At 55.0% G+C, this 274,021-nt stretch overlaps 9 protein-coding genes, 3 long non-coding RNA genes and 2 pseudogenes across 34 annotated transcripts; 7 read left to right on the top strand and 7 right to left on the bottom strand.

Annotated features, from left to right (window-relative positions):
- Positions 1-7,188: 7,188 nt before the first annotated feature.
- Positions 7,189-52,332, bottom strand: Ift54 (intraflagellar transport 54). 6 transcript variants are annotated; one of them, XM_004868408.4, is made up of 15 exons: positions 52,083-52,332; positions 49,094-49,162; positions 47,753-47,914; positions 46,350-46,493; positions 45,803-46,258; positions 43,015-43,098; positions 41,869-41,944; positions 30,607-30,627; positions 29,188-29,284; positions 28,333-28,416; positions 27,113-27,236; positions 26,864-26,900; positions 24,104-24,180; positions 10,144-10,367; positions 7,189-8,903 (listed from the first exon to the last, which is right to left on the bottom strand). In XM_004868408.4, exons 1-15 carry the CDS (start codon positions 52,203-52,205, stop codon positions 8,738-8,740), a joined length of 1,944 nt encoding a protein of 647 aa, XP_004868465.2. In that variant the 5' UTR covers positions 52,206-52,332; the 3' UTR covers positions 7,189-8,737. The 6 variants fall into 6 exon arrangements, 5 of the variants coding, with proteins under 5 accessions (XP_004868465.2, XP_004868466.2, XP_087065679.1 ...); XM_004868409.4 differs by having other exon boundaries at positions 43,027-43,098; XM_087209553.1 differs by lacking the exon at positions 52,083-52,332 and adding an exon at positions 51,499-52,025.
- Positions 48,235-48,728, top strand: LOC101724422 (eukaryotic translation initiation factor 1 pseudogene; annotated as a pseudogene).
- Positions 52,333-77,036: 24,704 nt separating the features above from the next.
- On the top strand, positions 77,037-117,520 carry Per2 (period circadian regulator 2). Of its 2 annotated transcripts, none has more exons than XM_013066976.3 (23): positions 77,037-77,306; positions 86,285-86,521; positions 87,043-87,099; positions 87,910-88,061; positions 91,258-91,379; positions 92,074-92,275; positions 96,465-96,516; positions 97,133-97,275; positions 98,743-98,821; positions 100,990-101,096; positions 101,504-101,657; positions 101,860-101,968; positions 102,657-102,782; positions 103,177-103,261; positions 104,113-104,275; positions 104,360-104,466; positions 105,258-105,422; positions 106,204-106,443; positions 109,097-109,866; positions 110,673-110,859; positions 111,541-111,733; positions 112,621-112,771; positions 115,377-117,520. In XM_013066976.3, exons 2-23 carry the CDS (start codon positions 86,349-86,351, stop codon positions 115,521-115,523), a joined length of 3,684 nt encoding a protein of 1,227 aa, XP_012922430.2. In that variant the 5' UTR covers positions 77,037-77,306; positions 86,285-86,348; the 3' UTR covers positions 115,524-117,520. The 2 variants fall into 2 exon arrangements, with proteins under 2 accessions (XP_012922430.2, XP_004868464.2); XM_004868407.4 differs by having other exon boundaries at positions 77,166-77,306; positions 87,907-88,061.
- LOC106008020 (uncharacterized) lies at positions 100,704-103,028 on the bottom strand. Its single transcript, XR_001182571.3, has 3 exons — positions 102,897-103,028; positions 101,016-101,113; positions 100,704-100,821 (listed from the first exon to the last, which is right to left on the bottom strand). It is a non-coding gene; the product is annotated as an uncharacterized LOC106008020 (long non-coding RNA).
- Positions 117,521-121,215: 3,695 nt separating the features above from the next.
- Hes6 (hes family bHLH transcription factor 6) lies at positions 121,216-122,688 on the top strand. Of its 2 annotated transcripts, none has more exons than XM_004868404.4 (4): positions 121,216-121,398; positions 121,479-121,565; positions 121,637-121,718; positions 121,801-122,688. In XM_004868404.4, exons 1-4 carry the CDS (start codon positions 121,318-121,320, stop codon positions 122,193-122,195), a joined length of 645 nt encoding a protein of 214 aa, XP_004868461.1. In that variant the 5' UTR covers positions 121,216-121,317; the 3' UTR covers positions 122,196-122,688. The 2 variants fall into 2 exon arrangements, with proteins under 2 accessions (XP_004868461.1, XP_021102988.1); XM_021247329.2 differs by having other exon boundaries at positions 121,217-121,332.
- Positions 122,689-131,962: 9,274 nt separating this feature from the next.
- Positions 131,963-155,264, top strand: Ilkap (ILK associated serine/threonine phosphatase). Of its 5 annotated transcripts, XM_021247309.2 has the most exons (13): positions 132,042-132,114; positions 139,580-139,645; positions 139,748-139,794; positions 140,113-140,169; positions 142,228-142,347; positions 143,570-143,696; positions 145,207-145,313; positions 145,859-145,952; positions 146,407-146,494; positions 147,705-147,826; positions 152,760-152,879; positions 154,437-154,518; positions 155,017-155,264. In XM_021247309.2, the coding sequence occupies exons 3-13, from the start codon at positions 139,785-139,787 to the stop codon at positions 155,155-155,157; spliced, it is 1,068 nt and encodes a 355-aa protein (XP_021102968.1). In that variant the 5' UTR covers positions 132,042-132,114; positions 139,580-139,645; positions 139,748-139,784; the 3' UTR covers positions 155,158-155,264. The 5 variants fall into 5 exon arrangements, with proteins under 5 accessions (XP_004868460.1, XP_012922417.1, XP_087065674.1 ...); XM_004868403.3 differs by lacking the exon at positions 139,748-139,794 and having other exon boundaries at positions 131,963-132,114; XM_013066963.3 differs by lacking the exon at positions 139,748-139,794 and having other exon boundaries at positions 131,979-132,114; positions 139,580-139,668.
- Positions 155,265-155,392: 128 nt separating this feature from the next.
- On the bottom strand, positions 155,393-162,958 carry Erfe (erythroferrone). Its single transcript, XM_087209314.1, is given in 9 exon segments — positions 155,393-157,712; positions 158,508-158,568; positions 159,039-159,138; positions 159,216-159,324; positions 159,395-159,751; positions 160,040-160,336; positions 161,084-161,203; positions 161,947-162,103; positions 162,807-162,958. Coding segments are annotated over 9 exon segments (1,452 nt in total). The 3' UTR covers positions 155,393-157,613.
- Positions 162,959-165,960: 3,002 nt separating this feature from the next.
- Positions 165,961-174,559, bottom strand: Klhl30 (kelch like family member 30). Of its 6 annotated transcripts, none has more exons than XM_004868402.3 (8): positions 174,489-174,559; positions 172,315-173,111; positions 170,764-170,899; positions 169,357-169,443; positions 168,767-168,922; positions 167,706-167,894; positions 167,072-167,217; positions 165,961-166,557 (listed from the first exon to the last, which is right to left on the bottom strand). In XM_004868402.3, exons 2-8 carry the CDS (start codon positions 173,086-173,088, stop codon positions 166,306-166,308), a joined length of 1,740 nt encoding a protein of 579 aa, XP_004868459.1. In that variant the 5' UTR covers positions 173,089-173,111; positions 174,489-174,559; the 3' UTR covers positions 165,961-166,305. The 6 variants fall into 6 exon arrangements, 5 of the variants coding, with proteins under 5 accessions (XP_004868459.1, XP_087065673.1, XP_021103056.1 ...); XM_087209547.1 differs by having other exon boundaries at positions 172,480-173,111; XM_021247397.2 differs by lacking the exon at positions 174,489-174,559 and having other exon boundaries at positions 172,315-174,477.
- A 2,791-nt stretch (positions 174,560-177,350) lies between these two features.
- On the bottom strand, positions 177,351-197,641 carry Espnl (espin like). The gene is given in 9 exon segments (XM_087209551.1): positions 177,351-179,667; positions 180,554-180,751; positions 181,309-181,403; positions 181,975-182,086; positions 185,252-185,383; positions 193,380-193,562; positions 194,193-194,379; positions 195,929-196,119; positions 196,848-197,641. Coding segments are annotated over 9 exon segments (3,045 nt in total). The 5' UTR covers positions 197,211-197,641; the 3' UTR covers positions 177,351-178,083.
- LOC147828589 (uncharacterized) lies at positions 185,866-188,879 on the top strand. Its single transcript, XR_015450618.1, has 3 exons — positions 185,866-186,449; positions 186,552-187,009; positions 188,357-188,879. It is a non-coding gene; the product is annotated as an uncharacterized LOC147828589 (long non-coding RNA).
- Positions 197,642-197,782: 141 nt separating the features above from the next.
- On the bottom strand, positions 197,783-215,735 carry Scly (selenocysteine lyase). 3 transcript variants are annotated; one of them, XM_004868399.3, is made up of 12 exons: positions 215,581-215,735; positions 213,441-213,553; positions 210,409-210,509; positions 207,408-207,588; positions 206,042-206,169; positions 205,761-205,925; positions 205,154-205,260; positions 202,209-202,380; positions 200,678-200,761; positions 200,453-200,555; positions 199,579-199,654; positions 197,783-198,705 (listed from the first exon to the last, which is right to left on the bottom strand). In XM_004868399.3, exons 1-12 carry the CDS (start codon positions 215,670-215,672, stop codon positions 198,552-198,554), a joined length of 1,476 nt encoding a protein of 491 aa, XP_004868456.1. In that variant the 5' UTR covers positions 215,673-215,735; the 3' UTR covers positions 197,783-198,551. The 3 variants fall into 3 exon arrangements, with proteins under 3 accessions (XP_004868456.1, XP_004868458.1, XP_021102986.1); XM_004868401.3 differs by having other exon boundaries at positions 202,344-202,380; XM_021247327.2 differs by lacking the exon at positions 215,581-215,735 and adding an exon at positions 215,241-215,464.
- Positions 215,736-215,935: 200 nt separating this feature from the next.
- LOC106008019 (uncharacterized) lies at positions 215,936-223,370 on the top strand. The gene is made up of 2 exons (XR_015450617.1): positions 215,936-216,355; positions 219,707-223,370. It is a non-coding gene; the product is annotated as an uncharacterized LOC106008019 (long non-coding RNA).
- On the bottom strand, positions 223,283-263,251 carry Ube2f (ubiquitin conjugating enzyme E2 F (putative)). Of its 5 annotated transcripts, XM_087209543.1 has the most exons (11): positions 263,110-263,227; positions 261,927-262,219; positions 258,746-258,879; positions 250,666-250,695; positions 247,047-247,112; positions 236,467-236,534; positions 232,456-232,526; positions 228,608-228,665; positions 227,355-227,387; positions 225,342-225,404; positions 223,649-223,863 (listed from the first exon to the last, which is right to left on the bottom strand). In XM_087209543.1, the coding sequence occupies exons 3-11, from the start codon at positions 258,861-258,863 to the stop codon at positions 223,813-223,815; spliced, it is 558 nt and encodes a 185-aa protein (XP_087065669.1). In that variant the 5' UTR covers positions 258,864-258,879; positions 261,927-262,219; positions 263,110-263,227; the 3' UTR covers positions 223,649-223,812. The 5 variants fall into 5 exon arrangements, with proteins under 5 accessions (XP_004868454.1, XP_087065669.1, XP_087065668.1 ...); XM_004868397.4 differs by lacking the exon at positions 261,927-262,219 and having other exon boundaries at positions 223,283-223,863; positions 263,110-263,251; XM_087209542.1 differs by lacking the exons at positions 261,927-262,219; positions 263,110-263,227 and adding an exon at positions 262,726-262,900.
- A 3,111-nt stretch (positions 263,252-266,362) lies between these two features.
- On the top strand, positions 266,363-267,201 carry LOC110346426 (AP-3 complex subunit sigma-1 pseudogene; annotated as a pseudogene).
- The last annotated feature ends 6,820 nt before the right edge of the window (positions 267,202-274,021 follow it).

Here is a 274,021-nt window from a genome sequence, read left to right as displayed (position 1 = left end):
GGGAGGAGCCCGTGAAAGGCTAAAGTGCTCGATTTTATGTACATTTTACCATGATTTTTTAAAAGACCCTGATGGGGTTGGTCGGGGCATCCGTGTCCAGAGGTCCCTGGGGCTGCAGCCCTCGAGCCCCAGCTTCAGCTGCGCTGCCCTCCGATCTCCCTGTGCCCCCACCCCACTCAACGCATACCGGCTCTCAGGGCCCGCAGTCCTGCACATGGACGGCCACCTGCTTGCTGTCCTGCACTCTGCCAATACTGTTCCCCCAATCCGGGTCAGTGTCATGGGCCCAGGAACCCTCAGACAGCAGGTGCCGAGTCAGGATCACATGAGACCTCCAGCCCTGCAGCCCTCGCTCCACCCCAAGACCCACCCACAAAAGGACACCCAGCAACGCTGGACACAGAATTAATGCAGGCCATGCCACCCTGGCCTGAAACACACAGGGCCAGTGCCACCTCCACAAAGGGGGGGGCTGTCTCTGTCTCCCCAAGGCCCAGAGGTGTCCCCCCATTTTCCCACTCCCAGCATTTCCTCTCATAAGACCACTAATGCCTCCCGTTGCCATCGGCAGCTCAGGCTTCCACCACAGCTGTCCACTCCTTGTCCCCAAAAGAAATGGTCCAGTGTCCCGGGCTGGTCCCACCCTGGACTCCAGCCTAGCTTTCAGGGCCCAGGGGGCCACCTGTCAAGCAAGAGACATCACAGCCACAGGTCAGCCAGGAGTGCTGTGTCATTTTTATAACAAAGTGTCCACTAGACAATGTCTGCTTCAGGAGGCCTGGGAAGGGTTCCACCTGCCCACCCTGTCCCGCTGCAGGGAGCCAGGGAAGCCTGGGAACACTGGGCACCTGGAGGGGCTCAGCCTGCAACCCCCGCCAACCCCCAAATGTGCTGGCCCTGCAGCAGCTCCAGCCCCTTGACCATCTGGGGATTGGGCAGCAGGTGTCACCCAGGCAGGGGCCTGGTGTGGGCATCGCCATAGGGCATAGGTCCCAGCTGGGGGCCGCATCTGGCATCTCCCCCTCAGCCCTCTTCTCTTTGGAAGACTCCCCAGAGGAGAAGGCAGGGCCACTGCAATGTCCCCGGGGAGCCTCTCACCAGCCCCTCGCGGCAGCTGCTGTCCCCCAGGGGCGCTGGGGCCCCAGTGAAGGTGGGGTCCACATCCTGCCATAGGTGCCCAAGCCCCGACAGGATGGCTGCTCCTCCATCGCTGCCTGCAGAACTGGTAACAAATGTCACTAGAGTCAGGATGCGTCCCCCGTGTTGTGCCCAGTGTCACGGGCCCACGCTTGGCCCAAGCCCTGCCCCTCCCCTACAGGACTGTGTGTCCTTCAGCCTTGGTCCCCACACCTGGTGCAGGGGAGACAGGAGGAAGGTGGCGGTGTCCTCTGCCCTGGAAGCCTGGACACGCCCTTCCTGGCCACTGCCGAATGCCACTTGGCCAGGCCGTGGGGCCCTAGGGGATGGCTGGGCAGCAGCCAGAGATGGCACCGGACAGGGCAGCCCAGGCCTCACTCTCCGGGCTGCCCCAGAGGCCTCCCAAGCTAGGGGCGGCCACCGTCCTCCCTGCATGATGGAGCACGCTGGGCGCTGGGAGGCCACGGTGCTCCCAGAGACCGTGCGCCCCTGCCAGGCCGCTCCCCTCGCCACTCCATGCCATGTGAGTCATCCCTCTGCAGCCGGCCTCACCCCTCCACAGTGTGGGGCTCTGAGCTGCTCCCCTCGCCCTCATCACCCAGGCCAGTGTGCTTTGTGTTTGGTTTTTGGTTTTGTTTTTTGGGTTTGTTTTTTCTTGGGTTTTTTGTTTTTTTCAGTTTTTTGAAACAGTCTCACTATGTAGTTCACATTGGCCTCAAACTTGCAGCAGCGATCCTCCTGCCTCAGCCTCCTTGGTGTTAGGATCACAGGTGTGCACCACCACGCCCAGCTCCAAAGAAGTTTCTGCCCCAACATTTGGTCTCTGTCCCCAGGCTCACAAACCCCTCAGTGACCCCTGAAGCCTGCCCTGTGCTCCTTTGCTGGGCATCGGGGGCCTTGGCAGGGGAACCACCCAGCGTCCTCCTCCAGCTCCCACACCCCTTCGGGGACCTCCTGCTGCTGTGTCTACATACACACACACTGGGCACATGCACACACGTGTCCACACACGCAAGGCTCCCTCCCCTCCCCACACCCTTCCTGGCGCCTCTTCTCCACCTCACCAGGCTGCCAGCCCCACCCTACTAGGGCCTCCCTGCCTCCCCTTGAGCAGGCTGCTATCTCTCCTGGCAGATGCGGCTCCTCCCTGTGGCCTCGGCCTCCAGGGACATCTTCCTCCCACAGGCGCGCATTCCACAGTGACCATCACATCACGTCACTTGTCAGCCAGAAGCGACCCTGCCACGCCAGGCACCTTGAGCCGAGCAGGAGGGGACACTGGCCCACACCCCTCCGCCAGAGCAGTGGGGAGATCCGTGGCTCTCAGTGAAGACCAGGCTGGGCCTCTGCCCGGGCAAACCTCAGTGTACTCACTGAGGAGATGGGCTCTGCAGGCGTGCTGCCCTGTGGAGCTCGAGACCAGGGGCCTAGACTTCAGGGTGCCCGTTAGGGTTCAGATCATAAGTGTCCCCCAGAGGCCGCGCACCAAGGCGTGGCCACCAACCCACAGCGCTAGATCCCACCTGCCACTGCATGGAGGAATGCCACTGCCACCATCCTCCCCAGAGAGAGGGTGTGGAAGGGGACACCAGCCATGTGCAGAACTGCACAGACGAGGTGGTGCTTAAGACTCTCCTGCCTGCTGACGCCATAGCCAACAACATCGCAGAGCAGCAGGCGGCACAAGTCTCTGGTGCTGGTGTGAGCTGCGAAGCACATTCAGTTGTGTACACTGCAGACACTTGATGAATGCCTATGGGTGGTGGATGTACTTACTATACTCTGCTATTATTTTAGAGCATACTCCTTTGGCTTGTAAAACTAAATCTTTACTGTAAGACAGTGCCTTAGTCACCTTCCTCATTGCTGGGACACAATACCCAACACCCACAGCCTAAGGGAGTAGAGGTTTGTTTTGGGCGACATTTTCAGAAGTTTCAGTGCTTGCATGGCTGTGAGCTGCAGGCTCGAGCACGATGGAAGGGCCTGGCTGAGGAGAGCTGCTCGTGGCAGGGCGGACAAGAAGCAGAGAGAGAAGGGAGTGGCTGGGGGAGAAATGAGCCCTTCCAGGCCACGGAACCAGACCCCACCCATCAGCAAGTCAGTCACCTCCCAGAGCCGCGCCCATGACCATGTGAGGCTTTGGGGCAGCAGCCTCCTACATCTTCTGTTTACTGTGTCACTCATTCGACAGTGACTGGCCAGTGCCTTTGCCCCGGCCCTCACAGCTGCAGCCCCTGCCCTGCCCTGCCCTGAGCACAGTTGGGCCCCCACTGCTGACCAAGGGGGAGCAGCCTAAGAAGAAAGCTCCCCAAGACCCACCCGCTCCAGAGCCCTCTGCCCACAGGGTGGAGCGTGGGGACACTCGGGTCATGCCTGCCGCATGGGGTGCGGGCACAACAGGACAGAGGCGGGCCGGGTGCGTGTCACACGGCCACACAATGGCCTGACGCCTGAGGTCACACAGCTCCCATGGCTGCTACTCAGTGAGGTTCGGCATTCACCAGAGACCCAGAACCCAGCCCGTGTGAGGAGCGGGAGGGAGAGATTTCGGGAACTGACTACACAGCTGTGGGGCCGGCGGGCTCAAACCAAGGCTGGAGGACTGGAAACTCAGACAAGAGTCAATACTGTCCTGAGTCTAAAACCGGTAGGCAAGCTAGAAGCTCAGCCAGGGCCTCTACATCCTCCTGAGGCAGAACCCCTTCAGCTCAAGGAAACCCTGGCTTCCACGCTTAAGGCCTTCACCTGATTAAAGAGGCCCACTGGGATTTTGAGAGTAATCCTGAAGTCACTGGACTGTAGATACTAATTCCCTTTGCAAAATGTGTTCACAGAAATATCTAGACTAGTGTTAGACCAAACAATGGTCACCATGGCCTAGCCAAGGTGACACAGAAACTGTAACATCATGCACCTCAGACATCTATAGGACTAGAATGGCCAGGATGGGACAGCATGCAGGTGCAGCCCGAACCAGGATCTTCAGCCCTCGGGCCTAGACTTGCCTTCCTCTGTGAGCAGCCTCCATGGGACACTTCTCTGTGTGGCCTCCACTGGGGGCCATCGAGTTCCAACTCAGTTCCCAGCACTCAGGGTTGAGGCAAGCTCAAGTCCAGCCCAGGCAACTTACTGACTCAGCGAGACCCTGTCTCAAAATAAAAGATAAAAGAAGGCCATGGATGTAGCTCAGTGTAAAGGTCCTGGGTTCAACCACCAATCGGCTCAACAAATGCAGGAGGAACCACACTCCACACTCCCACACCCAGTCAGTCCCAGGTATTCTGGTTTCCCCGCAGGGCACTGGAGGGAAGGAAGAATTCCCTGAAGGAGCAGAGGAAAGAAAAGGGATGGGGCCAAAGAAGGCCGCTCAGCAGTCTTAAGCCTGAAATGCATGCCCGCAGCCAGCTGTCGGGGCCACTAAGGCTGCCGTGTCCACCCAGGTGCCTCGGGGGCTCTCAGTGTCCCTGCAGAGGTCACTGGGGTCAGAGCCAACAGCACTGGCCCTGGCAAGGACTCCCCAAAAGGTGATTCTGAAACCACAGTGTCAGAACCCCACCCTGAGCCCCGATGACTACACATCATTGTTAGGAGCTGGGAACAAAGCCATCCTTCACGGCTCTATTTGGGGGCCTATTTGGAGAAGCACTTAAGAAGGGCCCAGGCCAATACACACATAATGGCTTTAATGACATCCTGTGAATTTATTTTTCCAGAGAACAGTATTTCTGGGGAAAACGTCCATAAAAGCAACTACAGCAGAGTGTGTGTGCACATTTCCTCTAGGAAATCTGTTTAGTTTAAGTCCCAGCTTTGAGCATGACTTCTTCCAAAGACGGGGACCCACAGAAGCCTGCTGACAGCCCAGAGCTGGCAGGCGGTGGTGTGGACGAAGCCCCTCACTCCGCCGTGGGCCTCATGAGAACTCAATTTTCGTGGTTTTAAAGGAAGTCACAACTTCAAACCCTCTTCCAGTGATTCTTGTTGTCAATTGAAATATTTGTTTGACAGCTGGCTACCTTCTCCAAATTGCTGGTTTTTTCTTAAAGAAACTTGCATTTTGTAATGCCCTGGGCCAGTATTATACTAACAAACCTGACTCAGTTCTCATTTTTTATATGATCAACACCACAAGCATGATGACTGTGGCTCAGGTTCTTTCTGATTTCTTCCACTTCCAGATCTTCAGTTCCCAGGACAGGCCAGGAGCCAGGGACGTGATCCAAACTAACCAGAGCTGTGACCCAGAACATGGGGGAGGGAATTTTCAAAAGGAAAGTGAATCGCCCACTGTTACACCAAACGGAGAAATTATGTTTACTTTTCTCCTTCTTCGCTTCCCATCCTGATTCCCAAACATACAAAATTGTGTATTCACCATCTTCCTGTTGCTGAGACAAAATAACTTAAAGGAAGAGAGGCTTATTTTGGCTCAGTTTCAGAGGATTCAGTTCATGGTCAGCCAGCTCCAAGGTGGGAACATTACGGTGAAAGGGTGTGGTGGAGGAAAGCTGTTCACATGGGCGGGGGATTTAGCTCAGTGGCTTTGCCGCCTGCGTGGCAAGCACAAGGTCCCGAGTTCGATCCCTGGCACCAAAAAAAAAAAAAGGAAAGCTGCTCACCTCATGGCAGCCAGAAAGCAGAGAGGGCAAACGCAGAGAGAGAAGTGGCCAGGGACAAATGCATACTCCAAAACCACACCCGCCGTGACTCACCCCGTCCAACCGGGCCCCACCTCCCAGTGTTCTGCCAGCCTCGGACTCAGCTCCTATGACCCAGTCACCTGAAAGCCCCACCTCTGAACCAGAGACTCTGGGGACATTCTAGATCTAAACTATAACACAGTCACAGAGGACATTTTCCTATCTGTTCCTTGCTTTCCTTCTATCATGAACTCAACACTACTTTTACCTACACATTTCTCCTGCTCTCTCAGACACAAGCAAATACCTCTGATTGCACAGGAAAAAATTAAAAAGCAGGACACGGTAAGAAAATCAATGTCCAAGAGCTATGCTTTCTGCAGTGTAGTGGATTAGATGCCTGACCAGTGCTCAGGATGGAAACAGCTGAACTGACAGATAAAACGTCAAAAGCACCTCAGTAAGACACCTTGCTGGGGTGGTGGTGGAAGGGGAGAGTGGAGCAAAGCTGCTCTCCTCCTGGTTGCCAGGAAGCAGAGACAGCAGAAGGGCTCCGGAACAAAATGTGCCCTGCAGCGCCCACCTCCTCCAACTATGCTGGCTCCACAGGCTCCCAACACCGCCCTGTGGTGCCAACACAGGGGCCTCTGGGGATACTGAAGGCCCAGACTGTGACACTGCTACCATCTGACAGGAGCTGTGACAAGAGGCAGTGATGGCCCTTTCCCCGTGCCTGTGCCATGACGCCGTGCACTTCACAGACAGAAGACCTCAGCCAGCTCAGGGCAGCGTGGACAAGCAGCCCAGGGGCCCTTCAGGGGCACCTGTCAGCACACTGAGCGGACCCATACCCGCAATCCAAAACCGCACTCTTGTCACTGAGGACATGTCTCCTCAGAGTTCAGTCACTCTTTTTTTAAGTCAAAAGATTGGGGAAAAAAAAATCACTATATCAAAGTAAAAAGCTTGAATTTTAGTCTTGAACTTTTTTTTTCCAATGACTTACACATTTCCTTGGATAAATTAGTGTCAGCTAAATTAAAAAATTCAAGACTCTGGCACTCACTAAACTACAGTAAACTAGTGAAGAGTTCCATTAGCTATTTTCTCAAAATATGAAGATTAGGATTTAATTTGTTATCATCAAATACATTACTAATCACATGTAAAGACCTTCCAAAACTTCAAAAATGATCTCAAAATTTCTGGTAAATGCTTACCTGACTTCAATTAATACAGAAAAACAGCAAGTGGCAAAGGATGAATGAAAAGATACATTTTCTTACACATCATTGAAAATCCAAATGCTTACGCTTTTTTCTGTGTGAACTAAATCCATACACTTATAGAAAAAATAGGTGATTATTTTAATGATTTATGTATAAAAGAAAAATAAACTTTGATACAATTTAATAGCTACTTCATACAAAATTTTACTCACATACAATATATGCAATTTTCCAAAACAAAAAATGTATTCATATATACAAATTCATAAAACGCATGTATCTCAACTTGAGGCAAAACAGGGTCCGCTTCAGGGTTATGGCTAAGTCTTTCATTTCAGTAGAAGAGAATTATAAATACGGGGGGGACTAGTTAGCTAACAGTCCTTCCCTGGCCTGAGCTGTGTTAGTATAGTCTGATCGGACAGAAATGTACAGTGCATATAGAAAGGAAAGAGAAAACACCAATGTCTCCAATCGGTAGGTCTCAGCCATCTCTGCTTTTATCAGCTTAGAAGACCCTATGCTTCTGCGCTGAAGGGTTTGTTTTGGGAATACACTAAGAAAAACCAAACAGCCATTTGTGCTAATCCTTGAAGAAACTGAACTCTCCCAGCAATCCTCACGCTAACGTGTGCACCTTAGTTTACAGAGTAATAAATACGGTAGCCAGAAAGACAAAGAGCGGAACCAGGCCTTGAGAACCTACATGTGTCTCCAAACACAGTGAAATCCTTTACACAATAACTTAAGACCTTAGTAAGTATTTAAAATATATGTAAGTGAAAGCTGAGTATAAACTGTGTTTTGTAAAAAAGGCTTTGCTTTAAAAAACATTTTCTAAAAACATGAGTCACTGCACAAGTGCAAGGACCCGAGTTTGATCCCCAGTACCAAAAAATAAAAATAAAATTTGAAAAATTAATAAAAACATGGGTCACATGAGAAAAGCGTAACTGGGCGCCTCCCTTTACATCTCCCCACGTGGTTTCCCCTCAGCTGCCCCCGAGCAGACGTGCGTGCCGATCGACAGGAAGGACGCCACTGTCTCAACAGCGAGACCCTGCTCTCCAAGACACTCGAGGTGCTCTGCCTGTGTGGAACTGGGGAGCCCAGGCACAGTGCTGAAAGCCAAGAAGGGGCCTGTGACAGCTTCTCATCAACTGGAAGGCAGACCGAAACCTCCGCTGTCAGTTTGTGAACTGCAAGACCTAGAAACAGGCAGAAGACACTGGGGCCAGCAGGGGAAGCCCCCGCACCCCGACAGCTGGCATGTACCTCGCAGGGTACAGGCTGGTAGGGATTTTCTCCACATGGAAATTAAAAGTCTAGTTTAATTGCTTTCAGGCCTCATTCTAGTTGTGAAACGCCCACCGACAGTGCAGCCATCCTCCACGTGTTGTTGCCCTGCAGTCCTGTCACAAGTCCCAAACCGAAGAAAGGGAGCACCGTTTCCGTGGCAATAACCCGGTCCCGGGAGGGAACTTGGACCAGGACACACAGGCTGCAGCAGGCCACAGCCCGAGCAGGGAAAGGGAGGGAAGGCGCCGGATGACTAGCAAGGACTCCAGCAGCAGGAGGTACGAAAACACGGTCTTTAATACACTTAACAAGCCCAGCTGGGCGACCACACTGTAAACAGGCCGCGTCCTAGTAAACCAGGACTGAAATCGAAATGCTCTCCTGTCTTGCTCTCCATGTTCACACCCGTGGTGACCAGCTGGCTGAGCTTCACCTTCGCGATGTCAAATTGATACTGTACACCATTTTCTGGATTTTCTCTTCGTTCCTCAGGATATTGGCCTTCACGGCACAGATCTTGTCTTGCTGGTCTTTGACCTGCTGCTCCAGCTCGGCCAGCTCTGCCTTCAGAGGCTCCACAGCACAATCTGTGATGCTGATGGGAAACGAGGGGGCGTGTCAGTCTCGCGGCCCAACACACACCCACTTCTTCATAAGACACCAGAGACAGCAAGAGGAGACCACTGACTTCATTCAAAGAGAAAGGACACAGTGCAAATCTCCTACAGTAATGACATGAAGGGGAAAGACACTGACCCTGCACAAGTTTATTTTAAATTCCTACGACCCAAAGAGAAGTCAAACATGAGATTCATTTAAAAAGAAGCTACTGCTTCTCCAGTGATGGGTGTAAGTCCTTACAATGTGCACTCAAGAGAGCTGCAGAGACAGCAAGGAGTAGAGTGGTAAAGGCCCCAGGGACACTAAGGACAACGGCCTGGACCCCGACCACCCCTCGGGAGAGGCTTCCCTGCCTTGGGTATCTCAGGCTCACTGGCTCTGCGCAGTGACCGGAGCCCCTACAGCTGTCAGGCTGAATTCTGGACAAAGTCTATGATTTACCCAGGAAAGACAAAATCAAACTCAGCCTTTCCCTTTTGGTTTTTTAAACCTACAAATTAAAATTAAAACTAAAATACAAAAAATATAGGAGAAATAGTTCTCAACTGTCCCAATATAAAACATAATCAGGTTTTAAAAGGAAGAAACCCCTGGTATGATTTTTCCTAATATTTAAAACCAGTTATCATGCTATAATAGGCATTGATAAATTCTTGGTAATTTTCTAGCTTTCTTCACATCCATTTTAAATTTTAAGGGACATGTAAACACTTAAGAGTGGTTACATGCTTACAGATTGATTGATTATAAGTATAGCATGTCAAACATTTCCCTAGAACAAACTGGACCTTTTAGCGACTATTATGCTTCTTTAAAAGTTGCAATTTTAGATGGACTTATCAGCATTTCCTTTACAGTAAAAAGCCTTTCAAAGTGTGAACAGTTACAAAGCTTCAGGGCTGTGTGTAGGAACACAAGCCTGCCTCTTGTAACTTGGACAGTGACAGGAGAAACATCCCGCCTCCTCTTGGGAGGAGGAAGGAAGGAGAGGGCCCAGAGGGAGTGGCCAGGGGAGCTTTCTCCTGAGCTATGCAGACTGCAGCCCCAGTCTACCCTCACCCGTCCCACCTCTGCCCCCTGCAGCCCACCTCTGCCCCCTGCAGCCCCACCTCTGCCCCCACTGCAGCGCCACCTCTGCCCCCTGCAGCCCACCTCTGCCCCCTGCAGCCCCACCTCTGCCCCCTGCAGCCCCACCTCTGCCCCCTGCAGCCCACCTCTGCTCCCGCTGCAGCGCCTCCACGTGCTGCCTGTTCTCACGGTGCCACAGCTGCAGCTCGTGCCGCATGGCGTCCACGTCTTCCTGCAGGTAGTCCATGATCTTCCCCAGGGGCAGCGCGCTCTTGCACAGGGTCTGGATGGACCCACGAAGCTTCTCGATCTCCTTGCAAACTATGTCCTTCTCCTTCTTCCACGCTGACTCAAAGACAAGCGACTTCTCCTGCAGCCAGGGCACCAGGACGAAAAAGAGCATCCTCAGTCCTGTGGCAGGACATGCGTGCTGGGCGGGGTGGCTCAGCCCAGGGACACCAGTGCTCCTCAGACACAGGGCAGCGGAGCCAAGCCTCCCAGTCAGGGGACAGGGTCTGCCTGGAAATCCCAGTGACCGGAACTTACTGTTGCCATGATCACAAGAGCTCACAGCATGGACTTTCCAGGGACTGGCAGAGGGGTGCCTGACCCTGCAGCTATCTCAGAATAAAATGTGTACTTTAAAAAAGAGGTAATAGCTATGGAAGTGCCCTTAATTTTTTTGGAGGTGCTGCAGATCGAACCCCAGGGGACTCTACCACTGAGCTACATTCCCCAGACACCCCCAACACACACACCTATTTCTTTAGTTTGAGACAAGGTCTCACGAAGCTCCCTAGTCTGGCCTCGAACATGTGATTCTCCTGCCTCAGCCTCTCTGGTAGCTGGGATTATAGGTATGTGCCAGCACTCCTGGCCATACAAATTCCTTTAAATTAAAATCCTAAATGACTAAAACAAATTTAATACATAATGAACTGCTTCCCCCAGGGAAATGTAATACCTTAAATATAACCAGATTAGTACAATGACAAACCGACAATGCTGACACCCACTCGTGATGATGGCTAAAGGCAGGCAGCCCTTGCTTTGGCACCGTGGCCCCTCCAACACAAGGCTGTTCAGGGTGGGCTTTGTGGGACAGGAACTCACAGCAGTGCCTGCAATCAGGGGCCACAATCCAGAAAAGATGCAAGGGAGCCGACACACGGCCCCTGCGTTTCTGGTGACCTTGTCAAATCCTTCAAGTTTCTGTATCATAGAACCAAGTAGAACCTGGAACGCTAACCTTAAAGTCTAAAGTTTTATTTTAAGATGTTAAGAATTTAAAACAATACACCCTTGGATTGGAGTTGATTGCTGGAGAGACCCTCATTATCATCCTAAAGGCACAGGAACACACTGCTGGAAACAGAACTCTGGCGGTTTCCGAGGGTTCACGTACACTAACTTGGCAGGGTGGAGGTGGCCGGAGAGGTGGCAACTGCACAGCCCAAGCCCTCTGGAGCCGACTGATTCGCAGGCCCAGCACAGACCCATCAGCAGCCTCCCAGCCACATGGCCCGGTCTGCACAAATGTTAATATGGAAAATGAAATCTGAGGCTTCCACACCACACGGGATTCAGCCTTATGAAATATTAATTTTTGGAAACAAAGAACAAAAATGCTGAAAATCTGTCCTCACATAAAACACAACCAGAATCATGTAGAACACGGGTTCTGGGGGGCTTGGCCCAGCCAGGCCACCTCCCGGCGTGACAGCCTGGGAGCCAGACTCGGCCGCCTGTGCCTCAAAGTGAAAATGACAGTATTTATGATGCCGAGCATAGAGAGCACCTGCTGGCCTGGCCCCACTACCTGGACAGCAGCGGCAGCACAAGGCTGTCCCCTCGGCGCAGCCCTCCCCACCTTCCCCTGCCGCAGGCTGCTGATACGCACACAGCTTGTGGCCAGCCGCCTGACAAACACCGGCACTCCTGCACATGCCACACATGCTGCTCACAGACAGCTTCACACACACCGTCATGCACCACACGCTGCACACGCACACACTTTAGAAACACCTTCCAAGACTTTTCAGTGAACCATTAGTTACTTCTGCGACTTAACATTATTTGCCTTTTGGAACACACACACACTTGATCCCAGAAATCTGAGCCTTTGCGTTTACAGTGATTTTAAAATTTATAATTATTTATGATAAGTTAGACAAACATTATCAACCTTACAGATCTGCTTCTGTAAATTTTAACTCCAGTGCTTCTGAGAAGAGCGGAACACACCTGCTCTGTCCAGGCAGGAGCCGGCCACACAGCAGGGGCCGTCCACCCCTGCAGCCTGGGGCTCTGCCACTGCCCCACCCCCAGGTCACCACACTCAGGAGCACGCATGGCTCTGCCCTGCATTCAGCAAACCACACACAAAAGCCTGATTAACTGTGGGGCAGACAGGTGGTAATAAATCAAAGAATATCAGCTTTACATAACACTCTCCCAGGACCTCAGGAACTGATTTATATACAAGCTGTGAAAAGTTCAATTTCTTCATAAACAGAAGATACCTGCTTTCAAGTTACAAAAGGCAGCTCAAGCAAACAATACTTATTCTGAGGGTCTTCTTTATCCAGAATTCTCCATTTTCACAGAGGTCAAGTCGGAGCTCTTCAACACACAAACACACAACAGTCCCCGGTCAAACTCTTCAACCTTTAAATGCACCACCGAGCAGGCTTCCACTGTGTGGAACAAACTCACTGTGTAACACACAGGAAGTAGACACCTGCCGCCATCATCCCAGGCAGAAAGCCCCTCTCTGGGCCACCTCCGGCAGGGTTCCAGGTCCATGGGGTGGTGCCACTGCTCTGCTTGCTGGCTTGTTCCAAGGCCAGTGAGGTCACACCACACGGATTCCCCGTGTCCGCCTCTTTTGGCCAACACTCTGCTCACGCTCTGTGCACGTGGATTCTGTCTGCACTGATACATCAAAAATGAATGAAATACCGCCACTTATTATTCATCCGGTCTCCTGCTGGTGGATGTCTGGGTTATTTTTCACCTGGGGCTACTACAAGATACAACTGTGAATAATCATGTACACACCAATATTCATAGGCACCCGATTCTCTAGACTGTGCAACCATCGGTGGCTTGCTGAATAAAGGCATGCATGTTTCCAACTTTGTGACATAATGCCAAACCATGTTCTAAAATGGTGTTAGAAATTTACATCTTTTCTTTTTTTTGGTACCAGAGATCTAACTCGGTCCTTATGCTTACGAGGCAGACGCTGGCACCACTGAGCTAAATCCCTGGCCCCCTTTTTTTTCTTTTTACAGTACTGAAGATTGATTGAACACACGGCTTTTCCATGCTAGGCAAGCACTCTACCACTGAGCCACGTCCCCAGCCGTTTTTTAAATTCCCATTTTGAGATAAACAAGAACTCGATATAAGCTGCCTAGGCCAGCCTTGAACTTGTGATCCTCCTGCATCAGCCTCCTGAGTAGCTGGGATACAAGGGTGCACCCCTGCATACAGTTACATCAAATATTTTTTTTCAAATATTTTTTATGAACCTGCATTTCACTTCTATGCATATAAAGGAACTGTCATGTCTATAGCTACGTCATTTCTGCAATCTGACAACTACAGGTAGTAACTACCAAACTACTTCATGGGCAGCAGGAAGAAAACCACTACCCCAAGTCAGAAGCATGCTGGTAACGGGGCTCGTTACAGCAGCCACATGGCAATAAGCTTTTAGCGTGGACATCTGAGAAGTGAGACAGAAGGCCAGTAATTGTAGTGCGGGGCTGAGCCCATCGCAGTAGCATCCTAGCTCAGTGACTTGCTGTCTACGTGTCCTCAATAAGGCAAGGCCATGCCTCAGTTTCCTAACCAAGGGACACCCATCTCATGGATTACTGTAAGGAATAAGGGGATGTATGCAACCCCAAAACACACCAAATACTCTATAAATGTCAACTATTACTATAACTTTATGTTGTCTACAACTACAAGAATTAATGGTGAATGGCAGAGCAAAACACCACATGCGCGCTGCCTGTACCAGCCACACAGTGCCCGGGAGGTGCCAGAGCCTCTCCTGCCATCGGGAGCCTGTGGCGGCAGGGGTTTTACAAGGCTGTGCACCTGCAAGACTGGGCCACAGGCTAATCCTACTGGCTGCAGCAGGGTCCCGGGAACCAAGGGGAACCCACAGCTCTTCCTGAAAGCGAAAGTGCTTACCAGAAATGAAAATGAGTCTAGCCAGGGATGCAGCTCAGTGCCGCTGCCTGCTGCACAAGTGGAAGGTCCTGAGTTTGATCCCCAGTACCAAAAATGAAATGAGACTGAATCGCACTCGGGCAAGAGATGTGCTTAAGTATGCAAAGCAAAAACAACACAGTGCAAAATGAACAAAACCAAGCGATCTGGGAGAAGGAACTTGGGCCGTGGAAATAGCGGCGTGTTTGTGCCAAATTCCGAAGCAGGCTTCCTGTACAGCCATCAGACGCAGAACCTGTGGGAAGCTGAGCTCCCCAAGGATCTAAACTAATGAAAAGTAAGTAAATAAAAGCAGGGAGAAAAGAATTCCATGGGTGTGGGGACAAGCAAGCTCAGAATGGCACCAGGCGGGTGACTGGGCTGAAGCAGAGCACGGAGCACAGGCAGAGGTGAGCCGTGGCCACCTGCCTTCTGCTGGGCTGGAAAGGGTCACGCTATCCTGAAACATCGCACCTGGGCAGGAGGGTGGGTGGGAGGACAGGTGGGAGCTAAAAGCACTTACAAACAGTGGGAGCGGAGGGGTGCCCTGACCTCCCGTCTTCCCCAGGCAGGAGATTAAACCCCCAGGGCCTGCCCCAACCAGAGGGAAAGACTTCTTGTCATCAGACACGGGAGGGCAGGCCAGGAGAAGCCGTGCAGACAAGTCCATCACAACACCACCTGCCTTGCTGCTGTCCACTTTCCCACAACTGCCTCTCCCCGTGTGACTCAGTCCACAGGGGCCAGCTCTGTGGCTCTCAGGGTCCTCCCTGCCTGTGGGGTGCCCACATCCCCACATCCGAGGTACTGTCCTATCTCCCTGTGTCACCCAGAGTGCAGCACTGGCGTGACACTGGCCACCCAGGACGCAGAGCTCAACTTCTAAGCCCCAGCAAGGTGCCTGGCTGTGCTGTAAGCTGGGCTGGTGGCACTGCTGCCCGGGCCGGGCCTCACAGGGCCTGCCCACGTGCACATCCATCCTCTTCACCAACCGCAGGTTGTCTGCAGTTCCCAACACAGCCGCTGGACGCTTCGTGGGACTACCTTGAATCTGTAAGTTAGCCTGAAGGACACAGTGTCCCTGTAATACTGAGCTCCCAGGGCAGGAACACAGCGGCTCTCTGGGCTTTTCCCAAACCCTTTCTATTTCTTGGCAACATTCTGAGGCTTCTCAGTACAGTTACTTGGAAGCTCTTCATAGAGCTGGGGGATCTTTATTCACGTTGTTTCCAACCAGTTACTAACAACACTTGGGTGGGTTTGTCCTGTCACAAGCCTCTTACCCATTCTTCGACACCGCACTTCCAGTTGACTTTCCTGGACACTTGTCACCCTTGCACAATGAGGACCCTGTGTCCCCCCCCTTCCCACAATGAAACCCACTTCCTTTGGCAGCAGCCAGCAGCCTCTGAACAGGACCCTGTTGCCTGGATCTCGAGTGGCCTCACCAGCCGCTCACTGGGGTCCAGGACACTGACTGCTGGACACAGGTACCTCATCCCTCATGGTAGGGAAGTGCTTGGTCGCTGAAAGTCTCCAGCTACAACAGACACTGAGTTTCATCCAAGCCACTTTGTTAGGGGAAAACGCACACACTGGTGACTTTGTTTGGGTCAAGACTAATTTCCAGGCTAAACGTCAGACAAGTAACTTACATTTACAGGGGCCCATGTGACAGATCTGAACTTTAAACCAAAGTGGCTGACCTTCCTGGACGTGGCAGTGTGAATAAAGCAGAAAAAGAAACTACAAAGGAGAGAGACAGAAACATAGTCATCAGGAACAGAGCTTTAAACCTAGGATGCATTCTATTTCACTATCAATTACACAATAAAATAGAAGTTTTAGGGCCAGGGATTTAGCTCAGTGGTTTCGCTGCCTGCTGCGCAAGCGCAAAGACCTGAGTTCAATCTCCGGTACCAAAAAAAAATAGAAGTTTTAGAAAACAATGACAAGTCATGCTGAGCTCTAACTTGTTTAAACATCTTCACCTTTGCTTTATAGCTGTAGATTTTCATGATCTGTGACCCTTTTAACACGTTCCCGCCAGCTTGAGCCATCTGAGGTACATTTGTGACTGTCCCTCGGGCAGCTTGTTCCACCGATGATACAAATGGGACAGTCTTACATGTACTACTGGTGGTTCAAGCCACCCGGAAGCAGGACATACCCAATTACAGCCCTGTTGTGAACATGTTAAAATATAAACTATAGCAAGTTGATTCTGGCCAGAATGGAAAAACTGGAACAAGCCTAGAAAACAGCTGGGAAACAGAAAAACAAGCACAAAAGGCGATGGTTTCTAGCTGTGGACAAAGGCAATACCAGCTGAGGCCTGGGAGGAGGCCGGGCACTGCCACCGTGCTCCTGTCTGTGCACCAGGATCCTGACGGCAGCAGAGCTGGCACCACCGAGCCGATGAGGACGGGATGCCCCTCAGAGCAGCTGGCAGGGCCAGGGGGTGCTGAAGCACAGCATGTGACACCTAAGATGGAGAAGAGGAGCCAGAACCACAAGGGCCACGTGGGAAAGCCAGAGGGAAGACCGAGGCCACCTCCACTCGCAACTGTGCAGCACATGGATGCGGAGAGCCACAGGGAGTCACAGAGGAGCGAAGGAGCGAGAGGAGCCAGGAGGTGGGAAGAGCTCACAGAATGTGGGCTGGGGCTGGGGCAGGGACACAGCAGCCAGGCTAGAGGAGCTCTCAGGGGCCACATCGCGCAATCTGAGCATCTGAATCCAAGCGGGGGGGGGCTGCTGCCCACGGAGCACCACCGGAAGCCACAGCCCAATGCCATGAGTCAGTGGCTGAAGTGAGGAAAGCTAGGGCACTCACGGTCCAAACCACTGCCCCACAAACACAGGCAACCATAATAACAGCAGTGCTGGGCAGCGGGGAAGCCTGGCAGACCTAGTCAGAGACGGGGGAACCAGCAGCTGGGACTGCCCACTGCCGCCCCACCGCACCCCGAGCCCTGGCTGACTCCCGCTCAGGTGCAAAGTAACTCTCAGCACAAGGACACGCCAGGCAAGAGCCACATGGGGAGCACTGCACAAGAGAACAGCCTGTCCTCTTCAGGCTACCACGAGCACAGAGCTAAGGGCTGCGACAAACTGCTTTAGGATGAGAGAGACAGGGACCAAGTGTCCCAGTGACTCTGGACAAGATGAGTCTACAGCAGGGGGACAGAGCGAGAACGACCCTGTGTGGGGACACAGCCCAGCCCCAACTACAACAAGACCTCATAAAATGCCACATCCTCGACCTCAGAAGTACCTCAGTTCCCAAAGTGCCTTTCAGGACTCTTAAGTGCTCTATCTGCTTCTCAATTTGTTTTTCTTTAGAGATACCTTTAAAATGAGGAGGGAGTACTCACCTCACTTGCTTTGTTTAGTCATAACCACCACAGGCTTATTTCTCTCTCCCTTTTGATGCAAACGAACTCTGCTCCTACAGTAAAAGCTTTATTAGGCTTCCTGGAAAGCTACTCAGGACCAATAACAGGACTGTACAGAAATTGCTCCTATTAAAAACTACCGACCTAATAAACTTTTAGGCCACACTTACAAATTACTAATAACTTAATGTCTAAAATAATCGCATTTCCACTTTTAAAAACATTGTTTCTTTTTCCTTCAAGAGATTTAACGAAACTTCCCAAAATTTTAGGCTTATGCAGAGTAAGACTTGACAAAATCCAAGCCTTGCACTGAGTGTGTGCTGGCCATGGCCTCCGGGGATGAGAAGTACTATCAGGAGGTTTTTACTCTAAGGGGTCACAACTTGGGCGAGGGCATGGGCCAGAGGAATCATGCGGACATTTTAATCAGAAAACGTATCATATATGCGCCATGGCCACAAACAGGAATCACTGAGAAGTCCTGCTTCCCTTTCTCTAGCAGCCGCTGAGTTACCTGAGCCCGGCCGGCCTGGCTCCCAGGACGCAGAAGCAGACAGGCGAGGACTGCAAGACAGGGATGGGGAAGGTGAGTGCGCCTCACCTGACGCCATTTGGAAAGGACAGAAATAACAGGACAGGAGCACCATCCGTGGGATAACTCGCTGTGTTCACAGGGAAGCCCCACGAGCGTGGGCTTCGGGGTCCCACCAATCCCAACCCTACGGTGCCACAGAGCACGGTCCAGGGCCAGGGTTGGAACTGGGCCTGGGCCCAGAGCAGGGCAGCCTGGCCCAAGGCCTAGCAGGTCAAGGACTTGGTGAGCTCGGCAGCCTGGTCCTCGAGCCAGATGAAACCAGGGAGGGGGGTTCCTGAAGGCCGCAGTCCAAACACATGGCAAGGTCACAGTCAAGGTCACAGTCATGGTGGCATGGAGGCCAAAAGTGCTGGGGCACAGGCCCCCTCCTCAGTGGCAGCATCTCCAAGCCGCTCCTCTTAGCCCGTAATTTCTAACTTCTTAACAATTTCACACTTCTCACTGGACCTTCTAAAGTCTCCCCACCTCCAAACTACTGGGCCAGAATCCTCAGCCCTTCCTGGGTGGCCCAGCTTCCCCAATCTGGGGTCAAACCCCTGCACCTCTGCCACCTGCCCTGCAGATGCAGAGCCCTCTGCTTGCCCTGCAGGGCAACCTGATCTCAGAGTCTGCCTAAATCCATGTCAGCGCTGACCCTGACCACCTGAGTCTCATTGCAAGGCCACAGTGAGTGGACTTAAACCCCAGGATCTACACCACTCGGCAACTCCCTGACAGCCGAAGCCCAGTGAGCTAGAGATTTCCACACAAAGACACAACAGAGCCCCATATAGGCTGTGAGGGTCCACCAGGCCACGGCAGATAAACCTCCGGTACAAACTTCAAACAGACATTCTGGGTGAGGTCCACATCGGAATTCATCACATCTTCATCCACAACAGAAGATCGTGACTCAGTTCAACCTGAAGACATTGGTGAGTTACAGTTTATGTTTTTGGGGTTTTTTTGGTACTGGGGATCAAACTCGGGACCTTGCGCTTGCGAGACAGGCGGCAGAACCACTGAGCTACATCCCCAGCAGTTTCTTATGTTTTTATATTCAAACTTTCTTACATTACATATACATGCATCTACACTTTTTTCCGGGTAACCTGGTATTTTGTCCCATCATGAACTCCACAGAAAGAAGGCTATCTTCCCATAATTATCTTCATAAAGTTTACAAAGTGCTGTGTTTTAATGGCTTCCCGGCCTTTCATGTGGTCAACATATCCATGTTATATGTCTATAAACACTGTAAGTGATATTCTTGGTGTCTCCATTTTTTTAAGATAAGTTAGTAGTGACAATTTAATTTTAGGCCCAAAACTTTAAATCCCTAGCCTGCATAGTGGAAGATACTGATGAAGAAGAAGTATGACTTGGGAATACAAAACTATCACTTTATTTCCTTAACAAACCTCCCTGCTAAAAAAAAAACAAAAAAAAAACCCTCCCTCCTTAACCTTTTATGATTAAAATCAATTTCAATGGTTCTCCAATTTAGCTACTGCAATCTTCCCAAAGAAGTACCATGAGTCCCCTTTTATTTCTTTTAATTGAAATTTTAATGGAAATAATATTCCTAGCAAAAAAACAGATCTAACAGACTAAACCAAGTGAAAATACTTCTGTCAGATAGACTCTCGGAAGAGATTCTGAACAGCATTTTCCTGAATGTGAAATCGTCTGCGATGAAATTTCACCATCTAGTGACCAAAGTAAGAATTTCCAGCTCTATGCAGATCATCAAAGTAAACGGAGCTGTTTTCATATAAGCAGTTAGCCAAACACTATCTGTTGCACGCTACTTATTTCTATTAAAGTACAGCACACTTGTTATGTCACTTTACTCACCAAGAAGCACTGAAGACACAGGTTTATATCCCAGCACATGCTTCCCTGCCAATGCCTCTTGCTGCACAGAGCCCCTGCTGAGCCCCCCTCCCACAGAGGAGGTGGGACGCGCTGTGCAGATGCCCAGACAGTGCAGAGAGTGAAGTCACAGAGAACTTACATGAGTCTAGAGAGAAAGCAATCCACAGAAGCAAGCCCTGTACTCCACAGTCTGCTTCAGAATAGAGAACTTGAAGGAAGAGAAAAGGCACCTGGCATTTGCATTAAATTAGAACAGATATAAAACAAAGAAAGAGAAACCGAAGGATGATAAGGTAAGTGGAGACTAGAAAAATCAGGACTAGAGATTTGAATGGCCCTAGAAGCCGCCGGCCCTGACTAATGCACCTCCACCTCTAAAGATTTAGAAAGCAAGAATTTTTACAGCATAATAAACATCGTAGTAAAGCTGCTTTTTCTGCTTGTGTTTCAAAAACTTCTTCATAAACCTGAATTAAGAGGAAAAAATGCTGGCAGAAGCTAATATTTTACCATTAACAAAGTTTATATTTCCTCCTGATAGAGGAAAATGCTTGCCGCATCTGACGCACGTTTATTCTATAACATGGTGTCCAAGTCCCTCCGCCCGCAGTAAGGAACAGCCCTGCTCCCAACGTAATGTCAGAGCCAGCTAGAGAAGCGCCTGGATCGCAAATATGTATTTCCTTAGCACTGCAAAGCAGCTCCCTCCAAACCAGTTAGTGTCAAGACAAAGGGCAAGGCAATTTATGTGTCCAGCAGAGAAATCACCTACTATTTGAAAGCGTAAATGGGACAGAAGAGAGGCGAAGAATACTATCATTAACCCGTGTGTGCTGCCTACACATGTGGAAGAGCCTGTGAAATCCACAAGCACACCCTGAATCCCAGACTGAAAATATGGCTAGAAAGGAGGCCTGCTTCACAAAGGGCTTTGAGATGTTTACTGAAACAAAAGCCAGGGGCAGGTGGTGTCGCAGGCCTGTACCCCAGGGGGAGGCTGAAACAGGAGGATCACCAAGAGTTCCAGCAAACAAAACAAATGAAACAATAGATCACAAAGCAGGCCACAAAGAAAGTCTCATGAATTTAATATTCAAGGAATTTAAAATGCAAAGATAAAGCATTTTAAGAAAGAGATGTAGTCTTACATATACTAGCATTTAGAAAGACAAAGACTAAAAATAAATGAGCTGTTTTACTCAAGCGGCTAGAAAAAGTAAACACTGAAAGAAAGGAAAAGGAACAGAGTAGAAATCAATGAACTGAAACAAAAGTGAGCACCCACAAAACCGACAGTGACTCTTCACTAGAGAAAGTCTGTTCTCCGGAGTCCACACATTCATACGCACACTCTCACGCACATACTATGGCAGGGACGGCTGGTCAGCCCCATTTCTGTCCTCCCCTCCCCTCCCGCAGAGCTTCCGGCCGCCATGTGCAGCCCCCCCGCAGGGTGCTAGTCCCAGAAACCTGGGGCCCCAGCCAGCCAGGCAGCCCACCCCACCATGCACTGCCTTATAAATGGTGTCACCTTGGAGCACATGGAGTACCAAGAAATCTTGGAAAGTCCTAGTCTGTGGTAATGGGACTCATGACTGCTAGCTAAGTCAACAGATGCTTGATAGACTTCACTTCAGTCTCCTTTCTGAGTTCTGAACAAAATAATGGAAGTGGAAGTGGAGAGCACAATCTCCAAAAACTGTCCTGAAAGAGGAGGGCACAGCTTTTCCTCCCTGCACTTTCCTCCTCCTTGCTAGTTGGAATGCAGTCCTAAAGGCTGGAACTGGGGCAACCACCCTGCCCTATGAGGTGCCCCAAGGAATGCAGGTTACACATGTGGAGGAGCTTTTTTTTTTTTGGTACTGGGGATCAAACTCAGGTCCTTGCACTTGTGCAGCAGGCACCAAAACCACTGAGCTAAATCCCCAGCCCTCATTTGATTAAATTTTGTATAAAAATAAGAGTTTTTAAAGAAAGACAGACAAGTAACAGACATGGAAGAGACCTACAACATATGACACAGGGACTAGATTCCATGATACACACGAGGCATACAACTGTAGTAGACACGTAACATATACGAATATATTAAAAATATACACGTGACCAGTATAACAAAAATGACAAAAGAAAAACCGGCAAAGACACGAACCAGCCCTGCCCAAGGGGTGGCCACAATGGCCAATCCCAAAAGCCCAGGGCTCCACGGGCACTCGGAGAACCCTGGCCCTGGAACTCCCTGGACATGACCTTTGGCACCGCACACGCCTGCCTCACTGCGGGGCCTGGCCGCTGCCCGACTCCATCAGTCTCGTGGTACCAGGTGGCATCACACCTCTAAAACCAGCTGGAAATCGGGAGCGCCGCTGGAGGGTGGGTTGCTGGACCCCATGGTGGATGCTGGAGGGGCGAGTAATAAACACAAATCAGGGCCAGGGATTTAGCTCAGTGGTTCCGCCGCCTGCCTCGCAAGCACAAGGACCGGAGTTTGATCACCAGTACCCTAAAAATAAATAAATAAATAAACACAAATCATTCAGCAGAGGGAGCAGGCAGTAAACATGAGCTGTTATTATCAAGAAAACAAAAAATACCATCTCCCAACCATCAGAGGGAAAATGAAGAATGATGCTGGGGCCCTTGGGATCACATGAAGACTAAGTGACCCTCGCCATGTGCAGCCCGAAGAGCGCAACTGGCACAGCCACAGGTCACACCAAGAGCCATGCGTGTACACGTGACACACACGTACAAGGAGGGCACACGCCCAGGTCGCTGCAGCGACACGCAGGATGGGACAGGGCAGGGGATGAGGGGAACCTCAACGGCGCTGTACATTCACAATTCTCTTACTCAGTGAAGAAGAGAATCTCACTGAAGAGTCTTGAGACCAACAGGTTAAACTTCAATCTGACGCTTATCAGCACCCTAAAGAAGCCCTGGGGATGTGCTGAGCTTTCTCGCTGCACTACCTACACTTCATCGAAGCAATAAATGTTCACCGAGTGAAGACATCTTTGATCTCACCCACGGGAATCTGCTCTTCAAGGGAAACTCGGAAAAAGTCCCAGTGCGTTCTGTGTAACAAACGCGAGCAGCGAAACCCAGCCCAGCGGGCGCTTCCAGGTGCCCACACCGTCAGCCAGCAGCATGAGCTCCGGAAGTCCCCGGGGCCCACAGGAGCACCACTCATTCGCATAGGACTGTGACGTGTCAAAATGCCATGGCGACGGACAACAGGCCAAAGAGAGGCTTTTCTCCTCCAGAAGAAGCCAGGGTACAGCTGTCAGCAGACACTGCCAGCCCACAGCACGAGCTCCCCTCTTGGGCCACCTCGGGCCACGCCTGCACGACAGGCCAGGACAAGGAGGCAGTTATCTAAAACATCACCCTGATCCTGTTGGGGAAATATCTGTGCACACAGCCCCATTTATAAGATTCTTTGAAACGGCTAAAAAAGCTAACTATCCAAGAAACTTCTTTCTTAACAACAACAACAAAAGACTTATTCTTACTCTTTACAGCGACTGGAAGAGAAACCTGGCTATGGCAGCTGAGGGACACCCCCGGGCCAGCAGGTGCTCCCCCCAGGCTCGTAGCCCCAAGAAACAGCAGTGGCTGGCAGGAGGCCACAGGTCCCAAGGAGCCAGACCACAAACTGCAGGGAAGACCTAGTAGCCAGGAACACCTAGAACACAACCCTCAATGCCAGGCTCAAGAGTCCCCAGCCTATTATTCGGCCGTCAGCCACGGCCAGGCAGCCCTCCCCACTCTGCAAGCAGGGCTGCAGACGGAGAAGCTGGGCCAGGAGGCACAGCCACAGAGAGCAGAGAGAGGAGGCCTTTGGTTCCCTGTGCTGGGCTCCAGGCAGACTCGTCCATCAGCTCCCCACAAAGAGTCCGGCATTTCCTAACCTCCCACCTGGGGGTGTTTAAATGTGAAAGCAACCACATCTGAAAGACACTTCTAATTGTAAAAGTAAGTGCAGGAGACTAAGATGCCAATGTGTATGCAGTCCTTCCATACCTTCTCTCCAGGTCTGGAGGCCTGCTGCAATTTCTCATAATCTTTCTTCGTCTCCAAAATTTTTTTCACAAGTCCACCTGTTGAAAATAAGTGGTTTTATGTTAAAGCTTTTTCTCTGCCCCAGAAGTTACTCCAAATGGGTGGAAGGATGGGAGAAATACTAACCTCTTGTCTTTTCTCTTTCTAGACTGAAACAGTTTTATAATCTGTTTGATAAAGACAGTGTATAGTAGAATGATACAACAGCTGGTGGCAGAAATTAACTATAAAATTTCAAAGTTTCAGAGAAATCAGCTGTGTGAAAGGTGGAAAACTTTAGAAACAAAAGAAACTCTCTATTTCCAAAAACTAAGAAGAAATGTAGATGAAATCCAAAAATATAACTACCTATTACAAACAGATACAACAATTCTGAATTGTTTCTAAGTGCTAATACTGCTTTCAAATTGGAGCAAGAATACCGAATTTCTTTTGCAATTACTCATGGGATAAATATATGAAAAATCATTTTCTTAAAAATGATGTCTTATTGTTTTGTGGGGTAGCAGTGTAGCTCAGTGATAGAGTGCTTGCCTAGCATGTGTGAGGCCGTGGAGATAGATTCTCTCTCTCTCTCTCTCTCTCTCTCTCTCTCTCCATATATATATAATCTCCAAACACAAATCAGTATGGAGCTGGTTGAATAATTATGGCAATCCACATGGTAAAAAAACATGAAGCTAGGAAGAGCGATAAAAATTATTTCTCTATATTGCAATGGAATAAATGCCAGCATAGACTGCCAAGAAAAGAACGAAAAGCAAGACAGAGACAAGGGCAGGAACTGATACTGATACACACACACACACACACACACACACACACACTTACTTATTTATTTTAAATTCTAGTCCTTGCTGTATTTTTCACTGTTACCCATAGGGGCCAGGCAAATACAGGGTGGAAGAGACAGAGGGCAAAGCCCCGAACCTCCACACCTTGTTTTATGTGCCTGACCTTAAAGCCATGTGAATATTTTACATGAATTTTTTAAAAGTATGAACATTAATGAAAGAAATTGAAAGGAAATCATCTTAAGAATATCACACTGGGGCCAGGGATTTAGCTCAGTGGTTCCACCGGCTGCCTCACAAGCACAAGTCCTGAGTTCGATCCCCGGTACCAAAAACAAAGAGTATCACACTGGCATGCGTCTGCTGGTAGAGAATTACTTTGCAACTGTACACCCCAGTGACTGCTTGTGTCCCGCTGGGACCTACGCTAACCTCGCCCCAAGTGTCCCTGTGGGAAAGAGCACTCCGACCGCTGACGCTGCTGGGCTCCAGGACCAAGGCCCGAGGGCGGGGCCGTGTGGAAGACCAGGACGAGGGCAGAGGCCCTGAAGCCTGAATCTGGCTGAAATCCTGACATGAGCTTGGGATACACTCCTCACAGCCATGCACAGCCTGCTGTCAGCCAAAGCCTCTACAAACCAGGACCAGCCCAAAGCATCAAGGAGCCCACCAGGCTCCTCTGGGAAAGGGGCAGACTTCACAGGGGCAGGAAAGGCCCAGAGGAGCCCGAGGCATCCCGCTGTGTGCAAGGACATCTCCTGGGATGTGCCCAGAGGCCACCCGAGAGACCGTGGCCAGGCTCCCTGGTCAAATGCCGAGCATTTCCAGGATCAATCATGAACACTGAGGTAGACTGAAAGGAAACACACCAGGCTTGTTAAAAATCCGTGACTTCATGAGACACCAAAAACAGAAACAACCAAAAAGGGCATCATGAGTCACCTGTCCTGGGCACCAGGAGACAAAGCCACCATTATGAAAATGAGTCAGTGTGGTGAGAACAGAGGATCCAGCCTCGGCCTCGGCTGTGCAGCTCTGCCCCTGGTACCCAAGGCCTGCATGGGAGGAGAGCGCCCCCTGTCCACTTCATGGGAAGCAGGTCTGGGCTGAGTCACTGGCAAAGCCAGCCAGACCCGGAGGCCCAGGCCCACCCACACCCGGCCGGGCAGCCTGACGGCGAGCAGGGCCCCTGAACAGTGGGCAGAGGGAGAAAGAAAGCAGTGAGCACCACGGCAGCCTAACAAGCACACCGACAGCAAGAGCCTCGGGGACACGGGCCACTCGGGGACACGGGCCAGCTGTCTCAGACGTATGCTTCCAGGCGGCCGGGACGCGGTGGCAGGTCAGTCAGTACAGCACAAGGACCCGACACACAGCCAGGGCACCATCCAGAGACGGGCACCGCTGGGAAAGCGGCTCTTTGATGATGCTGAGACATTGTTCTTCCTTCACAAGCAACCCCGGGAGTGTGGTTATGTTGTTTTCCAAGGGGCCCTGACCTGCAGAGATACACGTAGGCTTTCCCAGGCGAAAGGGCTGCAGAGGCCCAGGGAAACACGGCAGTCAATGCTGCCACCCGCCCACGATGGGCTTGGGCTCCTCCACTGTTGGCTCTACTCAGAAGCGTCTGAAACGGGAGCAGACATGCTTGGCAAGGCAGCGACTACTACTCCACAGCGCAGGCCTGGGAAGGGCCTCAGGAGCAGGTCCGGGCTCTCAGGTGAAAGCCCCACGGTGCCTCCCGGCCTGCAGAGAGCAGCAGGGCCGCCCTCCTGGACCACACCGGCCCACATTCCGCCAGCCAGGCTGTCTCACCTCACCTGGACCAGAGCCCAGCACCACGGCCCTGGTACCAGACGCTTCCAAAGCGCCCCACAGGAGGCACTGCACACACACCACACACACGTGTGTCAGCAGCAGGACTTACCGTGCTTCCTGTCGTCCTCTAGCTCTGCTGCTGGCACCTGAGTAGGAACGGGAGGGACAAAGACGACTCAGCCACGCTGAATTCTCACGCTAAAACCATCTTCTCTACATCACCAAAAAGGAACGACATCAAAGCAAACAGAAAGCTAACTAAGATTAGAAAATCTGTCTATGTAACCCTGAAAGCTACAGTGCTAATACAACGTGTTTAAACAGAATTACTAGAGACACCGCCATCTGGTGAACTAACCATTTCGAGTTCTGACATTTGGGTGAGCGGAGGGGCAGCTTCCACCACAAAATGCTCATCCTCCTCGCTGTCAGAATTCCGTGACTCCATAATCACGTTGGGGACGGTCTTACCACTCCCCGCCCTGAACGAGAAGAAACGAGAAACAAGAAGACATTAACAATGCCACGTCCACATCGGTTCTCGTCAACCTGTGCATGCAGAACTGCAGCAGTCGCCCAAGAGGAACTGAGCCACACCATCGCCACCACGCAGAGGGGGAGCAGCCAGCAAGGTGATGAGGGGAGCCAGGGACCAGGAGGCTTCAGGTGGTGGCCCTTTTTCTCCTGCCTGCCCCCGCCCCGTCCGCCCCACAGGCCTGATCCGAATGACAGACCTCAGAGCGGCAGGCGCTGGCCCTGCAGGCCAGGATGCACCCAGACCCCCATCCGCCGTGGCGCTGTCCAGCGCCGCACTGACACACTTCCTGTCCACCCAGGTCTGGTCACCAATCAGCTGAGCCAGCACCCAACAACCTGGCCACCAGCTCCCGCCTCGTCCTCCCGGGGGAGGTGAGCACCTCCACCCAAGCCAAGGGCCGTCTGGTGCCTCTGGGGCCACCAGGCTCCACCGCCCTTTCTGCGGAAGCACAGGCCCACCGCTCACGACCAGTAGCCCTCCTGCCTTCGCGCTTCCCTGCGTACCTAACACAGTCACACTGCACGCACCCTCCTCAGCTCACGGCCACATCACAGTGGCACACGTGCCTCGTGCATGTGCATGCACGTGTGTGCCCCATGCACACACACGCACACCAGCTCCTCTGCTTCTCTCTGCGGCCAAACTCCTGCGTCAGCTCGTCCGAGCCCGCCATCTCCGCACATCTTGCTCCTGCTGCACACCCGCTGTGCCCAGCCTGACCCAGCCCATGTCTTCCCACCGCTGTGACTTCTGGGCCAGCTCCTCTTTTTAACGTTCTGTGCACCCGAGCCTTAACCCTTTTTCTCCTATATTTTCCTCATTCTTTTTATGGTTAGAAAGACTTCTATTGAGGGATCAGAGAAACAAAGCCTGGGCCTTAACTGTATATCTGTGTACGCGTCTTCACCTGGATGCATCTGAAGTGCACACTGCACTTCTCTCTGCCCAGCACACATGGGGCGCCCCACCCCAACTCGGCGTGGGCCCAGGCCGTTGCCCTCGGCCCCCCACGTCCACATGCTCGAGCCAGTCTGCCTCACCGGTCCATCGTTAACGCCTCCGTGCTCTCCTGTCGCTTGACCCGGGGAGGCGCTGGCCTTGCACTGCCTGGCCGAGGAAGTCTTCTAAACCCAGAAGGAAGAACAGCAATGAAGAATATGAACACGTTTCAGAGCGGACCAGAGAAGGCCAGGCCAGCACCATGCTACTTCCCACATGCCCTCGGCCGGTCGGAACGCCCGCCCCTGAAGAGCTCCGGACATCCCACCAATGCAACCTAGCCGCGGCGATGACCTCCCTGAACCTGTGCAGCGCTCTGCATATAGTTAAGTGACCCGGGTATGGAAAATTACGTAGGTAGCTTTATTTCCTGTTTTCACTTGATCTTAGCCAAAAGGCCGAGAAGCGATTATTTCCTATTTTCTTTCTTTTCTTTTCTTTGTTTTGCTTTTATTGTTTGTTTGGTTTTTTTTTTTTTTGGTACCAGGGATCGAACTCAGGACCTTGCGCTTGCGAGGCAGGCAGTGGAACCACTGAGCTAAATCCCCAGCCCTACTGTTTTTTGGTAGTACTGGAGATTGAATCCAGGGCCTTCACACTGAGTTAAATCCCCAACCCTTTTAAAACCTTTTATTTATTTTGAAACAGGGTCTTGATAAGTCATTAAGCTGCCCAGACTGAGCTCAAACTTTCGACCCTCCTGCCTCAGCCTCCCACAGGGTGCTGAGATTACAGGTGAGTGCCACCACATCCAGCCAGTTTCCACTTTCTTTGTACAAATAATTCCCCATCGTTTTTCATGAGCACTAAATAAACAGGGAAACGTACAACGAGAAGCCATAGCCACATCCTCGGTGTAACCACTCTGCCCAGGCCACAGGCCACCACACACAGACCTGGCACTGGACGGAAGCTCACTGGGGACTTCAGGGTTCTCTGACACCTCAGGCTTCTCCGGGAGAGGAGGCCCAGACCCAGGTCCAGCTTCTCCTTCTACAAAGGTGACAACACAATCAGCAATTCACAAAAAACTAGTAATATGTAATTCAATATTAATTCAAACAGATTTAGTGATTTAAATATAAATGTTAATTCAAATATTTGATTCAAATGTAAATATTTGAAAAGGCAGCACTCACATGACTGCAAATATAAATGAGTTATTTTTTATCCATTATTTCAATGAAGAAAAAACATGTCTGCTATTTAAATTTGGTGAAGATTTGGGGACACAGGTACGCTCAAACTCTGGAAATACAAACCAGTTCAATTACTCAAGAAATAAAAGTGCAGGGCTGGGGATTTAGATCAGTGGTTCTGCCGCCTGCCTCACAGGGGCAAGGACCTGAGTTTGATCCCCGGTACAAAAAGAAAAGAAATAAAAGTGCAAAAGGTAGGTCCATCAACTCAGCAATTTAACTTAAAGGAAATATACTAAGGAAAGAAATGGACGGGGTAAATGTCCATCTACCAAGATGTTCACCATTACCACTGACAGCAGCAACAATCAGAAACTAAGGCTATTACGGAATTGTCTCATGCTAGACACTTCTGTGTAAAGCAGTGTCATCATTCTACTATAATTAATAATATCGCCCAGTAACACACCTAATAATTACATAGAAACTTTTGGGGTCCTACCAAGATATTCCTTTATGTTACAAGCAATGGAATTACCAGTGCTTTTTATTTTTTCTTCATATTTTTTGTATTTTAAAAATGTTCAACATTGGCTATTGCCATATTGTTTTAATAATCTGAACATACCTTTCTCCATCTTAATAAAAAGCTTATGGGGCTGGGGATTTAGCTCAGTGGTTTCGCCGCCTGCTGCGCAAGCACAAGGACCCAAGTTCAATCCCCAGTACCAAAAAAAAAAAAGCTTGTGGGCCGGGGATTTAGCTCAGTAGTTTCACCGCCTGCCTCACAAGTGCAAGGTCCTGAGTTTGATCCCCAGTACAAAAAAAAAAAAAAAAGCTTGACCCAGCAAGTTACAAGCCCAAACTAGGACAAATTTACAATAATATTTAAAATACAAGAAATTTATACTTCAGAAAGTCACAAAAACAAATCAGAATTTGAATACTGGAAATATACTTGGGGCCAAAAATCCTGGAATGCAGTGTTTTCAGGATTAAAACATAAACATGTATAATACATGCACAAGATTAAAACTTAAGACATAAGTTAAATCTTAAATTGAGTTATGCTTCCTTGGCTCACATGCACGGGTGCAGGTGTACAGCAAGGTGTGGGGCACATGCTCACGTCTGCACACGCACACAACTGCACTGACACATCAAGACCACACTTACCTGCATCGCTGGGCAAGTCACCTAAAAAAACAAATCACATCAGAAAATTACTTTGTCAACCTGAAGATACTAAATGATCGGAACAGAATCAGAGGCAATGCACAATGCGTGACTTTGGATGAGGAAGAAAAGGGTCTTCCCCAGAGCCTCTTTTCTGGCATCCCACTGCCATTTTTCAACTACACATCATAAACTACTCCTTTCAACTCTACATCACAAAACAGCATATAAAACTAGCAGGAGGGACAGGAAGAAAATATACCGCAGAGACAATTAAGCAAATAGTGCAAATAATGAGACAAGCTGGTGAAGCCAGGAAGACACAGAAAGACCACATCAGCGGGCAGGGGATGGCTGGACACCGCTAAGCCCAGCAGGGCGAACTTCCAGGCCCCTGGCAAGGCAGAGAGGAACCCACCAGCTCCACACACCCCACAGAGCCCCAGCCCACCCACCCCTGCACTTCCGCCAGGGTTCTTTCTCTCTAAGCCCCACAGCTGGGGATAGCGTGGCCCATGCAGTCACAAGCAGGTGAGGGGCAGCACGAGGGGAAGGGTGGGCAATCTTGGCATCGCTCTTACAATGCAGGATGCACCTGCAGAACGGCCAGGTGACCTGGGCTCCATGAGAGCCAGGGACGCTGCGGGGGAGAGAAGGCACGCACATATGCACCCCGTCCAGACAGGGGCGGGGACCAGAAGTCCGCAGGCACACGGGCTTGCCTGGGGGAGGACTTTCGGTGAGCACCACAGCTGGGAGCACCTGCAGAGGGTGCTGGGGAGGGCAGAGCATGGGGCAGCCTCCAGAGGTCACAGCCCTCAGGTGACACAGCTCAGAGGTGGCAGCAGGGAGGGCCTGGAGGGCAGGCTCTGGACAGGATGGTGTGGAAACCAGCAACAGCTGGCAGGTGGCTTCAGAGGCCCAGGATGGCACATCGGGCAGCAGGGGCTGGGGCTCCTCTCAACTCAGGGCAGGACTGCTGAGGACCAGAGCAGGTGACCAGCAGAGGCAGGAACCAGAAAGGGATGCAAACCCAGAGCTCTTCCTTCAGAGCCCATGGGGGAGCTGGGGACACAGCCTGGGTTCACGGGGAGTGCAGGAAGGTAATGAAGTCCTGAGGCCAGGACCTGAAGGTAAGCAAGTGCAGAGATCTGTCTGCCCTCACAGCCCAGCCCCTAACCCAGCAGACCTCCTCCTTCCTGGCACACCCTGGCCCTGCTACCATGGGCCAATTTTCCAGGTTTCTCCCTTGCACTGCAGGCCTGGCCTCCCCTAGACCTAGGAGTCCACAGCCTGCCATCTTCTCTCCTCTCCTCTCCTCTCCTCTCCTCTCCTCTCCTCTCCTCTCCTCTCCTCTCCTCTCCTGACCACTTTCTCAGCCTCCCAAAGTAACACAACTTACAAAATCTTAAAGGACGACGTCTCTCCTCCTAAGGACACCACTGCTCTTGGGATGAAGGCCGACGGCCCTGACGTGGCCACACAAGGTCTGGCGGGACCTGGCCTGTCCTCTCCACGCTCCCTGCCCACCCTCACTGTCTGCACTGTGCCAATCAGCTGTCACCTGAACACCTGCCCAGTGCTTCTTCCTGCTCAGCTGGTCCCCTCCAGCCACCCAGGCCCCACAGCTGCCTCCCACTCCATCCAGGCTTGCTGAATGTTTCTCCATCTCATTTCCGCAGCCTTGTCCCACTTGTGTGCTGATGCCAGTGGGCAGGAAGCCAGCCTAACTGCTCGCCAACACACTCCCTGCTGGGCCGGACACATAGGAGGCCTGCAACACCCTCAGCCCTCCCCTGGGTGAGGCGCAGGCACTCTGCAGGCCTGGATGGCGCTCCAGGCCCGAAGACAGAGGCAAAGGCACACGTATCACACTCTCTGCCAGCTGAGAAACACGATGCTGAAGCAGAATTACACCTCGAGAACCTGCAGAACATCACAGAGAGGAAACTGAGGCAGACAAGTCCCCTTGGGCCCTGCCGGGTGGAGTGACTGAGCAGTGGCCCTGAAGCCAGTTTTGCAGCCTCCCTCCCTCCTGAGCACTGTGGGCCGCTCTGGCCTTTCTGCTGGGTCTGCCCAGTGCTCCCACACCACAGACCGGCTGCGTCAGCATCTGACACTGGCTGAGTTGGCATCAGCTTCTTCGGCCCCTGATGCGAAGCAGTTTTAAAATGGCCCTGAGGAGCACGCATGCGCACGCGGGGCTGGACACAGCATAACGCCTCATCTTCCCATGCCATGCCTTCACTGAGCACCAACAGCGGGAGCTTTGCAGAGCACATCTGGAGGGTTCCTGCCCCGCCTGTGGCTCTGGGCCTGGGGGCCAGGCTGTGATCAGATCCCACGTGAGTCCACTGAGCCACGGTGGAAACACACGCCCCACCTGCCACACGCAGAGCCACACAGACGTGGCCAGGGTCCAACCCCTCCCCACAGCCAGGCCAGAAGCCCACAGTAAGCGTATGCTACGGGAAACCAGGAGGAAAAGAAAAATACTTCTGTCACAGAGCTAGACATACTGAAAAGCCCCCAAACCGTTGTCTACCGATTGCTGACCAATGTTCCAAAGTTTAGAAAAACAGAAAAATATCAAATACCTGAGAAATACAGTATCTTCCTATTACAAAGCAAAAAGGGTAAGGGAGATACTCAAGTGACAGGCTCTGAATCAGGGCAGAACCAAGAGCTAGAAAACCAACCACCAGCAAAGGACCTAGGACTCTCCAGGAGGAAAAACTAAACTGGAAAATTGTTCCCATTCCTGAAGCCCAACCTCATAATTTCTTAGAACTATTCAAAGAAATAGTTTACATTGGAATCAACCTGTCAATAACTACCAAGACACTGCTTTATTTATGTACTAGAACTACATAAAACCGATGACATACAGTTTGGTGAGGAAATATTTTCATCTGTAAGAATGATGCTGACTTGAACAGCAGCAAACTGCCAATCACTTATGATACTTTATGGAGAACCACCAGAGAATAAACACAAACTATGGAGCTCTAAAGATAAACATAAGCTGGGAAATTATAGATTATCAATTTTAAAATAAAGCCCCCTAACAATTTTAAATTACGTTTGATTTTAAAGTGTCAAATGTGTTCCATATTCTACAAAACCCAGCATCACAATAAGCAGATACATATGCACAGCTTTGTCCACAAAGCTTTGGGGTTTTGTGGGGTTTTCTTGTTTTGTTTTATTTTGGCAGTGCTTTGATTCATCCTGGGGCCTGGTGCACAGTAGCAAGCATTCTTCACTGAGATGCACCTTCCGACCCAGATATTTTGCACAATTTTATCCTTTTGTGGTTCTAGAGGCAATTTTAAGTAAGCTTTACTAAAGCCCAAGTTCACACGAATAGAAAGAACATGAAAACAGACTATATTCCCCAGGAATACCACAATCCGAGCCAGGCGCGGTGCACACCTGCAGCCCTAGCTACTCAGAAGGCTGAGCCAAGCGGATGGCAAGTCGGAGGCAGCCTGGGCGCAGCAGTGAGACCTTGCCTCAAAACAGCAGAGCGGAAAGGCTGGGGATGTAGCCCGGTACTGGGGGTTGGATCCCCAGCACCACAAAGCGAAGAAGACTACTGCACACTCGATCCCTAGTCAGAGGGCATATGGAGCAGTCCATGGACAGACAACCTCAAAAGACTAGACAATACTTTTGTAAAAAAAAAAAATTAAAATTACACTGAACGGGCAGAATGAGCAACACCTTCACACAGTGTTACCTGGGACAACTCAGGACCAGGCGAGCGCTCACATGAGGACTCACCCACAGGCCGCCCGGCTGCTCCTCCCACCCCTGCCCGGGGGCCCTGGCCAGTCCAAGGGCCACATGCTCCAAGCAAGAAGGTGAGGAGCACAGTGTGGCCGGAGGGAGGGCAAAGCCAGCCCATCGCCACTGCTGAGCCCCTCGTATGCGGAGAGCCCACATCACTGCAGCCTCCTGGCGTACTAGTGGTCTAGGCAAACCTCCATGCCGAGCGGCTAAGGGTGACCAAATAGCCAGTGTTTTTATAACATGGAAAATCTCTGTGGAACAATTAGAACATAGTCTGGATTTTAGATACTGCTGGAAAATAATTTTGTTCAGTAAGACAAGAATTTTGTGACTGTGTCTGTTACACTGTATTTTTTGAGCTGTATGCTGAAATAGAAATAAACTGTCAGGATGTTTTTAACATACTTTGAGATCATTCGTAGAAATACACAGCTAGGTGAAGCCAATATAGTGAAATACAAGACCTAATCCACGTAGGTGAGAGGTAGGTGGATGCTAACTGCAATACTCTACTTTTCTCTTTTTTTCATAATAAAAAAGCTTGATCAGCAAAACAAAAAAGGAAACAAGGAATTAAGCAAAAAGAAAGATGTGGCTTAATGATCCAGAAAAACCTGAACCATCAACAACTGCCCTGAGCAGGGCGCGGGTACAGCTCACAGCCCACACTCCGCGTGGTCTCCGTGTGGACGCAGCTCGAGGTCTGATGAGAAATGAATCGCTCTCGCGAATCTTCAAGCCACATGCAAGCAGGACAGGAGCCAAGCCCAGAGGCTCCCTCCCAGAGAACACGCCGCGGCCTGGGGGCGGCGCAGGAGCAGGCTCGCCCGCCAGGTGGCGCCGGGTCTCCTTCACCTACAGCAAACTGGCTGAGAACAGTGCTGGTTGGGGCGTGGTAAAGACCAAGCCTGTGTTTCTGCCTCGCCTGCAGGTTACTTCTACGAAGTGCTTAGTAGATGGCCCAAGAACAGTTCCCGTTTACTTTAATCCGCGTCCCACCCTGAGCCAGTTTTGACTTGCGGCAGTCAGGTGAATTGAAACAGGGTATACAAGTGGCTGCCTGCGCTTGGCTGCCGCAGCCAGACGGCTCAGGCATGGGAGGCAGGCGAGGTGGGCGTCCTCCGAGGGGCACGGACGGACGTGGGGTCCTGCGCCAGCAACAGGCTCCCTCTCTGGCTTCACCACCGCCACTCCCTCTCCTGGCTGCGTGCCTGCAGGAGCCCAGACAAGAGCCCCAGAAAAAATAAAATAAACTCCCAGAAAATGGGGCTGAATGATAACGCGCATGCCCACGTCGGGGAGTGGACATCCTTCCACGCGAGCTACCGGCTCGGCCGGCGGCACCTCCCACGGCGTCCACGCGTGGCCCCAGGCCGGAGTGGGGGGAGGCAGCGCAGTGAACGAGCTGTATTGATCATTCGAGATGCTTCCCGGATGTTAAAAACTCAGCCAGCTGAATGGCAAGTCCCCAGAAAAATGCTAGCTTTTCCTACAGTCAAAGTTTATACTATTTTTTTTCCTTGACTGCAACAAGAATTCTAGTATTCCTCAAAGTCAGAGGAGATGGGAGTGCGTGATATTTCACTGAAGATCACTCCGAGCTGCGCCAGGCCGCGCTGCCAGCCTGGATACAGTGGATGGGACGGGACGACGCCCCGGCGCGCTCTGTAAAAGCCTTTATTGTGGGGACCGTCAGTGGACTGAAGCAAAGCAGGATGAAGAAGACATAAAAGCAATTTGTCACATCCACATTTTTTAATAAAATACCAACAGCAAGATTAAAGAGGCATCTTGACTTGGACGGTATCCACTATGCACACACCTTGTCCCTCACACACGTGCAAACTAGGCATGGGGCAGATGCTGCACACTGTACACATGTACGTTGTATCCCGCGTAGACACATATTATAAACATTGCCTAAGTTATACCTCAGGGCACATGAAGGTGAACTTAAAGCTGAGTTAATAAAATTATCACATAACTTCACAAATTATATCAAATAAAACGTCTGATCCTTAGTATAGTGTGCAAAACTGAAGAACATTAAAGCGGTTAAATGACAAAAAAAATTTATAACTACACTGAGATATAAATATTTCATATCAACGAAGTAAGGAATTTCAACTAAAGAATATATTTTTCTTACCTATTTCTGAAGTTGTAGTTTCCTGACCTGGTTCTTTATTTAATCCAGACACTACAGAGTCTAAAATTTTAGCTGAAATATTATCCTCCTTCCTTCCTGACATAAAATAGTTAACAACAGATTAAAATAGTGTAAAGACTTTTGTGTTCAGTTGCTTCAGTGGGGGTTCAAAGGGCGTCTCTACCCAGGTCCCCACACACTGCCTGTCCCTCACTGGTCCCCCTCACAAGTCCAGACAAGACTCCGCCCCTCCTAGCACACCCTCCCACTGGACCCCCAGTCCCCAGAGCATCCTCTCCTCCGCTCCCAGGGCTTCTGTTTCCTTCGCCAGACTCAGCCCCTCCCGTCTCCTGACCTGGGAACCTGGTGAGCTCCGGGCCTCTGTGCACCCCACGCCTGCACACGCCCTGGGGCTCAGCACACCATCCTCCATGCACACCCTCCTTTTCACACCCACCCTCTTCATACACACACGCACCCTGGACTGGCAGCCTCAAGGAGGCTGGGACTGCAAACACCCTGGGCTGCGAACATCAGGCTGTTTCACCTCGGGCTTCCACAGCTCTCCCTGAACACAAGTCCATCTGTCCCACCATCCATGTGCACCCCACCTGAGTGTTTCACACACCTCAGGCTCCATGCGTTCCAGAGTTCTGCACTATCCCCTAAGCCTGCCACTCCAACAGGTGACACCACCCAGGTGCCCAGAGCCCTCAGATGGGTCTTTCTGGCTCTTTTCCTTTCTAATAAGTGTCACCCAATCCATCAGCACAGTTGTCACCTCCACCACTAGAGACCCCTGAAACCTGGCGCCTGGTCCAAGCTACCGGCGTGTCTCATTCAAGCACCACAAGCTCCTCACTCCCTCTGCCTCCACACCCGCCCTGCAGTTTCAGAAGCAGGTCTTTTTAAAAGCCAAGTCAAATAAAGAAGTAAATAAATAAATGCCAAGTCAAATGGTCTCCTTCCTGCTTCCCCTCACACACCCACCTTCTGCTCGCACTTCCTAAGAACACACAGCCTGCCAGTGCAGCCCCTTCCTCAGTTCTGTGTTCCCGCCACACACAGAGCCCAGCCTGCCCCAGCTCATGTCTCTGCTCAGGGTCTGGGACACCCGCAGGTCCTCATCTCCCGAGCTTTCTGTCCAAATGCCCTGCCTCCTGCCCCATCCCTGCTTCTCTTTGTCTTTTTCTTTCAAAAGACTCATGGAGGCGGGGGATTTAGCTCCGTGGTTCCGCCGCCTGCTTTGCAAGTGCAAGGTCCTGAGTTCAGTCCCCAGCACCAAAAAAAAAAAAAGACTCATCAATGACTAACATGAATGTGTGGCTCTCCTTTTCCTTTATGATCTCGAATCTCTGGCAGGACAAGAAAAGTAGCTCTAACAGGCAGTTTCAGTCTGCAGACCTAGTGGAAACACCCGCAGCTGGCCGGGTAAGCCCTCCAGCTCTGCCCAGCAAGGCGGACAGTCCTCCCGCCCCTGTCCACTGTCACTAGAAAGCGGTGCTCTGGAGCGAGGCCCGTGTCCTGCAGGGCGACACCTACAGGGCCGCAGAGCACCAGGTTTGCTGATCACTCGACTCACGAACATTCACCCCACCGCAACATGGCACAGGCTCCCCGGGCGGCCTCACAGAAGGTTCCTTCTTGGCTTTAGCTTTACTGTCGCAAGAGCTATGCTCTTTTTTCAGAGGAAAAGGCTATTTTCACTGGTTCTACAATCTATTCTTCCTAACATGAAATTGCACAATGAAAACAGGTATTAATCCTAATTTGTGATGCTGCAGAGTTCTCAAACTCTGAGATTAAAATGTACTATCAGTTTCGGGGCCAGGGATTTAGCTCAGTGGTTTCGCCGCCTGCTGCGCAAGTGCAAGGACCTGAGTTCCATCCCTGGTACGAAAAAAAAAGCTCTCAGTTCCGCAAAAATTATCATATTCTTACCCAGGCTGTTTTTTTGGGTCCTATAGTGATTTGAGAGTGACTTTAAGGGTCCATACATGTCCAACAAATGTGGTGGTTCCACACTCTGCACCACACACACAGTCCGGCATCTGTGCAGCTCTGGGTACTGGACACGCCCACATGCCAACCCACTCAATCCCAAAGGAGTCACCACCTGGCGAGCAGGCAGGAAGACAGAGCCTACCAAGCTATTGGCAGCTCAATGCTTGCTGTCTCAAAGTCTGCAGGTCTCTGTTAATAAAATGTCTTAAAGATCAGACCAGGGCTGGGAGTGTAGCTCAGTGGGAGAGCACTTGCTTATTAGCATTGGGGGTTCTAAGCCCACCACTGCAAACAAATAAAAACTCACACACAGGGGCTGGGGATTTAGCTCAGTGGTTTTGCCGCCTGCTGAGCAAGTGCAAGGACCCAAGTTTGATGTCCAGTACCAAAAAATAAAAACCTTACACACAAAGAACCTGACAGCACAAGCTCACCGACAGTCACAGATGCAAATATCCTGAGTAATCAGAAACAGAGATGACACAACTATCTGCTCTGAAAACCCCAAGAATCAGCAGAACCATGAACTACTGGATTAGGACTGAGCAGCAAGGCTGTAGTTAAGATAAAATTACAGGGCCGAGGATTTAGCTCAGTGGTTCCCCTGCTTGCCTTGCAAGCACAAGGACCGGAGTTCGATCCCTGGTACCAAAAAAAAAAAAAAAAAAATACAATTACAAAAATCAATAGGACCAACAAGGCTCATTAAAAACAATGAGGGATGTTTATAGTGGCACAGTTTATGATAGCTAAAACTTGAAAACAGCCCAATTGCCCATCAACTGAAGACTGGATAAAGATGTGGGTTTTTTTTTTTTTAATGGAGTACTGGGCCGGGGATTTAGCTCAATGGTTCCACCCTGCCTCGCAAGCACAAGGACCTGAGTTTGATCCCTGGTATAAAATAAATAAATAAATAAAATGGATTACTACTCAGCCATACAGAACAAAAAACTAGAGACATTTATAGCTAAAGAGATGCACATTGAGGCGATACTCTTAAGTGAAATAAATAGGACACACATGTGTAAATACTGAATAGTTTCTCTGGTGTGAAAAACTAAAAGTGTAAATAAAGACTGAAATGTATAATTTATAACTAAAATAGGAAGAAAAGGTCTAAAGGAGTAGGGGAAGTGGGAAGGGAAGGGGAAAAGAAAGAAGGGAAAAGAAAAAACATGAGAAAAGGAAAAAATGGAAACAAAGTCTTTGTAAATAGGGAAGGATGGAGGGGGTGGAGGGCAGACAAATGGGGAAAAAATAACCAAGATACATCATGTACAGGTCCAAGATCCCAATGATGAATGTAATTGTATTGTATATCTAAAATGTACCAATAAAGTTAATCAAAAAAAATGAGGGAAAAACATAGCATTCCCAAAAAACTGGAAACCAGGTAAGCTATGGAGTCATCTCCCAGGCCAGCAGGCATCCCAGCACTTGCACGTGCTCCAGGGAAGACAGGGAGGCACCTGCAACTTGGAATCGAGATGTCCCATCGTGCTAAACTACCTAGGTTTAACACACACCCATTAAATCCTGAGAAAAGAGTTTGCTCACTTTGTGGGAGGTGCAATTTTTTGAGCGATGAAGTGACTATTAAAATTCATCTGGAAGAATAAGCAAATGAAAACCAGCTTAAAACTTGGGTGGAAAGGCTGGGGATTTAGCTCAGTGGTTTTGCCGCCTGCTGAACAAGCGCAAAGACCCAAGTTCAACCTCGGTACCAAAAAAAAAAAACTTGTGTGGAAAGAACTCTGATAGGAAACTCTAGTAAAACAGAAGACAGTAGAGATGAAACCACCACAGACCCCGGCCACAGAAGGTCCCACTGAGCAGGAAGGGAGGGATACAATGAATCAGGAAGTGATTTGGAAACAGCTGGTGAGGTACACTGAAAAAAATGAACAAACTTAGAGCCTCACCTTACACTGTGAATTAAAATAAGATTCATTTAAAAGATTAAATATAAAAATGCATGGTAACGCACAAACCTTTATGTCTCAAATCTCTGGATAAAGTACTAAAAGCTTCAAGTACTTAAAAATTAAATACTCAGGCCAATCAGAAACCAAACCAAACATAATCAGTGGAAACAAACACTCATTTAAAATAACTGACAGAGACTCACAGGTGAGGGGGCTCACACCTGTGATCCCAGCACTTGGAAGGCTAAGACAGGAGGATCACTGTGAGGTGGAGGCCAAGCTGAGCTACACAGTTCAAGAGCAGCTTGAACTACATAGCGAGTCCCTGTCTCAAAATAAATAAAATAACTGGCAGATATCCTTAACGCACAGGGTTCACAAGGCATATGCAGATGAAGCAGCAGAACACCCGGCCCCAGAGGCCACAAGGAGGCAGGTGATGAAAGGACAGGCAAGGGGGAGACATCAATAAAGCTACTGACACTGGAAAAAGCACCATTTCACTATTAATTTAATTTCCTGTTTTTCATCTATGAAACCAGCTTGTCATCAAAGCCCAGGAGAAGGGCAAGCTAGAGGGCACAGCAAGAGCAGCCCGGGGCAAAAACTGCACAACACCCACGCCCAGGGCCAGCGACAAGCCCTCTGGGAAGCGTAGAGAGGGGACATGGCTTCGGCAGGAAGCTGCACTCACCCTGCTATTGTTGGGGAAGGCGGAACTTCCCACTCGGGCCTCACTGCTGGTGAAAAACTCCAACTACTGAGCTCTCGCCATGCTTGTTTAACCCATACACTTTAGGAAAAGTTTCAGAAACTGCCACTGCTCCTTCATGCAGTAATGACAGGTAACTTTAGGCGCCTCCAGCACGAAGGAGCAGCAGCACCTCCCTGCCCCGCCTGGCTCTGCCCTGCTCCCAGCTCTGCTGTACCTGGACTCCAACCTCACACAAAGCCCAGGCCAGTCCTGTGAGCTCAGCTTTTCCCAGGACCTCAGGGATATTAAACACATAGCCGTCATCTGCCTCTATACTCGGGTCCAGCCTGCAGCAGGATGCAGGTTAATCCACCAGTGCAAAAGACAGGAGCCCACGGAGCCTGGATGCCTGACAAGTATTCCTGGAAAATGAAAATTCAATCACACAGCTAAGATCCCAACACACATCGTCAGCAAAGGGACGCCACTCTGCTCCTGGTGATATGACTCTGTACACACACAGCATACACTCCTGTGCATGTGTAAAAGCATTGTTTCCACAATTCTGTTCATTCCCAGGCAAGGCAGAGGAGCTGTGTTCTAGCCACAACAGCTCTTTGCTCCTAGCTGTTGTGAATAGGCAGAGAAACTGACCCGTGTTTCTAGCTACACACATGATCACTTTGCAGTACCTTCCACTGAATTTTTGGGTCTCCATTTTGAAGTTTTTGATGCCAATGATCTGGATACTCTGCTGGAAATCTCCACCTTAAAGAAAAGAAAATGAAAAAAGAATTAATGGCTGCATCACACAGCAAAACCACTAGCAGACTTATTTTTTAAACTCTGAGGAAGATCAAGTACTGAAAAGAGCAGCGGCACCCACAGGCTTTAAGAGGGACTCACAGCAACTAAGCACAGTGCAAGCAAGCACTCTGGACCTGAGAGCGTGGGCTGGGAGGAGGGCAACACCCCTGCATCCTGAATGCAGACCTTTGTACAGCTACAGGCCAGCAGCAACCTGCTGAGCACACAGGGAGGAGCCAGCCACTGGATGTTCATGGAAGACCTCACCTCTGCTGCCATTATAGCCATGCACCTGCTCAACAGCGAGACACGCTCCGGGAACTGCGCTGTGTCATGGCAATTGCCTCTGTGCGACTGTTGCCCAGTGCACTTACACAGCCTGAGGTGGCTAGAATGACTCACATGATCCAAGTATCCTTACACAGGCAACACAGCTATGCGATCGTGCAGGACTGTGGCCTACATGTGCCCCGTCACTGACGGAGCTGGGCCATCAGGACTTAACTACTCACATGTGTCTGTAAACACCTCAGAAAGAAAACTCGCCACCTGTGTTCAGCAGTGCACAGACCAGAGGAACCAGCACAGAGATGGCCTCACTGCTCCCCCAGAGAGCAGCCAGGGACCTCAGCAGCCTCCCAGCCCAACTCCGCTGCTCCCACCCACTCCTCGGTGGCTGAGGCTGACCCCCAGGCCGGCCAGGCAGCCACCAGAGACCCCTGAGGGACCCAGACCCAGACCCAGACAGGTTGGCAGAGTGTAGCCGGTCCTCAGCCTGGAGACACCATCCCTCCCGGGCCCACCTGACCACACCTCCCTCCTCTCCCCCAAATGACCAGCTGCCCTTTGTATGCAGTAAACAAAGGAAGCAGCCCATCCATCCTGCCATCTTGCCGGGGCAAACCACTTAAATCACCTCTTCCAGCAAGGTAAGGCGGGACTGCTACGTGTGAGCCCAGGGGACGAGGAGAGGACGGAGTGTTCACCAAAGCAGCTCAGCTGTGAGCAGCGGCTCTCCCAACAGTGCCCACCTCAGAGTTTACCTCTGCTTCCGCTTTGGAGTCTTTGACAGCTTCATCTGACGGCTTCTTAGGCATCTCCCCTGAGCTTGCTGACTGTAAAAAAATTCAAACTTTAGAATTACCAAATCTGTAACATTCAGAAAAGTATAACGTCTAGAAGACACTAAGATCTGGCCCATAACACTGACCCGCTCTGCTCCAGGTCTATCCTGCAGCCTCACCCTGCTTGGACTTCTGACTTCCAAGCAAACAGCAAGAGGTCACTTTCCCTGGAGGACATCAAATGCTCCTGCCTCTCGGCAAACTGTGGGGAATACAATTCCTACAATCCCTGCGATCCCTAGGATCCCTAGGGTCCCTACGTCAAGAGGCACCTTTAGGAAGCACATCCCAGTGAAAGGCTGGAGCTAGGAAGCACAGGACGGAGTGAACATGAATGCCCAGTGCCACCGGGAGGTGCTCTTCCTTCTGACGGCTGGGCCTCTCCTGCTGGGGGTGACGCTAGAATGGGGTGGTTCTTTTTCTTTTTGGTACCAGGGATCAAACTCGGAACCTTGCGCCTTCGAGGCAGGCAACAGAGCGACTGAGCTAAATCCCCAGCCCAGGGGCACTTCTCAATAAGCAATCTGCAGGCTTTAGTCAGGAAAGCACCTTCATGAACCTCGAGAATGCTGCAAACATCAATTTACACCTTCAATCAGTTCGGAAAAGACCCATCTGGTAGAAGGGGACAGAGTGCCATCAACGAGACATCAACACTGAAAGTCCTCAAGTTAGCAGCGACTGTACAAACCATCCCCCAATTACCCAGCTAGGTGTCGCCTGGCATCTGCCACCCAAGGCAACTTCGATCCTCCTGACTCCTGCATCCACCTTTGCACTCACCCTCCTCATGGAACCCTGAGGCAGCCGAGCATCACCTGACGATGCTTGTCTGGGCAGGAGAGACAGACACAGGAAGAGCCAGCGACTTGGCCAGAGTGTGGGGTGGGTGTACCAAGGTGGATGGGCCCAGAGCTCAGTCCGCACCAAGCACCTGGAGCTAGGGTCTCGGGAGGCATGTCACGGCTCACAACTCACAACTCGAAGTGCTTCTGACAGAGACCTCGAGGCACCTCCCAGGCTACGGCACTGGAAGAGCTCAAACAGACTCCAGGGAAGATCTGAGCAAGGCTGACCACTCAGTCATGGTCTCCGATCCTTCCAAACAAAACCACCATCCACACCTGGCTCTACGTCCCTGGACACCAGCCTGACCACACTGCTCTCTGGAGTCATCTCTCTGTGCAGACAACTCGTCACTGTGCCGGGACTTCGCTGAACCTAACGGGTGCTGACCTGAGGGCTCCCATAGGCTGTTCTGCTCTGCACTGCCCTCCGAGGCCCGGCACTGTGCTGCCCTGCGCTGCTCTGCTCGAGGGCCGCTTCCCAAAAGCAAGTCTCAGGCAGCTGCAGTGAGGGAGGGGCTGACACTGTGGTGTCTAAAGCTCACTAAGAAGGGCCAGGCTCTTAGAACAAAGACCACAGTGGGTTCTTCCAGGAGGTGCACGGGGGAAGTGGCACCTTACAGGAAAGGCCCCAAAGCTCACGGAACACTAAACTCAGCCCCTAACAAACCACAGCAGTCTTTTGATCCAGCCCCCCTCTCTCCTTGTGACGGGCCTCCACAGAAAGACCAGAGCACAGGCTTCGGGCAGGGGACCCTGTGGAGCCTGCTCCTCTCCCAGCACTCACACTCTGGGACGCACTGCTGCAGAGCAAGGTGGCTGTCCTCAGGGAGAGGGTGGGGGGTCCACCCGGGCCCTGCCCTCACCAGCTGGCCGTGCCAGGCAGCAGGGCACATCAGGAACTGTCCAAACCTCCGCCTCTTCCAGCCACAACTGCAGACGAGAGCTCAGGTCCCACAAGAAGGCCGTCTGGGAAACCAGTTCTGATGGCCAGGATGAGTCCCAAAGCAACTGGTACATTTCAAAAGCACAGTTCGAAACCAAAAGGATTTCCTGGCCAATCCTAAAGTTACCCAGAAACTGCACTGAACAAGAATTACAGCCAACTGAGGTCTTGTGGCACTTACCTGCAAATACCTAAAGGCCTGTGGGAGGAGTCCCAGCCCTTACAGATGGCGATGTCCCTGCTGCACATGGGGCCACACCCGCTCAGACTCAGCCTGTGGCTGGCAACTCTGCTTACAGCGCCCCGACTCCCAACCTCCAGAAACCACACACTCATCGGGCCAGATGAAGACAAGGGCATCTGGGCAAACGAGCTCAAACCCTGGAAAACGTCACTTTTCCTACAAGCCTGGCAGGGAGTCATGTTCTAAATTAGCACCTAATGCTACTTCTCCCAAATTAGATCAGAATTCCATACAAAGAGGCCTCATACACCTCTATCAAGCGGTCGGTTCCACTTAGTGCTTCACGATCTGAAAACTCCTACCATCCCCATGCAATTCCTTCACCAAATTTTTACTGTAGACCTACTATGTGCCTGAAACTCTACAGGGCTGGGAAGATTCAACAGTGGACAGACGAGTGACAAATCCAGCTTCCGCGCAGATGGATGTAACGTGGGAACTGGCTAAACGCTTACTGAGTACACCTTAATAACTGGCTGAACAAAAAACTGCTATTAATGAATTAAGAAAAGAAACCGGTGTCTCCTTGGGTTACTACTCGGAATCCAAAATTGCCATAATTTTAGATTGACATCAAAGAGAACCAGCTTCCTCCACCTTGTAAAAAGGACAGAGGTCACTTCAGAGAGACACCCAGGCTACAGCGCCGGGGCGACTCACCTTCTTCCCTGGCCGGTCCCGCTCGCCGCTCTTCTCCCTGTCGGGGGCCCTGGAGGGCGGCCTGTGCGTGTGCGCTGCGCCTCTGGCTCCCACATGCTCCCGGTCTCCGCCCCTGTCCAGGTCGCGCTCTTGGTCCAGGCCCTGCAATCTCTCCTGCTCCTTCCTGCCCTCGCTCCTCCTCCCTCCCTCCTCTTCCCGGTCCAGCTCTTTGTCCTGGTCCTTGTTGCCTCTGCCCTTGTCCCGCTCCCGGTCCTGCTTGGCCCTGTTTCTGGCTCTCTCTCTCTCCCCTTCTCTGAGCTTGTCCCTCTCAGGGTCTCTATGTCGGTCTCCGTCGCTCTCCTTCATCTTCTCCTTGTCCCTTTCTCTGTCCCTTGGTTTGCTCTCTTCCTTCGGTTCTTCCTTCTGTTTTTCACCTCTGCTTGTACTTTTTTCTTTTACTTCGGAGTTTCTTCTGTCCTAAAAATATACACGCATGAGTTATAAATGATTCCCCCATCACAAACAGACTCACTACTTCACTGTCGAAGATACACAACATGCACGTCACCTCTTTGCCTTTCCGCGTCCTGGACTCCTCTTCCCTCGTGTTCTTATTGTCCAGCTCGTGAGATTTCGAGGTCCGCACAGCCCGCCCTCGAGCATCACCCTTCTCTCCGGCTAAAACCCTCTTCACCGCCTCATCACTGGAGAGCTTGGCATCCAAACGTCCAGAAATTAAATGCAAGGTAGAAATGAGATTTGCACATGAAACAAATATGAACGTCAGTGTTCAGTGACAGCTCACTGAACAGACTCTACCACGACATTCAGATAAAATGCTAACGGAAAATGTCTTAGCACAGACAAGCACAGCAGCTCTGGATAACCATTACTAATGCTCAGTCGCCAGCAGCAGAGTCCATCCAGGCTAATGACTCCTGCCTCAGCTCTAGCTGCCCGGCGAGTGTGGGCATTTGCGTGAGTCAAGGGCAGCACCACTGAGCCCACAGCTCTGCAGACCCTTCTCTTTCTGACAGGGTCAGAGTCCCAGCTGGAAGGCCCTAAGATAGGGTCTAATCACCTCACACCCTTAGGATAGCTAAAGAGAAAAGAGAAGAGTACAAGACCGATTTACCAGATGAGCCAACGAGTCCCCTTCTGAGTTTAAGCCCCTAAAACTGAAATCTGCTCCTGAAGAGACATGTGTGCACCATGTTCAGAGTAGCATTATTCACAGTAGCTGAAATGCGGACGTGACCCAAGTGTCCAGACAGATGAATGGATAAGCAAAATGTGGTCTGTCCATACAGCGAAATAGTATTAACCCCTAAAGGAGGAGATTCCACCCATGCTACAACACGGATAAACTTTGAGGACATCATGCGAGTGAATTGAGCCAGTCGCAAAAGGACACACATTGCAGCTTATGTGAGGCATCTAGAATAGGCAAACTCAGTGACAGAAAGGAGAAGGGTGGGTCCTGGGACCTGGGAAGGGGGGAGCAGGGGAGTGAGTGTTTAAGACATACAGAAGCTGTTTTGCCAGACGGAAAGCATTCTGGCAACGGCTGCATAGCATCATGAATGTATTTAACATCACTAAACCATACACTTCAAGATGGTTAAGATGGTAAATTTGGCCAAGCATGGTGGCTCACGCCTGTAACTCCAGCTACTAGGGAGGCGGAGGCAGGAAGATCACAAGTTTGAGGCCAGCCTGGGAAACTCAAGAACCTGTCTAGCAAGAACCTTCTCAAAATAGAAGGCTCTAGGAATGTATCTCAATAGTAGAGCACCCCAGGCTCAATCTCCCCTACTTAAGGAAAAAAAGACAGCTAATTTTATGTTATGCAGGTTTTAACACAATAAAAATAAAACTGGGGTAAAAAATATATGATCTAATTCCAACCCCATCGATGCAGAAATTCCCTCTCCAGCGCCCCAACTGCCACGCCGGGTGCTGCAGGGTTACCTTGTTAAGACAGCACTTCCCGATCATCTGCAGCAGCTCATTTGTTCTTTCGGGCTCATGCCCAGCCACGATTCGAGCCGGTTTGGCCAACAAAGGCTCTCCTGAGACCATCACAACCACATCTATGGCCTTCTGTAGGAAGCTAATTTTTGCATCTTTATCCTGAAAAGTTTCCATTGAAAATACCAATGTTAAACTGCTTCAAAGAGTTTGCATTCTTCTCACTGTGATCAATAGGCACAGGATATTTCCTCTTTACATAAAAGGCCATTTTAGGTGCGTGTCAAATTTAGAAATACTGACCTTTTATACTACAACAAAAGCAATTCATTAAAACTTTTAAGCAGGCCGGGGATTTAGCTCAGTGGTTCCGGCACCTGCCTCACAAGCGCCAGGTCCCGAGTTCAATCCCCGGTACCAAAAAACAAAAAACTTTTAAGCAATTCATTACAAATTCATTAAAACAGGTGAAACAGGCCCCAGTCACTGAGCTGCCGCTGAGGACTTAGCTGCCTCCCCCTTGAGCCCCCTGCTTCCTGGCAATCCGTCCCCTCCGCCCGCCTTCTCCCGCAGCCGCCTTCCACAGGCCATTTCCACCGAGGAAAAGGAATCTTATCGTATGTCCGCTATCCAGAACCTCCACTCTTTCGACCCCTTTGCTGATGCAAGTAAGGGTGATGACCTGCTTCCTGCCGGCACTGAGGATTATATCCATATAAGAATCCAACAGAGAAACGGCAGGAAGACCCTTACCACTGTCCAAGGGATCGCTGATGACTACGATAAAAAGAAACTGGTAAAGGCGTTTAGGAAGAAATTTGCCTGCAATGGTACTGTAATCGAGCATCCAGAATATGGAGAAGTAATCCAGCCCCAGGGTGACCAACGCAAGAACATATACCAGTTTCTGGTAGAGACTGGACTGGCTAAAGACGATCAGCTGGAGGTTCCTGGGTTTTAAGTAATTGTGGCTCATTGAAGCTTAAGTGAGGATTTCCTTGCAATGAGTAGAATATCCGTTCTGTCCCTGGTCACGAGTTTAAAAACCTCACGGCTTGTATAATGTAACCATTTGGGGTCCACTTTCCCTTGGACTAGTGTAACTGCTACATGCAATAAACTGAAAAGAGCCATAAAAAAAAAAAAAACAAACAGGTGAAACCCTAATATTAAAATTCTGGTTTGGGACGGATACACACAGCATGACAGGTGGCCCAGACGAGGGGATAAATGAGAATGGTATCTGCCCACTCCTGAGTGCTTCAGCCTCACATCCCCACCGCTCCTCAGCATCTCGATGAGCACAGGCAGCAACTCAGCTCTGAACCACCCGGTGCCTACCTTGACGTTATCTGACTTCATCTCGGAGTCTGTGTAGAGCCCCTTCAGGAAACCAGTCATCCTGATCACCTTGGGAAGACAGAGGCCATCGTGAGCCTCAGGCCACCTTCACTGGCCTCACCCCAACCTCATGCTCAGGGCAGTCAGACTCCGCCCACACCCAGGACTCTACCCACCCACTTGCTCACGTCTGAGGTCTAAGCACCAGGCTCCAGGCCTGGCTTCGGGAGAAGACTCCAAAGCCCAGGCAAGTGCTCTGGAAGCCACAGGAGGGGTGGACCCAGGGGTGCAGGGCCAGCTCCTCAGGAGTACACACTCCCATCCTGGGACCAGAGGCTAACAGAGGAGCTGGAGAGGGGACATTTAGGAATCGCACACCCAACAAGAGGTCCTGTTCAAGGGACCCAAAGTGTGTGGAGGCACTGTGCAGCCACAAGGGACCACAGAGTCAGCCTCAGGACACGAAGTAGGCCAGACTGCTGCTAACTCAGGGCAGGACCACACACACACACACACACACACACACACACACACACACACACACTTCACAAGTCCCTGAGGCGAAGTACAGGGAAAGGATTCCAGAAAGATCTGAACCACTCTGCCTGGGTATCTAAAACTGGAAGTTCTTTCTCCTCACTTCTTAGGACAATGGTGTGTTCTGCGTCCCACCCCTTCTGCTCTCTCCCTACCTGACCCTCCCCTCAGGCAACCTGTACCCATGATGACCCCTAAAGCTAGCTTGCACAGGGACCGGTTTCCCACCCCCACACCCAACCAAGGTCTGGGTTCCCTCAGACCGGAGTTTTTCCAAATGTGGCGGGAACAATCAATACAACGGGTAGCAATTGTTTGTTTCCTACAAAACAAAACAGAACAGAAAATACCAGGTAGATGGCACACAAGGACAGGTGTGCCGGTGTGTGTCCAGGGCCAGCTCTAAAGCGTTTACTGTGAGGCAGGTTTTAAAAACAATGCTCCTTCTGTGGAATCAAGCTACAAACTACTTCAGAGCTGTCCTCTGTGTGTGTGTGTGTGTGTGTGTGTGTGTGTGTGTGTGTGTTAGAAGACAGGTGGAGGCAGATGCTAGAGAGGATCCTCCATTTAACATGCCTGGAACTTGCTCACTTGTCCCTGTTGAGCTCTTCTAGGACCCCAACAGTTTAAACTGTGAGCCATAACTGCAAATGACAAGAGACATTAATGTCATGGAAGGGATGCTCAGCTTAACGAAAGCAGCAGTTAGTTACCCACAGCTAAAGCACTGAGATAGAGGCTCAGACACAATATTCAGGGACAGTAAAGACTTCACAGGAGGCTTTCCACTTATCTCCAAAGGCTTTCCAGTGCATCCATCGCTCTGAAACCTTTATTAAGGAGGTGACAAGCAGTCTATTATTACATCAGAACAGAAATTAATTTCAGTATCAGATCAGAAAAGTCTGGAAGAAAAGCAGACCTGCTCCTGCCTGGAGGCACGGATCTCTTTGTACCCCCTGCCCACCTGGCCAACAAGGTCAAGTCCTGCTTGCATGTCGCTCCTCCCTCCCACAAGGTGCTCTCCGACCAACTACAACTGGTCACTGGTCAGCCACCGTGGGTGGTGCACCACCCCGAATACCAACAGGATGAGGACGCCCCCGCCCTCTCCCTCCGTGGACTCTGCATCTCGTGAGGCTCAAGGGACTAACGGAAAATAAAAGTACAGGCTTTGGCAGCCTCAGCTGTAATGGGCCAGGCTCCCACGTGGACTAATTCTTCCTTGCTCACTCTGAAGCAGGGGCACCGGCCTACTTCCCAGGCAATGGTGACACAGCACACCAAGCCCCATCCAGGACTCGCTGGGATGAGGCCACCATCGATGCAGCTCCTTGGGACGTGCACTTTTAAGCACAACAGAGTCTACAACACAGAGGCACAACCAAAAGAGCACATATTGCAAGCTACAGCAGGATACCTGAAATGACTCCAGGGAAATCTATGGAAGAATAAGTCACCTAACCTCTAAAAGAGTGAGAAACAATTCAGGTGTGATGGCATAGGCCTCTAATCCCAACTAATCTGGAGGCTGGGCAGGACGACTGCCAAATTTAAGGCCAGCCCGGGCAACATAGTAGATCAATGGTAGATCACTTGCCTAGCACGCACAAGGCCCCATGTTCAGTCTTCAGTATTGAAAAAAAAATGTTATAGAGCGAGAAAGCTCGAGAACCAACACTGGGTGAGAGCATGAGCCCCGGAAGCTTGCACGGTCAGCCTGGCTCCTAGGTCCCCAAGGGCACCGAGTTCCCGAGGGTCTTCAGGTGCACCATGGAAATGCCCCGCCCCTCGGGCGACAGCGCTGAGCTGCCAGGAGCCTGACAGGTTCTAGTCCACAGGGATGTGGCTGAGCGGTTTCTATGTACCTTCCCCAGCAGCTCGCCAAGATACCGAAGAAACAGGCTTCCCTCTGTGACTACGGAGTCCGCCCTCCTCGAGCGGGATGTCACACAGACAATTCATCTCAAGTCAGGCGGGCTGTGCGGTTCATCAACAAATGTCACTGCATTTTTATAGCTTTCCTTCCAGGTTCCCCTACAGCCGATATATTCACCTATGTGTATCGATTAAGCCCAAACCGTGGTGAGCGCTGCACCCATCAGAGGAGGGAGCCTAAAAAGAATTCCATTCTCCCAGGACGTGCGGAGCGCGACGGCTGCAGGGTGACCAGGAGGGGTGTCAGGGGGAGAGCAAGGACAAGCCCAGAACCAGCTCTGCCGGCAGAGTCCAAGGGCTCTGAAGAGGCGTCGGGTGGGTGGGAAGGAAACAGACGGCACCTGAAGGGCCGGAGCCTCCCCGGCTGGGTAGGCCGGGGCCTGGGGCACCGCAGAATTGGGCCCACGACCGCCGCGGGCTGCCGGTCCCCCGGCCCGGGGTGCCTGACTAGGCTCCGCCCCGCACTCGGCCCGGACCCCGGCCCTGACGCGAGCCCAGCGCCGGCGGCGCGCACCTCCGTGATGATGTCGTGCAGGTAGCGGAACGGCGGCTTGCTCAGCAGCTTCTCGGTCAGCGGCGGCCTCCGGATCACCTTGCCCAGCGCCTCCTGCGTCCGCCGCACCACGGCCGCGTTCATGGCGGCGCCGCTGCCCGGCGGCCTGCGCCCCTCAGCTGCCCCGCCGCGCTCCCGCCAGGCCAACGGGTCCCCGATCCCCGCCCCAGGTCCGCGCCGTGCCCGGAGCCCATCCCACAGTGCACCGCGGCCCGCACGGCGCCTGCGCGGCGGCGGCTCGGTCACCGGGGCTGCGCGGCCTTAGCAACGGACTCCCTGCTAGGTGGAAACCTACGGCTCGGCGCCTTGCAGGGGAAGCCTGGGGACCGGCTAAGATGGGGTGGCTCCCATTGTTTGTGCCCGTGGCACAGCGTCAAGGACTTCGTTAGGCCCTGGCTCGTGGGGCAGGGCCTGCACTAAGCTAACCCAGAGACGCAGAATGGAAACGCCCTTTCCTGTGGGGCTTAGCCTGGCTGCTTGGCTGGTAGCTTGTTTTCCCTGAGATTTATTTCTCTTCCTGTAAAGCAGGAATAATAACTAGCCAGGACAGTGAGGGCGAAATGGTGTCACCAAGACAAAGCCCCATCCCTGCCCCAGGTGTCTGGGATTCTGTCCCACCTGTCTTCTGTCCCTCACACGCAGTGCTGCTGAAACCCTTTCGACAGTTTGGAAGCTTCGTGGTCTGCTTTTCATTCTTCTAATAAATGCCGTTACTGTATTTTAATTTGAATTCATATTTTACCAGATTCAGCCCTCTTTTTTTTTTTTTTTTTTTTTTTTTGGTACTGGGGATCAAACTCGGGACCCTGTGCTTGCGAAGCAGGCAGTGGAACCACTGGGCTAAATCCCCACCCCTCAGCCCTCTTCATTCTTGATGTAGATCTAAATTTCCTTGTGGTATTAGACCTGCCTGTCTGAAGAACTTCCTTTAGTACTTCCTTTTGCACAGGAGGCGATGAATGCTCTCGTCCTTCGTCTGAAAGCCTTTATTGCACCGTATGTTGAAGGAATTTACCCTCCTTGAGTGGGGAAAAGGTATAGAGACAACCAATCTCAACCAATCTCTTATCAATAAACACAGAACTGTGTTCTTAACTTCTTTGCAGGTCCCCTACCACCACCTCCAATAAATATTTATTAAATAGAAGTATAGAATTCTGGCTGGACTTTTTTTTCTTTCAATATTTTGAGGATGACATCCATTGTCTTCTGGCTTCCATAGTTTCTGAATGAAGTCTTCTGTAATTCTTATCTTTGTTCTTCTGTCTGTTTCTGCCTGCCTTCAAGATTTTCTTTATATCATTGGTTTACCAGAAGTTTCCCCATGATATGTTTAGTTATGAAGTTAAATTAGGTATGAGTTATGTTTTTGTTCATCTCTTTTTTTTGAGACAGAGCCTCACTGTTTTGCCCAGGGTGGCCTTAAACTGGCAACACCCCTGCCTTAGCCTCCTGAGAGCCTGGGATAACAAGCAACTGGAGGGATTATTTTAAACTAAAATTTATATCTGATTATTATGCAATAAAATTCACACATTTTAAGGGTGCAGGTTGATGCATTTTATTAATTATATACAATTATGTTACAATCACCCGTTCAACGTATGGACTAGTTCCTGCAGCCTAACACGTATCTTCTTGCTCATTGGCATTCCATCTCCTCCCTAAGCTTTAACCCAGGCAAAGACTGATCTGTATTCTGTCATAATTTCACCTTTTCTAGAGTTGCATACAAATGGAAATATATAGTACATAGCCTTGTAGTTTATCTTTTCTTGTATAATGTCTTTGGGATTGTCTTAGTTACTTTCTCATTGCTGAGACACAATACCTGGCACTCACATCTTAAAGGGTAAGAGGTTTATTTTGGCTCTCAGTCCATAGTTGGCTGGCTATGAGGAGGGCAGCGTGGCAGAGGAGAAGTGCTCATGGCATTGAGACAAGAAGCAGAGAGAGGGACCAAGCAAGAAGGGATGGAGGCCAGGGATTTAGCTCAGTGGTTCCACTGCCTGCCTCGAAAGCACAAGGTCCAGAGTTCAATCCCTGGTACCAAAAAAAAAAAAGAAGGCGGGGAGGTAGACCCTTCAAGACCATGCCCCCAGTGACCACCTCCTTTAACCAGGCTCCACCTCCCAAATCCCATTTAGTTATAAACCTATCAGAGGACCAATGCACCGATGAGTGTCACACCCCCATGACCAAGTCACCTCCCAAAAGCCTCACCTATGAGCACATGAGGCTTTGGGGGACATCTAGCTATAAACCATGTTCCTTATATTATGAGTCCATTCCTTTCTGTAGCTGTGTAGTAGTTCACATACAATTTGTTTATCTATTTACCTTAATGGACATTTGGGTTCCTTTCATGTTTTTATTATTTATGAATAATGCTGCTATGACCATTCACATACAAATTTTTGTGTGGACATAGGTTTTCATTTCTCCTGAATTCTAATTTCTGGGTTGTAGGATAGGAATGTGTTTAGCTTTACAAGATACAACCATGATGTTTTCAAAGTGGTGCACTGTTATTCCCACCAGGAATGTATGGAATTCCCAGATTCTCCATATCCTTGCCAATATCTGATATTGTCAGTGTTTTAACTTCAGGTATTCTAGTGGGTTCATAATAGCATCTTGTTATAGTTGTAATTAACATTTCTCTAGTGATTAGTGATTTTGAGTATCATATCCTGTACTTACTGGATATTCATATGTCTTCAGTGAAGATAGCCTGTAAAATGTCATTGAAGTATTTACTGAATCAGTGAAATGTACAGGATACAGTTGAGGTACCTGAGATTGAATGGGGACCACACACCTCTAGAAAGCAACATCTCTGCTGTCCACTGCTCCTGAGGACATCACTCACCATGCCACTGCCTGCACGTAGGACCATGTAAGACATGATCACCTAGAAAGAGGCCAGCTGTCTGTGGCAGGGTCAGCCTCCAGCATCCTTCCCTACTTCACCCTGCATGTGCAGCAATGTATGAAACTTGACCCAGAGGCTGGGAGCAACGTAAGAGAAGGACAATCCACGAGGACAGGAATTTAACACTCCCTCCAGAGAATCATCCTGTAGACCATGGGGGTAAAGCATCTAAGGACCTGTGCACTCAGAGGGCTTCTAACCTGACTGACCTCCACTCCTAACCCTGCCCCTAAGTCCACCCTCTTGGCCAGAGACCTCAAACCTTTGACCCCTGCTCTGTCAAATCTTCCTGACCTTCTGGGAACCACCCTCCATCACTGCAGCCTTGGTGTCTCTCACCACCCCTTCTTTACCACACTGTATTTACCAGAGGCTGGGTTCTCCAGTGCAGACCACACCCCAAAGGCCTCAGCAGGACAGTCCACTGAGCCATGTGGCACTTCAGCCCCCTGGAAAAGTCCAGGATGGTGGTCACTGAAGCAGGCTCCTTCCAGAGCTCTCTCACTCCCATCATCCTCCTGATCACATACAATATATCCTTGCACATACATTTCTTTCTTCCTGAAAATAAGTATTAATTCTTAGGAGTCCATCAAGCCCCATAAAGAAGAATAAAATAGTTTCCCAACTGCCACATCATTTCCAAACACCCCCACCCAGTGAAACTCATGCTTCCCAGTAAAATGGAGAACTCTTAGCTCCCTGCAGTCCTTCCTCCCCCACTCCCTGCCCAACACCTGAGCCCACTCATGAGCCCCCACCCAAATTTTTTCAAAAGGGAGGGGCATGATAAGAGTGTAATTCTTCTCCACGGCTGGCCTGTAGCTCACTAAGGCTGGCCCCGGGCTGGAAATGACAGAGCTCTTAGATGGAACACGCAGTCTCCTGCCCCTTGGGGTGTTGAAGAAAGGGCTATCCTCTTCACAGGGTAGACAGGTGGAGATGCCCAGGTACGCTACTCCACATGCTGCTGCCGCTTCTGAGATCTGGGGCTCCTCACAAAGTGGAAGAAGCTGGGTCAGGATGCCTCCTGGATCTGTCCACCTTCTGGCCACCCAGGGAGCCTGAAATTCCTTTAAGAGTCCCCTTACTTCAGCCCTGGCTGGGGTTGGCCTGGGGGTGAGGAGAGCTCAGACCCTAAGTGTCCTTCTGAACACTGTTCCCAAGAGGAGAGGAGACACACCCATCTCCTGCCCCAGATAGTTCCCACCCGGCAGAACCCTCCTCGGGCACGGGGCTGAGGGAGAGCCATGGCCAGCAACTTGCTTGTCTGAGAGGCCAGCCTGGGTGCTGGGCACATAGGTGTGACATGAAGGATCCTCTGGTCCCCAGGAACCAGGCAAGGAGTCCTGACTCTGACAAAGAGCCCTGGAAGAGGGGCTTCCCCGTGGAGGGGTCAGAGGCCACCCTGGGGCCTGCGATGCCGGGGACCAGCAGGTGGGGGCCACTAGCCTACATTACCCTGAGCTTCTCAATCATGAAAGCATTGGAGAAAAGGGCAGAGAACATCCAAAAGAGTCACTCATACAAAAGATAATTGATTAAATAACTATAGAAAGTGACAGCAAAGAAAACGCTGGACACATAAAAGGCTGCAGGAGGTACTTTTGAAATGGACAGTTTCTGAATGAATAAATGAGTGAATGGGGTGACTGTAGCTGTGCCTCACCCAGGAAAGAGCGTACCACACAGCAAGGTGGCTTCCAGCCCTGCCTGCCTTGCTGGGAGCAAACATTCCCTGAGACAAAGGCTGGGAAGGCTGAGTGGGCCCGGCCCTGAGCCACATCTGCCCAGAGCCTGGGATGTGGGTCAGGCTTGGAGAAGGGCGGAGCACAGGAGCCAGGTTGAAGGAGAAGCCCCGGCCCGGGCTGGCTGGAGGCTGGATGGCTGGAGCTGCCCAGGACCGTACGAGATGCACACTTGGACTTGATTTTCAGACACACAAAGCAATTTGTAGTATAAATATATCCCCAGCAACATGTGGGGCATTCATATTTAGAAATATTTCTCATTTTTACTCGAAATGCAAACATAACTAGGCATCCCGTGTGTTTACCTGTGAAGTCCACCCAAGGAGCAATTGTCCTTGGGGCAGCAGGCAGCTGGAGCAGGCCCAGGAGCCCCAGCAGAAGCAGGTTCCTCCCCCAAGCGGCCAGCCTTCTCTGTGACTGCGGCACCTTGCAAGTCCTCACCTTGCCCAAACCCAGCTCCAATACCCTCGCCTATCACTGAGTTTCATTTCTGTGGTGAGCAAGCTCCAAGGCCTTCTGGGTAACAAGGCAGAGCGGTGTCATCACTCACCTGGTCCAGGTGACCTCGTTGTCATCCCTTTGTGGGAATCAGCCAGTCAGCTCTGTTGCCTGCGACCATGCCTTTGTCTCACCAGCTGGTTGTGTCTCCTTAAATCTCTGTGTTGGTGTCCTAACTTTGAAAGGTGACTGTGGCCTTCAAAGAGGTGACTAAGGCTTAGCGAGGTCATTAGGGAACCTTAATCCAATCTGAGTGGAGTCCTTGTAAGAAGAGGAGTTAGTACACAGACACACTGAGATGGCCACGTGAGGACCCAGTGACATAGCAACCTGCAAGCCAAGGAAAGGCCACAGACCAAGGCCTCACAACCTTGACCTCATCCCTAGACCTCCAGGACTGAGAGGAAGTGAACTTGTGATGCGAAGCCCCTATCTCTGGTAGTGGTTCGGAAGCCTAGCAGGCTAGCGGACCCCGGCCGGCTTTGTGGGGCCCATGGTCTCTGGGTGCTTACCTGCTGGAGGGGCTCATCTGTCCCAGGCAGGAGGAAGAAAGGGAAATGAGAACCATCTGCTCCCAGGACAAAGTGCTGGATAGTGCCAGGGGACTGGCCCCAGGCGGAGCTTTGGACAGGAACCATCGGAACTGGCCCCTAGGGAACGTGGGGTTTAGGAAAAGATGCACAGCCCACATATTTACTGCAGGAACACGACGAATACTTGTGGCGTGGTGCATGGTGAAGGAATCCCACACAATGATGCACAGTTGCCATACTGAGTCCCTTTTGTGCAGCACCACAGGGACGTGCCAAAACCCGCCGGGCGGGGGGCGGGGGGGGTCTGCTCTCTGTTCTTCCCATTTCCTTGATCATCTTCGGTCACAGTGGCTACTTCAGCTCACATGCTCCTGAAGAAACCATTCTGGGAGGTGGGAGGCGATGCCCTGCTCCTGCGCTCAGCAGCAGCAGCAAACAAACTCCTCACAGCCTCAGATCCATGGGCCCACGGGCAGCGCAGGCCAGGTTGGTCGCAGCAGCTCCACTGGTCTCCTTGGCCATCAGGAGCCCAGCGGTGCCCAAAGCTGGGGACTTGGGGAAGCTGAGAAGGTGCCCTACAGATCTGAGGAACTGCCCCCAACTGTAAACACTCCCATTCTCGTAGTTTGCAAGGTAAAGAGTGTGTTGATCAATAAGGCATAACAACACACATTCGAGCTAACAAAATACTTTTTTTTTTCTGGTACAGAGAATTGAACTCACGACCTTGCACTTACCAGGCAGGTGGAGTGCCACTGAGCTACATCCCTGGCCCCAATAAGATGCACATTTAAATTCAACTCATGTATACTCCTTTGTGGGGTTCCCAAGCTACTTAGTTCTGTAATATTTTTTCCAAAAAGTACTGTACATTTAAAGTGAGAGTAGACTGGCTTGTTTATATCACAATTTAAAAGGAAAAGGAAATGCTCTAAAGTTACTTTTACAGTGTGATCGTGTGCGTGTGTGTGTGTGTGTGTATCTATGAAAAATAAAGCCAATAGTTTCAGGGAGTTATGGTCTATATCTAGATATCCCCCAAAGCCTCATGGATTCATAGGTGGGGCTTTGGAAGGTGATTGAATTATGGGGACTGATCACTGACTTGCTCTTAGGAGAGGGGGCCTGGTCACTGGGGCGTGGCCTGGAAGGGTGCATCTCCCTCCCTGGCTCCTCCCACTCTCCCTGCTTCCTGTGCCCCATGCTATGAGCAACTTTCCTCCTCCACATCCCTCTGCCTTGCCCTGCCTGGGAGCCAGCCCGGCTATGGACTGAAACCTCTACAAACTGTGAGCCAAAGTAAACGTCCCCTTTAATGTTCGGGTGTTGGGTACCTTGTTTCAGTGACACGAAAGTGACTGAGACCCAGGATTTCAGAGATTATCTCTGGATGTTAGACTTACAGGATTTTTTTCAGCCACTTTATACTTCATTAAATTTAGATTTATTTCTCAACAAATAATAACTTTTAAACTTAAAAACAGTTAAAAATTAAGTTGTCAGCAGAGAGATTCTGCTTAGGGGAAAGCTCAGAGACAGGATGCTGTGTTGGTCACCAGGGTCCCAGATACCCACTGGTCCCCTAGTCTTGTGTATCTGGCTTCTCCTAGGGCCACTGTGAGACTGAGGTTACCCAGCACCATGGAGAGCACTGATCAGCCAGCCCCACTGTCATGGCTGCGGCCTTTGTCTCCAGCTGTGTGACAGTGGCCTCTCCAGTTCTCTCTGAATCACCCCAAAATTCAGGGTTGGCACTCAGGAGGCCCTGACACCCCTCCCAGTGCCAGCCCTCACTGGCTTCTGAGAGGACACCCCAAGGAAGGGCCAGGCAGAGCCCAAGTCTGCCTGCGTCCTTCACATGGGGAGCAGGCGGGCCTGGGGATCTCATGGAGCAGCCTTACATTTCCCCTTTGCCCTGAGAACGCTGGACTGTGTTCCCAGCACTTGGGAGGCTGAGGCAGGATGATTGCTGCATAGAGAGTTCAAGGCCAGCCTGGACTACATAGTGAGACTCTGTTTCAAAAAACCAAAAGAGGAGGCCGGGGATTTAGCTCAAGATTCCAGCATCTGCCTTGCAAGCGCAAGGTCCCAAGTTCAATCCCTGCTACAAAAAAATAAAAGGAAAACAAACCAAAAGAGGAAAGAGAGAGACAGAGAGACAGAGAGAACGAACTCTGGCCATTTGTGCAGCTGCAGCATTTATTCTGACATAACTCGTGGATCAGTCCTAATCTTACCCCAAAGTTTGCCAGGAAAAACCTCATTTCTATTACTATTTTCCCATTGGTCTAGTATATCAATATTCTTTAGAAACAAAAGACATCATTCTATTTATAGCATTGTTTTTAGGAGTGGTACTGTATTTCCATTTAGAAAACACAGTGATTCTCCATCACTGAAAAGTAAACGCACACTGACAGCGAGCTGCACTTGTTGTTGCCAAGCGGGAGATGGACAAACCCTGGAGATCGAACAGAACCCTTTCTTTAAGGACATCTGGTGGAGAGAGGGGCCACAGCTTACATCCTATCTATCTGCATGGGGCCTGGTTCCCAAAGAAAGGGCAAGAGTGGTCTGCTGCTAAAATCCCAAGCAAGCTTTTTGCGGAACAGTCTGGTTAGCTAGTGTCCAGTCTGGTTAACTGGGCGTATTTGTCCTTTGCAAAGATAAACCAGGGCGAGGCCTCGAGGTCAGCGGGCACAGCGTGAGTGCGGGAGGCCTGCTGGGGGCCCCGCAGCGGGAGTGGGCCCAGCCCAGCCTCAGCTGCCCAGCAGGCCGCAGGCGCTGCGGGTCCATGCTCCTTCAGAGTGAGAGGAAGCCGAGCTTCCGCCTGGGAGCCTCCGCCGCCACCCCGCAGCGCCCTGGTCGGCCCCTCCTCAGCCCGTTTTTATTTTTTATTTCGAGGCAGGGCCTTGCCAAGTCATTAAGTTGCCCAGGATAGGCTGGAACTTGCAGTCCTGCCTCGGCCTCCCCGAGCGTGCACCCCCACACCCAGCTAGGGGCAGGAAGTCCGGAAGGCAGAATGGTCCTGGCTGCCGTGGGGTGCTTTGGTGTCCCCAGCGGGACCAGGGCCCTGGCTGCCCCAGCTCACCAGCTGGACGGAGGGCCCACAGGCCCACCCCAGGCGCCACCGGCGCGGAGCAGAAAATCCGCATCGCGGGGTGAGGCCGGCAGGGGGCGCTGCGACCAGAGCCTGACGGGACTGGAAGCTCTGGCTGCGGCGCTGCAGGGGCGCTGGAACCGGACAGCGAGAAGCTGGGCGTGGCGGGCCTGGGGCACACAGACAAGCGTGCGCCCATTGCCCACGGTGCTTGCCCACTGCGTGTGCTGCAAACATGCTCTGACAAAAATAAATGAAGATCAAATGTATAGCAGATCTACGGCTTTCGCCAAAAAATGTACGTGCACTTCAGGAAGAGAAATAAAATATGATGTTTTTTCAATCGTATGTGCGACCCTAGAGGACATCCCAAATCCCAGAAAACCCATGACACTGCCGGCCCTTAGAGAAGAAATTGAAGATCCATGTGCATGTGAAAAACTAAAAGTGTAAATAAGGATCAGAATGCATAATTGATATTGTGGAGTAGGAAGAAAAGGTCTAAAGGAGCAGGGGAAGTAGGAGGGGTAGGGGAAAGGAAAGAAGGGAAAAGAAAAAATATGAGAAGAGGAAAAAATGGAAACAAAGTCTTTGTAGATAGAGAAGGGTGGAGGGGGTGAAGGGAGGGCAGGGGAAGGGGGAAAAAATAAGAACCAAGATGCATCATGTACAGGTACAAGATCCCAATGATGAATGTAACTTATTGTATACCTAACATGTACCAATAAACTTAATGAAAAAAAAAGGAAAGAAAATGCACGTGGAGCAATCTCAATGACCAAGGCCACTCAAGCGCACTTCGCTGTACTAATAAAATAAAGGTCCGGAAGGTAACAGCCACCACTCTGAGCACCTCTTGTAATTGTAGAGGCCAAAGGTAGCATGCATTAATCTCAATGTCTCCATAAATTTAGTATTACAATATTAGTACAAGTTTTTCTTTTCCTGAAGTGTGTACATATTTCTTGTTTTGGTGGGCTCTGTATTAAAAAAAAAAAAAAAAAAAAGGAAGGAAGGAAAACCAATTCTCAGGGCACACACCTATAATCCCAGCACTCTGGGAGGCTGAGGCAGAAAGATCAAGCCCGACCTGAGCAACTTAGTGAATCAGTAGAACCCTATATCAAAATAAAGGTGGTCAGTGTGAAAATCCTGGGTTTGGTCCCCAGTACTGCAAGGGGAGGGAGAGAGAGAAAAGGAGGGAGAGGAGGAGGAGGAGGAGGAAGAGAGGAGGAGGAGGAGGAGGAGGAGGAGGAGGAGGAGGAGGAGGAGGACAGAGTGGAGAAGAAAAGAGAAAAGAAAAGGAAAAAAAGAGAAAAGAAATCTTCTCTGCCAAAGCACAGAAATGGCTGAGGACAACACCCAAAATTAATTCCCAGAGTTTAATCCTCAACTCTGGAGAAGGGTTAATTCTAAACTATGCCCAGGTCAGACTCTAGATTTCAGAGCAATAGGGCCCTGGGATGGGGAGGGAACGTCTGGCCTAAGGCCCTCACACACAGAATCCTGGGTTCCCTGACCTGCCTGGCCCACCGAGGTGGCCCGTCCTATCCAAGGACAACACACAGGGCCCGCCTGGCAGGACTTCGGATTCTTCCAGGACCCACCTCGTCTGCCCCACAGCAGACCAGTCACGAGAGTCGAGTTGCAACACGACCTCTCTGGACACGCTGTCTCCTGAGGGCAAAGGGGCCGAGCTCCTTAGAGCTGACTGAGCCCCCAGCAAGCACCAGCAGGAGCTGGGAGAGGAGCCAGGAGGCCACACGGGGCTGCACCCAAGGGCGCAGGGTCCAGCAGGAAAGAATGAAAGTTGGATAAAACAGCATTAACTGGGCATGATGGTGCATGTCTGTAACCTTAGCTACTCCAGAGGCTGAGGCAGGATTGCAAGTTCAAGGTCAGTCTGAGCAACTTTGTGGCCCTAGGTTCAATCCCCAGCAGAGACAATCAATGTGGGAGAGAAATGCTATACAGGATTTCTCACCTGGCAACTCAGGGAGACAACAGCCAGCCCTCTGGATCCCATCATGGGGACAGAGCTCCCAGATGGCTGGTCTTTCTCAGTAGTAGCTTGTTTACCTTGCCAATTAACCACAGTAAGAGTTGATACACAAGTTATTTCCCGCCTCTCTGCCTCTGCTGCTTCTGCCTGTAGCTGAGTTGATTTGGAGGAGAGAACTTGAGAGGGAGGTGGGAGGTGATGGTAAACAGGCTTGTTTGGCGAGACAGAAGAACAACCATGGATGAGAGGAATGAAGAAGGAAGCCAGGGAAAGGCACAGCCTCGGAGATCTGAAGGGGACTTTGATGCCATGCAAGTCACATTTCAGCTGCAGCCTGGGAAGGGGCCAGAGGGGTGGGCGGGCTGGCCAGGACCTGCAGGCACAGGGGTCACATGGCTCCTGGGAGAAGCAGCTGTTGGGTTCCTTGGCTTTGTTTTTCCTTTTTCTTATTAAAACAAAATCAAGAAAAGGGTGTTGTGTGTATTGTGCAAGACAGCAGCATGGCTCCCACCATGCAGGTAGCTGACCTCAGGTTACTTACAAAGTTCAATCTCATCTCCAAGAGTCACCTTGCCGTTGCAGGGACAAAATACCTGACGTATACAAGTTAAAGGAGAAGAGGATCATTTGGGCTCACGGTTTCAGAGGTCTCTGGTCAGCTGGCTCCAGGGCAGGAACTTCATGACCAAAGGACACAAAGGAAGAAAGCTGCTCCCTCATGGTAGCCAGCAAGCAGAGAGAAGGACCAAGAGCCAGAGAGAGAGGAGGGGACTGGTGACCGAATGGCCCTTCAAAGCCAGACACCCTGTGTCCACTTCCTCTAACCCAGTGCGCAGCCTAACAGCATAGGCAGCCGTGAACACATCAGCGGATGAATCCGCTGGTGAGTACAGCACCCCACAATCCCGTCTCCTTCCAAAGCCCCACATCTGAGACCCTTTGGGGAGACTTTGGGGATGTCCTTTATGCAAACCATAAGGCCATCTGCTTTGACTTGGAGTCAGACCTTAAGCTGGGACCCCTCCCCAACCTCACAGCCCTGTGGAGTGGCCAAGCCAGGTTCCCCCAAACAGGTGCCACAGTTCAGCCTGGGGTCACGGTTGAGGCAGAAGAACAGAAAGCGACCTGCATGGCTGTGATTCTGGTGCTGGTGGTGAGAGGTGCAGACCTCCCCTGCAGAGCAGTGTCTCCCTGAAGGGCAGTTTCAGACCTACTCAGTGTCATAACTGACAGGTCTTGAAGTCAGACTAAGAGCATTTCAGGAACTTCAGAATTTACTCCCCAGAACGACTCAGCAACAAGAAAACAAACAACCTGATTGAAAATGGGCAAATGAGCAGACAGTTCTCCAAAGAAGATACACTAATGTCCAACAGGCCTGCGAAGAGCTGCTTGAAGTTACCAATCGTTAGAGAAACACAAATCAAAACCTCAATGAGATTCCTCTTCATGCCCCATGGGACACCCAGGATCAAAACAAATCGAAACAGGAAATAACAATTGTTGGTTAGGATGTGGAGAATCTGGAAGGTTTGTGCACTCCTGGTGGGAAGGCAAGGTGTAGCCACTACAGAAACAATACAGTGGTTCTTCCAAAATGTAAAAACTAGAGTTACCATATGATCTAGCAATTCCCCAAAAGAATCGAAAACAATCTCAAAGAGATACTTGCACTGCAGTGTTTGCAGTAGCACTCATCACAACAGCCAAAAGGTGGAATCCATCCATGGTCCAGTGGGACATTCCCCAGCCTCCAAAAGGAAGGAAGGGGCTGTGCGAACATCGGAATCGGGAACTTAGCCAGCGTGAGACACTCCTGAGCCATCCCTGTGCAGAGGTGGAAAGAGAACCAGGTGTCTGGCTGGGAGCTGCTGTAAATGGGGCAGAATCTGGGCTGTGTGCTGAGAACAGCCTGACCCACGGATGTGCACAGCCCTTTGCTGTGTACCGCAAAGTGCTAGAGCTGGTGAGTTTGGGGTATGTGTATTTTACCATAATTGATATTTTTAATTAAAAAAAAAAAAAACCAGCCAGCTGGACATGGTGGCACGTGCCTGGAATCCCCGCCCTCAGGAGCCTGAAGCAGGAGAATCGTGAGTTTGAGGCCAGCCCGGGCTACATAGGGAGCTCATACCCGGATTACACTGTGAGACCCCATCTCAGAAAACAAAACATGAGCAGGGGCAGATACCATTGTTGCCCCAGTTGACAAAAAAGAAGCCCACGAACCTCCGGGCAGCAGAGGCTTGTGGAGGGTAGGGCTGGTTCTGGGCTGGACAAGCCTGACCCCAGGGCCTGGGCCCTCAGGACCCTCTCCCACCGATGTTGCTGCTCTTGACCAGTTGAACCCTTTCTTGTTGGGCGGCCCACAAGGAAGAGTGTGTCCTGTCCTGGTCCTCACTGAGACAGAGAGCCAGGCATGGCATGTGACATGAGAAAGGAGGTACCTGGCCAGCAAGGGGGCCACTCCCTCTGTTCATTGCAAACAGGGAAGTCTCCTACGTGTCTAACCATTGTTATAAATCAAGGGAAGATGTCCAGCAGCACAGGGCCCAGCCAAGAAGGAGGAGGGCTGCCAAATGAGGCCAGGCCCACCCGGGCTGTCAGGGTCACACGTAGGAGGGGCACAGAGGTTTTAGGTAAAGCAATTGTTTTTATTTTACATGCAATGATATTTTATAAACAAATGAGAAGTTCGACTTTTCTGGGACTTAGGAGGCGCTCAGCAAATGCTGGCTCTATACTGCCTGTGGCCTTGAAGTCACCTCTGCTGTCACAGGGCTGGCCGTGCTTGGGAGCCGAGCTTCTGCCTGCACGCAGACCCCCCCAGGGCCCCCAGGATGTCCCACTCCTGGCTCCATGGGCCTCAGCTGCTGCCTGGGGACTGTAGGACCTACCCCCATCACCCTTGGCTTTGTGTCTGCAGACAGGCTTACACTTTGCCTGAGAAAAGGGGAACCACAGTCTCTGAAATTTTCCAGGAGGAAAGGAGGTGAGGTGAGAGCCCCCTGGACAGCCCCACCAGGCTTTCCGCCTCATGCTAAGTCTCCACCTTTCCTCCAACACCCAACCCCTCGCTGCAGACGCAGCCCCAGGTCCTCTATACAAATCGAACAAAGGCGCCGCCGGCTACAAAAGCGTGCTTACTGAAAATGGGTCAGTCTTTCATGCCCGCCCAGGTGGGTGTGCACAAGCTCACAGGCGCGCACTCGCACGCGCGCGCACACACACACACACACACACACACACACACACACACCCTGAGCCCTGCACCAGGAGGGGCTCTGCACAGTGTCCAAGAAAGCTGGCCTCTGGGTTTAAGGATCAGTGGGTTCTTGATGACCTGACACTGGGGGGCGGGAGAAGTGGGGAGAGAGTGGGCCTGCTTCCGGTGTGTCCCCCGGGTCTCTGTGTTCTCTGAGGTGGGGCTCTGTCTCCAGAAGACAGGAAGGTTGTTCTCATGGGACCCTCAGTTCTCTCAGGGGAGTGGTTATGTAAAAAAGAAAAGGCAGGGCCAGGGATTTAACTCAGTGGTTCCTGCGCCTGCCTCCAAAGCACAAGGTCCCGAGTTCCATCCCCGGTACCAAAAAAAAAAAAAAGGAAAAGGCAGCTAGCCATGGTGGTGCATGCCTGTGATCCCAGCACTCCAGAGGCTGAGGCAGAAAGATCCCTGTGAGTTCAACCCTAGCCTGGACTACATAGCGAGACCCCTTCTCAAAAGACCAATGGAAGTTAAGACTGGCCCCTGAAGTCTCTCTGGCTTCTCACCAAGTCCCCTCCCCGTCACTCACCATGACACCACCCAGCAGGGGCCACCCCAGGGTGTGATGTTGCTGGGACTTCAGTCACCTAAACTGGGAGCTCAATAAGCCTCTTCTCTTTATGAGCTCGCTGCCTCTGGTAATTTGTTACAGTAACAGAAAGCAGACTAACACTGATGGGATGAAGCTCATCTTTTGGAAAAAAGGGAAATGATTCTGATTTTGAGTGGGCTCCAAACTGATCTGGGGAGGAATTCAAAGCCTACAGGTGACCTGTGCTGACACAGCCTAATTCCTAGAAGTAAAACAGCCCACATGACTAGGCATAGGGGGCCATCCAGAGTTCCCGAAAGTTCTCTGACTATAGCAGAATTCCAGGGTCCAGTCTTAGCAAGACCCTGTCTCAAAATAAATAAAAATGGGCTGGGGATATAGCTCAGTGAGAAGGCCCAGGGTTTGATCCCCAGTGGTGCAGAAAAGCGTGCCCCCCCAGTACTGCATCTACTCAGTCCCACCCTAAAGCTCCTGGGCCTTAGCTTCACTGTTTATTAACACCCTCCTACTTGAGCCTGGGTTATGCCTGCTAAATTGTTTTTTGTTTTTATCACCTGACTTTTGCTATATGTAGTCCATAGACTATGTTTTCATAATGTCAGGAAAGAATTGGACAATAAATACAAGCTTAGTAAATCTCCAGCTACAGTTGTTCAAAATATCATGAAGCTTGTATTTATCTAATTGTTGAAGATAGAATCTGGGAAACAAGTAGAAGTCTAATAAAAATAATAGCTTCACAAGAAGAAGAATTCAGTGATTTTTGCTTTCTACTCCTCTGGTTCTGATTCCCCCATCTCTATTAACATAGCTGGGGTTAAAAGCAAACCATTTTAAGCTAGCACGAAACGTCCTATTCAAAGTAAATTTTTGTTTTAGCAAAAGGTGAAATATTTATGCGACCTGAAGAGAAATCAGAGTAAATTTTTATTTTATATTCAATAGTTTAACTGTCAAAAGCATACTGATTTTTCTAACTATAAAAATGCTTATTCTATGTGCATGTATCATATAGGATTTATCGCTTTTACATACAAAAGTTTATAATAATTAGTAAATGATTTTTACAGGACATGTTTTGTTTTGTTTTTGTTTTGCTTTTTGGTACCAGGGATCAAACTTGGGACCTTTCGCTTTCGAGGCAGGCGCCGGAACCACTGAGCTACATCCCCAGCCTGGACATGTGAAAGATACTAAAAAGTATAAAGAAGAAAACTGATGTCCCCTCCCCCACATTCCACTATAGAAGCGTGGGCTCTCCTTTCTGGTTTTCTTCTATGTGAACATCCACACGAACACAGTTCCCTGAAAGCACAACTGTCAGTTTATACCTCCCATCTATAAGGTAAATTGATTTAAAATAAAATAAATTGCAAAAAAGAAAGAAGGGCTAGCGGCAGAAAGGGTAGGGAGGCACCAAAACCAAAAACAAATAAACAAATAAATAGCAGGGCATGGTGGCACAAGCCTGTAATCCCAGCACTCTGAGAGGTTGAGGCAGGAGGATAGAAAGTTCAAGCCCAGCCTCAGCAACTTGGAAAGACCCTGTTTCAAAGCAAAAAATAATAAAAAGGGCTAGGGATGCAGCTCAATGAGAAGGCCTGGGTTCCATCCTCAGTACTAAAATAAATGTGCAAATCTGGGTTTCAGAACCAAATATTCGGCATGAATGCCAGGGAGTTTTAGGAGCAGTTCGCGGGCATGGTTGGCAATGATCCCCCCACTCTGAGACTTGGGGTGCTCCTGCTGGCCTTGGGTCAGAGGTTTGGGGCCCAAATGGCAAGGTCAGCACAGGCCTCAGGCTCTGCCTACTCAGACAGTACCTGCATCCAGAAGTGCTGCAGGAGGCAGGCAGCTGGCAGGGGAGACAGTGACACTGAGGGACCCGGCACTTCCAGAGCAGCCCTGAGGACTTACGTCTCACCTGCCCCACACAGGGCCTTCGTGAGGCAGACAGAGACCTGAGCAGCCTCTCTCAGCTGACAACAGATTTATGGCCACCAAGAAAAGTGGCTACAGCTGGCTGTCCTGTCCCGGACATAAACAATGTCTCAGAGTTGCTACTATAGATCCCCAAGCATCATCCTCCTGTGGGAACCGACTCAGAGCCAGCTCCTCACACAGAGGCCGAGCTCCCTGACCTTCGCACACAGCTCATAATCGAGACTCTGCTAGGTTACTTGCTAACGGCTGCCCCCTTAACATCCCCTAAGCAGAGTTTGGAAAGACAGCCTTCAGATGCTGAGCACTGGAGGTCCTTTTCTTGTCACTGGGCAGATCCAAGCTGTTTCTAAGGGAATGCTTAGGTTGGCCACTTTGGCCGGACCACAGCATGTGACCTGTGAAGATCTGCCCTCTCCTCCATGTGCCTCCGCCACAACGCCATCCTCCATGAGACCCTCACCACTGGCCACAACATCTTGAACTTCTGGCCTCCAGCACTAAGAGCTAAAGAAACCTCTTTCCTTTATACAGTCGCCTGCCTTGGGTCTTTCATTATAGTCATGAAGCATGAACTGATGCAGGCAGGCAGCTCGAAGTAACCTGCTTCCTGGAACCTGTTCCAGTCTCCCATGTCTTAGCATGGGGTCTGGAGGAAACACATCCTCAGGTTGGGATTCAGAACTTACCTTGCTGGGAGGTCCAGTCCCAGGATTGCAAGAAAGAAGAAAATACTGAGTATGACATTTCTGCACTTAACTACTGCTTCCTGATGGGCCACCTGAGGTAGACCAGATGTACCACAGTTCACACGCTTAGCCTGTGCACCTCTCTGAGCCTGGAGGGACAAAGCCAAAGACAACACCTCCTGGGCCCTGGGGACAGGAAGTCACTGGGCAGGCAACAGTCCAGCTGCTCCCAGGGTGCTCTCTGGCTCATCATGTAACCACGCTAACCCAACAAGTCCCTCAGAGTGACCAGGGTGCCCCAGTCCACACCCATGGTCTCAGGGATCCCCAGAGAGCTATGCTGCATGCTCCCAAATGCCTACTCCGAGAAGTAGGCAGGAGATTCCACTGCCATGGTCAGTCTAGACTGCTGACTCCAAAGCAGGGACCCTGCGTCAGTGCCACAGCCTCGTTCAGCACCAGCAACATCATCCCTCATCCTGTAAACCAACCATCCAGGCTTTGGAAGGGTCCCTGGGTGCTGGAGCAGCAAGGCAGCTCTGGAAGTCCTTTTTCATGAGTGTCTTTATGAAATGTGATCAAAAATATAGTGAATGGTGTGGCCGAGTAGCATCCAATGGAAAGGCAATTTGTAAAAACATGGTGCTGTGTCCTCATCCACCGTATTCACTGGCTCTGGCACCATGTGACTTCTGCCTCTTCCCCTAAGTCAAAATGACTATGAAAGGTAAACATTTTCAATAGATTCAGGACATCGAGGCAGCCAGGACATCCCAACTAAAGACACTCACAAAGGAAGACTTCCAGAGCTGCTTCAGAAAGAGGAAAGAATGATGGGATAAGTGTGTTCAAAGTTAGGAGCATTTTCAGGGAAATTAATGGCAATGTGTCTTTTACTTTAATAATCTTTTAATCTAAGCACAGTGTTGGGGGGTAGAGGAGGGGAAGGGAAGGCAAAGGGATTAGGCTATGTTCTGTACATGTACCACCTCCCCACTATGAGTGTAATCATTATGTACTGCCAACACATGCCAATAAAAATGTAAAAACAATAAACACACGTATCTTTTGCAATCACACCTTGTATTTTCTATGTTGGATACCAAACAGAAGCCAGCAGAAGAAGACAAACCTCAAACTCTAAGACACACACAGTGGCTTGAGGCAGCGAGTGCTCCTTGCAGGACAGACTTGCAGACCTAACACACGGTACCCTCAGGCTCTCTCCCGGATGCAGAGGGCATGAGGCCCCACAGCTGGATGGAGGTGGGTGGGTGGTGCTCTGCAACAGGGACCTGTACCCCAGTGCTTGTGGGCTTAGAGGGGAGTCAGGAGAAAGCAGAGAACACCAAGGCATCTGTGTCACAAGGAGCTTCGGAGTAGGGAGAATGTCCCTGGGAAGGAGAGGGATGTGGAGCTCGGACCTTGTTCACTCGTGACTTGTAGTCTTCCCTGTTGAGCAAGCTTGTTCCCAGCTCTGCGGGGCAGGGTGGCTAGGCCGCCTCTCCTCCACCACATAACACTTGATTCCTGCTGTGCTGTCAAGAACGGCTTTTGTAAGGGCTGATAAGATGTGGTACATGCCTGGTACAGCTGTGAGGGTTAAGTAAAAGAACACTCTTGCAGGCTGAGCATGACACATGACCTCGGTCAGCACACATTAGACCCCAGCTCAAGCCCAGGAAGGTAGAGTCTGAGGACCGTACCCCCTCACAGTGAAGCTCCGACCTCAGCCTCCTGCTTTCTTCTTAGTGTTACCCAAGATCAGGGACCCCGACGGTGGCAGGTCCTGTTCGTCCCCAGGGCATTCAGGACCCCATTTCTTGATTCTGCTCCAAGATGTTCATGGTTGTGGTAGAAGGTGCCAGCTGGGCTACCCCCAGTGCCACCTATAGCAATGCTGGTAGAACCAAGGTAAGGTGACAATTTGGCGGACAGCACTAGCAGAGAGGACCAGGGCAAGAAGCTTTGCTTCAGGACCAGACCAGGTGCAGGTGAGGTTCATGGAAGACCAGAAGGATGGCACCCTGACCAAGAAGAGAGACTTCTGGCTTGAAGAAGAGGATCCTCAGGAATAGGGGATCACCTAAAGCATAGCGATCAGACCAGACAAGTGGGTCACCTCAGACACGGTCATCTCAGGCATGAAGAATCATTTTGGACACAAGATGTACCTTAGTCAGCTTTGCACTACTCTGACCAGTAACTGAGATAATCAACCTACACAGAGAAAATGCTCCTGGATTTGGAGGTTTCCATTCATGGTTGGTTGACCCATTTGTTTTTGACCCCATGGCAAGGCAATATTGATCATGCGTGTGCCAAACTGTTCATCTCGTGGCCAATGTGAAAGAGAGGAAGAGATGAGGACCCGCAATCCCCTTCAAAGGCACATTCCTAGTGAGCTAAAACCTCTGGCAAGGCCTGGCCTCCTAAGGTTCCACCACCTCAGCAGCTCCACATTGGGCACCAAGCCTCTAACACGGCAATGGGGGCGATATTCCCAATCCAAACTGCACTAAGGCATCACCTTGGACACAAAGGCCACCATAGAGATCACCCCAGATGTGGGAGTGTTATGGCTTGTATCTAGATGTTCCCCAAAGCCTCATGTGCTCATAGATGGGGCTTTTTGGAGCTGGCTGGATCTAGGGCATGTGGTACTGGGATTAAGGGTGTGTGGTGCTAAATTAGTCCACTGATTGGAATTAGCATAGTTCTGGGTGGCACCACCCAAAAGGCTGGTAGCCTGAATGGGATAAAAAGAAGAGGCAGGCTGGCTGCTGCTGCTGCTTTCTGCCTGCCACACCATGAACTGTTTCTCTTCTGCAATGCTCCTTTACCATGCTGTCCTGCCTTGGAGCCAGCCAACTGTGGACTGAAACCTCTACAAACCATGAGCCACAACAAACTTCTTGTCCTTTAAGCTGTGGGTGTCAGGTATTGTGTCCCAGTGATGAGTAAAGTGGCCAAGACACAAGATCCCTCGGAGATGGAGCACCCCCTGGAACACAAGGACCTTGTTGGCAAACTGCTGTCCTTGAGCCCCCCAGACGAGTATTGGTGACCCCAAAACCCCTGGAAGGGGCTCAAAAACTTCCAGAGACCAAAAAACCTGGCACACAAATCAACCCACAGTGCCTGAGGCAGGCTTGAGCCTGCAATAGCTCAAAAGATAAGGGCCAGGGCCGGGGATTTAGCTCAGTGGTTCCAGCGCCTGCCTCGAAAGCACAAGGTCCCTAGTTTGAGCCCCGGTACCAAAAAAAGAAAAGAAAGATAAGGGCCAGACAGCTGTCATCACCCTTGACAAGGGCACAGCTTTCACCCTGGTGAAATCCTTGGTTCTTCTTTTAATGGCCTCATGACCAGGAAGTCTGAACTAATCTCTTCTCAAGTGACATGACAACAGATAGGTTTTTTTGCTTCTGTTAAAACCATGCCTTTTATTTGCAAAATTGGTAATACGAGATGCTGGTCGGATACAGGTGTAATCCTGGGACCTCTATAGCAGCAAAGAGGAGATGCCCATCATTAAGATGGTAGACTCTTTGGTACCTCTTCTTATTCATTTATATTTTTGTTTTCATATGCAGTGATGAAGTGCACAGGTCAGTGCAGACTATGGTATAATAGACAAGATATGGCAACTTAAATTATTTAAAGATCTGTGAAAAACAGATGAGGTCCATCTGAAGGAGATATTTTTAAAGTAACAATCATCACCACGAAGTAAAAGCCCATTGCACCTGTGTATTATGAAACAACAATGACAACAAAACAAAAACAAGTAAAATAACTTAGCAAATCATAATAGACGGGAGCTTTCCTTATATGACAATGGACAAACAAAACAGCTAAGATCCAGCATACATGGAGGTGAAATGCCAAACATGCTGTCCCTCCAGATGGGACAGGGTAAGGAAGTCTGTTCTCATTGCATCCACTGGACACTGCATGGAGGTCCTGGACGTGTGTGTTACAGCGACTGTGATGTTGAAGATAAGCTTTCCCAAGAGGCCGAGGGGCTGTGGACGCCAACGCTCCACCCAAGAGCTTTGCATGCAGCCCGGCCATTTGCTCTTCACAGCCTCTTCCAGCATGAGGTGAAGAAAGTTCGAGGCTGCACACCCATCGTTGATGGCTCAATCTTGTGACTTCCTGAGGGAAGATGTGCATGCATGCACGCACACACACAGACACACACACAGAGTTCCCACACATGTCCCTCAAAGGACAGCATTCCTGTATCTGTATTTAAAAATCAAGCACCACTTCTCAGTGGGCAGCTACCACGTTCATTACATGATCTTTACATTGGTTCTTAGTCCACCTTCTGTTAGGAAGAGACACCTCCCCTGGGCCAAGGATTCCTGATACTAGGGATAGGCAGGCCTTGTCTCACCCTGCCAGGGGCCTGGACACATCTGCCCATGCTCTGGGAGCTGGCTGAGGGCCTCCCTCCCGGGAGCTGCCCCGTGCCAAGCACCAGGCACAAAGGAGGCTGGAGTGAGGGTCAGATCTCTTCATCTCCAGGGTTCCTAGGACCAGAGAGATTGGCAGTGTCCCCGCCATCCCAGAGGGGGCTTTGCCAGCCACGTCCACCTCCTTTTACAGAGAAAACTCCCTTCCTTTCTGTTTCCAGCTCAGGTCCGAGCTGGCCAAACCACAAACTATGCAACCTACAAGCAGAGGAAGATCCTCATGGATCTACAGAGCCTGGTGCCTGATAGGTGCTCAGGAAACACCCAGCTTAGTGCATGAGCAAGTGAGAGAGCCAGGAAGGGCACAGACAAGGGCCTGGAGGCCTAGGTGCGAGGAGGTCCTCCAGGCAGGGCCCAGGCATGGACAGCAAGACTGGCTTGGCTGGGAGGAAGGCTGAAGGATGGGCCAGAGGCCATCTCCTTCCACCAGCAGTGTCCCAGGCAGCCAAGACCCTGCCTCACACCTCACCCCACCCCCAGCGGAAGGGCTAGGTTTCTTCTGGCTCACTTACCTCACCCAGTCCCAAGGACAACTTAGCAGGCCAACAGCCCTAGGCTGGAAGTGACAGCCAGCAAGCGTGGGATGACTAGGAAAGGGTCCCCCCTACTCCAGCCTGACTTCCACACTCCGGCCATCTCTCCATCTTGACTCAGCAAGAATGGTATTCATGGATTTGGCCTGCTCCTAGGGCTTCCACTCCACTCCACAATCTTCTCCGATGGAAGGATGGATGGAAGCTTCTGCCTGAGTCTGGCCTGTTCTTTTGGAACTTACACCCCATCTTAGACAAAACTGTCTCCAAATCTGCCCCACTCAGCATTCCTTCTGGGAATCACAAACTCGTTACAAACAAGAATCCAACAAGATGCATTTTTTCATGTGTTACAGTTTGGATTAACTCCTTCCAGGCCACAGCCAAGCTCCTGGTGCACACCTGTCATCCCAACACTCTGGGAGGCCGAGGCAGGAGGATCAGAAATTCGAGCCCAGCCTGGGCAATTTATCAACTTAGCAAGACCCTATCTCAAAATACAAAATAAAAAAGGGCTGAGGATGTAGCTCAGTGCAAAGGCCCTGGATTCAAACTCCAGTGTCACCAAAATAAGTCCCCCCAAAGCTTATGTGTGCAGCAGTGGGGCTTTGGCAAGATGATTAGATCACGCGCCCTTGACCTGACCAGTGGATTAACTCACTGATGAGTCCGCACGTGGATGTGCTGTGAGGAGGCTGGGCCTAGCTGGAAGAAGTGGGCCACTGGGGACACGCCGTGGAAGGGTACATTTTTGTTCTGGGGTCCCGCCTCTGCCTTTATCCCAACATTTCCTGCTTCCTAACTGCCATGCGGAAAGCAGCTTTCTTCTTCCAATGAAACCTCTAAACCGTGAGCCAAAATAAATCTTTTCTCCTTTAAATTGTATATGTTAGGTAGTTTGTCCCAGCAACAGAAAGGTGATTCATATAACACACACAGTGGCAAGTGCCAGGTGTCAACAAATATTTGTGGAGTGAATGAAAAGTTGCCAATAACAAGAAAGAAGAGCCTAACTATGAGATACCCAAAGCAGAGTAGATCCCAAAGAGTTCTAGATGCCTATAGCATTTGAGAATTGCTAAAAGAATTGATTGTTCTATGGTTCCACCAGATTTACTGGTGGAAATAGAAAAGGCTAAATTTGGGGAGGAAATGTGGCATTAGGTTGCAGGCTGGATATGGAGCAAGACCAAAACAGCTTGAAGGAGCATCTGTGGGATGGGGATGAGCTGTCTGTTTACTCTGGACTCCAGAACAATAGCGCCTCCATTGACGTCAGTGTAATGAAGAAACCAAAGGGCTTTAGGGTATGTGCAGGGTGCAGATGGGCCTGGATTTGCTTGGCGTTACCATTGTGTGTGAATGTGTGTGTTAGGGAGCTGGTGGGGACTCAGTGTCAGAGGGGCAGAAGGAGGGGCCACCCTGACCATGGTAGGAACCCACATCAGGATGCCCACATGGGCTTGCTATTTGCCTCTTCCGCCCCTGAGAAGCTGGGTGATATGGGGTTAGAAGCTCAGTTTGCCCTCAAGCTGCAGGCTGATGACTTTATCTTCCCTGCCATCTTGGTTCCTGGGAAAGCCCAGGAAGCTCAGGAAGTGGAGGGCGATGCTACAGGCCCAGCTTCTAGGACAATGCCTCCTGCTCCTTTAGCCCTTCCAAGCCAGGCCAGTCTTGCCTCCCCCATCAGACCCTGCATTTTCAGAGCCCACCAACTGTTTCCTGGGACCTCCAAGTGAGTCCCAGGCCTAGGGGTGGCCCCAGGGGAAGGCCTGTGCTCTCCAAGATGCTTTGGGCAGGAGGCTAGGGGCTTCACAGGCCCACAAAGGATGCTCACTGAAGGGACATGCAGCCTCAGCCAAGCAGCTCCAGGGACCAGGGCTATCTCCAGGAGCCTGCAACCCTGGTGGGTGTGTCTCCGTGCCTGGCACCTTGGGAAGGCTCTTCTTCCCCAAACACCTATGCCATTGCTCCCGACCCCTTGAGGTCGGCTCTGGTTAAACTGAAATCCACACGACCCAATTTAGTGCTCTATTAAGCTCGCGTTTAAGAAGAAGGCTGTCTTCTCTTCTTGACGATGTGCTTGGGGGCAAGGACATCATTCTTTCTTTTGTACCTCCTCACAGTAACAATGACCCTATTTCTTAAACCAAAAATTGCAACACATGGTTTCAAAAGTAAGAAAGACTACTTGAAAGCCAGCTGTCCTGGCTAATCTGGGACGTGTCAACCACGGGCATCCGGAGCTCCTGCAGATCCCGTCGCCCCGATTGTCCCCGCAGCTCTAGAGCCTGGCGATGGATGAATGAATGAGAGAGCGAGTTAATGAATGAAATGGACTGAGCGAAGGAAGCGCATTCGCCTCGGGTTTCCCGGGCCTTGGGGGCGCGCCTCAGGCCGGTCACCCAAGGTGTCAGGTGCTCCGGGGCAGGAGCCCAGCTCCCCCTCCCTGAAGTGGTACGCGCCACTCGGCGCTCCGCGAGGGGGCTGCAGCCCGGCAAGTTGAATGGAAGGCGCGAGGCCGGAAGTGGAAGGGACCACTCGGGAAGACGAGGAGGGGTGCCAGCGTGCGGCGGCTTCATTGAGGAACAGAGGCGATGAACATGGAGTTCCATGTGCGTCTTATGTAAAGAGAGCGACGGACGCCGCTACCAATGGGCACGCGGCGCTGCCAGACCCGGCCCCCCTGGTATGCAGATGAGGCGGCTCCTCGGCCAATGGTTGACTCGGGAGGCGGACTTGGGGCAGGCGGTCACGTTTTACACTATGTGACAGCGGCGACCGGCGCGGCGCAGGCAGCGGCTCAAGGGAACCAGCTGCTGTGGGTGGCGGCGGCGATCGGGCCGGACAGACGGACCGACGGGCCGACTGAGGGGCCGACAGACGCGCTGGCCAGACGCGGGGGCGGTGAGTGCGCGGAGGGTGCGCAGGGCAGTGCACAGACTACCGGGCCGGTTACGTAACCGCTGGCCAGGCGGGCGGGGGTCTGGCGCCAGCCTAGCGCTTGCTGGGCCTCTAGTCGCCCTCCGGGGCGCGATCCCGGCCTTGGCCCGCAGGAGTGTGCAGGACGCCAGGGGTGTCCTCGGCGCGCTGCAACTCAGCAAGGTCGGTCTAGTGGCTCTGTACTGCAGGTCGAGAAACTGAGGTCCAGCGCGGCTCGACAGCTTGTCCAAGATCGCAGCGCTGCTGACTGCCACCCGGACTATCTTTGTTCGAATGATTTTCTTTTCCAAGCCACCCCCTCAGGCACGGGGGAGGCCAAGGGAACTGAGGGTCAGTGCAACTGTCCCTGCGTCGTGGGGGCCCTGGGGGGCTGGCTTCCTGCTCGGAGGCCTGAGAGCCCAGTCTGGGCTGATGAAGGGCCAAGGGTGGGTTAAGGATGGAGCTTTCCCTGGGTCTCTTGGAGGGGGTGAGCCGAGAAACAAGAAAGTCATTGCCCCAAGCCAGGCAGGGGAACACATGGGGCAGGGGACCCCACGGTGCTCACCCCCTCTGCCCTCCCTGAACCACCTTGAACTTACTCCCTCTCCCAGGACAGGTTGGGGGCCCACTTGGGGGGGCAGTCACATCAACTGTTTGTGGCATTGCTTGGCTGCCAAGTACAGACGTGGACCGGAGTGTGGGCGGTGGCCTGCCCCCTCCGCAGGGCCAGGATGACAACCTGGTTGCCAGGGTTTCTGAAACCTACACAGAAGGAGCCAGTTTGGAAGCTGATTCATCAGCAGGGAACAACAGAGCCAGGAGGCTCCCTGGAAACCATCCCAGGCAACCCCTGGGCTTGACAGGCACCCAAACCCAGGCGTGCATCTTAGCAGGCCCAGGCCCTTCAGGGTCAGCGTGGCCCCTAGGACATCGTGCCCTCCCCCGATGTTGGGAACCCCAGCACGAGGCAGAACCCCCTCTGTGATGTCTTTTACCTCCTGTGCCTGACACAGCAGAACCACTGGCCTCCTTGGCCTCGAAGGGAAGACGCCACTGCTCCCCTGGGGTTCCTCTCGGCTGGTTTGGCTGAGAAGGACTATACCTGAGGCTCTGCTGGAAACTGAGTTTCTGCATAAAGGTTAATCCTCTTTCCTAAGTCGTGTACCTTGAGGCAAGAGACTTCTCTCCTTCGCAAGCGGCAGCTGTGTGCTGCGCAGCACAGTGACGGCGCTGTGTTTCCACTCGTGTGTCACTGTCAGCATGGCATGATTCACTGGTACAGAGCTAGCGCAGCCCTGGCTTTTGTGGAGGCTGTAGCCCGGGGTGGGAGGAGGGTCAGTCTGTGGTGGTGAGCTGGCTGCCACTAGGCGACAGCTCTACACTGGACCTCGGTTTCTTCATCTGAAGGAAGGGCTCACATTGGGCAGCCTCCGAGCTCCCTTCAGCTCCGGAGTTCTGGGCTCCTGTCACTCACAAATGACTTTCCCAGGCACTGACGCATGAGACAAGAGGTTTCTGACACTGACCTACCTTGGGCTCACATAGTTCGGGCCGGGATTTAGCTCAGTGGTTTCGCCGCCTGCTGTGCAAGCACAAGGACCCGAGTTCGATCCCCGGTACCAAAAAAAAAAACATAGTTCACCTGCTGAAGCTTGTTTTAGAAGGAAGTAGGAAGGGTTCCTTTCACCCTTACTGCTGCTCTCCATGCAGACCCCGAGGCTCCAGCTCGGAAGGCCACTGAGTGGCAGGCAGGACCTCTTGGTGTGGAGCTGGAGAGAGCCATAGCTGTACCTGTGGAGTGCTCCATTCTAAGGGAATCTGGAAACCCCTGAGCCCGCAGCTGACATGCCATACGCCCTGCCCTGTGGGAAGCTGCCCACCTTGAGACCCAAGGGAGGACCGGGGCGGGCTGCCTGCTGGCTGCCCCCTGAACCGGCCCTTCCCTCTGGCCACTTGGGCCTCGTTTCCGCCTGTGCCCACTGTGCACTCACACTGCAGGCTGCTCGCTGTATTCTCAAATCCAGAGCAAACCAGAAGCAGTCAGTGCGCAGCAGTGACAGGCCAAGGCCACGGGGTTACCCTCGGTGGGCAAGCCAGGTGGAACGGGTGGTGCGCCTCCTTCTTGGCTCTGAAGGGTGATGTAAAGAGTCAGGATCCGTTCACTGTAACACTGGTAACCAGGAAAAGTAAGAACGGCTCAGGGATGGGAGGATCCTGCTTCCTGCAGAGCAGTCCATCTGACATGGCCTGGGAGCAGCCACTTTGCATCATTGCTTTAAACCTGGGTCTCCCTCCCTGAGTAAGGATTGAAAAGCACGTAGGGGGCCTGGCGAGGCTGAGACAATGCCCTGTGTGACTCCTTCCCTTCCATATTAGGACAGCACTGGTCACATTTTCCTCCGTTACCCAACCGTCACCATGGAGAGCGTGGCTATTTATTTACCAGAACAAACATTTTCTCTGGATTAAGGCAGGCTGGCCCCAGGGAGTTGGCTTGGAGGAGGAAGTAAAAAACATGTTCTATTATTTGGGGTTGTAAGATCCTGCAGGCTCAGACACGGGGAACAGGCTGTCTGGTGCTGTTATGTAAGGTTGGGAATGGGCTGAGTGAGCCAGCAGGGGGAAGCCCGCCAGTGAGGGGCCCGGCAGGAGCCCAGCCACCATTTGGCTGTGACCTCCAGGGCACGCGCCTGCACTTCCTCTCCAGACAGGATCCCCATGAACTTCGAGGTCTGATTGCCATGGGGTGCATGTGTCTCCCCTCAGCAGGCTGAGGGGCGTGAGCAGCCCTCCGGAGCCCAGTGTGCTGCAGAGGCCCGGCTGCTTCATCCTCTCTGTGCCGTTCCTTAGGGAAACCATGAATGGCTGCAGAAGAGGAGGGGCCGCACCGCTCACCCCCAGGACGGAGCAGCCAGCCTCAGCAGCTCTGGCTCTTGGCCCTGCTCCCGGCCCCAGATCCTGACGTTGTTCCTGGCACTTTCCCCGCCTGTCTGGCCGAGTGACCACGCCCGTGCCGAGCCGAGCCCTGTTCCTCAGTATGACCCTTCTCCAGGGGCGGGGCCAGCGCTGGGGCCGCAAGTGGAGCCAGGGTGCTCCAGCCCCCCCGAATCAGGCTCCGGGGAACCCCGTCCCGCGTGAGTGCAGAGGCCAAGCCTGCTTTGCCCAGCACTGGGTGCACCAGCTTGGCAAACCCAGGTCGCCCAGAGAGCGTTGCTGCCAAGGGTGTGCCTCTGGGTCCTCGGGCTTTCCCATGAGCTGGCGCGGCTGGCGCTGCACATTTCTCCCGTGCTCGCCCCATCGTCTTTACAAAAGATTTCTCTTCCACCCGAGACAATCTGCTCTGGTGGATCCCATTCAGGCAGGACGCTTGGGGTGGGAACCGGGAATCCCCGGAGTTCCACGCAGTGCGGCAGGGGTGGCTGAGCTCTTTGAATACGAGCCAGGGCTGGCCTTGCAACACTGAAGTTTCTCTTCTGTGTTACTTCTGTCCCCCTCTGTTTTCCTGTAGTGATTAGCGGTGATAACAAAAGCTACTTGGTGGGCATTTGCTACCTTCCAGATGCTCCACACAATTTGTGTCATTTAATCCTCCCAGCCACTGAAACGAGACAGGAACTCTTGTTAGTTCTTCCTCAGAGATGAGGAAGCAAGGCAGGGTCACACAGCCAGAAGTGGCGCAGCCCCACTGAAACCCCGGCCCTCCGGGGCCTGTCCACTTGACCACTCTGCTGAGGCCTCCCGTCGCCATGGTAACTGAGCCACAGCACAAAAGCCAGGCTGCTCGTCTGGGGTAGGGGCGTGGGGACGGGACCGTGGCGTCCAGGGTGTTGGGGCTCAGCGGCCCTCAGCACCCCGGACGGCCTCAGGAGTGCCAGGCCCCAGAGGACCCTTGCTCCTCATCACCCTGCAGTCCCATTCAGTGTGGTCAGCCCCTGGCATACACCATGTCCCACATCTCACCTGGAGGACCTGGAGGAAGCAGCAGTCTGGCTCTGATGCCTGCCATCCTGTCCCCCTCTGCTCTGCTCTGGCCTCCTCCGTCTTCTCAAACAGGCCAGCCACTCGCCTGCCCCAGGACCTTTGCCCTTGCTCCCCCCTGCCCAGAACGTCACCCCTGCCCTCTCTGGCCGGTGGTGTTGGGGTCTTGAATGTGGTGCAAACCGGAAGTGTCAGTGCTTTCCTGAAGGGGCAGCCGCAGGGTGGCCAGGGGGAAGGACAGGGAAGTGAGGAAGGACAGCTTGGGGTACAGGAGAGGACACGCTCCTGGATGCTGTCCCTTGTCACAGACACCTCATCAGCAAGGCGTCCAAAGAGGAGGCAAGGAGAGAACAGAACCGCATCCCCGGAGGGCTGGAGGGAATCTTCAGCCAGCTCCTTCTGCCCCCATCCCCTGAAGTCCACATTCACTCCTGACCCCCAGGCTCGCCCAGTGTTGGCAGCAGCAGGGTGGTGAGGCCGCCTGGGGTGTGGCAGGATGACCCTGAGCCTCCAGGGCCTCGGCTGGAGCTGGCAGCTGAGGCCTGGGCTCAGCACCGAGGGCTCTGTGTCAGGGCCACCTGCACGCAGGGCTGTCCCCTGAAACTGCACCCCCGGCCTGCCACTGCCTGGCGCTTTCTCCAAGGCACCCAGTCCTGGCCTAGGGATTCGGGCTCCCTGTTCGGTATCCTAGTGCCCTGGAAGGTGAACTGGGTGTGGGCAAGGAAACTCACACTGTGGTCTGCCGTGTGGACCCCTCGATGCCACGCAGTCAGACTGGCAGGCAGCAGGAAGCAGTATGTGACTGCAGGCAGCATGGAGGGTGAACAGATTGCCCGGAGACGAGACTTAGTTCCTCTACCGAGAGGCCCAAAGTGGCTGCTTCTCCACAGAGAGCGCGCAGCCATCAGGGAGACGATGGGAGAAGAAAGGCCCCCAAGCCAGGAGCGCCCCGGTTGTTATTTAGAGTAGTGGTGTAAAGAAAAAAGCAGGAGAGAAGTAGTTTGGGCCTAGAGCTGTCTCCAGGCGGGGTGGTTCTTCTTGAGGGAAGGGAAGGACATGGCCAGAACCTGCGCTGGATTCTCACACGGCCTGTGCTTTTGCCCTGTAGGTCAAGCAGTCACTCCTCGTGGATCCTATGTGCTTTTGTTTGTTTTGTTTTTAGTTTTTTGAGATGGGGTCTTGCCATGTAGTCCAGGTTGGCCTTGAAGTCACTCACAATGTGGCCAGGCTGGTCTCCAACTGTTGGCGATCCTCCTGCCTCAGCCTCCTGAGTGCTGGGATTACAGGCATGCGCCGCCACACCCGGCAGCCTATGTGCTTTCTGCCCAGTTTTGTTTTTTGCGTGCTTTGGCCCCATGTTTTAACCATTCACTTCTCATAGAACCTGTGTGCTTTTGTCCTGCTGTTTAATGTTCCCTCCTGGCCAGGTCCCCGCACGTGCTCTGCACGAGTGCCGCCTCTTGTTGAGTTGTTCCTTACATCCTGTCTCCCCATCTTCCTCTGGCTGTTCTCTTTTTGATAGGCATGCAGTAGTCCTCTGCAGATGTCCTGGGCTTCCTGCTCTCCTTGTGGGTGCCATGCTCTGGGGGTTGGCGGGGAGGGACTGATGGATGCCGGGAGGATCAGCAGAGCAGGCTGAGAAGGAGCCAAGAGGGGAGGCGATGTGATGAGCGGGGAGTCTCTGCTGTGGGCGCGTGGGAGCCACAAGTGCTAAGTCCTCGAGGCCACGGTCGGGCTGGGCCGAGGGTGGGCAGAGCCAGAGGCGCCGGGAGTGGGACCTGGGTTTGCAGGGCCAAGCGCCTCGCGAAGACGAGAGCCCATGCTCACCCAGTGGCACCAGGACCCTCTTCCTGCGGTGTTGACCACAGCAGCCTGGTGAGCCAGGAGCCCGTGCTGGAGCCGAGGCCGCGCCTGGTCGGGGCGGCTGTGTGGATGGCCCTGGGTGGGCTCCTGGTGTCATCACACACACTGCACCCACACATCGCCTTTCCGGGAGTGGAGAGTCACCCCAGGAGCCCCCTCGGGCTCTGATCTCTGCTCTCCTGCTGACCGGCGACGACTTGGCAGCCGGAAAACTGCTTCCTGGCGTTTCCTGGCACTGTCCGACCTCTTTCCACATCATTCCTCGCTGGCACCTCCGCGGGAGGGGCCTTCTGGAGTCTGCTTAGCCTCCCTCTTCCCAAGGCGCAGCCCCTCCCCTTCTGCCAGAACCGTGAGAACTCCCCCAAAATGCTGAAGAGGCAGAGGACGAGACTGGGTTGCTTTGCCTCTAGCTTTCATCCCAGCGGCACTGGCCTTCTAGCGTTGCCGAGAGTCGGGATGCAGATGAACGCCTGCTGTCCTCACCCCACAAGCCAGTGCCCTTGGTCGGGCTCCCCTCAAACAGCCCATCCTCCAGGGCCGTGCGGACGCACGCCTCTGGAGACGGAAGGCACAGGAGAGGCGTCTGGCCTGGTGGCTCCTGCACAGGCAGCCGTCTGACCTCCCCGAGTGGGTGGAAGCCGTGGTGTCGCCAGGGATCGGCCCCTCCCAGAAGTGTGCCTCCCTGCCCAACGGCTCCTGTGCGTGTGTCCTCCTCCTCCTCCCAGCTTCTGTGCGTCCTCAGAGCCGACCCTGCAGGCCAGCCGAGCTGTCCACACCCTCTCCCTTCCTCATCCGTAACCGGGTCACTGCTTCTGTCCTTGACTCCTCACCCTTGCCCTTCATCCTGCGCTGTCCAGTTCCACATGGCACTTCCGTCCCAGCCTGTGGGGTGTGTCGTCCATCGATGCCTCTCTCATTGTGTTTCTGTTCTTGAGGGGAGCAGGTGCTGCCTTGCGCTCGTGTTCCCTCGGGAGCCACCCGGGAACGATTGTGTGGGGCCCTGCTGTGCGGGGTCCTGGGTCGTTGTCAGGTGGCTGTGTGGGCACCACAGTATTGTGGGTGCTCTGGCCCCTTCCTCGGTGTGGCCTGGAGAACTCTCAGGCTGCTTTGGGAAGCATGTCTGGAGAACTTGCCTTCCCAGCCTTCTCTCCCAAGCGTCCATCCTGCCCGCAGCTTCTGCGATGGTGTCTTCCCGGTGGTCACGCTCCCCATCTGCCCCACAGTGGCAGGGCTGGCAGGGTAGCTGCAGCACTGAGGGCTTTCTGGGCTCCGACCTGGCCCTGGCCCTCCTCCTGGCCCTGCTATAGCTGGCTGGCAGCGCCTTCACTTTGTGACAGACGACCAGGACTCTCTGGGATTTCCTGGGTCACTTAAAGCCCGCCCCTTCCCCGGCAGCTTTGAAATCCTTGGTCATTTGAGTGGGCACTGAGGGAGGGTGGGCAGGAATCCACAAGCCCGTTCTCCCCATTCCTCCCTGGGAAGGGCTGAGCAGTGCCGCACGGAAGGCAATGCCATGCTGCACTGCTGCAAAAGGCAGCCCAGAGGCCTCTGAGCTCAGGCAGCAGCAGGAAGCCCCTCCGTGTGCCCCTGGGCACCTAGAGGGGGACCCTCTTCAGAGTCAGGGCAGTCTGGAGTCCACGCTGTCACCTGCAGTGTTATGGCTTATGTCTAGATGTCCACCCAAAGCTTTACATGGTCACAGGTGGGGCTTTTGAAGAGGTGGCTGGATCTAGAGTGTGTGATGCTGGGATTAAGGGTGTGTGATTGTTAAATCAGTCCACTGACTGGTTTGGCACTGCCCTAATCCCAGTAGCCTAGAATATAAAAGGGGCAGGAAGAAACTGCTTTGCTTGCTTTGCTGCCTTCTGCCCACCATGAACTACTTCCCCTCTGCCATGCCACCCTGCATTGGAGCCTGCCAACTATGGACACAAACCTCTGCAAACCATGAGTCTAATAAACCTTTCCTCCCTTAACTTTGGGTGTTGAGTATTTTGTCTCAGCAACAGGAAAAGTAACTAAGACACCTGCTGTGTGTGGCCCTGGGCGAGTCCTCATCCCTTCTGCTCATCCACAGCATTGTTACCTGCACACAGTAGGTTCAGTGGTCCTAGGATGGCTGGACGCTGTGGGCCAGTTCTCCACTGGCCTCTGGTCTGTTCCCCTGAACACAGGAAGCTGTGGGGGACATCAAGCCTCCTGGGGACCCCTGTTGGTGAGGGCACTGCTGCTACCTGGCTGCCAAGCCAGAGTCAGCAAGTTTGTTCTGCCCGGGCTTCCCCTGGGGCTGGGCAGATTGGAGGGTCAGGCTGCAGGTGATGTCTCTGGGCCAGCGCGCTAACAGCTTCTCCTCAGCCCCCAGCACGTCACAGCTCTGGTTGCTTCCTGTGCCTGAGCCGTCCTGCTGGCAGTGCCTTCCTCAGGGCTTCTCAGTGCCTGGCCTGAGCGGGTGTCTGCTTCCTGCCAGCTTCCTGTGGGCAACACTACCCTGGGGCCTCCCTCCTCCGCCCAGCGACACCCGCAGACTTGTGGCTGCTGCCTGCTCATCAGACCGACCTCCCCGTCCCTGCTCACCCCGGTGGTCTCCAGGATGAGGCAGCCTTGGTGCTGTCCGTCTCCCTGCCCCCTGCAAGGCACCGCGGGTCAGCTCTGTGTGGCGCAGCTCTGACTGGTCCCCATGCACACGAGTGCACACTGGCTCCTGACCATCAGGAAACTGAAGGCTCTGTCCCCACCAGCACGTGCCTGGGTCCTGGGCCGGAGCCCGCTGCGGTGGAGCCCTCTTCCCCGCTGCCTTGTCCCCCACCCCCGGTATCTCCTGTAACTTTGGTGCTGTGGCAGCCAAGGTTGCTGGACTTGATGGTTCATGCAAAGGCAGATTGTAAAATGCAGGTTCCCAGGCCTTGCCTCCTGTCCAGTGAGACTGCATTCTGCACACAGCTCACGAGAGCTGGGTGGTGACTGTCGGCAGTGCTCACCTATCAGCAGCTCTGTGCCGGGGCCAAGAGCTGCCTTCGAGAGATGGGGACGAGGGCTTGGTGGCACTGCTTTCATCAGTAAAATGCGCCCAGCGGTCATCCTGGTGCTCTTTCCACTGCTTGATGACGTCTCTCCTCCTGCAGCTTCTCCAGCACGAGCGGATACGCGGAGTTTCCCCCCAGCCGCAGCAACCCCACCAGGGAGCCCATGGAGCCCGGGCCAGGCCTGGCCTCTCTGCAGGAGGACGTGGACATGGGCAGCGGCTCAAGTGGAAATGAAGCCCCCGAGAGCTGCTCCACGGGGCAGGACTCGCAGGGCAGTGACTGCGACGACCACGGGAAGGAGCTGGGGATGCTGGTGGAGCCACCCGACCCCCAGAGGTGGGGCAGCAGCGGCGCTGTGGCACCTTGGGTCACTTGTCACAATCGCCTCTGCACCTTTAAATCGGGGTCGCCGAGTTTCCCAAGATTTCTGAAAGTCTTATTACGCAGAGGAACTAACGCTTGCAAGGACCCTTCCTTGCTCTTCAGGGCACCACTGTGTGCTGCGTGTCGTTGGCCAGCGGACGCTGCCCGGCCACAGCTGCTCACACTGGCGGCAGTTAGAGCACACGCCTGGCCACTTTGGCCTCGTGTTTCTGAGTCCCGGCACCCAGCTCTCCTGACGGCCGGCCGCTTTACGTTTATCTTAGTATTTCCTCCAGTGCTGGGATCACACCCTAGGCCTCATGCATGAAAGGCAAGCACTTTACCGCTGCACTGCAGTCGCAGCCTGCCTCATAGTTCCCCAAAGTCCTCTTGCCACGGTGCAGGTGACCTGGGCTGTTTCGCTGGCGGGGTGTGGGCGGTAGATGGAGCCACAGTTGTCTGAGTTCTGTTTCTCCTCTTATTCCCTCTCCCAGTGCCTTTAGCCTGATGATGACTGAGCCTGAGCCCAACCTCTCTACGAGCGGCTGCAGGTGAGACCCGCTGGGCTCCCGCCCCACGCCTTGACAGGGCAAGGGCAGTAGGGAGGCCCAGTCTGGGCACCGGTGCGACCTTGTCCAAGGCCCACTCAGGCCCGCGGTCTGCACAGCCATCCGGATGCCCACTGTCCCCATGGATTCTCAGAGCCCCCGGAGCTCCTCCCTGCTCTACTGAGTCCTGGGTGTGCTCCTCAGGAGCATCCTTCCCTTTTTGGGTATTTGTAACAAACAATCCTTGTCCTATCACCTCTGGAACAAAATTCACTCAACCCTGGGCACAGGCGCATTGCCACCAAGCCCTCGGGGACACGGTTTCCATCACTGTCCCTACACCCTGACAGCGGACCGGCCTCCATCAGCATGCACCCGCTGTCCTGCTGTCCTCCCCTCTCTGTGTCCTTCTCAGAAGTCCCCTTTCCTCTCCTCTGCACTCCTGGTTCACTGTGTGGCCCGTCCCCACCGTGCAGTCCTTTTCTCACAGGGACAGGGAAGGAGGGCACAGCTCAGTGACAGGCAACCCTGCCTGGGCGAGAGCCAGCCCTGACCAGGGGAGAGTGGCCGTGCAGGGACTTCCACCGAGCACTTGGCCAGCACAGGGCTTCTTTCCGAGGAGCTGTCTCCTGGCAATGTCCCAGACAGTCCGGCTACCGTAACTGCAAGGGTGCCGCTGTGCCCCAGCGGGTGAGGCAGGGATGCCACGGAACACTTTGAGGAGCCCCTCAAAAGCCACCCCGACCAAGTTTCTCCAGAAATCACACCCAGGAAGTTCACTTCTGATTGCCTCTGTCTTGACTTTGGCAGCAGCGAGCAATCTGCTAAAGCAGACACCCACAAAGAGCTGATAAAAACTCTGAGGGAGCTGAAGGTCCACCTCCCTGCGGACAAGAAGCCCAAGGGCAAGGCCAGCACGCTGGCCACCCTGAAGTACGCCCTGCACAGCGTGAAGCAGGTGAAAGGTACGCACTCCTCACACCGCCCTTCACACCCGTGGGAGTAAGTCCCAACCCAGCACCAGAGCACAGGCCATGTCTGCTCTCTGAAGCTCGTTGCTGGACGTGGCAAAAGCCTAATGAAGCTGCAGTTGCCTGGAAACCTCAGTTCACTTGAGGTTTTCCATTTGCACTGGACTTTTAGGGGAAAAACGACAGGTAGAAAGCCAGAGGCTAAAAGAATCTATGAGGTGTGAGAAAATTTACAGTAAATTTTTAAATATTTAAAAACTTTTCACAGTAAAAGACAATTGCCTTTCATCCCCCTCAGAATCCTCCCCTCACTTCAAACACACTGATCCCATTGCTCTTGGCACTTTCTGAAGCAGCTCTGGAGCCCTCTTTTGTGAGTGTTTTTAGTTGCACTATTGTGGCTGCCTTGATGTCTAAATCCATTCAAAACATTTCCTTTCCGTGGTCATTTTGACTTTGGAAAGAGCCAGAAGTTGCACGGTGCTAGATCTGCTGAATAAGGTGCACGAGGACGCAGGGTCATGTTTTTATTTGACAGGAATTGCCACAAACAGTGGATTAAGGAGGAGTGGTCACAACGTACAGTGAGTGTTTAAAAACGTGCTACAGTAAGAAGCACGTTGTGGCGAATCCCCTCTGTGGACACTGCCGCACTTTGAGCACACTCACCTCGCTCCTCCTGGCAGTGTGGTCCTTCACTGTATTGAGAATTCTTTTTTAAACTGAGACCTTCGCTGCATCTATTGATCACCCGTGTGTTTACTCCACGTGCCTGTTCTGCTCTGGGCTGTCAGGTCCTCAATGCGCATGGCATCTTCTGGGCTCTGGCAGGACAGTCAGTGTGGGGCCCAAGTCCTGGGAGACCGTCACTCACGGCCCGTCAGGTGCAGCGGGCAGAGTAGAATGGAAGCATTGACATTAAGCTGCCCACCTTTACTGCGTGAGGTGAAGGAAGCAAGAAGCAGGGTATTGCCAGATCTCAGCCTCTTGGATTCATAAACTCTAGTGGTTCATTTCTTGTTTGCCTACAATTGTGTGAATTTCTGCCCTGTGGCTATTTCAGCCAGGAAAGGAGGAGGCAGGGAGAGCAATGTCAGCCATCAGATGTGTAGTGGTGCAGCTTCTGGAGTGCAGGTCCTGCTCCCATGTGTGAGTATCTGGACTTTGTATCAGGAGGCAGAATAGGAAAGGCCAGTGTGGAGTGAGAAGCAGGCTCATGAGAGGCTGCAGAATGCAGCGCAGGAGTCTGTGAACAGACACTGCAAGTCCCCACTGTTCAGTAAACCCGTTGGCCCCCAGACCTCAGGGGGACCCAGTCCTCCTCCTGCGCTTGGCCTCCCACCGCCAGGGCTCGGCACTGCTGTCTCCAGTGCACACGGTGAGCTCTGGGCCACAGAAGCAGCTGGCACTGCTCAGTGGGCCCTGAGCCAGGGACCCAGCAGCCTGTGCCGGGTTCAGGCCGAGCCCTGGCTTGGTCCTCCTAGAAGCGCTCAGCTCTCGGTGCCACTCAGATGGCCCGAGGAGACGTCGGCCATTGCTGGCGACAGGGTTGTGAGCTGGAGAGTGTTTGGCTTCCTCTCCTGTTCCAGCAGTGCGTCCCCGCTCCCCGGCACTGGGTGTCCTTAGGCTCGCAGGTATGTCCTTAGCCCTCACAGTGCGCTGAGGGCTGACGGGCCCTGCTCATCACAACAGGAAGAGTGGAGGGTGGCACCTCCTGCAAGGTGAGGCCTGACCCCAGGAAGGCAGGGCTCCTCATGCTAATTGGGGTAGTGGGGAGCCCTCAGCTTTTCCTGGCCAGCCAGCAGGTCGCTGGAGTCTCTGCGTCTGGGAGCCAGTATCGCTTTGTCTTGTGCTGGCTGTGCTCACCACCTGGGGTGTCCTCTTCTGCCCAAAGTCCCTGGAGGCGCGTCCCCCGCACTGTCCATTTTGTGAGATTCATTTTTGGAAATAGGCCTGGCTGCTGGTCAGAGCTGGTCAGGCCTGGGGTGCGGCATGGGAACCTGGTGTCCAGGGGGCCCGACCCTGCTGTGGGGCGCCCAGCTCTGGGGCCATGTGCCCGAGGACAGCTGGAGGGAGTCTGCCTGACCAGCTGGCAGCTCCAGTCACAAGTAACTTGGTTGGTCAGGGTGTAAATTCTTGGTGTCTGCAGCACCGTGGAAACTTAGGCTTTCTGCCAAATCCGGATGCTGCGTGAGCTTTCCCAGACTGGCACTTGTACCCACGTGGAGAGGTCGCACTCCAATGAGACCCAGCCGAGGGTCCAGAGGCCTCGCTGCCACACCACAGGAAGCTCCGCTCCCTCTACCACTCAGCGATCCCGGGAACTCGAGCCCACAGCCCTGGTTCCTCCCTTCTAAGGGCCTGGGGGCTGTGGGACGAGAGCCAGCTCCTGTGCTCCTGTCAGAGTAGGGGCCGCCTGGTCACCCCAGAGCCCTGCCCCAGAGCACAGGAGCTCAGAGCCTGTTTCCAGCACTTTCCTTCAGATGTTGGGTCTGGGCCTGCTCACTGTTGAGGCAGTGGGTTCTGCCTGGAGGTGTCTGATGGGGTCACCTAGGGTTCGGGTGAGGAGCCTGCTCCCCCCCCACCACCACATGGACACTGAATTAGTGTTACACTGTGGCTTCAGGTCCTTCTGGAGAAAGAATGCTATGCCCATGTTACCTCAGTAGAGCATTTACCAAGGCCGGAAGTTTCAGGGAAGGGACCCGGACGTCTGCTCATTAGTGTACCTGCAGCCTGTTCTGGGTGCCAACTGTGTGCTGGAAGACACCACCCACATCTGCCTCGTTCGGTTGAGAAAAATGGAGCCCCATTTCCAGGAGTCAGGGACAGCATCTTAGTCTCTCTCCTCGCTGCTGAGGCACAGCTTAGAGGAGGACGGGTTTATTCTGGCTCCCATTTCAATCCATAGGGCTGGCAGGGCGGCATGGCAGTGGGGCCTGGCAGACAGGAAACTGAGTGAGGTAGGGGCCAGGGGCCAGATGCACCCTTCCGGGCCACGCTCCCAGTGACGCTGCTTCCCGGCGGCTGCACCCTGACCGTGAGTCAGCTATGAGCCCCAGGATCCAATCACTGTCCAAGGCCCGCCCACGAGCGCACGAGGCTTTGGGGACCACACAGATTGGAGCCCTAACAGGCTGTGCCGCCACCCCCGGCCTCGCCCGCTGAGCCTCACGTGGTTCTCCTGCAGCTAACGAGGAGTACTACCAGCTGCTGATGTCCAGCGAGAGCCAGCCCTGCGGCCTGGACGTGCCCTCCTACACCGTGGCGCAGGTGGAGGCCGTCACCTCCGAGTACATGGGGAAGAATGCGGTGAGCCCGGGGGCTGGGTATCGGGGGGCGAGCTCTCCATGGCGAGCGTGGGGCGCTGCACTGCAGGGCCAGGGGTTGGAAGCGATGCGCTGCTCCTGGGAAAGGAGGCGGGGCTGTTATCGGGAAGGCGCTCAGGCTCCGCACTTCTGCCTCTCTGCGACAGGGCCTTCCTCACCCCTGATGGGCCTGTCCACTTCCTTCGGGTGAGGAAACAGACTTGGTGGGCGTCCCCTTGTCCAGGCCTCGTGGCCATGGTGGGACTGAGACTGCAAAGCCCACGTGTTCTGAGTGAAGTTGGGGATGGGAAGTCCAGGTTCCCAGGCAGGAGGACAGTCCAGCACGTGCTGGAGTTGTGGGTCCCGGCCTTCCCCATGTCCTTGCTCCAGTGTAACCAAGGGCCACCTGGCCCTGGGCCCAGAGCCAGCCCCAGGTCCCTGAATAGAGCAGGGCTGGTAGAGGCTGTGAGACAGGCCAGGTGAGGAGAGTGGAGGGCTGCCCTCCAGCCCTAGGCCCCCAGAGACCACAGGTCTTCAGATGCCATCACGGTGAACCCCGACATCTGGATCAGGGGGAGAAGTTGTGCAGGTCAGGGCTGAGGCTGGGGCACAGAGAGCCCTGGCCCCCTGTGGCCTTCTCCTCCCGGTCTGACCTGCCCTCCACTGCATGGCACCCAAGCCCCTCTCTTCCTCCCCAGGACATGTTTGCTGCGGCTGTGTCCCTGGCCACGGGGAAGATCCTCTACATCTCTAGCCAAGTGGCATCCATCTTTCACTGTAAGCGAGACGCCCTTAGTGACGCCAAGTTCGTGGAGTTCCTGGCGCCCCACGACGTCAGCGTGTTCCACAGCTTCACCACCCCCTACAAGCTTCCGGCCTGGGGCGTGTGCGGTGGCATAGGTGAGCCCGAGTCCCGTGTGAGCCTCGTGCTCTGAGGACGGGCGGGGAGGGACTTCCGGGGTGGACCGGGGGCTGGTTCCCACTCACCTCTGTCAGAGGCCAGCCCTGCTGCCACAGGTGAAAGGTAAATGGCTGTTCGTCTCCTCAGAGTAAATTTAGAGAAAACAAAAGAGCCTCTTTGTAGATTTCAGAGGTAAGATTTCAAAAAGTGTTCAGCACTTGGTGAGGAATTGGCACCCTGGACACGCGGAGTGTGGGAAACGGCTGTCTCCGAGGTACCTGCTGCCTTTTGGCCTCAGCAGTGAAAGGGGCACGCACGGGACGTTCCACAGTGACTTCCGAGGGGCTCATCGCCTGGGGGGGTGGCAGCTGCTGGAGGCCAGGCTGTGGGTGCAAACCACCCACTTTCCAGGCACTGCAGACCCCAGCCTGTCTGTGCGCTGGGTGGCGCCTTCCCATGGCCTGGCCTGGACAGTGTCCACTGTCCCGTGCATCTCGTGTCCAGGCCTCCCTTCCCCGTCGCAGCTGGGCCGGTGTCCTCCCATCCCTGGAGCCAGCTTTGGACGTGGCTGCCTCCAGCCTCCCCTGCCTGCTGCCGACAGACCCAGCTCTCTGCTGTGCCACCTACTGCGGTTTATACACAGCTTGACCCCTTCCGAAACTCATGTTGACCTGGCCCTTGTGGCTCTACTGACGTAGGGCCGTGAAGAGGGGTTGGAGCCTTTCTCATGAGCCCAGCTCACTCTCCCACACTGGATCGGTACCGAGGAGTGGGTCACCGCAAAGCGAGGCTGACCCTGCATTGTCTCTTCCTGCCTTGGTGGGACCAGCACATGGCCCTCCCGTTGTGCCCGTGGACCTCCCAGCCTCCAGAACCATGCACTGAACAAGCCTAAAACAGGAAGAGACTCAGTACCAAGAGGCGGGCATTGGTATAGCAGCTCCTAACCGTGCGGAAGCAGTGCTGGCTGGATTGGTTCCTAGGTGACCTCTGGAAAAGCCTGAGACTGGGGGGCTCTGCCATGGGCTTGGGAGAGGACAGGAAGATGGGGGAGCTGGGAGCTCCTCCCGGAGCATCGATGGAAATGTGGGTACCGAAGGAGGAGCATCTCCAGAGAACGGGGGTGCCACGGCCAGGTTGATAGCCTGACTAGCCACGGCGGGGGGGCAGGGGCCCCAGTCGCCTGATGAGGGCCAGCAGGGGATCAAGGAATAAGATACAATGAACAAGAGATAAAGAATAAAGAGTGAACGATAGTTTATTACTTGGGGGGCGGGAATTGGTCTCAGCTCTCTCCTGGCGAAAGACCACCTGACCTTAGCTCTCCCGGCTGAGATGAGCTCAGGGTCAGTCAGGGTTTACGGCCATACAGCACAGCAGGGACGTGAGGGCGGATGCAGGGGACAGCAGACCTGATGCGCAATGAGCCAGGCTGTGGAAGGGAAGGGAGGAACTGTGTGTTCCGGTGACGGACGGCTCACAGGTGATAAGGCACCCGTGCTATCTGCAGGTCATAGCTAACGAGCCCCCCCCCCATGATCTTAGATAACATTGGATCTTGGAGAATGGCTGCACAGGGTCATAGCTCCTCAGCTGCAGGGTTTCCTTGCTACAGAGACATCACAGCCTCATTGATCACTGAGCCCTCAGTTGTGACCGTTGGCATAGGGAAGTCTGTCTCTGTACACCAGCCGAAAGGTCAATTAGCAACTCACACTTAGGCCTTGCAGTGACTCCTGATCTTAGTCAATAATGTCTATAGCCTGCTCAGTGCAGTTTCAAGCTGGTCTACACTGGGATAAAGCCATTGTTGTGGTAAAGTAGCTGGAACCTTGGCAGAACCTTGTTCATGCCTGGGGCTGGTGAAAGGTGGAGCTCAAGTGAGGAACTAGGATTCTGGTAGAAGAAATGCTCAGGCACTGTGCTTAGTTGAATGCAGTGAGATAGGCGAGGATGGGAAGAGAAAAGTTACCTTTCAAAGGGAAGCAGAGCAGAAGACCTTGGCCTGACCCTGCAGGGTAGATCAGAGGGCGTGGGCCGGGGATTTAGCTCAGTGGTTTCACTGCCTGCCCTGCAAGCACAAGGACCCAAGTTTGATCCCCAGTACCAAAACAAACAAACAAAACAAAACAAAAAAGAACAGTGGGCATGGCCAGCAGCCATTCACTAGAGTGGCTAAGTGGCTGGGAGAGAGCAGGTGCCGTCCACACACAGTGGCGAGGAGGCTTCCGAAAGCCTGTGAAGGCTGCTTGGGCATCACAGGCTCAGGGCAGAAGCAGCTCACCACTTGGAGCCACCTCACGCCCTGTCCGCACCCCAGCTCTCTGGCCACAGCTCTGGAATGGGAGCCCCATGCCTGGGCAGAGTCCACCTGGTGCTACATTTGCAGGAGGCATGGCTTCCTGCACTGAGACTTCAGAAGTTGTCGCGGGATCCCTCAGGCCCAGGCAGACCCTGCCTTGGGGCAGAGCTGCTAGTTCCCACTCAGACAGTGCCTGAGGGAGGTGTCACAGTGAGGCCACCATCGGTGTTGCCTGGGAAGCCATCCTGTGCAGCCCCAGCCTCTGAGCCCCGAGTGTGGACAGAGCCAGCAAAACCTTGGAGGTAGGGCAGCCTGAACGGGGGACCCAGCCGGCATCAGCGTCCAGAAGGTGGCACACAGAGGGCAGCAGGACCCTGCAGCCTGAGGCATGGCAAATGTGCTCTCGATTTCATGCATGTCTGGGCCTGTCCCCAGCCCTCTGCTCAGAGTGGGTGTGCCCCCCAGGCCACCCGCTGCTGTATTTGGGGGTAGAGAGTGATTTGACCTCACCAGCTCACAGATGGGCTTTGGGATTTTGAGTTGCCGCTGGAGCAAGTTCAGACTTGGGAGTGTGGGATGGAGCGGGTGCATTTGGCATGTGAGGACTTGGGTTTGGGTGGACAAGATGGGCGGGGCAGCTTGACTACAGCCTGTCCCCCCACTCCCGGCCTTGAGCTGAAATGCAGTGGGAGAGTGGCCTTTAAGAGGTGGCCGAGTCATCAGGAGCCATCACTGCCTTTCTGACAGGTGTGAGAGCGCTGTTGGGCCTGGATGAGTCACCTCCGGAGCTGGTTGTCTTAAAGCGGGACCCGTCCTGTCTGTCTCCGGAGTGTGCCTCTTGCCCCGTCCCTCCATGAGTTAACGTAGTGCAAAAGCCCTCGCCAGGCCCTGGCTCTGTGCCCTTGGACTTTGCAGCCTGAGACCTGGGAGCCAAAATAGACCTGGATTCTTTATAAGTCACAGTCTTGCCAAGCATGGCGATGCATGGCCATAATCCTAGCACTGAAGGAGGCTGCGACAGGAGAATCACCAGTTCAGGTTCCTCCTGGGAAACTTAGTGCAACCCTGTCTCAAAAAAAGGACTGAGTGTGCAGAGTGAGTGGGAGGACACGGGGATGGTCAGGCTGTGGCCTGGGAAGGACGTCGCTCTGTCTGTGCATTTACCTTGTGAGGGCCGACACCACCCCTAACCTCCACCCATGCTGACTCCCAGCGATCATGGTCTGAATAAAAGGAGCCTGGCGAATTCTCAGAGGCCTGGGTCCAGGCTGGGTCCTCATAATTGTCTACTTTTTTCTTGGTTTTTTTTCGAATAGAGGATGCCTTATGTGAATGATCAGTGTCTAAGATTCCTTTTTTAAAAATGTCTTCAAACTCTCGTGGGAACGTCCGTTCCTTCAGTACCGATGAGGTCGCCCAAGCGATCGCACTCAGGTTGTTACTAGACATTTTAAATTTTAAAGTAAGTTAATATTTTTCAAAGTACTGACACAAACTCAGATGCCCGGAGTTGTTTCTTTCATAACTGAATATCCCCAGAATAGGCAGCTTGAGGAGCTCAGGCTTCCTCTGAATATTGTGCATGTGGCTGGTGTGCCGCAGAGGGGAGCATTAGTGGTGTTTGCAGCAGCCTCATGTACCATGTCCAAGATGCTGAGCTCCTGGCTATAGCATTTCCCCTGCATACTCCAGTACACGGCATGCTTTGAGGCACATTTAACATAAGCAGTAACGGTGTAAGCTTCCTAATCCGGAGGACTCCAGGTGCCTGGTAAACAAGCGTCCCCACCACTGTCCAGCCTGCTTCTCGTCCATCTGGAGAAATGGAGTGCAGTGTCTGGGCGCAGCCATCCCAATGGGTGGGTGACTCGGGCCATTTCTTCCAGATTCCTTCGCTCAGGAATGCATGGAGGAGAAGTCTTTCTTCTGCCGTGTGAGGTGAGTCCAGCTCCCGAGAGCATGGTGCTGGCTCTGCATCCTGAGTCCCCACTGCCCCATCCCTGTGCAGACCCAGCAGGCGCAGCCCTGCGGTGACTGTGGAGACTCACTTCAGGAGTAGGTCTCAGACGTGCGCAGATGCACAGTGTGGCTGACTGGGCAGGTTGCCTGCTCCTCCCAGTGTCGCCCACAGAAACGTGTGCTGCCCACGATGCCCGGGGAGGGTGCACCCCACGGCCCGAGGCACGTGCAGCCTATGATCTGCATGTGTGTTTCCCTGGCCAGAGCCCCAGTTTTCCCAGTAGGCTCTTGGTGCAAAACATGGTGACTGGTTGGGTCTCCAGGGTGGTATTGGGAATGACCCTGGGCCAGTTCCTGGGCTGGAGACCCCACAGCAGGAGCAGGTTCCCTGGTCTAAATGCAGGTCATTCAAGAGATCTCCTGCAGGCCATGTGTGGACTCTGAGCCTTCTGTGTGCTGGGTCCAAATCACAGGGCCCAGGTCCAGGTGCCTGCTGCCTCCAGTGTGCCTGGGTCTCCCAGGGAGCTGTCCTTGGACAGCTGAGCAGGCTGAGCAGCAGGCGAGGACCGGCCCTCTGTTCCCTCCTACCGCACAGTGTCGGGAAGAACCACAAGAATGAGGTCTGCTACCAGCCGTTCCGCATGACACCCTACCTGGTCAAGGTGCAGGAGCCGCTGGGGGCCGAGAGCCAGCTGTGTTGCCTGCTGCTGGCGGAGAAGGTGCACTCCGGCTACGAGGGTAAGCCCAGGCCTCAGCGCGTGGGGCGCATGCGACCGCTGCACCCGGGCCTCACCCCAGCCCGGCGCAGGTCTCCGTCCTCCCTGAGCTCAGCGCACCCCCTTTGCATCCAGGACTCCCCGTGTAGGTGAAGGTGGCACCAGCCTCTCTCGGTTGTGGCCAGGCCATGCCAGGCCCCTCTCCCTTCCCCTGGCTGGTCTCCTTTTGTCTGCAGAGTGAGAGCAGTCCTGACGGCTCTGCCATCTTTGTCCCCTTGGCCTTGTGGGCCCTCTGACAGGCAGTGACACCACGGCCCCCTCCAGAGTCCAGCGCAGGCCCTTGGCCCCTGAGATACCAAGTGTGGCGCTCTCCTTCCCCTGTGCCTGTCCTGCCTTCCTCCTGGCTTTCTCTCTCGCTTCTTTTTTTTGGTATTGGGGATCGAACTCGGGTCCTTACGCTTTCGAGGCAGGTGGCGGAACCACTGAGCTAAATCCCCGACCCCCTTCTGGGTTTCTCTTCCTGCCGACCTGCTCTGGGTTCTATGGTAAGCCCGTGGGGGCACCATGTCCTCCACCCTGTCCCCTCTTCTTCCCATACTCACTGCAGCCTGGCCTGTGGCCCGAAACAGGATCCAAGCCCTCCTCTCCAAGCCCAGAGGACCCACAGTGCTAGGCACCCGCTTGGCATCCCGTGGTGCCTCGAGCTACCCCACGGTGACAGAGCAGTGCATGGCTCTGCTGCCAGGGCAGCTCCTTGGGTCACAAGACCCAGCCTCCCTGGGAGCAAGTTGAGGAGGAGCCCTGGGGTACCCTGGGTCAATGGAGCTGGCAGTGCCCCTCAGAAGCCAACAGCAATTCCCACAAAGCACTCTTCACAGTGACAGAAAAGTGTTTTGAAGCAAGCATATGGTTTTGTTTACCATGCCTGATGCATCCTGCTCATAGAGCATTCCCTTCCAAATACTCAGTAAGGATTTAGAGGGACCACCTAGACTTCAACAAGTTAGTCCCCCAAATTATCAGTCTCCAAGAATAAGAGACTTTGGAATTCAGTAGTTGAGGGACATTTCTGGATAGATGACTTACTATATGTAAATTATGCTGTCACCTTTGATGAGTCCCCTTAGAAACTGTGAAGTTCTCCAACACAGTGGCATTTGCTGAGAACTTTGAGCCTAAATTTGCACTCTAGTTTCACAATAAAGACACTGAAAGTGGCCAGCCAACACAGCTCTGCTGAGATAAGCCCGCGTGGCCCCATGGCCCTGTGGGCGTGAGGTCCTGGTGTGCGGGACTGATGAGAGCAGCAGGTTGGTGACTGGTGGTCAGGGCCTCGGTCTGCCCTGGCCCCTGGGCGGTGGGCTCGCTGCTTGAAGTCCACACTTCAGTTTCCATTGCTGCCAGTCCTGAAACCATGTGGTGATTTCTAGTGGGTGTAATACGACTACTTCTGAGGATCTGAAATTTGTGCAAAATTCTGTTCTTTCAGCCCCTCGAATTCCTCCAGAGAAGAGAATTTTCACAACTACACACACGCCGAATTGTTTGTTCCAGGATGTGGATGAAAGGTGAGTGGCGTCCCGCATGCACACACACACACACACACACACACACACACACGCACCCCTCTTGAGATCTACATGTGGACAGCGTGCCCAAGATGCTCTGAGTCTGCGCATGTCCTCAGTGGGTAGTTACTTTGTAATGACTCAGTGAGCCCCAGTGAGCTTTCGAGTCTAGACAGTCAGCTGTCTGGATCTCACTTACACAGTAGGCAGAAACCGCAGCATGCAGTTGTGTGCTAATAATGCTTAGCCAGTGGTGGACTGTGTGTGTGATGATGGTCCTTAAAGTTTGTGTTTTTTTTGGTACCGGGGATCAAACTCAGGACCTTGTGATTGTAAGGCAGGTGCCAGAGCCACTGAGCTAAATCCCCACCTCTCTTAAAGTTATTTTTAAATTTTTACTTTTACTACTGCATATTTGCAGTACATAATGATTACATTCATCATGGGGAACTGTACATGGACTTCACGCGTCTCGATTCTTTTGTTCATGATGGAGCTGAAAATCCCTATCACAAAGTGATGCCTTGGCCACTGTGAGGTTGTAGCGCGAGGAAATTCCTGTGATTGTGATATTGCTGGGGCCAGCAAACCTATTGCGCTTCCAGGCACGTGAAAGTGTGACTCGTACAGGTACATACGCTATGTAATACTCACTGGTAATGATAAACAGATATGCCACTGGGTTATGTAACACTACTACTATCATTATTTTATAGTGTACTCTTTTTACTTATTATTTTAAAAGTTGGCTATGGCTGAGCACACCTGTAACCCCAGCACTCTGGGAGGCTGAGGCAGGAGGGTCTCAAGTTTAAGCCCGGCCTGGGTAATGTACTGAGACCCCATCTCAAAAATTAAAAAGGGCTAGAGACGTGACACGCGTTAAAGTCCTGAGTTCAACCTGTAGTACATACATGCACACATGTACCCCACACACACACACACAACTCGGTAAGACATGAATGGTGTGAGTGGAGGTTTCTGGAAAGCTGGTAGTTGTTCTGATGAGCCTGTGCTCGTGGTCCTGTTTAAACTCATCCCAAAGAAGCGATGGTACAGAAGGGGCGGGTGCAGGGACCATGTCGGGATCTCCCCAGGGGCCTGTCTTCCAGCCTGCGCACCAGGGCCCCACCCCAGCTGGATTCAGAGATGCCCAGTTCTGCCCCCAAGTGCCTTCTCCCAGCTCCTCCTCCTTGGTTGCATGAAAACACGAAACCCAGTGGCTGTGGCAGTGCACGGGAAGCATGTTCTCAGGAAGCAGCTCAGGAAGTGGCCACACAGGACCAGCACCCTGGGCTTTCTGACGGGCCAGTCGCCTCCTTGCTGCTTGGAGGGCAGTCCTCCCTGTCATCTACACGAAGCCAGGCCCTGTCACCTGCAGCCCTGCTGGCTCAGGTGTCCTGTGGACCCACCTTGGAGAGGTGCTACAGAGAGTCTCCGGGTGAGGCTGCACCCCACCCTGCAGCATCAGGACCAGAGCAGAGCCTGGGAGCTGCATGGCAGGGCATCCTTCCACACAGAGGAAAAGTGGGAGGAAACCTCTGCAGGAGACCTGGGGATGCTGACCGGTGAGGGCTCCGTAAACAGGACCAGAGGCCCTGCAGTGGGCCTGTTCCAGTGACAGGGACCAGCTCAAGGGACGGGTGCCCCAGACGCAGTGTGAGCGCTTCGGAGAAGACCTGAGCCACGAAGCAAAGGCCCGGCCCCTCCTGGGGGAGCCAGCACAGAGGACTAGACAAGGTCACCCAAGTGACAGAAGGAGACTTCCTGAGTTGGACCCATGTGTGAGAGGGCTTTCCGGGCAGAGCCTGTTAAACAGCAGGCCACATGTGGCCAGACTGGTGGACTCCATGAGAAAAGAGATAGACCTTACGAAGAGAAGTGCAAAATCAACATGTGCTTTACTCCTGCAGGAGACCAGACCCAAGTGCAGCACGTGGGACAGGAGTACAGCCCGATTTGTGGCACAGCCTCTCCGGACCCTGGAATCCCCGTGGCTTCTGAATTCAAAGAGAAGCGGGATTTCTGTTCCTCCACAAAGCCCGACCTTTGGAGACACTGGAGTCTGCCCCCTGGGTCTGGGGCTCCCGGAAGTGGCCCTCTCGGCCAGCTGTCTGGCAGTGGTCTTCCAGAGTGCCCCCACTCACACATGTCCCCTTGCCTTGCAGGGCAGTCCCCCTCCTGGGCTACCTACCTCAGGACCTGATTGAGACGCCCGTGCTCGTGCAGCTGCACCCCAGCGACAGGCCCTTGATGCTGGCCATCCACAGAAAGAGTAGGTTCAGCTCCTTCCTGCAACGACGCATGTTCGTAGGAGTTAATGGCTGGGCGTGAGCAGGGGCGATGCCCTGCTCTGCGCCGAGTCCCAGTGCCCCAGCTGTGGACAGTCGAGAGAGGAGTGGGGTCCCTTGTGGCTGGATGTCCCGAGGTCTCGGGCTGTTTTACTGTCGGCTTCAGTGATGGGAGGGGACACCTGTTCAGTGGTGGCTGGGAAGGCACTGACCAGCCAGGGGAGAGAATGACGCAGGTCCCCACCAAGCCCAGCCCTAGACACAGGGACACGGGAAACCATCGCATGTCGTTAGGAGCCAGAGCAGGGCTGGAGCTGGTGCTCACACCCCTGAGCCTACCGTGACTCCTGGCCTGCTCTGCGGCCCTGACACGGGTTCCCACCATCCCCAGTCCTGCAGTCCAGTGGGCAGCCTTTTGACTATTCTCCTATCCGGTTCCGTGCCCGGAACGGGGAGTACATCACCCTGGACACCAGCTGGTCTAGCTTCGTCAACCCCTGGAGCCGGAAGATCTCCTTCATCATCGGGAGGCACAAAGTCAGGGTGTGAGTGTGCTCCCTGGGATCTGGCCTGGCCCCACTTTCCCAGCAGAGGGCAGAGGTGGAGCCCAGAGACCTGGCCCTGTGGGGGAGCTGGAGGGGACTCCTTACCTGGCCAGGGGGAGGTGCATGGGCGGGGCAGCTGGCGTGGGTGTTAAACCCGAGAGGCCGATGGGCCCTTGCAACAGGATGCATTGAAACCACCCAGGGCCCCTTTGAACGAGGACGTGTTCGCGGCGCCCCCCTGTGTGGAGGAGAAGGCCCTGCACCCCAGCGTCCAGGAGCTCACAGAGCAGATCCACCGGCTGCTGCTGCAGGTGGGTGGGTACCTGTGCCATCCCCACCCCGCTGCTGCCCTGGGGCCCACGTGCCCTGGTTGTGGATCTGCCATTCAGATGGCTCCAGACATCTTTCCTGGATGTCCCCGAGGGCCAGTGTGGGCACAGTCTCTGCTGCCCAAGACCCCCACACCCTTGAGCTTTTCCCAGCCCTGCAACCAGGCATCTGTCTGGGAGCCAGCAGCTGGAGGGAGCAGGACCCACACCCAGACCCAGCTCCACCCTGGCCCCGAGGTCCACTCAGGACCCTGCCTGGTGGAAGTGCAGCTTAACCAGAGGGCCAGGCGCTAGCACCAGGGCATGTAGAACATTGCCACCCAGAGAAACCAGTGCGGCACAGTTGGCACCACACTGGGCTGTCTTGGCTTCTTTAGAGACCACAGAGCCTAACAGTGCTGTGCCAGGTTTCTTTTATGAAACCCAGTAGAACTGGGTGGCCGCAGGTGTGTGCTGATGAGCAGGTTGGACTAATCTCGCTCAGCATCTCCTCAGCTGGACACTGGGGAGAGGCCAGAGGTCTTCCCTGGGGCCTGACCCTCGACTTAGGCCCAGCGCCCCCCCCAGGAAGTCTTGCTGTACAACCTCGGCCAGGCCACCAACCTCTGAATCGCTGGGGGAGGACGGCGCCGCGGTGCCACGTGTCCACTCACTGTCTGCTCTCCTGCAGCCCGTGCCCCACAGCGGCTCCAGTGGCTATGGGAGCCTGGGCAGCAATGGGTCCCACGAGCACCTCATGAGCCAGACTTCGTCCAGTGACAGCAACGGCCACGAGGAGTCCCACCGCCGCAGAGCCGTATGTCCCTTTCTGTCCTTGCCACCCCGCAGCCCCCAAGCCCGGCACCTGACAGGGTCGTTCCCTCGAGCGTTATGCTGTAATCTCCTTCGAGTTGAAGCAGCTCAGACTTACGGTTACACATCTGGAGGAAAGTATCTTTAAGGCGGGCAACACAAGCAGCCATGAAGATCTAAGTGGAGGCAGAAAAGAAAGCCTCCCGTGCTGCTTCGCTTCATTCCTGCTGATCTCCAGGGCTATCACCCAAGTCCTGCCCAGCTTGGCACCTGATTGGTCACTCAGATCTCCTGACCTCTGTGTAGCCAGAACGATCCCAGCCGTGCCGGGGCCCACTGGGGACAGATAGGAGGAGGCCTCCTAGGATGAATAACGTGCTGTTTTGTTTTTCTTCAAGGACATTTGTAAAAATGGTAACAAGACCAAAACCAAAAGTCAATTTGCCCATGAACTTGGAAAACAAAAGAGAAAACCTATTACAGGTAAAAGAAAAAAATCTCCGTTTCCTCCCCAGTATGTTAGTGCAGTGGAGAGGCAGCGGCGGGTCCAGGGCTCACTCGGGGCAGCGAGGCTGCCTCCTGGGTGTGTGGCATGCCTCTCCTTGCCCAGCAGAGGAGCGAGGGTGGCAGGGACTGTTGCCCATGGTCTGTGCAGGTGTGGCGCTGTGGCTCTGCCCCCACCCCGCCTGCCAAGTGTGCCCCAAGCTCCGGCCTTGGTGCTTGGCTCGCCCTCCGGCTTCCAGGGTGAGTAGCTGTGCCCTCACACTTAGCTCTTGCACACACTGGCACACGCATGTGCACACAGCTGTCTGCAGAGTTGCCTGCAACAGAAACTGCAGCTCTGGGCTCTGGGCCTGAGGGCTTTTGGGGCCACAGGCATGTGTTGTCCACGGTGGGGACAGGCCAGAGGCCGCAGCTTGGAACCCAGGTGGCCGTTAAGGTGTGAGCCTGCTGGCTGAGCGTTCTGCTTGAAAATGCGGCATGAGCCCCCTGGGACCTTGTCGGGCACCCAGTTCAGAGTTGTCTGCAGCCTGGCCTTTCCCCTCTGAGCCCTGACCCCTGGGGACAGCCTGGGCCCAGGGCCACCTGGCAGCAGAGAGAAGCAGGCCCGCTGGGCGCAGCTCCTCGGAGCTCCCTCTGCAGGGTGCCCTGGCACTCGAGGGTATCCGCCTCACACTAGAGAGCAGCCTGTCACTGTGTATGCACTCTCGGAAGCACATTCTGCATCCCTGGTCCTGCCGTTGGATAGAAGTGAAATGCTTCATGAACAGCATGCTCTTTGGAAGGAGGAGTATTAGATGAAAGAATCGTTGCGTCTTTTTTTTCTTTTCCAGAAATGCAAAGTGGTGCCCTGGCTCAGGTGAAGGCTGTGCCTGTCACGGTAAACGACAGCTCAGGGGCCAGCTTGCCCAAGTCCAGCTTCCCCGAGGAGCTGGCCTGCAAGGACCAGCCCACCTGCTCCTACCAGCAGATCAGCTGCCTGGACAGTGTCATCAGGTTCGCAGGGCACTTCCAGCCTTCCCCTTGACCTGAGGTGCCGTCCACACCTCTGACTGATCGAGGACCCCACCGTCCACACAGGTACTTGGAGAGCTGCAATGAGGCCGCCACCCTGAAGAGGAAGTGCGAGTTCCCTGCAAACATCCCGTCCCGAAAGGCCACAGTCAGCCGCGGGCTGCACGCCGGAGGTACCTTGTCTGCTCTGAGCGGTCCAGTGAGCTCACTTCCGCCCCAGGGGATCCCACGTCCACTTAAACCCTAAGACTCCCTCCTGTACTAATCAGATTGGCTCATGGATACAGAGTAAGACCGTCGGCTATTTTAAAAATGATCAAAGTGGCTCGAGAGTCAGCGACCTTTTACAAGCTGGAGGTCAGGGTAATTCTGGTCTTGGAGCACTGGGTGTTGAGAACAGGAATCCGTTCGGCCTGCTGGTGGTCTAGGGACACCTGAGCCCCACTCCTGTAGCTGTGCAGGTCTTGTGTTGTCACTGAGGGCAGGCCCCCAGCCTGTGAGAGGCAGCGTGCCACCGCCCCCCCCCGCCCCCGGTCAGGTGAATGCCCTGTGCTCTGTTGCGGGGCGCACAGGCAGGATCAGAAACAGGGCATCCCCTTGCTGAATGACACATGAGAGGTTGGACAGTCATGCACAGAGAAACAGAGAAGTAAATTGCTTGCTGACACTGCCCTGTATGGCCACTTCCTGTTTTCGGGAGAAGTCTCTTGCCGAAGACCACCGGGTGCCATGGGTCCAGACAGAGCCCCAGCTACCTGGCTGCTGTGCCCCAGTGGGGACTCGGGGTCTAAGTCAGAGACTGTTCTTGCCTCAGAATTCACTTCCCCAGCTTTCTCCAGGCCCAAGATCCACAGGGTGGGGACTGTAGCCCAGCATGGGGCTGCACAGCCACTTGCATTTCATTCCACAGCTGAGCAGTTTGTCCTGACCGCATGTCTGTCTGTTCCTACTCTCTCCCATAAAGAGGCCGCGTCACCCTCCAAGGTGAGCAGCCACGCAGAAGTGAGCGCCCACCTGAGCTCACTGGCACTGCCCAGCAAGGCTGAAAGCGTGGTGTCCCTCACCAGCCAGTGCAGTTACAGCAGCACCATCGTCCATGTTGGGGACAAAAAGCCACAGCCGGAGTTAGGTATGCTGGCAGGCTCCTTGGGGCTACTGGGAGAGATGCAATCTTATAAATAACGATGAGACGTTTCACTGCCATCTTAAACTTTCAAATTCAGCTAAGCTTTTCAGAGGATCCCACCACAACCCAGGAGGAGGGCTCCAGGAAATCCATCCCCTAAAATGCAGGGCGGAGTATGGCCTGCCCCTCGGCAGTGACAGCACTGGGACCCAGCCCCCCTCCTGTTGTCCCTGGATGGGCCCAGGGCCTGTCCTCCCCAGCCTCGCCTCCCGGGGAAGGACGGGCACCCATATGGGTCTTGGGAAGACTTGCAGCCCCAGGCATTCTTGGCTGTCTGCTGCTCTTCAGAATAGTCAGGAAAATGCACCTTGAATGTGTGCTTCACTAAGGAGAGCAGTTGAGGAGATGCACAGTGCCTGTCGGAGGTTCTGTCCCCAAGCCTCCTCTTCAGGACAGCCAGGGGCCCACCTGCCCTGCCCTGTCCAGCCCCATAGGCCATGTGGTCACAACTGCTACTGTCCGGCCCTGACCCTGCCTGTTTGTTCTGGGTGCCACGGTCAGCCTGGCAAAGTCTCCTCCGCGTCCATTTGCTAAGAAGGCTGAGTCCTGAGCCCCAGGGGCTGGGATTTCCTGGCTGTGTTCTTGGCCTTTTACTCAGTGTCCTCAGGAAGCCAGAGGAAGGCTGGGTCCCTCCTCACGCCATGGGCATTAGAGTCACTCTGAGCCAATGACCTGTGCTGTCCATAAACAGTGGTGACAGCAAGAGGTGTCTTTCTCGTTACAGAAACAGTGGAGGACGCCGCCAGCGGGCCTGAGTCCCTGGACTTCCTGCCGGGCGGCCCCAGCCAGGAGAAGGGGCCCCTGCAGAAGCTGGGCCTCACCAAGGAGGTGCTGGCCTCGCACACCCAGAAGGAGGAGCAGAGCTTCCTGCAGAAGTTCCGGGAGGAACGGCGGCTGGGCGTCCTGCAGGCCCACTGCCAGCACTACCTTCAGGAGAGATCCAGGGGACAGTCGAGCAAGTGTGGTGAGCGGTGACCCCAAACTGAATGAGGGAGTCAAAAGCATTTTTCTTGACAGTACTGAGTCCAGCTGGTCTCAGAACCACCACATCCCCAGCTCAGAAATGTCCATGTGTCACACAGCCCTCCGTGAGGCAGGTTGATTCTGTACAGCTGTGCAGCCTGGGGACGTTTCAAGGACAGATCCTCTTGCCCCCGAGGGAATGGGCTGTGAAAGGGCACAGTCCCAGGCCAGCCCACAGACTGCCAATCAGGGCAATTGCTGGGCTGCCTCACCTTCCTTGCTGGGAAACTTCATGGGGGGGACCCCACCTGCCACCAGACAGGACCCCGGGAGAAGCAGCCTGTTCAGCCGTAAAGGAACGAGCATGGTGCTGGTGGGCAGCTTGTCAGAATCCCTGGAGGACGGAGGGAGCAAGCTCTGCCCTTGTCCTTGGCCAGGCTGGCCCCAGGCCCGCGCTGCAGACCCCAGTGGGTGGCAGACCCCACGGTGCATGAAGGTGCCCTTCAGGACAGAAGCCTGCAGTGCTCGAAGTTAAGGGGTGAACTAACATAGCCTACTTCTTCACCCGCCTTCTGATCCCAGAGCCTCACCCCAGCCACTTGCCAGTACCCCACAGGCAGGGCCCGGGCTGTGACCGCCCCTGGCTCCTGCCAGTACCTCACTACCAGCCGCACCCCGTGGACAGGACACGGCCCCTGACCCAGCCTCCCACCTGCACCCCTAGACGGGGCTGCACTGGCCAGAGATGCCATTCCCCTCTCGGCTCAGCGCAGAACCAGTGAGCCCGGGGTTACCACCAGGACCTCCTCCCCTGGCTCCTGGGCAGACACCCAGGGAACACCTATGAGCCACGAGGTTAGAGGAGCTGCACCTCCTTAAGGTTCCACCTTTTCCTTTCCTGTTGTTTTTGTTCTGGGTGCTGGGGATTGAACCTAGGGCCTTGAGCATGCTGAGCACACACTGCCACAGAGCTACAACAGGGTTAGGTCTCTTCTCATCTTTTTCCTTCTTCCCCACTCAAGGCTACTGACAGCCCCTGAGAACCTTTGTGGCAGTGGGAAAAGGACCCGCTCCCCAGTCCCGAGCACCCCGTGTGCTCAGTGCAGTGCAGTCGCAGCCGGACACCCCGTGGTGTGTGCACAGCTGCTTGGGGCATCTCGCCCAGACCTGGATGCGATAACCTAGACACCCAGTACTGTAGCAACAGCTCCCTCCAGGGACAGATTTCCAGTAGGAAACTGCCAAACAGGCTGAACCTCAACACCCCACTCATATATTAGCTATTCTGGTCTTAGTCAGTTTGTCATCCCAGGGACAAGATACACAACACCCACAACGTAAAGGGGGAGAGGTTTAGGCTTCAGTCCATGGTTGGTGGGCTCCAAGGCTGGACCAAGATGGCAGAGGGGCCTGGACAGAGGAAAAGCTGCCAGGAAGAAGGGAGAAGGGAGGAGTTGGGGACAAGAATACACCTTTCCAGGTCACGTCCCAGGGACCACCTCCATGCAGGCCCCTCCTTCTAACAGCACATTCAGCTGCGGCACTCAGAGGATGAATCCGTGAGCACAGAACCCCAGAATCCAGTCACCTTCCATACACGTGAGATTTTGGGGGGCCATTTCAGCCCTAAATCATAACAGTTGGGCTACCTGTTTGCCTTCAGCTGTAACAGAGGTGCAGAACCCCTCAGCCCTGTGGACAGGAGAATCCCACATAGCTTCTGCCCAAGGCTCCAGTTACTCTGCCTGAAGTGAGAGAGAAACAAGTTCCAGGGATCCTCCAGGGGTCCTGAGGACGCACCCAGAGTCCTTTCCATTAGGGTTCAGTCCCACATCGTCCTGGAGAAAGCCTGATCTCAGCAGCACCTGCCATCAGAGAGGGAGAATGTGGTTCTGAGGGCAAATGTGACTGTCAGTCAGCTTTCCATCACTGTGACAAAATCCCTAAGATCCAGTTTATAAGGAGGAAAGATCTATTTTGGCTCATGGTTTCTGTTCCTTATCTCTGTTGCTTTGAGCCTGGGGTGAGGCAGAACATCGTGGTGGAGTACATGTTGGAGATGCTGCTCATATCATGGCAGGCAGGGAGCAAAGTGAGAGAGGAAGGAAGGGGTGGGGTCCCATATCCCAGGCCACGGCCCCAGTGACCTCACTTCCTCCCACTAGGCCCACCCCCTAAAGGTTCTGCCCAGACTGAGGACCAAGCCTCCAACACATAGACCTTTGGGGGAAACTTGGGATCCACAATGGATTCATCCTCTGAGCTTTGGCTCCTGCTCAGGCTTTGACAGTGAAGCCAGAAAGCCCTCTTTAAGGAGCAGCAGTGATCAAACGTGTAAAGTTGAAAAATAAGGACATTAGATGAGGTCTGTGGTTCTGTTTTCCAGGTTTCAGAAACCAAAATTTTTGTCCAAGTCTTGGGGAACAGCAGAGACTCACCAGCTTCTAACTGTCTTTATTTTTATTTTGGACAAATAGAGCCCTTTTAGTACCACTTATCTTTAAAGAAAACCACAGTCATGCCAGAAAGAAGGGAGGTGATCCTGCAATTAAAAGTGGTCCTAGGTTTGCACAGTCCTGGGAGTCTCTGAGAGTTGATGTAAAGGATCCACATACATTTTTAATTTTGACTCTAGTGTTTTCTCCACATTTCAGTGGCTCCTGGACTAAGAAATGCTTCTGGAATGGATTCATCTTGGAAAAAAACTAGCAAAAATAGAAAACTGAAGTCCAAACGGGCAAAACCTCGGGACTCCTCTGAGAGCACGGGGTCTGGGGGGCCCCCGCCCCACCGACCCTCCTTCGTGGGCCTGAATGCCACTGCCTGGTCACCCTCGGACACGTCTCAGTCCAGCTGCCCCACGCTGCCCTTCCCTGCCCCTGTGGCCTCTTACTCCCTGCCCGTGTTCCCAGCACCAGGAATAGTGTCGGCGCCAGGGGCCGTGGCACCACCACCAGCCGTGCCTCATGCCAGTTTTGCGGTGCCCGCCGTGGCCATGGGCACCCAGCCCGAGTTTGCAATGCAGCCCCTGCCTTTCACTGCCCCCGTGGCCCCTGTCATGGCCTTCGTGCTCCCCAGCTACCCCTTCCCGGCCACTTCGAGCCTGCCCCAGGCCATCTTTCCAGGCCAGCCCACACCTGCCTCCGAGATGGCCCCTGCCTCCCAGCCTGAGTTCCCCAGTCGGACCTCACTCCCCCAGCAGCTGTGCTCCCGCCCGGCCAATCCTGCCACCCCACTGTCAGTCACGGTGGCCACAGGCAGGGCATCTCCGCCCCTCTTCCAGTCCCGAGGCAGCTCGCCCCTGCAGCTCAACCTGCTGCAGCTGGAGGAGGCACCTGAGGGCAGCACGGGGGCCACGGGGACAGTGACAGCTGGGCCGGACTGCACACCTGCTCGAGACCGGCAGCCCAAGGCGCCTCCAACAGTAAGGATTCCCGGGGATCCTTCCCTGAGGCGGGCGCAGATGCGGGCCTCTGGGTGTGCCTGAGGTTCCTACCAACCGAACTGTGCTGGACGTTAGTGTTTCCCAGCTGCTCAGCCCTGTCAGAGTTGACTGTCAGCTTTCACAGCTGGGGACCAGAGCGCAGGGTGATAGGCTGCCTGTGTCCACGCAGAGTCCTGACAGTAGCGCATGACTTGAGAGGGTTTATGGGTCTCCGGTGTTTAAATGAGTCTTCTAGCAAAAAACACCAAGTCAGGTTCCAGCCGCATCCTTCTTGAAGTGAAGTGCCAGAGAAAGCCTGGCTCCAAGGGAGGCAGGGAAGGGCGGAGCAGTGTGGCCACAGGGTCGGTGCCCCAGAGCCTTGGGCGCCCTGGCCTGCACTCTGCTCTGTCAGTGTTTCCCAGGGAGCTCTGTGCCATCGAGGCAGCCAAGTATAAACACACACCGGGTCTCTGGGATGTCTCCGCCCTCTGGAGTCCTGTTTCTGAGGTCGAGGGCCAGGGGTGCGCCAGCCTCACTCCTAAGGTGCCAGGCCTCGGCCACCGTGACAAGTGGCCGTGTAGACAGCCTTCCCTTGCTCCAGGCCCGCTGTCCGTGAAACCATGGACTTAGGCTCTTCGCGGGAGCCCAAGCCCGAGGCCTGCTGGGACTGTCCCCAACTCCTACTCGATTAGGTGGCATCAGCGAGACCCTCACTGGTCCCACATACCCCGACTTCCTCTGCCTCACTGTGTGTGCCCTGTTGGGACCGAGCCCCCACAAACTGCTGTCTTCTCCCTGTGCCATAGCACGACGAACCCTCAGACGCTCAGAACAGCGACGCCCTGTCCGCATCCAGCGATCTGCTCAACCTCCTGCTGAACGAGGACCTCTGCTCAGCCACCGGGTCAGCCCTGTCTGGGAGCGGGGCCTCTGCCACCTCGGATTCCCTGGGCTCCAGCTCACTGGGCTGTGACGCGTCCCGAAGTGGGGCAGGTACGGTGGTCCTGGACATGGGTTGGCACCAGAATCATAGGCCAGCGTCTGTGCATGGGGCACATCGCCCTGCCACCCCTCAGTGGTACACACATCCTAGGATGTGCAGGGCCTGCCAGCAGAATTCCACATCTTACCTGTTCACTTCCGGTTTCAGTGTCACTGCTGGCCTCGCCCCTGGCAGCCCTGCTCCTGGGCAGCAGTGTCCTCCTAAGTTAGCTGGGCTTGTGCAAACGTTTGCCCGCTGGTACACCTTACCATCACCTCACAGGTGACAGTCACTCACGCTGTGCTTAGACCTAAGCCCCGTTTTCTGGGCTCCAGGCCTGTGCCCAGCCCCAAGGGGCACTGCGGCTGCTGCTCACTTAGGACTGCGCCTCTCCATGGGCTTCAGACACAGCCCTGTCCCAGAGCTGCAGATGGCATGAGCTCGGGAAGCAAGGCAGAGCTCTGATTCTGCCACCCCAGCTCAGGGGCCCCAGGCAAGAACCCCTCCCCAGGGCCAGGGCTCCATGTTCAAGTCATGGGCTCCTTCAAGCATTGGAAAGAAAGGGAAGATCCACCTGCACAGGCCCCATTACCCAGCAAACCCCAGCTCACCAAGTAGTGACTGCACAAGCACGCATGCAGGGCTCATTCCATACGTCACTGTTCTGACCTGCCACATTCCTGTTTCCATAGGCAGCAGTGACACGAGTCATACCAGCAAATACTTCGGAAGCATTGACTCCTCAGAGAATAACCACAAAGCAAAACTGAACACAGACATGGAGGAGAGCGGGCATTTCATCAAGTACGTCCTGCAAGACCCCATCTGGCTGCTGATGGCAGAGGCCGACGACAGTGTCAGGATGACATACCAGCTGCCCTCCCGGTAACCACTCAGGCGTCTGCTGGGACCCTGGAAGGGCTGGGTGAAGGAGTCCCCAGAGCAGGAGGTCGTCCTTAGGATGAGCAGGCACCCCGGGAAGCCCTGTTGTGCACAGACTCGGCGGGTGTGAGGAGGAGAAGCGAGGCTCCCCCGTGACCCACAGAGTGGCCAAGTGAGCTGCAGCAGCCACTGCCCGGTGCCAAGCCTGACTTCTGTGCTCTGCTTGGCGATGGATGTCTGTCCCTCTGCCTGCCTGAGAGTTGAAGACCCCAGTCTCCCCTGCCCTTGCTGAGGACCCTGTGCACCCTCACAGCAGAGGCTGTGAGGCAGGGAAAGCAGAAGGCCAGGATTAACTCCGAGCAAGGCCATGGGGCTTCTGGTCAATCAGGGGAGACTCAGGTCTCCCTCTGGGCAGCTGCAGTACAGGCCAGTGTCGGCTGGGCCAGGTGTGGGTGCTCAGCGTTGTTCGCTTTAACCAGCAGGGCTGATACCCAGCAGCACATCAAAGGAAAACTGAAATCTTGACCCAAATTATCATTTTAATAGAAAGACTATAGGTAGTTGCTGAGGAGATCAAGTTACTTTAAGCAAGGCAGATACTCATGTGTGGTGGAGCCGGCCTGGATCCCCAGCACTCAGAGGCTGAGGCAAAAGGATCGATGCAAGTTCAAGGCTAGCCCGGGCTCCACAGTGAGTTCGAGGCCACCAGCACTGCAGAGTGAGACCCTGTCTCAGAAATAAATAAATGGGTAAATGAGCAAGATAATTTGTCTTAAACAAAAGGAAGTTTGCATTAAACCAAAGCTTCCACGACTGTGTTATAATGTTGAAATTTCAAGTAAGTAGAAAACAGGTCAGTGTGAAGCTCACCTACCCTAAATGTCCCCCAGGGATCTGGAGACGGTCTTGCAGGAGGACAGAGAGAAGCTCCAGCTGCTGCAGAAGTCCCAGCCCCGGTTCACGGAGGCCCAGAGGCGGGAGCTGTGTGAGGTGCACGCATGGGTGCAGACGGGCGGCCTGCCCGCGGCCATTGACGTGGCGGTGAGCTCCGGTGTCTACCGTACTGTCGTCACAGCAGCTCTGGAGATTGAAATGTCTTAATGTTTATTTTCTTTAGTTTTTCTTTGTTTGTCTTTGGTTTTTGTTTTTGTTTTTGTTTTTTTTGGTACCGGGGATCGAACTCGGGTCCTTGCGCTTGCAAGGCAGGCGGCAGAACCACTGAGCTAAATCCCCGGCCCCTTTGGTTTTTGTTTTGTTTTTTGGTTTTGGGGTTTTGGATTTTTTTGGTACCAGGGATCGAACTCAGGTTCTTGCGCTTGCAAGGCAGGTGACGGAACCACTGAGCTAAATCCCTGACCCTTAATGTTTATTTTTAAAAAGAAAAAGGCTCTGCAAGTTTGTTAAGTCCACTGCAGGGAACGTCCTTCCAGCATCTGGAAGGTCTGCATACCTGGGCTTGCGGAAATTTGAGGCTCTCCCCCTTTCTTCAGTTCAGTTTTCTGTTTAACAAAACCAAATCCCTTTCCTGTTGTTAAAACCCTTGATGCCAACCCTGCACAGCCCCTCTCCAAGAGTTCAAAGCCACGAGTGCCCCTAGCCCGTTGCTGTCCTGACCCAGGCAGCTTCACCCCTACCACGCCCGCGCCAAAGCTGCCCTTGCCTCGGTCCCCAGGTCTCCAGCCGCTGCAGGTGACAACCTTGCTCAGTCCTCCACCTGCAGGCCGCTGGGAGCCAGCGACAGCCACTCCGTGTCCTGGAGAGCTGGTGCCCCTGCCTCTGGGTCTCTGGACTGGGGACGACATCCCTGGGGTGTGTGCACTCATTCCATGACATCTATCTCCAGTCCAGCCCCTTCTGGAGCTTTTTTTTTTTTTGGAATTGGAGATGGAACCCAGGGCCTTGGCACTAAGCTACAGCTGAGCCCTTGTATTTATTTATTTATTTATTTTTGGTACCGGGGATTGAACTTGGGACCTTGCACTTTCGAGGTAGGCGGCAGAACCGCTGAGCTAAATCCCTGGCCCTTCAGCCCTTTTTTAGTTCTTTGAGACAAGGTCTTGATAAGTTGCCCAGGCTGGACTCAGACCTTCGAGCCTCCTTCCTCACCCTCCCAGAGTGTGGGTTTGCAGGTGTGTGCCCCCACACCCGGCTCCCTGTGGAACTCGATGTACCCCAAACCCAGCTCCCAGTTATCCTAGAAGAAAGCCACTGCACGCATCCCCCTTCTTCCAGTCCCTGTGGCCACGACCCACAGAGCCGAGCCACTGGGGACTCTCCTCTCTGCAGTCTTGTGTTCACAGAGCAGAGTGCTCAGCCTTGGGGTGGACAGCACCCCAGCCCCAGGATGGGGCTTCACCTGCCTGTCAGAGGGGCCTCCTGATTGAGCGCATCACCTCTCGGCCCAAACCTCTTCCAACCAGGTCCCGGCGCAGCCCGAATACAGGCCACACAGTCACACAAATCTGCCCCCACATCTGGTGTCTCGCCCCTGTGGCTCTTCTCCTCGGCCCCTGCACTCCTGTGCTCTGGGCTCCTGATTTCTGGTCAGGCACCTGCCACAGGACCCTGGCACTGCCCTTCGTCTGTCCTCACTCCAGCTTCCTTCAGGCCTTTCTCACTTGCCTCTGTATCACCTCCCCACGGCCGCACAGCACCCAACCCCAGGATCTGGGCCTTCGCACAGTACTAGTGCATCACAGAGACCCAGAAGCCAGGAGTTGGAGAGCTCCTCAGCTGGGTGGTCCTGGCTCAGCTTCTGTGAGAAGCAGAAGGCAGCACGGCTGGGGCTCCTAGGGTCCTGGCTGTTGATAGGAGGCCTCAGTTCCTTGCAGCGGCTCTTTGGGTGTCCTCGTGATGTGGAAGTGAGAACCAGCAGAGACCACGGTGCCTTTGTGCCCTGGTCTCCGAAGTCACGTGCTTTCTGAGTCCACCATACTACAGGGGCAGGGGAGGACGCAGGGATGGCGGTGAATCCTCAGCAGCTCCTCTCTGCCCTTTTCGAAAGCCCATGCATTTTAAGCCGCCATTGTACTCCACACAGCTGACACACCTCGTTCCATTTAGCAAGGCATTCTTGTCTCCAGCGGACTGTGGAGCTCCTCCGGTTTAGCTCAGTGTCCCTTTCCTGACCAGAATCCAGCTCCCAAGTTCGGGGCTTTGCCTCTATTGCCAGCAGCCACACAGCTGTGACAGCTGACATCAGCCAGCTGCATTTTGATTTTTTTTTTTCTTCTGGTACTGGGAATTCAACCCAGGGACCACTGAGCTCTCTTTTTAAAATTTCATTTTGAGACTAGGCATGGTGGTGCACACCTATAATCCCAGCACTCAGGAGGCTGAGGCAGGGGACTGCCATGAGTTGAAGGCCTCCCTAAAGGACATAGTGAGACTCTGTGTCCAAAAACAAAAAATGTTTTTAAAGTTTTGAGAAGAGCTAGGGATATAACTCAGTGAACAGGGCTAGAGTTCAATCCCCAGTACTGCAAAAGATGAAAAGTAATAAATTTCATTTTGAGATAGTTTCCTGAAGTTGCCCAGGCTGGCCTTGTACTTGCAGTCCTCTTGCTTTAGCCTTGCTCGTGTTGAACAACTGCAACCAAGACCTTAGGACCCAGGCCCTTACCAGTGTCAACTGTTCTCTTCTCAGGCATGTGTTTACTGTGAAAGCGAGGAGAAAGGCAGCGTGTGTGTGCCGTATGAGGAAGACGTCCCCTCCCTGGGACTGAGCGACGCCTTAGACACCAAAGAAAAGAAGGGACACCCCCTGGGTCAGGAGAAGGAAAAGCGGACATAGCCCAGCGTGATGGCGACGGTCTCCAAGAGCTGGTGCTTGGGAGACACAGACCTTCACGTTTGTTTCTAATGAGATGGACATGTTTACTTACGTTGCTTTTTTTTGTTTTAGAAAAAAACCATGTTTCTGAAGGGTGACTTCAGGCTATGGAGGGGAGGATTTAGACAAATACATTTTCGTATTTGCAGTATAAACGTGGAGTTTGGGGGGTGGGTTGAGATGTGGGATGCTGTTGAACTTGAGGACGTTGTTCCTCTTTGTGAGTGTCAGGGAGGCAGCTCCAGTGCCTGAGAGCCCCTGACTGGGATGGCACTTCCGTCCAGTGTGCCAGCCCCTGCCAGCCCCTGCAGGTTGTTCCAAGACACCAGGCAGGCTGTGACAAATCACTGGGAAGCCGCGTACAGTTCTGAGCTGAAGGCTCCTACTTTCTGAAGCTTTCCCAGGGTCTGTTTGGATTGGATCAACTCTCTGCCCTCTCAGGGCCATTTTTACCTAAGTTGTCATTAGTCCAGTCAGGTGTTTGCCAGCACTCATCAGCTGCTCCTGATCTCCCTCCAGAATGTTCTCTGAAAACATGTGCATCAGCCTAATTGCACAGCCTTGGCCTTGGGTACTGCAGGGGAAGCCTTTCAGTGTGACACAGCTTTTGTTTGTACTGAGGGAAGTTGAAACGTCGGCTCTGGGTGGACGCAGACTAGGGGTTTGTGTGACCAGTTCCATCAGATTAATGCCGGTGCTGGTGCCACTGTGCCGGAGCCGATGTCTGAGGCTCCAACCGAAGGACAAATGCAGCTGAGTCCCTAATGCCTTGGCAAAGCCTGGTGTGCAGAGAGCTCTTGGTGAAGACTTGACACTGTTGCTACACGGCTCTTCTCTACACGTTGGCCATGACAGTCTAAAAAGAGTGCAGGAATGGTGTAGAAATGTGCAGAGGGTCTGTGCGGGCTGCACAGCGTCTGCCCTCTGCCCTGGCACCTCCCAGCGCTATTGGCATTTAGGTCACCTGAGCCCTTGGGGAGAACGAGGCCACCCTGCCCGGCTTCACCAAACCTCACGCTGCATCCGACGTACCAGGCACTGTTTGGGAAAGCCTAATACTAGTCCCTGGTGTGAAGAATTGCCACCCTTGGCCACCTGACTTACAACTGGCCCAAGTTCCTGAAGCTTGAAAGGCAGCAGGGTATCCTGTCCTTTGACAGAAGCGGCTGAAAGGTGGGGGCTCCTGTCCACAGCTGGTTTTCACAGTAAACTGCCTCATGCCTGAATATCAATCCTGTTTCTTATAAATGCAAGAACTTTTTTTTTTTTTTTGAGACAGGGTCTCCCTGTGTAGTTCAGGCTGGCCTTGAACTCACTATGTATCCCAGGCTGGCCTCAAACATACAGTGATCCTCCTGCCTCAGCCTCCTGAGTGAAGAATGCTTTATTTTTTAATTTACAAAGCAACATCACCTGAAGATGTCCAAGATAAGGTAGGAGCACACTTTGATGGAAGTTAGGTGTTAGGGGCTGCTGCCTGCCTCAAGGCCAGATCTGGAGGGTAGATTATAGCCTGAGGTTACACTTACCTTACCTAAAGACCGCTGCCAAAACATTCTCTCTGCGGTCCTGAATGTTTGCCCTCAGTGTTGTTTTGTTATTTAATGTCTCCTCATTGATTGTTAACTGCTAAGAAGCTGACTTAGGTAATGTTGTGAGTCTGTTTACACGCTGCCAGGCACCGAGTCCTGTTTCCTTTGGCGTGTGTGCTTACCCGGTGTCCTAAAACTCTTTCTCTATTTCAACTGAGCCTTCTTTTTCATATATTCTTGACAAGATACGTAAATAAGCTCTCAGAGTTTGTGTAACGATTTGTTGAGCCTTGCTGGACAAGTGGTTTGTTTTGTGTGCAAACCAAACTTCCTTCACCCAGTGCAATATATTTGTGTGACTGCTTGTGTCTTTTTATGACTTTTTTGCCTTTTAGAAAATTGGTAAATAAAGCAGGTATATTTTTATTTTCACTTGTATATTTATTTTGTTTGTGCGTTTGTTCTGTGTTGCTGGGGATCCAACCTGGGGCTTCACACATGCTAAGCACAGGCTCTGCTATTGAGCAACACCCCAGCCCTGTGTGTGTTAACAGCACAGTCAGAAAACTGCCGGACATGAAGAGAACCAAGAGGATTTTTACAAAAGAACTCCAAAGGTTCTGCATTGGGAAAGCCTGGACCCAAAGCCTCCTCAGGGCTTCCCTAGGACAGTTTGCTTCTCCCCAGTGCCCTCTGCATCACCCTCCCTTCCCGTGCACTCTGGCCCCGCAAACACCACCACCACTTGCAAATGGCAGGTGGGCTGCTGGGCTCCGAGCTACCCTGCACTCTGCCTCCACCTCCGCACTCACCGTGTCCCCTTCTCCGCCCTCCTCTGCTGCACCTGGGCTGGCTGCCTGTGTGCTGACCACAGTGCTGAAGACACAGGATGTCATGCAGAAATGTTTTGGGTCCCTGTGGGGACAATGCACACTTCTGGCCCCATCCCCCCACTCTAGCCCTTTCTACAATGATGACCAGGCCACAGAGGTGGACACTGGGGTTGGGGCAGAGGGCAAATGATCTTGGACCCAGTGGCCAGCCTCCAGAAAGCTAGCTGTCTCCCGCCAAGTGCTGATGAGAGGACCTGGCGAAGTCCTGGCCAGCAGCTCTGCACCCCACCCTCATGGCCAGAGCTGGCTGCTCACTGACCCAAGCGACCTCCAGAGACTTTGTTGTGTTTCTCTTCACCATATAACCCCAAGGGTACCCATCTCCTTATTTCCAAACCAGAAGATCTCAGGCTCTTGGCAGACTGCCCACCAGGGCCTGGACGTCTGCAGGCTGGCCACTGCCTTTGTTCCCTGGGGATTTATGGTCTGCCGTTCCACTCAGACTGCTAACTCGTCCCCTGTGGTCACCATGGCCTTGCCCAGCCTCTGCTGCTGGCTCTGTGGGGATCAAAAGGTCCAAATGCTCAGGAAGTCTGCACTCAGGCAGACTTTGAAGACTGGATCAGTTCAAGGGACAAATGGCAGGATGTGGAGCAGCTAGGGGAGGCCCAAAGAAGGGGGGCTGGGTGGCCCCATAATGGGGCAGCCTGGCTTCTGAGACAGAAAGTCCAAGCCTCCCCAGTACCAAAAAAAAAGAAAAGAAAAAAGAAAATCCAAGCCACTTGTTGATGGGCCCTAGGGAGACCACCTGATTTCACAGCTGGGGCCTCAGGCAACTTCCAGTCCAGCCAAGGACTTGCTGACTCAAATGCCTTGCCTTGTCCTAGTGCTCCTTCTCGCAGGGGTGCGGGTCACAGGGCACATTTCTTATGGCTTAATTTCTCTCTCCCTTAACTCTAAGACAGTATACCTCCCCCGTTTTGTGCCCTATAGCCATAAACAAGTCGTCCTTGCCTTCTCTGTAGATTGATTCTAAATCTTGAAAATTTATAGTGTTTCGTTGTTGTGACTGTGACAGAATTCTTGGCTCCTATGCCCAGATGTGCTAAGATTACATTCCTTTTCTTGGGCAACTTCTTGTTTTTCCTGGACTTCCTTGTTGCCTTTTCTTCTTGTATCATTTGCCTTTATCACGTCTTCCTCTGTTCCCCTGCACTCAATTCCTTGGTTAATCAGGGGACCCACGGGTCTTTACCCAGAGGCCTCCCCCAGACCCTGATCCTGATGTCCCCTGTAACTCCATTTTATGCAGAGCGTCCTAAAATGTGTTTAGCCTTGTTCTCTTGGATAATAGGAGTATGAAATAGTTTGCACACTTGGGAGTGCAAGAAATACTGGTGAGGGCCGGGGAGTTAGCTCAGTGGTTCCGGTGCCTGCCTCGAAAGCACAAGGTCCCGAGTTCGATCCCCAGTACCAAAAAAAAAAAAAAGAAAGAAACATTGCTGAGTTTATTCTTCCCTATCTCAGTTTCTCCAAGTAGTGGAAATTTAACTGCAGCCACTCAGGAGTCTCCTTTCCTGGGCGGTGACACTAAGTGCTGAAGGAAAGACAGCTCCAGGCTCCTTTGGGACCCCCCTCCAGTGCTCACCCTGTCAGCCTTAACCCTGGGGGCGTCTCTGCAGCCCAGAAGGTGGGTGGAAGACAGCAAGCTCTTGAGGAGACGAGGCCGTGGGATAAAGTGTGGGTTCACAGTAGGCGAGCGATGACAGGCTAGGCAAGTCCGATTCTGATCACAGGGCTATCTCAGAGGCAGAGTGGGAACGGGCAAGTGTGGGCAAGGGCTGGGGATTGGGGATTTGACTTTCACCTAATTCATCCGGCCTGAGGCCTGAAGCTCGAGGTCTGCCAGACCCATCTTTGGGAGGGCGGGGTCTCTGTCCAGCCCCAGGACCATGCTCAGGGCTCCTCCTAGGTGATCCCCTCTGCCCCCACTTCCCGTCCCACCCAGCCCTTCCGGGGGTCAGGTTTTGTGCTGGGGCACTGGGAGGTAGTGGGGCATCCTAGATAAGACACTCATAGAGTACAAGTGCTCACAGCAGCCCGACAATCCCAACACAGGAGAGTAGGGTAGACCGGATAGATGGGGCAGAGCACGGTCCCCTACGGAAACCGAGGACTCAGCCACTGAAGGTTGGAGCTGTTCCCGGAAGGCCGGGTGTGTGCGAGGGCCAAGAGCCCGCCAGGTGGGGAGAGATACAGGCCTGGCTGGGGGGAAAGGTCCTCAGGGCCCCTCTCCGCCCACGCACCCCCCGCGGTGAGGCGGGGCCGGCAGATGGGCGCCCAGGCCGGGGGGGGGTCGCGAACGTCTGCAGACACAAGCGTGCCCGCCGCCCGGACAAAGCGGGCGGGACAAAGGCGCGGCCCGCACCTGTCGCTCTTGGCGCGGCTGCAGCTGCCAACTGTCACGGGCATCAAATTACGGGCCAGACAGCAGCTCCGCAACCAGGCCGGGGGGAGGGAGACTCGGAGGGGACTTGGCAGGGAGGAAAGGGGACAGGGAGGGTGGAGGCCGAGCAGGGTCAAAGGGGACGGGGAAATAGGGGTGCTCAGAGGGGAGGGCGTGGGGACAGAGAAGAGTGGGCAAATTCTGGGCGTTGGGGGGTAGCCAGCAAAGGCTGGGCCCAAGGGCGGAGAGCCCAAGAAGTGACCCCAGTGCCCCGCCCGCCCCTAGGATTCTGCGCGAGTGGGGACTGCGGGTGTCCGCACGGGGTCTGACCCTGACCCCAACCCAACGTCGCTGCCCGACTCTCCACGTCCCCGGGCTTCGCGCCCACCTGACCCGCCCCGAGTCCCTTCCGGGTCCGGAGACCACCGCGTTGACCCGGGGCTGGGCTGCCGCCCGCGTCCCCCCCGACGGCCTGGGTGAACTGGGAAAGACAAGGCGCGCTGGTCGGACGCACGGGGTGGGGGGCCCGGATGCAGGGCTGCCCGCGTGGGGAGACGCGCGAAGAGCCCCTGTCGGAGACCAGCAGCCCCGGATCCCCACGCAGCCGGAGGAAGGAAGCAGCACTCTCGGCCACAGCCCCGGGCCTTCGCCCCCCAGTGGCGCCCCTGGGGTCACCCAGGCCTGGCCCGGGGCCCGCCCCGCCAGCTGCCGGCCGGCCGGGGCTAGACAAAGCGCGCCACTCCCATTGGCCGCGGTGAGCCTCGCGGTTGGCAGCTCCGGGTCCACACAGCCAATCGGCGCATTGAGATGCAAATAAGCTGCTATAAATGGGGCGGAGCTTCCACGGTCCGGAAGACGGGAGGCGGCTAGCGTGCTGTGTGGACCTCCGCGGGGCGGCGGCACAGCGAGGGGCGGAGCGCTCACCGCTCCTGGCGCCGCGGGCCATGGCTCCGCACCAGGTGCCCGGCCGGGGCCGTGCGGGCCGCGAGGACAAGGACGGCTGGGAGGCGCGGGGGAACCGCAAGGTGTGGGCCGAGGCCGGGCGGGCGGCGGGCGGCGGGGGGCTGCGCGGGGCCGGGGCTCAGTGACCCGCCGCTTCCCGCAGGCCCGGAAGCCCCTGGTGGAGAAGAAGCGGCGCGCGCGGATCAACGAGAGCCTGCAGGAGCTGCGGCTGCTGCTGGCGGGCGCCGAGGTGCGGCGGGCGCAGGGCGCGGGGTGTGCGGGTCCCGGGTGTGCGGCGCGCTCACCGCCCGGCCCCCGCAGGTGCAGGCCAAGCTGGAGAACGCCGAGGTGCTGGAGCTGACGGTGCGGCGCGTGCAGGGCGCGCTGCGGGGTCGGGCACGCGGTGAGTGGCGGCGGGGCGGGGCAGGGTCCCCCAGCGGGCCAGGCGGGCCGCCGTCGCCTCTCACCTTGCTGTCACTCTCCAGTCCGCGGCGCAGAGCGTGAGCAGCTGCAAGCGGAAGCGAGCGAGCGCTTCGCAGCCGGCTACATCCAGTGCATGCACGAGGTGCACACGTTCGTGTCCACGTGCCAGGCCATCGACGCCACGGTCGCAGCTGAGCTCCTGAACCACCTGCTGGAGTCCATGCCGCTGCGCGAGGGCAGCAGCTTCCGGGATCTGCTGGGGGATGCCCTGGCCAGGCCAACAGGAGCCCCGAGCTCCCCGCTGCCCAGCCCTGCTGCTCCTGGGGACGACCTGTGCCCCGACCTAGAGGTGGTCCCCGAGGCTGAGCTGAGTCGAGCACCTGCTGAGGGGCGGGACTTGGTGCCTGCAGTCCTTAGCAGCTTGACGGTGGCCCAGAGTGTCTGGAGGCCCTGGTGACTAACGCTACCGGGGATCTGTGGGGGTGGCCCAGGCCGCCTCCAGGGTCTGGCCTCCTCTGGTGGGTGGCTTGAGGGCAGCAGCCCTTGATGCCCAGCCCAGGGAGGCCCCTAGCCCTGTTTCCTGAGGGAGGCACTTTAACAGACCCTACAGCTATGGGCTGGGGTGGGGCTGCCAGCACAGGAGCAATTGCTTAGAGCTACCATTCACCTGTCCCGGCCTTCCCAGATACCGTGGCTCTGGCAGAGATGACAGGAATGGTGTTCTTTCCTGAGAACTGGGCACCAGTGTCCTGGGCAGGGACACTCAGGTCCTGACAGCCCCGGGCTCCGCAGAAGCTTAAGTTTGCCAATTCAGGCAGACCAGGGGAGCCAGGTGCATCTCGAAGCAGCACTCAGCAGCTCTGTACAGGCTGGTTTGTAGCACACTTGAGTTCATGTACTTGGTTGCCATGGAATGTTTCGATTGAATTAAAGAACTTTGAGGTTGGTTACCTTCGAGGTATCACTGGTGTGGTCATTAATGTTTCCAGGTGTGCATGCTATAAACTGAGCACTCCTGCCCCCATGTGATGCTAATGAACGTCTTTTAAATTCTCGCGGTTTATCGCCAGTCCAGTGGTGATGGAGACTGGCAATTGCTGGGCAAGTCCTGGGGCCTGGCCTCCTCTCCCTGGAGTGTGTGTATGCTGGAGAATGTTTCCACTGGGCTGAGGTTCACTCCAGGGTAATGCAGCGATAGGAAAGTGGCCTGTCCCTCTAATCTCTTGCTCACCAGCTTCCAGGGAATAATGGCACTAATGCCTGCCTGCTAGCCCTCTGGCTCAGAAGTCTTTTAAAGAGCTGGTTTAGCATCCATGCATAAGACACACATCAGCCTACTTGTATGGGCTGTCACTTTTCTTGACTCAGGGAGCTTTCCCTTGGCACCAGTGACTTCAAGGACAAGGACACCCACACAGATCATGGATGAAGTGAGACTGCCATGGCCCCAAGCAGCTTGAACCTGAGGTCAACTTGGCCCAGGAGATCAGAACCCTTAGGGACAGAGAGGGGCAGCTTGCAGCAATCACTGCCATGGTTAGCCCCCCCACCCACTTCAGGACCCTGACTCAGCTTGTTCTCACTCTGGGTTGGCACTCCCTAGGCAGGGCCCAGATGTGAGGATGGAGGACTGGTGTCTGGGTCCCCTCTTGGGCCATGTGCCTTTGTTCAAGAGCATCTTTCCCAGCTTCCCTTTATGAACGCTCCCAAGCAGGTCCTGGCTACCAGCAGGGTTTACGAGTCGGGGCTTCACCCTGGCTTCCCTGCCATTCAGTTGCAGACCTCAACTACTGGGCTACAACCAGATCCAGTTAATTTTACCAAAAGGCTGAGTTGCTGGGCTCCAGGGGAGGATCCACGAGAGGAACAGAGGGACAGGAATGTTGTTTCTAGGGTTCTTTCATCACCCCCCGACACCCTGAAGCAGTGGCTACAGGGACACCGGTGGTTAACGGGTCCTTCTGTGAGGCCTCTGGCTCCTATGGGTCTCACACCCAGAGGCCACCACCATGAGCCCCTGTGCCATCTGAGGGGCATTTGCCCAGACCACTCTGAAGAAACAAGTCTGTGTAACTTCCATCCTCACCATGGCTTCCCAAGACCCTGGAAGGTGGCTGGGGAGCCCCAATCAAGGGAGCAGGAGGCTGACCTGAGGGAAAGTACTGCTGGGACTAGGACCTGCCAAGGCCAGAAGCCTTGGACCCAGAACCCAGGCCCTGTGCTGCTCTGACCTGGAAGTGGTCTCTAATTTTCAGGGACATTACTGAATCACTGATGTGTCAGAGGTGTGCCCCCCACCTGACACTAGGGAATGTCTTTGTGATTCTCCAGCCCTTCATCAGCAAAGTCAGTCAGTGTGATGGGCGTGGCTCCTACAGTGCTACTCTTGCCTGGCACAGCCTGGCACCCCCAGTTTCCCACTCTGCCAGTTATTTTACTCTTCCCATGCTCCCTGGTGGTGTCCTGCTAGGCATTCGATGGCCTGGCCTCCTCACTCCTCTTACCTGGCCCTCTTTATCAGTTTTCTGTGGCTGCCCCCGCAAAAGACCACAAGTGTGGTGGCTTAAAACACATTTATTATCTGCTGGTTTCATAGAAATCCCACACAGGAACCTCTGGGATCAAGTCAGTGTCACCAGCAGGGCTGCGTCCCTTCCTAGAGGCTGAGGGTAAGCCATCTCCTTGCCTCTTCCTGCTTCAGAGGCCGCCCACCATCCTAAGCTGACAGCCCCTTTCTCAACCTTCGAAGCCAGCAACACGTCCATCTGGTCCTCTATTGTCACATCTAATCCTCGCGCCCATCTCCTTTTTTCTCCTACTTTTAGGGACCCCTCTGATTGCATCCAACCCACCTGGATAATCTCCCTAACTTCAAGGTCTGTAGCGTAACCCTTAGTCCCATTTGCAGTCTTTCTTGCCATATAAAGCAACATATTCAGCGGTTCCGGAAATTAGGATGTGGACCTGGGGCAGGCAGCATTTCTCTGCCTACCACATCCACCGGGCAGCCTGGACCAGGCACTCTGCCTTCTATCTGCCTCTGCCCCTTTCTCTCTGCAAAGCAGAGTTCCTTGACAGCAGCGTCGTCTCCACCTCCGCACCCCTCGCTCTTCTCTCCAATCAGGGACTGAAAGCGAAGCCAGGGTCTCCAAGGCCACGTCCATCTTTCCCAATCCAGCTGTCCTTTCTCTTAATTCCAACTCAGCCCTCCTGGGTTCTCATCCCGCCATCCGGAAACTTCCTTCCGCCTCCAGAGGGCGTACTCTGCACAGGCCATCGCTGGCTCCCCGTGGATCCCCCATCTGTTCCTTCACTCCTACACGTGGGCAAGTCGGCCCCAAGGCTCTGGCCTCAGCCCCACCTGTGGCCTCCTGTACTCATCTCTCCACCTGGTCCGTCCCTCTCCAGCCTCTGGCTCCCCACATCCTCGTGCCTGCTCGGTGTCCCCACGAACTTACCAATAACGACACCACCGAGGCTCACCCCCAAAAGCACTGTGGCTTCCCCAGGCGTCGGCACTCCTCAGTCTTGAGGTCGCACTCAGTTACTTTCTCTTCTATCCCCCGACTTCCAAGCACCCCAGCCCATGACCTCTACGGCACCTGCCTTCCTCGCCACCGACGAGTCCGGGGCGGCCTCTGACCCGCGCCCATGCTCTGTGCTGCCTCAGGCCTTTGCAAGGGACCCGAGAGCCGGGATCGACCTGTTTGCCTCAACGGCCCCGTACCCCGAAATTGAGCCCTTCGGCACTGCCCAGAGTAGGCGCTGGGAAACCATGAGGGATCTAAGAATGAGGGAGCCTGAGCTCCGCAGCTGGCGAAAGGGGGGGATCCCGCAGCTACCCGCTTTCAGGGACGCTCGGAAGCGCTCGGAAACGCTCCGCTGCTCCGCGCAGCCGAGGCCTAGGCCACGCCCTGTCCCGCCCCCAGCCGGCCTGAGGCGCCCGCGGGGCCTCCTGGGACATGCAGTTCCTGCCCACTCCCAGAGCCCTCTGCGGCCAGCCTGGTGCTGCCCGTGCCCACCGCCTGCACCGACGCCTGAGGGACTTGAGCCAGGTGGCGGCCGACCAAGGGTGAACAGAAGGCGGAAGGGGTCCGGGTCACGGCCCCGCGGTTCGAAATCTGCATCCTGGCACCCGGTGCCTATGGGGGAAGACGCATTCTGATGTGGTGGTGCCGGGTCTCACGGATCACATCAGCACGCGGGTTTAAGTGTGTAGGGAAAGACGAGAGTTCCAGCCCGAGGCCCTGGCGCCTCTTAGCTCCCCGTGGAAGCCCCCCCGCCTTTGCTCCTCTATCCTCATAGGAAAACACCACCCTCCCGTGCAGGCAGTGCGCCCTGGCCTTGCGGGATCTTCCCCAGGTGTCCATGCCACCCAGGGACCGATCAGCGGAGGATACTTGGCGTCCTTCTCTCTCCTCCAGGCCCTGCCCACCGTGGCCTCAGAACCTTGACTGCGCCCGCGGACATCTAATAGCCATACCATGGATCTCACCTTCCTCACTGATGAACTCAGTCCTTAAGCTTCTATCCTAGCCACTGTACCCTAGGAAACCAGTTTTCACACCCCACTGAGATCCGCCTGGCTATTGTCCTGCCGTGTCCTCCAAGATTTCTTGAAAACAGTCTTCCTTCTAATTGTCACTTCCTCACCTCCTGCTTGCTCTTTCCAAAACTTCAGAATGACTATGTTTCCCACCATTCTACTGAGAACTTCTGGTAGAAGCCCCAGTGGATTCCTAACTCCTGAGTGGACCCCTTCAGTTCTCTCAGCCAAACATTGCAACATTCAACACTGTCAACAACCTTGTGCTTCTTATTTACTTATTTATTTATTCTGGTACTGGGGATCAAACTCAGGACCTTACACTTGCAAGGCAGACATGGTGCCACTGAGCTAAATCCCCGGCCCCTGCCTTATGCTTCTTAAAGCAATCTTCTCTAATCTTCTTGCTTGCTTTTAAACCATTTCTTCTCAGATTCTAGGAGGGCCACTTGTCCTCAGCTAGACAGTGAGTACTGGCTAGTTCAATGTTTCACTCTCCCCCATTTCTTTTATCTCTATGCTATAGTCTGATCTCTATGGCTGCTTCACTTACTGTGTCACTGATTCCAGAAACTACTCCCAGCCTGGTCCTCTCTAGAGGTCTCAGTGAATTTATCCAAATGCCCCTGGTTGTTATCTCCCAGGTATCCCAAATTTAGGTTCAGATGTGAGCTCAGCTTTCCTGCAAAACAGTCACCTCTGTTCATGTTCTGGATCCCTGAGTGCAGCTGTGTCATTCACTCAGGCTGGGAACCCGACTGCCCACAGAGATGCCTCCCGGAATACCTCTTTGAGTGCCACCCTGCAAGCAGTGTCCAAGACTGTGGATTCTATTTCCTTGATAGGTAAAGTGGCTGATGCAGGAATTAGTTTGCAGCTTATACCCTGTCTCTTTACCCCTATCCTGTTGCTATAGTCTTAATTGATGTCAGGTAAAAGGCCAAAAAACCAAGACCAGACCAGGCCACAACAAGCTTTTATTAGGGGAACAGATCTGCCGGGCTGTCTCGGAACAAAGGAGAGACAAAAGCAATATGGCCGGGGCAAGGAGTGTCTTTGAGACTGGGGTGGGGTTTGTAGGGGCTCAAGTGGGGTTGAGTGAGGTAGTGACTAGGGAACGGAGGAGCCGGTGACGTCACTAGGTGGTAGGAGGTGAGCGAGTATTAGGCTACTCTCTAGGTGGGACCAGGGGCATGCTGGGAAGAAGGGTTTGTTCTTTGGTGGGAGCAACCATCTTGGCGTGATGTCACACAGGGGAGGGGGCAAGGCACCACAGGAAGAGGGCAGCTACTATACATAATAGCTGCTGAGGTGGTGGGAGACTTATCAGATGGCATCTCCCCTGGAGAACAGTGGTGCTCATCAGGAAGATTCTACACACACAGGGTCAGCTCCTGAGCTCCAATTCTTTCCAAACCCCAACACTGCAGATACACAAGTATACTTGCCCAATTTTCCCGTGGGCCAGCTCAGAACTTAGCATTACCTCTGAGCCCCGTTGCCATGTTCTGTCCCTAGCCTCTTGCCAAGCTGTGGTGCCACCTCCCTGCTCTGCAGGAAACCAGCCTGCTAGGAATGCCTAACCAGAGGGGCAAACAGAAATTAAAGACAAGACACAGAGATAATTTTGAAAGAGGGCCCACGGAGCTCTTGCCTTCAGTGCACAAAGAGCCCTGAGCATCTGGTTCACCTTGCTTTTATTTAACTTGGGCAAGGGAGCAAGCAATTAGGTTAATGGACAATCCATCTGTTTCTCATTACTTGCAAAGTGTACCCAGGTATTTCTGCAAACTAGATTTCAGCTGTTGTTGACCTCTTCTATGGAACTTGGGATGCTGGCACATTGCCAAAGGAGGAACACCTTGCTGTTCCCTCCTGCTTGTCCACAGGGAAGGTCAACTGGGCCTCGATCCTTATGTCTAGTTTCCCACACTGCTTTTCTCTGGACTGGCTTTCCAGGCTGGCTCAGACAGCACTTTCTGTGTGAAGTGCTTTGTTTTCGTTCCTGTCCATGCCAATGCTCTGATTCCTGGGACTTCTGGAAGCTTGCTGTCCCTGTGCTCTACCAGAGCAATCAAGATTTGCAGCCTTGCTGGGATCTCAACAGGCCCCATGGCCCAGGAAGGGTCAGGGGAGGAGGCACATCATGCTGAGGCACACAGAAAACAGCTCCATTGGGAGCAGCCTGTGTCCGCTGTAACCCAGAAGAGATTCAACAGGCAGTTTCACCCCTGAGGGAGCAGGGCCTCTGAGCAGACTCAGCTCAATCATTAGTGTGTAAGACACAAGGCTTAACAATCAGCAGGAGAGAGTCAAAACAAGGTGAGGTGCACATTGGCAGGAGGGCATAGTGGATGCCAAGTACACTCTACCACCAAGCTATAGCCACAGCCCCTGCTAGCATTTCTTTATGAAATGCTCCATACCTGGCTCAAAATATTTGATACTTTGGAAAGGCAAAACTAGGAATCAGATCAGTGGTTGCCAGGGAATAGTTGAGAAGGAAGGGTATATTTCATTTTTAGGACAATGAAAATACTTAACTGTAATGGTGAGTATATGTCATTATGGATTTGCCCAATCCTACACAATGTGTAACTGCATCAAAAGTGGAATGTTAAGGGCCAGGGATTTATTTAGCTCAGTGGTTCTGCTGCCTGCCTCCAAAGTACAAGGTCCTGAGTTCAATCCCTGGTACCAAAAGAAAAAAAAAAGTGGAACTTTATTTACTTATCCATCCAATATTTTTGAGTACCTGTTTCATGCCTGGTGCTGGAAGTACAGTAATGAGCAAAAGCAGGCATAGTTTCTGACTTCCCACGTGGTAGATAAAGTTATTAATGAAACAACTGCATAATTAAGTACACAATGGCAACTGTGACACAAGTGATAAAGGAGAGGTGCTATAAGAGTGTGTAAATGGGATTTCACTAGTCAAAACTCTCGAGAAAAGTTCTCCCAAGGAATTAATGACCCAGGTGAAATCTAAGGAATGAATGGAATTTACACAGAAAGATAAAACATTCCAAACTAGGAGACCCACATGAGAAAATGTCCTGGGACAAGAGACAAAGAGAAGTACAAGGGATTGACAGATAAAAGGATGAGGAAGAAATCTCAAAGGGGATGTGATATGGTGACACAGGAGCAGTAGTAGTGGGTTTGAGGGGATACAAAAGGAATTTGGGGGATAACACAGACAGGATATGGTAATGGCAGGTGCATTCATTATCCACTGGTGCAAAACAAATCACCACAAACTTACTGTCTTCATCTCCCAGTTTCCATGCTCTGAACCTTGAGGCACAACGGAGTCCTCCACAAGGCAGCAGTCAAGGGGCTGAATCAGGAGTCTCATCTACACTTTGATGGGAAGGAGCCACTTCCAGTCTCACGTAGTTGTTGGCGGAATTCCGTTCCCTGTAGGATCTTGGCTTGAAAACCTGTTTCAGTCAGGCATAGTGGTGTACACCTGGAATCTCAGCAGTAGAGAGCTTGAGGTAGGACAGGGTCATGAATTTGAGTTGGAGCCCAGCATGGGCTACATAACAAGGTTAACACCTTCCTGAACAATGTAGTGTGACCCTGTCTCAAAAAAAAAAAAAAAAAGGGGAGGGGGAGGAAAGGAAAGGGAAGGGGAAAGGCAAATTGGGTGTCAGCTGTAAGCTGTTTCTTTTTTGCGGCTGTTTCCACACTGCAGCCAACAACATGACAACTTGTTTCTTTAAAACCAGCAAGAGGGAGAGTCTCCTATAAGGGTGACTCTATCACAAATCTATGTAAAGGAATCACATACATCCTGGTGGTTTTGTTTTGTTTTTGCTGGATTCTATTGGCCAGAGAAAGTCACAAGTCCCACCCATATCCAAAAGAAGGGTACCATATGAGTTGAATAGTGTGACATGATGACCTTTGGATCCATCTTAGAGTCTGTCTTTCATGAAGGTGTTTGGAGTGGGAACAGAGGGAAATGTCAATCCTGGAAGAGGAACATGTTGCAAGGATGTGGGGTGGACAGAATGAATTCAGTTGGGAACATGATAAAGTACTTTTGAGTGATTTAGGAAATATCACATATACAGATCTGGAGGTGGCAGGAAACATAAATTAACAAATCATGATTCAGATGAGTGATAATTCAAGCCAGGTATGGATGAGATTACCAAGGGAGAGTGTGGAAGGAGGACTCAGGATCAAGTTTTAAAGAATTCCATCAATCAATAGCTAAGCAGTTCAGCCATAAAGGAGACGGAGATGGACCGGCCAAACAGGAATAAGACTAGGAAAGTGCTGTGTCCCACAGACTCAAAGAGGTCAAGTGAAATACCACTGGAATTCATACAAAATGATGACTGAACATGTCAGTTCCATGCCCTGTGAGTAGGAAGTCACTATTCATGGTGAGCTCGGCAAGTTGTTTTGGAGAAGAGATGGGGTGAAGCTAGGTTGAGGTGGGCTGAGTGGGAGAAAGGAATGGAAATGGAGACCGAATGCTGTTACTTCAGTATTTCTGCTGTCAGAGAAGCAGTTTCTCTGCCTTAGGTGAGAAGAGAGCAGCGATGGTTTTGAATAGCGGCGGGTGCACAGCCAGGCAGATGAGGGGAGGCTGGAGGAGCACCAGGAACACGGCCGGGTTACTCACTGCAATTGGATCAAGAGGGATGTTGGAAAGCTCTTGTAAAATTTGAGTCTGTGTCCATTTACTTTGGGGAAACGTTAAGGAAGTGGGGCTTTACTCTGGCTTGGATCTCAGGAAAAGGAGCTAACTCCACGACTGGATTTCTTTTTTTCTTTTTGGTACCGGAGATCGAACTAGGGACCTTGCGCTTGCGAGGCAGGCGCCGGAACCACTGAGGTAAAGCCTGGACCCACGATTGAATTTCTTGATAGAGAAATCTAGAAAGCATGGACACGACCCAAAGGCTAAACCTGTAATTGGTAAAGAAGCAGCGTTCACTTTTACTAGCCGAGATGGCAGGCGTCTGGTCATTTCTGTGGCTTAGAAATGTTGCGGTTTTTTGGTCTGTGTTCAGTATTTATGGCGTGGTCTTGCTTTCCGTCTTAATCCACATCACAGTCTGATATCGACATTGCAAGAAATAGTTTATGTTCAACAGGACACGCAGGCCTCGTTGGGGCCGGTCCGTGACTGCTCTTCCTCCTCCGCGGCTGCGTAGGGTCATTCAGTTGAGGCTTGATGGGTGCAGACAGGCCCAGGAGGCCTCCTCTGGCTCGTGCTCCTTACAGTGTTGGTGTTTCCGTCCCGATGCACAGGGCTGCTCCATCCTCGGTTTCTCAGTCTCCAAAGTGGTCAGAGGTCGAGGCATGTCGGGCAGTGCGAGAATACCAGACGCTCCCTAAAGCTTTCCTGCACGTCTTGGGTCGTTAGAGTTGCCCTCGGCCTTACCTACTTGCGCTCTGGGCTGGCCCTGTTGGCCGACAACAAAACGAAACCTGAACTCGCGTGTCCACGCCAAGGGGCCGCAGGCCTTCTCTCGCCCAAGGCTGAAGCACTGAGAGCCCGTGGGGACCTACCAAGCCCCAGGACGGCCTGCGCGGGAGGAGCTCGTCGAAGGCTCTGCGCGTGCGTCTCGCGCGCCCCGCCCCTTCCGCGCGCGGCACTCTGGGGCGGCCGGCCACGCCGCGAGCCTATTGGTGGCGTCCCGGGCCGGCCCGGTGACTGACGGCACCGCCGCGCCCGCCTCGCCGCCGCCGCCCGGGTGTGGAGCCCGGCCTCTCCTCGGGCCGCGCGTCCGTCGCCGCCCCGCTTGTGCCATGGACCTGTTCGGGGACCTGCCGGAGCCCGAGCGCTCGCCGAACGTGGCTGCCGGTAAGCGACGCGGGGAAGGAGGGAGGCAGGGCGGCGGCCTGAGGGAGCGGCGGGGCCTGCAGTGGCGCGCGCCCGGCGTCACGGAGCTCTTTCGCCTCCGCCATCTTCGCCGCGCAGGAAGGACGCGCCGCCGCGTCGCTCGCCCCGAACCCGCGGGCCCTGGGGCTTCGAGCTCGGGAGGCGGGCGTGGCCCTAGGCCTGCGTCTCCGGGCCCCAGGTTCCCCCAGGTCGCGGCGGTCTTGGCCCTAGGCCGGTGCGGGGCTCGGGCCTTGGAGAACCCGCGTCGCAAGCCCGCACTGCAGCTCTCGGGGTGGGGTCGCGCGGTGTGCCCGCCTGCAGGCGTCGTCCAGAGCCTCATTTGCACTCCAGGGGGGCGACTCGGTGGAGCTAAGTTCGCGTTCCCAGGCCCGCGCGGCCCCACGCCTTGGAATCCTTCGGGGCTGGGTTCCGACCCTGCGCCTCTAGCCCGGAAGATTGGGCTGGCCACTCGTGGGGTCTGGGGACAGCGCTGGGGTACGTGTGCAGCAAGGAGTCGGAGCGCGCAGCCTTTGCCTTCAGAGAGCTGAGTTCTGAGCGCTAGTGGTTATAATTAAAACTGGCAAGAGTTCATGACTGGGAATTGCCGAGCGCCCCAGGAGCGAGGCTGCAAGGCCAGCGAGAGAGATTGGGGAAAAGGGCAGGGTGCGTTTGGGCTTCTGAGATGGGGAGACCTGTCGTTTGCGTAGATCTGGGGGAAGAAACGTGGTGCTCCAGCCCGCCAGAGCTACGCGCAGTGGGCACTAGAGGGGCTTCGTCCGCAGGAAAGAGGCTCTGCCCTCCTCAGGGCCTGGATTCTAGCTTTTCACATAGCGCTGCCAGACTTCATTGGGCCATTTTGGAGTTCTATTCTTTTGCCCTTGTTCCCTTAATAGCACTGTTACTGTACTTTTCTCCGCTGACCAATCTGCTCGGACAGGAGCATTTAAGTAACTGTTGAGTCTGTGCACTTACTCGTTTCTAGAGAACTCTAAGTTACAGTTGTGGGTAAAAACTAGCTTTGTGCAGGCAGCCATTTGTCTCTTGGTGGGGTACAACTTCTGCCTGAATGTATTTTGGGGCAGAGTTTGGATTCACAGGGTTGACTGTAAACTGTCATTTTAGTCTGTGTTACTTTTTACCCAGAATTAATTTGGGTCTGCTCTCGGGGGTTGGCCCCTTACATCACACTGTACCTGAACAACTTGAACCCTTGGCTGAGTGGCCTTTTTTTTTTAAAGACAGAGTCTTGCCATGTAGTTCAGGCTGGACTCAAACTCACAGCGATCCTTCTGCCTCAGCCTCCTGAGTGCACCCGGCCTGAGTGTATTTTTATTTATTTTTCTGGTACCAGGGATCGAACTCAGGACCCTTCACTTGCAAGGCAGGCGCGGTGCCACGGAGCTAAATCCCTGGCCTCTGGGTGTATGGGGGGGGGTACTGGGGATCAAACTTGGATCCTCGTGCTTGTGAGGCAGGTGGTGCAACCACTGAGCTAAATCCTCGGCCCCCCTGAGTATATTTTTAAAGCAAAGAATCCATGCTTTGAGAATTTGTAGATGACAGGAAGCTGATGGGATAAGTACTGAAATGAGGGACAGAATTGGGGTCCAAAGTTGCCTTGACAGACAGTTAAAACCAACAAGATAAGATTTGACAGGTGTAGAAAATCATTAGAATGAGAATAGAATCAGATTTCACATTTTCTGAAAATACTGTCATTATTTACAGACCATACTTTGTTTCAGTAAATCATGTTGATGGCTAAAGTGCACCCTGGCCTTTCCCCATGATATGCAGGTGCCACAGATTTCTTAGGTGATTCAAGGAACCATACAAGACCTAGTCATTTTCACAGGCTCCAAAAAGAGGGGTTTGGGAAATGTAACTGTCTGGTTTAAGCCCATCTCTTCACTTACTTAACCCTGTGCCTTCAGTGACTGTTTCCCTCTTTGAGAAAGGGTGCTACCTCCTGTCATTCCCATGGTTAAAGAGAATTGAAAGTCCAAGCCCAGAATGGGCAACGTAGTGATTTAGCCAGGGCTTGTGTTGAAATAAAAAGTTTAAAGAGCTAAGGATGTACCTCAGCGTGAAGGGGTTCAATTCCTGTTATCACACACACACACACACACACACACACAATAAAAAAACTGACTTAGAAGTTGCTTCCAAAGTAGTCACTGGCTCCCAGTTTTATTTAGCTGCACCTGTACATGTAAAACTGATGTCACCCTGGGGGTGCAGCTCAGTGTAGAGGACATGCTTGTGGCCCTGGGTTCAACCCCAGCACACAAAATAAACAGAACTTGTGGTCAGCTGAATATTTTTGGCAGATCTCTGAAAATTTTCTTTTAAAAAGTTGGAGATAGGGCTGGGGATTTAGCTCAATGGTTTCACCTCCTGCTGTGCAAGCGCAAGGACCCGAGTTTAATCCCCAGTACCAAAAAAAAGTTGGAGATACAGTACAAGCATAAAGGCTGAGATATTAGAAGAAGCAAATTAATTGCAAAACTACAGGGTTAAGCAAGAAAAACCTCAAGTCATAAAAACTTGAATGAATTTGTAAAAATTTTAAATTTCATTGGACAAAGATACCACCAAGGCAAAAGACAGACTGAGAAAATAATTACAATACTCATTATTATGGGTTAATATACCTAATACGTTGAAAGTCTCACAAAATTAATAAGAAAAAGATAACCCATTAGAAAAATGCTCAAAAGATGTATCTTGACCAGAATTCAGCTTCTCTAGTCACTGAGGGAAAGAATGTCAAATCACTGACATGCCATATTTTTCCACCCATAGATTAGCAGAATTGGTGAAAGTACTGTATAGAAAAAGGAACTTTTCATAAAGTGTGTTGAGAGTGGAAGTTATCACAGCTTTGGGGGAACAAATTTTGGTTTCTGTGGAATTTAAATTGCTCATATCCTTTGACCAGCAGTCTGGCAGATTAAGAATATATGTAATTTTTTTTTTGTACCAGCCCCAAGAATATATGTGTAAAATTGTTTTTTGTGACATTATTTCTCACCCAAGGTGTTGGAAACACTCTGAATGCATCACTCTGAATACATCAATGAAGGACTCAGGCAAATGAGTGGAATAGTATGCAGCTGTCAGTGAATGAATCAGGGTCAGGTGCATTGGCCTAGAGCTTGGCCTGTTAAATGATGTGAATGAGCTGTGTGGAGTTTGTTTCTACCTTCTAAAAATTTTTATTTTTATTTTATTTTATTTTTTTGATACTAGGGATTGAACTCAGGACCTTGTGCTTGAAGGCAGACGGTGGAACCACTGAGTTAAATCCCCGCCCCTTTTAAGTTTTATTTTTATTTTTATTTTTCTACCTTCTAAAAATGAAAATGCATATACACATACATGTAAGCGTAAAGGAAAGTGGGAAGTATATACCAGTGTTGCTGTGGTAGGGGATCATGGTAGAGCAACCCTCATCTCCTGCCCTTTTTTTTTTTTTTTTTTTTTTGTAATGCTCTTGTGATGTTTAGGAAACATCTGTGTTACTTTTGTAGTTGAAAGAAAATTCAAGAATTAAAAACAATGTAGGCAAAATCTTTTACGATCTGTTATTTTTTTATACAGAGGAATCTTAGCCTGACTATGATTGACCCATGAGTATTTTTCTCATAAATTTATTGTACACTTAGCTTTAGAATGTGGACAACAACAACAAAAAATGAGGCAAGATTATAATGGAAAAACTTTTTCAGTCATGTTTCATTCTTTGTTAGGGTTCTATTTAGAACTGGATGGGCAACACTTTTGGGTCAAGGTCGTACTTATCCAATGATAACAACCCACATTACTTTGAACTTCTGTTTATTCATAATAGAACATAAGGGTTTGACTAATCAGAAGTTCCATTACAGGGCCAGGGATGTAGCTCAGTGGCATAACGCCTGCCTGGCAAGCTCGAGGTCCTGAGTTTGATCCCCGGTACCAAAAAAAAATTCTATTATATGAATAGGATCAGTCATCTAAAGGGTTTTTTGTTTTTTAAGAAGTGCAGTCGGGTGTGGTAGTTTGTGAGTGTAATCCCAGTAGTACTCTGGAAGGCAGAGGCAGGAGGATGGCAAGTTTAAGCCCAGCCTGGGTAATTTAGCAAGTCCCTGTCTCAAAATATAAAAAATGGGCTAGGGTAGCTCAGGCCCTGGGTTCCATCCCCAGTGCTGCTACCCCATCCCACAACATCCATATGCAGATGTGGTTTGATTGTTTGATGGTACAAAAGGTACTCCAGGGATCTCACAGAGCCTCTGGATTATCCCTGAAGGATTGTTGTGAGGGTGAGACGATGCGCTTTGTGAAGTTCCTAGAGAGATGCCGTTTGTAGTGCTCTTCTACTCGAAGGCACCTTTTCAGAGCATGGACTAGGAAGCCAGCCACCTGGGTTTGAATTCCCACTCCTCCTGGTCCATTAATCTTGGGCAGGTATTTGACCTCAGTTCCTCAGTAAATAATAACAGTGCCTACCTTGCTATTTTAAGTGTTAAATGCGTTAACATAGTATAATGCCTTACAAACAGTACCCATACCATTTTTCCAAGCCTTTCTCAGTTGTGGCCAGCAAAATGTACGGTAGCCTCTTTGTGTTCAGTTGCAGTCCCTCTTGTTGTATTCAAGAGTCAGAAAGAAGGTCAGGGCATTCTCTGGGGATGGTGCTAGTTTGGGGAACTATCTTAGTGCTGTAGTGAAAGGAAGGGCCCACTAAGCTGGAAATGGCCCACAAGAACTGAAAGGGTGTTTATTGCATGGGTAAAGAAGACTACTTCGTTGGACAGTGGCAGTGGCAGACTGTTTAGATGGGCTATTAATTCACAATGCCACAAGTGGAGAGAGAGGTTCATTGCTCTTCAGGCTGATGTCTTCCCTGTAACATACACTCCCTCTCCTAAGGTCCCTGTTTGCTGGCCCCACTGTATGATGTGGGGCTGTGCCGAGTCATCCCACACAGTTTTGGAGTCTAAGGAGAGTGGGTAGTTTGGTTGTAGGCCAGCATAGTTTGGAGTCACCTGGGAAGTGACTTGCTAGAATAGTAGATTTCTACAGGGGGGTTAATGTATTGAGGACATGGTACCTTTTAGTGTCCTGTGTCTTGAGTATAGTCAGCCCTCTGTATCTGCATGGATTCAACCAACTATGAATCGAAAATTTTAAAAATTTCATCTGTACTGAATAGGTGCAGACTTTTCTTTGATTATTCTTTCCTAAACAGTATTTCTAACAACTATATAGTGTTTACATTGTACTAGGTGTTACACAAACTGTAGAGGTGATTTAAAGTATACAGGAAGATGTTCCTAGGCAAATAAGGTCCCATTTCACATAAGGGACTTGAGCATTCTTGGATTTTGTTATCTGTGGGGAGTCCTGCAACCATTCTCTATCAGATACCAGGGAAGGACTTTACTTCACACTTCATAGGGTCTTTAGGTCACTTGTGAGAAAACTGAAAGTATTTGCAGTTCCTCTTATTCGTTTAGGGTGATTTTGGTGGTAATAGTTCTTTTGGGTTTTTTTTTGATACTGGGAATCAAAGTTGGGACCTTGAGCTTGTGAGGCAGGCAAAACACTGAGCTAAATCCCCGGCCCTGTTTAGGGTGATTTTAAGGTATTAAGATATATTTTTCCATTTATAATAAACCCATAAAGCTAAAGAGTTGCTTTTTGTTAACTCAGGAACTTCTTGTATATATAGTATTTAGGTACTCCTGGCCTAAATATCCCTCAATAAATTTCTTCCCTTGGAGTTTATTTATTTGGTGGGGGGGGTACCAGGGATCGAACTCGGGTCCTTGCATTTGACCAGCAGGTGGCGAAACCACTGAGCTAAATCCCCAGCCCTGGAGTTTATAATTTTTAATTTAAATTTTTTCTTTTTAAAAGAGAATTGCTGTCTGGCTTATTTCTGCACCAAGGCAAAAAGACAATATGGATGAACCTCTTTTAACATGTTCCGAATATGTGTTAAATTCAGTCACATCCATGACTGTCCCATTGGGCAGCTTGTATCACTGATGATACAAGTGGTACAGTCATGCATGGTATGTGTACCACTGGTTGTTCAGGGCACCCAGCAACAGGACATACAAATCACAGCCCTGTCATGAACATGTTAAAGGATATAAATTTGTTAAAGTGAATTTTTTTTTGGTACTGGGGATTGAACTCAGGACCTTGTGCTTGCAAGGGAGGCAGTGAAACCACTGAGCTAAATCCCCAGCCCCTAAGTGAATTGGTTTTTAAATGTGTATATTTTTATACTTAATCTCCAAGGAACGAGAAGTGGGACATGGCCTCTGTGTTTGGTCAGTGTATTGAACTTTGTAGGAGGTAAATGTACTGTATGGTACCTTCCCCTTATTGAGGGGGATATGTTCCAAGAACCAGGTAGATGCTTGAACCTCAGATAGTTATAAACTCTATATAGACTGTTTTCCTCTATACATATGTATCTATGACAGGTTTAAATTTGTAAATTAGATACAAAAGAGATTAAGAACAACAGGAATGAAAGAACAATTATAGCAATATATTGTAATGAAATTTTATACCCTGGGGACATTATTAAGGAAAATAAAGGTTATGTGAGCCAAGCAGTGAGATACTGGGACAGTGGACCTGACAACCAAGAGGGCTACTGAGTGACTGTGCCTCCCAAGTGATTAAGTGGCGGGTAGCACATACAGCAAGGATGCACTGGATGAAGGGATGAGTCACAACCCAGTCAGGATGGCCTGGAATGGCACGTGCTTTTGGCACACTACTCTGAGTGCTGTGCAGTTGGCAACAGGAAGTGTTTACTTCTGTACTTCTCCATTTAATATTTTTGGACTGCAGTTGACCTCAGGTGACAAACTGGAATGTTAGACCATGGGTAGAGGGAACCGCCCCACTTCCATCTTCAGTGCTTTGTTTCTCCTGTATTCCTCTGTGCCTTCTCATATGTTTAATAGCTTAAATAGAATTTTGGAGAAAAGCTAGAGAGTGAAGGAGTGGCAGTTAAATTTTATGTGGAAAAAAATAATGGGACATAGAAATTTAAGACATCTACTTTTGCAGCTTGTAAATCTTCAGATTTTTAGATAAAATGTTTCCCTGGCTGTCTCTTGAGGCCACATATCCTGACTGCCTGAAACTCCTATTAACAGGAAAGATATTTGTTTTCCTCAAAATACCCAGCAGATCTTACAAATGCCTGATGAGGCTTCATTCACTGCTTTTATGTTGATTATAACATTGGAAACAAAGGTCCATACAAAATAGCTATCTGGAAAGTACTTTTTAAAAATAAGTTTTGTCCAACAGGAAGGAATTTGAGTATAATAGCAAACTTGTCTCAAAGTGGAAAGCACTCTGTATTTCCCTCTGAAAGTCCATCCTGGCAGTGACCATCTGGTATCTAAGCAGGGTTTTTGTGTTTTAGGGAAAGAAGCTCAGAAAGGACCCCTGCTCTTTGATGGCCTCCCGCCGGCCGGCAGTACTGACTCAGGTACAGTCTTCAGGCTCTCCCAGGTGTGTGTCAACGTCTCTGCTCATCCTGGGATTGTAGTTGTCTCAAACTTTTTCCCTTTCCCCCATTTTCAACACACAGATGTTTTAGGTGTTGGACTGTCTTAAGTTTTGAATCCATGGCATCAGGTAAGGCAGAAAAATCTGTTAGTCACTAGCTCTGAGAAGTACTGCCTAAAAATGTTGAGCAGTTTTCTCTGGTTCATTTGAGAACTGATTTTACTAGCTGAAATAAAATTCAACTTTACAAAGCAGAATTTATTTCCTCTGAAGTGAAAGGACTTTAAAGTAGGTTCAAGATGTTACTGCAGTATGAGTTGCCACTGGATTGACGCAAGAGTTCTGAGTTTATTTCTATAACCTGCATAGGTGTCCTGGTGGGATGGATTCTGAAACATAAGCCTTAGGATTCTCCGTGGGCTCACTCAGTGTTCTGCTGTGTTTCAGGATCTGGGGGACCCTTGCTCTTCGATGATCTGCCTCCTGCAGGCAGTGGCGAGTCAGGTAAGAGGGAAACATATTCCAGGGTGCCAATGGAAATAACATACTTCCCTCTTGGGCAGAATTTATGTATAGCTTTTAACAGGATTTTGGAAACCTGAATAAACACCATCATGGGGAAGCAAAAATGTACATACTTCCATAGTATACCACTTTTTGATGATTATCTCTTTTTGTGTGTGTGATACTGGGGATCAAACTTAGGGGCACCCTACCATGGAGTTACATCACCAGCCCTTTTATTAATTTACTTTTTAAAGTTATGAGACAGGGTCTTGCAGAGTTGTCCAGATAAGATTTAAACTTATAATCCTCCTGCCTTACCCTCGCTCAGTGCTGGGGTTATGTGTGTGCACCATCATGCCCAGCTGTTAACTTCTTGGCTCTCAGCTTACTGGAACTGACTTTAAGGATGAAGAGTTCAGTAATTTACTCTGAACCTTGGCATTAATCTCTAATTTAGCTTACTTATTTTGCAATATTGAAGATTGAACCTAGGACCTTGAGCCTACTAGACAACTGCCATACCACTGAGCTACAGCCTCAGCCCTATTATGAACCTTTTTAAAAAATTTAGTCTCTTCCTCAGGTTTGCCTTGTTTTGTTCTTAACAGACCAAATGTATGAAGCCTATTAGCATAGTCTCTACCTGCTCCTGACAGTATCTTCTTTTTGTGTCCCTGTTGTGTAGAAGGGAAGAATGGAACACATGACCGCAGATTTATCATTCTGTCTCACTGGAGTTGCCCTTGTGAGGTGGTGGGGGCAGTGAGGTGCAGGTGGTCCTCTGCTCTGTGCACTTTTCTGGTATAAAACTTGCCTTTTGTTGTCAAATAGAGGATGTGCTGCTATTCCAACTAGCTTTTTTGTATTATTAATTACCATGAAATCAATTGGATCAGCCTAGAAAGATTATATTAGATACTCCCTGTATTTTAGAAAAAGTATTGCGATCACTTACCTAAGAATGTTCAAGTTCTCAGGGCCTTAGACTCATATCCAAAATTACAGCATGGTCTTCCCTCCCATTTAGCCTGAAACTTCCCAGCATAGACAGTGCTCTGCTCTGAGTTAAAGGTTCACCACTGCAAACAAGGCTCCTCATGGGTTTCACAAGGGAAATGAAGATTCAATTTAGTTATCTCTTAGTTATTTATAGGGAAAGAGACAATAAACCAGTAAACATGTAGAAGATTTACATACTACTGCTAACATGCTTAGGATTTGGGAGGTGCATATATACACACACACACATATACACAACCTTGCAGAAGGCTAGAATTCTGCTTAGGCAGGAGCCATTTATGAAAATTGACCATGTACTGGGTCCTAAAATAAGTTCCAGTAAACTTTATTTTTCCTTAGCATGGAAATGTCTGGAAAGAGTAGTTGAGTACATGGTGCTTTTATACTTCAGTGCAGAGAACATGTAGGCCCATTTGCTAGGACGGGGCTGCCATTTGTAGGCTATTTGGAGTACTTGTCCCCTTTGGGAGTACCTGTCCCCCCTGAGATAATAGTGTTTCCCCACAACCGAGCCCATAAGCACTGCAAGTACCCTGAGGTGTGACTTCGAGTACAGAGAGGGAGGAAGGCTGCAGGAGTCCAGGCTAGACTTGGGTAAAGCCTGCCTTTTATCTCATTTTGAGCCTTTTTGAACACTTGCTGCTTTTTTGAACTTGTACAAGGTATATCCATTTATTTACAGATTTTGGAAATGGTCCTGTTTATCAGTAAGAGTCTTTGGATGTTAAACATGTATATGTTACAGGCTAGAAGTATGTATGTAAATTTTTATATTTTTAAATTTGTAATTTTTTACTGAGAAGCCTGTTGTACAGGTATTTTCAGGGTCACTGTGACTCAGGACGTAGATGTTGCTGTGTTCTCTGACTGTAGGGCCCCAGGACTGCCCATGTCCTCCTCCCAAGTCTGCCTAACTGTTGTGTCTGCTGGTCCTTGCTTGAAGTGTTATCCATGTCTGGATGGAACTTAGTCTGGTAGTGACAGTTTCTGACAGTCAACAGTTGTATTTCTCTCTGGCTTTTCCTTTACTTCCAGATTCTCTTGCTGCATCAATTTCCCAGATGGTAAAGCATGAAGGGAAAGGAGCAAAGAGGAAAGCCTCCGAGGAAGAGAAGAATGGCAGTGAAGAGCTTGTGGAAAAGAAAGTTTGTAAAGGTTTTCAGACAGTTTGAAAACAAATGTATTAGACTTCATATTTTAAAACAACCCAGAGCAAAAATAATCTCAGCTTTGTAATTACACTTTTACATCTGAACCTAAGAAATGGGTAGTTTCCTTTTTGTGGACAGTGTCCAAGGCTGCCTTTGGTCTTTCTGCTGTGCCTTTTTTCATGCATGTCTGACCCTAACTTGGGACACTGCTTTGTTCCTTGAGGGTTATGAAGCACAGGAGTTTTTTCTCCGCTTTCTATAGGGAATGGCGAGTTTATTGACTGCTTAGTCTCTCTGTGACTCCCAGTCTTTGGTTACACCATGTTGATTAGCATCAACAGAAAAGAAATAGCTGTGGATTTTTGTTTCCCATATTGACTGCTTTGTCTTTTCTATAGATTACTTTACTGAGGGCTGTAGGAGTGCATGGGGAGGGGATGGAAGGATCCGCTTCTGTTGTGAAGATGTAGGTTTCACCTCAGCCTTTCCCACAGAACGGCTCTCTTGAGAGTTTTGTTTTATTACTTACATGGCTTCAGGTGTCAGAAAACGAACTTAAGCGGGCCTGGCCTGTAACACATTCCCACCAACTTGGACCACTGGTGATATGTGCCTGACTGTCTCATCGGGTGCCTGATCTGGTCCCACTGATGGCACAAGCATTTGTATACGACCCTGTCATGAACATATTAAGTGTAACCTGGTTCTGTGCCTACATTAGACTCCTTTCTTTTCTTCCTCAGTTGAAGTAAAAGCAACTCCCTTAACCATTTGCTGACATTTCACCAGCCTTGAGCATGAAAATACATGTTTTCAGGGTCCCTAACATGACATTTGGGACAAACTCTTTTCTAAATGCAAGAGCTTTTCTGGCACCATTAAATTATCACCTGACTGGATTTTCATGGGCCCTTCCCCCCTGACTGAGCCAGGCACGTCTGCCCAGCCCCGGTGCTCTGATGCTGTCATCCTCAGGCAGAGGCCTTCTGTGCGCACTGGCTGTTCTCCCTGTCTGCCCCCGTCAGCCTGCCCAACAGAGCTCTGATGACGGTCACAGACTCACAGCTGGGGACGTGCCTTGAGAGGTTCTGCTTGTCTGTTTGCACTGCACCATTAGGAGGTCGCTGAGTAGAGTAAAGCAGCGCTGTTCCTCTCTTTTGCTCTGGGATTAGGGCTTCCGGAGGCAGGGCACAGTTTTGTATTGGCTTTTTGTTTTCTTTTCCTAGGCTCTTCGATGATCTTTGGTCTGAAAGGCTATGTGGCTGAGCGGAAGGGTGAGAGGGAGGAGATGCAGGATGCCCACGTCATCCTGAATGACATCACTGAGGAGTGCAAGCCCCCTTCGTCCCTCATGTGAGTGTCCAGCTCCAGCGAAACTAGTGAACATTAAACTGTTCTGAGTGACACCTTGGACTGAGTTCCTTCTGTATCAGTGGTTCTCAGCTGGGGCTGTTTTTTGTCCCCCCAGGAGACATTTGTCAGTGTCTGAGGAGATTCTTGTCACAGTTGGGGGAGGAGGCTGCTGGTGGCACCTGAGCATCTGACAGGCCAGGGGCAGTCCTGAAATGTCAGTGTCTGCTGACTGCCATGGGGCAGGAATGGGGCAGCCTCTGGTAGTCTTCTTAATCTGGGTCCTGGAAAGTAGTGCCGGGAGCCATTAATTAAAGTCTGACTGGCACGAGGGAAAGTGATTTAGGCAGCCAAAGCCCGGAAGGGACAAAAAGTCTCAAATGGTATTGAGGAGAAACACAGTTAGCAGTTTTCTACAGCTGTGCCAACTGAAATGAAATGCTTTGAGAAGCCTAAGGCCCAGAGAAAAAAACCAGAAGGTAGGACATGAAGTGGCTGCTAACACACTCCATTGTACATCACAGTAATGTATATTGTGTAGTCACATCTACATATGTATAGTTTCCATGATCTGGAATTACATGTATACTACGTGTTACATGGCACCAGTTGGTTGTTGTCCTACTGCATGCCAGTGCATTCTGTCCAGTAGCTGAGAGGCGGTTGTAAAGAAGAGGGGGCCATGCTGCTGCTGAGCAGTTGGTCATGGGCAGAGGTGATGCATGCACACCCACCCGCATGGCTGCCCCGACTGTGGGGGATATAGGGGCCTTGGAGAGCCCCGGGAATCACTGAGAGCCCAGGAAAGCACATCCTTTGAGGGAGCACAAGTCACACTTTACCAGCACTGCAGCCCCGGAAAACAGCAGGCTGTAGGTGACAGAGCTGAGCTGTAAACCAGGTGAGGGTGGTTTTCTTGTGGCTCATGATGTCCTGTACTGAAAGGGAATTCCAAAAAGTTTAAGAGAAGAGTGGCTCTGCAGAGTAAATGTCCTTTCTCCTAGCCATTCTGTGTTCTTTTCTCCTTGAAACCGTTTTCTTACTGCTTTTTACCCCATACACGTAGATATTCTGGCAAAACATGAAAGGGGTATAGGAATAAAACTGGTAAGATAGGCTTTAAGAATTAGATGTTAATCAAAATTTAGTTGATCTTTTAAAGCCACTTTTGGCTGTCATGGATCAGTGACTGTGGTAATGTTTAAAGCTAAGTAAGTCTGATTGAAATAGGAAAAGGTTCTGACTTTGATTTCACCCTCAGTGAAAAGTCCGAGCAACAGGTCTCTGGGTCTTTGGAAACAGCTTTGGGCTTTTAGCCTCTTAACGTGCTGTGAGAGTTACATTTCTTTCAGTTAGTAGTCCAGCTTTTTCCCATGGTGACAGGTGACTGGTGTCTTAGCAGTGTGACCCCTGTCTTACTCAGTTCCTTATCTGAGATGAGCTTTTAAAAGCTTTATGAAGAAGCGTGATCTTTGCTGTGAGAATTTCATTGATTCTCAGTTAATTCTTCCAGTACTCGGGTGTCATATTTTGCTGTTTTTGATGGACATGGAGGAATTCGAGCTTCCAAATTTGCTGCACAGAATTTGCATCAGAACTTGATCAGGAAGTTCCCTAAAGGTGAGACTGAGAACTAAATCAGCTAATGCTTGTTTGAGGCTTGCATGGACATGTGTCTTGCTTGGGGAGGAGTCACTGATGAGTTTTGTCAGCGCTGGGGGTCAACACACGGTTGTGCTACCACTGAGCTGCATCCAGCAGAGCCTTGCTGAGCTGCCAGGCTGGCCTTGTATTCACAAGCCTCCTGCCTCAGCCTCGGAGCAGCTGGAGTTACAGGCATGCGTGCCACTGTGCCCAGCTATTGGAGTGGAGTGGCAGGCAGGGTGGCCTGAGGCTGAGGGTGTGGCTGTGCTTTGTGGTCCAAGTGGCGCTTCTCAGATCTCCTGTGACTTGTCCAGGGTGCAGTGAGTGTCTTGCCTGCTCTGCTGCTGGGGAAGCTAGTAAATCCAATCCACATGGTACAGCCTTACAGGTGAAGGAATAGATTGTTCTTGGTCATGCATAGAAGTCAGCTGATTCTGATGTGCAGGAGTGCAGGACGTAAGTGACGTGGGAGGGCAGTCTTCCCTCCTTGAGAGACTGTGTTCTTTGGCCCTCTGTAATAGGAGATGTGGTCAGTGTAGAGAAAACCGTGAAGAGATGCCTTTTGGACACTTTCAAGCATACTGACGAGGAGTTCCTTAAACAGGCTTCGAGCCAGTAAGTATAATTGTGCAGCAGTCTCCTGACCACAGTTCCAGTCTTCGGGGCAAGGCTTACTGGTAACACTCCCTGTGTGAGCAGTGCCTGCCATCCGGTAAGCTCTGAAGGGAGAGTCCAGCCTGCTGTGCATCGCTGCTGACACAGTGCCTGGCGTAAGGTACTGGACTTCAAGTCCAAGCTGGATTGGCCCCTTTGGTTTGGGCCTTGTACACATTGTGGCAGCAGCCTGAGTCAGAGCCAGGAAGCAGAGAGAGAGAGCCAGCAGGTCCCCGGCCCCCTGGAGGGAATGCCTGCAGTGACCTGGGCCTCCCTCGGGTCGCACTGCCCCATAGCACACCCTGGGGACCAAGCCTTTAACTCGGGTGCCACAGCTGTACCCAGATTCACTGTGAGTGTCAGGGAAGCACCTGTGTGGGAGTAGTGGTGGTGATCGCATTTCTGGTCTCTCCAGGAAGCCTGCCTGGAAGGATGGGTCCACTGCCACCTGTGTCCTGGCTGTGGACAACACCCTGTACATCGCCAACCTCGGAGACAGTCGGGTATGTGGCTCTGGGCGACACTCACCCTGGTGACTACATGTTTGTGGGGACCTAAGTGGGATTAGGGCTTGTCGAGGCCAGTGGGGCCTTCTGGTGGGGTGGGGTAGGGTAGGGGCGCTCTGCATAGTCTGGCTCTGGGGCGAGGGGAGCCGCAGCCATGCTGCAGGCAGTGTGTTCTGGGGAGGCTGTGCTCTGTAACAGTGCTGCTTTCTTTTCCCTGTGTGTGTGCAGTGTGCGTGCGTGCATGCGTGCGTGTGTGTGTGTGGTCCTGTGGTCTTGTGGTCCTGTGGTCCTGTGGCTTGGAATTTAATCAGTATTCAAGTAGCTGAGAATACTGGTTTCTGTGAGCCCCCCCAGGTGGTATTGAGTGAGAAGTATTAACGCCTACCTCTCCAAATCATTATGATTTCAAAATAACTTGAAAGTTGTAGCTAGCAAAGTACCAGTAAGGCTCTACTCAGCCACCAAGCCCAGGCCACCAGGGCCAACAGAGAGCCCAGAGCAGCTTTCTTGGTGGTGCTGGTGGAGGGCAGTGCTGGCCCCAGGCCTCCCTGGTGGACTCCATGGTGTTCAGTGGCATTGTCATCCTGCCAGTCTGCTCCTTCAGCCACACAGTCCCTGCCCACACTTCTGACCTGCACCCCTGTAAGGGGTCTATTTATTCATCCCCGAGTCAATGGTCCCTAGGGTGCAGCAGGGAGCACGACAGACCCTCCTGCTGGGGTCTGTGTCCTGGGACCCTCTGTCCTCTGGTGGACTGACTCTTGGACATGGGTGTTTAGACCAAGTGACTCCACACCCAGCGCCTGCACACGCACACACAGGTGTGGAACCAGGGCAGTATGAATTCTGGCCCGTGTCCTCTGTGACACTGCACAGTGAACCTGCTGGTGGTAAGAACATAGAGGTTCAGGCGCCTGCCCTCATGTTTGCCTCTTGGACATGCAGCCTCGTGCCTGCCTTTCATGTCACAGCCGTGACAGCCATGGTGAGCACTGGCTGTGATCATCCAGTGTGCACCAGAATCCAGACTGAGACAGGGTTGCTCACCCAGCCTGAGGTTCTGCGACTGCTGTTTGACACTCTTTTGATGCAGGATTCTCTGAACTTCTGTCAGCAGGCGACTGACTCCATTGTTAACCTCTTGGAGCTGGTAACTTTAGATCTTGCTCATTGCATTTCATGACTGTTACAATATCCATCTTCCCAGGCAATCCTGTGTCGTTATAATGAGGAGAGCCAGAAACATGCGGCCTTAAGCCTCAGCAAAGAGCATAATCCAACCCAGTATGAAGAACGAATGAGAATACAGAAGGCTGGAGGAAATGTCAGGTAACCAAAGGACTGATGATGGGCTAGGGAAGGGAAGGGGCTGCTGGCTGTGGAAGTGGCCCTGAGACCTTCCAGGAGTAGAACCTCCTGTGTCACAGTCTTGAGCATGACAAGACCCCGTCTCCGGTCTAGCACTGTGACATCCATGGGTGACTGTGGTAGGCCTTCATTTATATCCAAGTGGAAGCAGTGTGCACACAGGAAACACGCCTCCTTACATTTACCAAAAGATGGACCCTGCCTCCAACTAATGCTCATCACTTGCAACATTTTCTCTGTACCTGGGAATCTTCTTAAACATTGCCAGTTGTTACACCAAGTGAGTTAACGGTTTTAGGTGAGTTCCCCAGAGAGGAAAACCTAAAGTACTCAACGTGGTGATTTCAGAGCTGGGTGAGGCGGGGTGAGCCTGTGGTCCCCAGTGCTTGGGATGCTGCAGCAGGGATCCGGAGATAGGGACCCCATCACAAAAACAGAATTTTGGAGTGTGCTGACACCTCTGGGCCCTCGGGAACAGTTTCCCTGCCACAGAGGACCGTGCCACCAAGTTCTGCCTTTAGTCTCTGAATCTTCGAAGACCACGTGTCTGCTCTGATTTGCCCCTGCCATCTCTCCAGGAGCTAAGTGAGAGCTTTTGTCTTATTTAAGAGAATTCTGCTTCACGGGCATTGCATGATGAATTTGACCAGAAGTATTTCCTGGCTTGTCGCACAGTGTGACCACTGAGGTTTGTCTTCTGTTGGAGAGAGAAGTAACCTGTGAGCATGAAGCTAACTGCAGTGGATTGTCCGTGCACATCCTTAGGGACATCTGTTACTGCAGCAGATTTGAATTTAGCCAGTGGTATAGGGATGCCCTTGGAGAGGAGTCCGTCCTCTTGGAGTTTGTTTAAAACCCCTGTCTTAGAAAAGTTGATTTTGATCACATTGGCTTCAGTTTCCCTGAGCAGTGATAGTGTCCTCCTAGTCCTGGTTTCAGGCCATGAGCTCTGCCATCATGACTACTCCCCTGTGGACCACTGCCTGTGAGCAGTGTTCAGGTGCCTGAGCGGTCTCGCCTGACAACCCCCATGCCAAGAAGCTGGGTAGGGGCCAGGGACCTGCTGTGGCTCTCTGTGTCTGAGCAGTAGAGAGCCCTGCTGCGACCTGCTCTCACCTGAGGCCAGGGTGCCCCCCCACACACACTTTTTGTTAAGATATTCAAACATGGTACAAAACTTTAGGATAGTAAAGCAAATTTCATTTCACTGTCTACTACCTAGATTCAGCAGTTAACATTTTACATGTCTGCTGTGTGGGGGCAGGGGGCGGGGGGTTGGGATTTGAAAGTTACTTGTGGACACAGTGGTTTAACTCCTAAGTACTTAGACACACATCTCCTGAAGGCAAGGACGTCTGGACATATCAGCGACCACCTTCACAGCTGAGGGTAATACTAGGTTACAGTAGGTTGTCTAAACCCTTTCTATATCACATTTCCCCAGTTGGCCTGACTATCCTCGTTTCAGACTGGATTCTAAGCAGTATGCACATTTACTTTGCACTTGAATGTCTTACTAGGCTCTGGACCATATTAGTGTAGGCCAGCAATTACACCTGTTTTAAATTGGCCTGTTTCTTCATTGTATAATTTTAAAATATTTTCTGTAAACCGGAAGTTGGATATAAAGTCTTTTTTAGGTTCAGGTGAACTGCTTGTACTGTGTTGTGGGGTGCCCTACAATGTCAGCTCCCCACCTCGGCAGGCCTGTCCCACCCATGAGTGCCAGAAGCCGCGCGCCTGGCTATGGTACTGCCAGCCAGAGGGCTCTGGTTCCCTGTGTCATCAGCAGACTGTGTGGACCCCGTCATCCTTTCACCTGACAGCCTTGGTGTCCTTTAATGTCCCTGAGTCCTCATTTCATCAGGGATGCAGAAGTGATGGTCCTGCCCTGCAGTCCCTCCCACTGTCAGCAGGCCCTCTGACAGAAAGGCACTGCCTCCACAGCAGGGCTGATGCAGTTTCTCCTGCAGAGTAGAGTGAACATTGAAGCTTCCCTTCATTACCTGCTTGCAGAGTGACTGATCTCAGCGGGGCCGTGTCCACTCCCAGGCCTCTGGTGTCCTCGCCTGTGGGTCTCGGTGTGCTCATGTGCTCTCTGGCATAGAGGCATGCGTTTTGCTATTCTGTTGTCTTGGGCACAGCCATGGGCGCTGTTTCAGGCTGGCTCCTGTGTCCTTTTCACACATTTGTCTTGGTCTTTTAGGAGCCAGAATCCACATGCTGGGGATGCTCATTTCAGCAGAGGGTCATTAATTCTGAGTCAGTTCAAGGACAGAGCTAGGAGACACAATATATTTAAAATGATAAGTTTGCACTGCTATTTGTTAGTATTACATGATTTTTCCCTCTTCATATTTATACCTCTTTTCTCTTATGCTGAAAATCTTGGTTCCTGATAACATTACCCTATTTGCTAAAAGAGCTTCAGAATCACCAGTATTAATGAGGCTCAGGTACTTCCTGTTGTTGCTTCCTGTCCGTGGAACGAACCTCACTAAAGAGTTACTATCAGGGTACCGTGTGCCAGGTAGTCATTATCGCCACTATGGTTTCAGTACCTTGGCTGTTACCATTAGTTTTAGTTTGTGTTCACCTGGGGGCTCTTTTTTCCTTTATAAATTGTGTGAGAAAGTTGGAATTTCTGTGCACTACTGGCAGGAATATAAAATGTTGCAGGCATGTGGAAAGCAGCATAGCAGTTCCTCAGAAATTAAACAATAGATATGGAGGCAGGAGAATCACAATTTTAGGCCAACCTGGGCAATTTAGCGACACCCTATCTCCAAGTAAAATGGGGTTGGGGCTGTCACTCAGCAGAAGAGCTGGCCTGGCATACATGAGGTCTTGGGTTCATTCCCACAACCACAGATGCACAAGAAACAGAACTGCCATACACCCCAGCACTTCATGTCTGGGTGTATACCGTAAGAACTGAAGACAGAGGCAGCTGTGTGTACACCTGCGTTCACAGCACCCGCGCCCACCACAGCCACCAGTGGGAAGCAGCCCACGTGGCGCTGCAGACACGACTACAGGTCTGACAGGACGGAGAGTGCCACCAGCACATGCCACAGCAGGGGTGACTCCTAGAGTGGAAGGGTGGTTGTTGGGCAGAGAGGGGTAGGGTCAGTGCTTAGTGTCAGGGGACAGCTTCAGCTTCGAGAGGGGAGGTGGTTGTGGAAGGTAGTGGTAGTGATGGCTGCACAACAGTGTGATGTGCTTCATGCCACCAGACGGCACTTCAGAGGGTGAACTTTGTTACGTGTATTTTACTGCATTAAAAAATCGAGAACTCCCTGCCACCTGATTTAGAGTATAAAGAGATATTTAGAGATGTCTTGCTTTTGTCGCTGTCCCTTTCACTCTTTGCTGTTTTGTTTCTGGTGTTTCTCAGAAAAATAAGCAAATCTGCACTAGTATTCTTATTTCTCCTACTTTCTTACACAGAACAAGGTTGTGCCACAGGGCATTCATTGCACCAAGAAGCATCTGAACAGGTGGGGAAAAGCTTGCAGGTAGCATCTAGACTTAGACATGTCTGTGCTGTGCCCAGAACTGGGCCAGGCACTATCTCCCGAACCATGCTGGAGTGGGTCCTTGACTGGGCATGGTGTTTCCCATTCCTCAGGTGGCTGGCAGCTGGCCCCTCTGCTGCCCAGTCTCAGCTTCCCATCTTGGGTAGGCCCGGTGGTGACTTGCTGTGTCCCAGGCTGACCATGCCAGGGATGCTGAGGTCAGGGCCACTCCAGTGGTCCTCAGCAGCCAAGTTAGCCTGCAGCCCACAAGAAGAGGCCATCTCGGTTCGGTCTCTGCTCTCTGTTTCTGAAGGGAGGCCTGGGACTGTGTTGGGCAGCGTGTCCACTGACAGGAACGTGCTACTCTGGTTGAGCGGAGAATGGAATGGAAAGAAATAAAGCAGCAAAGCCTGCAAGCATGTCGGGGCAGGAGGCCCAGCCTTGGGAGGTCTGGAACTCAGGGACAGGCAGATTGGCCTGGCAGGTTGAACCTGGGTCCAAATACCACTTCCAGTAAGCCTTGGAGTCCTAGGGGGACGCGTGGAGAGGAAGGAGGGAGAGTGAATTTTCAGCAGTTGGTTAAGCGGGGGGGCTATTGTGAAACCAGATCCTGTTGTGCCCAGAATGCACACATGCAGGAACAGGTGTGTGGGGAGTGCAGTGGCATCCCGGCGATAGCAGGTGGGAAACAGGAGGGCCCCTGGGCCCTGGGGCTATGACCAAGCGAGCCGTCGTACTGTCTTGACCCCTCAGCAGAAGGCCACAGCATGGGCTTTCTATGCCCTCTCCTGGGTCTGGTCTGCTCTGCTGAGCTGACCAGCACACGCCACATGTCCCCCGCAGGGTGTCACGGGTCAGGCAGGAGCGGGCTGCTGGCCATGTCATTACCAAGATGGTTTCTGAGATGACAGGGGCTTCTCCTGGGCCCCAGCTCTGCCAGCCGTCAAGGTCTCCTGTTTGTCCGGGTTGGGAGCATAGGACTTTGACCCTGAGGACTGTGTTCAGCACTCAGAAGGAAAGGTGGCGACCACTGCTAGCCAGCAGTTGGCAATACCTTGGTCTTCTGGGGCATCTCTCGCACAAGAGCCAGCTGATGGGATGGGTGTGTGACTGGGGGGCCCCTGTGTTGGGTTTTCCCAGTTCTCAGACTCCACGGGGTGCATGAGGCACGGGCAAAGCTGAACCACACAGAGGCCAGCTTAGGAAGTGTATGGAGTTGGAGGACTGTTAGTGGCTGGGTCTCTGTGCTGTTTGACATAGAGAAGTATCAGTGCTGGTTAGTAACGTGAGGTCCCGTCTAGATCGTCCACTCACCTCTTTTCTGCCTTTAGGCAGATGTCAGGTGGCATCTGAAAATGTTTTTCCCCTCCTTTTAGGGATGGGCGTGTCTTGGGCGTGCTGGAGGTGTCGCGCTCCATTGGGGACGGGCAGTACAAGCGCTGTGGGGTTACATCCGTGCCTGATATCCGACGCTGCCAGCTGACCCCCAATGACAGGTAAATCGCCTTCCCGAGGGCATGGTATGCACACATGTGGTTGTTTCCAGTTGGTGTCCAGCCTTGGTTGGGGGAGGAGTGTGTGGGGGCTGCAGCAGTATCAGCACTGCCCTGGGCCCTGGGGTTCAGAAATAGTGCGGTTAGTGCTTGGGGATGAGGCTTGCAGTCAGTGGGGTGTGTGGAGGCTGTGGCCATGGGGCAAGGGGTGTTCCTGTTGGAGAAAGTGACGCTGGTGTTGGAGTGACAGTATGAAAGCATAGCCAGGCAGGTGCCAGTAATGACAGCAAGGGACTTGGAGGACACGGAGAGGGTTGGAAAATGAAGCAGGGTGTTTTGGGGACAGACTGCAGGGCCCTCAGTTCTGCAGAGCCGTTTGAATTTTAGATCCTAACTGGTGGAGAATTGGGAGGCTTCAGGCGGGGCCTGGCAAGGAGGATTGAGAGAGACTCACTGTGTAGGGGCCTCTCTTCCCTGTGCCAGCACGGCATGGCCTCCCTGAGAGCAACCCTCAGCAGAGGTCGGATCACAGTGCCAGGGAGCCTGGCGGGACTGGCACGGCAGCCAGTGGGGTGGGGGCGGAGGAAAGCTCAGGAGAACGGGACTCGGGTGAGCTGCAGAGCCAGCGGGAGAGTGGGCAGCCACTGTGGCTGGACACAGCCTGGCCCCTGCTCCCAGGGCTGTAGAGGAAGAGAGCCAGCCCTTCACATTGCCTTCATGAGCCCCAGGCCAGGCCTGGCTGCTTCACACGCTCTGCCTTTGCAGCTTCCCTTCCTGTGTGGTGACTACGCTCTGTGCTTCATTTTGGGTCTGAGCTGGCACACTGCAAGGGGCAGGAGCCAGCTGGGCCTTGTCCCCACCCTGTCCCAAGTGTAGACCATGTGCTGAGAACACACTGGCTAAGGAGGAAGGAGACGGGCACGCCAGTGCAGGAAGACAGCCAGCCACCCAGAGCTGTGCCAGGGGAACAAGGGCAGCCATGCAGAAGCTGTGGTGCTCAAGGCCTCTGCCAGCGTTCTAGGGGAGAGTGGGTCTGGAAAGGGAGAGCCAGGGTGTTCTTTTCAGACCAGAAAAACTGGGGTCCCCCTGGGGTCTTGGACTTCAGGTGTAAAGCACCCAGCCCTAAGGCTGCTTCACTTGGGCCTGAACTTATGTCAGCTTCTTATCCCAAAGAGACAGCACCGGGCTGTGGCAATGGACCCAGGGTTCATCCCTGCCCCTGGCTCTGTCTAAAGCAGTGCAGCACTAGCTGTTTGTGGCTGTGTTTGTGGGTGGAGACAACGGGAGGCCCACTTTTGATGTGTAAAACTATTTTTGTTTTTTGGTTTTTTTGGTACCAGGGATCAAATTCCGGTCCTTGCACTTGGGCGGCAGGCGGCAAAATCCACTGAGCTAAATCGCCGGCCCCCATAGAACTATTTTTAAATAGCGCTGATCTCGTAAAAAATCTTAAAAATTATTAGCCACTGAGGAGACAGGTATTTACCCCTGCATCTGGGGCATTTTGTTCTTACAGAGTTTGCTGCTAAAACTCGGTTATGTTTCTTCCTGGTGTGGTAGGTTTATTTTGCTGGCCTGTGATGGGCTCTTCAAGGTCTTTACCCCAGAAGAAGCCGTGAACTTCATCTTGTCCTGCCTGGAGGTGAGGAATAGTACGAGAGGGTGGCAGAAGTCCCAGACCCGTGTCCTCCATTCAGGGCTGCCCCCGGTTCCTTTCCGATCCCCAGGGGACTCAGGTCACTTTGTCCTGCTGGCCCCCTGAGGAAGAGCAAATTGTCCCCTGGCTGCTGTGTGATAAGGAGAGTGACAAGGAGCCTTTTGGGTCAGCTTTCCCATTGCTGGGACACAATTCCTGACAGCCCCGGCTTGAAGGGGGAGAAGTTTGATTTGGCTCACATGTCAGTCTCCAGTCCGTGGTCAGCTGGCTCCAAGGCAGCAACATTGCGGCAGAAGGACAGGGTAGGCAAAGGAAGCAGAGCTTAGGAAGAGCTAGCCACCTCCTGAGGCAGTGCCCCAGTGACCTGCCTCCCGAAGCCGAGCCCTCCTGATAGCACGTGTGCCGTGGCCATCAGTGGGTCAATCCGGTGGTGAGTCATGAAGCTGATCACCTGTCTGCTCGGGCCCCTTTACTTTCTGGTAGGATGAGAAGATCCAGACGAGGGAAGGGAAGCCCGCTGTAGACGCCCGCTATGAAGCTGCGTGCAACAGGCTGGCCAACAAGGCAGTGCAGCGGGGCTCGGCAGACAACGTCACCGTGATGGTGGTGCGGATAGGGCCCTGAGGCGCACGCAGCCGGACTGGCAAGTTCACTCTGTGTGCCCAGGCTGCGTGTTCTGTGCGCTCCTGTGGGGCTCCCATGGCTGTAAATAAAGGTTTCTTTCTTTTTTCCCCTCGTCTTTGCAGTTCCCTTATTCCACTGAGCAGTCGGCCCCTTTGGAGGCTGAATGTGTGTCTGCTCCAGAATGCGCTCCGGCTCTGTGCCTGTCAGAACCCCGTGGGCATCTCAGACTGGCTCATGCTGACCTGTAGCTGTGGGCCTTGGGGCCCTTGCTCTGCTCACCCTCAAGACGAGCCCTGGGGGCAGAGGTGCCAGTTAGGGACAGGCTAGGACAGCACCAGGCTTCTGCAACACTCTGGCTCTGTTCGGTTTCCCATACAGAAAGTGTCCAGTGCTGCCAGCGGGACAGGACCCGGGTCCCTAGCGAGGCTGTCCCGTGGCGTGCGGCCCGGGGGTCCAGCTCCTTCCACTTCCTTGCTGATGGCACCATCTGGTAGAAGGCTCTGAGCACCAGCTCCGACCGCCCTCGAGTCTGGTGCCCTGGGTGTAAATCGTGTACCACTGCACCGAGCATCCCCACTGCCGTCCAGAATGGCCCTGAAATCGCTCTCACCGTGGGGTAGTGTGAGCCAGGGGCTCTGCTGGCCTGAGGGGCAGGGTCCCCCTCCGAGAGACCCTGGTACCGTGTGAGCCGCGGACTGGAGCACTCCAGGAGCTTTTCAAGCACTTGTTTACATGGGAAACGTCATCATCCTTACTGTTTTACTAAAGTAGCTCTTGGGCCCTGTGGGTGTTGGCTCGGGCTGATGTAAGACTGAAATCTTGCCTTTCCAGAACCTGTCTGGTAATGTTCGCAGGCCCCAACCCAGCCCTAGGCCTTATCATCCGGCCACTCTAGTGTCGATGCTTGGTGCAAGCTGTAGCTGCCTGGGGTCTGTCAGTGTCGGCCACACACAGCTTTAGTGCTACCCCTCCAGAGAGGTTAGAAGCCCGCTGGCCGGTCGCTTGGGCCTGGGGCTTTGGACAGTGCAGCATGACCCAAGGAAAGGTTCTCAGCATCTGCAGTCAGGAAAGCATTTATTTGGTAAATGTCTCCCTGCAGCAAACCAGGTGTCGTCCTGCCCGCTGTGGCCCGAGTCCACAGTCCCGAGTCTGTGCCGTGCGCCGTAAGTAGTCCCACCTGGCCGTGTTCCACGACAGGTGCCTCAGCGGGCTGCTGTGTCACGCTTAGGCTGAGAGAAGGAGCTAGGTGCCCCCTGTGGCTTTCTCAAGGTAAAAGCTAACTAACCTGCTGCCCACTGGGTGCAAAGTGGGTCCAGAGAAGGGAGTGCCTGTGCCGCCCCTTATCGGCAGGCACTTCCTGGTAGGGCGGGTTCCAGTCCTACTGAGAATCGGACCGGCCAGCCCTGGCAGAGCAGTTGGTCTGCAGCGTCGCTGCGTGGGCATCTGCTTCTGGAGACCGCCTGGGAGCCAGGAGCCTTCAGCCTGGATGTGGTCACCTTGTCCTGAGGCCACCTGGAAGCTTCCACGGCTGATTTCCGCCCCGTGTCCGCCAGGCGTGTGCACCCCAGCCAGGCCGGATGGATCCCCTGGAGGCCAGGCCGCTCCTGAGGTCCTTGGTCCTTGTCTCCCTCCGACTTCTCAGGGCCTGTCTCGCCTTGGGAGAACCTGGGAGGCTGTGGGCACTCGGCTCTCCACAGGGCCACTGCCCTCCCCGTCCCCAGACAGCCCACAGCACTTCCTGAGAAAGGCCGGGCCTGGCCACTTGTCCGGGCTGCCCCGTCCACACAGTGGTCAGCAGGCTGGCTGGGCTGCAGCCTCAAGGTGTGTGGGTTCTCCCCGAGGCCCAGCAGTGAGCGGAACCCGGGCATGGGAAGGGACCTTGGCCAGCGGCCCCTTGGTACAGGGCAGGGGGTGCCTCTGGTTACTGGTCCACAGGGACAGGCTCAGTCCCTGGAGGTCTCTGTCCAGCGTCCCTGCTGCCCTGAGCTGCTATGCCAAGGTCCTCAGCAACCAGCCAGCGCCCTGAGGCCCATCTGCAGGCCAGCGTCGGGGAGGGCTGTGTGGGACCCGCTGGGACAGACAGGCGACAAAGGAGCAGCTGCCAGGCTCCCCTCCCCTCCCCTCCCACCTGCTCTCCCCTGCTGGTCCCTCAGCCCAAAGTGTGCCAAGAAGCCGGAAAAGGCTGGCAGGGGCCAGGAGCTGATCTGCAGCAGGATGTGCAGGTACTGTGGGGACATGGCGTTCCCAGGGTAACGAGACCTCGCTATACAAAGTGACAGACATCAGCAAACTGCCGTGGAGCACACCGGCTTATGCTTCACTCTCAGGCCTGCCTTCAGCACTGGACTCCCAGGTGGGCTTTCTGCCACCTGTGGCCACTGATGCTCCCACACCGTCTGATGCCATTCAGACATCTTCTCCACTTGCCCGGGACAGGAGGGGCCAGCAGCAGCCACTCACACACCCAGGAGGATGGCACTGAAGTGGGAGCCACTTCGCACGGTGAGGGTGGAGCCGCTGGCGTTGTCCAGGAAGACAGAGGGGTACTGCCCCACCTGTATGGATCAAGGGCGCCTGTCAGGCAGCTGCTGCCCTGCACCCCTGTGCAGGGGAAGGGCGGCCAGCCCGGGGCACGTGCTCAGTAGGCTGAGGATTCGCCCAGCACTCAGCTCCTACCCTAATGCTCTGTTCCAGCTCCCTCCAGGCCACACCAGCAGGAGTGAGTCCCTGCTCAGGGCGAACTTCCTGTCCATGCCCTCAGCCCGGCCAGCTCCCACTGGCGGAGCCATGGTGAGAGCTGTACTCAAGCCTAGCTGCCCGGACATCCCCAGGGCTCCACCTGCCAAGCTGCATCCAGGCGCCCGCTGGATGGTGAGCCTGCTAGTTCGAGCTCTCAGCTGGTTCAGGAGCCCAGGAGCCCTGCCCGGGCTGGGGCAAGCCTGGGGCCCCAACGACAGTTGCTGTTAGCAACTTCTTTCTCCTTTAGTAAATCCCACCTTCATGCCAGCTTCCCTGCCACTGGCCAAAGCCCCACAGCGGAGGAGGCTCCTGCTCGGGGTTTAGCATAAAAAGTAACATCTTGGGCTTCCCACAGCTGCAGAGGGCCGGGCATGGTGAAGCTCCGAGCCTGGCCCCACAGCCCTGCGCAATGCCAGAGCCTCAGGAGATCAGCACATTGCAGACCCCAGAGCCATACTGCTGTTGAAGAGCCTGGGCTGCCCGGGAAAGCGTGGGCAGTGGAGGGAGACTCGGACCAGGAGCCTGGCTCTGCCTGGCCTGCGCTGAGCCTCCTGGGCCTAGCCTGGCACCCCTACCGGCCACCTGTGGCTGTGGCCCAGCTGGCCCCGTACCAGCAGGTACAGCACATCATTGACACAGACGGTGAAGAGCTCACTGCTGCTCTCCAGGGAGCTGCAGCCAAGACAGGAGGCTCAGCCCGCTCTGAGGAGCACCGCCTTCACCTTCGCCCATGGCCACCTCAGTCAGCAGCGGAGCACCTGGCCCCGCCCGCCTGCTCGGGTCCCCAGGAGGGGCAGACCCGGGACCAAAGGCCTCTCAAGGCCGGAGTCCAGCAAGGGGCAGTCCCTGCGCCAGTGGGAAACCGGTGCCCAGGGAGGCAGTGTGGCTGCAAGTGACGTGTTAAGCTGGCTAATACATTCGGGTCTTTCAACGCCAGAAGCCTCAGTTTCCCCATTCAATCGCGCCTTCTCCAGCCTCCTGCCAGTGCTTGCTGTGGGCCTGGGCCCTGCGCCGGGGGACAGAAGACAGCAGGAGGTGGCAGGGACTGGCCTCGAGACCCGGTGGGGCAGTGCAGCATTGAGCAGCCCTCCTGGGTGCTGGGAGGGCGGGAGCCAGGGGGCGGGAGGCAGAGGGTGGCCCACCGGACGCCGGGCACTCATGCGTTGCCCTGGCAGCGGGACTGGATGCAGGTGAGCAGGCGCAGGCGGTCCCGGGGGCACGGCGAACCCCGCCTGAGCGGCGCTGCGGGTGGCTCGGGGAGAGGTCACGCAGGGTGGGGGTGCGGGGCAGGAGCGCCCCTCCCACGCCCCGGGGCTCACCTACGTGCAGCGTGGCTGCGAGCACATAGAAGCTGGCCACGGGCGCCGTGTACTGGCCGCTGGTCAGGTTCAGGCCGGAGCCGCGGTGGAAGGCGCCCTCTGCGTCGGGCTGCGGGGTGCATGGAAGTCACCCCGGGTCCCCCCTGGCCCCGCCCGGCCCCGCCCACGCCACTCATCACGTAGTAGAAGCTGAGCTCGTGCAGTGCGTGCCGCCCCACCGGGGCTGCCCGGCGCAGGCGGCAGTGGAACGCGGCCTCCACGCAGGGGGCCGGGGGCGCGGCCAGCAGAGCCAGCACTTCTTCCGCGTCCTCGTCCTCGTCCTCCCGGGTGGCTGCCGGCTGGGCGGGGCCTGGTGTGCACGGCTCGCCCTCCGCGCGCTCTCGCGCTCCCGAACTGCCCCTGGCACAGGGCAGCGGTGGGTGGTTGGACCACCCCGTCCCACGCCCCGGAGGATGGCCGGGAGTCACGGGCCTGGACCCTGTGTCCTGATCCCACGGCTGCCCGGAGCCCATAGCTTTGCTCAGCACTCTCCAGTCCTAACCCGCGTGGCGGGGAAGAAGCTGAGCGAGAATAACTACTACAGCTGCACCGGAAGTAACATCTAGGCCCTTCAAAAAGCCCCTGCAAGTGTTGTTTTGTTGGGGTTTGTTTCGGTCTCGCTCAGCACCCCAGGCTGGCCTAAAACAAGCAGTGACGCCTGCTCAGCCTCCTGAGTGCTGGGATCACAGGCGTGTGCCTCCACACCCGGCTGGAAGTGGTGTTTAGAAACGAGCAAGCTACACGGGATGGGGAGGAAACGACTCTGTGGTTCATCATGTTCCCAGTTCCTGTGAATAACGCGAGCCGTGCTGAGCAGCTGCCCAGCTACCCGGAGTGCAGCCAGCCTGGGCGGGGTCCTGGTGCTGGTCCTGAGCAGGCCTCGGACCCGAGGAGCCAGGTCCACCGTCCTCAGTGAGCCTTCTCCTCCCACCCGGGCAGCCTTCCACACTTGGGCCTGCTGCGTGGCTGCGGCCTGTCCCCTCCGGGCCCTGGGCACACCCCGTGCCACCCCTACCTTGGAGCAGCAGCTGGAACTCCTTCAGCAGAGCCTCTGGCAGGATGAGGGGCCCTGGCAGGCCGAGCTGGAAGGGAACCACAGTGGTGAGGATGCCGCGCACTCTCGCCCTGAGGACAGGACGGGAGCCATCCGCACAGCGGGGCTGACCCAGGCCGTCCTTCCAGGGCCTCACCTGACCCCACAGCCAGGGAAAGACAGACCCTGGGTCAGAGGCCTGGCTGGCTGGCTGGCCCTGCTGGGGGAGACAGGGCCTCCCGGCTGCTGTCAGAGCCCTGTACCTAGAGTCAGCCAGGGTCAGCAAGCCCCGCGGACCTGGCCCAGCACCCTAAACACCCACACAGGGCCAGGCCAGACCCAACCCGGGAAGGAGCACGTCTCCTGCGTGGAGAGGCCCGGGCAGGGCCAGCTGGTCAAGGGTGGGCAGGTGGACAAGGCCATGGTGGGAGCCCACCTCGAAGTGCTGCATCAGAACCCAGTGCTGAGGGGCCCTCAGTGGACAGAGAAGCCCTGATCCGGAGCTCCTGGCCGTGGGGAGCGGTACCTCTGCGGCTCAACACAGGAGTTGGCTGTCAGGACCAGGTGTCAGGTCCCTGCCCACGGGGCCCCAGGCTGAGTGACAGGGGAACCAGCCAATGGGAGAGAGGGAGGGGGCTGGTCTTCGAGGGCCGCAGGGTGAATTGGTCCCCTAACTCAGGGCTCCGTGGGTTGGCCTGGTCCCCCAGCCTCCTGCCCTGGGGTGTGCAGTTGGAAACACAGGTGCACGAGAAGCCCCGATGAGGGTGACGGAGGGTGACGGACACCTGCTGCTCACCTTCAGCCTCGGGGCCTTGCCTCTGCTCCTCTTGGCGTTGATGCCCTTGTTGCTCTGCCTGACCAACAGCATCCAGGTGTCCTGGGGGTTGACACTTCACGTGTGCGTGGCACTGGGCTCCTGCAACAGCCCACAGGTCAGTCCTCACACCCCACAGGCCTGCTCTGCAGGAGAGGACCCTGGGGAGGGCTGCCCCTCAGCACAGCCCTGCCCCTCGAGCTCCGGCACCGTAAGCACCCAGGAAGAGGTGGCTGTGACCACCGGGGATTCCCCGATGACCCCAGGAGTCCCAGAGAGGTGATTTCAGCTGAGGGCACAGTGGGCGGGACCAGGTGAGGTGTCACCCTGTTCATCTTCCTCCGCACTCCTGTCACCGCCCAAGCGAGGACAGTGGCTTCGGGAACTCCCTCCCCATGCACTCTGCGCCTGACGGGTCCTGAAGCTGCCAAAGTTCAGGGAGGAACCTCAGTTCCTGGCAGAGGCCTTGGGGCTGCTGGGCAGCGGGCCTGGCGCTGTGGCATCAGGCAGGGATGCCAGCTAAGAAATGGCTCGAGCAGGCTCGGGTGAGGTCATGGGTGCAGACTGCGATGGCTGACGGGGGGGCTCTTGGGATCTTACAGCTGCCTGGGCCCCTTCGTCCAAAACGGCCTGGCCACCGAGTCAAAGCCTGTGGCTTCTTGGTCGGTCCCTGCTGATGACCATGCACAGACCCTGGTGCCAAGGGGGACCTCAATGTCGGAGGGCCCTCAGGGAGACAGTGTGTCCGGGCCCTTGGTCCTCTCAGTGCTGCCCCACATCCTGCAGGGCTACGGGGTGCGCTCCCCGGATGGCGGGACGGTGGTTCCACGAGGTAGAGACTTCACGCAGACTGGCGTGAGCTGGGGGCTGGCGCTGAGCTGCCCTCCCAGCTGGACCAGGGACCCCAGCTGGAGTTGGGGACCCATGGAGCCTTGCTGATCTTGCGTCCTGGGAGCTGGGCCTGCTGCAGTCTGGGTCAGGAGCCATGGGGCCTCCTGGAGCCTGGGGGCCACAGGAGGCCCAGGGCCAGAGCCCACTTGGCAGCCTGGAGGGCTGGCTGCCCTGAGGGGGCTGTGGGGAGGCATGGTGGGCAGAGTCCAGAGCCCCGGGCACCGCCTGACCTTAGCTGATGCCTTCTTGGCCTGGCACAGCCCTGAGTGGGCCTGTGGGGATGGAGGCCCTTCGTGGGCCACAGACACCTTCAGAACAGGGAGACCCAGAGCCCCGGACTCCCTGCTCCGGGGCCACCTGGGAAGTGCCACCAAGTCCTCCCCAACCTGCGTTCCAGGCCCCAGGCCCTGGGCAGGAAGGCATGGGCACAGCTTCCGGTCACTCCTTCCTCACCTGGAGTCACCGGCAAAAAAAGGCCGGAAGGAAGGAGAGGAGCGGTCGTGGGCCCACCCCCCAGGAAGCACTGCCGGATGTCGGGGGACACGCAGGCCCGTCCCTGGCGAGCCTGGGCTGGCGAGCCTGGGCTGCCCAGCGCCCTGGGATGAAGTTCTCCCCACTTCCCAGCTTCCTCCGCTGGCGCAGTGGCAGTCTGCTTTCACCAGGACCGGTTCCCACGCCGGCTCTGGCTCCCGGGGGCTCGGTCCCCAGGCCGGGGAGGCGGCAGCCTGCACAGCAGCCCTCGCGCGGGAGCGTCTGGGACGGAGAGCGCCGCCGGCCCAGGCCCCACCCGGGGACACCGGCGGCCCCGTCTTACCAGGGGCGGGCGGCCAGGCGCGCGCGGCTCTCGGCGGGCAGCGGGGCCCCCGGCGGCGGCGGATGCGCAAGGCTCCCTGCGGGATCCGGGGCGCCGAGGCCCGCGTGGACGAGCAGCAGGCGCGCGCCGGTGGGGCGGCGGGCCGGGGCCATGCGGGCGGCGGGTGGAAAGCGGCCTGGGCCGCGCGCCTTATATAGGCTCGAATCCCGCGCTCCCGGCCGCGCCCCCTCCCGGCGCCCGAGCGCGCTGCAGGGTGCGAGGGCTCCCGGGCGGGGACTGAACTCCGCGGTGTCCCGCAGGTGTGGGGAAGATGATGGGCAGGGCCTGCCGGGCTCAGCGCAGGTGCAGCCCACCCTGCAGGCCGGAGCGCTGTCGCAGCACAGTGGAGCACGGAAGCCGGGAGGATGCGGGCCTGGCACCTGCTGAGCGCGCTCCCTCCTTGGCAGGGGCTCCCTGTGTCCGCCAGTGTGCAAGAAGGGTGGAGGGGCCCAGGGGTCCTGGTCGGGGCCACCTCTCCCAGCCGCGCAGGAGGCGGCCACCAGCCCTGTGCCAGGAACCACGGCGCTCCACACTCCTGTCATTTTTACTTTTATTAGTCCTTGCTTGCGGAGCGTGACGGTCACCTCACCCCGGGCTTGACGCATGGCGTCACACAGCTGGATTCTTCCTAGGCCCCTTCCCCGCCATCTCTCCTGCCCTTCCCATTTGCAAGAGCTCTGTCTCCCTGTTTCCTACCATCTATCTTTTATTTTCCTCTTTGTTTATAATTTGGGTTTCTCATATAAAAGAAACTGCGTGATATTTAAGCTCATGTGTCTGATTTATTTCACTTAACACTGTGGTCTCAAGATGCGTCCATTTTCCCAGTGCTCCCTTGGGTGTGAACACCTCATTTTCCTTATCCCTTAGTCTTGCACTCCATACTTCAGAGAAAGCCCTGGGTTCAGTGTTATTGTTCGCTGGGATTTGGCCTCTTTCCCAGTAGGGTGTGGAGCTGGTGGTGGGCCTAGTGAGGCTCAAAGGAAAATCACCCTGAGAAGCTGCTCCCCAGGGCATAAGGCCCAGGGCCTCGGTCCTCAGTGCTCTTTCCCTGGCAAGTGGGACTGCAGAGAAGGTCTATCTTTAAAAGCTGACACGCAATTTTTTAAAAAACAAAGGGATTAGATTAATTCCTGAGGAAATTGTAGATCTCTAAGAATCCACCTGGGAAACCCTGAACACAAGCACGGACCCAGCAGCATCTGGACTTCCGCCGCGGGAAGCGGTCAGCAGACTCCACACAATTAGGGCCCTTCACGCCCAGCCCGGCACACCCAGGGAGCGTGGGGCGGCTTCCCTGTGGGCGTCCATTCTGGCCCTGTTGGGGGTCCTTTGAGGAGCCTGGCACAGAAGCATGTGTGGCAGGTGGAGTGCCTGCTCTGTGCTCCCCAGATACGGCTTCATGCAGGGCCCCTTCTCACCTCTGAAAAACTGTGTCCACACCCAGGATGCATCGACTGTGCTGGGCCCCGGTGCACTCGGGAGGTGGCCACTCGCCAGGGACACAGCCCGGGATGGAGGCCAGCTCACTGGACATGGCCACTGTGTCATGCTGCAGGGGTTCTTCTGCTCTGGTTGCCGTGGAACCCTAGTTCGGGATGAATCTGAAGCTTGTGGGGACATGGCTGTGTCCTTTCCCTGAGGGGCAGATCTGCCCAGAACAGAGTTCCTTCCCTACAGGCCTGGCTATGGCACCAGGGAGTGTGGGACTGGAGGACGCGGTTTGGCAGTGTGACCTGTAAGAGCTCGAGTGACATCATCCCCTTCGGCCAGCAGGAGGGGCAGGGTCTGGGACCCAGGCTGTTGCCCTGGGAAACAGCTATTGTCCCAAACAGTGAACAATCCCAGTGATGCCATGGGCTCTGCCTGGGCCCAAATCCGATCGGTTCTGGTGCTGTCCTGCTATCCCATGGTGGTGATGACCCAGCCTGGTGGAAGAGGGAGGTGACAGAGCAAAACATGCTGGGCCTTCAGCTGGGGGCCCTGGGTGTTTCTGGGGTCCCCTTTCCAAAAAACTTTGCTCTCAGAGGAGGCAGAGCTTAGCAAAGAATTGGGCAAATCAAGGAGCACCGGAAACAGGGTTCCCCCTGCAGGAGCAGGCCTGGGTTCAGAAGTGGGGGTGGCGCCAGGGAACCCGGGGGAGCCTGGATGGGGTCCCCACACGCCTGCACGCCCTGCTGAAACCCAAGCCTCATTCTTGGGCCCTCCTGTCACAGCTTCGGCCCGGCTGCCCGGCATCCCAGTGTGCCAAGCTGTGCCCGCTCCCCGCGTCTCCAGAGCACGTCCTTGTCATGGGAAAAAGGCTCCCTTCGCCTCGAAACAGTGGGAGCCCAAAGTCCTCTTGCTGTGCGGCCTCCGGAGCTCAGGCCCCAGCCCCGCGTCATCGGCCCAGTCTCTGGGTCATCCCCATCACCTGGGAGTGGCCCGGTCCTGGAGCTGCGGGGATGTGCACCTGCACCCTAGCCTCGGACACTGTGGTGGGGGTCCCCACACTGCCCGTCCTGGAGGGCACCCCCGCCAGTCACCCTGCTTAGCTCTGCAGTCCTGGCTGCAGCCCTGACAGTGCCCTCCAGGGACCCTGGGCACACCGTCCCCCAAGTGCAAACCACAGCGCAGCAGCACCTTTCTCTGGAAGGTGTGTGTCCCTCCCCACCACACACGTACCCGCCTAGGCCCCCAGTCCCACCCACACGGCGTGAGGCATAGAGCAGCTCCACTTGCCATCACCTTCCAGCTGCCCGTTTCCGATCAAAGTAGGACTACCTGGCTCCCTGCACGCTCCCTTTTTACTTTTGAGACAAGACCTCACTAAGTTGCCCAGACCAGCCTGGAACTCGTGATCCTCCTGCTTCAGCCTCCTGAGTGCTTGGCATTACAGGTGTGCACCAACACGGCTGGCTGTGAGGTCTTCATTTTGAGCAGCTCCCAGCTGGCCTCCTTCCACGAGCTCTGGCTCTTTCCGCTCAACCTGTGGCCAGGTGGTCCTGTGAGGCCCTGGTCTTTCCCCTGGGGACTGGCACCAGACCCTACTCTGGCTGGGCCCCAGGGCAGGCAAGGTCAGCACCAGGGCCTGAACCGCCTCTGACCAAGCCTGTGACATCAGGTGCGACACGGAGCCAGAGAGAGCCCTTTATTGCTCCACTGGCTTGGCTCAGGAGAGGGCCCAGGAGGTTGAGTCTGCCCTGGGGGACCCCAGAGAGGCCCACAGAGACGCCAAGCTGAGGGTGAGGGAAGCAGGCCTGCCTGGGAGGCCTGCTCTGCCCCCACTGTCTGTCCTGGACGGGGGTCCTCCCCACCGCTGGGCAGTCAGGTGTGGTGGCATCCCCGGGCTGTGCTACGTCCCCTGGCGGCCAGCGCCCGACTGGGTCCTGGAGGGGCTGCAGCCCCAAGTGGACAAGCAAGCAGGCATCAGAGGGGCCGTTCCTCGGGCGATGAGGCCCTGCCTGGGGACCCTCGCGGCCTAGGGCTGCGGGGCAGGGCTGAAGGGCTGCGTCCACTTGGAGAGGTCCAGGAAGACGGCGGAGGCCCCGTGGTAGAGCCAGAGGCGGGGCAGGGCGCCGTGGCGGGTCCAGGCATCCCGCACGGTGTCGTAGGCCTCCATCTCCACGTGATAGTCGCCCTCCATGCCCTGCCAGCAGCCACCCGTCACGTACAGCGCGTCACCCAGGGGCACCAGTGCTCCGTTCTCGTGCAGACTGTGCTGGGACTGCACCTGAGGACACAGGGTGGTGGGCAGGAGCCTTCGCTGGGCACCTGGGACAGCAGGGAGGGGGCTGCCTTGCCCCTGTCCCGCCAGGGCACTGGTGCACCCTGGGAGCTCGCCATTCCTCAATACATGCTGGGTGTGGTGGCACACACCTGTAACCTTGGCACTCAGGAGGCTGAGGCAGGAGGATTGCCACAAGTACGAGGCCAGCGGGAGCCACACAGTGAGTTCAAGCTCGGTAAAGTGCCAAGGCTCAGGAATAGTGTGGCAGCAGGAGAGCAGAGGCGCAGCCCTGCCCTGAGCACGGGAGGAGAACGGTGGCACGGGCTGCCCTCGGGCACTGGGGGCAAGAAGCTGCCAGCTCAGCAGTCCCCTCCCGCTTACTGCCCAAGGCGGAGGCTCACTGCCAGCCAGGGAAGCGGCTGCTGCCTGCAGGCCCCAGCTTGGCGCCCAAGGAGCTCGGCCACCTCTCCCCCGCCTGGGCTGCCCCTGCGAATCTCTGGTGGCTGGCGCTGCCCACCTTCTGCCACAGGTTGGCTCCCGGGTTGTAGACGTAGACCTTCTTGGTGTTGTCGCCGATGAGGTAGAGCGCCCCATGGAACGCGGCACAGCGCGGTGAGGACAGGTACTTGCGCAGGAAGGGCGAGGCGATCACGCTCCAGGAGTCTGCGGGCACAGGGCACTGCACCAGGGCCATAGTGGATGCCCGCTCTTGGGCCGGGCACCTCGCCTGTCTTCTGAGCTTAGGGCTCCCAGAACCTCAGCCTCGGGGGTCCTGGCCTGGAGCCCTGGGCCTCGGCCCCCTTCCTGCCCCCTGCCCGGCCCACCCGCCAGGCCTGGGAACCAGTGCCCACCCTCCCCCGGGGCCCATCTGTCTCGTGGATCCTCACATCGCTGCTGTGGAAAGAGGTCCGATCCAGGGCCAGGAGCCGCTGAGCTGGAGAAGGTCCAGCAGGACCTCGGGCCCCACCCCGGAGCCCAGCCCATGGGGCTCGGGGTCGCCCCTACCAGGCCACTTCGCAGGGACAAACCAGCAGGCGGGGGGGGGGGGGACACACGCAGTCACTTCCGTGGGGCAGGGCAGGACCCGCCTCCCTCTGCCTCCCACCTGACGGGACCCGCAGTCACCTTTCCCAGCCGGCCACCACGCCCACCTGTGACGGGGTTGTAGCACTGCAGAGCAAGGGCATTGTACTTGCAGGCGCTGGAACCCACCAGGTAGAGACGGCCCTGGCAGCTGGCCGCGGAGAAGTTGCTGACGTACTTGAGTGCTGGCCGCACGGGCGTCCAACTGTCCATGTAGGGGTCGTAGCTCTCCACCTCCACCACGTCCAGCGTGGTGCCTGGGGGGCAGCGGGGGACAGGGCTGTGGGAGCCCACAGGAGGAAAGGGTGCTGCCAGCCGAGGCTCGGGGCCCAGGACTGGAAGGGCAGTGAGCTTGCCCACTTCACAGGTGAGGAAACTGAGGCTCCTGGAGGCCAGGGCGCTCACATGAGGTCACGCAGTCAGGAAGCGGTGTGGGGCAGGCTCCTGACCCTGGTGCAGGTGGGTGGTGGATGACCTGCAGCTGTGGGCACCCTAGTTCCCGGGGGAGCCTGCTGTGAGGACAGCGGGAAGCCTGTGGACAGGAGTCTCGACCTCTGCAGACCTGGGGTCCCCCGGCACCCTGGGCTCCAGAACCGTGGTGGTCTCTGCTCTCACCAGGGCCCAGCATGGAGAGAAGGGAGGCAGCCAGGACAGGAAGGGCCTCGAATCCCTGGGGCCAGGCATGGCTCTTTAATGAGTGGAGCTGCAGGGGCTTCGCTGTCCAGCACCCGTTACTGCCAGCTCCAGGGCTGCTCGCTGGGTGTCTGGGCACGAGGCGGCCCGGGGCCAGGCTGGGGCTCGGCAGGGAGGACACAGTGGGGCTTCACCCGCAGCTGCCCGGGCCCCGGAGCCTGCGCTCATCCCTGCCAGCAGCTTGAGTTCCAGCTCCTGCTGGACACCTCTGCTTCCTGTGTCCCCATGGCGTCATGAGGCCCCAGGCTGGCGACCGAGAGCACAGGGCAGGGGCTGCCGGGGCCACCTGCTGGGAGCCGGGCGTGGGGCACACTGACCTCACCAGGCAGCCAGCTTCCTGGACAGCCATGGGCAGCCATGTCCCTGGGGTGCGGACTGGGGCTGCGGGCCCAGGAGGCTCCAACCAACCACAGGCCGGGGCGGGTGAGGAGCTCACCACCGATGGCGTAGATCTCCCCGTTGAGCGCCGTGCTGGCATGGTTGGTGCGGGCCTTCAGCATGGGCGCCACAGCCCTCCAGGCTGCCTCCTTCAGCGGGAAGCACCAGGCCTGCGTGGTTGACCAGGTGTCTGCCTTGCTGCCCCGGGAGCCACCTGCCAGGAGAGGCTTTGTCTACATGAGCGCCACCAGCCTGGGGCCTCTGGCCGCAGTGTCCAGCCCCTCCGTGCCAGGGTGTGACCCCTAATGTGCTGAGCCTCCCCAGCTGCCAGACCATGGGCCAGGTTGGGTCTTCAGGGGTGGCCAGCTGTGAGACCTCTGTTCCCGTAGACCAGGGACTCGGATCCAGGTCTCCACCCTGCGTCCTCAGGGACGGCCATGTCCTGGGAAGGGGAGAGTCAGGGTGGCCCGGCAGCCACATAGCTCCTCCTGGGGAGGCGGGACCCCAGACAGAAGTGTGGGAGCCCCGCAGTTAAGTGTCCTGGCGCTCACGTGCCTGGGGAGGCCTGGAGGGTCCCAGCCCAGTGGGGAGGGATGGTTTCTGGGTGCCAGCTGGGCCGGGTGTCCCTGAGGAGCCCCGGCTGCCCACCTGTGATGTAAATGTCATTGTTGAGCACCGTCAGCGAGAAGCCCCACTTGTGGTAGTCAGGGAAGTCGGGGAGTGCCATCCACCGCCCTGGCAGGAAGAGAGGCGGAGGGTTGGCTGGGGTGGCTGATGTGCTGCAGGCCCTGCCCAGGGGCTGGGTGCCCACGTGGCCCCCTTGCATGGGGACGGCTGGCTGCAGGGGGTGACACCCGTGGGGTGGGTTGGAGCCAGGCCTGGCTGCCCGGGTCATCATGATCCACCTCCCCACAGCGCCCTCAGAGCAACACCAGACCGGACTCAGGGTGGCACCCAGGGGGGCACAGAGCAGAGCTCCCCTGCCCCGTGTGGACCCTGCGGTCCCATGCGGTATGGGTCAGAGGGCACAACTGTGGGCGTCGCTAGCGGCTCACATCACTCATGCCCTGCCATTCTTCGGCAGTCAGCGCATGGGGGGCCAGACACCCCTGCAGCAGGCCTGGGACCCACCTGTGTGGCCTTGGGCAGAGCCCAGCCTCGGTTTCTCTGTCTAGAAAGGGAGCGTCCCTGGCTCTGAGGGAAGCATGGGGACATGAGAGGTGTGGGCTGCAAGGGGCAGAGGGACAAGTTCGCCTTCATGGAGTGACCTGGGGTAAACTGAGGCCGAGGGTGAGAAACGCTTTGGGAAAAGCCCACATGAGACAGTCAGCTCGGGAGTGGGCATCTGGGTGTTCCTGGAGGCCTGGCCCTCGAGGCGGACTGGGAGTGCCCTGGGCTGCTGGGACAGTGTGCAGGAGCGCAAAGCTTCACCGTGGGCAGGACTGCATGTCCCTGACTCACACCTGTGTCCCCCGCTGGGGAAGGCCCAGCGTCCCCACCAGGCCAGGCACAGCTGCTTCCTGACGTCAGCACCAAATCCCCCGTCACCCGGCCAGGCTGGGACAGCCACTGGGCCTCGTCTGGGGCCCGCTGGTGGCACTGCCAGCTGCCACAGCACTTTTCCGGAAGTGACACCAAGGCCCCTGAGGCCAGCAGAGGCCCCCAGGTCCCCCAGACCCATCACGCCCGCTCCCCTGCCTGTGCCCTCACAGAGCCCATTTCACAGAGGGGAAACTGAGGTCTGCTCAGGGAGACAAAGGGAAGCCTGGGCTCTCACCACCCCTCGCACGTCATCCCCCACTGGCCTCCTTCCTCACCGGGAGCACAGGGCAAGGCACTGGGACCCCTCCAGGACCAGCACTGGGGCTCCAGCAAGACAGGGGGTGAAAGGGTCCCCAGCCCGATGCACCCCTGTCCTCCCCTGCAGGCCCCAGGCTCATTCCAGCCCACGATGCCCATGGGCACCCTGAGACATGGACCTGGCAGGTGCCCTGTCCTCTGTGGACCCACTCCCGGGGCCCGCAGTGGTGGGGACGGCTCAGGGCGGGCACTCACTGGCCTGGGTGTCGTAGAAGGCGAAGTTCGCAGGGCGGGGTGCAGGCTCCTCCCCGCCCTCCTCCTCCTCCTCCAATGCCTGGCCGCCCACCACGACCAGCACCTCCTCCAGCCTCTGTGGGGGGCTGGGCAGCACCTGCAGGGTTGGCACAGTGAGGCCACTGTCCAGGGGCTCGCATAGGGGGCAGGCAGGCCTTGGCACACGTGTGCACCTATGTGGACACACGCGTGTGTGTGTCTCTGGTGGGCTGGAAATGGCGGCAGCTGCACAGAGTGGCATGGACAGCAGCCCTGTGTCCCTGAGGGCAGAAGCTGCTGCTTCCGGCCACACCAGCTGTCCCCCCACCCAAAGCTCCCCTGCACCCCCTTTGGGGTCCAGAGCCGGAGCCAGTTCCTCAGCAAGACCCCGGCCTCCTGGATATCCCTGCGCCCACTGGCCTGCAGCAGGCCACTCGGGGTGGCCCCACCATCCCACTGCCCTGGACCCGCTCTGGCCTGCCCAGCCCTTCCACCGGCAGCACCCTTGCCATGCCTGGGCTCTGCCCAAGGCCAGGTGCATAGGCCAGGTGGCACCCAGAGCTAGCATGTGCTGGCCCCGTGCTACACTGTCAAGCTGAGCCAATTTCTGTCCCTCCAGGCCCCAACCTATGCCGGCAGCTGACCCGCCTTGGGCTCCTGGCCCCAACCACGTCAGGCCTGTTGCTGCCCTGGGACCTGCCCTACCCTCCGCCCCTGCCAGCTGGAGTGGGAGTGGCCCAAGATGACTGCCACCCTCTGGGCAGGTGGCACTGCCATGCCTGTCTGCATCCCCACCTGTGCCACGTTCCTGGAGGGCATTCCCTTCTCTTCCCCTTGCCAAGCCCCTGCCCCATCTCGAAGGCCCAGCTCCGATGCCACCTACCCCTGGCACCCACTGCCCGCCAGCTCCCCGCAGGCTGCCCCTACCCCCCGAGCATGCGCCTGCCTGCCTTGCTGCCTCTGGGTCTGCCTCCCATCTCCGTGCCCTGGGCTGTGGGCACCTTAAGACAGGGGCGCCTCCAGATCGCCAGCCTGGAGTCGGGTCTGGATCCCTCGACCCCCTTGGGGCTCAGGGTGGGGGCTGGGTCCCCATCACAGCTGTGCTCAAAGGCGGGGTCCGGGAGGGGATCAGGTCACGAGAGCACCCTGTGCTTCATCCAGGGGAAGCCGCTCACAAGCCCACCTGAGCAGGCTCTCGAATTAGGAGCAGGGCCCACTCCAAAGGCACAGGGTGTGGCTGGGAGGGTCGCTGTGGTCCGGGCTGCCAGGAGGTGAGCAGCCATGGAGCTGCGCCACCAAGGCCTGAAATCCGGAGCCAAAGTCGGCCTCCCCTCCCTTACGCTGTCTTCTGCTCTGATCTGTCACAGCACGAAAGCTGCGGCCCCCAACAGCCTGGGTCTGTCCTGGAGGGTGACCAGCGATGCTCTCTCAGTGGCCGCCCCAGGCAGGGAGTGATGGAAGTCTGGGGACCCTTGGGGGCCTCACACTGTGCTTCCTCCTGCTTCTCACGGCTGGGGCCCGGCCCTCACTCACCCCGCTGTGGCCCTGGGACAGGGCCACCTGGCACGCCTGTGATGCCTGGATCAGCGGCTCTGTGGCCAGCAGCTCCTGCATGCAGGGCCTGGGCACAGCACCCAGCTGCACCAGGCTGAGCAGCCCGGGGAGGTGGGCGGCCCGGGGCTGGGGGTCATGACGCACCCAGCGCAGCAGCGCCTTAAGCCGGCTCTGCTCAGGCTGCACCTGCAGCAGCTCGCTGGCCAGGCAGGCAGCCAGCCGGTCCCGGGGCAGCTGCAGGAACTCGTCCTCCCGAGCCACGGCCTCGAAGTTCTCCCGCAGGAAGGCCCAGGCCTTGGTGGCCACCCCGAGCAGGCCCTGCTGCTCCCCGAACTCGCAGATGCCCAGGCAGTTGGTGGCGTCCAGCTGCTGCTGGAGGTAGCGGCCGCAGACCTTCTGCACGGCCGGGAAGTTCAGCTGCGAGGCAGTACGCGTGAGCGCCTCCACGTTGGCCTGCGTGATGGTCAGCCGGCCGGTGTACACGAAGTCCACCAGCTGCCCCACCACGGACGGCTCCACGTCCCGCAGCTCCACGCATGCAGAGAAGCTCTCGGCAAAGTCGCCCACAAACATGGCGTGGAAGTAGGGGCTGCTCAGCGCCAGGAGGCCACGGTGGCAGGGCAGCTCCCGGCCGCCCACCAGCAGGGTGACATCGGCCAGCTTGGGCAGAGCGCGCAGCCGCTGCAGGCCATCCAGCATGTCCTGGGCGTGCGAGGGCAGCTGGAAGTCCAGGTCGTCCACATTCCGCACCATGGTGCCCGGCACCTCCCTAGCGCCTGGAGAAGACAGTGAGGTGGCCAGCCTCATGGATCCAAGGGACTGCCATGCCCACTGCCCAGGCCAAGCTCCGTGTGGCAGGCCGAGGGCTGCACTCACTGTATGGGGGAAGCTGAGGCTCAAAGGAGAGAGGCCCGAGCCCTGGACTTCCTCAGCCTCTCTGAGATGCACAGCCCAGACCCCGGGGAGTAGCCACCCCTGCACCTGCACCCGCTGTGGCTTCTTCTGCCCAGGCGGACACTGCTGTGCAGGCCACGGGAGCCGTTTCGGGCTTCCTGCCCCACACCTGCTGTGACCTTGCAGGTGGCCGTGGGCAAGCCACGCCCTCTCTGCCGGGCTCCTCCTCTGATGGAGAGGTTGAGGGTGAAAGGGCCCGCGTCCCCAGCCTCCCATGGCTCCCTGGGTCAGCCCTGGTTCGCTGCATGCTGTCGTCTCACAGCTGGGGGCGGGGACGGGGGCGGGCAGCACTGCCCAAGAGCACCCAGCAGGAAGTGGGGGAGCCAGGCCTGGGCCACGGTCGGGCACTGCTTCCCCAGGAGCTGCTGCTTCTCGGCCTAGTGGCACAGGACTTCCACTAGCAAATCTGCTGACACACATTCACATATCTACTTCTGCTTGTTTGCCCGAAGAAAACAGTCCCCAGAAAACAATCTGCAGGTGTGTTCTTTGAGGTCACCAAAGAGCCAAAAACTACACAGCAGGGAGGCATCTGTCCACCAGGGGGCGCCACCACAGGGAACGGAAGGGCAAAACCCCAGCCAGCGTGTGCCAGTCACTCCCTGGCACGCTGTGGTCCGGTCCCCTTCCTACAGAACCAGAGAGGACGGAGGAGCCCGCCTCAGCCTCCAGGGCCAGCCTGCGTGCCCCTCGGGGTGGCGCCCTGGCTGGATGAGGGCAGACTGGCTGTGGACTCTGGGCGAGGGGGCCTGTCCCAGCCACCGCTCGCAGGCCTTGCATTCCAGGCATTGCTGCTGCGCTGCCCTTGGCCAGCTATGAGGGTGGCGGCGTCTGGTGGAGGCCCAGACGCTTCCTGGGGCCTTGGGCACCCGCGGACACCTGCTGCCCAGGGTGCCAGCCTGGGCGGGGGGCTCCTTGGGTCTCAGAGTGAAGGAGGTGAGTGAAGGAGGGGCAACAGAGGGCCCCAGCACAGCCTGTGGGGTCCGGCCACGTGGCCCTGGCTGCATTCGGGGTCCAGCCCCTTCCCCTCTCCAGCCAGGCCAGTGTGGAAGCTAGCCCTCGAGCCTCATCATGCTCAGGAGCCGACAAGGCCTGTGGAGGGCTCTGTGCCAAGCCCACTCCTAGATCCCCAGGCCTGGCCTAGTGCACCCCGCACCGCTGCTCCTGTCCCCAGCCCCAGCCCGGAGCCCCAGGCCTACCTTGGAGACGGCTGGGACCTGAGACGGAACTGCCGGCCGCGGCAGGGCAGATGGGCTGCTGGGCCGGTGGCCACGTGGGGACCGGGCTATTTTTAGCCTGTGTCTGCACAGAGGAGGGTGGGGAGGGACAGGCCAGCGGAGGGAGCGAGGTGACAGCGCCTTGCCCACTGTGCCCTCTGAGCACCCATACTGGCCACCCATACTGACCGAGTGCCAGGACAGACAGCGGGGAGCTCCCAGGGCACACGCGAGCTTCCACACCCCCGGGGCCATCAGGGAGGCTTGGGGCAGGGAACGCAGTGTTCCTGACAGTGGGCACTGAGCCGGGCACTGGGGCACAGGGGAGCCGAGCTGGGGATAGCCTCTGAGTGCCTATGTGTAGCTTCCCACGACGCGCCCCGGGTGGCCTCGGTTTGCTCCCAGGGAAAGGGATGTGAACGAATCTGGCTGCTCAGCCACATCCCCAGAGCTGGGGTCTGTGGTGGCGGCAGGGAGGCTCTGGTGGCAGTAAGGGCCCCACGGAGCAGGCATGGGGACAGAAGCACAGCCCTTCCTGCCCTATTGCAGCCTTGGCCAAGAGCTGTCGGTGTCTCCCTCCCCGAGTGCCAGGGCCAGCTAAGAAATGGGGTCATCTAAAAATACCACAGTGGCGCCAGCCTCCCAGGCAGCATCCCCAGTGGCCATGGGGCCCCACAGCCGGCCCTCAGCAGGCTCGTGGGGTGCCCAAGGTCTGAGGGTGAGCTGGGAGCTGGGGCCCACAGATCCCTGAGGCAGCCACTGCCAAGCCGCCAGCAGGGTCCAGTGCACACGGGGCCTTGGCCCTCACCACCGACTCCTTCCTTCACCCCTGCACGCCTAGGGGCCTCCCAGGCCCCCAGGGGAAGGGCCCGATGCCCTCAGAGGCCCTCGGCCTGTGTGACCCACACTCCTGGCAGAATGGGGCCATTTCCCTTGGCAGCACTGTGGTGACCCCAGGGCCTTTGCACTGGGCAGCATCCTGTCCTTCTAGTCTGTACTTGGAGACAGGGTTCCCGGCACAGACTGTGCATGGTCATCTTTCACCCGGCACAGAGCAGGGTGCCCTGTGGAGGGGCTGTAGGCTGCTGGGGACCAGCTCCACAGCCACCCTGGCTGCCTCCTCAGGGCTGCACAGTGCAACAGCTCCCAGCACCTCTTGCGTGTGAGGTTCCTGTGGGCACGGAGCGCCAGGGAGCCGTCTGTCCTTTCTCCCACAGCTGACTGGCGCACTCAGCCTGCCGCCCCAGGCCTTCCCTGTGGGCCTGCGGTCCTGGTGTGAGCCGCTTCTCTGCCCCCTCTGCTGACCCAAGTGGCCACTGCTCGGCTGCAGCTGCTCCATCACTGTGACGCCTTCAGCCTGCCACCAGCCTGTCACCGCCTCCCACTGTATCTGTCAGCTGCTGTTGCCTAACAAACTGCCCAGAGGCAGCGTCTCCCAAAGGCACGCCGCAGTGCTCAGGAGTCACCCGAGGGGTGCTGGCAGGCTGCGGGTCGGGGGACGAGTCCTCCCTGCATGGCAGCCGCTTCCCTCAGGGGTCAAAGGCAAGGGCGCTGGACGCAGCCTCCTCTGTGGCCGAGTCCGAAGTGACACCGTGGTGCCGGCTGTACTCTGGGAGGCTGTGCACTGACTGCCAAAGGGGGTTCCCTGGGGCTCCTCACAGCTTCCTTTGTTTGCTCCTTCAAAGGCAATTTAGTCATGAAAAACCTGGCTACCTTAAAGGTCACACAGGTGTGTACAGTGCTTCCACCATACTGGGCAGTGTTCACTGCCTCTGAGACCTGTTTTTCTTTCCTTCTTTTCTTTCTTTGCTTTTGGTTTTGTTTTGTTTCTCGGACAGGGTCTCACCATGTAGCCCAGACTGACCTCAAACTTGCAATGACAGGGCCGGGGATTTAGCTCAGTGGTTCCACCACCTGCCTCGCAAGTGCTGGGATTACACGTCTGGCCAGTCTGCTTTGCCAGTACATGGGGCTGGGAAAGGCCCAGACAATTTCTGCCTCTCCAGGAAGCCTGGTTTGGGTGCTTATGAAGGCGCCCTGGGTCCTCGGTGAGCAATGCTCCCCCAGACAGCAGACAGAGAGGTGCACCTCGTGGCCCAGCCTGCACCCTCGGGTGACAGTCACCTGCAGGTCCTTAGAAGCCAGCGTCCTCAGCCCCCCCCCCCCCGTGAAAGAGCAGAGCCGCTGGGGTGCCCTGAGAAGCAGGGTGTCTTCTGCAGCAGGAATGTGAGGGCTGCCCCTTCGGGCACAAGCCCAGACCTGTGCCACCCTGCACCCCCACCTGCCACCCACTGGCCCCCAGGACTCCCGCAGCCCCCCTCGACCACACTGGAAACAGGCCCAGCAGTGAGCAGGCAGGGCCACCCGGAGCTGGGCGCTGAGCTTCTGCCCAATGCCACCCACCCCTCTTCCTTGGCCCCTCGGGACACTGCCCCAGGAGATGCCAGAGTGCCCGACTCCCAGCATGCCACCACAGGCTCCCCAGACCCACGTCTGAGCCTCATCTCCTGCCCCAGCTGGGCCAGGCCTCGGGCACAACACAGCCACAGGCTGGGGTGAGCCAGGGTCCTGAGAGGAGCCTGCCTGACAGAGCCACCGCCGGCCAGGTGGCGTCTGAGCTCAGGGCCCTGAGAAGAGCCCCTCCCCCTCAGGGCTGAGTGTGCCCACCTAGGTCCCCAGTGGCGCTTGGCGCTGTGTCCCCCTCTGGCGTGCAGTGAGAAGCCCCTGTGGGACAGAGGCTGCCGCCCGGGTCTGTGGTGACAAGGTGGGCTTGGGCCTGGTGCCCGCCTGGGGCCGGGCACGGCGGCACGGGGGACCCTCGAGGATAACACAAGAGCAAGGCCGGCGGGGCGGAGCTTTATTGAGCCAGCGCAAGCCCAGGCTTGGCTGCAGGAGGGGTCTCTGTGGTGTGCGCCTGGGCGTGTGGCAGGCCCCAGCGATGGCGAGTGGCCCTGGTGGCCGGAAGCCAGGGCGCACGCCCCTTCCCTTCACAGCCCTGCCGTATGGACCACCAGCTCACCCCAAGTTCATGTCTCCTTGAGGCCTTGCCCACAGGACCCCAGGCTGAGGTTCCCCACAGGAGACCCCTGAAGGTGACCTGTCGTCGTGCCAGCTCTGCCCTCAGCGCTGTGGCCACAGGCAGGTGGTCGGCGGAGGGTCCTGAAACCTCCCCCTCGGCCAGTGCCCGGGGCGTCTCACAGCCCCCCCCCGAAGCTTCCTTGGACCTCACAGCCTGGCGGGGGCCCAGCCTCTGGCTGGCACCGGGGGCTGGGGACAGGCTGCCATCAGCAGCCTTCAGCCCTCCCGAGGACTGGCTCCGTCAATTCTCTGTGCCAGCCGGGCCCCGAGGGTGGGATCCATCACCTCCCAGCCCCCTGGCATGTGGAGAAGGGTGCCCTGGGTGACAGCTGGGTGCCCGAGTGGCCACTCTGCCATCCATGACCTCTGGGGCTGACAGCTCTGTGTCCCGGGGCCCCACAGCGGGGTCAGGGCAGGGACCATACAGGGAGCTTCTCATCAGGGAGTCTGCGTGGGCCAGGCCCAGCACTGCAGTCCCGCTGCTGTCTCTTCGGGCCGTTCACTCCCCGAGGTGGAACATCTCCGCCTCCTTCTCCTTCCAGAAGGCAAAGCTGCGGTCCATGTAGCTGCAGATGTCCTCACTGTTGAAGCTGCCCTGCTGGGAGCCAGGACCTGGCCACTGTGCCACAGGCTTGGGGACACTGCTGGGGACAGCGGGGCTCGGCAGGGGCCCGAGCGGTGTCACTCCTGACTCCCGGCAAGGCTCGGGGTCCCAGGCAGGGCCCTGGCTGCAGCCGAAGAAGCGGGCTTTGATGTCCTCCAAGCTGTCACTCCAGGCACGGTGCCCGGCAGCCACCTCGTCCATCACGGCCTTGTGGAAGGCCCGCACTGCCTCCCAGCCATGGGCGCCCAGGTGCTCAAAGACCTCAAAGCACAGCAGGTGCCGCATCTTCCGCTCCTCCGGCGGCAGTTCGCACTCCAGCAGCTGGAAGTAGCCCAGCATGAAGAGGTCTAGGGAGAGGCTGCTGTAGGGCATGGGCGCCCCATCCACATGGGGCAGGAACTGCTCAGGGGACAGGGGCCCTTGGGGCCGCCGGCTCAGCCGCAGCTGCCGGGTGGGCACATGTGCCAGGATGGCCTTCCAGCTGCCCAGCAGGTGGGCAACGGCGCTGCGCTGGTGCCACAGGTGGCCGAGCCGGGGGCTGGGGCTGGGCGGCAGGGAGGGCGGGTGCAGGCTCCCAGCAGGCTCCGGTCCCCGGGGGTGGGCACGCTGGGCCTCTGGGGTCCTGTAGGCCGCCGTCCTGAGTGCTGGTGTGCAGGCCGAGCGCTTCTAGTGGCTGAGGAAGAGCATGACAATGCGCTCCTTGCGCAGGCTGGCCAAGTCCGGCCCGGGCAGTGCGCCCGCCTCCGACGGGGCCTCCTCTGTGGCCTGTGGCCTGTGCTCGCCCCTTGCTGGCCTGCCTCGGGGCTTTGGAGGTGCCAGCTGGCAGCCTCCAGGGCACTGCATGGGCCAGGCACCGGGCTCATAGAGCCCCGGGCTTGGGGCACAGGGCGGGATGGCATCAGGCACCGACTCAAAGTTGCCACGCAACGTCTGCACGGACACCCCCCAGCCCTGGATCTCGCGCTGGGCCTCGCTGCGGGCCGGGCTGGCCAGGGCCTCCCTGCGGGCGTCCTGTGGGGCAAGGGCAGCCTCGGGCTCCTCAGCCTGCACTGGCCCATTCATGCCCTTCAGCAGCAGTGACAGGCTGCGCACCAGGCGCCCGATGTGGCTGCACCAGAAGGGGAGGGGCTGCCCGCCCGGCTCAGCGGTCCTGGCCTCCCCAGGGTCCTTGGGCTTGGCTGCCGGCATGGGGCCCCCCTCGTCCTCCAGCCCGGGTGCCTGGGGCAGGAAGTGGCTGTTCACGGTGATGCTGACCAGGGGCTCGGGCAGCAGGGCCTGCAGCTCAGCCGCCAGCCGGCTCAGCTGGCTCTCGTACTCCTGGCAGCGGTGCCGCAGCTGCAGGTCTGCAACCTGCTTCTCCAGGTACAGCAGGTCGTCCTCTGTCAGCAGCTCCCCAAAGGGGCCCAGGATGGCCTGGTGCACCTGCGCGTACTGCCAGGGGGCTGGCTCCGTGGGGCCCGCGCTCCCACCGCTGCTGCCCTGGGCACAGGAAGGGCCGGTCAGCAGGGCCGACCCACGCTGGGCATCGCCTCCCTGGGGTGGGCGGGCTCTAGGCCCCCGGGGACCCTCGTCCAGCCTCTGGACACTCTGGCTGGCCCGTCTGGTCTTAGAAAGCATAAGCCACAGCACCCAGAAGGCTGAGGCAGGAGAACCACAAGTGAGGGGCCAGCCTGGCCAAATGAGTGACTTAGTGAGATCTATACCAAAACAAAGTAAGAACAGGCTGGAGGTGCAGCTCCGAGTGAAGACCCAGCTCAGCTCGTAGTACTGCAAAAGAAAACCCCCAAACAGAAAGAAAAGCAAGCCAGGCAGCTGGCAGAGCTGGAGACTGGCAGGGCACTGTCGCCCCCGGGAAGGGGATGAGCTGCCCGCCCCGGCCCCGTCCCCCGAGCCTCCCAGTCCTCGGCCAACCCTGCCCGGGTCTGACAGCCCCGAGGGTGGGGACCAGCCCCAGCCGCCGCCCGCCCCACATCCCCACCGAGTCCTGGGCACCGTCCACCCCAAGGTCCCGACTGGGCTGCAGGCTTTCTGCCCGGCCAGGCCGGCGCACAACCCTGAGGTTGGATGCGCAGAGGCCCCAACCCGCCCTGCCCCACGCCGCAGAGGCAGCAGAGCCTTCTCCTCTGCGCTGCAGCTCAGCTGCAGGTGGCTGGGCTCGTGGCAGGGACAGCGCAGCCCAGGCCAAGGACACGCGCTGGTGGCTGGAGTCCAGGACGCCGAGCAGAGCAGGGCCGCTGCTGAGCACGGGCGTCAAAGGACAGAGCGGACGGTGCCTCTGCCCGACCCAGGGAAGCCAGGCAGCGGGAGGGGCAGGGCGGGGCGGGTTCCTGCAGGATGGGCTGGGGCCGCCCCCGCCCAGCCACACCTGGGCCTCTGCAGCGCCGTCCTCCGCGCCCAGCCGGGCCTGCAGCTGCCGCACCATCACCTGCCGCTTCCACTCGGGGATGGGCCGGCCCTGCTCGTCCCGCGTGGGCACCAGCCCGTCCAGGTCCCCCGAGGGCAGCCCGTCCAGCCGCAGCACAGCCAGGCCGTTGGGGGCGTCCCCCAGAGCCATCTCTGGCCCCTGTGCAGACGGGGACCCAGTGTGTGGTCCAGGGCATCCGGGGTCGGCCCCGGCCCCCAGCTCCCAGCCAAGACCCGCCCAGGTGCGGCCCCACTGTGATTCACTGCTCAGAGAGGCCACCAGAGTCCTGCCCTCTCCGAGCGGCCCAGCAGAGGGTGCCCTGTGCATGCCGCTGGGAATTCAACATGGACAAAGTCTGGCCGCCATTCTGTGGAGCAGGACTTGTCAGAGCCTTTACCGTGCTGCGCATGCTCTACCCCTCCAGGGACCAGCAAAGGAGGAATTTCCCAGCTTACCCAGGACCCACTCAGGGCTGGGCTGGGCACAGAGGGAGGGGAGAGAGCCTCCGGAGGAGGAGCGGCCAGCCCCACACCTTCAGAGGCAGCTGCTTCTCTGCAGAACAGGGCTTCTGAGGGGGCAGAGCACCTGAGTCCTGAGGTCCGTGCAGGCCTGGCTGCTGGGACTCTCGGGGGACAGGGAAGGGTCCCCTCGTTCTCTGCTGCCACTGCCTGAAGTTCCCATCCTCAGAAGCAGGCTACCCAGAGCCGGGGACTCACCTTGGGGGTGGCTGGAGTTCCGCTTGGGCCAGGGGGACAGGCCAGGGGCTCCCTCAGGCTGGGCTGGCCGGGCCAGGTGGGGCTGAGCGTCGAGGCTGCTGAGAAGTGGAGGGGAGTCGGGGCCTCGGGGGCAGGGCTCGGGGAGCCTGTCGGGGACAGCAGGGCGCCTGCAGGAGCTGGGCTGGGAGCAAGGCCCCGCCGGGTGCCCAGACGCTCGGGGGCCCTGCCGAGCCCACTGGGCTGCCAGCACCTCATGCCTGATCCACATTGGGCGCGAGCCCTCCTGAGGCCTGCAGCGGGCCCGGGCAGGGCAGATGCACACACGCACACGCACATAATCAGACACAGGCTTACACATGTAAACACACACAGACACGCACAGACTTGTACACACGCTCACACGCAGACGCACTTACGCACGCAGACACACGCGCGCCCACTTGTGACCACACAGCAGTGGGGCGTCCTGCACACCCAGGCACCCTCTGCCTATGGTGCTGCTGCGAGGCTCCTGCAATTCCATCTTGCTCTGCCCAGTGCTGGGCCCGGCCCTCCACTGGGACGGCCTGCAGTTGCAGGACCCTCCCCGCCAGCCCTTGGGGACGCCTCCCCTGCAGAGGCCCCGGAAGAAACCCAGCGACTGCCTCCAGCTGGCTGCGTACTCACGCGTGGGGCTCCCGTGCCCAGGGTCCCCTCCTCCGTGCTGCAGGGAGAGCTTCACGGCGGACAGTGGCGGGGGCAGGAACGGCGGAGGCTGGGGTGTCATCAGGGTGGGCAGCTGGGGACAGGGCGGCCAGCGTGAGGGCACCGGCCGGTGCCGGTGCCTTGTGCGCCTGTGGAGCTCCCGGGGAGAAAGCAGAGGGAGGGCAGCCCTGTCCCTGCCAGGCCCCCAGACACCCCGAGTGCTCGTCTGGGCCCCATCCCTCTGTGACCCCTACCCACTCCCCAGGCGGCCCCGTCTCAGGGCCGTGTGCTGAGCCCATGGGAAATCCCTACCTTGTGCATGGCCGGTGCTGCAGGCCAAGCCCGGGCCTCTCTGGGCCTTACCGGGCAGGTCACAGGTGAACGCGCCCCATCCCAGACCCTCGGCCCCCAGGCCACCGGACGAGAGCCCGGCCTCCCAGCCCCATGCGCCTCACTCCTCGGAAGCCTCCAGCTCCGCTCCGGCCCCGGGCGGACCTCTCCCAGATGCGGCTGTGGGCCTCAGGGCTGTCCAAGCCGCCGCCCCCACAAGAGGTGCACATGAATATTTGAAGGCTGAGTGTCAGGTAGCCAGGCCTGCCGGTGTGGGATCCCTTACAGCAATCTTAACCCTCCACAGGGCAGAGCCAGGGCAGGGGACCCTCAGGAGATGGCACCTGGGATCCCTGAGTCCCCACCCACAGACAGGGAAACTGAGGAGCACAGGGGGCACAGGGCTTTCCCAGGGCCCCTCAACGGAGCTGGGATCTGAGTTGTCCCGGAGGCCGTGGGACTCCCTGGTCCAGGGGCAGTGTCAGTGTCGGGAGAGGCAGGGACGGTGCCACCACAAATGCCAAGCCCGCTGTCCCTGCCCAGCCTCCCAGGGGACAGAGGCAGGGAACTTCCTGCTCGCTCTGAAGAGGGCGTTTCTGGGCCCATGATGGACATAGCAGCTGTCTGGGCCCAAATCACATCGCCTGGGAGCCCTCGAGTCTCTCCAAGTTGGATTGGCCCTGGAGACTCCCACCTCACCCACAGCGGGTGCAGGGCAGAGGCCGGCTGTGGCCCTGGCTGGGGGAGCAGGGGGCAGGAACACTGGGGATCCTGGGCACCCCTCGGCTCCCTGAGCTCCGCCACCACCACTGAGAAGCACAGGGACGTCGGCCGTGAGCCCTGTCCCTGTCCAGCCTATGAGCCCTGGCTGGAAGGTGGGGCCCATGGATGCCGGCCCTCAGGGTCCCTGAACCTCAGTGGGAGGAGTCACCATGTCCTTGCCTTGCCTGAGGCCCTGGACACTGGGGTCCACGGGACAGAAGGAGGGGTGGACGTCAGGGCTCGGGCCTCGGGTCGGGAGTGCGTTTCCCTGGCCCCGGCTGCCACCTCCTCCCTGTGTTCTGGTGAGATTTGAGCGTTGCTGAGCCTCCATGCATTATGCATCGAGGGTGGCAGGGGTGAGCAGGATTACAGACCTGTAATGCCACCTGGGCCGGGAAAATCACGACCCGCTACGGCGCCCAGCACCAACTGCCACGGCTGAGATTCCATTACTGCCGGGCGGCTGGGCCCTGCCGTCCAACAGCTCTGCCTGTCTCCCAGGCCGAGGTCCAGGCTCAGGCAGCCCACAGAGGCCGGGGCCAGGGAGGGCACCAGGTCTGGGGCAGGGAGGGTGGCTCCTCACAGCTGCCCCACTGAGGAGCACTGAGGGGCAGGTCACCCTCCCTTCATCTCGCTGAGGCCCCAGGTGTGGGCCGGGGCAAGGCGAGTGCAGGCCCCAAGTGGGCAGTGGGCACCCTAGGTTCCCCAGACGCCAACAGGATGGCCGCGGGCCGGCGGGTCAGCACTGACCCCTGCCCCAGCCCCCAGGGCCCATGGTGGGGCGTTGCATCTCCAGCACTGGGCCTGAGGCTCTCGTCACTCCAGGGGCGGCATGGGGACACTGGTGCAGGCCACCTCCGCATATTGCATTTCCATTAACATTGCATGGGGCCCAGCATCCTGTCCCTGGTGCCAGCCCACAGCTGCTGCCTGTCCTCCCACTGAGCGGGGACAAGCACAGCCGGGCGGAGGGGGGGGACACAGGCGCAGGATGGGCTGCAGTCCCCACCCGGAGTCCGAGGGCCTGTGGGCGTGCCCAGATGTGGGTGGGGGACAGCAGATGGGGAACAGGAGCACTTGGTGGGCTCTGGCACCACGGCCCCCAGGTGGGGTGGGGAGATGCTGGGACCTCCAGGAAGCCTGAGGCTTCCCCGCCCCTGCCCAGGAGGCGCTGGTCACAGGCTGGGCTGGGGGCAGGCTCGTGGCCTGGTGGGTGGGATGGGGCAGGGACCCCGACCAGCAGGAGTGGTCCCTGCGGGGCAAGTGCCTGCAGGGCGGGGGTGCTGCAGTGGCCGTTCTCCTGGTCTCCTCAGCTCAGCTGCGCAGGGCAGGGGCAGAGCCGGGTGTCAGGGCGCAGGAGGAAGAAGGGCCTCTGGGCAGTGGCCAGTCCAGCACTCAGTTGCTCGGTCACCACCACAGCCTGTAAACTACTCCCCAGGACAAGACCAGGGCGCCAGGGCCCAGGGTCCGCCCAGGCTGCAGCAGCGAGAGGCCAGCTGAGGGCTGTCTGGCAGGCCCAGGGGCCAAGCAGGGCTGTGCCTCGGTTGGTCCCGACACGAGAGGCACAGAAGCCCTCAATGGGATGCAGGGACCCCAGGGCCCCTCCTGACGGGGCGGCCACCACAGAAGATGGCGAGCAGGGGCAGCTCCACAGGGTCACCACCTGAGCTGGGTGCAGAGGGGGTGCTGGGCACAGCTGTCCCACCGAATGCTGATGCCACGGCCCCACCGCCCTGCAGGAAGCCGCTCGCCGGCCGGCTGCAGTCCACGGTCCCTTCAGCAAATGCCGTGGGGCCCCATGGTGCCGGGGACAGGCCCAGCAGGGCAGCAAGATCCCGTCCCAGCTCCAGAACAGGGGCACTGAGAGTCCACGCCCTGGCCAGGGAAGGGAACCCACGTCTCGAGGCTGTGGGAGAGTCCCGTCAGAGCACCCAGCCAGGACAAGGCCCGCTTCCATGCTGGGCACCCTCAGCTGCCATGATGTTCCAGGAGGAACTGGCCTCGGCAGCCTGTGGCAGGTAGGGTGCCCGGCCCATGGGAAAGGCCTGGCAGTCACCGCGCCTGTCCAGCCCCACCCGTGCCCTTGTTGCTGCCTGGCCCGGCTCCCCGGGCTGCCGGCGGCTCCCCCATCCCCGACCTACAGGCTGCAGGGGCCCCAAGGCCTCACCGGCCGCGCCATTGCTCGCAGGAACTGGGCGCAGTCCTGGTGCCCATGGTACTCTGCCAGGTCCGCTGCCGTGTACCCGTCTGTGTCCCGCAGGGAGGGGTCCACGCCATGGGAGAGCAGGGTCTGGCAGCACTGTGGGGAAACGGGCAACCATGACTGGAAGGCTCACCAGGCCCCGAGGGGCCATGCAGGTAGCTCCTGGCTGCTGCAGCCCACGGCCATGGGCCACAGGGGCAGTCTTCGCCTGGGCCACGAGCCGCCCTGTCCTGCATTGAAGAGACAGCATCCCGGGAAGCCCAGGAGCCCTTCCCAGAGGGGACCCAGGGCAGGAGGGTCAGCTCTCCAGGGCACAGTGGGGACCAAGCCAGGGCCCTGGCCCACCTTGCCTTTGAGGCGTCAGTGAGGACCAGGTCATTCTGCAGCTGCTCTCGGGGGGCACCAGTGGGGAGGAAGGGGAGAGGGTCAGGCCTGGCCCCAGTGGGCACCGGGCACATCAGCCCCAGAGGTGCGAGGAGGGGGAAGAGGAGGATGAAGGGGGAGGGGAGGGAGAGAGAGGAGGAGGAGGAGGAGGAGGAGGAGGAGGAGGAGGAGGAGGAGGAGGAGGAGGACTTTACCACAGAACCCCGGACCCCGTGGCTGCCGTGTGTAAACAGAGCGTGCCCGAGGTGTCAGTGTGGAAACCTGTGCAGTGAGCAGGTGGAGCAGCTTCAGCAAAGAGTGGCAGGAGGTCTGGTCAATCCCCGGATACGCAGAAAACAGGCTGTGAAGAAGCAGCTTCCTGACGCACCCAAGAGGTGACAGGACCTGAGCGCCATCCAGGCCAGAGTCAGCCACAGGGAAGCCCCCACGGGGCGGCTCTCAGGCCCCAGGGTGAAGCGGGAAGGCGGAAGGCGGGAGTGAGAGCAGCATTGTGCTCACCACAGCCGCGGGCTCAAGGGACGCCAGCACCAGCGCGGGGGCCACTACGCAGACTACACAACAACCCGAACATGACGGGTTCAGTCTGGAACATGAAAACACCAACAGAATTGAGGCTGGACAACTATAAAGAGAAAACAATCGGAAGCAGCACCTGAGAGAGCACCAAGATGAAAACGGAAACCCAGTAGATGCTGCCTTAGCTGGGAGCTATCCCCTAAGACTGCCAGGAAGGCGTGTCCCCAGCCCTGGCGCTTAGGACACGGGGGTCCTTTAGGAGGTAGGACCTCCTATAAGGAAGTGAGATCACTGGGGCGTGGCCTGGGAGGGCCATTGGGACCCCTACCCTACCTCTACCCTCTCCCATTTTGCTTCTTCCCAGCTACCTGAGGTAAACCGAGGTTTGCTGCCATGCACTATACCATGATCTCCCATGAGGCCACAGCACAAGAACAAGATCCATGGACTGGCCCCTCTGAAACTGTAAGCCAAAAACAAACCTTTCCTCCTTGAAAGATTGGATTATCTCAGGTATTTTATCACAGTGACAGAAAGCTAGAAAACACAGTAAGGTCCAACTGTCACCAATCCATTGAGAGTTCTTGTGTTCCATTCAGACGGCCATCGGGATGGCTGCGGGCTTGAGCACCAGTGTCCTGGGCCCCTAGCACCACGGCTCTCCACAGCGCCTGGCCACCCTGTATCGGCCAGCGTTCCATCACTGGGACACCACACCTGACCTCACAGCTTAAAGGACGAGTTTAATTTGGCCCATGGGGCCTCAGTCCATGGTCGGTGCTCCAAGGCAGGAACACGCTGGAGGGTGTTGTGAAGCGAAGGGTAAGTATTAGCGAGGTCAGGGAGCAGAGCAGGGGAACCAGAGGAGGGCCAGGGACCAGACCCAGAGCCCAGGCCCTCCCTCCACGATCCCCAGAAGTGTGCCTCACCACTCCCTGGCGGTTCCCAAGCCAGTCGAGCTGACGGCTGAGCGTGACTGCCACACCCACTGGCAGCTGGGCACCAGGTCTAGCCCCTTTGGCAGCTTCCTGGGTTCCCTGCCAAACACTGCCAGCCAGTGTCCACTGCGTCACTGGCTGGTGATCTGCACGGACTGCTGCTAGTCTCCTCCGCGGTCTCTAGGCCCTGGTGCTGCCAACTCTTCCCACTGAGACCGGCTCTGCCCCACTCCCCAAGCGAGAATCCCCAGTGGATCTACGTGAGCCCTAGAGCAAGGTTTCCCTGGGCCCTGGGCAGCTGCACAGAGGCAGAGCGGGGAGGGAGCCTCCTCACCCACCCGACCAGCACTCGGGGCCCCGCTCAGCTGGAGCAGCAGCAGGTGGCACATGTGCAGCACAAGGAGGGTTTTGCCGCGACCGCACAGTGTTGGTCCAAAGCCAGGGAGAGTGGTGGGAGATGAAGAAAAAATTGGAAAATACTAAGAAAGAAGGCAAAAGTATGCTTTGTAGCTGGGACCAGGTGGGACCACAGCCTGATGAGGTAATGGCCAACTGGCGTCCAGAGCGCTCTGTATTTGTAGTGTGGGACAAACAGGAAGAGAAGGCAGGTAACTCGTGCCACGTGGCCCACGTGGCCTAGGCTGAACGTAGTGTGATTGTCTCGTGATCGGGGCATGTGCAGAAAAGAAAGGACACATAATCTAGCTGCCTCTGGGGCTGTGCCATCCAGGGTCTCTCTGGTCCGTGGAGGAGAAAGGGAGTGGGGATTAGGCGAAGGGCCATCTTCAGGCTCGGCCGTGGCACCCTGCAGATGTTCACAGTGGTGACGGGCGGGGATGGCCTGTGGGTCAGTGCGAGTCTCCAGCCCGCTTCGGCTAAGGCAGGTGCCCCCGGCCGGAGCTGTGCCATGTGGACTGTGGCTGCTCACAAATTCTTGGGGTTTAGGAGCTTCGGGGACACCAGCCGTGGACCAGGTCCTCCCTGTCTCACCCTGCTGGTGTGGTTTTCTGGTTTCCCCACGAGGCAGCAGCAGCCTCTGGCACGGGCGTGGTGGAGCAGCCTCACACCTGTCATTGGAGGTGTGGCTCCCAGCAGCGGCCCATAGGTCCTGGCAGGAGCCCCCAGCCACTCTTGAGGCAACAGGGAGGTGACAGCTGCTGGTGGGCTACGTCCCCTCCTGGCCTTCAGAGGGATGGGAGAGTCTGACCTGGTTTTCTTCTCTGTCTCCCAGCACCTAAGTCCCAGGAATTCCAGAAAGAGAGGAGACGCAGCACAGGGTGGAGGGGACGTCTGAGACATGGTGGCCAATGACACGGAGCACAGATCCACGAATCCCAGCAGCTCTCTCTTCCCACGCCAGCTCCAGGTGGCGTCATGAAAAGCCCAAGCCCATGTGGACACTGGGCTGCCTGGAACTCGTGTCCGAGCTGGATGCAGGGACACGGCACTCTCCAAGCAGCGCTTGCTGGGTGCAGCGACAGGACGGACTCGGCTGGTCCTCAGCACTCGGGGTCACGGCTTTGCCAGCTCCACAGGGGGGCACACGAGGGCCTCGAAGTGGGAGAGCCCCAGGGTCACAAGCCAGCTCCTCCATGCTGATGGCTCAGGAGCCATGTCTTGTCTTCCAGGGCACGCTGGACAGATCCTTGAGGCAACTCAGGCCGTTGTCCTCAGCCCAGATCCCGCCCAACACCACTTCCTGTTCCCACAAGAGCCCCTGTGTGATAATGCCTGCCTGCGCACAAAATTTTTAAGTAATTAAAATTCTGCTCTGAAACCAGGAGGTCAGATGGCTGGATGGAGAGCAGCTGAGAAAGGCAAAAGGAGGCAGACAAGTGGACCCTGGTGTCCCGCTCCCTCCACCACTGGCTCTGAGCTGCGGGCTGCAAAATCCAGCGCTGAGGGCTGTGCAGCCCAGGGCTGCAGGATGTATAAACCCCACCCACTGCCCATGACCCACTCTGGCACAGTCGAGCCGGAAGATGGCCTTTCGTCTAATCCCCACTCCCTTTCTCCGCCATAGACCAGACAGGGAAACAAGGCACAGTCTGTCTGACTCAGATTGCAGCCCCTGGATGGCCCAGCCCCAGGAGGCAGTTAAATTATGTACCCTTGGTTCCTTTCTGCGCATGCCCCGATCATGATACAATCACACTCCGTTCAGCCTAGGCCACGGAGGCCACGTAATGAGGGTCACCCACCTTCTCTCCCGTTTGTCTTACACGATAGAGTGCAGTGGACGCCAGGCGGCCATTAGCTCACCAGGCTATGGTCCCACCCGGTCCCAGCCTTCAAGCTTAATCTTGGTACGTATCTTTCTTTCTTGTTATTCTCCAATTTTCCTCACCTTCCACCGCTCTCCCTGGCTTCGGACCGAAGCTGTGTGGGTCCCACCCGCCCACAGCACGGCAGAGAGGAAGTGGATGGTGCAGGAGACCCATGACCGCCCTGTGACAGTGACACCCTGTGTCCATCTCTCTGCCCGCTGTGAATTCACACCGTACCCCCGGTGCGCGACGCCGAGTCACTCGGAACGCCAGTGCCTCGTGAACGAGCTCAGAAACACCTTCCCGCGGGCTCCTGGGCAGTCGGGAGGTCGCCGCAGCGCCAACGTCACGTTCCGCTGTCCCAGTGCAGATCCCAGGCGGATCCCAGAGCGAAGCTCCACCGCCAGGCTCCACCTCACGGTGGGGACGCCATTTTCGGAGGGGCAAAAGAAGGGAGCGCAGTCCCCCCCACCCCAGCCAGTGCACAGGGCGGAGCCTGGAGCTGCAGGAGGGGTGGCCGTGTACGCGCGCGCGCGGGTCTGAACGCAGGTCCCACACTTAGACTGTACGAACGCCGGAGGCAGGTCCCTGGCCCAGACAATGACAGGCAGGGTTCCTGCGTCGTGATGCTGCCCACGGGCAGCGGCCTGGGCGCGTGTTGGGTAGCACTCTCCTGGGAGCAGCAGGTCCCTCGCGCTCCCCCCAGCAGGAGCCAGGACCGCGACCCATAGGGCAACAGCCTGAGATGCCCGGATCTCCAACCCCGTGGGCGCGGGGCGCTGGGTCTTCCCTGCAGGTCTGAGCGGGAATTCAGTGCGCCTCCCGGGGAGGAAGTGTGGCCGCCGCGGAGGGAGGAGCCAGCAGCCAGCTTCCGGGCGCGGGGCTCTGCGTGCTGTGGGTCCCTCCCTGAGTGCTCTGGGCAGGGTCTGCCAGCCGGGCCAAAGCGTAGGTCGGGTCCAGGCCGCAGACCTCCAGCCCCCGCCCTGTTGTGAGCCCCAGCCGCCCTGCCCCGTAACAGCTTCCTACTCCACAGCCTCCCACCCCCAGCCACGGCGTGGGATCCGTCTTCCCACCAGATGTTAGCGCACTTCAGGCCCCGGCCCCCACGCGAGGCTCCAGGCCCGCCTCGCCACCCTGACCCGGGACACTGCGCTCCGCAGTCTGCCTCAGTCCCTGCGATCCTCTGCGGGTTACGGATCGTGCTGCTCCTCCGAGACTCTGCAACCTCACCCTGCGTGACCCTCCCGGGAGCCCCAGGAAGTCCTCTGCCCGGGCACCACTGCCACGCACCCCGGGCACCCGGGGAGGAGCCGGCCCTGGCTCACCTGAAGCCTCTCCTGGGCCCAAGTACACCTGGGGCAGCTGGCACTGCTCCGCCTGCGAGTCCTGGGGCCGCCCTCTTCTGGTTGCATCTGCTATGGTTCTCAGTACCACAGTGGTACGCGGTACTCCCACCTGTACTGTGCATCCAGCACCCCTGAGAGCAGGTGCAGAATCGGATTCGCCACACTCTAAGCCTGCAGCGATGCTCCTGCCCGCTCCCCACCTGACACAAGTCTCTTGGAAGCTACCAGATACAAGTCAGGAAGAGGGAGCGCTCCTCACCGCCCCAGAGGAGCAGTCCTGTTTCTGGAGCGAGCGCCTGTCCACACACCTGATTCGGTCACAGAGAGCCCCACATCAAGGCCACACGACTTCCCAGGCTCCAGGCTGGCCATGATGAGCGGTAAGGGTCAGCAGGAGGGAGAGGAACTGGACGCCTTGTACGCTGCTGTGGGTGGCGAAAGCAGCCTGGGGATTACACACACCCTAACCACGTGACCCAGTGCGTCCCAAAGAACTGGACCGAGGTCCAGGCTCAGACAACAGCTGGCCCCGAATGTCCAAGCAGCCCTGACCTCAGTGGCCAAAGGTGGAGGCTGCCCAAGTCCATCGACAGAGGCCGGGGGACAGAATGTCAGCTCCACAGGTGAGGAGCACAGCCCAGCGTAGGAAGGATGTGGTTCAGACTTCTGCCACGCTCGGGGAGCCCTGAAAACACGCTGAAAGCCAGGCACAAAGGCCACGTATTGTATGGTCGCATTGACACGAAATGTCGGAATTGTGTCCATCCAGACAAGAAGTAGAAGAGAGCTCGCCAGGGTTTAAGGAAGGGGCCCAGGGAACCCCGCTTGATGAGTCCAGGGTTTCCCTTTGGGGTGATGAGAATGTTCGGGGCCTCACGGAGGAGAGGGCTGTGTCACAGGCACACATCCCGAATGCCATGGAACTGTCCACGTTGCACTGGACCCATGTGTGTGTGGCCCTGGGTTCCAACCCTGCACTGCAGAAGAGAACTCGGGAGAGAAGTACTGAGGGTAAAGGCAGACACCAACGAGGTAGAAAACAGACACTGGGGGAATCAGCAACTCCCTAGAGGTCTGGAACAGCTCCATCCTGGTTGCTGGAAGGACTGGCACTGCCCATCCCCTGAAGCGATGAGAGGAACAAGGCAGGAGGAACCACGCCAGCAACGGGCAATGGGCGATGGCCGGCTGGGGAGGCAGAACACGTGACACAGGAGATACATGGCGCACAGATGCTGAACAACTCAGACGGGATTGGGCCTCAGAAAGCTTCCAGGAAAATATGATTTACTGAAACCAACACACACACACACACACGCATGCACACACACACACGCACACACACACGAAAGCTCTCATGACTTTATAATTAAACAGATTGAATTTGTAATTAAAAACTTCTCTCAGAGAAATGTCAAGTCTAATCAGCTGTTCAGCTGTTCTGGTGGATTCTACCATTTACCGAAGAATAAGTCTAATGGAAGCAAAAATTTCCAAAGACTAGGGAAAAAAATGAAGCCTTCCCAATTCACTGTGTAACCCTGACACCAAAGCCCAACAGGGAGGGGACAAGTGAGGGACGGGACAGGCCAAGTTCACTCCTGAGTCCTACACTGCTGTTAGCAAATTAAGCTCAGCTATATATAAACGTGTCATCGCGAGCATGCTGGATTTATTCTAAGAATGCAAGTTGATGTTCACACTGAAGAGCATCAGTTAGGCCCAGCAATTCCTCTGATGTAGCCGAGGATGGAGGACGGGGCTGCAGAGACCACTGTGGCCTGTTTGAAGTGCACCAGAACAAGAGGGAAAGGCAGCCAGATACCCACCATCAGACGGGAGTGAGAAGGAAAACAGAGTCTCTGAGCTGGAATATTTCGCAGCCTTGAAAAGAAAGGGAGTTTTGATCCACAGTATGGATAAACCTTGGGGACATTATGCTCAGTGAAATGGGTCAGACACAGGGAGACAAACACTGCATGGATCCACTTATGAGAGGAACCTAGAGTCATCAGATTCATAGGGACAGGAAGAGTGGGGATGGCTGGGCGGGCAGTTTCAGCTTGGGGAGGTGAAGAGGCACACTCAGGAGTGGTCGGGGTGGCTGATGTGGAGAGCTTTTTGATTACAATGAAACAACTCACAGCAGGTAACTGGTGAAATTCCCATCATCCAGACACCAAGAGCGTGGCACGGGAGCTGTGGAGCACAGAAGCCGCCATTGCGGCCCTTTCTGGGCTGCGGGGCACAGGCTCATTACTTTTTATTTATTTATTTTTTTTTTTTTGCAGTACCAGGGATCGAACTCAGGACCTTGCGCTTGCAAGGCAGGTGCAGTGCCACTGGCCCTTGAGCTTCTTTTATAATGGCGGGGGTCCCCTGTCACAGCCAAGGGGAGCCCCGAGACTCCAGGTCCTGCATCCTGGACAGAACCCAGGACAGAAGGGACATTAGATCAAACCCTCAGGCGTTTGCCGGAGACCTTGGGGTGCTTGGTCCTGGAAAGGCACTGCCTGAACCCTGCAGCTCACTCCTGGGAGACCCAGACCCTGCTGCGCCTCAGTTTACCCATCTATATTAGGGAAACAACACCTCTCCTGCAGGTCCTGTGAGGTCCCCCATGCCCGATAATGCCACGTACCTCCAAGTGCCCATTCTCAGCCGCATCGTGCAGCGGGGTGCCCCCCCAGGAGTCCCTGGTCCCCGGGGCGCCCATTAGCAGCAGCCGGTCCAGGATGGGGGTGTGGCCGCCTCGGGCTGCAAAGTGCAGGGCCGTGGCTCCCTCATTGTCCCTCGCCATCAGGCTGATGTCCGTGAAGGTGACCTGGGGGGAGGGCCAGTGTCAGGAGGGCAGGGTCCTTGTCCCTCCTGTCTCTGCCCAGTGCCCGGCTGTGCCAGTCACAGGGATGCAGCCTGGTGCACATAGCCGGCGCCCTGCCAGGACACCCAGCTGCGCACTGTTGGGCCAGGAGGAGACCCAGGCCAGCTAAAGACTCTGTGCATGCAGCTGGTCGGGTGTCTGCACCTTGGAGGACAAGGGGACCTCACCTGGCCAAGGCACAGTGTATACAAAGGCCCTATGGTGGGGCTGGGAAACAGATGCAGCTGCAAAGGAGTGGGGGCAGGAGAGAGGCAGCCCCAGGACGAGCCTGCGAGGGCTGGGTGGGATGGCTCCCCTCCACCAGCAGCCAGAGACCTTTTGTGGATTGTTCACTTTGTTTCTTGAGACAGAGCCTGGCTATGTAGTTCAGGCTGGCCTTGAGCTCCCTGTGTGGTCCAGGGTGGCCTTGAACTCATGGTGATCCTCCTGCCTCAGCCTCCCCAGTTAGGGGGTCTCTGGAAGGCCAGGGATCCGGCTCAGCACCCCCCATGGCTCCCCGTGCCATGGGGAAGAACCTTGGCCCCTGGAAGGCTCTGCCTCTGTCCCAGCCCACCCCTGGGCCCAGGCCCTTACCAGCCAGACCACGAGTGGGCAGTGGCCACGGGCAGCGGCAGCGTGAAGGGCACTCGAGCCATCCAGGGCGCGCAGGTGCATGTCGGCACCACAGTCCTTCACCAGGAACTGAGCCAGGTGCAGGTGGCCCTCCTGGCAGGCCAGGTAGAGCGGGGAGGCGCCGCTGCGGGTCTGCCGGTTCACGCCCCTGCAGGGAGGCGCACGGCGTGGTTGGCGGTGGTGGGGGTACCTGGCCCTGCTGTGTCCACTTCCCCTCCCTAGGCACCCGACAGGTGCAGAGGTTGCACATTGCCCAAGAGCACCAGCAAAGGGAGGGGAGGGAATGGCCCAGAGCACGGCCCGCCTGCTCCCCACCCAGCTGGGGCTCCCCAGCTGGCCAGGCCACATGGGCAGCAGGGATGGCCTGGAATTTGTCCCCGGTACGGACAGGATCTCTGCATTGGGCTGCCCACAGGGGAGGCCCAGGGAGTCCTCGGCACTGGCCCAGCCTGTGCTGCGGCAGACCTCGCTCAGCCCCTGCCCTTACAGCCCACATCCCCGATCCGCGCCAGCCGCAGTCCAGGGCTGTGGGCACAGTGGCCGGTCCCGCCTGTCCGCGCTCCCACCTCCTGGGCCAGCTAGTCCCAGGCGTCAGTCGTTTCAGACCATGTGGGCTGCACGATCTGGGCCCATCCCAGGCTCTGCACCCGGCCCCGTGGAGACACAGGTGGCCGCAGCCACCCTGTAGCCCCTCTGTCCCCACAAGCAGCTCCGGGGCCGCGAGGCTCTGGCCGACGTGTTCACGGGGCTGGGGTCTCAGTGGCCTCTCGGCAGGGATGCTGGGGAGAGTGCTGCACCCCCGAGCTCCCGGCAGCCAAAGCCACACTGCAAGAGCACGAGTGACACGGCTTGCCCCAGGGAGTGTGGGGACCCCAGCCCCAAGCTTCAGCTGCCAAAAGGGGAAACGGAGGCCCAGAGCAGAACGGCGGCTTGTGGGGGGCTGGGGAAGACCCTTTCCCCACACCAGGTGGACACAGGACCCAGCACATAGCTGCTTCCCGGAACAGGGCTGCTCCCGGTCCCCACGGAGCTGAGGTGGCCTCAGGGTCACCATGTGTGTCGCTGTTCTCCTCGGGGACCGGATGGCACTGGGACAGGCCAGTGGCCAGCATGGCAGCTGCGGGTCTGCGGTCACTGCAGTGCCTCTCTGTGGCTGTGGCCCGGGGCCTGAGACTGTCCACTGTGTGCACGTGTGTGTGCCCGTATGTACGTGTGCGCATGTGAAGTCTCTTGCTGTCAACAGCAGGAAGGCTCTAAGGATGTAGATTCGAGGATGCAGGCCAGGCTGGGTGGTGGGGATGTAACCAGGGACCCCTGCTGGGCAGCAGGGCAACAGGGAAGCGTCCTGGGGCTAGCATGGGGTGGTCGGGGTGTCCAGACAGGAAGCAGGTGAGGCCGGAGGCAGGCGGCTCCTGGGGAAAAGCAGGGGACCCTGGGCCCCTCTCTGGGCCCATTACTATGACAACAGCGACCTTAGTGCAGGGCAGAGACCAGAATCCTGGGGTTAGGACACTGTAGGGCACATCGGGCTGCACCTGGGCCTCCCTGCCCAGTCCACAGCTACACCTCTGCCCTGCAGGAGCCTCAGAACTCCACCCCCCACCCCCCACTCCTGGCTTCCTGCTGGGCCTCGTCCTGGGGGTCCTCACTGCCTGCATGCGACCAGTCCAACCCACCAGTGGCCCTGGGGCACTCACCTGGGGTGGGCGGCCGCCAGGAGCTTCAGGCAAGTGAGGTCGCCACTGACGGCGGCCTGGTGTAGCGGCAGGGCGCCCTCCAGCGTCTCCAGTGTGGCGGCGTGGCCCTCCTGCAGCAGCCATTCCACCAGCGCCGGGTGTCCAAAGCGGGCGGCCAGGTGCAGTGGGGAGATGCCCGAGGCATCCCGGTCCTACCGAGGCACAGCAGGGCCGTGAGCAAGCAGGGCCCGGCCACCCTGCTGGCCACACCCACGAGGCTCTGGGCCCTGGAGTCACCCTGCTGGGCAGGAAGCAGAGGCAGGAAAGGGCCGGTCCGGGTCAGGAGCCTCCTCCTGGGGTCCTGCTCTGTCCAGGCCCCACTCCCAGGCTGACTATGCATGGTCAGGAAGGCTCCACGTGGCCAGAGATGCCTGGGACAGGTGTCCTGGACACTGCCTCCCGGCCTCAGCCAGTCCCCTTCCCCAGACCAGCTCCCCGAGGGCAGGGAGGTCCCCACTGCAGACTCTGGTGCTAGGAGACTGCCAACGCCGCTTGGACCACTGGGGACGTCCGGCGTGCTCACTGTCCTGCCAAGTGCCCCTCACTGCACAGGATGCGCTGGGGACCAGGACTGGAGCGGGCCCAGCAGCCCTGCAGCCCCTGGTACAGGGGCTGAGAACCCCGCTCCTGAGCCACACTCCACTGCCGCACTCTGGGCGCTCTGGGCAGAGGCCCAGTCACCAGGCCTAAGCAGAGAGCCCAACCCAAGCCAAGCGTTCCAGCAAGGTGGCAGAGTCTCAGTGGCTCCTCTGAGCCCACGCTGCATCCGGGGCACTCAGGAGCCTCTCTCGGGCTCTGAGCAGCTTCCTGGGGACCGGTGTGGGCAGGGAGCACTGGCCGAGAGCAGAGCCCTGGTTGTGGTGCACGGGCCCCCACTCACCTGCAGCCCACAGCCCCCGTTGCGGAGCAGCCAGCGCAGCTCTTCCAGGTGGCCAGCAGCTGCAGCGTCGTGTGCTGGGGTGGCCCCGTTCTGGGCCCGCTGGTTGCCAGGCAGCTTGGCCCGTCGCACCAGGAAGCAGACACAGTCCAGGTGGCCGCCGCGGGCAGCGTGGTGCACCAGCCCAGCCCCCAGCGTGTCCCTGACGCCCGGGCCCAGGGAGCCGGCCACCAGCAGCCTTTCCAAGGTGGCCATGTCCCCAGCCCTGGCGGCCACCAGCGCCCGCTGCTCCTCCATCCTCCAGCCTGGCTCTTGGTGGCGATGGCAGCCTGTGCCCAGGCCTGATGGGCTTCCTGTTTCAGGCATGGACGCAGCTGCGGGCTCTGGTTACCCGATAAGCACCACGCAGGGCAGATGGGAGGCGGCCTGGGCTGGGGAGGCGGGGGCAGGCCCCGGGACCTCAGGGTCCCCAGCCGCTGCTGCAGCGCCAGGGACCAGACGCAGGGAGCTCGGAGTGTGGCGTGCGTGATCTGAGACAGGGCCATGCGGGCCAGGCAGGAGGTGGGCGCAGGCCAGCAGTGGGGAGGCCACGCCCGAGTGGTCACAGTGGTCCTCTTGTCTGGCCGCTGCAGCCTGTGTCTTCCCGCCAGCACCTTTCCCCGGGAGGAAGTGCCTACCGGGGCTCGGCCAGGCTGGGAGAGGGGTTTCCAGTTAGATGTGGCAGCGTGGCCGGAGGCTCCCCAGCCCTTCCGGGCCCTGCCCAGGGGCTCAACCCTCCCAGGAGGGCGTGCGGCAGGGTCTCCAAGTCTCCGTGCTGTCACTGCCAGGGGCCTCTGGGGAGCCCTCAGCCCACCCTCCAACCACAGAAAGCATGCATGGGGACCCTGAAGTGACACTGTCCCCTCCCCAGAACCGCCAGAGAGCACAGGGCGTCCACACCAGCATAGAAACCCTTTATTAGCTCGCTCAGCTGCTTCCTAGACACCACTGCAGCTCTCTCCTCCTCAAAACCATTCATTCAGAATGCCGTGCCCTGAAAACCCTTCCTGTGTGAGGCTCGGCCTCTGGTGCAGTGGCACGTTTCATGAAAATAAACCTTCTGTGAATAAAATTAAGATGGACACTGAGTTGGGGCTGATCTGACTCCCACCTCCGGGTCAGTGTGGCACGGTGGATGGCATGGCTGATGGGGACCAAGCTTGGAAGGGGCTCGAGCGCCCTGGGCGCCCCTCTGCCAGGGGGTGCAGACCAAGCCACAGCAAGTCCCGTGTTTTCCCGCACTGGGTCCATGTGCTCGGCAGGTGTTCCCCAAGTCACACTGCAGCCCGTGCTATACAGTGGGTTTCGCCAAGTAGCCCAGGCTGGCCCCAAAGTCACCATCCTCCTGTCTCAGCCCCCGGGTCGCTGGGATTGGCCCTCCACGGCCTCCAGCCATTTCCTACATTCACGATAGTAGCTCACTGAATGGGCATGTGGGTTTTATCTTTGGGGCAAAATGCCACCTTCCAGAAGGGGCCCTTGGGACAGGCCCACCCGTCCTACAGGGATAGGCATGCGGCCCTGGCAGCACGGTGAGGAGGACGTCCGAAGTCAGAGGTGTGCCGGGCAGATCGCGACACAGAGGGGGGCGCTCGCCTCACGGCCAGTGACAGCCCCTGGTGCGTGGGGCAGGGCTCCTGTGGGTGCCCAGGAGGGTCGGCGGCCACCCTAGGCCTGCCCCTCCAGCCGGGCCACAGCCTGCTTCAGGTCTTGCACGGCGAGATCCACGTCAGCCCTGGTGGTGCTGCGGCCCACGCTGAGCCGGAGCGCGTTCCTGGCCACATCGAAGGGGACGCCACAGCTGAGCAGCACGGGGGAGGGCCTGGGGGTGGGAACAGTGTCAGTGACAGAAGCAACTGCCCTTGGTGCTGGGGGAGACTTGCCGCCCCCTTCTCCCGCCCGGCCACTGTGGGTCCCCTGAAAGCCTGTCTGCCCACCCTGCTCCTTGGCACCACGCCCCACCGAAACCCAACCCTGAGGGGCTGAGGCCCTGGAGTCCCTCAGGTGACACAGGGTGCAGAGCACCTCGCCTCCCTGGTACAGGGGCACAGCCTAGCTCTGTCGGTGGCCACGAGGGAAGGGACCTGGGTCAGGGCTCCAGGCTGGGGCCAGGAGGGGGCTGCTCCCGCCAGGGTAGCACCACCGAAATGACAGGAGGGTGCCCTGCACCCAGCCCAGGGTGCCACTTCCAGCAAGGGCAGCGGCTGCGCCCCCTTTTTGCCTTTCCCTGCGTCCCCAACCAGGCCTCTGAGGACCCAGAGGCCCACTGCAGCTCCTCCACCCTTGGAGCCCTGTCTGCCCTCAGTGTCCTCCCCAGGGTGCCTCCATTCCTGTGCCAGGGCACGGGGCTGCCAGAGGGGTGGGAGGTGGGCCTCCCTCTTCCCATCCCCTGTGCTGTGCTGCTGGCCACCTCCCTCTCTGTGGCCAGTGGCGACCACTCTGGGGCTCGGTCTCCTCCTCGGGAGAATCTGCTCCTCATAGGCCCTCCCTCAGGCCGCCCGCACCCACCTGGCCTCCGCCCCTCCGTGCCCACTACACACTCCCACCCAGGGCGCATCACAGGCCTGTACCCAGCTCCATGGCGCCCATGGCCGTGAGCCCACGACAGAGCCCAGGTGCCCGCAGCAGCTCTGCCCTGGGCGCGGCTCCGCAGTCCCCACTCTGCCTGAGACCTGGAGGGGCTGGGCGCACTCACTGGTCCCCGTGGTCCGAGTGGCACGCAGCCCCCACGCTGGCCAGCAGCATCCGGCACTGCGCAAGCACCTGGTAGCCTGCGAAGACAGCATCACCCTGAGACCCAGTGCCGGACCCCCCGCCAGCCCCTTCCTGAGCCTCCCTGGCCCTGGGCCCCAGGATGGAGGGAGCCTCCGGCCGAGTCGAGGGAAGAGGGTCCTCTCCCACCGCAGCCAGCACACACCACCCGCTGCCTAGTCAACCCAGCCCTGAACGTGGCACTTTGCAAGGTCACCTCTGAGACACTGGGTCTCAAGTCCAGCGAGGCCAGAGCCCTCTCCCGCACTGTGGAGCAAGGCTGTGACCGCTGTGCGGAAAGCAGCCCGCCCGCATTGTGCTGGGTGCATACGGTCCACTGAGCAGCGGGGGGTGGACGCCACTGCTCTCTGCGCGCAGGTGCGAGAGGGCTGAACCTTCACTTCCACAGCCCTGCTCCTGGACCTGCCATGCCATGCACACGGCCCCCAGTTCCCACAGGACCCTGGGAGCCGCCCCCACCCATCCAGGGAGCCCAGGGCAGGCCTAGCCTGCAGTGAGGGCCCTAACCACTGCCGCGTGGAGCGACGGACGTCCTGCGCCCCTTCCCTCACTGTGAGCCAGCTGTCCAAACCACCCGCCTCTCTGGTCTCCTCTCTCACGAGTATCACAAACTTGCGGCTGAGCTGGACAGGCCGCAGAGCAGGGTGGCTTTGTTTCTTCCCTGACAGCTGAGGCCCGGCTGTAAGGCCTTCGTGGACTGCGAGGACAGTGGCCAGCTGCAGGGACCCAACCCAGCTGGCTGGGGTCAAGGCCGCTCTCAGGCTCTGGCTGAGACCCGAGCCCAAGCCCACAGTCACCTTGGAGCTGAGGTCCCCGGATGGAAACGTTGCAGGTGTTGGGAAGGCGCTCAGCCCCCGGGAAGCGGCTGTTCAGGTGGATTCTCTTCCTGCCAAACTCAGCCTGAAAAGCCAAGGAGGCACCAGGTGACAGTGACATCCCTCTCAGGGCCTGAGCTCCGCCATGCTCTCCCCGCCGCGACCCCGCAGCCCTCCTGGCCCTGTGCCCGGCACTGCCCTGCTCACCTCCAGCCTGTCCTCCAGGTAATCGCGGACATCCCGCATGTGAGCCTCGTACGCCTCACAGTTCTCGGTCACCAGCTCGGCGGCCTGGGGACAAGACATGGGACACAGGGACCTGCTCAGTCCTGTGGAACGAGGACAGCAGGCAGCTGCACGGGCCCTGAGTGGCACATCCTGGCACAGCTCCCCTGCTACGGCCGCTGCCAAGCGCCACCCGTGCTGCACCACCCACACCAAGTGCTTTCAGGACGCCGCAGGAGCAGCCTTGAGCTCCAGAGGGACGGGCATGGGCCACAGCACCCAGACCTGTGAAGAGCCCCGGCCCACAGGGCTGGAGCCGCACCAGGGCCTTCGAGTAAGGGACGACAGGCCCTGGATGTCCTGCAGCCGGCATCAGATGCGGGGGACAGGGGCAGGAAGGGCCTGACGGGGCTCCCAGAATTGGGGCTGGGCCCCAAGGGAATCAGCTCACCCTCGGTGAGCAACTGGGACAGGGTGTCCCAGGAGAGGGTCAGGACCGAGCCTGGATCGGGCCCCAAGGGCCAGGTGGACAGCAGAGCCACCCGCAGGTGCCAAAGGCAGAGAGGGCAAGGTGGGCGGTGAAGCCGCTGAGGACAGGCAGCAGGGGAGGGCTGAGGAGGCCTCCCCTGGCTGCGGGTGCACCCACAGGGCGGGGAGGGGTCCCAGGTGGGGGGTGCTGCGAGCTTTGGGTCCAGCAGCTGCCAGTGGCCCCGCCTGCTCTGGGCCCCCGGGAGTGACCCGACCTTAGGCGGAGGGTGGTGGCGCCAACCCAGGCCCCGGGCGCAGGGTTTCACAGCGCGGCCTCACTGCCACCTCATGCAGCTTGCACTTTAGCTTGCTCCGGGCGCCTCGGCTGCCACTGACCTAATGCAGTGCCAGAGAGTGCGGGGCTGGGGTGGCTCGGGCAGAGCGCTGCCTAGGGTGTTCACCCACCAGCACCCCACACCAGATCCCGCCCTTCTGTCGGGAGGCTGGGGCAGGCGAGCCCAGGCAGCTGCCACTCCAGGGTGGAGGGTGGGACACACAGGGACCTGCGATGAAAGAGGAAGGTGGGTGCGGGACAGAGGGGCGGTGGCCTGGGCACAGCCCCGCACACACTTCCGGCTGCTGCCCCTTGCAGGCCCCACCGGTGAACAGCAGGGCACAGGCTGCACTGGGTCACGGTGGCCTGCACGCCACAGACCCCAGGGCCTGAGCTGATGCCACGGGACAGGCTCAGCCGTGGGTCTCTGGGGAAAACCCTGCTGCCATCAGAGGCTGGGACAGGGAAACTTCCTTCCTCTCACTTTTTTCTTTCTTTCAGCACTGGGGACAAAACGCAGGGCCTCTGAGCTGCACACCCAGCCTGTTTCAACTCTGATTTTGAGACAGGGTCCCACTAAGTCACTAAGTTGCTCAGGCTGGGATCCTCCTGCCTCGGGATCCTCCTGCCTCGGCCTCCTGCGGTGCTGGGATTATGGGCACCACATCCAGCAAACTCTTTCCTTTTAAACGCTAGGCAGTTGTCTCCCACCTGACTGATCTCCAGTCGGGTCTCCAGGCCATGAAGGCAATCAGGGCTCCCCTTGTCGGCCCGTTCTGGGGTCCTGAACATGCTCTCCCGCAGCCTGGTCCACCAGCGCTGGGGTTGGGGGGTTGCCAGGCTTACCTTCCCAAGGCCGGCGATCATCGGGGTGTTTTCTGTCCTGCAGGTGACAGGGGTTATGGAGAGTAAGCAGATGGCCAGAAGGGAGCCCTGTGGAAGTCACGTGGTGAAGCCATGCATCCCATCCAGACAGGCGCCACCCAGCCACCCAGCACCCCCCAAGCAGAGTCCGCCCGGCCCAGGACAGTCACATGTGCCCACACTTGCTGGTGCGGACAGATGCAGCTGTCGGGACCCCTTCCCCCTGCCGGGGCCCTGGCACAGCCTAGATGGGGAGCAGTGGGGTGTTCATTCCTGACACTGTGCCCTTAGCCCATGGGCAGTGCGGGATGGGAGAACGCCCTGCACGGGCAGTGCACGCAGCATGGCGGGTGGTGTGCGCGTGCGCATGTGTGCACAGGAGGGGCAGGTGCTCCTGTGCTCGCATCCACCAAGCTGAAGCCCAAAGCCTTCACTGTTTGGGAGGGAACAGCATTAACTCCGTACTTTTCTTCATTTACGTCCTGGCTGAATGTTCTCTTGGACCTCTGCTGCTCCGTGCTGGCCGGAAGGTGACCTTCTCCCAGCATCCTCCCCAGCCCCGGGTCACCTGTCACTTGCTGCTCCCATGGCTGCCGCCCACATCTCCATGTCCCCATGGTCTGACTCATATTTCCAACTGAACACACTGAACGGCTACTCATGTGCCTGCTCGGTTTCTTCTCCAGCGAAACATCTGTTCATGTCTTTTGCCCACCTTCTGGGTTCTCCTGTCCGGAGTCCTCCGTGTGTCCTAGGCAGCAGCCCCTTCCCAGGTCTGTCATTGAAAACACCTTTTCCTAGTATTTAGCTGTCCTTTTGTGCTCTGAGTAAGGCCTTTCACAAAACAAATTCTAAGTTTTGCTAAAGCCCAACTTACCCAAATCTTACACCACAGGTGCTTCTGGAGTCAAGTCCAAGAACTGCCTGGCCATAGGTCCTGATGGTTCTCTGGGTTTTTCCTCTAAGTTTGTTTTGTGCTTTACATTTCATTTCATGACCTATTTTGAGTTAGTGTGTTTTCAGTGCGAGACTTCTGCAAGGTTCATTCTTCCCTCCAATGTCTACTTGCTCAGCACCTTCATGAAGGGCTCTGCCCACTGAACATCAGCACCCTGTCGAAATCGCTCGGGTGCACTTCTCGCTGTTTTCTGCCCCATTCATCTACTCACTGGAGTCCACGGCAGGTGTGCACAGCAATTCAGAGAGAACAGACATCTCTACTATGGAGAATCTTCCAGTCCATGAACGTGGTTTGCCTCTCATTTATTATGTCTTTGGGTTCTTTCATCTATGCTGCATAGTTTACAGCATATAAGTCCCATGTGTTTTGTTTAGATCTGATATTTTATTGCAAATGGTTTTTATTGTGTTGTCCGTCTGTTCATTACTAGTATGTAAGAACACAAGATTGAAAACTTTTATCCAGCGTCATAGGACCTTGCTATATTCATTCACTTACTAGTTCTAGGTATTCTCTAGTATACTCCTTGGGATTTTCTCCCTCATCGTGGGCTCTCCTGATCTGGGGAGGGGTAGTCTTACTTCTTTTGTGGCATGGGGTTGGCATGTGGCCCTTGTGCATGCTAGAGCTGCACCTCCAGCCCTCCCTCTTCCTTTCTGACCTGTTTGCTTTTACTTTTTCCTGTGCCCTGCTGTACTGATGGCACCTCTGGCATCCGGCACGATGCTGAATATGCGTGCTGGCAGCAGACACTGCTGCTGTGTCCCTGGTCGCAGGGTAGACCCTTTGGGTCCCCACACAAGGCCTGACGTGGGCTGTAAGCTTTATGTAGATGCTCTTTTCCAGCTGGGAAATTCCCCGCTAATCCTATTATTCGGAGGCTTTTTAGCATGAATGGGTGTTGGGGTTTTTCAAGTGTTTCTTCTGCATCAAGTAACATGATCTGCTATTTTTCTTACACGTTCAATCTATTACATATAGTATTGTGGTTTCGATAAAAAGTGTTCCCCAAAAGGCTCATGTCCAGAGGTGGGGTAAGGGCAAGTGAATCACAAGTACAGAAACCTCAGCAATGGATGACAGGTCAGGGATAAGACCGCAGCAGCATAGGCTCTTGGGAGGGGACCCACGGGAGGAAGCGTATGGCTCCCTTGCTCTCTCTGCTCTCTGGCTGCCCTGAGTTGAGCAGCTCTCCTCTGCCAAGCCCCGCCGCCATGCTGCCCCGCCCTGGAGCCAGCTGACCATGCACTGGCCACACCGAACCCTGAGCCCAAATCAGCCTTTTCTCCTCCGCGTTGTTTCTGACAGGGATTTTGCCCCAGGGGTGGAAAGCTGAGTGACAGGTGTGGTGGGTCCCACCGGTTGACTTTTGAATGCTGCACTAGCCTTTCATCCCTGAGATAAACTCCACTTGGTCTTGGTCCACATTTTTTTAATGTATCACCGAATTCAACCAACTGACTCTTGCCTCAGACATCACTGTATGTAATGGGGCCCAGGAGCTCTCAGAAAGGGGCCAGGCGCCTTTCGGCCTGCTGAGCCCCAGTGAAGGGCACAGCTGCACATCTGGGCCACCACAGCCCACAGGGGCCGAGACAACGCCAGGCACCGGATGCCTGAAGCAGTTAGGCTAGGAGAGCTTTCCTGGGGGCCTTGGGCCGCCCGAGGCTGCAGACCTGTGAGCCCGAGTGTGGGACCCACCAGCAGCACCAGCTCTGGTTCGGCAGGGATGGGCATGGCGTGTCACACTGCCACCAAGGCCGTGAAGCAGCAGTCACTGCTCCCTGACGAGTGGCATGGCCAGCAGCTCTGGGGCGGGCAACCCACCTACCCTGGCCTGAAGTTCCGTTCCTGTCCACCTCCAAACAGCATAGGGTACAGGGGCGTCAGCTTGCCGAGGCCTCGTATGTATAGTGCACCGATCCTGGGGCCGTAGAACTGGAAGGAAAGGTCAGTTACTGCCCAAGAACTTTCTGGGGACCTGCTCTGTTCATGCACCCAGTCTCAGGGACGATGTGGCCCGCAAAGGGTCCCAGTGGCCTCTGGCACAGGGCAGAGCCCCAGCTGAGAGGCCGGACGGACGCTGGACTCTTGTGCCAGCGCCATGGCAGGCAAGTCTGTGAAGAGAGGGCGTGGAACTAGAGATCGACCAGGCCATTTCCCGCGTGAGGCCATGTCTCCAACAGACATGATGCAAAACTGTTAAGTCCTGTCGGGGACTGGCTGAGGATTATGCTTCAAAACAGCACAGCCCAGGCGTGGTGGTGCACACTTGCAGTCCCAGCACTCAGGAGGCTGAGGCAGGAGGACTGCTGGGAGTTCAAAGCCAGGGTGGGCTACATAGTGAGACTTTGTCTCAAAAAAGCCAGAGCTTCGCTCACAGTGGGCGTCCAGGGTTACTGGATGGGTAGGCCACTCTTTGGCCCCTGAAGACCCACCTTGTGGCCCACGATTGTCAGGAAGTCCACGCCCAGCTCCTCCACGTCCAAGCGCCTTTTCCCCACCACCTGCGCAGCATCTGTATGCAGGAGAACTCGGGGTAGACCGGAAGCTGCCCGCTTCTGGTTCAGGGCTTTCACGCGCTGGCTGATTTCAGAGATGGGCTAAAGTGGGGGGGATAAAGAGCCAGGCTCTGATCCATGAAGACTGAATGGAAGAAGTGAGTTCATGAGGACAAACAAAAAGCTGCAAAGCCAAGGAGAGGAAAGGCATGGCTCACCATGACGACGCCGGTCTCGTTGTTGGCCAGCATGACGGTCACAAGGCAGGTGGCCGGGCGGACGGCGGCCATGATGTCCTCCACCTCTGCCTGCCCGCTCACCTTGGACACGGGGACGAAGGTGACCTCTGAGATGCAAAACACACAGATTAGCACCAACCACACAAATTAGCTTCATGGTGATGTAATTTCCACGACTATATAAAAGTCTATTTTCAGCATTCAGAAAAAGATAAAGAAAGAGTGTGAGCCACTGTCCACTGTGGAGAAGTTCAGGACCACAGGCCTCTCAAAGAAGCTGAGATGTGGGCAAAGGGCTCCTACCTCACACCATGTGCAAAATTAACTCAAAATGCATCAGAGATCTAACTGAAAGAGCCAAAACTAAACAAACTTCTAGAAGAAAAGACAGGAATAAAGCTGCACAACCTTGGGTAGAGGAAAGCCTTCCTGGATATGATACAAGGAACAAGAACAATTACCAAAATTAGAAACCTGTTCTTCAAAGGATGCCATCAAGAAAGAAGAAAAAGGGCCGGGGATTTAGCTCAGTGGTTTTGCTGCCTGCTATGCAAGCGCAAAGACCCACAAGCGCAAAGAGCAGAGTTCAATCCCTGGTACCAACCCCCCCCGCCCCCCCCCAAAAAAAGAAAGAAGAAAAAGTCCTGAGATTGGGGAAAAAAATGTTTGCAAATCATGCATCTGATAATGGATTTGTTCCAAGCATATATAAAAAAATTCTTAAAGCTCAAATAAAAGATAAACAATCCAAAGGATCTGAATAGTCATTTCTTCTACGAATTACACACGAGTGGCCAGTAAGTCCATGAAAACAGGTACCATATCATTAGGTACCAAGCAACTGCAAATCAAAGCCAGGATGAAAAGCACTTTACACACTAGGACAACTAAAATAAGAAATGCAGCAAATGCTGGAAAGGCTGTGGAGACTGGACTCTCATATGCTGTTAACGGAAAGATAAAATAATGTTGCTACTTTGGGAAGCAAAGGATAAGGTTAACAACAGTTATCCTGGGAGTGGCCCATACAGTTACCCTATGGCCCAGCAATTGTGCCCATGGGTACCAATCCCAAAGAAAGAACAATATCCACATAAAAACTTAAACACATCCAGGCGCGGTGGCGTCCATATGTGGTCCTAGCTTTTCAGGAGGCTGAGGTAGGAGGATCGCTCAAGACTAGTGGGTTAGGGCCAGCTTCGGCAACGCAGTCTATACACAAATTTATACACATTTAAAGTCTATCAACCAACGAATGGGCAAATAACCGTGGCACATTCATGCAACAGAATCCAGTTTATCTGTGGAAGGGACATTGTCCCCCCACGGTCCCTGATGCACTCACCGGCTACCTGCTCCTCCACTAGGTGCTCGAGAGGTAGACGGATGGAGTCGTGCTCCACGGTGCAGGTGATGATGTGGGGCCTGGCCCCCTCCCTGGGGCTCTGCTGCTCCCCGACGTCCCCCTTAGGAGCCTGGGTGTCCTGGAAGTGTTTCACCACCGAGTGGATCACTAGATTATTGGACTGCGGAGACAGAGCAGAGAGCGCTTACGGAAATGGTCCTGGTGGAAGTCGGGTGACAATTCCTCTCCCCTCTTGACCGTGTCTCACTCAGAAGGAGAAAAACCAAGCTCATAGAATGTCAGCCAGGTCTGCTTTGTTGTTAAGCAAAGTCAAGCACATAGCAGAAGTGCCTGAAAACACTCTCCATGTTCATGGCCGGCGCTCAATGCCTCGGGGCCTTGGTACTCATAGTTAACTGGTTCTGGGAGGCTCGGCTGGTACCCAGCTGGAGGAGTACTGGAGGAGTGGTTTCCTGAAAGGCTGTGAGGCACCGACAAGCTGGAAGGCTGTGAATGAGCACCAGACACAGCCGGAGCCCCAGGACGACATCTGTGTACAAGATGCAGCGAGCCCGGAAGCTGCAGAGTACCGAGGCGTGAGTGTATACTCATGATGAAAAGGAGCAAACCCGGTCTACAGTAGCCTATGATTTGTATCACTGACACATTTGCAAAAACAACACCATGAGAAGGTAAAAGGAGAAAGCATCTCCGTGCTTATTTGCTCTTAACACGTAGGCCATCTGGTCTCCTGGAGGGAGAGGAGATGCTGGCGGGGCTGTGAGGAAGCCTTAATCACCACCCACTTCCCCCGCTGCCACACACAGCAGAAGAGGGTATGAGGTACAGATGCGCATTCCCAGTCCTCAGGTAGACTCTGGGGTGCCTGGACCCCACCCTGCCACTCCTCCCCGCAGAGCGACTTCCAGGGGAATGGATCATGTCCTGGCTTTCTTTATGATTTGCTTCCCTCCCTAAACAGTGGTCTTTGGTCTTGGTTTGAGCTTCATATAAACAGAATGGAACTAAATTTCCCTCGAAGTTAGATTCAGTCTATTCAAGGAGCAGAAACCAAAGGGCGGGGCTTGCTGATGCCCCTCAGTGCCAGGTCCCTTCCATTTCCAGGTGGTGCCCTGGGACTCGATGTGTCACGGATGTCCCTGCGGAGGAGCTGGGACACCAGCGTGGGTCTGAGAGGGGAGGATGTGCCCAGTGCTGGGGACTCGATGCACTTCTTACAGAGGCAAGGAGTCCCTTCAGAGGCCAATCGTGCCTGGCAGAAAACAAACTCCAGAACCAAGTGTGGTGGTGCACACCTGTAATCCCAGCGCTTGGGAGGCTGAGGCAGGAGGACTGCTGTGAGTTTGAAGCCAGCATGGGCTACAGAGTGAGCCAGCCTGAATTAGAGTGAGACCCTGTCTCAAAAAAACCAAAATCAAAACCAAAACCAAACAGAACAAAACACAACCACGCCCCCCTCCCTGAAAAAGAAGAAAGAAAACACTAACTCCCGACCAGTGACTCTGGGTCTGGAAAAGCTGAGGCCTGAGGACAGGTGGCTGCTGTGACCCTGAAATCCCAAGGAAGGGGCCTTGGGTCACAGCAGAGGCCCAGTGATGGTGGCACCCATGGCCCTGCCCAGGGCATGCTCCCCATAGGACCCGGCCTGCAAGGGGAGCCGCTGCTCCTGACACCTGGCAGTGACGGCTCTCCCCAGGGGCTCTGCCCTCCACATCCTCCCAGGCACCATCACCACCAGGGCCCCGCCGGGCTGGCGGTCTGGGAAAGGACAGCACCTCCTGTCGGGCAGAGGGAGCCCTGCTGTCACAGTCACAGGGCCAGCCCAGGGCGGCACGCACAGCCTTGTTCTGTGGCTCCTGTGGCTCGGCTCCCAGGAGAGACTCCCTGTGACTCATGGCCACTCCTCAGGCCAGCGTTCATCCACGCTGCGGCAGGGCCTGTGGCACCCAGATGGGGCTACACTCACGCTGCCAGGGCTTGGGCATCGGAGCAAGGCTGCCAGAGACACTCGTGTCCGTGCCCCATGCACCCGCATGTCCAGGACGTCTCAGGCCTCCTCTCCCCAGAGCAGCCACCACCCAGGGGCTTCCAATCCACCTTCTGTGGCCGCATCCCTCACCGAGTGGCCCAGGGGCCTCTGGTGCCCAAGGTCCAGCGCTGTACGTGGGTGTCCCTGGGGCCGGCGGGGGGTGCCCAAGGCCCCGCCCAGGTGTCCATGGTCCCTGAGGCCCTGGACTTCCATCCTTGTCACTTAGGCAGCTGAGCTCTCCTGCCACCACCTAGCTTGTCTTTCTGCTTTTGTCCTCACACTCCGAGCTGGGCCCACTTTTTTTTTTTGATACTGGGGATCAAACTTGGGGCCTTGCGATTTTGAGGCAGGTGGTGGAACCACTGAGCTAAATCCCCGGCCCCTGGGTCACTGTTTTTGCTGCGACAGAAATCACGGCATCTCCCTGTGTGGCGAGTGCCATCTGCAGCTGGAGAAATGTCACTGACACCTCATGAGGATGGGAACACGTCAGCTACCAGCTTTAAAAATGTAATTTTTATAATCTGGCCCTTCTCCCACCTGCAGTCACTTCTCTGTGTGCTGAGGCAGAAGTCCAGTGACTTCCTCTGAGTGCACTGCCTGGGTCCACAAGCAAGAGGGCTCTGCTACAACCCTGCCAGCGCAGGCTGGCCACCAGCATGCACGGTCACGGGCACGGGGCACAGGTCCACACACACTCAGCTGTCCCTGACCAGCTGTCCAGCCCTGCTGAAGTGCGAGAGCCTTGTGGGCCGGGCTTCTGGTACAGTGAGACTTCTGTTCCCCTGCCACCTGAGCACGCTCAGTCTGTCATGTTTCTATAAATTAGTCAGGGAGATTCCAGCACAAGGGTGTGCAGCACTACTCTGTCCGGACAGCTAGAAACAGTATCAAGAGCGGCCGCTTCCTGTGGTGCACCCCACTGCAGCTGACAGGATGCGAAGCCTTTACCTCGGTGCCCCCAGAGGTGAAGACGATGTCCTGCGGCTTCCCGCCCAGCATCCGTGCCAGGGCCTCCCGGGAGGCAGCGATGATGTCCTTGGCCTTTCGACCTTGAGGGACCAAAACAGAAGCCATTACCACCACTCCTGTGTGTGACTGGCACGTGTGAAAGCAGCACACCCAGGGCGCCAGCGACCTAGGAGCAGCGCTACCACTAGAACAGCGGCCCAGAGACAGTGGCGGGGGTTAGCAATCTGTGACGACCAGGGAGACTCAAGGAACAGAGTGAGAGCCACACAGCCACGGGAGACACGGGGACCTGGGTTCCCTAGAGCCAGGTGCTGTTCTAACTGGACACCAGAGAAGAGGGAGGCGTGGCCGTCTGCCAAGAGAGGGGAAGGAGGCAAGAACATGCATTAACACCACACTGCAAGACAAGAAGCCCAGCTTGAGTTGGCCTGTGTGCAGAGGTCGCCGTGCAAGGTGGCTGGAACCGGCAACTGTCCCGGGCAGGAGGGCTGCGCAGCAACCGAGGGCCCCCCGGCCATGCACACAGGCTTCTGGGTGCTGGGATGGCCCCAGTGGCCATTCTTAGGTCACGGACCGGTGGTCTCCAGAACTCTGATTATCCAACCTTTTGTTCTGTTTTGGTTAAGACAAGGCCTCACTATGTAGTTCAGACTGGCCTTGAACTCACTGTGTAGCCCAGGCTGGCCTCGAACTCATGGTGATCCTCCTGCCTCAGCCTCCAGAGTGCTGGGATTATAGACTTGCACCACCAGGCCTGGCACTATCCAATCTTATTTATAAAATAAATTTGAGCAGGCACTACTAAAAAAATAGTATAAAAATCATAAAATATAAAAGTAAAAAATGAGGTGAAATAAATACGCACAGCGATTCTCATACCTGAAACGCGCTGCACAGGTCTCCAGGGGAACAGCGAGGTGGGGGCGTCGTGTGCATTAGTGACCCGCGCTGCACCTGGCGCTGCAGCTGGCACCTGCGCCTCACTGGGCCCTGCCCACTGGACGCCCACCTCCCTGGACTGCAGAGTTGGGGCTCCCTGCCACCCATCCACCACCCTCCAAGCGTGCGACCAGCTCTGAACCTGCCTGAGCCCCGAAGATGCTGGGAATCTCCCCTCCCCTTCCCTTCCCGCTCTGCGGTCCTGGGATGGAACCCAAGCAAGGCCCTCGCCCTGAGCCACATTCCCAACCCTTTCATTTATTACTTTGGGACGGGGTCTCACTAAGCTGCCAAACTGCCCAGGCTGGGCTTGAACTTGAGGTCTTCCTGCCTCAGCCTCCCAGAGTGCTGAGATCACAGGGATTCTGACTACAGTAAGAAAAGTCTTGAACCCCGCCCTCTGGGACCAGCCACAGGACTCTGGGCCCCCTGACCCATCAGAGGGGGCCCCACCTGTGCACCTGGAAGGCGCCCGCTCTGCCAACAGTGTGCGTGCAGAAGCACCGGGATCAGACCCAAGGCACACTCGGGCCGAGGCATCTGCAGAAGCAGGACAGACCCGGAGCAGCAGCCAGGGCGGTACACCACAGCCCACTGTGCTGAACTGCCACCGTCCTCACAGCTGAGCAGCAGCAGGACCCTCACTCCAGCCAGCCAGGCTGCCTGGGATTCAGGCTGCATTCCCAACTTGCATTACAATTGCATGTGGGCGTGGAACCAAGCTCTGGACAGTGTCACACGCAACTGCTGGATGTGTCCCTTTATGACTCAGGTATACCTCTTTCCCTCCCACAGGCAGGACTGCCGACATGATGGCTTGAGCTGGAGCAGCCATCTTGACCATGAAGGTTGGATAAGGAACCCATCTTTGGTAACAGGGAGCACCCCGTGGGCCCCAACTGTGCGAGAAACCACCCGCAAGCTGTGTGGGCCACTGTTACTCTGGGTTCCGGGTCTCTCATGGCAAAACGATCTAATACTTCCCATACCTGCCCAGGCACTTGCTCTGAGGTGTGGGAGGGACACTGATGAAATCACGTGTGCAGCTGGGGTAACGCCCCTCGCCCACGTGAGCCAGGGGACTGCATGGTGCTCTATGATCAACTTCACTGGTCAACACGGCTCAGCCCACTTTTACTCTCCGCTATTCTAAGCAAGACTGTGAAACAAGCTTGGGTGTGGAAACTCTTCCCTCGGGGCCTCGACATCTTCCTTAAAGTCAGTCCCACATGATCCTCTCTGCAGTCTCCTTGTACGCGCTGGGCGGGGCTGGAGCAGTGCAGGGCAGATGAACCCACAGGGCGGGGATGACGGAGAGCCACCTTGCACCCAGCTCCGGGAGACGCTGTAGGCACACATGAGCCTACGGCCCAAGACAGCAAAGCCCACGAGCTGCACCAGGCCGACAGCCTGCAGCAGGCGGACTCTGGACAGCCACGCTCTTCCACCAGGATTCCAGCTCAGATCACACGTCCCAGCGCTCCTCACAAACATTAAACAGGAAAGCTGAGACACAATAAAGCTGCCACAGCACTGCTGACCTGAAAAGGTATTCTCCAAACTCTCCAATTTAAAGGTCTACATTCTAAGAATACATCAAAAGATAAATAAGAAAACTTACAGCGACAATAATGACTTTAAAGCTAACTTTGTTTTTAAAAAGGCCAGGACTGCGCTCCATTCTGGTGATGTGAAGCACCCTGCGGCTGTGCAGCCGACTCTGCGAGCTGCCTGCCTGGTCTGCCCGGTCTTCGTGGGATGGACAGAGAAGCAGCTTATCTGGGCACCTCTTTCCCAGCATCAGAAACCTCTTCACCTGGGCAAGGGTGACTGACCTGGGGGCACGTTAAAGATTAGCTCTAGAGCCGGGGATTTGCTCAGTGGTACCGTGCCTGCTGTTCGATCCCCGGGACCAAAACCAATAAATAAATGAACTCTAGAAGTTAAAGATTATGGCATCAGCCAGGCTCCATTTACAAATCTGGACTATTCAGAAGAAAAAAAGACCAAAACTTACAGCTGAAGATTTGTGGTTAACCGAAAAAGCCCCAAGGCCAGGCCCTCCCAGTTACCTGCCGGGTAAGGGCTGCTGGGGTTTCCCCAGGCTTCCCGCATGGCCTCCGTCACCGCCTGGATGACCTCTGACTCCAGCGGAGTGGTGGCGTTGTGGTCCATGTACACCTTCCTGCGGGAGGGAGCAGGGCCTGTCTGAGCTTCCCTCACCCGTGGGACTAGAAGCACAATCCCTCAGTCTCCAGAAGCTCTGACCTCTCCCTCCCCTGTACAGGACTGAAAGTCAGTCAGTGGGCCTGGATCACCCTCCCGAGGGCTGGGGAGGGCAGCTCGTCCTCAGGAACTTCTCGGCTCCAGGATCTCCACCAGTAGCTTTCTTTATTCCTGGGCGGCCTCCGGGCTCCAGGGTGTGGGCACCCCCTTCCTGCCCAGGGCTTCTCCTGGGGCAGCTCTGCCTAGAATGACCCACCCCACCCCTGGCAGCACCCCAGGCCTCCCCTCCTTCCGGCTCCACAGAGGCACAGCATCTGTCCCAGCAGGACACGAGCTCCTGTCCAGACACCGCTCAGCAGAGCAATCGCAGCGCAGCCTGGAGTGCTGGGTTAGTAGGCACTGCCTGCCACCAGTGCCACATGGCAGGGACTGATCCCTAAGCCAACAAAGAACCCACCACAGAGAACAGATTCCCGGAGGCCCCGTCACCAAGGAGTTTCCCTGTGAATCTCTTTACCAGGACCAGAAACCTGTGCGCTGTGTTTGGGAGGCAACCCTACCTGATACTAGTAATTATTTTCCTTGGTTTTAAAGTCAACGAGAGCCTTTAAACCCACCCACACGAAACAAAGGTATGATTACTAACTGTGGCTGGAGACTGGAGGGGAAGGGGAGGTGAAAAGAACTATAGGATGTGTTATGCACATGGACCAACTCCCCACGATGAACGTCTCGGTTAAATATTGCAAACATGCACTAATAAAATTCTTGTAAAAAGCTGTAGATCGGGCACAATATTGCATTAGTTTCCACGAAGCACCTTTGCTACAGGCTGTGCAGAGTCCCCCGATATTACAGGCTCTGGGCAGTCTGATCAGGGTCTTCCATTGGGCTGTACTGCACTGGTACCGTGTTAGCAGCCCAGACCTTCTCAGTGCTGCGGGTCTGTTGCCTCCTATAGACAAGGGTTCCCAGGTGCTTCACGCTAGTGCTGCGGGCTGACTGGCTGAGCTAACCAGTGGCCTGCAGCTCAGACCAGTATCTTACAGATGATTCTGCTCCGCTACTCGCTACTGCCTTAAAGTGCTACCTGTACCTGATGGGAAAGCTTAAGCGTGTCCATCCAGAGCGGAATGACTGGTCAAAGCGAAAGAGAAATTTGCACTGGAACGGGAGTTAAGGACACACGCACACACAGGCGCGCGTGCGCGTTCCCCACCCCACACAGCCCTCACATTGCAGGCAGGGTGCAGAGGAGCGCAAAAGATGAGAAGCGCTCCCTGCACACTCGCCCAGGTCGGAGGAAGCAGATTCGCGTGTGTGCACAGCATCTCGCTCCTTCCTCCCCCTTGGGAAAGGGCCCCAGAAGCAGCGCGGTCTCCGCCCGTCAGGCAGCCCCACCTGGCCTCTCAGGTGTGGAGGCCCCGAGCACCCCGGCCAGACCCCTCCTGTCCTCCAGGACACCAGGAGCCCTGTGGCTTCTCCCTGGCCCACGTCCCCTGGGTCCCTCCCAGTGCGTCACTAAAGGTCCCCACGGCTCAGCGTCCCTGCCCGCCCCGCTGTTCTCGCAGGAAGCGGCCGCAGTGAACTCTGTAACGCAGGACGCGCACTCCGCGCCCCGCTCAGACCTGCACGCCGACACCCACCCTCAGGCGACGCCGGCTCCCCGCGGCCCCAGGCCGCCCAAGATGAGGCCCGCGGTCCCGGCCCCGCCTGGAGTCGCGTCCCGGAGGTCTCGCTTCCCGGGGTCACCCGGCCTAGGCCAGAGTTAGGGCGCTCCGGAGGCGCGCTCGCCAGGGGGCGCCAACTCGGGGGCCACGCCAGGGCCCGAGTGACCTCCGACTTCGAGGGAGCCCGACCCCGAGCGACGGCGCCGGCCCCGAAGTGACCCCCGGGTCGCCGAGCCGGGCTGACCCCTCAGGCGCCTCGCGCCGGGTGGCCCAGGGCTTCCCGAGGAGGCCGGGCTGCCTGCTCCCCGGCGCGCACCTCTCCGGCGGGCTCTTCTCTCGGTGGCCGCCGGCCGGGCTCCCCGCGCGCCCCCGTCCCCGCGCACCCCTCGCCGGCACCGCCACCTCCATCTCGCCGCCCGTCCACTCCGCGCCGCAGCCCCGGTGCTACCCAGGGACTCGAGCGCCACGGGGGAGGCGGGGCCGCAGGGCCCGGGACGCATCCGGATAGGCTGGGGAGCGCGCCTCCAGCCAATCCGAGCGCTCCAGAGGGCGGTGGCTCATAAAGAGCAGGTGATTGGCTGCGTGAGGCCAGGTGACGACGGGGGTGGGGCTCCGGAGAGGGCGGGGCGTCCTCGAGAGGCCTCCGCGCCCACTTCCGGGAGCCGGCGAGCGCCGCGGTGCTGGGGCGTCCTCGGCCGGGCGGGCACCAGAGGTCCGGCCTGGGAGCCCCGCGGTCGCCGGCCTCTGTCCGCCTCCCCGCCGGGCCGTGAGCCCCTTGAGAGCCCAGCCCATGCCGCTCCTTTCTACGCTGCAAACTTGGCTTGGAGAAAAGTCCCGAGACTCACGGTGCAACGTTTGGCTCAGCAGCAGCTGAAGCTGTGCGCGAGGCAGGGCCAGGCACCGAGGAGCGTGCCCCGAAGACAGACCTTGTGCCCCTGGACCCAAGCGCCCCACGCAGAGGTGCAGTTCCGCGGGCGGGTGCCTGTCGTTCCCCTGATTTTGACGGAGTGAAGTGAGACAACCATTTGCGGATATGTAGAGAGGCTGCTAGGGAAGCCGGACGGTAGACACGCGGGGAGGACAAATCCAGGGTACGTGTCGGGGGTGAGACGGGGGTGAGACGGGCTGGGGACAGCAGGACGTGGGGCCGAGGAAGAGCGAGCAGAAAGGGTGGCCCGGGGACGAAGACGTGGAGGGGAAGAGAGGGCTATTTGGCCCCGCCGCGTGAGCGAGCCGAGGTCAGCCGCGCGGGAGGTGTGAGGAGCGATCCAGTGCCCGCTTCCGACGGAGACGCCGACCGCTGACCTTGGCACTGTGACAGTTTACGTCTCCCAGGCCCAGTCGGCCGAGCAGAGCTACTTCACTAACTTAATCCTGGTAACGTCATCGGGGGAGTGGGGGGACGCGCGGTCCCGGGTTACAGATGGGGAAACTGAGGCACCGAGGTAATTGCCACGGCTCGTGCACGGAGAGGGCGATGGGAGCAGATCAGGAGCTCAGCTCGCCCTGGACCCGCGCAGCCTCCCAGGCCTCGGCCTGTTGGGTCCAGAACTTGACTTCCGGCGCTACCGGAGCTCATTTCTCGCCAGGTGCAGCCAGTGGCAAAGGGCAGCCGGGGTCAGGGGGCGAGTGGCGCCCAGGAGCGGAAGACAGCGAGAGGGGAAAGGCAGAGGAAGCGCGCGCAGTGTTGAGGATAGGCGAGGGAGGAAGGAGACCGTGAAGGAAGCATGTGCTCATTTCTGGGCAGGCTAAGCAGTCCAAAAGCCACGCGAGGCCAGGCACGGGGGCACACATCTGCAGTCCCAGGGTGCGGGAGGCTGAGGCAGGAGGACTGCCAGGAGTGTCAGGCTGCCATGGGCCACATCACCAGCCTGTCTCAAAAAAAACAAAAACATGGGCCGGGGATTCAGCTCAGTGGTTCTACCGCCTGCTTCGCAAGCGCAAGGACCCGAGTTCAGTCTCCGGTACCAAAAAAACACACAAAACAACAACAACAACAAAAACAACCCAAAAATAGGTAGAGCCTGGAGGGTGTTTAGGGAAGTGACAGTATTTTGTATGATACTACAGCAGTGGATATGTCATGTATTTGTCAAACTCATACAGTGTACGACCCCAAGAGTGACCCCAGATATAAACTGTGGACTTTGGGAATCGTGATGACTTGGGGTTCATCAGCTGTGACAGATGTCCTGCTGCAGATGTTGACTGCAGGGGAGGCTGTTGTGTCCTGGGACAGGGAGGAGGTGCAAATGCTGCACAGTTTTGTTCTGTTTTTATTTGAGACAGAGCCTCACTATGTAGCCCAGGCTGGCCCTGAACTCACAGGGATCCACCTGCCTCAGCCTCCCAAGATGCTGGGATTACAGGTGTGCACCACCACGACCTGCTAGCTCTCTGCACAATTTTGATGTAAACCTAAAATTGTTCTAAAACACAAAGTCTGTACCTAAGAAGCAAAACTACTCAGTAGATGGTCTGAAGAGCAGAATATCCACAGCTGAGTAATGAATCAGTGACCTAGAAGCCAGAGCCTAAGAATTCGGATTCTGAAACAAGCTCAGAAAGATAAAAGATGAGAAATACGAGTCATGGAATGCAAGTGCCTGGCACAGTTGAAGACATTTCCAGTCCTACCTGCAGGGAGCAGGTGTTTTTGCCACTCAGCGTCCTGCTCCACAGTGCTCTGCCCCAGTCGAGGTGGCCGAGGCCAGGAGGCCCCGAAGTAACTCCACATTTCCATTTGGAACCCTTGCTTCTGCCTGAGAACTTTGAAATTTCTTGAAGTGCTAGTCACTGGGATGATTTTTTAGCTTTTATAGGTGTGTGATATCTTGTCTTTCTCTCTGAGAGATGTACCCCAGGCTGGCCTGGAACTTGTGCAGTCCTCCCGCCTCAGCCTCCTGAGTGCTGGGAGTATGGGCACCACCATGCCCAGCTGTGAAGTCCTGCCTCTGCCATCATCTTTGGACAGTTCCTCTAGACCAAGTTCTAGCCTATTTTTCCTTTCAGTACTTCACAGATGTTTCACCACTACTCTTGCTTGCATTGTGTATAGTGAGAAATCTGCTGTCTCACTTACGTATTCCTCTGTGTATTCTGATTTTATTTTGTCTGCCTTTCTACTTTTGCTCTATCACAGCTTTTACGCAGTTTGATTTGATGTGACTTGGAGTGGTTTTTTTCTTCATGTTCTCAATGCTTTGGGTTTGAGCTTTTCACACCAGTGGGTTTATAGTGTTCAATTTGGAATTTTCATTTTTTTTTCTCAGATATTTCTCCTCCACTTTTCTGGGGACATGTGACTGTAGGTTATCCCAGAGCCTGCTGAACTGCATGTTGTTGGGGGGGACTCTGAGCTGTTCCCTTGGCTTTGGTTGTTTTTAATGCTGTATCTCCATGTTCGTGAGCCTTTTCTAGGGCAGTATCTAATCTCTCAGAAAACCTCTAGTGTCTCTTTCATCACAGATACATACTTTTCTTCTGGCATTGAATTTTTCTTTTTATATTCTCCACCTCCTTAAACTGTTCTAATGCTGTTGTTTTTTTTTTTTTTTTTTTTTGGTACCAGGGACCGAACTTGGGTCCTAGCAGGCGGCGAAACCACTGAGCTAAATCCCCAGCCCTGTTCTAATGCTCTTATTGGTCATTTTTGTCACTTGTGTATTTGTTATTTATGGGTCTGTTTCTGTTGACTCCCACCCATCACCATGGGTCTGATTTGCTTCTTTGCATATAGTTTTTATTGAATGATAATCATTGCACGTTTTACTTTGTTGGGGCTGGGTTATTTTTGAGATTTATATGTAGATTTATACTGTAGATTTATATGCAGATGTAATAAGAGATCCTTGGCCTGGGACTTAGCTCAGTGGTTCTGCCACCTGCCTCGGAAGCGCAAGGTCCCGAGCTTGATCCCCAGTACCAAAAAAAGATATCCTTTACCCAGTTTTCCGTATGGGTTACATCTCTGATCACAATCAGGATATTGATCTCAAATCAGCTGGTCTTACTCAAATTTCCTAGGTGTTTTAGTTTTGTTTTGCGGTACTGGGAATTGAGCCCAGGGCCTTCCCACTGAGCTACACCCCTAGTCCTTTTCTTCAGATTTGAGACAGTCTCAGTGAGTCACTGCATTGCCCAGGCCAGGCTTGCACTATTCCTGTACATCAGGTCTCCAGGTAGCAGTCACCAATTCTCTCAGAATGAGGAAATCTTATCTGCACTTACATGCGTTATTCCCTCTACTTTTCAATAGCACTCTTTGGACCATTAGTATAATTTTAAATTTAATCATTATCCACAATTTATAAAGATCCCTTCTATTATTTCCTTTGCTGAAAGACCTTCCTTTAGTCGGTCTTTACAGACAGGTCTGTAAGGAAGCATTCTTTTCATCTTACTTCATCTGAGGTCTTAATTGCGCTTTCTTTCCTGAACAGGGTGCTGGAAATGGAACTCCTGATGGGCAGCAAGTGATTTTCCTTTCAGCAGTTGGGTGGGATCCTGCCACTTCCTGTGGTCTCTGGTCCCGTGGGCCACTGTCTTTCCGGTTGCCCTGGAGGGACTGGATCTCGGGCACTGTGTGCCTCAGCGGATTCGTCCAGTGGTGAGCACAGCTGCCTTGGTGGAAGGAGGAGGGGCCTGTTAGAGGCGGCTCTCAGGGCCTGACCTGGAAGTGCACACCATGCTGTGAGCGGCTGTCCTCTGCCCTCCTGTTTCTGCCTTGCTGCTCATGGACTAAACCTCGAGCCAACATAAACCTCTCCTCCTTTAATTTGTGGGTGGAGGGTGTTGCGTCTCAGTGCCAAGGAAAGTGACGGAAACTGGCCGGCTCTCCCTCCATTAGTAGGTTTCCTTCACACGCCAGTCTCCTTGCCCAGGAGAGCCGGGATCCACGCACAAGTTTGAGCATCTTTTCAGACTGACTGAGGCCCAGACTCTCCGCAGCAGGAACAGGGCCGTTCACCACCACAGCTGGCAGGGTAACAAGAGCAGACCATGGGAGCAGGGTCCCAGAGGTGAGAGTCAGGGTTCTGACAAGATTCCTCAAATGAGCTCCCAACATCGGCAGAAGGAGACTGAGGCCCAGAGGTGGTGGGAATCCAGCAAGGAGAATGGACAGGGAACTGCGGGTATCCCGCTGTCCCGAAGCAGGGAGAAACATGCAGGGTATGGGTATGCTGAGGGCTCACCTGACCCTCTCCTGGTCACTCGTGCCTTCTGGCAACCACGGACCCCTGCGGCTGCACCGAGGGCCTGGTCACAAGCACTGGGGACTCATGTCCGCAGCTGGCGCCGACATTAGCTAAGAATTTGGTGTTTGCTGGGAGAACTCTGGCTTAATTTTGGAAATGAAAACTGACAAGCACAAAGGCAAGGTTTTGAAGAGTTCTTTGTACAATTCCATATAAACAAAGGCATTCTCTACAAATCCAAGGCCTGCAACGCCTCCATCAAAGGTGGTTGTTTTTCTGAGTCAGGGCCTCACGGTGTAGCCCAGACTGGCCTTGAACTCACGATCTGTCTGCCTCTGCCTCAGTGCTAGGGTTACAGGTGTGCACCACGCCTGCCTGCACCATGGGTTTTTTGGTAGAACTTTTCTCAAACCGTTAGTTTTTCAGTAAATCAATTCTGGTAACCCATGGGCCAGGGCAAGAGGTGAGGCAGACGGGTGGCAGGGCCCTGGCAAACTGTTCAGGTGCTGCTTGCTTGAGCAGAAACACGGGAGGGAAGGGGGGGAACTGCCATAGGTTCTATCATTTTCCAAGTTCCTTGGGAAAAGAATGGTAAGACATGTTGCTATGAGTACATTTTAGCATTTTACTCACCATGTTTTACGAAAAATACTGAAATGATGACATCTGAATTTCTAAGACTGAATATTCATAAGTAGATGAAGGTGGAAACAACCTTGGGATAAACAAAGTAGCTGGGAAAGACCTGCCGAAGACGCAACTGAATTTCTACATAAAAAGTTTGTTTAGGCTGGCGATTTAGCTCAGTGGTTCTACCAGCTGCCTCGCAAGTGCAATGCCCCGAGTTCAATCCTTGGTACCAAAAGAAAAGTGTTTGACCCGACACCCCACAAAGGCTGGGCTACATGGAACTGGGACTTATTTTTCAGACCCCTGAGGGCAGAGGAAGGCTACTGAGTAAAAGCATGAGTGTGCAAGGCGGGGTTCCCAGGGAAGGGCAGGATGACTGGTTGTTCCCAGCTTTCAGAGCTTTTCACCAAGAGCTCTGGGGAAGGGCAGCAGTGGGGTCCATCCCCAGGACGTGCACTAGGCTGTGTCCACACAAGCTGCCTAAGTGGTGACCCCTGGCTGGATGGGACTGGCAGAAACTACAACCCCCCAGGGGTCTGTCAGTGCCTCCACACGGTGCCCCGAAAACAGCAGATGAGAAAGCAGGCCAAGGGCGAGCACCAGAGGTGCACGGTCCAGACCCAGGCTCAACATCTAAACAGCTATCCTGCCCCAGCCGCCAAAAGGCTGCACAGTGCCAGCTGCTGGTGGGATGTGATGCCCAGCATGGTGTCCCAGCTGCCCAGGGCCAGCCTCTGGCCACACCTACATGCCCACCCATGACAGGTCAGAGGTCAACCACTCCCAGATGAGCAGGGGGTATGGGTTGGCGTACAGCCAGAGGTGCTGCTTTTGTCTCAGTGCGGAAACCCCATAAAGCCAAAAGTCTGGAGTCTGAGGTCCCAAAGACACCAGCAAGTCCCAGGGGGCCCATGGAGGAACACTCAGCACGCTGAGTGCTGAGAGGCCAAGCCTGGCTGTATTTCCACGGGACAGAGTGGTTGACTCAGCTATGGACATGTCCCTTCTTTTGGGACAGGACAGGTGGTCTTGCTGTGTAGTTCAGGCTGCCCTTATACTCAAAGCTACCCTCCTGGCTCAGCCTCCTGAGTGCTGGGGTCACAGACATGTGCTTTCATGCCCAGCTTGAAAAGTCCATTTTAAAGAGTTAATCTCTGATAATAAGGATGTTTGTACTACAAAAATACTCTGCAGTCAGAACTAGTAACTGGTATTCTGCTCAGTGTGGTCCAGCGTGGTCTTTTCTTCCTGCCCGGAACACACCCATCCAGAGCGATGGGCTCTGGCGTTCTCTCCTCTGCAGAGGCAGACCCATGTCCAGCACCAGGCCAGACTCGGGTGTGTGGTGGTACAGCCGGAGGAGGGTGCCTTAGAGCCAGGCTGGTGGGTACCGGGCAGAGGCAGTGTTGTGCCTCTCAGGCACAGGTGGGCTTCCTGAGCTGCCCGCTGAGGTGTTTTCCCTCTGCGCACCCAGATGGGGGCCATCTGCTGGGCCCCCAGCTCTATGGAGCGCAATTCCTGACCTCAGCAGGAAGCCGGGGCTGCACTGTCTGCCTGCTGGGCCAGGTTCCCTCACCATCAGGCCCTTGCTAAGGAAGCCAGGAGCCTGCAGCAGCCCATGTAGGTGTTAGGCAGCAGCAAACGAAACCAGACACGCGTTTATTTTGCATTTGATCTCACTGTTTGGATGTCTAAGTGCCGGAGTGATGCACTTCCTATGAATGTGTTAGCCTAATCCAGCATGGCACGTGCCCTGCAGGGGCCTGGTCCCCCCCCACAGGCCCTGGACCAGTGTGGACCCAGAGCCAGCCACGGTGCAGGTGTGGGGGCATCAGGCCTGCAAGACCAAACCCCGAGATCTCTCCACTGACAGAAGCTGCTGGCGCCAGTCCTGTGCCCGCTGCAGAACCCCAAGCCCCAGCAGCCTGGCCCACCCAGCTTCCGCTAGGCAGCATGTGAGAAAGAACTCCCTGTCTGTTATTTTTATCATCCAGATTAGCTTCACAGGGCTGCGAGATGTCCCGGCCACCTCGACCTGAAAGCAAGAGCTGTGTTACAAGCCAGACCCAGCTGCAAATGCTGGTACAGGAGTAATGTGGCTTTCAGAGTTGCTCTGTATTTCTCTTCAATGGTTGCTTGACCCCACAGCTTTCTGTCTGCTCTATACAATGAAAATACAAACTAAATGAGTAGAAAAAAATAAAAGCATTGAATTGTACAAATTACAAATCTGTTCCAAAATAGACTTACATTAAATAAAATGTGCATTTCAGTAAGAGCTACAGTGGATGACTGCATTCTGGGAGGCTTCACATCTAGGCAGGGCTGACGTTCACGGAGGAAGCTAAGCGAATGTGCATCCCATCACGCGCCAATCTGCGAGGACACTGGACACGGCACGGAGACCGTGCAGGGGACCACCGTGCAGGGCAGGGGAGCAAGCGCAAGCCCAGGCCGAGTTCAGGACGAGACGCCTCAGGCCCACTGTCAGCCTAGACAGCAGTTTCAGGGAAGTAAACATGTTAGGGGAAGCAGACAACGCTCTAGAGGCCCAGACACACTTTCTCGCTGTATTTATGCTGCACTCTCCATCTACAGTGGGCAGTCAGGAGGACAGTCTTCGCCAGGACAGTGCGGTCACAGGACGGGAACAATCCTGTGGGGCTGAGGGTCCAGACAGGAGGAAGGCTGCGCGGTCCCCAGCCTGCCATGTCCTTGTATCATCTGGCGTAGCGCTTGATGTAGTCATCCACTTTATTCCGGAAGTCCTCCTGTGGAGGGAGAGGGAGCGTAAAACCACCCAGGGTGGGGTGGGCACAGCCAGAAGGAGGAGGAGCCTGCCCAGACCTCACCACGCAGAAGGGAGGGTAAAGCTGCTCGGCCCAAAGCTACACGCTGCCTGCAGACAGTGCAGACTGGCTGCCGCTGTCAGGAGGACCCTACTTTCCAGATCTGTCCCTGGCAGGACTCCCTGGGGCACTTGCTGCCCACTTGGCCTGTGCCCGCCCTCGAGGCCCCCATACAGCCATCCACACCTGTAGGGTGGCCATGACACCCAGGGGAAGGCGTGCTTGGAGCTCCACCCGCAACAGCCAGAAGCAGCCCGGGCTGCCTGGGTGCCTGGAGGCCTCTGGGGACGAGGAGGCAACGGGAGCCCAGGACGGAACCAGGCCACCTCTGGCAGGACGGCTGCTCAGATCTCGGCCACGGCTCCAGGTCTGTCCCCAGATCTGCTTCCCAGGGATGTGAAACTCCATGGGACTGAGCCAGAAATGGTCTGGAGCACCACACAGCCCTCACTGTCCAGGGTACACGGCAGCGTTGTCAGAGTTCATTTCCTGGGTTGTATGCTTAGCCCTAACGAGCTGGGCCAGTGCATGCGAGGGGCCACATGTGCTCATGGGAGACTCCTAATTCGGCCCTCTCTGCAGGGGTCACTGGCTAGGCCAGCCAGACCTGGGTCAGCACAGGGGCGTTCTCCAGCACGACTGCCCCTGGCTGGGAGAGTTCCTGCCCTGTGACCTGCTCCCTGGTGATGGGTGCCAACTCCTCATGCCTGTCCCCAGACATGGCTTCTCACTGAGCCCCACGGCCTGTGCCAATGGGGGGCTATGGACCGAGAGACCCCCAGCAAAAGGTCCTCAAGGCCACTTCATCGTCCCCAGAGCCAGGCCACACTGTCAACTCAGCAGGAATTACTGCAAAAGCTCTGGCTGGGAAGCAAGACCCTGGCCTTCTGGCCCTGTCACCTGGGCCTGCCTCCTCCAGGTGAAGCCCACATCAGGCCCACAAAGAGCCCAAGCTCTGGCACAGGCTGCGGTGCAGGATGAGCAGATGCATTCCAAACTGCAGTCTGGGGCCAGGGGCGTCTGGAGCTCTGCTCAGAGCCTGAGGCAAGCTGAGTGGTAGTCAGCTGACCCGGCAGAGTGCAGGAAATCGAGGGGTGGTCACTCAGTCCATGGTGTGCCGCAGCCCTACCCTTCCCCCTGCAGGTTCCCATCCTGTTCCCAAGGGAAAGGAATCCTGGCCTGCTTTACAGGCCTCACCCTGACCTTTACTAGGAAACCACATCTAACAAAACCGCTTCTCTCTGGCCCCAGGTAAAAGGTGTTGCTAGGATCCCACAAGTTGACTGCAATGCCTTTCGCTCCACCTTCCGGCCCTGCTCTCCACTCCTCCCTTATCTAGCCAGAGACGGTGTCCCTGTCTACCAAACATGCCAGGCTGGAAAAGCCTGTCACCTGCTTACCTTGTCCCGCAAGTGATGTTCTGCAGCTTCGATATTCAGTGGATCATCAAAATTCAAAAGATCCTTAAATGAGAGAGACTCAAAGTAAAAATTGGAAATGATCTATTGTTCTGCTGTCCTAAGCTATCACTTTACAAAGCAGCGACAGGAAGCTAGCGAGTGGCAGGCGGGCTGGGCGAGCTGAGGACTGCTCTGGGTACTCTGACAGCTGCTGGTGGCAGTCGGGGACACAGCTGTCCCAATGTGGGACATGAAAGTCACATTAATTTCTATTTCAGATAACTAGAGAAAGCCAACCACTCCTACTACGAGTATTCCCAAATAAAAACCCTGTTCTTTTTAGACACATTCATTTTCCTCTTAACGTCCTTAGTGACTGACACACGTGGCCCTGAGCATCGGCAGCTTCCCCTCTGACCTCGCCCATCTCCCCGACTTCCCTTTGGGCAGCAGTCGAAGCCCAGGGGGCATCATCGCCAGGAGCCAGACTACGTGCACAGCACCATCAGCCTGGCTCCTGGCTCCTCGCCTCGCTAACCAAGAGCCGTGTGGACTTCGAGCAGAGCCCATCTCACCTGCACACGCCTCTCCTTCACACTTAGCAAGGTTTGCTCCTGAATCACTGCTTTGCAGAGTACACACAGTGACAGGTCACGGGAAAGGCCATTATGTTCCTCTTTAGGAGCTATATTACATTTGGGGCTTGTACTCTGGTTTGGAAATAAGTATGATTGTAAGCAGTAATATGCTAGAAACATAGCAAATGAAAATGGTAACTCTCTATGGTTATTCAGTATTGGAAATTTATGTTCCAAGTTCTAAAAACAGGCAAAACCAAACTGTGTATTTTACATAATTCCTAATGTATAGAAAGGCTACTTTAGATACACAAAATTGCTTAACATTTTCACCATACATTTTGCCCTAAGATGAATATATTGACTAGAATAACACTGCAGACTGAACTCATACTCTTGACTGATTCTTTAGGATGTGGACACTGAGGCATTGAAACTTTGAGGCAGCCAGTGGGGTTGCACCAGATTTCCACAGCTTAGTGTGAAGCGCTACTAGCTTTGTTTTTGCTGAAGAGAAAAAAATACTAGGGGCCAGGGATTTAGCTCAGTGCTTCCTCCGCCTGCCTCCCAAGCACAAAGTCCCAAGTTCGATCCCTGGTACCAAAACAAGAAAAAGAATACTAGCTGGGCATCGTGTTGGACACCTGTGATCCCAGCACTGTGGGAGGCTGAGGCAAGAGGGCTGTGAGTTGGAGCCCAGTGTGGGCAACTTAGCAATACTGCACCTCAAAATAATAAATAAATACACGGGCCGGGGATTTAGCTCAGTGGTTCCGGCACCTGCCGCACAAGCGCAAGGTCCCGAATTGGATCCCTGGTACAATAAATAAATAAATAAATAAATACAGGTCTGCAGATGCAGCTCAGTGTGAAGGTCCTGGGTTCAAGCCCAGCGCTGCCCCACAGCACAGGGGAAGAGTAGCGGCCGGGGCCGAGAGGTGCAGCGGGCCTGCTGTGGGGCGCTGTGCCCTGGGCCCCAGCCAAGGCTGCCCCCAGACTCCGAGGCTGGCTCTGCCTCCCCGAGGGGCCTGGGGCTTTTAACTCAGACAGGGACCCCTGAAACTCACTTCTCCGAAAGCCCTTTTATGAGGTGAGGGAGCAAAGATGACATCCAAAGCCCCACTGCCACTTTCCCGTGTGCCTGCCCGGTGCAGCCTCCAGCAGCTGGCCCCTCATGGACACAGGACCACCTTGGCTCAGGTTGCATGTGCCTCCCACCCACTCCAGGACACTGCAGCAATCAGGGCCCATGCGCCTGCAGGACCTAGGAGTGTCGCTCCCTTGCCCCGGCCCTGTGTCACAGCTCCACTTCTGCACGTGAGAGCAATGGAGAAGAGGCCGAGGCGCGCGGGTGCACCTGACCCCTGCGCACCCTAAGGTCACGTCCCAAACAGGCCAGGGAACCAAGGACCCGGAGCGCTGCCGGCATACTTACAGTGAATAAGGAGTTTAATCCCCAGACAACGTCCTGAGGCAGAAAGAAAACAGAATACAACTTTCAGGCTCCTGTGGACTGAAGTCTTTTAAACCCAGGACCCAGAAACATGCCTAGCGCCACGTCAAAACCTGCCCTCACACTCGCTGTTTCCTCGAGACAGGGAAAGAAAGCAACCTTTCACATTAAAACAACCTTTCGTCAGCTGTAACAAGCCCTGGGAAGTGAGTCAAATCAAAGGGACAACACCGCCCTCTGCTCAGGCCCTGGGCGGGCTCGAGCCACTGGCTGCAGGGCCACGAGCACCGCCTTCAGGCACCCACCTGTCACCACAGACTGCAGTCTTCAGAGGAGCGACTTTAAAGTAAAGCCTGGGGCCGCGGACGAGCTAACTGCCTACCCCGAAGCCCTCTTATTACCTCTGCTCTCATTCCTTCAACAATTAAGGGAGGTACATACTTCAAGGGTCAGAGATTTTCATTCAAGTAAAACTGGAAACCTGTGCTGTCTGTCTGTCCTGAGTGGATCTATGGCAACCCCAGACTCTGGCCCCTGCGCCTCAGCTGGAAAGCCAGTGCTCTGTAAGCTTGCTCTCACAGCTGCCCATACTCCACTGGCTGGCAGCCACCCTGGCCCTCATCTGCTTTCTCCTGTGCACCTGAGCCCTGAGCGCCAGGCAGCACGGGAGCGGAGGACAAGCACTGTGCGGGGAGGGAGGAGGTGGAGGCCAGGCAGGCCGGTCAGGAGGCTCACCCAGAGCACAGGCCCCCAGAGGAAGCGGCTCCTCCAAGTGGGGCTGCAGGAGGAGCAGGGCTCTGCCAGACACAGGGCTGCAGAGCGGGGACTCTCCAGGGAGCGCAGCCAGGCACAGGCTGCAGGGGAGGAGGGAGTGGGTCGCGGTGTCATAAGGTCAGCAGCTTCCCTGAGACCAGGCCAGTCCAACGCTCCCTCCCTGCACTGTCCCCAAGGTGCCCCGCTGGTGACAGATGCCCGCCACGTGACAGTCCTGCCACACCAGTGTGCAGCTCTTTCTCTCGAGGACCGGTCTCCAGCCATCCCCGTAACAAGGCCCATGAGCCTCCTGTGGTGGCTGACACCCACCCAGACCTCCCTCTGGCCCCTGGACGCACTGTCGCTGACCCAGGAGGACTCGTATCCAGCCAGTGCCGACCTGGCCGTGCGCTGCTCTCACAGGAGGCAGTGCCTGAGGACGAGGCTGGGGGGGACTGGGACCCGAAGGCGCTGGCGCTTACCTTTAATGTTCTCGTGGGAGCCCAGCCAGTGCCATCAATTGAATGTTCTCTCAGTAAACTGAAACAAAGAAAGCGAGGTGGTCAGCGCAGAGCAGCCGACAGTCACCTGAGCTGTGGGTGCCCCCAAGTGACTCGAGTCCTTCAGCGTTGCCGTCCCCGTGCGGCACAGCGAGAGCTAGTCCTTCTGCAACTTTTCTTCGGCAGCTGCTCGGCTTCTGCCCTTGCTGAGGACTCTCTCCACTCCAGGCTACACACACTCCATCATAACGTCTGTGCACTTTCCTCTGGTCAACCTGCACACAGATCTTTAACCCTTGACACGCAAGTTTTCAGCATGCTTCAAACAACGCTGGAAGAACATCTGTCATTTCAGTATTCACAGAGTGACGCCAACGAAAACAACCACAGGAGGAACAGGCTCTGAGGTGACTACCTGTGTGTCAGGCAGAACCCTAATCTAATGCACAGCCCTAAGTCCAGGTGATGCCTCCGACCGTGCAGCAGCGCCACCGTTACTGTCTTAGGAATGACGGACACAGCTCACCGGGCAGCCCCACGAGCCACACCCCACACCACCCCCAGGCTCTCAATGACCCAAGCTCCTGAACACGACATCTTAATGCATGGCTCTTTAAAAGCTTTTCCAAAGGGAAACTTCAGCTGATTAAAGCAAAATTCTTGGCAGCAGCCCCCGGAGGGGTTGGACTGGGTGAGGGTGGCACACCCTGGCTTCAGAGGGGCAGAGGGGTGCTGCTTCCTAAGTGGGTCCCCCGGTTCCTGTTCATGTTCACAACTCTTCTATCAGTGGTGGAGGCACAGTACATTTTCTCACATCAATGATTTCCAATACTTCAAAAACTGCAATTTATTGGTGCCGCCACCTGCTTCACAAGCAGAAGGTCCCGAGTTTGATCCCCGGTACCAAAAAAGAAAAAGAGAGAGATTTCCTGTTTCACAAAAACTGCAATTTACTGTCAAGCTTCTAACTATATTGTGCAGGGCTTTGATCTATACACAGAAGCTAACATGGTAACATCAGGCTTTTATAAGGGCCTAATTATTACCTGTGACAAATTTTCTTTTAAATAGAGTACAGTATGTCCAAATTCACATCAGTCAGTTTAGATCAGGAGAAAACATGTATATATGTAGACTTTGAATCAAAACTATAATCTTAACTGTCTATGAAAACCAGAAAAATATAATCAACCTAAAATTAACCATTAAAATTTACTTTGAGGGCTGGGCATTTAGCTCAGTGGTACCACCGCCTGCCTCCCAAGTGCAAGGTCCTGAGTTTGATCCCTGGTACCAAACAAACGCCCAAACAAAAAACACAAAAAATTTATTTTGAGCTTTAAAAAGAGAAGAAGAAAAATGACATACTCTACTAATTGGGTGGACATCTTTCTGCCCTACAGAGGCAGGTGAATCTAATTTAAGGGGATCTTCACAACTTTTGAATAGCTTTCTAAGTAAGAGTCATCTATGAAGTCCTAGTGGCTTTTTGGCCCAGTAAGAGCTTGTTACTAGGATGGAGAACTATTTCTGACCAAGCCTGTCCTTTTCTCCTGGGGCCCTGCACAATCCCCAGCTGTCTATATTTGCCTTCTCACACCCCACACAAGCAGGACACTGCTCTCCACCAGCCTGGCTCAGTCAACAGCAGGGAGCAAGGGACAGGTGGGAAGGAAGGGAGGGAGCTGATGGATGAGGGGGCCTGCCAGCATCCTGCCAGCAGCACAGTGCGGGCACAAGAACTCCACACCTAGAGACAGGTAACCGGGGAGCAAGGACCACTAGGCCATGAGAGGGGCAGTGCTCCAGTCGCTGTGGAAGTTCTAGCCTGGCCTTTGCAGATGGTGGTCCCAGCAGAGAAGCATGTATGCAGACATCCCAGCAGGAGTTCACTAAACAAAACAAGGATACCCGAGGGTCTACACCGGAAGCTTGGACTCCAGGACCAAGGGGCTGAAGTGCAACCACTAAGATTCTGACCTGGGCTCTCCATCCTCACATGGAGCCTCTGACTACAGGGCAGGCACAGAATAAGGGCCCTGCAGGACTAAGCAGCCCTTTGAGCAGGGCCCAAAAGGACAACAGAACTGGGCCAGGCAGCCTCTACCTACAGGAAGTGCTCCGGAGTCCCAGAAGGCACATGTGCTGCAGGGTCCTGTGGGGAGAACCTGGCAGATGCTCTCTGCTACGTGCGGTGAGCTGGGCCTCAGGCCCTGGGCCCAAGAGACCCAGAGGTCAGCTGCAGACCTGGCTGCTGGTCAGGTCCAGCCAGGCTCATGCCCTCTGTCCTCACTGGGCATCAGTGACCCAGCGTGGGACTTGGTAGGGATAAATCCCTGGCAGTTAGCTGAGAGGGCCAGGTGGAAACACAAGCACACGTCAACACAAGTTAGGTGCAGACCGTGTGGCTGAAGGCCCAGTAGCAGGTGTCCACACCTGTGCGCCCTCTAAGCCAGTGCCTGCTGTTCCCGCCATCTGCTTCCGTCCCGTGTGCGCCTTTCTCCGGCAGCCAGTGAGGCTGAGAAACAGCAGATGTGTTTCTCCTGCAAATCACTCATGCAGCCAGCACTTGTTTCCAGGGCCAGAGCCCATCTCTCTCCTGAGTGCTAGGGGCTACTTACACGCAAGGATATTCATCCAGTGAGCTTTCCTCTTTCTTTTGTGCTTATGGATTTTTGCTGGTTTTGTGGTAATAGGGCTTGACCCCAGGGCCTTCACACTGAGTTGCATCCCCTTCCCTTTTTAATCTTGAAACAGGGACTCGCTAGTTGCGCAGGTTGGATTTGAACTTATGATCCTCCTGCCCCAACCTCCAAGAGTGCAGGGATTACAGGCATGTGCCATCACGTCCAGCTATATTTTTTATTTTAATACAAACTGAACAATGTTTCCTTTAAGGTTGGTGGCTTTTGTATCAGGCTACCACCTACTCACTGCTGTCATCCTCTGCTAATCATCCGACTTCCTAGAGGCCAGTAAAAGCGAGGCCTGGCACTCCCACTGTGGGCCCAGTTCTGACCAAGGCAAGGGCCACACGGAGAAGCTAAGTGTGGCAACCCCGGAGCTGGCCAGCACGTCCTGGGACAGGGAGAGCCAAGGGGCTTGCCACCGCTGGGGCTGGGGCCTATGATCCATACTTACAGGCAGGGAGGGCACAGGAAGACCCCTTGGGAAAAGGCATGCCTGTGGAAGTCTGTGTGTTCACCACCCATAAACGTGAGGGTAAGGTAAGGAAATGACCACATGTACACAGATGCAGGAGGCTGGGGCCACGGGCTGCACTTCTGGGACAGATCAGAGGCCGAGGGAAGGCCCCCAGCAGCTCTGGCTCCCCACCAAGCTGACTGGAGGGGCTGGCAGCCCTGCAGAGCTGAGAACTGCGCCAGATCATGGCACCCTAGGCTGGCTGAGAGGACCCCACCGGGAAGCCCACCCCCTCCGCACCACGCCCTCTACCCCCTCCCACCCTGCCTCCAGGGGGCTTCGTTCCAGCTGCATCACCGCCTCACTCCGCACAGGGACAAGACACAGAAACAGAAAGTCCAAATGCTGGACTGACTTTAAAACCGACCAAGCACCAGCACATCCTCAGTTTGCTACCACTGCACCCCCGGAAGTGGGCCGTGGTGCCACCACCTGCGCACCAGGGACCTGCAGGGTCTGCAGGGTGCCAGGCACAGCAGGCCAGAGACGGGTCCTGGGGCGGGACCCAGGCCTCTCCTGCCTTCTGCCCGTCTTACACTCCCCTCAGCTAAAATCCGCCCCACAAAGGCAACTTGGGCTGTCACTGAAGGAGGTGTCCCAGCGGGAGGGCAGAGGAAGACACTCACCTTAGACATATTTCCCCCGTCTCTGTGATGTTGGGGTGCCAGATCCTGGTCAAGCATTTCACCTTGGGAGGCTGCAACACAGAGGGTCTCGTGGTGAGGACCGAGTCCAGGCCCCGCCCGCAGCCTGCAGCCCCGAGTGCAGCCCGCCCTGCTCAGGCACCATCTCCGAGCCCACAAGGCTGCAAGATGAGTGCGGGACTCCGGCTGTCAGTGGGTGTCTGCAGGGCACTCCAGGACAGAATCCCACACCCACCTGGCCCCGACTCCAACCAGAAGGCCACAGGTTGCTCTGTGCCTCAGTACTGAGCCACAGCCGAAAATCACTACTCCTTGCAAGAACACCCTGTTCCCTTGACTGAGGTCTTTTTTTGTTTTTTAGGCAGGGTCTCACTACATTGCTTAGGCTGGCCTTGAACTCGAGTTCCTCCTGCCTCAGCCTCCCAAGCACTTGGATCACAGGTGTGTGCCATCATGCTGGGCTTCTTGGCTGATGATTTTGAAGATGCTGTTGCTACATACATTTTCCTAGACAGGGTCTTTGTCCATTGTATACTCAGAGGAGGAGGAAAGAATGAAAAGGAGCTTGTGGGGATGAAATGTTCCAGTGACATTCCCAACTTGGTGTGTTTGGATAAAGGTCTGATCTACATTCTTTTCAGAGACAACAAAAGTGAGAGGAAAGAAATGTCTACACACGATACATAATATGGTATTTAACATACAGTGATACGTTAGAGTACACGATTATACAGAGTGTGTATAATGGCACAAACACGTAAATCTAAATCATCACACGTCTGCTTTCACCCTCACTCCTCCCCAGAAGCGCCCCCCTGACTGCACGCACGGCTCTGGGGCTCTCTTCTGGCCACATGCACCTCCTTTTCCTTTCCGAGAGGAACTGTGTTCCCCTTGCTTTCCCACGAACCCAGCCACTCGCTCACTCGCTTGCTGGCTCAGCTGCTCTCTGCTCTACCTCAGCCCTGCTGTCCGCGGCACCTTGCTCAGGCCCTGCAGGAGACGGCCCTCCTGGGGTGCAGAGGAGCTGCTGCTCAGGAGCCCTGGCACTGCCAGTGCTGCTACGGGGTCCCATATCACAGCAGGCTCCTGGCCGGTGCGCAGTCAGTGTCCGCACCTGGAGGACCCAGCGGTGTGGGCTGGGGCAGCAGGCTCCCAGTCCCGTGCGACTCCATTTTATAGCTTGCGTCTTCTTCCGTATACTCCCTACAGCTTTTCTAGTGCTCTTTATTTATATAAGGCATATACTTTCCCAGCCCCTCCTATGCTTTCTGATTTCACAAAATCACGTTTCCTCCCAAAGTGATGAAACCTACTGTGCAAACGTACGTGTCTCAGGGCTCGGTGGGAGTGTCAGTCCATCTCACACACTCATTTGCTTTTAGCAAGTAAGGGACGGGAACGACACTACTTCTGGGAGCGAGGCCTTGTGCGGAGGGGGAGGGCCAGGCTCCAGGCCACAGGACAGTGCTGCAGGCTAGGCTGTGACTCGACCCCGACAGCGACAGGAGGAGGCAGAGCAAGGCCAGCTCACCTCCCTCCCCGCCACGGGCCCCGAGTCTGGCTGGTGTCTGCCCTAGTCAGACGGTGACAGACCCTCCTCTGTCAGCCAACACCTGTGGCACACAAGGTCCTCCTTAAATGTGGTCCAGGAACACGCAAAGCTCCACGGTGGAAGCGTGGACCTGGACTCCCACACTGGTCTAACTTGCCTGCAACCCTCCCTGGCCCATACTTGCCACCGCAAAGCGTCCAGGCCTGCGTCCCGCATCTCCTTCGGGCTCGTGTCTGTGGCCAGGCCCTGGCGTACAGCTGGTTTAACACGCGAGGGACAAATACTGCATTTCCAGTCCACGAGGAAGAGGACGCTGTTCAGTGTCCCCCTCACCCACTAACCACTTGAAAAACAAAAATCCCTGCTTTGACCTTTATTCCAGACCCATTCAAATGAAGCACAAAAGACTGACCTATAGAAGTACCAGAAAAAACCACAGATGACCACGTTGGCGTCTGAAGGGCCACTTTAGGCATTTCATAACACGAAAAACTCATGAGGCGGACATTTCACTACAGAAGTGAAACAAAAACTTTGGAGACTAATAAGATGACAAAAACAAGAAAAAAATTATAGCAGAGCTAAGAAAATTTTTTAAAAGTTTCTTATTCTGTATATTCATTTTTCGTCACTTTGTTAAGACAAGATCTTGCTATATGGCCCAGGCTGGCTTCAAACTTGCCATCCTCCTGCTTCAAAAAAATGTGGCACAGATCCTCTGTGGTCTGCAGGGTGTACAATACCACCAGGCTTTTTACAGAAAGTCTGATTTATACCCAAACTGGCCAACTAGTGCTCAATGAGAAAGTCTTGGCTTAACCAACACAGTGGAGTGAGCTCTTGGTACCAATCCGGTGACCGCACTGCGTCATGTCATGATGGGCACCGCCTGGCCATCGGCTCAGGGAGCCAGGGCACAGGCACTGAGGCTCTCGGTGCACACAGCCTTGCGGCTGCCTTCCGACAGGACTGCTCTCTGCAGAGGGCGAGCAGGGTGTGGTTCTCCTAGCTCAGGGCCCACGGCAGACCTGCTAGTTGCACTGACGAACATGGTGTGTGTCATACCCAGGAGACCTGCGGCCCTTCTCCTGACCGGCTTGTCAGAGGCACCCCAGGACCTGGGGCACCACAGGGCCGCAGCGCCCTCCTAGCTCCCCAGGGCACCAGTGCCCCTTCCCTCGGCTACCCACCATGCTGGGGAATCATCACTGACAAGTCACCACCTGCTGCCACGGTCACCTCAGCCCCTGCGGCCACCCCCAGCCGGGCAGGTTGGGTCACACACTAGGAGCCCACTCTGCAAGTCCAGATGAGTTGGGGACTCCGGCACTCAACTCTGCACCACCCCAGGCTCCCGAGGAAGGGGAAGGGGAAGGGAGGGTGCAGAGGGCCTGAGCAGAAGCGCGGCTGGAGCTAGGCCCTCCAGGGCCTCTGTGCTGAGGACATGGGCTCTTCCTCCTCCTGATGCCAACCAGCCCATAATTGGGAAGGTGTCCCAAGGGGGAGAGGACAAATGAGAGAGAAAGATGTAACAGCATGTGGCAGAGCTTTGGGCCAAGCCCTGCATGGAGCTGTCCCTGAGTCCGGCACATCTCGTTTCCCTGCTCAGGTGTGGGGAGCCGTCAGGATCTTAAATTCAGCGGTTCCTCAATCCCACCCAGCCGAGATTCCTCATCTTCTCCCCATCATCCCCTCACTCCAGCTCTCCACCCATCAGCCTGGCCAATCTGCCTCCTTGGGGCAAGTCCTCACCCACACCGTGAGCACAGTGCACACGTCCTGCCACCCAGAACACCCACAGGGGGAGGACAGCCGGCTCTCAGCCATTTTGCCTGAGCCACTTCCAGCTGTGCCATCTGCATCCCTCCCTGGAACCCCACACACCAGCTTCCTGTCCGCTAGGTGTCTGTGCTCACCACGCGAGTCACTGTCAGCTCTCTAGCCTTTCTCTCACCTCCCCAGTGGCTGTGCGGTCCCCCAAGAGCAAAAGGAATGTGGCGGCATTTGGAGTAACCATTACTGAGACAGGCCATAGAGGGATGGACATGCAGTCTGGGTGTCAATTACTTGCTATTCCCTGGAATTCTAATGCACACATTTCAGACTTCTGGAATTTTGGCTTATACCATAAACAAAACCAGTGTTTCAAATTAAAAATGCCTTTTTTCTTATTTACCAAATAGGACCTGCATACAATACACAGGCAGACGGCCTGGCATACAGTACACCTGAGCCTGTGTTTATCCGCTGAATGAACCCATTTCTGTAGTGAAACTCTAAAATTCTGCTGACAAATGGCATTCAAGACAGGAACACGTGGGGTGCGTGCTCACCCCCCGGGGACATGGGCAGAGGCAGCAAAGGCCCAGTACGGGTGACAGGCCCAGGGGCAGGCATCGCCAGGTTGGGGAAGTCGAGCTCAAACCCAGGCTACTCACCACCATGTTGTACGCGTCAGGAACTTCAGTTTCAAACTGAAACCTTCCTCCCTGGTAGTAACCCTCATCTATCAGAAAACAAAACAAAACAAAAACAAAAATTCTTTTAAATTAACAAAAAGGAGAGAGAAAAAAAAGCAAATGCTCAGTTAGGAAATGGCAAAAGGAATCAAGAGGTTAGAACTAGTTCCTTCACAGCGAGTGAGTGAGCAAGCATGCGGGGCCCCTCCCTACGAAACCCCGGGCTGGGCCCTGGCTGCCCCCACCTACCCCCTTTCCCGGGCAGGGGACCCCAAGGGGAAGCAGAGAGAATTGCTGCCTCAGTAAGTGCTTGGAGCAGTGTCAGGACAGAGCCAGCCCTTGAGGGCACGCAGGAGGATGTCCAGCCCCCAAACCTGCAGACCCCACAGGGCAGCCCCTGTTTGGACTAGGAAGTGCTGCCAGAGCTGCTGCCAGCAGAGGATGCACCGGTATGGAAGAGCCTGGAAAACTCCCAGCTTCCCAAGTGGCACAATGAACGGCATCTTTAGAACGACAGCTCAACCTCCCCCAAGCACGGACAGCCATGAACACATCAGCCGTGTTCTCTCTCACCTCGTCCCTCAATGTTTATTTGAAAGGGACACTGGATAGCAGGCCGCCAATACCACACAAATCACTAAAACATTCTGTTCCCTCACGAGTTTTAAGACATTGACCATCAGTTAGAGGGGGTACGACCTTGTTTTTACTCTTTGCCAATCTGACACAAGAAAAATACTACATCTCTCTGATTTTACATCCATCTGCTGCACCCTAGTGATGCTGAAATTTGTATCAGATAATTGGCCATTTCTCTTTTTTCTTTTAATAACTTAATTGCTATTTTTTCTTTTTTGATACCAGGGATTGAACTCAGGTCCCTGAGCTTGCACAGCAAGCAGAGAAACCACTGAGCTAAATCCCCGGCCCACTTAATTGCTTTTTAAACTGTGGTTACTGAGATATTCATCTTTTGGCTATCATTTTTCGTTAAAGGCTCTTAAGAAAGTTCACCTTTGCCTTCTGTATGTTTTACAAGCAATTTTTCTTAGTCTACCCTTTGATTTCACTGGTCCTGAACACTAGTTTTCCATTATAAAAAGCCAGTCTTTCTTCATGGCTTTTGTCTTTGGACTCACGCTTTAAAAAGGTCTTTCCCAACAAGATTATGCAAATGCTCTCCTATATCTTCTAGTAGCTTTGTGGTTTCACATATTACATTTAATTAATTGATTCATTGTGAAGAATAAAATGGTGTTTTCTAATTGGTTGTTTAACCATCCCTACAGCATTTATTATTCTGCCTGCACTTTGATATGTATACTTCTAATTCTTATAAACACCCCTGGATTTGTGACTGATAGGATAGTCTTTGGAGAAGATACCAATTTGGGAAAGTGTTTAAGTAGATGAGAACTTTCCAAATAAGAAGCACCTTAAAACAAAAGAAAACAAAGAGGCACCTCGAGTTCTGTTTTAGCTTTTGGTTTTTGGCAATGCTGGGGCCTGAGCCCAGGGCTCCCACAGCCTAGTGAGTGCTCGACCAGATCTACACCCAACCCTGGGGTGCCACATACTCTGACCTGACCCCTATGGCTGGGAACCTCCTGTTTAGCAACTGCAAAGCCTGCACCCATGGTATCGCCGCTGCCGCAGCTGTGGAGGACACTTGGTGGCTCTGCACTGTCCTCTCAGGAGTGACCCCACTGCACACGCTAGGTCTGTCCGCAAGGTTGTGCCCGGCCCCCACCCAGCTGTACCACGTATTCTCCAGCTCACTTTCAACTCCATGGATTAAACACGTTCCAACTCCGTTGCCCACCAGATCCAGAGATGGTGTCCCAGCGAATTCTCAGTAATTGTATCTTCTCCTAACTCTTTGAAAATAAGAACAGGCAGTTCTGATTTCTTTCTTTCATGAAGCAAATGTCTGAGGAAAAGACTTCTGCTTCTAATCTGCTTACTCATCACTGACCTGGCCCAGAAGCCCACTGTCCAGCTTGCAATGCGGCAGGCAGCGCCCAAGAGCAACTCCTGCACTGGGCTTCTCATGTGGACCCAGGGGAGAGCGTTGCCAGTCCCCCTCCCAGCCCCACACTCTGCCCCTGCACCTGCTCTGCAGGCCGCGCTGCCCAGGGGAAGGGATAGCCTGGGCCTGATCCACGGGCTCTACACCAGCATACACACAGCACAGCACAGCACACCACAAGTCTAGATGGCTGACTCCACGGACTCTCCGTGGTTTCGCACTTCTCAGCAAGCCAGGGTTTGAAATGCAGGATGCAGGGAGGGGGTTCCTGGCCCTCCTTAGAGGAACTACTCTTCCCTCCACTGTGCTTTGGGGTCCACTCTCTCTTGCCTTTGAGGAACCACACACCAAGCACTCATGTCCACCTTCTCCTTGGAAAGTTCTGTTCCAGTTTCGGAGAATCTCCTTGATGGTACAAACACTAGAACAGAATCCACGTCTGGACGGCCAACTTCCCCCAGGCTCCCCTGGAGTGAGTCACCGACAGCGCTCGCAGGCCCGCAGTCACCCCACCCTCCCACCAGTTTCATGACCTGGCTCCTCATGAGCAGAAGGTCACCTCTCCACAATGTCCCTTCGATGCTCTGCTGCAAGGCAAGCGGAGTGCCTGTGTGGAGTGCCCGGAAGACTCCACAGGCAGCGCACACACAGCTGGGGCCTGGAGAAGGACAGGATCTGGGGCACCAGGATCTGGGGCACCGGCCTCACTCAGGCGTTACCACCCTGAGCTCAGCTGGGGGGCTGCTGGGAGTGGCCTGGCCAGGGAAGCGGGTCACGGGGGAGGGGGTCTCAGAAGTGACATCTTTCTGGGCTCCCCACCACCAGCAGGTGGGCAGTTTTCCTCTATCACGCCAGCTCTGCCTTGGAGCCAGTTAACCAGACCGAGACCTCTGAGACTCAGCAGAATGACCCTTTCTCCCATCAGCCATGTATGGCAGATATCTGCCCCGGAAACAGAAAGGTGACTAACAGCAGCAAATCCTCCGAGGGCAGAGGCCTGGGCAGCGTCCTGGCTGAGGCGCTGGAGGGCTGAGCCTTCCCTGTCTCACACTCACTTCTGCAAGGGCTGACATGGCACGGGAAACAGGATCTCAGTTTACTCTGGAGGTTCCAGAGTTGAGATACAGCGCGGTCTGGTGGCAGGGCGACTACAACTTCCCTTAGCCACTTGCACCCCTACACCACTATGAAGAGCGTGTAGAGCTGAGCGGAGGGTGCCAATGTGCTTCTGCAGGGCACCTCTGTACCCAGTCAGTGCCTGGCTCCAGGTCTCACCTACCTACTGGAACCACAACTCACAGTGAGACCTGGCACAGTTGTCTCACAAATCACACTGCCCTGGCAAGTGACTGACTCGTCTGATGGTAATGCACTTGGCAGACATTTCTGATAACCTGAATGAGCTGAACCTGCCAACCCCAAGCTTTAGATGAAACCCCAAGGCATGTGCCAAGATTTATTTCGATACTATGTTGGTAAAGGACTTTCACAGCTCTGAGTATTCAGGTAAAGCAAGATGCTCTGGAGGGAAGAGCAGCGCGGAACCAGTTTCAGCTGATGGGACTTGGTGCCGTGGCCTAGCTGGGTTTAATTTTGAGTTCAGCTTTGATGTCCAAGGACAAAAGACATAATAGTAACACCTTCCACATAGCCTGATTCCCATGAACAAGTGGTTCTCAGCATTACATCTCCAAAAATGAATGAAGGAACAAGCTGGTGGTGAGCCCTGCGGTCTGACATAAGGTAGCACGCATTCACAGACGGCAGCAGCGTCAGGGGAAGATGCTGATAATCACCCACCGTCACCCCAGACACAATGCAGGCATGATTTTAGGTTCAATAACATCAAAATCTGCAAGCCACAGTTTAAATCCCTCCCTTCTTCCACGAGTACTGGATGAGTCCTACTACATCCAACACTGTCCTAGCCCTGGGGACATAGGAACAAGAGACAACGCCTGCTCATATTCTAATGCGAAGGAGACACACAAGTGAATCATACAACAGGTGAAAGAAGGAAAGGGGTGGGTAGGGGAAATCTTAGCAAAATAAAGCAAAAAAGGAAATAAAAGGGTAAAAACTGAAAGGGAGGTCTAGGGGTTTAGCTCAGTGGCAAAGGGCTCTCCTACCATGTGCAAGGTCCCAGGTTTGATTCCCAGCACTGGAGGACTAGACTGAAAGACAGGGATAAAACTATCTGCAGATGGCATGGCAGTCACACAGAAAACTCTATGGAATCTACAAAACAGCTACCAGAACTAAAGGGAGGCTTACCAAGGTGGTAGGACATAAGGTCACTGTACAAAAATTGATTATATGTATTAGCAAAGGAAAACTGAAACTGAAGAATATAAATCATGTTCATGGAATGGAAGACAATAATGACAAAGGCAATTCTCCCCCAAACTGGTCTACAGCAGAGCCACTGCCGTCCCAATCAAAATCTAATGGTAGAGTTTGACAAGCTAACCCTAAAATGTGTAGCAACAGCAAATGACCAAAAAGAGTCAAGATAATTTTGAAAAAGTGAACAACGTTGAACAAGTCAGAAGTCACAGTAGGATTTCAAGATTTACTACAAAGCCACAGCAATCAAGACAGAAACATTTGTATAAGCCCAGGCCATGGAACAAGGGTGTAGAAAAGACAGAGTCCAAATATTAGTCAAGTCATGCCAACACAGTGCCAAGGAATTCAGGGGAAAGAGCCTCTTCCGCAGATGCCGGGACAACCAGAATCCAAATGGGAGAAAAACAGAAATTACACCCTATCTCGTATCATGTGCAAAAATTAACTCAAAATGGATCACAGACCTGACTCCATATGCTAATTTTAGTTGTGTTGCTGAAGCGAGCACCTGACTCTATATTCTAAAACTCTAAAACGTATTCTTCAATTTTTAAAAAGGAGGAATCTTTGTACATCTTAAGAGATTTCTTAGGATGTGACAAGCACCAAGTAGTCTTACCACTTTCTATAGCAGCAATACAATATAAACTCGTCATTTTCTGTGGGTCATTTACTGTTTTCTGTGTTTCACTGGGCTAAAATGTCAGTGTTGGCAAAGTGTCACCCCTTTCCGGTAGCTCCAGGCAAGAACCCGTTTGCTGGTAACTGCAGCTCGGGCTCCCTTTCTCCACTTTGAAGACAGAGCCTCACTGCTCTGCCTTGTTCCTGTCGTCACACCTCCTTCACAGACCCCTAAGGACCCTTTCACTACAGCCGGCCCATCCACTGGGCAACCCCACTGATCTTCCTGTCTGAAGGCCACATGACCAGCCCGTCAGGCATCTGCAGCTCTCCTGTGCCATGGGACATGACACTCACAGGTTCCAGGGGTTACGCCAGGGCGATCTTCAGGGGCGGTCATTCTACCTGTTCACTATCACAAAGAACAAAATCATACGCTAGATATTACCAATATTAATTTTAAATTCCTGTTCTGCAAAAGACAGATGCAAGAGGGCCGGGGATTTAGCTCAGTGGTTTCGCCGCCTGCTGTGCAATAGCAAGGACCCGAGTTCGATCTCCGGTACCAAAAAAAAGAGACAGATTTAAAAAAATTAAATGTCACCAAGTAGGAAAAATATCTTTAATACATGCATTTGATAAGACTTACACTTTGAATAAAGAAATCTTGAAATTCCATAATAAGAAAAAAGTAAGTTGAAAAGGGGAAAGTAATCGAACAGACATTTCTCTAAAAAGGAGCAAGTCATTATGGAAACAGAAATTAATCCCATTACACACCGGGCTGCACCCGGGACACTGACTGCAGGGCTTAGACTCAATGCTGATGGACACGTGGAGCAGCCAGCGGGACTGATGCGCTCGGTGAGAAAAGGAGAGAAAAAGCCACTGCTGCTTAAACGGAGCCACCTGTGGATCAGGAAACTGAAAGAGGGCTGGTCATTTTTTTAATTGCTAAAAATCTTAAACTTACTTCATACTCACTTCAGGAAGCCTGAGCATCCCATAAAAGAAACTGATTAGGAGCTGTATGCTTGACAGGGGCAGGAATCAGCATAGGAACCGACAGTAACAGGGTGTGGTGGCACAAGCCTATATAACTCCAGTACTCAGGAGGCTGAGGCAGGAGGATCTAAAGTTAGAGGCCAATCTGGGCAATTTATCGAGTTCCTGTCTCAAAATTTAAAATTAAAAAAGGCCTGGGGATGTGCTCATCAGTAGAGGCCCTGGGTTCCAGTCCCAGCACTAGGGAAAAGAGAAAGCAGATAAGCCATGTCTGTACCAGTGCTGGGGCTGTCTACTCAGCATCACCCCATTCCAAGAAGAAGTATCAGAGCGACACAACCACATGGAGCAAGAAGCGCTGCTGCTGCCGCCGCTGCCGCTGCCGAGAACTCAGTCACATTCCCATGCCCAGACAACAGGAGGGTCGCCATCCGTTACCTGTCAGAAGACTGTGGGTGGGTGGGGCTGCTCCTCCTCACGCTGACCCCTCACAGCGGTCCCTCGGTCTACATGAAAGCTCTGTGCGCAGAGAGCCGGGGACCAACATGCAAGTGCACGTGTTAAAACCTCCACTCGACACGCTGAGGGCCGGCCGCACTTTAAACCTTTTGGGGTCGCTACAGGCCCTGCAGGTACTAGTAGAAGAGAAACTCCCAAACCACTTCCATATCAGGCCATTCTAATTTTGATGAAATGGGCAAATTTCTTGACAGAAAAAACAATGAAAGCTGACTTAATAAAGAAACGTAACAGATGGGTGACACTCTATGTATTAAATGAACTGAACTCAGTTCCTTCCTGGCAAGAAAATGGCAGCTTGGGACTGCTGGTGAATCGGTCCTACCTAACCCTGAAGGAGGCAGTGAGGCAAACCTACACACACTCAGGAAAGAAGGGAGCACCTATAATTCCTAACTTACTCCACCACTGCCCTGATGCCAAAATCAGACAAAGAAATTACATACAAGTAAGAAAAATACAGAACAACATTCTTCATGATGACTGACATGAAAATCTCTAATGAAATACTACCAGACTGAACCTAGCAATCTTTTAAAAAAACGAAACAGGATAACTCATCATAATCAAGTAGGGCTCACTACAGGAATAGAAGCCTGGTCTAACGTTTTAAAAATCAGTAGGGGGGGGGAAATCAGTAGGGGGCCAGGGATTTAACTCAGTGGTGTCGCCGCCTGCCTCGCAAGTGCAAGGTCTGGAGTTCAATCACTGGTACCAAAAAAATAAAAATTAAAAAAAAAAAAAATTCAGTAGGGCCAGGCGTGGTGGCACATGCCTGAAATCCCAGCAGTCGGGAGGCTGAGCCAAGAGGATGCCAGGAGTTTGAGGCCAGCCTGGGCTACATAGCAAGTTCAAGGCCAGCCTGAATTACAAAGCAAGGCCCTGCCTCAAAAAAAAGTAAGCATGAAAAAAACAAAGCTGGGTGTGGTGGTAGATGTCTATAATACCAGCACTCTGGACAGTGGAGGCAGGGGGTGTCAGTTTGCGCTTAGCCTGGCAGCTTAACAACTGAAAATAAAACATATTTACAAAAGGGCCACGGATGTAGCTCAGTGCCAAGGCTCTGGGTTCAATCCCCAGTTTCATGTGCACACACACGCATACGGGTGCACACACACATAGGAAAACAAACAAACAAATAAATAAAACCACCAGTTAATCACCCTGGTCATCCCAAGCCCCCCAGTGACTGGGGTTTTCCAGCGCCCACTGCAGACTTGGAAAGCTGGGCCTGTCTTTAGGGTCTTGTTTGGTTTTGTCTCACTTTGGTATTTTCTCTTTTCCCCACCAACAAATTAGATTCCTGTTTTTTCTTTGAAAAGTAGATTTATTCCCAAGCATGAGGGACCATATCAAAACAAAAACCAAAGAACTGAAAATGCTGCCAAGTGTGGACAGGGCCCAGCAGAGCAACCCTGCGAACACCTCCATCACACACGTTACAAGTTTGGAACCAGTCGGTTTCAAAACCCCTTGTGTCACGCATGACCCACAGTGAAAGCATTACTGATGAAGCTATCTCTAGACTCTGCAGTACTAAGGAGCGGGACTCCAGAAAGCTTTCGTAAACACTGTGACACTAGGTAAGTTTTGGAGTTCGCAGATCTCTGCCACAGTTCTCTTGATAACCCAAAACCAGGGCCCACCTCGGTGTCTGGAAGCAGCGCTGAGCACACAGCTCAAGGTGACAGCAATGTTCCCAGCGTGCACTTGCTACAAATGTAAGTATTCACAGGCATCAAAATACACTTTTTTTTTTTGTACCAGGGATTGAACTCGGGTCCTTGTGCTTTCAAGGCAGGCAGCGGAGCCACTGAGCTAAATTCCCAGCCCAAAACTACACTTTTTTATCTGAGGGCTAGTGAATAGCAAACTAACGACTACATTCCACTTTCAAGAACCATGATTAGAACAGCAAACATGCTGCCATCTACATAACCTTCATAGTCACAGCATTCGTGGGTTTCAGGTTTGTTAAAGGGGGCGGACAATACTCACTGGGAAGTAAGACTCTACAGAAACCCTAATGACAGCAACAGCCTGCAAGAGCCAGGCTAGGCTGTTCATGGCCAAGGGCCGCAGAACTCAGGCTCAGCTCAGCCCCAGGGTGCGCTCCGGCTGGCAGAGGGAGAAACATTCACTATGAGCAGTGAGTCTGAGGATGCTCAGTGAACAGGGAACCGATCTGAACCATGACAAGAATCTCTGGAAATGCCCGCATTATGTAACAGCAGGTACATGATGCTGCACATGATGACGTCCCCAGTGGGGGCGACCCTGCGTCTCTGAGGAAGCCCACAAGTGCTCAGCAGCCCTGAGGGAGCAGCAGAATGAGTGCTATTGCAGGAAGGCTGCCAGAGGACGGGATCTTCCCCACTGTGTAGCTTCACAGCTTCATGTCCCCTATCTGGAGTTGCCAGGCCCCTGAACTCTCTGTTTCTAAGGGCAGGGCTCTCAGTACTCTTGTCTCTGGCCACTTGGTACCAGACCAAATCTGCACAGGTCCTAGGGCCCTGTGTAGAACCTCCCTGAGTACACCTTAAAATCAGGCTTTATCCTGTTATCATAAAGCTTCTTACAAAGGAGGCAACCCATCCTACCTCAGAAGAACAAGGCTACAGGCTCATTACCACAGATCAAAATTCAGTATTTGCTCCCACTTTTGTCACCGAACATTTTTTTTTTTTTTTTTTTTTTTGGTACCGGGGATCGAACTCGGGCCCTCGTGCTTGCAAAGCAGGCGGCGAAACCACTGAGCTAAATCCCCAGCCCTGCTCCCACTTCTGAATCAGCTATTGAGTCATCATTCCTAGTCCCCCGCTCCCTTTCCATCCCCAAATAACATAACACCCTCTACTTCCATGCCCAAAGTCCGAGCCTTCATTTTTTTTTTTTTTTTTTTTTTTTGCCCACCTCAGCTCCAAGTAATAACCTGAACTTTACATCGCCAAATGATGGCAGAAACATCTGTGGACTGCCTCAAAAACAGCTGTGGGAGCCGGGGGTTTAGCTCAGTGGTGCCACTGCCTGCCTTGCAAGTGCAAGGTCCTTAGTTCAATCCCCTGTACCAAAAACAAAACAAAACAAAACCCCCACAAAAACAGCTGCGGGTGCCCAGGCTTGGCCCGCTATTCCAAAAGGTCAGCCACTCCCGCCTCCACTGACTGCCACGTTCTCTCTCAGCATCACTTTTGGACAAATTATCCCTTACTCTCACTTTGTCATAAGCCTCTGAGCGATTTTCATTCCCTATTTATATCCTGAAGGAGAATGACAGCATTCACCTGAAGAATACTCTCAGGTCCTCCAGGGATACTTCTGAACCTTCGGCCTTCAGACAGCAAACGGGAGACAGGACAAAAGGTGGAGCTTCCCCCTCTGTACCTGTTCACAACATCTGTGCCTGCCTTTCTTAGAGAAGTGTCAGACTTCCAAGAAGCCCTCTGGTTAGTTCCCTTTTCCTCCTTTCCTGTCCACCCCCCTGCAGCATCAACTTCCTGCCACCCACTGCTGAGGTCAACGTTGCCAGAAATCTGTGAACTCGGGAGCTGAGCCCTAACTAGAAAAGCCACAAGCCCTCCCTCCTGTGCTGTGGTCTGGCTTGGAGATATGCTGCGAGTGGGGGCCTGGGGCCCAGGCCCTTATCGGTGCCGGGGAGGACAGCTGGTGACCTGCACTGTCCACACGCTACCGATTTAGTCCTCCCGCTGACCCAGGAAACAGGCTGTCCCCGCTCAGAAGGTGGGGCTGTGACTGGGAGGCCAAGCTCGCACTGCTCCAAAGTGGGAGGAAATCGGGCCCATGCAGCTTGAGAGGCCCACGCTCTGCACTGCTCACTAACAGCTTCCGTCCTGACTGACTCTAGATGCTGAGCTGTGGGTACTGAATCCCTCCTGTCTCCACACAGTGTGGTTCACATGAAATGCCTTAACTTTTTAAATCTAGGTTATAATCCAAAGATTACCAATTTGGGCAGACTTTAAAACTTTGCTGTGTGAAAACACTCTAGCGTTAAGTACAGAACAGTACTGATTACCTGGGGTTACGGTTAGCTGAAAGCAGTGCAGCTTGTTTGGATCGGGAAAATGCACTTTACACGTACCTGCAAAAGAAACAGCACATCAGCAGGCTGGCGGCAGCGGTCTGCAAGCACCAGTGACACACAGGTGCCCACGTGGCTGCAACAGAAGCTGCCGGCAGATGCAACTGTCAGGCCAGACCAGGGCCTTCCCATTTGTGTGTGTCTCTCTCTCTTGCTCTCTCTTTCTCTCTCTGGTGTTTCACGAATTAACCCCACAACAAGACACTCTCCTTCAACCTTTAAGTAGTCACTAAAGCAATCCCTCCCACTCACTTCAAGGGCTCTGCCCTGTATTCTGAAAGAAGAAATCACGCCCTCAGGCAGACGTGCCCTGCAAGCACATCTTCGCCCTGCTGGCCCGGACGCACTGTTCGGGGTGGGGCGGAGGGGCCCTGGTCCCACACCACAGGGGCGGCTGCCACAGCCACACCTGCTCTCCACCCTATCTATAAATTCAGACTCTTCAATTCACCTACTATTTTGAGACAAGGTCTTGCTGCATAGCTCGTGCTGGTTTGGAACTCACCAGGTAGCCCAGACTGGCTGGGATTACAGGTGTGCTCCACCATGCCCAGCTTACTGACTATTTCTAAGTTCCACTGAAAATATTTGCTCAGTCTTACAATGAGAAAAAATTTCAACATGATTAGGATAATCCAAATACTGAGTCAGAAGCACCTCGGAGACCATCCAATCCCACACCCTGACAAGGGTGGCTGACGGGAGGGCTGCCAAGGCTCACTGGCACTTGAGGCCAGGGCCCCAGGCAGCACCCAACTCACAGCTGCCCTCCCAAGGCCGCACTTCTGCCTGGCATTCAGTGTCGTGCGGACACAGGACACGAGACGTGTGAGTTAGAACAAGCCAGCACTGGGGGAGGCTTCTTTTCCAGGGGGACAGATAACTCAGTCTAGAGGGACAACAGCAGTCTTAGAGGATACACTACCATCTTCCCTACTTTAGAAGGAAAGAAATTTGTGGCTAACAAGTTCAGGACTTGCCCCAAACCACACATTTACAACTGTGTATGCAGCCGGGTATGGTGGCACATGCCCGTTTTCCCAGCACTTTGGGAGGGTGAGGCAGGAGGATTGCCAAGTCCAATCCCAGCCTGGACAACTCAGCGAGACTCTCTCAAAATGAAAAATTTAAAAAGGGCTGAGAAGGATCTAGCCCAGTGCAAAGACCTTAGGTTCATTCCCCAGTGCCACCTCCCACCAAAAACCCCCAAACTGTGCATGGAGAACTACATATGGGCTCCATTTCCATCACCTGCATTTGGAAAATGTAAATGTCATATATCTCTGAGATACACATAAGAAAATCAGATGAGGAAGGCTTGGGAAGTCTCTCGACAAGGTGAGGCTGGTGCAGTCACCTGCTACTGAAGGCTACTTCTCTCCTTGGTGTCTCCTAATAAGAGGCACATGTGGAAGCCAATCCCTCTGAAAGAGACTGGCCCCCCAAGGTGGACTACAAATAATCAGACTCCAGAAAAACTCCAAAAGTTTTAAAGTTTAAGAATAGATAAACTCTAAAAAACAAACGGTAAAAGTCAGGTTTTTGTTATAGTTCGATGCAGGAGCTTTATCAAAACTCCAGGAATAAGCTTTTCTTCCCCTGTGTATAGACAGGTGCTATCTCAAACCCTAACGATATTTCAGTCTATCTGAAAGAGACATTTTTTACTTTTTGCCAAGAAGCTTCTATGCACTTGCATGTACAGAACTTCCTCCTAGCTCAGGATAATTATTAAACAACACAGCCACAAGGCAAGTTATTTTGTCTTGGTAAATATTTTAGAAAGACTGCTAAGCAGATAGTAAATATTTAGTCTCTGGTGGCTTGTTTCCTGTAGAATAAGGAACTTCAGACTTTTAGAAAACACATCTGACCTTATAAGCTAATTTAGATTTCCTACCTCTTTGGGGGAGAGGACAGGGAGAAGGAACAAAGAGAAACGTTAGCATGCTGTCTTTCATCTGACACCTAAGACACAGGGATAGGAAGATGAGCCATGTCTTTTTCAATCCTAATCTGTTTAGTTAAAATCCCAACTTTAAAGCCACTCGTGAAGTTGTTGTTTTGTGCTAGTGGGGACTGAACCCTGGGCCCCTGCACTGGCTCTATCTCCAGACAGGCTCTTGCCAAATCACTAAACTGCCCGGGGTGGGCTTGAACGTTAGCTCTGCTTGCCTCAGCCTCCCACAGGGCTGGGATTACAGGTGTGCATTACAACACCTAGTTTCCAGTTCTGTGTTTTTAAACCACACTCTATGGGTAAAAAACCAAACAATCTCTGGAAGATTCACGTTCCAGAACAAAACAAACCACCGTAAGGGAGAAGAGCCCACAACCTTTAATTCGAGATGCACATTTACACACGTTCAAGCCAGGAGCTGGTGGGGAGACGCCCCTTGGTGGCCAGCAGAAGGGCTGCTCTCTTTTCCTTTCTATTAGGGACTCATCCTAAAAGACACCAGCAGAGAGAAGTGCAGCGAACCTGCCACCAGAGTCAGGATTTGCCAGTCTCGCTTTGTCTATCCTACCCCCGCCCCAGTCACTCATTTTAAAGCATATCATTTCACCTGTGAACACTTCAGTGGGTAGAAATTTAACCCCTGATTTAGGAGACTCCCAAGGCAATACCTTCAGCTCTGAGTTACAGAGAGGACATTGAGGGCAAGCAATCCAGGGACTTCCAGGCCATTCTGACCGAGACTCATGGTAAGAAACACGCTTTCTATCACAACCCACTCTTCCCACACAGAATAGTTTTCCAAGGAACATGTACTTACCCTCACAGAGCGACTGACTTCATGGTGCTCAGGAGCTGCAGCCCCTTACCTTCCCACCCTCAGCAGCAGTGGAACTGCATACCAAAATGCACGTCCTCCAGCCCTCATCCGCGCCCGGGAGCACCGACAGTTCGCCACATCCAGATACCCTCAGCCTCTGAGCTACTTCTAAACCAAGCAGGATTATAAAAAGTTCTAGCACGATACAGCCAGTTTTCAGACTTTGGTGGCCTTAAGAAATAGTTTGCGAGAGGATGAGTGGCAGAAAAAAGACTCTGACACCTATGATATAAGTGCATGGCCTAGTAAGGGCCTCCCACGTGAGGCTGCAGTTGGGCGGGTGGGGGTCTGGGGTCCGGGGCCTGGGGCGGCACAGACCAGGCCAGGTGACCCTTGACTCCGGATGGAGGTCACGCCATCAGCCCACCTCAGACACGTGTGCTTTCTGGACCAAAGTGGCAGCACTGTCAGGAACAAAACCAGGACCATCTTTTAGTGATTCCTACACCTTTTAACTCAAAGAAGACAGGGGCAGAGCACATGTGGAAGAGGTCTGAAGCCTGCACACACCTCTGCATTCTGCACACGACACCCAGAGACCCTGCAGAGTCCTATTCTCATTATGTCCTCCAAAAATTCTTTGTACACAAAATAAAAAATTTCTAACACTAAAAATAAAATAGGTTTTTGCTATGAAGGTCATTAAAACATAACACAAGCTTTTTTCATACAATTACCTTACAGTACTTAATTGTGACTAAGGAGGCTATACTTACAAGGTAAATTAGCTTCAAGTTCTGCAACCTCTGTAAAAACAAAGAAATTATGGTTAATATTACTCTTCATAACATTACCAGTTCTAAATTACCAATCTCTTCTCAGATACAGAGGAAAAAAGTAAACTGGATGAAACAAAACCCGACCTGGATTTACACTTCAATCCAGTGATGGGGAAGCTTTTAGCGCTTTCAGTGACACAAACAGCCTGCTGCGGCACGCGTGCCATAGGTTCGCCACTGCTGCTAACCCATTAGCTGTTCTCAAATGCACACGGTGAAGTGCAGAATGCCAACAAATACAACTCAATATAGGGGTTTGAAGGCTTAAACATAAAACCCGAAGCTGTAAGACCCCTGGAGAAAAACTATACATGGAGTAAGTTCTTTGACTTGACCTTAGCAATGATCTTTTGGATATCATGCCCAAAGCTTGGGCAACAATAACAAAGTGAAAATAAGTAAGTGGGATTATTAAACTGAAAGGCTGCATGGGGAAAGAGAAGCCTACAGATTGGGGGAAAACATTTGTGTGTCACACATCTGGTAAGGGATTAATATCAAAAACATAAAAGGAACTCATACAACTCAATGGCAAAAAGCAACCTGAATATAGGCAATGGACCTGAACAGACATGTGTCCAAAAAGACATAAAGCAACCAACAGGTTTACGAAAACGTCTCATTATCACCAAGCATCAGGGAAGCAAGGAACAAAATCGAAGTCTCACTATCTCCTCACACCTACCAGGGTGGCCATGGTAACAGGAGGGTGAGGAGAAAAGTGAACCTTTGTAAGCTACTGCTGTGAATGTAAATTAGTACAACCATCGTGGAAACCAGTGTGGACGTTCTGTAAAAACCACACAGTGGAACCACCACACCATCCGGCAATCCCCTCTCTGCGTATGTACTCAAAGGAAATGAAATCAGCACCTCACAGAGAGCTCAGCACTCCTTGCAGAGCTATTCACAACAGCCAAATAGGAAGCAAGCACCACGTCTATTGGTGGATGGACGGATGGAGATGTGGTAGAAACAGAAACATTATTCAGTCTTAATGAAGGAGCTCCTGCCTTCTGTGACAATGGGATGAACCCCAAGGACATTCCGCGAAGTGAAATAAGTCTGTATTGAAAGAAGTACTCTGCACGATGACACAAACACATGGAAGCGAACAGTCCATTACGCAGAAACAGAATATGACATGGCAACCAGGGACCCGGGACAGGAGAGTGCAGTGGGAGCTGGGCAGATGGTGGTCAGAGCACAGCAAGAAGCAATTCCATAGGGTGCATGGTCCAAAGATCCACCGTGGCCATGTGCGGAGAGGGAGACAAACTTGCAATCAGTCATTATGGACAAATCTATCAAAGCACTGGGTTATATGGCTGAATAAATTAATTACAAGCTGGGCGTGGTGGTGCACGCCTGCAATCCCAGCACTCAGGAGGCTGAGGCAGGAAGATTGCCAAGAGTTCAAGGCCAGCATGGGCTACATGGTGAGTTCAAAGCTACCCTGAACTACATAGCGAGACCCTGTCTCAAAAATTTAAAAATAAATACTAATAAAATTAATTACAAATAAAAAGGCTGTAGTCTGGCAAGGTGGATCAGGGCACATGCCCCCAGTGAACAGGCCAGCAAAGTCCTCTGTACCTCCAGCCGGAAGAATGTGGGTCCTGGGGCAGGGAGATTCCCCTAGCTGGAGGCCAGGTGGAGGCTTCTGAGCCAGGCTTAACAGACTCCAGTCCACCAGAGGTGGGAAAAGACAGTATCCTACACAGGTTAGTCAGCATTGTGCAAAAGCAGAGACAGAAGAGCACAGAAACCAGAAGGTATTGGTGTGAGCAGAGCAACAGTCCAAACACCATGGCAGAAAACGGGACGAAGCAGGAAGATACGGGGAGATCAGGAAGGAGTCCACAGGGACTTCTTGACAAAGGTCCCTAAGCTTGGCCTCAAGAGGACAAATGCTGGGCAACAGACACCAGCCGAGGCAGAAATGCTGGGGCCACAGCACACTCAGACTGCTGGTCTGGCACCTGCAGGGGACCCATCTGAGAGCACCAGAAGGAGGAGCTTGAAGTCTGCTGCACGGTCAGGGCCAGGGCCAGGAGCCCCTCTCAGTGAGGCCACCTGTCATCAGAAGAACAGTGAAGAATGAAGAAGCTGTGGTACAAACAGAACTTTATTCAATCTTAATAAAGGAGATGCTGTTATTTGTGACAAGGGTGATGAACCTCAAAGGTATTTTGCCCCAGGACCTCATGATAGACAGGAAAAGAACCTCAGCAGAAAGCAGAGAATAAGAAGGCAGTCAGGGTGAGAAACAGCTGAAACAGCCACTGGGTACATGGTGTTCAGCGAAAGAGGACAGAAGGTCTCCAGGGAAGCACCCCCAAGAAAGGCCATCAGAGGCCACCAGACCCTGTGGGGGCTCCTGGACAGCAGGGATGCAAGAGGAGAGACAGAGGAGGGCTGCAGGGGGCAGAGGCCACTGTGTGCTCTCCTCAAGGAGAGGTGAGGAGTGGCTGCCGAGGCCAAAGTCCCTGAAGCGGCACCCTGAGTGCTGGAGGGAGAGGGGAGCCTGGGCTCAAGGTGCTGGAGCTCCTAGCCCCTCCTATGAGACATGCGCATGAAGCGGCTATACCTCTGGGAGACAGTGGGCCGTTCAGTGCATCTTCTCTAGGCCCCGGGGCTTGGGTGTGCACCCAGCCAGGTGGACAGGAGGGGAGCAAGGGCCTGCACTGTCTCAGCTCCCAGCCCCAGGGTGCCGAGGCTCTACCGGAGTCCCTGGGCACGGAGAAGGAGCAGTCTCTCCCGCAGAGGACGAAGGCTGAAGGGGAGAACCAGGATCACCCTCTTTGAGGCTGTGACAGAGTGCCAGCCTGGAGTCTGTCCATCCTCCTGGCAGGCGTGTGTTGCAACACATTAAAAAATATTCATTTACCGAAACAGAGGACAGTGAGCCTGTCCAGGGTTTGCTGCCTTAATGCTCTCAATGACCGCACTGACCCAAGCTCCAGGCGGCTGTTCTCGCCCTCAGGAGGACAGGCAGAAGGTGGAGGCAGAGAGCAGTGGGTCCCTCCGCTCACCGCCTCTCATTAAGTGTTACCCACATAGCCAAACCCCACTTTACAGCAGATGCCCGCATAGTTTTATTCCACTGTTGTGTGTATTTCTGTTGATAAGAATATACGAGAGGGCCCTTCTGTGGAGAAACTGATGTTGGCCCAGGTGCCCAGCTTCTGCTCTGCGGCAAAGGCCCAGCCCACTCGGCCAAGGGCCATTCTGTTCCCAGTCGGGGGAAGGCCTGGTGTACAGCTTTGCCTAGCAAAACTGAAAACGTGCACAAAGGAATTTCGAGTGGAAAGGACGTGAAGGGAGCGAAAGCATCAGGAGGCAGTGTGGTGTGCCAACGATGGGGACAGTGAGACCTGGGCACCAGGACAGTGAGGCCACGGACTGTAGCAGAGGCTGCGACACCGTGGGGTGGGAGGAGCCGAGCAAGTGTCTCCATCCGAGAGCAGCAGGCTGGGCCCTGGCCTGCAGGGACAAGGGAGGGATGGAGGACGCTGCACGGGGAGCAGGGATTTCCAGGCCAGGTAGCATCAATCAATGGGCATAATTTGATTTTTCTCAACAGCTTTAATTAGCAATAACTTACATAATATAAAATAGGGCTATTTTTAACCATATGATTCGATGATTTTTAGTAAATTTTGGAGTTGTCTCCATCTCCACAAGCCAGTAGCTGCAGAGCCTGTAAACACTAACCCACACCATTTACATCTGAGTTTCCAGGCAGGGCCAAGGCCTCTGAATTCTCCTTATTTCCTCCCAGTATCTCAGTGCGTTTGGCCAGCTGGAACAAAGGCATCGTACACACAGCAGGCACTTTCTCCCCACCGTTCTAGAGGCCAAGAACCCCATGCCAGACACCAGCAGACTCAGACAGCGTCCAGGGAAGAACTGCTTCCTGCTGTGTCCTTGTACGCCGGGAGAGGCAAAGGCGTGCTCTGGGGTCTCTTTCATAAGAAAACCTTCGCAACTAACTGCCTCCCACAGCCTCTTCCCAATTGCGTCACACTAGTGATCAGGTCCCAACCTAAGAACCTGGGGCAACACAAATACTTGGATGACAGCCCCAGGTACGGGACATTGCTACAGACCATTCTGTCATGTAAAATACCCACACGTGGCATCATACAAGCAAATGAATGTAACAAAAAGTTCTGCTTATGTAATGCAAAATGACATTGCATTACAGGCAAGAATGTAAATTCCAAGGGTCAAGGATTTAGCTCAGTGGCAAGGTACCTGCCTCACAAGTACAAGATCCTGAGTTTAATCTCCCATATGAGAGAAAAAAAAAGGATGTAAATTCCAGGGCCAGGTGTGGTGGCGCACACCTGTAGTCCCAGCACTTAGGAAGCTGAGGCGGGAGAATTGCTATGAGTTCCAGGGCAGCCTGGGCTACAGAGTGAGTTTAAGGTCAGCCTAAACGACATAGCCAGACTTTGCCTTAAAAAAAAAAAAAGTAAATTCCAAGATAAGTGTTTTGCTTGGATTTGTATGTTCAGTGGAACTCACCACCAGCAGAGGAAAAGGGCTGAGGAAAGCACCTGGCACCTTGCACAATTCTGTGGCTACACAACTTCCTTCTGAGAAACTAGACTCTTTTCCTTTCTAAGGATCAAACCACAGAGCCCACTTGAAGTATGACTCCACTCAAACATCAGATTACAAATTCACCTGGTGGCCAGAGTGGCCCTGTCTTACTTTTCTCCTCTCCGAGACAAAATATCCAATACCCACAAGTTAAAGGAGGAAAGGTTTATTTGGCTCACAGTCTGCAGAGGTTTCAGTCCACAGTCAGCTGGCTCCAAAGCAGGGCAGTAAGGCCAAGGGGCATCACAGAGGAGAACCAGTCCATGGCGTGGCACACAGGAAGAGGTGGAGGCAGGAGCAGCAGCAGCAGTAAGCCTGCCTTCTTTCTGTCCCTTTATATTCCATCCAGGCTACAAGCCTGGTGACTGATGCCACCCACATCCGGGGTTGGGCTTCCTTTAACCAGACCCTTAATCCAAATCCACACACCCTGATCCAGCCACCTTTGAAACTCCCCACCTATGAGTGCACGAGACTTTGGGGAGACACCTAGATCCAAGCCATAACATCCCCACACCACACGCGCTCACCTCCTGCTCCCCTGGCTGTCTCCAACACCTCCCCTGTCCAGGTCTGAGTACCTGCCGCAGGTCTACTAGCCATCACTTGGCACTAGACTTGGCACAGGGGTGCTCAGGAAACACAGCACACTGCCTGCAGGGTGGCAGGGCCCCTGCGGTGAGTGCCCCCTCCTCACACGCTGGGGGCCAGGCACTCCACAGGTTCTGGGGACTGAATCTGAAGCCCTAGCGCACAGCGTGATGGTACTGAGTGGGAACTTTGGGAATAAGGTTTTCCAAGAGGACACTGAGGATGGAGAACATGATACAGCAGTGCCCTCACAGGAAGAACAAAGCCAGGACTCCCTGCCGTGGGAAGACAGGAGCTGGCTATCTGTCGGACAGGAGAGAGCCCTCACCAGGAATCTGATTGTGGACATCCAGCCTTCACAGCTGTGAACAAGCATTTGTGGTTCTGCCCCAGGCTGTGGTACTTTGTTAAAGCAGCCTGCGCTGACCAGGACAAAAGGGCAGTCACAGATGCAGAGGGTTCTTTCTGGCTCAAATCCCCACAAATCCCTGGCCAGAGTGGCTGAGCCCTTCCTCCCAAGCAGAGATTCCTAGGACACCTGCTACTCCCTCCTACCTAAAGCACTGGCTCACAGTTCCTGAACCAGAGCTTTACCTGAGCTTCCTGACAGTCTGTCTGTCCACATAAACAGTCTCCAGTCCTGGCTACTCTGCACTCCCTTCCCCAGAGGCGCCTGAACACACACAGGCATTCATGCTGAGCCTCTCCGGCCAGGACATCCTAGTGCCACTTTTGGGGAAAGGCTGTAACCCCAAAAGGCAGAAGCTGGTATCACTAAGAGGGAACCTCAGGCATCAGGCTGCCTTCTTTCAACCCGTGCCCTTGTCTTGTGCTCCCACGATTCTCCCTGCCACACCAGGCTACGCAGTGCACTGGGGGGGGGGGGGGGAATCTAAGCACCCCGGGCAGCTCCTCTGGTATCCACCCCTCCACCAGAGCACACAAAGGTCAACCTCATGGCCAACTGCCCCGCCTCCAAGTTAGCAGGGCCACCTTCAGGAACTCTCCACTTTCATGTGCCACCAAATGCTATGAAGACCCTGGCAATGTGACAAGCCAAACTGTGGTCCAAGCCAGGCACAGTGGTGCCTACCTTTGATCCTAGTGTGAGGCAGGACGGTTGTAAGTCTGAGTCCCAGTTAGGCAACTTAGCAACTTAAAAAGATCCTTTTCTCAAGATACAAAAATGAAAAAGGTCTTGGAAAGAAAGTCAGTGCCAAAGCCCTGGGTTCAAATCTCCAGTACTTCAAGAAACAAAAACAAAAATAAAAATTAACAAATAACAAGCCTGCTCCACCTACCAGGCTGGTTGGATAGAACAGATCTGGGGAGCAGTGAATGCTCCTGCTTTTCCAAGAACAGTCCCTGCACCTGTCCTCGAAGGGACTCGCAAGGTCAGCTCTAAAGGCATCTGTGCTGGAGCTTGGACAGAGCCCTCTTCAGGGAACCTGCACCTTCCGCTAGACCACCAAGTCCACTCCCACTCAGGACCCACACAGGATGTGGGGCTGCCTTCTGCAACACACAGGCTTCCTCACCTCCTGAGCCCAGCTCTCCAGCTGCAGAATAAAGCACCCACCAAAGTGGAAACCAGAATCAGCCCTACAGTGTTGGCGAAGGCTCCAACTACAGGTCAAAATCCTACAAAACTTAACCCCATGGTAGTGGTATTAAAGGTGGGGCCATTGGGAAGTGATCGAGCCCCAGCACCTCCACGAGTGGAGTAGTGCCTTCTGACAGGCTGAGGGACCTGGCTTAGGCTCCTCCTCCCTGTCCTCCTCCTGCCCCTTAAGGACACAGCAACTAGGCGTCATCCTGGAAGGAGAAAGCAAACACCAACCCTTCAGCACCTTCACCTTGAACTTCCCAGCCTGCAGACCATGGGAATAAGTGTATGTTGTTTAGAAATTATCAGCCTGTGGTGTTTTGCACAAACACATGAAGACAGTGCCCACAGAGGGCTGGCTCTGTGCTCCAGTGCTGCTATCCCCCATCATGATGGCGCGTGAAGAAGACAGGAGTCTACTGGTCAGCTCCTCCTGCTCCTCCTCAGAGGATACCTGCTCCCTCACCTCTCAAGTCCTGCAACAGTACACTCAAGTCCCTCTGCCTGGCTTGCTGAGCTCCAGGCAAAATCCAAGAAAAGGATTTAGGTCCTGTCAGGCTCGCCCCATCGAGGTGCTCCAGCCCATCCCCAGCTTCTGACCCCCAGAGGGTGCTCACCATGGGGACAGAGGACAAACTACCTCCTGGGCCTTTTTTCAAGCATAAGCCCGAGAGGCAGCAGCGACTTGGGCACTGTTTGCTGAGTACCCAACGACCCTTCACTCGAGCCTACAGAGGCTAATAGATAGCTACAGGCAAGACAAAGCTTGACCTTCACAGACACAGGCGGCAAAGTGACTACTACGGCCCTAAGACAGAATTCATGTACTAATTCTGTGCCAAGAAGTTGTGCGCAACACTCACCGCAGGCTCTGCCCTGCACGTAACAGGAGAGGATGCTAAGATGCCCAGCTCAACCTGGGGCAATGGCAGCTGCCCCTAAGCCTCATTCTTTCCGGATCTGCCAGCAGACATGCCTGTGCCAGTTTCGAGTACCACAGCACCATGTCCTTGCCACTACAATCCTGTCATCTACAGTGTACAAGTCCTCCCCATGTAAGCGACAGAGGATTAGACTCCGAAATCTCTCCAAACAAGTACTTCCAATCAGCAACAGCAGCTTGATACCCAGCACAGCTTCAGGCCAGCTTCGTTTTGTTACAGGTCCTCTAATCTAGGACATAAAAATAGCTCACACGGTCATGATTACCTTTAACAAGCAACTTGTCTCTCACAGAAACCCTCCGCGTGGAGTCCGCCGAGGCGGCCGCTGTCCGGGACCCTTTGAGACCGTCATCCCGCTTCAGTTTGCTTGCCAGTGTTAGCATCACTGCCACCTTTACGCTGAAAGACAGGGGCGAGAGCAGGCTAAGAACCATGGCTCTTGACAAGGACTGCATGCTGAAGAAAAAAACGACAGGCTTTTTTCCCCCTCTAAAATTTAGTTAAAGTTCATATCCACTAATAAGACCAGATCCCTTCATAGTGAATATGGCTAAGTCCTGGGCCATCTTTTAAGGTATTCATTACAATGTCCTGATAAGGAAGCCATGCCTTGGACATGCCCCGGACATGCACTGGGGCCTGGCGCTGGGTCTGTGTCCGGCACAGTCCAGGGATCTGCTGTGGCCTACAACTGGGTGTCCCCTGGGGCTCCAGATGCTCAGAGGTGTGGCTCTGCAGACTCGATCATGGGGTGCCTTAGCAGACTTCCTGTTAGGAGGCGGGCCTGGCTGGAGCAGTGGCTTACCAGGGCTGGGACCTGGAAGGGCTCCTCTCCCTCCACAGCTCCTCAGAAGCCCTGCCGTGAGCAGCTTCCTCTCTATGCCCCTCTGCCATGCCATCCTGGCCTGGAGCCAGATAAGCCTCTCCTTCCTGAAGCTGTGGGTGTCAGGTATGGTGTCTCAGCAACAAAGAAAGTAACTAAGACAGAAGGCTCCACAGCTTCTCAACCAGTAGGTGTCCACTGTCCACTGTGAGTCCGTCCACCCCTGCGGCCGGAGCCACCTGTCAGGAACAGCAGGGCACCTCCAGGACAGGAGGGCACCAGCGCCTTGCTTCCCTTCAACAAAGGTGAGGGCAGAACCTTTGCATTAGTCTATTTTATTTTATTTACATTTTTGGCAATAGCAGTATCAAGACTAAACTATAATTAATGACCCAAACTCCATCCTCTTCAACAGCTCCTTTCAGCCCATGCTGTTTCAGGGTCCCCCAAGGAAAGCTCCCTAAGGAGCACAGGAAAGACCAGACACAGGCGATGCCCTGGCTGCACAGAAGAAGGGCAAGAGAAACGGCACTGATTCTTTTTAAAACTGTATGTGAGGCCAGGCATGGTGGTGCACTTGGGAGGCTGGGGCAGGAGAATCATCAAAGTTCGAGGCCAGCCTGGGCTACACAGTGAGTTCAAGGACAGCCTGAACGGCCTAGCAAGACCCTGTCCCCCAAAAAACAACAAATAACAAAAAAAACTGTGTAGCAGTTTTAGGCTCGCAGTAGTATGGGGCTCAAGGCACAGAGACTCCCTGTACCCCTTCCCCCTTCCTCAGGATTGATGCCCTCCACCTGAACGGCTCACTAGTCACCATGGAAGAGCTACACTGAGGCAGGGCCAGCGATTACAGGAGGGAGCCGCCCATTCTGATGGGGAGGAGATCTCAGGAAGCTGCCTTGTTTCTAGCACCAGCTTCCACTCATACTCCTACTTTACTCTGGAACTTTTGTTGACTAAGGATGAAAACTGCTCACTAGCATTTCCATAATTTCCTTATTTTAATACCATTTCCTTTCAATACCACTCTGGTATTTTAATAGAAAATGACCAAAACTTCCCAGATGAAACCTGACCTAATCACAGACCTGTGGTTTGAGGCAAAGACCCTGAAAGCCAAAACATGAGAATACACTTCTCCTCGCTGGTCTCTCAGACCATTTTTAGCCCAAATCTCTTTCTCGCTTCTCACAGCAGCCTCTGTGTAAACCGTGAAGACCGTCAGGCTTCATTTTCTATCCTCTCTATCATGAAAACAATACACTGAATAAGAGGTGAACTGTCCACTGCTGTACTAAGGACTCGGAAACACGCACCGAGGTCCCCTTAACCTTGGGCCCCACTGTTGCTCGACTCAGTAGCACGGAGATGCGCTTACCTGCAAATCTGGGAAGGACTTCTCCCCACTCCGCCCCACTTTACCATGTGGACCCTGGGACGATGGGCCCAGAGGGTGGGCTGTCCTAGGAGCAGTCACCACCTAAGCACTCAGGATGGATCCTGAGTACGGCCATGGGTCAGAGGTAGAAATCAAGGTTGGGACTGACCGGTCACCGTTTTAAATATGGACAGTTGAGTGAGCTTCAATTATACCTCAACACAGTTCACAAAAATGAGAAAACGAAAATCAAGCCTGACACTAGCTCCTTCAGTCCCACTCCACACGCCCTTTCCTTGGGGGACCTACTGATACTCAGCCCCCAGTGTGCCCACACACTTCACGGCTTCATCCAGGGCCAGAAACTTCCTTCAGCGGGTGCAATCGCTTCACAAGGGAAGGCGGGACACCGGGGGGCTTCAGCCCACAAGTTACCAAGCAGACCCCATTAGAGTCAACCTCTCCATCTCTGCCCCCACCCGGAATGATCTCATCAGGAAACTCTCAAGCAGATGTGGATCACAGAGCAGTGCCTGCCACCCTGGCAACACCCACTGCCACGTGCCCAGACTTGCGCACATCAGTCCTGCAACCCATAAGGGCCGCCTGATAATAAACCAGCTGGAGCCACCAGATGCTCCACACAAAGGCTACCAGGTATGCATCCTCTGGCTGCCTTCAGTGGTGCAGATGGAGCAAAAAGCAAAAATAAAAGTACAGAGTGTGAAAGAATTACAAAAAGCGCTGTGGTCAAGCCAGCCCAGGCCACACGTGTGCTCTGGCTCCTGAAGACCTGCACTGCGGGGCCACTCAGAGCAGCCTGCCAGGGTTGCTCACTGGGGAAGGGCGCCACCAAGAGACTCCCACCGCGCTGCACGCTGCAGCTGTGCTCATAGCTTTTGTCTCCTCACCCACACGGGCAACTTCTGTGAAAGAGAATGGGTCCCCTATGGTCAACTCCCCAGAGGGCAGAGTCCTGGCTTACCTTCAACGGATGCATGGCCCTTAGTAAAGCATCAGGCCCACAGACTGACTGTACAAGGTATAAAAGAAAAGACTTACTTCCCTAACATTCTAAGAAATATGAATATGGTGACTATTTCTCTATCTGCATTGTCATCGCACACCACTTCAGGGATAAGCCACGACCTAATTCGGAAATGTTCCTATAGCAGCAGAATTAAATCTATACAAAAGGATTCAAATAAAAATATTCAATTTATCAAGAGGTTAGCTGACCACCTGCAGCTGCTTCAGAATTCTTTCCCTCTTAAATTCGTCTCATTTCTTGAAGATCTGGCTTAAAACTAAACTTCCCCTTTCCTTCAAGCCACACTCCGACTGAGGCAGCATTTCAGGGACAGCTCAGCTAAACAGCATGCTCAGTCTCTAAATTCCACAGGTTATGACTGGCCCAATGAAGTTCCTCCTGTGGTTGGACCTGGTTTCAGACTGCACCAAGAAGAGGATTCTCCGGCTTATTCAGGCTTATTCACCAGTCTCAGCATCAAGTGACGTTGACCCGGCATTCCTGCCTGCAGTGGTGAAATGTGACCATGTCACTTGTGCAGGGACACCAGGGGCCAGCCAGCTCAAGGTGGGCTGACGTCCCCCGCCGCGTTGTCCTGCCCCTGGAGTCCCAATCCGAGCATAACAGAGGGAACTGCAGGACACCGCGGACATCGACTTCCCCAGCCACAGGGCGCAGTTCAGCCCCACCCCGCGATCCTGCAGAACGGTGCCCAGACACCGCCAGTCTAGCTGGCGGCCCGCTTTCGAGTCCAGCCCAGTTTATTTCATTTTCAGCATCACTTTGCTCCCGGGCTCCCCGAAGGACAGGAATGGGGGTCTGTAAGCCCACGTCCCACGATGGTGGCCATCTTTCCTGAATCGCTCTCCACCTCCACACTTCTCTCCCAGCCTGGAAGCCGTGCACCCCGCTCGCTTCTGGAAGCTTCCATTAGCGTGACCGCCGGGCCCGGGGTGCTCGCCCTCCCTCGGTCCCCACCAGCCCTACCCCGTTCTCGGGGGCAGGCCCCACCTGGGCGCACCGTCCCCTCTGGCTGCTCCAGCTCGCCCGACCCCGCTCCGGGCCGGAGGAACGCGCCGCCGGGCGGGCCCGACTGGGCCTGGAACGTGGACAAGCCGCGCAGGGAGGCCGCGCGGGCGGGCTGGGCTGGAGCGGGCTGGGCTGGAGCGGGCTGGGCTGGAGCGGGGCCGCATCCCGGGGGCGGGCGGTGACCCTGTGGGACCCTGCCGGCGGCGGCTCCGGGCCGCGGGTCAGCTCGCCGCCCCATGGCCCGGCCTTTCCCACGCGTTCCCGCCCGGCGCCCGGAGCCCGGAGCCCGGAGCCCGGAGCCCGGAGCCCGGAGCCCGCGGCCTGAGGCGGCCCGAGCACGGCGCCGCGCGCCCCGCCGCCCCTCACCTGGGCTTCCCGAGACAGGGAGGCTAGTGGGCGCCCAACACCGTGCCCCGCCGGGCGGCGGCGGCGGCGAGATGCGGCCCCTCACAGCCGCACCGGCTCCCGGCGGCGGACCGGAAGTGGCGGGGCGGGGACTCGGACGCTTTCAGCGGCAGCGGCTGCTGGCGCTTTAAAAAAAAAATTCAAAGCCGCAGAAAACTTTATTGAGCGCCTGACGCGCAACAGCGGCGTGCGCGGGCCTTGGCGTGGCTGGACCCCGTTGCCTCTCCGACCGTGTTCATTGGTAGAAGGCGAGGCCGGGGACGGACACGAAGCTCACGGCTCGTGGTGATTGGCCAGTAGCGGCAGGGGCGGGGCTCCGTGGATTCCGGACTCCAGTGCCAGGGTGCGCAGGCTCCGCGCCGCGCCACTTCCTCCATTCATTCGACGGTGTGCGGGTCTCCGGCTCCGCGTATCCCGTCCAGGAGCGCTGCCTCGCCAGAACTGATCGCCTCGGCGAGCTAAGCGCCCACGGTGCCCAGCACGGTGCCCGAGTATAAGGAACCGGCGGGCGCGGGCGTTCTGCGGTGCAGGGGCTCCGGGCACGGGCGATCACAAGAGCAGCAGCCACCGGCGCGCTAGGAGTACACTCCCCTGTCCGTCTCGTCCCTTAAGTTTATTTAAAAATCCATTTTCAGCACAAGGACCCGAGTTCGATCCTCGGTACCAAAAAAAAAAAAATAAATAAAAAAAATCATCCATTTCCAGGGCCGGGGATTTAGCTCAGTGGTTTCGCCACCTGCTGCGCAAGCTCAAGGACCCGAGTTCGATCCCCGGTACCAAAAAAAAAAAAAAAAAATCCATTTCCAGCAGGGCGTGGTGGCGCAATCCTGTAATCCCAGCACTCGGGAGGCTGAGGTAGGAGGATCGCCTCGAGTTCCGAGGCCAGCCTAGACTACATAGCGGGACCCTGCCCCCCCCCCCCAAATCTATTTCAAGTTATCCAGCTTCCATTTCGTGGAGCGCACATTTCTCATGTCCATCTGTGGCCCCGTCAGGAAACCTCGGGAGAGGGTCCAGATGCTGAGCCCCCCCTGCCCCCGCAACTGTCCATTCTCTGGTCATGGCCGTGGCCATCAGGACACGACAGTTGAGGGCACAGTGGCTGAGCCCCACCCCTCTGTGGGGTGCCCCCTCTTGCGCCTCCCCAAGGAGCCCTGGGGTCCGACTGTGACGCCCGACCTGGGGGAGCACCGTGCTGGGGACGCTTACAGGGGCGGAGCACGCAGGGGACCATGTAGGCAACGAGCGAGGTGGCGCAGGGCGGGGCCTTCCTGCCTCGGCCTCTCACCCTGGCGCGGTCTTGCGGCTGTGGTGCTGCTGGGGCCGGGGACACAGACTCAAGGTCACCCCTCGGGTCCGCACAGTGGTGGTCCAGAGCCCACCAGTTCCCCAGGACTGTGGCCCACTGTCCCTCTGAGGAGCGGCCGATGCGGGCAGGGCTGGCGCCAGGGGGCGTCCGGGACGGGAAAGAGCGAAGCCCTGGAAGCTCCGGGAGAGGAGGCCTGCAGGGGACAGCGGCTGTCGCCTCCCCGGGGCACCGCCGCGGAGGGCTGTCCCAGACCCCACCCTGCTCACTGCCTGGAGGAGGAGGCTTGGGTCCTGGATTCCAGGTCAAAGCGAGACTGGCCAACAGTCAGGGTTTTCTGTCCCCGCACTGGGGTTTGAACCCAGGGCCTTTGCACTGAGCCACATCCTCAGCTCTTTGTCTTTTATTTTGAGACAGGGTCTTGCTAAATCTCTAAATTGCCCAGGCTAAGCTGGAAATTGCAATCCACCAGAGTGCCGGGATTACAGGTCTGCTCCGCCAGGCCAATAGTTTTTGGTGGAAATGCATAACTCATGAAGGAAAAGACAAATGAATTCGACATCAGATTGTAGTTTCTGTGTGAGAAAATAAACCATCATCCGAGTGGCAGAGCAAGCTGCTGGAGAACTTGCGTCATGCCTGACGTGCCTCGTGTTGGGCACAGGATTTATCCGAGGAGGAGGAGAGCTTCTTAATCAACAAAGGAGAGTGGCACCGCACAGGGGAAAGTTGTGCAAGGGAGCCAGACATGATGGCTGGAGCCAGCCAGACTCTATTAATTAATTAATTGATCCATTCATTAATGCGCTTGAGGACTTCGTAGTTGAGGCCCAGATGGAAACTCAGCTGTGTGGATGTGAGGGTCGTTGGTGGAACTGGAGTCAGACTTGGTCCTCAGGGAGGCAGTGCTCTGGAGCAGCCTGTTAGCAAGGTGGGATCAGGGCTGCCATGGAACGTTGTGCAGGTGTGCAGTGCACCACCCCGGGGCCTCCTTAGCGTCACACATGGGCGGGGACCCGGGCAGCCTTTTGGCCTTAATGTGTATGTCCCATGACTGACTTTTCTGTGCTGGCTGCTGCGAGTCTGACAGGCCCTAGGACACAGGCCTCAGAGATGCCCTTGAAGGAGGCGGCAGAGCCATGGAGGCCCCGACCACACCTGCCTCACCCTCCCTGGAGGGCCTTACCAAGTGCTCCAAGGAGCTGACTGCAGCCACGAACACTCAGGAAGGAACACACCGGACAAGTTGGAAAATAAAACAGACCTTTATTAGTCTGGCCAGACGGCACTCCCAAAGCAAAATAGCTTAGAGAGGCAACTGGCTCAGAGTCCGAGGCTGTTTTATAAGGGTTTGAGGGGGAGGTTAACATGTAGATTTACAAAAAAAGGAACAAAGGTTAGTGGTCGACTGTCATGTACTGATGGTCAGCAGACATACACACTAATGGTCACGGCCGTCACGTACTGATGGTCAGCAGACACATTGATAGATTGTTCTACAGGTAGTGGGCCCGGGAACATTCGTTCTCCGGACAAACAAGGGGTTGAGCAATTTTACTTAGGAACTCTGTTTTGTTACAGATTCTATTATCCCAGAACTAACAAGCACATTTTAACCATTAATTTATAAGTACAATAGAGGCTAGGGGAATAATTGATTTTGGAATCATGCAGTCCCACACTTTCAGTGCTGATGGGGTCCACTAGTGTGCCCCGTGGGAAGCTTGGCTTTCAGTAATGACTCTCTTCTCTGATTGAGGTCTTTTCTTGAGTCAGTGTGGTGGTTTATGCCTTTCTAGGAACTTATCCATTTCAAGTTATCTCTTTGCAAATTAAAATGAAAATTTCCGGCCCTCGGGCCCCGCCCTGCTGCTCGGGGGCGGGCGCGCGTGCTTGAGGGAGGGGGGCGGGTGGGAAGGACCGCCGGCTAGATCCCTAGGTGAGGCTCGCGTGCCCGCCCCCGACCCGGCCCCAGCGCCCACCAGGTCGGCCCGCCCCAGCCATGATCAAGGCGATCCTCATTTTCAACAACCATGGCAAGCCGCGGCTCTCCAAGTTCTACCAGCCCTACAGTGAAGATACACAACAACAAATCATCAGGGAGACTTTCCATTTGGTATCTAAAACAGATGAAAATGTTTGTAATTTCCTAGAAGGAGGATTTTGGTAATCAGTCTTAAGCTGTGTAGTTTACTGTGACCTATGGAGTTAAATCTAATTAATTGGAGGATCTGACAACAAACTGATTTATAGACATTATGCAATACTGTAGTTTGTCTTCTCTGTGGATTCTTCAGAAAGTGAACTTGGCATTTTAGATTTAATTCAAGTGTTCGTGGAAACATTAGACAAATGTTTTGAAAATGTCTGTGAACTGGATTTAATTTTCCATGTAGACAAGGTTCACAATATTCTTGCGGAAATGGTGATGGGGGGATGGTATTGGAGACCAGCATGAATGAAATTGTTACACAAATTGACGCACAAAATAAACTGGAGAAATCTGAGGTGGGCTTAGCAGGAGCTCCAGCCCGTGCTGTATCAGCTGTAAAGAATATGAATCTTCCGGAGATACCAAGGAATATTAACATTGGTGACATCAGTATAAAAGTGCCAAACCTGCTCTCTTTTAAATAAAATATAAAACAGCCACTCCCAAGTAAAATCCAGGGGGAAAAGTCATCTAAGTTTACCATACAGTTGTTTACCAAAAATAGAGGAGGAGAGTCTTAACTTTTGCTCTTGGATTTAAGTCAAGGTACTGTATAGAAGTTGTGTTAAATCAGTGTGAAAGTTCAATGTTGCTTTTCTTGCTCAGTGATTTTAAAGAAATTGTATAGTTCCGGTGTGGTTTTTATTTTTCTTTGCTAAACTGCATTCCTATGCCCACCTAAGGCATGCCTCTATGAATTGGCTATTACAGTATTTTGAAAATGAGGTATTTCTTTAATTATGTACAACCCCAAATGTTGGTGTTTTGTGTGGATCACAAGTGTAGCAATCCTTAATTCTTTCTGCTGTTTGTCACAATTGTTATTTAAAGAACCACGTATGTATTGCATGAAAACATTATGACCTTTTCCTCTTAGTTTAAATAAATTCAAAGGTAACTGGAAAAAAAAAAAGAAAATTTCCACATATATATTTTGGAGGGCGGAAACAGGGGCTCACTATGTAGTCCAGGCTGACCTTGAACTTACTACATGGCTCTGGCTGGGCCTCAGACTCATGCGGATCCTCCTGCCTCAGCCTCCCCAGTGCTGAGGAGGCGTGCGCTGGCCCGGCCAGCTCAGAACCTGCTTTCATTGCCCCCTCTTGTTTCTGTGGGGTAAATCCTGTTCACCGTGGTGTATTATTCTCTTCTGAGCAGCTGGGTGCTGTGCTGGTACTTCATTTAGGAGACCTGCACCCGTAGTTTGACGTGAGGCGCTTCCGGCTCCCGTTTTATATTTGGTGGTATCTTGGCATTGACAATGCTTTCTTCATGAAAACAGCTGGGAAGCTTCTCTGTTCTTCTAAGCTCTGGAATGGTTTAAAGAAGGAAATGTAGAAAACCAAGGAGATCAATAACCAGGAAGGCAGCGAGAGGCACTTCCATCCCAAATTGGTGTTCTCTAAAGAGTCATGAATACATTTTGCCAGTCTCCAAGAGTTAGACAATTTTATTCTATTGTTTAAATTTTTGATGTAAGTTACTCATTTCTTCTGGGCATGGTGGCGCATGCCTATAATCCCAGCACTCAAGAGGCTGAGGCAGGGGGATTGCTGCAAGTTCAAGGCCAGCCTGGGCTACATAGTGAGACCCTGTCTCAAAAACCCCCCAAAATTTAATAATAATAATACATTTCCATTAAAAAAAACCTCCCTCAATGACAAAGCATCTACTGCTGGCTGTGGTGGCACAGGCCTGTAATCTTAGTACTCAGGAGGCTGAGGCAGGAGGATCGCACAAGTTCAGCACAGGCGCAGCATTTTTCTGGATGTCTTGGGTGGGTCCTTTGGAACCCTGGAGGCGGAGCCCGCATCTCATCTGGGCTCTGCTGCATTTCCCTTTCCCAAGGACACCCTCTGTCTGGGACGCAGAATGAAGCCCTCCTCCCTGCTCCTCCCTCCTTACCAGGCTGCAACCTCACCGTCCTCTCTGGCTGGAGCACTGGGTCCATTCCAGGTTTTCCTGCTTTCCCACCCCTGTAGGCAGGACCACCATTGAACTTTTTCCTGGTGATAATTTCTACAGGAAAGGCTCCTAGAAGGGGCACCTTTGGGTGAAAAGAAATGTGGATTTGAAAGTTTAATAGATTCTAAACTGGGCATGGTGTGCACACCTGGAGTGCCAGCACTGAGGCAGGAGGATCAAGGGGAGCTCAAGGCCAGCCTGGGCTACATGGGGAGACCCTGTCTCAAAAGACCAATTTACAAAAAAGTTTTAATCAGTTCTGATCATTTGGCCTTTCCAAAGGCTATAGTTCTTTGCATCTCCATGAATATTGTCTGGGTTTATTACTCTATAATTTTGTTAACATCATATACAACTGATATCGGCTTATTTAAAGTTGCATTTCCAGCCAGGCATGGTGGTGCATACCTGCAATCCCAGCACTAGGGAGGCCGAGCCAGGAGGATTGCACAAGTTCAAGGCCAGCCTGGGCTACATAGTGAGTTCAAGGCCAGCCTAAACTACAGAGCAAGACCCTGTCTCAAAAAATAAAAAAGGTTGTGTTTCCCTGGTAACCATGAGGCGGGCTTCTCGGCAGGTGTTTATCAAGCATTTCCATTTTCCTTCTCCGAACTTCAGGTGCCATGTGAGCCACCCCAGGGCACAACATAAGCTGGGAGTTTCCAGTTCATCTGACAGTGACACAGAGCTGAGAGCTCAGCCGACTTCCATAAAGCCAGACACCGCTCTGCTGGGTGTGGATGACACCAAAGCACCAGGCGTTTTATGCTAATCTGTCTTTCACTGCTCTGCCTGCTGTGCAGCAGGCGAGGACCAGCCCGACTCACTGAGGGAGGAGCTGGCCCCACTGCACTCACAGACTGGATGGGACTGCAGTTGGCAGAATCTTTTCCTTAGCTCAAGGTTAGAGGTTTTTTTGGTTTTCGTTTTCTAGAGAGGAAGTGATACCCGTTTGTTTGTTTGTTTGTTTGTTTGTTTTTGGCACTGGGGTCCTTGGTCCTTGGGAACTCAGGTCCTTGTGCTTGCGCAGCAGGCAGCGAAACCACTGAGCTAAATCCCGGGCCCTGTAATACTCGTTTTGGCACAAGTGTTAGTGAGCGGGAACTATTTCTGACGCTGGTGTGAGAGGCGTGAACACGTGTGACCCGTCAGGCATTGTTTACACACAGCTCAAGGGGCCCCTTGACCCAAAGGTCCACTTCTAAACGTTTGTATTAAGAAGCAAAATAAAGGAGTACACTTCAGAGAAAATTTATAAATAGCAATAAACTGGTCCAAACTCTCCCCTTAGGGGTTTATAACAAATATGCTCATTTTTGAAAATATGGTTTTTTGTGGTGCCGGAAACTGAACCCAGGTGCCTTGCGTGCTAAGCACGTGCTCTAACACTGAGCCACTTCCCGGGTCCTTTTCTGTTTGAGACAAGAGCTCTTTCAGTCACTCAGGCTAGCCTTCAACCTGAGATCCTCCTGCCTCAGGCCCTCAGGTCGCTGGCAGCCCCAGCCAAATGATATTTACAGAACAGTATTATTATAGGCAGCTAAGTTAGGTAGAAATATCATAGGCTGTCAGGTAGGGCTGGGCCCTGGAGAGTCAGGGCAGAAGATAAAAACACGTTACAGCTGTGACCGAGGCGCCTCAGTTGGAGGCCAGGCCTCTAGACAGATAAAGGCCGCACACTCCCCAAGGGGTGAGGTAGGTGGTAACACGTGGTCCAGATGGATAGCAGTCACCCGGGGAGTGACCAGCCCAGCAGCCCAAGCCCAGCCCTTCCTGAGAGGTTCTTTGTTCTTTCCACGCATGCTGGCCAAGTGAGCACGTCCCCACCGGCTCACTCTCACCCAAGTGGCCAAACCTGTGACCTCCTTGGTTGATCAAGGTTTTGTCCCGCCTTGCACCACCTGGTGACTTTGCTCTATAAAACCTCCCCCTGTGAAGCGGGGTCCCCTCTTGTCCCTCGGGAGCTAACCTATCTGTACGTATTTCCCACTCGTGACCCCCGCTGTCCCTTAAATTCATTCTTCGATTTTGGGGAACCTGACATCTAGCAGGCGGGGAGTTGCTGTATTCCCGCTGTGCCGTTCTATGTCTGCCTACCTGGCACCCATGGCCTGTGTGGAGTTCCAAGGCCATGTGCCAACATGGGCATTAAAAACACTCCGGGTGGAAGGCCTCAGGCCTGGCTGTTTGGGGCACCTGTATTTTCGACACCATTATAAAGGGTATTCCCGTTCCAGAAGAAGGGTTGAGGGGCCCTGGGGTGACAAGAAGGAAGGGGATAAGAAGCGTCGGGAGGGGACACTGACTGGTCACCACTGCTGGATTCAGGGCGAGCGCTGTGCCGTGCGGGGCACCGTTGCTAAGCATTGCAAGCTCCTGGCCTCTCAGGCGAGTCCTAGGGCTGCGGTGGGCGGGACAGGGCGGGGACGAACCAGTCCCGGGGTGGGGCCGCCTCCCCCCCCCGCCCCCCCCCCGGGCGGGAGGGGCGCGTGGGCCCAGCCTGCAGGAGCCCTGAGTCCCAGCTTTCCCCAGGGGCCCGCGGGAGCGGCCTGGTCACCCTGAGCCTGCGGCCTCTCCCCTGGGCCCAGCCCCGCAGTATTGTTTCTGCCCGGGCCAGAGGCCTGGCTGCAATGCTCGCGCTGTCCTGCCAGCTCTCCCGCGGCGCCCCACCTGCAGGACGGACGGGAGTCCAGGGGGCAGAGGCCAGAGGCCGCGGCTGTGCCCTGCGCACTGTGCACTGTGGACAGCACCCGTGCCCTTCCGCCCCTCCCTGCTCTCTCCCCGCTGTTTCTGCCAGCCTCGTTCCGCTCCTGAACTTTTTTTTTGATATTGGGGATTGAACCCAGGGCCTTGCACTTATCCACATTCCCAGCACTTTCTATTTCTTCTTTCCAGATAGGGGCCTCACTAAATTCCTAAGCTGCCCAGGCTGGGCTGGGACCTGCTGTCCTCCTGCCTCAGCCTCCTAGACTGCTGGGGTTACACTGTGAGCCGCCATGGCTTGTTGTTGTTTCTTGTGAGGAGAGGGTGCCAGGTGAGGGCTTGAGTGGACAGGTGTGGGGCTGCAGGTGCCACTGAGAGAGCGCCCTGAGGCTGACTGCCAGGCACCCGCCCCCTCACCCACCCCAGGTAGCAGTCAGGACTCCTCAGCCCCGAAGCCTCCTGTGGCTGGCGTGGGTTATGAGGAGGGGCGTTTGCAGGCAGCAGTTCCCTGGCGCCCTTTCTTTTCTCTACACTGGTCCTAGGCAGGGTCTCCTCGTGTAGCACCAGAGCCCGCAATATGGATTACACCCAAAATACACTGTGAGCAGTGCAGGCTGCAGAGTCAAATCCCCCGACTGGCTTCCTGTAAGAAGTGAGTCTGACTGGAGCTGCGTGACTCACAGAAGCACCTCCTGAGCACTGTGGTAGAGCTCAGGTCAACGTGACCTTCTGCTAATGGCCACAGCCGAGGCCGGAGCAATGGCCTGTGAGGCTGTGGGGCTGAAAGGAGATAATATCCGAAGCTGAGGTCGGAGTAATGTCACCCGAACTCCATGCCCACCTTAGTGCCTTCATAGCCTGAAGGACAAAGCTCTAATCACAACCATGTATTCTGTCTATCTTGCTTCTAACTTGAAAATGTTTTGAGTTCTCTTTAAAGCCTTGGCTGCATTAGTTTCCATGGTAATTTCACAAACTGTGCATCTACACGTGCACTTTGGCTCTGACTGATGAATAATAAAATTCGGTGGAAGAGACAGGCCAGGGCCTTTTGCCAAAGGACCGTTGGCCGTCGCAGTTCACACTTTCTCTTTATCTCTTTCTTAAGTTTTTCTTCAACTCTGTGTCACTCACTGGGCAGGTAGAGACTAGAGACTTACTGCAGGAGTCTCTGGCAATGTAGTTCAGGCTGGCCTTAAACTCTTGGTGACTCTCCTGCCTCAGCCTCCCCAGTGCAGGGGTTACAGTCTCGAGTGCCCTTCTCCAGTGCACCCGGAGAGCATCTGAGGGAAGGCTGTGACAGTACACAGGAGGGTGTCTCAGCCTCCTCTCCTCCCCATCCTGCCCCTCCTAGGCATCCGTGGCGCTCTCAGAAGCTTGAACCCAGGCCCTGGGATGGGCTGGTGCCTCATGCCATCACCCCCCCCATGTGCAGTCATGGAGAGGTAGAGACACTGCTGCTCGGCACCCGCAGCTGGGAAGGGAGTAGGGCGGAGTCCAGCCGAGGTCTCCTGGGCCTGCGCCAGCGTCTTCCGGTCCAGACTAGCAAGTTGAGTTGCATGACCCGACCTGGAGCCATGTTTCCACCCACACTGACACGGTCGCTTTCCTGTTTTGAAATCCGTCTCTTCCAGGGAACTCTGTGCCCCAGCAATGTCCCTGTGTCGGGAGGTCTTCAGGTGTCCTCCGAGTTAATTGGATCCAGATCCCCGTAGGGCCTGGGGCGTCTCCACTGCCCGCTATCAACAGGCCCTCTAGATGGGTCTGCCTCTGACCGTCCTTGGGATAAACTAGAAGAGAGGGTGCTGGGAATGAACAGGACCGGCTTTCCCGAGGGGAGCCGAGGTGACAGCCTCTTGTTCCTGGTGGCGAGGCCCTGGTGGAACGGCACCTTTCCACCTGGAGAGCCGTGCACAAGCCCCTGCCTTCCAGCTGGTCCAACACTCGCCAACGTCGAAGGCTGCTGCTGTGAGGCTTCCCTGGGAACACTGACATCAGTCAGCCCCTACATACGTGTTCATCGGCCTCATACGTGTCTGTGTACACACAGCCGGGAAGGGCTGTTCCCAGCCATGCCAGGCCACGGGTCCCTGTGAGCAAAAACACCGAGTCCTCCCGCAGCTCCTGGCGGCCCCTGGACTTGTCCCCAGCGAAGGCCACAGTCCCCTCGTTCTGATGCACGCGGGGCAGATGTTGGAGCTCTGAGCCCCCGGCTCCTCTCGCCTGGTGCTGCCCCCTCCTGCCTGCCCTGTAGAGGCGCCCGCGGGACATACCTGGCAGGGACGCCCCGGGGGCACTGAAGCTTTTCTCACCCAGCACGCTTCTTGGCTCCCTGGAAACTTACCTGCCCTGAGCTCATTAATTCAGGGAGTTTTGGGAACAGCAGCATTCTCGGCCAATCCCATTTCCTGAGCCGCACTCCCGGGTTTTCTTTTGCCATTTTTGGATTCTGTGACTCCAACTGCTTTCCCTCCCTACTTTCCATGACAGGAGCGCTGGAGAAGTGGACATTTCTCCAGGCCGGACACAAAGAAAGCAAGAAAGCAAGGCAGGTCTTATTTTTCAAATTCAAGCTGTCCCGGCCCCTTCTGGCTGGCGCCTGTCCTTCGTGTTGGGCTTTCCCCGGGAATTTCACTTGACAGACGAGCTGATTCCTTAGCTAACTTAGCAATGACGTCAACTCTCAT

This window comes from Heterocephalus glaber, unplaced genomic scaffold (genome assembly GCF_053883595.1).
Source record: "Heterocephalus glaber isolate CG9 unplaced genomic scaffold, H.glaber_assembly_v1.0 deba00001004, whole genome shotgun sequence".
NCBI classification, from domain to species: domain Eukaryota; kingdom Metazoa; phylum Chordata; class Mammalia; order Rodentia; family Bathyergidae; genus Heterocephalus; species Heterocephalus glaber.
The sequence above is the reverse complement of the archived record's forward strand: the minus strand, read 5'-3'. Positions and strand labels throughout refer to the sequence as shown.

Excerpts from the sequence above, each read along its gene's own strand:
- Ift54 (XM_004868408.4), bottom strand. The coding sequence starts at position 52,205 with ATGAACGCGGCCGTGGTGCGGCGGACGCAGGAGGCGCTGGGCAAGGTG. Across the intron at positions 49,163-52,082 it reads TGCACGACATCATCACGGAG|GTGATCAGGATGACTGGTTT; the intron begins GTGCGCGCCGCC and ends TGTCTTCCCAAG. Across the intron at positions 30,628-41,868 it reads ACCCAAAAATTCAGTGGAAG|GTGACTTGCCCAGCGATGCA; the intron begins GTACTGCAAAGT and ends TTGTTTTTTTAG.
- Per2 (XM_004868407.4), top strand. The coding sequence starts at position 86,349 with ATGGAGCCCGGGCCAGGCCTGGCCTCTCTGCAGGAGGACGTGGACATG. Across the intron at positions 98,822-100,989 it reads TTCCAGGATGTGGATGAAAG|GGCAGTCCCCCTCCTGGGCT; the intron begins GTGAGTGGCGTC and ends CTTGCCTTGCAG. Across the intron at positions 104,276-104,359 it reads TGCCTGGACAGTGTCATCAG|GTACTTGGAGAGCTGCAATG; the intron begins GTTCGCAGGGCA and ends CCGTCCACACAG.
- Hes6 (XM_004868404.4), top strand. The coding sequence starts at position 121,318 with ATGGCTCCGCACCAGGTGCCCGGCCGGGGCCGTGCGGGCCGCGAGGAC. Across the intron at positions 121,566-121,636 it reads TGCTGCTGGCGGGCGCCGAG|GTGCAGGCCAAGCTGGAGAA; the intron begins GTGCGGCGGGCG and ends CGGCCCCCGCAG. Across the intron at positions 121,719-121,800 it reads GCTGCGGGGTCGGGCACGCG|TCCGCGGCGCAGAGCGTGAG; the intron begins GTGAGTGGCGGC and ends GTCACTCTCCAG.
- Ilkap (XM_004868403.3), top strand. The coding sequence starts at position 132,060 with ATGGACCTGTTCGGGGACCTGCCGGAGCCCGAGCGCTCGCCGAACGTG. Across the intron at positions 143,697-145,206 it reads AAGCCCCCTTCGTCCCTCAT|TACTCGGGTGTCATATTTTG; the intron begins GTGAGTGTCCAG and ends TAATTCTTCCAG. Across the intron at positions 147,827-152,759 it reads AAGGCTGGAGGAAATGTCAG|GGATGGGCGTGTCTTGGGCG; the intron begins GTAACCAAAGGA and ends CCCTCCTTTTAG.
- Klhl30 (XM_021247397.2), bottom strand. The coding sequence starts at position 173,709 with ATGTGTGTCAGCAGATTTGCTAGTGGAAGTCCTGTGCCACTAGGCCGA. Across the intron at positions 167,895-168,766 it reads GGAGATCTACGCCATCGGTG|GCACCACGCTGGACGTGGTG; the intron begins GTGAGCTCCTCA and ends GCTGCCCCCCAG. Across the intron at positions 167,218-167,705 it reads GTGCTACAACCCCGTCACAG|ACTCCTGGAGCGTGATCGCC; the intron begins GTGGGCGTGGTG and ends CTGTGCCCGCAG.
- Scly (XM_004868399.3), bottom strand. The coding sequence starts at position 215,672 with ATGGAGGTGGCGGTGCCGGCGAGGGGTGCGCGGGGACGGGGGCGCGCG. Across the intron at positions 202,381-205,153 it reads GAACGGAACTTCAGGCCAGG|GACAGAAAACACCCCGATGA; the intron begins GTAGGTGGGTTG and ends TGTCACCTGCAG. Across the intron at positions 200,762-202,208 it reads CCCGACTGGAGATCAGTCAG|GCCGCCGAGCTGGTGACCGA; the intron begins GTGGGAGACAAC and ends TCTTGTCCCCAG.
- Ube2f (XM_004868397.4), bottom strand. The coding sequence starts at position 258,863 with ATGCTAACACTGGCAAGCAAACTGAAGCGGGATGACGGTCTCAAAGGG. Across the intron at positions 236,535-247,046 it reads TCAGCTAACCGTAACCCCAG|ATGAGGGTTACTACCAGGGA; the intron begins GTAATCAGTACT and ends GTTTTCTGATAG. Across the intron at positions 225,405-227,354 it reads GATTAAACTCCTTATTCACT|GATCTTTTGAATTTTGATGA; the intron begins GTAAGTATGCCG and ends CTCTCATTTAAG.